The sequence below is a fragment of the Falco biarmicus genome, chromosome 16, assembly GCF_023638135.1.
Source record: "Falco biarmicus isolate bFalBia1 chromosome 16, bFalBia1.pri, whole genome shotgun sequence".
Classification (NCBI taxonomy): domain Eukaryota; kingdom Metazoa; phylum Chordata; class Aves; order Falconiformes; family Falconidae; genus Falco; species Falco biarmicus.
In genome coordinates this window covers 1079093-1358633 of record NC_079303.1, presented here as the reverse complement: position 1 = coordinate 1358633, position 279541 = coordinate 1079093, and the positions used below count along the sequence as shown (strand labels likewise).

The window sequence follows — 279541 nt, the reverse complement described above, 5'->3', positions numbered from 1 at the left end:
GCGTTGGGAAGTCCATAGCTAGAGGGCTGCTGGTGCTGGGGACAGGAGACATGTCCCCAAGGAAAGGTGACCTGGCTCTGGCCTGACCAGTCCCGTGCGAGCCTGGGGGGTGGGGGCAGGACCATATGCTGCGGCCCTATAGGAGGGGTAGCGGCATGCTGCTGAATGTGCAGGTCCCGGGTGGCTATTCCTGGCGGCCCCCGCCTGCGCAGGCAGATTGGTTTGCAGGGAGGTGACAAGTGCCAGCCGAAGCCTATAAAAATCTCCCAGCCCCTGTTCTGGCTCAGTGACCTGGTTCCCCCCTCCCAGGACAGCCGGTTCCCCCCTCCCAGGACAGCCGTCCCGGAGCAGAGACTCTCCGTCCAGAGTGGAGACGCCTGGTCCAGAGCAGGGACCCCAGCTTCAGAGTCAAGATCCCAGATCTGGAGGAGATACCTTTGGTCTGGAGCAGGGACCCCAAAACAGAGCAGAGATCCCAGAGAAGAGACCCCCCAAAACACCCTCTTCTCCAGCCCCCCCGGCTTTGCAGCAATGACCGGCAAAACTGCACCTCCGGCCACAGACCCAGCTCCGGCAGCTCCAAAAGAAGAGCCAGTGCCAGCCCCAGCTGCTGAAGAGCCCCCAGCCCCTGAGCAGCCCCCAGCCCCTGCAGATGAGTCCGCTTCTGTCCCTACACCAGAAGCGACTCCAGCCCCTGAAGAAGGTCCCCCGGCTCCCCCAGCTGAACCCCAAGCCCCAGCCCCTGAACCGAAGCTTGAGAAACCAAAGGCAGGTGAGGACGGGATCGGACACCGAAGCGGGGAGGGGAGATATGCAAGGCTGGGAGGGGGCATGGGGGGTGCTGGGGTGAAGGGATGGAGGGATGAAGTCATCAAGGGTATTTTTGCAGTGGGATTAGGCTGGGGGATTAGGAGGGGGGGGGGGCTGAGGACCAACATGGAGGGTGGGTGATTGCCCTCCAGCAGCCCCAGTACTCGAGAGCCTGTCCTCACCACTGCGCTTGTTACAGAGCCGCCCAGCTCCCCCTTGTCCTTGGCTGTGGAAGGAGTGAGCGAAAACTCGGTTATGCTGACCTGGAAAGCCCCAGAACGGACAGGCCAGTCGGGCCTGGATGGATACGTGGTGGAGATCTGCAAAGATGGAAGTAGGCTTGGGCTTTCCTGCCTCGTAAGCGTGGAGAGCTGCTGTGTTGCTGGGGAGGCATGGGATGGAGCTGGGCAGAACCTGGAAGTGCGTGTCCCTGGGGACCATTTTCTTTTCTTTGCTCAAATGGGTTCATTTTAAATGATTTTTTTTTTTTTTTTCCATGGAGGAACAGGGCTTCCCACTGGCTTCAGATAGCAGTGGTGTCTTTAGCAGTGGTCTGGATGGGTTTTAATATCACTGCTGTGTTAGAGGGAGGAGGAGAGACCAGCATACCCAGTGAGGGTGGTCTCTGATGAACTCCAGCTCTGCAGAAACCTGGGGTTGGGATGGTGGTGTAAGACCTCAGGATGAAGAAGATGTGATTGTCCCACGTTAGTCTGAAACGAAGTGCAGAAGGAATGGGGGTAAGGTGGGAGGATGAGGGGGAAAAGGATCCTGGGCAGCGCAAGAGGGGCTACCATAGATCGGCAGGCAAGCCCTGCCTGAGCCAGATGGGGCTTGAGATGTTTGGAAGGAGAATGGCCATTGTGGATGGAGGTGGGCTGGTGGGTGGCAACAATTATCTGCGCTTCTCCAGTTGCATGGCTGGTTGGTGGAATGGGCTAGGTGGGTAAAACTTGTGTTTTGGGTGCTCTCTTGAAGCCCTGCTTGGCTTTGGGGTGAAAGTGAATGACTTGTGTGGCTGGGAGGATCTGCAAGGGGAGGCTGGGACTGGTGGGCTGGGTGCTGTATGTGGCTGCGGTGGTTTGAGAGACCCAGGTTGTCAATGGGCCTTGGGGAGCTTGGTCTGTGACCCTTGGCTGTTTAGCTCGTGGCACACAAGATCAACACATGCTTGGCTGTGGGAGGCTTCCATCATTGGGCTGGGGACTGGGGAGGTAAACTGGGATGGGGGATGAGGCCCTTGTGTGGGAGAAGGAGAGATGCAGCCACTCCTGGAGGGTGCTGGCTGACAGCCACCCAAAGGTCACAGTTTTGGATGCTCTCCTAGCTTGCTTTGAGCTTGGCTGGGTGACAGGAGAGCGCTAGTCATTCAGTGAAAACCACATGGGCTCCGTGACTGCGGTATTTGGGCTAGTGCAAGACCCTGGGTGGCTAAAATACGGTGAGATCCCAGTGAGGGCTGGTGTGAGTAATGCCCATGGTGAAGGGCAAGAGGAGCTGGTGGGATCTGGCTAGTCCAATGGCCCTGACAGGAAAACCTTCTTGGTTTGAAGGTGCACATGGTGGCTTAGCAAACACCAGCACTCACGGGTGGCTCTAATTGCCCACCTGGGACAGCCAGTCCCTTGGTGACTGGGGCAGCTGTTTTCTAACTGAGAAACCTGTTAAGAGCTTTGGCACATCACAAGGCTGTGTTAGCTAGCTGTTGGGGGGGAGGCTTCTGCATCTTGGCTAGGGGGTGAGTTTGAGATGCCCCTTCCAAGCAGGAAGAACAGTCAGAGATGTCTAGCTGACAGGTGACGAGCAGACCTTGCCTGATGTGGAAGGTGTGCTGGGGAACATGGTGAGCCCCAGCAAGTTACCCTGGGGCAGTGAGGGGAGCAGACTGGCTGGCAGGGCTGTCAAAGGATCTTAACTACTTCTAGAAATTCACCTGGAAGGTCAGCAGGGACCATGTTTGCTGGCCTAATGCCTTTTCTTGCTTGCAAACAGCCTCCTGAACAACAGTTGAGCTTCTGCCAGCATTTCGTGCCCCACGCTCCCTGGCAGGGTGGGGTGGCCAACCTCCCCTCTAAGATACCTTTTTCTGCTGCTGCCCCAAATCATGCAGTCTTTGCAAGGAAGGGAGAGGCTCTTTACCTCTGGTTTCACCCCTGTGGCTTGATCCTGCTCTTTGGGGTGTGCGTCCGTCTGTCCACCGCACGGCTGAAGTGCTCTGCTTGTTCATCGCAGGCACAGACTGGACGGCCGTGAACGAGGAGCCTTTTCTTTCCACCCGCTACACAATCCAGGACCTCAACTCCGGTGACAAGGTCCATGTGCGGGTGAAGGCTGTCAGCGCCAGCGGGGCCAGTGTCCCGGCAACATTGGAGCAGCCAGTCCTCATCAAGGAGATCCTCCGTAAGTACCGCTCCTGCCGCGCGTGGGTCCTGTGGGCTTTGCCAGCCGTGCAAAGGAATCGCCGTCCATCCTTGTAGCCTGGGCAGCCTCCGCACTCTAACACGTCACAATCCAGCCCCTGACCAGGTTGTTATTCTCCATAACTCTGTCCAGTTCTCTTGGGGTGGGATGGAGTAGCTCCCTGACTTCACAACACTGATCCTGCAGATGGTGAAGCTTTGCGGGTGAAGGACTCGGTGCAGAGCCACATTTTCAGATTTCATTGCAAGATCTCAGAAACTGTTTCATTTCCAGCACATTCCCTCTTCTTGGCCATACTACATCTCTAGTATGCCATCACACACACATCGGACAGCTTTGTTTATTTAGCTAAGGAAAGTCACGAGCTGGTAGTCTGGAGCATGGGAACTTTAATCATGCTGAACTCGCCAATGAATGACTTTCTCCCATGCTTAGCAAGACTCGCATTCCTCCCGAGGTGCTGTGAATGTGCTGAGGCTGATGTATGACTGCAAGGTTAGTTTTCACTTAGCAAATACATAGACTTATTTTGCCTTTACAAGGAATTATTAAAGCGCGGGTTTTCCTATTACTCAAAGAACACATCATGTATTTCAGCTGCTTTAAAATAGTAATAATAATAACAAAAGTTATTTCCAGGAACCATCAGCTTTTCATAGGAAAAGGCTTGGAGAAGGCTATCAGCATCTGGAAGGGGTCCTGCAGGGTCTGTCCTCTCAGTCTGCCCGGAGGAGGTGAACATGGCTTTATGGTTGGCGTCTGCTGCCGTGTTTACCTCCAGATCTCAAAGCCATCCCAACATAACTTGTAGGACCAGGGAGGATGAGGCAGGGAGGACTGGTGTGAGATACCAAGTACACAACTTGTGTTTCCCACTTCTAATCCTTCGCTGCGCCCACCACTTCAAACCCCCTGCCCCTGCTGCCTGAGCTCTGTCCCAACTGTGTGTACCAGCTGAGAGGTGTAAAACCCAAAAAGCTGAAGGACCCACGCACAGCTTGCTCTTGCTCCGTGCTGGTGAGGTGTTTGGGTTGGTTTCCTTCCCCCCTCTTTTCTTTTTACTGACTGAAACCCTTCATTAACAAGCAGCACGTGCCCACTCATGCATTTCATTTGAAATACAGCCCTGTGCACGTTGCCTGGCTTTGAGGAGCAAATTAGCCCCCAGTGTCCCTCTGCCCCCCTGTGTTCACTCCAGTGGTGCTGGTCTGTGTGGTGTCCACAACTCCATTCCTCTTTGCCCCGTCCGTTACCTTCTGATCTTCGCATTTTATTTGGGACTGCATTTTGTACTTATCGGTTCATTTATAGCATCACAAGGGATTTTAAATAGCAGCGATACAGACGGCAGAGAGTTTGGAAACAGGTGGGATGAGTGGGTTTGGGAAGTGGAGAGAGACAAGGAGAAACCAGATGAAGATTTGGTGTGGGAGTTACATTTTGCAGGGAGCTAGAGCAGGAAAAATGCCTTTCCACCCACAGCAGCACGTCACCTGGGCCACCAACCCTGTCCAGCCCTCTCCAGCTGAGCAAGGCGCACAGAGCTGGAGAAAGCACCCATGAATTAACATTCCTCCACCGAGGTCAGGTTTCTCTGCCCCGCTGAGACTGATGAGCCCAAGTGGCAGCATCGATGCACGGATCCCCGAAATGAATAGCAGCAAGAGCAGAGGAGGGACCATCTCAGCTGTCAGCGGGGCCATCTGGGACTGCTGGGCATCTCCCTGCCCTCCCCAGCCCACTGCCGGTGTTTCACGCTCACAGCTGTTTAGCCATTGCTCAGTCCCGGGTTAATTCTGACCATGCCCCCTCCCCAGAGCTAAGCTCCGGCACGTTTAATCCAGGCAGAGACATGCAGCTTTTTATGAGTGGCTCACGTAAACCCAATGCCTCTCCAGAAGGATCACCCAGTGGCACCGACCCGGTAGGGTTACATGGCTGCTGCTATTTTCACCCTGGGAAGGAGACTCCATCAACATTCTCCAGGGTGTTTTTTGCTTATCTTTGTTATGTTCCCTTGGGGATGTTAGCCTTCGTTTTAAGCCTGGGGCTTTCACAGCTCTGCTGTGAGGAACCATGCACCATCTTGGTCTTGCAATGGCCTTGAGCGCACATCGAAGGTGGAGGTCTGGCGAGCCTTGTCCTTGTTAAAAGTTGGGTTGTGTGCCTCTGGGCCGTCTGCTTTCTGAACTGGGGAGAAATATTTCCTAACGCAGAGATGCTGTCCTCTGCCTTGCTGCCGTGTAGGCTGTGCTGTGGCTCTTCTGGGTAAGCCCATGTTGGTGTCCGTGGCCTGGCTACAATGGAGGCGAATGGTCCATCGGGGTGGTGCTGTCGGGTTGGTGACCTGGGGGCTCAAGGATGGGTGTAATTTTGGGGTGCAGGCAATGGGGTAGGTTGGCACGGCCCTGCAGGGAAGCAAGCATGTCCAGGAGATGGGATGGAAGAGGTGGCTGTGTTTCTGGGTGGGATTTCTGGATGGCCAAGTGGGGGGATGCATGGGGTGGGTCAGCCAGCTGGGGGCTGTGATTTTCTTGGCCCCACTGCATAACTTTCTGGTCCCCAGAGCTCCCGAGGATCCGTGTGCCTCGTCACCTGCGGCAGACGTATGTCAGGCACGTTGGGGATGCTGTGAACATGATGATCCCTTTCCAGGTAGGTGGATGAATTGGGAGTTACTCCCCCAGGCTCTTTCTCTGCAGGTTGGCTTCTGCAGTGACTTTTCTAGCCCCCGTGACATGCCTGGGGCCAACAGTGGGCTGGCTTATCCTGATCCCCATGTCTCATGGGCCAAGGGTGGGAGACGGGGTGGGAACATCTCTCCCGTTCCTGCCTAGTTCCCATTTTTCTCCTGCTGCGTTTTCGTTGCTAGTAGTGACAACAGGACCACCCCAAACATGCTAGGGCATGGGCTAGCTATTGCTGCTGCCTCTGCCCATGAGCCCTGTTCAGCTCATGTTCCTGGCAGGGATCTGGCCATGTACCACAAGACCCCACAGCACAGCAGTGGGGACCTTCCTGGGGAAAGCAGCTGCCTTTGGAGCAGGGCAGCCCCAGGGCTGTGTGATGGGGGGAGTGATGCAGAAACTGGTGGGCCAGGCTGCAGGTCCTCTCCTCAACTGATCATATACTGTGTGGGGCATCACCAAAGCATCTCCATCATGGCATCTGAGATAGAGAAAACCAGTCCTGAAACATGCTGGTCAAGCAGGGGAAAGCGAGAGGCAGAAAGCTGCCCCAGAGTTGAGGGACATGTCCATGCCATGTCTCATAAGCAGCTGGGAGCCTGCTCTGCCTGTGCTCCAGGCATGAATTTGCCCTGGATGCTGAATTCAAGCCCCTGCTGCTAGGCTGGAACCTGGGCTCAGTGTCTGCGCCGCAGGAGCACACCTTTGCCTGAGATACCCTGGGCAGGTAAAGCTGGGCTTGCTCCATAAGGACTCTGGGAGACCAGCATGTTCCAGCATCATCCCTGGAGCCTGATGGCTTCACATCAGTGGGACTGGCAGGGACCGGCTGTAGTTCCATCCCTGGGGACTGCTGGATGGGAGAGGCCAGATCCAGGCCACTGCTGCCTGGACAAAGCAGGTTGGCTCTGTCCACCCATCCTTCCCCGCAGGATGTGGTGGGACCATGTGCTCAAGTGGCTCCTAACCTGCCTGTGTGGGTTGCTCCAGGGAAAGCCGCAGCCTGAGGTGATCTGGACCAAGGGTGACCAGCCCCTGGACACCAGCCGCATCAACATCCGCAACTTGGAGAGTGACACCATCTTCTACATCCGCAACGCGCAGCGCAGCGATTCGGGCAAGTACGAGCTTGCCGTGCGGGTAAATGGAGCGGAGGACAAGGCTACCCTGGACATTCGAGTGATCGGTAAGGTTGGGGATGGGACCCTGCAGGGCCACCCTGGGGCTCATTTCTGCCCCTTGGCTGGGGATAGCTCTTGCTCTGGGTGGGATGGGACAGGGCTACCAACAAGGCAGGGGATTCTGGTGTCCCTCTTCCACGGGATCTTCTGCAGTGTCATGGAGATTAACTCCTCTGCCTGGGGATGCAGGGCTTCTGCCACCCATGCCCATTGCAGCTTCTCATCCCTCGTGTGCTGCAACAGGGTGATAAGAGATTAAAAGTGAGGTGCAAGGGGTGGTCAAGGCACAGAATGCAGGGGGAGCAAATTAGGATGCCACCCTGTGAGGGTTTGTGTTTGCAGAGCCACCAGGCCCCCCCCAGAACCTGAAGCTGGTGGATGTGTGGGGCTTTAATGTGGCGCTGGAGTGGACCCCCCCAGTGGACAATGGCAACTCCGACATTAAGGGCTACAGGGTGCAGAAGTCAGACAAGAAGAGTGGGGTGAGTCTGGGCACTCCTGTGTCCTGGTGCTGGGGATGTCCTGGTGGGAGTGGAGCAGCTGCACACCCCTGTCTCCCCACATGCCTTCTACATCCTTTGGACAGCCTGCCTTTCCTCACCACTCTTTTCACTCCCCTCCTCCCAGAAATGGTTCACAGCACTGGAGCGCTGCACCCGCACCAGCTGCACCATCTCCGACCTCATCATCGGCAATACCTACTCATTCCGGGTGTTCGCGGAAAACGCCTGTGGACTGAGCGAGAAGGCGGCTGTCGCCTCTGGGGTGGCCCACATCCAGAAGACAAGTAGGGACAAGGCTCTGGCTAAGGGGTTGGGGGATGCTGATGGGCAAGAGGGGTCCTATGCCCATTTGGGCTAGTGGGGCTTCCTCGGTGTTGTGGTGATGCTGCTGGGCTGATGCCAAGGCAGGTCCCTGTCCCCAGGCTGTGCAGCCCTGAGGGCGAGGTCCTCTGCCCTCCTTCTACACCTCCTTTTGCCTCCAAGGAAGACTTGTGCCATGGTCAGCCCCATGGGTGGGATCAAGGCATGGAAATTCCTGGGACGGAATCAAAGCAGGAGCTGGGAGGGGTGAGGATCAGCCCTGGCTTTAACCCCACAGCTCAGGGCCAGCAGAGGAAGGCACGCGTGCAGTGGTCCATCTCGGGGCCAAACCTCCAAACCAGCATCCCTCAGCCCCATTCTCCCTCCAGCTATTTCCATCCTGCTCCATGGTAGCACATAGTGAGCTGGGGTCTCTGCCACTTGCAGAGCTTATCTCCAGCTCCTACTTCTCTGCCCTGAATTTTGGGGATGGAGTAGGAGATCCAGAGAGGTGTCTGGCCTGTATCTGGCAAGCCGCATGTAGCATGCATTGCAGTGATGGTTTGCAGACTGGCATCTTCCCTGTCCCCTGCAGAGACTGGGAACTAACATGACATGGCTGGATGAGAAGGGATCTATAGACAGAGCTGGGCTGAGCTGAAGGCCAGGTCCTTGGGTCGGGCTAGATGCTGTCTGGCTTGTTTTGTGAGGGAGCAGAAACATTTTGGGGTATCTTGGGCTGAATTCCTGTGACTATGTACTGGTCAGCCCAGGAGCCCAAGCTCTGCCTCAGCCTAGACTTAATTATTTTCTTAGAAACTGTTTACCAGCCAGAAAAGATCCCCCAACGGGACATGATGGAGCCTCCAAAGTTCACCCAGCCCCTAACAGACCGAACCACGACCCGGGGCTACAGCACACATCTCTTCTGCTGCGTCCGGGGCTTCCCCCAGGTCAGTGGTTCCCCCCCTGGGCAGCCACCAGTGGGGATGCTGCAGGGTGGCTGGAGGTGCTGGGAGACAGTGGGTCATGTTGGGTTAGGGCTGGATGAGGTTAGAGGGCAATTCTGAGTGGGTTTGGAGTGTATAAACATAAGCATAAGCATGGAGATGGGTGACAGGTCTTAATTCAAGCCATGTCTTGTTTCTTTCTGCACTGGGGAAGGAACTGTGGAGCAGTGCTTAGGGCTCAAAAATGGGAAGTTTAGCTCTTCGAACTCCTGACTATGAATCCCACCATGGCCACCAGCTTCAGGCAGGGTCACGGCAGAGGGAGGTGGCTGCATTTTGGAGCCAGCTAGATTTCTCATTTCTCTCCCTGTCTTAACAAACAAACAAATCCTGTTGCCTTCCAGCCTAAAATCATCTGGATGAAAAATCAGATGGAGATACGGGAAGACCCCAAATACATAGCGATGATCGAGCAGGGTGTCTGCTCCCTGGAAATCCGCAAGCCCAGCCCTTTCGATGGGGGCATCTACACCTGCAAAGCTGTGAACTCCTTGGGGGAAGCCTCAGTAGACTGCAAACTTGATGTGAAAGGTAAAATTGGCTGAGGAGATAGAGGAGCAGGCCTCCTTGCCTGCTTTTCCTGTTCTCACTTTCACGGTGGTGTCGTTTGTCCCTGTTCTGTGTTGATCCTGGTGATGGTAAAGCCCAAGGACATGGGGCAGCCCTATGGGGCTGGAGCTGGAGCTTTGGGCTTCTTGGGTTATCGGTCTTGAAACACCTTGAAATTGCTTGCCTTCATTCATGGCCAATAAATGGGGAGGAAACCAGAAATTCCAGAGCCAGAGGACCAGAGGTGCTGGCGGAGGCTGGGACAGTCGTTTGCCCCTCACTGTGCCTACCAGCACTTGTGTCCCAAGCCAGGGGTGGGGTGGGGGTGGGGGCTCTGCTGAACGCCCTCCACTTGCACCTGGGTTGTTCTGATTTATGCCTCAGGATCCTGCCTAGAGCTCCCAGCTCACATTTCCCTGCCTCAGCAGAGCGCCCAGCCCAGCCCTTGCATGCGGGTGCCCTGCTTTGCTCCCTGCAGATGCTGCCTCTGCATGCTGCACACCCTCCTTGGCATGCAGGAGGATGCATGCCCACACACTACATGCATGTTCCTTGAGTGGCAGTGTGTCCTTAGACACGTGTCACACTTATTATTTCTCATTCCGTGGCTTCCCAGCACATGCTTGCCCCAAGACATGCTCTGCCCTACTTCTCACGCAGGCAGGGCTCTGATCCGGCAGGTGCCCAGCATCCTCGGTCCCTGCTGGAGCCACAGGGCTGCCAGCACGGCATGGGGTTGGTGCTGGCTCTGTGGCAGCTGGTGGCAGGGCTCCCAGCCCATGCAGTGAGCACTGACCCAGCCAGCCCTGACCACGCTGCCCTGCAGGTAGGGCTGTCAGCGCAGCCGTGCAGGCAGCACGGTGAAGTCTGCCAGGAGGATGAGCTGCTGGTTGTGCTGGGGACACCAAGCACCTGGGAGTCACCCAGGCTGGGATCTTGTGGGCAAGCTGGCCAGGAGCAGGCAGTGATGGGGATGTGCATGATTGCTTGGAGTGTGTATGTGTGAGGGTGGTGTGTGTAGGTGCGTGTTGGTACGTGTGCACATGAATAAGTTGGTTATACCCTGGCCTGCTTTTGGTAGCCAAAAGTGGAGTAAGACGAGGGAAGTTCAGGGGGTTTATATCTCCTGTGCTCTCCTGCAGTGCCCCAGTGAGGACAGATCAGAGCACAAGAAGAAGAGCAAGGTAGGTCTGGGTTGGGGCTGTGGGAAGGAGGGGGAGGGTGGATCACTTCATCGGGGTTGAGGTGGGTTGAGTGTCCTGAATTAGCCCTTGTCACCTGCTGATGGAGCCCCAGTCTCAGGTCTCCATCATCCCATGGCTGGAGATGCACTGGTGGGGTGGGAAAAACGGGTGCGGAGCCTGAGAGAAACCTGCCCTTTTGCAAGGTGGAGGGAGGGCTGTGAATATGGCCAGGAGGAAAAACATGCCCGTGGAGACTGATGTGCCTGGCAGGTGCAGGGGCAGCATGGCTAGCAGAGCTCCAGTTTGCAGACAGGGCTCAGAGACCTGGGGCATCAGGGGCTGGATGCACATGAGGGGTGTAGGTACTGGGGGCAGGTATAAAGGGGTGTAAAATGGGACTGCGGGGTGGAAAAGCAGAGCTAAAGCAGTTGCACCTGAGTTTTTTGGGGTGGGAGAGGGTGGAAGAGCTGGGCCGGGTTTGTCTTCCATTACAGCTGTAGCTGGGATGTGGTTTCCCATCTCATCCCTCACCACTGCTCTCTTGGCAGCAATGCCCTTGCAGGACTCAGATCTCATCCCTTTACTCAGGTGGATGCTGCAGCTGCTGTGTGGTAGCATGACATGTGGTGATGCTTCTGGCCATGGTCTCTGCTGGCCTGCCCCTCCCTGGCAGTTCTCGGCAGGGGGGAGGGGGGGGCTGTACCTCAGCCTGCCATGGCATGGTCCTCTGTAGGAGCTGTGACAAGGAAACAAGCCCATCTCAGGGGCTTTGGTCCTAATAAAAAAGCCCAAACCGCTCTGTCCTGCTCCTTGTGGGGGTGTTGGGTGGGGGAGGTAGAGGGGAGAGAGCTGCCAGGTATGCTCCAGGTTCATATAATCATCCAATCAAACTGAGGATGGCTTTTCAGCTTGAAAAGAAAGGACCAGCTTTCTGAAGAATATATGAAGATGATTAAACCAGTAGCAACCCAACAACGGGAAGGAGAAGGACGGGGAAATGTTTCTTGCTGGAGAATAATTCTGGCTGGGGGGTGGAAAAAGCAATATCAAAACTGTGGCATGTTGATGCTTCTTCATGGAAGTACAATTTCTTTATCCATGCTAGCATAGCAATGATGCTGCCACCAGCATCCCTTCCCCACAGCATGAGACAGCAGGGGCAGGACGTGCCGATGTGTTATCTGGAGGAGGAGGGATGGTCCCTGTTAGCTACTGGTAGCTCGTGTGCATAAAGATGACTCCGTACAGCTCTGAGACAGCTCAGGTCAGATGCTGTTTATTAACAGAGAGCCCAGACAGATCCATCAAACTGACTAAGCACATCGTTAGCCAGGGGTCAGCAGCTTGGCGTACCCCCTCCTGCAGCACAGCATCCCTCTGGGGCTGGGGTGGGCAAGGGCAGGAGCTCTCTTCCCCATCTGCCAGCTTGGCCATGGGGCCAGACCCTGCCCTGAGCGAGGCATATCCTGGCAGGTGCTGGCACTGCTGGCGTGGGTGCAGATCCAGCCTGGGCATCTGCAGATCCGAGCCCAGCCCTTGGTGCCACTGGAGAGTAAAGCCAGGCAGTGCCCATAGCTGAAAGCTGTCCCTTCCCCGCAGCATCACTCCTGCAGCTCTGCTTTGTCCCTGCGTGCCCCCAGTCATGCCCAGGATGAAGTCTGTGGGGATACTGCTGTTCCCAGGGGCTCCGCACTGTCCACTCCAGCCATCCTTTCCACCATCAGAGGGCATTGTCGGATTAATTTTTACCCCAGCTGCTGGTCAGGCTGGTTTACCGAGGTGGTTGGGGTTAGTGGTGGCAGTGGGCAGAGGCTGCAGTGTGTCTGGCAGGTGGAGAGCAGCTCTTCCCCTGGCACGCTCCCACCTGCCCTCGGGCACTGCTGGGGATGTCCTGGCCCCCTTGACGTCCCTGGCATCTTGGCATGTGGCTTGGGCCAGTGGGAGCCTTTGGGGGACAGGGGCTGGGGCTGGGCTGTGTTAGCGGGGGGGTTGCTAACGCAGGGGGAAGCAGCAGCTCCAAGACTGTGTCATGCTGCATGCTGTGCCCTTTCCAGACTCTTAATGTGATCCTACGGGGCAAAGACTGTGTTTGTAACCCCACAGGGGACTGGGGTGGGTAACAGCATCCACATTTAGTGAGCTCTCCTAGGGAAAGGTCCAGAGAGCATGGAGTGGAAAAATCCACTAGATGTTTTTTTCTGAAAGCATTCACATGCCTTTTTATTTATGAGCATCCCAGTTGTCAGGTTTCTGGGCACCTTAGCAAGGATCAGGCAAAGGCATCAGTTCCAGGAAAGCAGCCTCTTGCAGGAATAAGATGCGAGTGGGAATCAGACCTGTGCTCGGTAAACAGCAGCCCTAATTCGGGGCCAGGCTACTGCTGTGCAAAGGGACTGTGGGCACGAGGTAGGGAGGTCCTCTCTGCACTAGCCTGGAGCTGCAGCATCCTCAGGCACTAATGATTTTGGGTTCCTCACATCAAGGAGGTTGGGAGGGTGTTCAGGACCCCTCCATCGCGATGAGGCCCAAGGGAAGGATTTGCTCCTGTCCTTGCTATTGCTTTTCTGCTCTGCTCCAGTTTTGCCCAGTGTGGTTTGAGCCAGGAGCCTGGATACAATATATTGATGCCCTTGCAAAATATGGGAGGCTGAGCCCCGCATCTCCTCTCTTTGCTGCCGTCCTCTTCCTTCCAGAGAAACAGAGGAACCCCCTCCGCGCTAAACAGAGCTGGCTGCAGCAGTGGGCAAAGGGGACACCCAACATATGCTACATGTGCACAGCATTGCTTTCCATAGCCAGCTAACAAGCCACCCATAAATCTCACCCTTCCAAGGTCCTTTTCCTCCCTGCACCACCTCCCAGCCCCTGCAGGAACTTGTCGCTGCAGTCACTTTGTCAGTTGGTGACTGGTGACGTCCAAGGGGCAACGACCCTTCTGGGACAGGGCCAGGGTCATAGGAAGTGTGTTTCCAATGGGAGAGTGCTGAACAAGGGATGCTGATAAGAAAGGAATAACAATTACCTCAAATTAACTCTTCCCACCACCTCTTTGGCCCTGGAAAAGGTCCTGCTGTAGATCAGGGACTGGCAGTGCAGCTGCCAGCATCCATAGGGACCACTGAGCTGGGTGGGGGTGATCATAGACTCATAGAACTGTTTAGGTTGGTAAAGACCTTTAAGATCATGGAGTCCAACCATGAACCCAGCACTGGTCCATCTCCTCAAAAGTAACCGATAATACACCCTGCTCACAGCCATACCTAAGGCAGGGATGCGGGGTGGGGAAGTGGCCCTGTGGCAGCATCAGCATGGCCACGGTGGCCTGCAGCCCTCCCTGCTTGGCCCCAGGGGGGTGCAGGTGCCCCTCTGCTCCCCTGGGCCGTGGAGGTGGCTGCATCAGCCACCAAGGTTTGGTCAAAAGGGTTTGGCTGCACAGGGAGGGTGGTAGGGAGTGACATGGGGGACACGGGGCAGGGGCTGGGAGATACTTGTGACTGCCTTCCACAGAAGGCAGGCAGGAGAAAAGAGGGAGAAATGACTCAACGCTGAAGTGAAAGGAGAGAAATGACACATGGAGGGGACACAGCTGTCTGGGTGTAGCTTGCAGGGCTGGTGGGTGCTGCTGGGCTCCGTGGGGAGCCATCGGGGCAGCGAAGGGTACTTCTTGCAGAGTACCCTGGGGTTATGCTTAAAGGCTTCCTTTCCCCTCTACCTACCTCCCTGGTATCTGTGAGTTGGAGAACGACTCTTTGCTCTGTGGGGATGGTGGGTTCGTCACCCTGGGCGTGCTGGCATTGCCACGGGGTGCCTTTTCCTATCTCTTCCCATGTCTCAGCCCAGCTCACCTCTCCGTGGGGGAAAGAAAGAGCTTGAAAGCTCCCAGCTTCAGAGCTGCAGAAACCACATTGCCCTGGGCTCTCCCAATTCCCAGCAGCTTCACTGCCATTCCACGGGTCCATGGATGCAGGGGCCAGGGTATGAGGTGTTCCCCGCATCACCAACTGCCACGCTCCAAGGAGCTAGAGGTCTCTCTCCATCAATGGCAGAGGACCTCCTGGGTGGTTTTTATCATTTACTTTATTTGCATGAAGATAAACTGCGTCTTTGTCTGTACAATTTCTCCTTAAATACTTGGCAACCCTTAAAAAAATGAAAAACAGAAACAAACAGGAAAAAAAAAAAAAAGAAAGGAACATTGCAGGCTACAATATCAAAACAGTACGATGCTTGTGAATAAATAACCTCCTGGGGCAGCTGGGGGACACGGCTGTTTGGATTGCACAGGGCTGGTGAACCCAGCCTTCCCGGTCCTCTCTACCCTTTCCCCTGACAGCAGGGACAGTGGCCAGATGGCCCCATGTGGGCTGGGCACGGAGGACCCTCCTCTGCTCTCTCCCAGCCCCTAGTTGCCCGGCTCAGCCGTGGTGGTGCTGGCGTTTTTGTTGGTTTTGCAGCAGAAGTACTGGTTCCAGATCTGCAGGAAGGCTGTCCGGAACTTCTTGATCCTGAAGGCGTAGACAATGGGGTTCATGGCCGAGTTGCCATGGGTGAGGAAGATGGCGATGTAGGTGAGGATGTGTGGTGTCTCACAGGATGGGCAGAACAAGGTGATGCAGTTGAGGACGTGCAGAGGGAGCCAGCTGAGCGCGAAGAGGAAGAGGACCAGTGCTAATGACTTGGCGATCTTCAGCTCCTTCCCATAATACTTCTGGGGGTCGTTGGAGCTGGAGGAGACCTTCTTGTTGAGTTGCTTGCGGATGAGATTGAAGACTTCCAAGTAGATGAGCAGCATCAGCAACAGGGGAGGCAGGACCCAAACGAAGAAGTTGAAGTACACCATGTACTCCATGCTGATGACCGTCTCAAACTGGCACTTGATGACAAACTCCGTGTGGCTGCCATTCAGCTCCTGAGTCCTCCGCATCTTGTTCAGGTTGTTCCAGCCAAACATAGGGGTGAGTCCCACCAGAAAGGAGACGATCCAACAGCAAGCGATGGCCACTGCTGCCCGCCGGGGTGTCACCACACTCTTATACCTGTGGAAGAGACAGCAACCACAGGAAAGAATTAAACACAGGTGAGATGCTCTGCCTGGGGGCTGGCTGCTCCGTGTGGGGTGGCAGCACCCATACTGAGACGACATGATGCTCCTCATTCCCTTCCCTGGCAATTGGTAACAGCTTGTCCTGATAGATGTGTTAACGGACTGGTTTCTCTGCATGTGCCCTGGGGAACCTCACCCTGTCTCCCACCCCACGCCCCGGGGGGGTGCAGAGACCTCAGACATGATCCTGGAGCTCTGGGGGTTGATGCTAAGCCAAGAAGTGCATTAGCAACCTGGAGCATGCCTGCACGTTCAACTCGCATATCTAGGGGAGGTTTCACGTCACTCCAGCAGTCCACCTTACATGTGAGCACCCCGCACCCACAGCGGCAGGTCACTCTTCCCTCCCCCATGCACCCGCACTGCTGGCACCCTGTCCCAGACAATTCCCCCTGCGCCCGGGGAGGAAATCGCCAGCAAAAGCATCCTCTGGGACCCACTGGGCTGCAGGAAGGATCTGCCGGTGCTAATGGACCCCCGGGGAAGCTTCTGGGCACAGCCTGTTTCATTTCCTAATGTGCTGAGCTGATCGACAAAACCCTCTTTCCTAATGGGCCAGTGCCAAGGGAGGAGGAGGAGGAGGAGAGCTGTGCTCCGGCTGGGCTCTGCTCCCTCCCTGATGCCGCTGGGGAGCACGCCGGGGCTGGGCTGGTCTCTCCAGAGCTCTCCAAGCGGGAAGTGGAGCCTGCTAGATTGATTTTTCCCCCTGGCCCTCAAAGAAAAGCTTGTCTTTGGAGGCTGAGAAGATTCGGAGCCCAAGTGTTACTGCTTTCCACTGGAGGGGACTGAACAAAGGATGTTTTCCTGACTGTTTGCTGGGTTTGTCAGCGATGCTGGTGTTAACCCGGCCATGGGGACCGTGTGGAGGTGGCTGGCAAACCTGGATCTGCATCCTGATGCTCAGAGCTCTCTGCTGCATGACTGCAGCCTTTACCTTTGGTGGAAAAATGGAGAATTTTGGGGCTTTTTAATACAGCCAAGACCCCAAACCCCCTTGAAGGTCCTTTCTCAAGACCCATCTCAGGGGCAAGGTGTCTGGGTGGGAGCATGGAGGGGTGCAGGGTGGAGAGGGGGAACATCAAGCCTCAGAAGTTCAGAGTCCAGAGCCACCAGCCCCAAACAGCTTTCCTGAATGAACTCCCACTGGCCTGGGAAAAGATTCCCAGCATCCTAAAGGCAGCCAGGTCCTCCTCTGAGAGCTGAGGCTGGATCTGGAGGGTGATTTATTCCTTGTGGTGAGGAAAGAAGGCAGGAGACCCTGAGAAAGGTGCAGGGCAGGGAGAGCTGGGGCATGGGGTGGATGAGGGATGGTGGGGGAGCACCAGTGCTGTGGGCCAAGTGAGGGGAAAGGGTCAGGGACGACAACACAGGAGCGGCACAGGGATACTGGAGGCTCAGGCTCCCATGGGGTTGTGTGCTGGCCCATGTACCCCATGTCACCGATAACAGGTCCCTGGGGAGGGCTGATGTGCCCTTCCAGCCGTGACAGTCCACTGCCACCTCCCCAAGCTCCAGCAGCTTGTGGGGGAGCAATGCTAGAAATAACAGCACATACACACCCAACCCCACCCCCCCCAGTTCCTTCCCTCTTTGCAGTCCCCGCATCCCATCTCCCCACTCCCAGTGGTCTCTGCTCCCTGCCCTGCACCCATTGCTGAGCTGTGGAGCAGCAGCTGTGCCAGCATCGTCCCCAAACACTCTCCAGCGCTGGCAGCCAGCACCCAGGAGCAGAGCTGCTCCCCGAGCACCCACCCCTTCTCCCCCTGCCCGCATGCCTGGGCTGGGGGGGCACATGGGGCAGGGTGACCTCTAGACCTGTTGTTAGTCATGAACCAGGGTCAGAGCAGAGGACGCAGTGTTCACTCTTACAGCCAAAGCAGAGGGGATGGGGAACGGCTGCAGGGGGCCCAGCCCGGATGGTCCCGGCCCCCTGCAGCTCCAGAACACCGCGTGTTGTGCAGATGGCTATCAGGACAGCTGTGGAGGTCATGCAGACCTCAGGTCCCTGGATGCACACAAGCTCACATGGTCCAAAGTGTCTAATACATACATAGCAGAGCAACCACCCCACACGCTGCTGGCTGCTCGTTCATCTCCCCGCTTCAGTGCACGTCCCTCTGCCTCCTCACCACACATCTGTCCTCCTCAGTGCACATCCATACCTTCTCAATGCACATCCATCTCTCGTTAATGCACATCCATCTCTCATTAATGCACATCCATCTCTCGTTAATGCACATCCATCTCTCCTCTTCACTGCACATCCATCCCTCTTTGCCTCACATGGATGCCCCCACTTTGCTGCGCATCCATCCCTCCTCCTTGCCACACATCCATCTCTCTGCCATGCTCCATATCCATCCTTCCTCGCTGCACATCCATTTCCACCACCTCGCTGTACGTGCCTGGCCTGACACACTCAGCAGTTCAAGCACCAGGACCTGGCCCTCCCTGCTCCTCAAGTGACTTTGCACTGCGAGATTTAAGCGTGGCACTGCAGAAGCCACCAGCAGCTCAGAGCAAAGCCTGTCCATGCATCCCCCAGCAGGTGTGCACCACGGTCACAGGAACCGTGGCTGAACCAGAAAAATCCATAGAAAACAGCAACATTTGGATCCGGGGCTTTTGTTCCTTTTGCTCCTTCCAGCAACAAGCCAAGAGCAGAGGCAGCTGCAGTACCCTGCAGGGGAACATGCTCCCTGGGGGCTCTGGGATGTCCACTGTCCCCATCAGCCCTACACAGACAATGACAAAAGCCATGAAATGACTCAGTGCCACCTCTGTGCACCCCACAGAGCCTGCCCACACAGCTCTTGTGGGGCTCAAACCTCACTTAAAGGAGGGAAACGCAAGATCCTGCCTAACGCTCAACCGCATGGCACAGGGCATTTGGGAGGGGGCAATTAGCAGAGGGGTAGGGGCAGACTTTGCTGCTCCTGTATTTCTTCCTTGGTTATGCCATAAAGAAAAAGCCTTTCTCATTTACCTCATTCTGCATTAATATAATAGGACTAGAGTTTGGGATGGGTCTGGGTGGCGGAAGCACTAGAAAATGCTGATAATGGTTCACAATTAATAAATAATCTTATCATTATCATCAGCACTGGAACAATTGCTAACATCATTGCAATTTTATTACTACTATTATTTTTATTAACAGCTGTGACTAAACCATCCATGATAGTAGTCACCACCATCATCATACAATTTGGGTTTGTTTCCTTTGTCTGTGGGGCTTTAGGCTTGACCATAATTGCTAGATTTTCCTCCTGTCCTCCCTCACTGGTGGTTTTTGCACCATCCCTTCCCCACAGAGATGGGCATCACCCCAAGTCCTCCTGAATGCCCTGCCAAGGCCAGGAGAAAAGAGCCTGGAGGGAGCACAGCAAGCATCCAGCCTCATTGATATCCTGGGATGGGCAGGAGCTCTGGTTTGCTGTGGAACAAAAATGTCTTTGTGGGTTTAGAAAATAATGCAAAGAGGCAAAATATCAATTATTGATAGAGTGCTGTTTGTGTCCTCAGGGGAACTGCAAAAAGTGATGGTTGGAGGCGGAGGCAAACAAATTGTCCCCCAGGGCTGTGCAGAGCTAACGGGGATATACGGAGCAGGGTCCTCCAGGGAGAGATGCTGTCTCGTGGTGGGATGCTCCAGGAGATATTGCAGAGTTTCTTGGGCTAAGCATGGAGTCACTGGGGGAGATATTAAGGCCCCTTTTCTCCAGAAGATCATTAAATGCTCCCTGGGCCCTCAACCCAAAGACACTATCCACCCTCCTTTCCCTTTGCTCATCATTCCCACACTTGACTCAACTTTTTCTGCCACATCCTGACGTAGCCAGACCTCTGCATCCCTCTCTGTGGCAGCAAAGGGAGCCCAGCTCAGCCCAGGACTTGCTCTTTAGGTGTCTGGCACTGGGTGGGCAAAGCCCCCACGGCCATTGAACATATCAGGACACATATGAAAACACACGGAGAGTGACACATTCATTGCATTTCTATTGATTTGACTTTTGTCTCAGGGTCTGTCCCCCAACAGGGAGACGAGGTCTCCTTTCCTAGGTCTCCAACCCACAGGTCGATCCCAATCTCACACTCACAAAACCCTTCTTGTTTTGGTTGAAAAAGCTTTAAAGATTCCAGGCCTGGTTTGAATAAAATTTGTTTGTTTTTAGTATTTCTGTGAACAACCTTTTTGTCCAGAAAACACTTGCAGCTGTCCAGAGAGCCCCAAAATGTGGCTTTGCTGGTCCTTGCTCTGGTAGAGTTTATTGCAGTGCAATTCCTGGGGAATTAATTCACTAATGAAGGCAGGCTATTGCTAATGAAATGAAGCTGGAGCCAACGTGGTAAGAGGAAAGGAGGCCAAGCTGACATGAAGCTCATCTGCATTATGAATGCAGCAAGGAAAAGCAGCCAGAGCATGTCCTGATCTAATTGAAAATCTCTAGACAAAAGTGCTTTGATGTCAGAGGATTTTGGTTCCTGCATCTTTTTCCTGGCTCTATCTTTGCTTCAGATCCTTCAGTGTCCTGGGGCTGCTGGGTGGGAAAACTCAGATGTTGGTGTTCAAAGCTGCTCAGAAATGCGAAGCTGAGAAATACAAAGCGGCATCCAAGTGCTGTGAAGGGAAATCATCTCAGCTGTGGCTCCGGGCTGGGGCGAGGAGCTCCCTGGGTACCCGCACAAGGTAGAACGTGCTGCAGGAGGGACACTGCTTCACAGAGAACCGTGCAGTCACTCCTTCGTCACCTCTAACTTGGATGGGAAAAGTTTATTCCTGCTTCAGCCTCTTGCTTTGGTTATTTTTCTCCTTCCCTTCAGATCTCCTTTGGGCTTAATTTAAGTAAAAACCTTAAGTTCAAAATTTCTTCGTGGGAAGGAGTGGTCGGGCATTGGAACAGGCTGTCCAGGGAGAAGGTGGAATCACCACCCCTGGAGGTGTTTAAAACACACAGAGATGCAGTGCTTAGGGACAGGGCTTAGTGATGGACTTGGCAGTGCTGGGTTAACAGTTGGATTTGATGATTTCAAAGGTCTTTTCCAACCTAAATGATTCTATGATTCTAAGAAGAGGCGTTGGGGGGAGTCCAAAGCTGGTAGTCTGTGATGGGATCCAGGGATGGATGTCCCCGACAGCTGCCAGGTCCTGCCACGCTGCTGCGAGTCCCCCTGCGTGCAGTGAGCCATGATTTCAGAGGTCACAGCTGCCACCACAGCTGGGGCAGCACCCTGACGAGGGGCAGAGCAGGGCTGGGACCACCCCACCAAAAGTCAGAGAAGGATTTTCTCACAGTATGGTGTCCTTTCTGCTTGGCAACAGCTCTGCAAGCAGCTGGCACCTTTCTAAGCCCTCCAGCTCAGCCCACACCTGGTGCCCACAGTTACAGCAGCTCAGCCCCCCCGGCTCAGCAGAGGGGAGCTGGGCATGACCAACCTGTCTTTTAGGACCTCTGCTCCCAAAACACTCTGGGTCCGCTCCACCGCAGCAAGAGGCACCACACCATGAGGCTGCTTCATGCAAACCTCACCCAAAGCCACCGCGAGAGAGGATGAAAGCGTGTGCAGCGGCGTGTATAAATGCACTGGGCTGCGTGCATCCCACTGAAGTGCCTCCTGGTCCAGTCTGTGTCCAGGGTTTGGTTTTAGCATCCTGAGATGGGAGCTCTCTGCATGGGAATTATTCTGCACCAAGTGACTCCAAAGCACAAGCGGCCTCAGCCGAGCGAAGCAGCTGGCAGGGCCACCGAATGTTTCTAACCACTTTTAATAGCCACTGATTATTTAATGGATAAAGGCGAGGGTGATTATGAGGCTTATGAGAACAAATCCATCCTGCAAAACTGACTGGTCCCCACACACCAAGCCATGGTGTCCCCAGGGCTTTGGTGAGTGCTTCATTTAGCAATGGGTAAAGCTGGAGCTGGTCACATGGTAAGAAAGTGACAAAAAAAGGAGGTTTTGTGCTTTGAGCTTTTGCTGGAGAAGGTTGTGCAGGGGTCTGGACCATTTGCAGCCCTCCTGCACCCCAGACAGGGTGCAGACATCTCCCAGGACCTTGGAAGCACCCTGTGATCCCTGAGGACTGCAGAGCAATGCGGACACATCCAAATGCAGCCTAGGGACACAAATATCCCCACAAGAAGTAGGGGAAATAAGGTAGAAAAGCGCTTTATGGGTTACAGTGCCTGCAAATGGGGAATGATGCTTCTACAGGGCAGCCAGGCTGTGCCAGGGTATCTTCACCCCAGGCTGGCAGTACAAAACATGAGTCCATCAGAGATGTCCATCCAGTGGATGGCTGCAAGTGTGGGAGGAGGTGTCCTTCCCCAGCTCCAGCACTCCACAGCGTGGAACCAGAGGGCGGACACATCCCCCCACATCTGCCGCTCTTGTGATGCCATCACCCCTGGTGGGACCAAGCCTCAGAGCACACGTCACAGCTCAGCCCACCTTGAGTTTGGCATCTCCCATGGGGCAGTATCACCCACAGCCTCATGAGGCTGCTTAAGGGCTTGTTTCCCTGCTCCCCAATACCCATAGAGACACCCACGCTGGCTGCCTGGTTTTTGAGTCAAAACCTGCTGTATTTCAGGTTCTAGCTAGAGGATCAAGTCAAATCTTTGCCTGCTGAGCCAGAGAGATTTGTATTCTCACATCTCTGGTCCTCGGGATATTAGGAGCAGCCACAACATCACACCAGCCTAGATGAGTTCATCGCCAAGCACGCATGCACCTCTCCTGGGGCTGCTCCTGGCTTCGATGGAGCAGTAGGTGCTGGCTGGACCTCTGCAGCCTGCTGCCTCCGGGATGTCTGTGCTGCTGGACTCCCTGGGCTCTGGCAATGAATCACAACCCATCTTTGGGAGCAAACCACCAGCTTCCAGTAACTGCAGAGCTTCTTTCAGGTCACTTTCTCAGTTGTCCTCATCTCAGAGGTGGAATGTGAGTAACCTCCATGGCAGCTCCACCATGGACCAGAGCCAATGCCTTCTGCTTGGGCATCCTGGTGGCTCCCACTGTGACAGTATCCTGCAAGGGGAAGGGAGAGCACAGGGCGGGGGGGGGGGGAGTGGAGGTTGCAGAGCGGGAGGATGGGAAGCATGAGGACCTCACACACGTCCTCCCCCTCCAGGCTCTGCCCTGGCTGTAGAGGAGACACTACTGTTGTCCAAAGAAGGCAAAGGAGCGTGTGTCATCTGCTGCTGCTTAATGAGAAAGGCAATTTTCCTCACATCCTTCAAGCAGCATCCTTTAACCCAGCAGCAAATATAAATCCTTTGTGCACATAAAGTTAATCTTGTTTTCAAACTGGCCTTGGTTTACAGCCTGTGGCTGGATCCCGACACGTTCAAGTGCTCTGCCACTGCGTAAGTAGCAATTCTCTGCAAGGACTACTCACCCACTGCTCAGCCTGCTCACCCCAAATGTGGGTGGGTGGGGGTTAAGCAAGGGGCTGGGGACACCCAGGGCATCCAACGCCTGCTGGAAATGATAATTTAATTTGTGCCGACTGGGGAGTGCTGCCCTCTAACCTCAGCAGATCCCTCATGCCCCAAGGGAGCAGTGAGACCACCTGATGCTGTGGGCAGCACTGAGTGCATCCAAGGGTGCTGAGCGCCTGCACTGGGGTGGCCATGCTCTGGATGTGTCACCCTCCTGCTGCCATATGACAGTCCTGCATGTGCACCCAGTGTCCCTGGTCAATGGGGTACAAGTCGCACTGAGCCATAGATTTGCACCCAGGCAGCTCCAGGGATCCCTCCCAGCTCTACCATGTGTGGTCACAGCCCTCCAGGATTTTCCTGGATCGTTGGCTTCTCCCTCCAGGACCCCAAGGTAAGTGGGAGGGAAATGATTTAACACTATTGGCAACGGTTGCAAAATCGTGAAATGAGCTGAGAATCTCAGAACTGGAGGGAAAAAATGTGATGTTCTTGTTTTTTTGGCTCCTGGTTTCAGGCAGCAGCATTTTTGAGCATTTCTGTGCAATGCAAAGCATGAGAAGTGCTGCTTTAAAAGGGATTAGAAGCAGAAACTGAGATTCTTCTATAGCACTAGGATGTCAGGAGTTAGGGCACATACAGAGGAACAGCCCAGTCCCTAAGAGGTGGGGGTGAAATTATGAAAGTTGGGTACGTCGCTGATGGATAGAGTGATGGGCACAATGGATTTGTTTTAAGTGTTACCCCCAGACAGTAAATCTAATGGACATTTTTAGTGTCTAAACAGTTTTTTTGTAAAAAACAGAAATTTGGCATGCGGACATCTCCTTGGAGAGGAGCATGAGTCTGAGCCTGAGGGTGGGTCCTGCACGCCCCCATCACACAGCTGAGTCCCTTCTACACTGGGAGCAACCCCACCTCCAGCTGAAGACAATTTCTGCAGGGCAAGAAGGTTTCAGGAGGAGCCGCTCAAACCCCATGTGCGCGGCTCTGTGGGCAGCGGGCTGGAGCTGTTCCTCACCGAGCGCCCTGGCGGGGAGGTCAGTGTGCTTGGCCTCGCCTGCCCTCGCCATGCCGGACCACCACCCTGTGGATGTGGCCACCTCGCAGGCTCTCACACATCAGCCCTGCCCCTGTCGTGGCAATTAGCTGGGAGCTGATTGCCCAGGCTTGACTCCGCAGCTGATCCTGCGTGTCCCTGCGTGTCCCCCTGCGATTAGCGAAGTCGGGGCAGTGTACACATGTAGTACAAAGAAGGGATAAAAGGCAGGTTTGGCTATCTTCAGTGTAAATCCAGGGCTTCACTGGATAAAAGCAGTGGCTTTTTCAATTACTATTTGTATTGTACTTGAATTTTTCTATGCATTGCATATTTTTATCCTTTATGCAAAGGAACCTCTTTGAAATGAGGATTCTGGAAGTCAGCTCCCAAAATGGAGAAGGGAGGGGGAAGAGGAGAGAACGAAGAAAGCAAGCAGCTCTAAAACCCACTGAAAATGCCAAATCTGTCAAATGTGTGCTTTATGAGAAATTGCAATGAGATGGTAGATATAAAATGCCTGGTGTGACTGGGCTCCGAGAGCCTCCATGGCTCCTACTCCATCCCACAGATGCTGCAGCTTGCAGAAAGCCGGCCGTGCGAGGAGGAAGATGCCAGCGGAGGAAGCGCCTGGTGCCATCTGCACAGCACCAGGGCAGGTTGCCAGTGCCACCGTCCTTCCCTGCCTGTCACCACCGTGCTCTGCGAACGCTGATAAATCAAAGGCCAGGTTGGTACCCACAGGAGACCTCCAACCAGGTGAGTCTGAAAAGCACCAAGAGCCATTAAAAGGCAGGAGGAGATCAGAGGTCCCAACTAGAAGGGAAATAAGAGGCGTCCTGAGACCTGCTGTTGGCATTTTTTCTGCATTCGACAGGACATCGAGTTCTGCTCCCTGGATAAATGGGAGGCAGGAAAATGGAGATAGCATCTCCTGTTAAGAGGCATTAACCCAGCCATGAAGCAGGGCTGAGGTGGGTCTTTATCTCTCCAATGCAGAAGCAGTCTTCAGAAAAAGACATATCCTAAATTGGAGCTGGAACAAGAGATTAGTACGGGCTGCCTTTTAATTTCTTGTTTTTTACACTTCTGCTAACCTGACTCCTGATTTCACAGTCAACAGCTGAACTCCTCAGTTTCTTAGGCTACAAGTCGTTACTGCTGTCCAGGATCCCCACAGCACGATTTGTCGCTGCAAAGGGAACATTTCCCTCCCTGCACTTAGCCCAGTTCAAAGATAAGTACATTCAAAACCAAAAAATTGGCTGGAAGCTCACAAAATGTGGGGGGTTGTTCTCTCTGCCCAATGTCTAAATAAGAATTAGGCATGCCAGCAAGATCTGCTGTTTCTAAACCTCAGAGGACATGATAATCTAAAACAACCAGTTCAATGTCTTCTGTCCAATGCATATTTCCCCTGATCAAAAGATCAATTTCAAATGCAAAAAGCAGTTGGATTAATTTTTTTTTTTTTTTTTTGCTAGTGACTTCATATATGTACTTTCAATCAGTGAAATTAATTTTGGAGATGCTGTTTTGTGCTATGGTTGACTTTCAACCTGTCCAAGCACAGCTTGCCACAGAGCTTGAGGAAAACCTGTGCTATTCACCTGTCCACCACCCTATAAACCAGGAGGAGCACATATATGTCAAGCCATTAAGTTATTTGCATTGGGAAGAATCTGTTCAGTGCAGATCGATATATCTTGATCAGCCAAATTAAATGCCAAATTGAAAGTGAAGGCTCCAGTTAACACCACAATCAAATGTTCCCTCACCTCAGAGAATTGATCTTTCACCAGGAAAACAAATTAAAAGTGCAAATGTAAAGCAAACCTGAAGTTTAGTACTTAAACTCTGTTTCCTTTTTCAGATTTAAAGGATTATTTATTCCTTTGGAGGAAAACTGACTGACCTTGTTGCCTGGAAGGAAGTAGTTCAGTATTTCCATCAGGATGGTGGAGAGTAAGAGCTGAGCCCCAAGACGAGGAACAGCAGTGAAATGCATCAGTCAGGCAAAAATTACACCCTGTGCGTCTTCCTAATTACTCCGGCAGTTAAATCCAAGCAAGGAGCAATGTGCAGACACAGCCCGAGTCTACCCAGGCAGCCTGGCTGGTGCAGGGCATGGAGATGAAGGATGCGTGGGCCAGGCAGGATCAGGTCCTCCCCAAGCACAAGGGACATGTGAAGCCTGCGAGGGACCCAGCACCTCCTTCCCCGGCACACAAGGGACGTGCCGTGCGGCAAGAGGGTCCCCAGGCTGCTGGGGATGGACCTGTGGCACTTTGGGCAGGGGGTGGCCCTACGGAGGGTGGCACTGACGCTGCAAGCATCATGGCAGTGGCTGTAAAGGCAAGATGGGGATGGCTGCAGTATCGGAGCTCCTGGAGCTCCCTCTGAGCAAACAGACCTCGCTGAGCCCATAAAGCACCTGTGTCCCAGCAGTGCTGAACGTGGGGAATGATCTCCCTTAAAATAACCCCCTCTCGCCTGCACCCACGCCGGCGTCCGCCTGACTGCGCAGGCTTGGCCCGTCCATCTGTGCTCCGAGCTCTCCCCCAGGCTCGGCCACTCCGTGCCGCAGGCGAGCAGAGCTGTTTGCACAGAGGAAAAAGAGTGCTGCTTTTTCGCATGTTACAAGGCTTAAGTCACTGAATGTTGTTAACAGTGCAGAAAAGAGAGAAATAACTCTGTCTGTAAGACTGCTAGTTACAGCCGTGCCTGAGACAGCATTTCGCAGCATCAGCCTCTTGGCTCTTTCGGGGAGTTTGGAGCATCATTCCCTCTGTGAACAGATGGGGAAACTGAGTCGCAGAGGGGGGCTATGATGTGCCAAGTGAAGCAAGATGAAATGAGTTGAATGAGAAAGCCTCCCTGGTGCCAGGAGCTGGCACTTCCCTTGTTTGAAGGAGGCCAAGAAAAATCATCCTGGTCTCTGGACACAGGAAGAGAAGTGGCCTGGAGAAGGTGGATGGACAGCTACGCCAGTGATGTCCCGGCTTTCTGTGCTCTGGCCCTCCTCTGAGGAGCAATGGAAAGGTGTTATCATCACCCCAGGCAGGGTCCAGGACCGGGGGATGTGACCTCCCTGCCTCTGTGTCCCTGTGGTCCTGCTTGGGCATCGCTGGTACCCAGGGGTCTGCATGCGAGAGCACTGCGGCTGGTCTCAGGGGCAACATGGATGGAGGCTGCTGAGGAAGACAAGGGAACGGGGCCAGGAGAAAAATTCCCTTTCCTCCTCCAGCTCCTTTTTGTGAACAGAGACTTTTGTTCTTCACCAAAATCCAACCAGTCCCCCCAAGACTGCGACGGCTGCTGAAAGTGGTCCCCTGCTCAGTGCCAGGGGGCGAGGACCATGCCAGGACAGGATGGGCGGTAGGAGGGAAAAGGCAACAAGAGGTGGGGCAAGGGCGTGAGAAGGAGCTGCTGGGTCCCACCAGGCTTAGTGCAGTGAAAGGCAAATCCAGATGCCCCAAAAATTTCCAGTGACAGATCCTTCTCTGCACTGCCCTACATCACCAAAAGCTGTCCTTCCTCCTCTATTTGCCTGCCCCCTCCCCCCCCCCAATCTGAGCCTTAGCCCATTGCTGCCTGTGCTCTACAGAAAGGAGGATCTCAACCCCTTGGGGTTATTTTTGACTCTTGCTGACGGCATCAACGATGATGTCTCCTTAATACCCAGACCTGCCCATCCAGATGCCCTCCGGTGGGAAAGGTGGCTGCGTGCCCGGCTGCAGGCTGCAGTGGGGCTGGGTGCTGGTGGAGCAGGGGGTGCTCTGCTCAGCTCATTGCTATTCTGCAGGACACCCCACTGGCTGTGGGGCTTTTTTGTGACTGCCTTGGAGAGCATCAATTGCTCTTTCTTGCAACTGGGCGTCCCACGCAAGAGCTGCGTGCCTGCCCCAGCAGCTGGGCAGCTGTGCTGCCAGAGAAGGCATCTCCCCGCCAGCAGCCTGGCCAGCCTCTGGGATGGCTGGTTTCCCATTCTGTAGGCTTAAAAGTTCAGGTCACCTTGGATGAGACGTGTCCCAAAAGGACAGGCTCCTTGGATCTGCTCCTCCCAGCCCATCAGCAGCCCCCATGCTGGGTTCTCCCAGCTCCTGTGTCCATCCCTGCTGCACCTGGCAGAATCCCTTCAAAAAATCATTAATTTATCTCCAGGATAAACCAGGGCTGTTAATATTAGTTCAGCTGTGCCAGCTGTCATTTCCCCAGGCTCTGAGATGATGCTGTTGTCCCCAAGGGGACGAACCTCTCAAGCTGTCCCCATCCCTTCCATGGTCTCCTCCATGCTCCACGTCCCGCTGTCTGCAGGGACAACCCGCCAGGACCTGTCTCTGGGCTTCCCTCACACCCCTGTGGGCAGGACCCTGCAAGGTTTTTCCCTGCCCTTCCTCCAGCCAGAGGTTTTCTTCCAGCCCATCAGTTTCTTTCCACTCTGAAATGACTCCTGTGTGTGTCACAATGAAACTCATCTCCCAGGTCATTGCACCACAGTGCCTCCTCCACATTTTCTTCCTTTTTACCATCCTCCTTTGTGTTGCAGTGACCTTTCTATCCCTGCTGCCTCCACACCTCTTGATTCCCTCACGTCTGCTCCAACTAGTCCCGGTGCCCCCCGTCTCTGTGCTGAGGCTCATGCTGTGAGCCCTGGCGTGAGTCACCCCCCCACTGTCAGGCTGATTTCGAGCAGGGCCACCTGGATGCGGTGACTTTATGGCCCCCAGCCCTGAGCCTTCACCCAGCCCTGCCTGCTCTGCCTTGGAGTCCCAGGGACGTTGAGGTCCCAGGCCACCCAGCTGGGTGGCTGCCATGTGCCCCCTGAGCACATCTCCATGTCCAATAGCCCCTTGGGTTTGGTTACAAGCTGCCTTGAGTTGTCCTAGAGGAGATCTTGCTGGGTCTGGCTCAGTGACTGCAGGCTACAGCTGCGGGTCTGGCAGTCCCTCCAGATCAGACTTCGAGAACGGTCTGGCGGGCTGTGTCCCAGCTGTCCAACATCCAATCTCATGGCCATAATCCCCTGTCTGGTCAACAGAGTCAACCTGGCACTTTTAAGACCCAGTTCAGCTTATTCTAACGCTGCGAATGGGCTAGAAAAACCATGCTGTGATGTGCCCTGGGGTGTAAAAGGAGCTGAGGGTGGCCTGGCTGGTGGTGGCCGCACGGCACATGTCCAACCAGAGCAGGACAGGCACCACACGCGTGTGCTAAGGGCTGGGCAATGACATGGCACCCAGCCTGCGGCCCCAGAGCCGGTGGCTGGGGAGGGGGCTGGTGCTGGCCCCATGGCAGAGGAGTGCCTGAGCCTGCCTGCACGCCCAGCCCTGACCCCGTGAGTCACTTATTTCTGCTCTGTCACCGGCTCTGGCTGGCACGGAGCGGAGGTGGGACCATTTCTGTAAAGACCAAGTGATGACAATACCTGCTGTTGGAGTCACTTTCTTCCACCTCAGGGGTGGGGGAAGACCCGGGACCCCCCATCGAAGGGCTCCTGCATGCCCTGAGCCAGCACCAGCACCAGATGGCTGTGGTGGTGGCACATACCATGGTGAACTGGTCCTGACTCATTCATGACATGCTGCCTGCAGGGCCAGGCTGGGCTGGCAGGGACAGGGCGGGCTGAATCAGCAGCTTTTGCTTTGGCAGAGCCTCCTCCTGTAGGGTGTTTCGCTTGTCTCAGTGCCAGCAGCTGCACAGGGTCATTGGAAAGCACAGCGCACCAAGCCCCAGCGTGCATCACCCCCACCTCAGCGCCTCCACCAACCCAGTGCCCCCCGCTGGAAACACCCCAGCCGCTCCAGAAAGGGAGCACCATCTCCCCAGTGCTCAGCAGTGCTGTTGGAAGTGTGACATTCCCAGATGTTTTGGGAGCTCTGCTACTCAACCATGGGTCTGATGGACTATTGTACCATGGACACAGGACCATCACTCACCTGCAGTGAGGGACCTCACCTTACTCACTGCAGACACCTCACTGTCCATCTCACCATGTCCGGGTGGCCCTGGCTGTTGGTGCTCCTCACCTTTTGCTCAATGGGGACCTCATGGACAGTTCGTGTTGCCACGGGATGAAGAAACGTGAGCTGGCTAGTGTTCCATCTGGCCTGCTTTGTAGAGTACGTCCTCTTGGGTTGATGGTACCCAACAACCTGAATTACTGCTATGGACATGGGAGAGCCTTGCTGGGTTCCATCTACCCATCTTCACCTGGTTTGATGTCTGTGCTCCCTGCAGGATGAATTCATGGATGGGAGACCCCTCACCAAGGACGTTGTCCCTACAGAGGTGTCTCAGCCCCTTTTGACTCAGTAGATAGCAATGCTGTCACTTTTAATTAGGACTGATTGCTGACAGGAGTGACTTGGCATTCAAGCTCTGCAGACCAGGGACCTGCAGCCCAGGGGGACCATCTGGCCTCCTGGATAACCCCGCTGCCTTGAGTTACTCCTGTACAGATCACCATGGCATGGGCTGGCATCACGGAGGAGCCTGGCTGCTGGGTGCCCTGGGCACAGCTGTGACATAAGACCAGCTGATCACTGCACAGTGCATGAACAGAAAGGCCAGGTTGTCCTGGCTTATCTCAATTTCCATACCTGCTGTGCCCCAGCCTCCGTCCCTGCCTCGTGGGGTCACCCTGAGTGAGACACGGCACTGCTCTGTGCCTCAGTTTCCCTGTCTGCAAAAGTGCTACTGCCCTTTCTGGGAGCATGCCTTCAAATTTACTGGTGACCCCTGCCAAAAGTCAATGCTTTAACCTGAAAATCAGTAGAAACAGGGGGAAAAAACCCAATGAAAATATCCCTAGAGCATGATTTTGGGGTGTAGCAGGTGAACATGAGCAAGGAGCTGGTTTTCGCTCATCACCCTGCAGTGCAATGCAGGCAGACGTAAGCTCTGCTGAGGAGACCGATGTTGACCCGCCGCTAATGAGGTCAGGGCAAAATGATACCCTGGGCGGATTACCCAGCACGGGAACCACGTCGCGCCCTGCTCGGAGATGCAGAAGGGCTGGGATGAGAGGGGGTGCTGCTGCCCAGGAAGCCTGCCCAGGGTCTCTGGAGGCCATTCACCTCCCCTTACCCTTTTAATCCAGAAAACCTGGGAATAACCCCAAATATCAGCAAGTCTGGAGCATCCCTGCACAGGATTCACTGCTCTTCTCCCCTTCCCTCTGTGCTACCAAGAACACAGCATCCTACAGTCGGACCCTTGCTGCATCCCAAGGAGGGTGACACCTGCAAACCCCAGCGTTTTCCCTAAGAGCCTGGGAGCTGGGGACACTGCCTGCAGCCCAAACCACTTCCCTCTGGCTGGCATGGCAGCATCTGCAGCTTTTTCATGTGACCTGATTTTGCGTCTGTCGGCAAACGTCTCGTGGTGCTGCTGCGGCAGCTGTGCACGCTCCTGCCGAGCCTAATCCAGATGTCCCGTCACCCAGGGAAGAGCCCTCGTGGCTTTGATCTCTGACTTAGTGTGATCTGGGCTCAAATTTGCTCTGCCAATCAGAGGGTCATGCTGGAAACCAGCTCACCTGGGTATTTACCAGGATCTCAAGACCAATATAAGCTGTTGGTAAATCCCTTCCCATTTCCAAGGGTCTGAGTATTTTGGTGATACCAGAATTGAGCTCCTGGTCCTGGACTGGCTTAGCTCATCCGTGCACCCCAGATCTGGTTCACACAGAGCTCGGTGTGAAACACTTGCTCTGATTTAGCATCCTGCTAAAGCTGCTGAGCTGGTGCAGGGTGCTGGAAGCTGCAGCTTGGAAACAGCCCAAAGTCTCCAGCAAACCTCTCTGGACTGTGATTTCTGCCTTTTATTCTCCATCCTTGGTTCAGATCTGCCTGTTCCTCAGGAATGAAGGTCTCCATAGATCACCTTCATTTGCTAAAAATATACCTGGTGGAGAGCAGCAAGGGAAAAAACAATGAGGCAGCTGCAAAGTCCTGCCAGTCCCCCAAATTTCCCCATTTTAGAAAAAATAGGAGCTTTTTCCTCAGAAATCCAATCTGCTTTCACAGGGGAGGACCTGTAAGGATGGATGGCATCTTTTTATTGACTAATGGAGGTTGAGAGAAACCTAGATGAGCTCCTGGGCATGAAAGTCCCCCTGCAGCTCTCTGAATTCACGCTTCTGGCTCTGAGACACCTGGACACTTTTGAAATGTTTCCTCTAAATTTAAAAATAAGCCTCAGAAGAGTCATGGTTTTGTTTATTCATTTGCCTGGCTGGACAGAATCACCCCCCATTGCCACCACTTATTATCTTCTATTTTGGCCAGGCTAGCTAGAGATGTCTCCAGTCACCCTTGCCTCCCTGGGGACATGTAAAACCCACCATCTGGCCAGCAAATTGCCCTCAGATGGAGCATACATTTCCTTTTCTTAATTTCATCCCATTGCTCTGGGTTGAAAACCTCATGACAGCCTGAAAAATTGCTTCCGCAGTTTGATACCTCCCCACTTCAGTGGGTACCATCCCCAGGGGACCAGCCTCTACAGGCCACCACACACCCCAGCCTGGTCTGACACACACATTCCCCCCCCCCCATCTCCATCCTGGACTCATCTACTGGGTCTCAGAGCCCAAGTGTCTGGGGAGGTTTCCTGGCACTTAGCATTGGCAGTGCTGGAAAGATTGCCCATGCACCCTTAGGTGCTCTGGTGCCTGGGAATGTGGGCCAAAGCAGGGTCTCATCCTGACATCCTCCTCATCCCCCCCTCCCATGGCAGCGGGGTGCCCACCATTCTCCTGCCAAGATCCTCCTTGAACTCTCAGTAGAGGAAAGAGGGGAGGACTATCTCAGACGCATGCCCTGCTCCACGACCCAGCTGGCTGAGGGCAACGAGACTTCCTAGGCTTCCCTGTGACCCAGCCCCAGCTGGCCCCACGCCTGCAGCCCTTGGCAGGCCAGGAGAGAAGGGGAAAGAGCGCTGCAATCCCAGCAAGAGCCTGAGCTCAGGCAGGAGCTGAAAAGCTGTGAGGTCCAGTGCGGAAGCCTTCCTCCTTCTACTGCTGGGTCCATCCAAGGGCTCACAGGCTGCCCTCGAGTCCTCCTCACCTCCTGGCTTGCAGGGGCTGCAGTTCAGGGCTGAGGGAAGCTCCTGCCAGCCCTGAGCTGTTTTACCTCACAGGGCTCAGGACAGGGCACTTCTGAACCATTGGAGAATGCCAGTGCTGCCTGCAGACCCTGCTTTACCCCGGGCTCTCCCCCTGCTGCACCCCAGCCTCCTGCCCCCCTCAATTCCCAGCAATTTCAAGCATGGTTTGATCTAATTTGCATGGCGTTGCAGCCTCACATGTGCATTCAAAACCTTCTGCAACACAAAACGCAGCTTGCCCTGGGAGGATGCTCCTTGGGATGCCACAGGGTGGGAAGGGCAGGGCCAGGGGGGCATCCCAGTGTCCAGGCCTGGGCACAGGGGGTGGAAGAGAGAGCAGAGTGAGAGACCCCACGTACAAGGGCTCATGGCTACCAGCAGATTTCTCCAGTTTTTATCTTCCTGGCATGTTTCAAAGTGTTTGAGGAAAGAGCTGGTGGTCCAAGCAAAGTGGACAAGGTGAGGACCCCCAGGGACACGCTAAGACAGGACCAGGCTGCTTCCATGCATCCACCACCCCTGGCCAAGGGGCTGTGGCTCCGCGTGTCCTGAGAACACCAGGTCCTTCTGCCACGGCCCTCTCCGAAAAGCCCAGTGTAGCACCTCAGAGCACAGAGGGGGGGCCCTGAGTCAGCAGAGGCTGGTGCCAAAGGAGCGACATCCCCTCACAAACATCCCTCCAGCCCGGTCCCCTCCAGCATCCTGCCACGAACCGGCCGCCGCGGGGCTGCCGAGCGGCCAGTTCCTGACAGACACCCCCGGCCGGCTGCTTCCCCTGCCTTTGAACTCATTTAATCTTCCCTGAGTGCGGCTGAGAGGGAAGTTTGGGCTGGGCTGGGGGACCCCGCTGTGCCTGGCTGGGGGGGACAACAGGACTGGGGTCCTGCCTTGCCGCCAGGCGGGGAGGAAGGATGCGAGAGGGGACATGTGAGCTTTTCCACCAGCATGAAGGCAACAAGCCTATTGTAGGTGGTTTCCAGCTGTTTACAGCAGTTCCTGTGGAGGCTGGGGACCGTGGTACCCTCTGCTTCAGCCTGCTCCACCCAAGCGATGCTTTTGCATCTCTCCGTAGTCAAGAAAAGGCCCCTTGGGAGGAGGCAGCATCCTTCGACCTCAGCAGCCAGGAGGGACCCTACCTAGGGGTTAAACAGAAAGCCTGGCAAGTCCAGGGGTGATTTTGCCTCTCCTTCAGACAACAATTCCCAGGCAATAGTCCCCACCTCACCCCAGTTGGTCAGTATGTGACAGGAATGTGGAAACCCTTACACACTCCTTCATGGACCCCAAAAATGAAGTGTGCCAGAGGAGAGACAGCATTTGTGGGGGTGGCCGGCACAAGGATGGAGCTGGGATGCACAGAGCCTCTCTCCTTGCTGCTCCCAGCCCCTGTCAGCTGCCCCTATGAAATGCATTTCATTGCCTGCTGTCCCCTCTCCCCAAGCCCTGGCAGAGCCAGGGCTGCCTGCGAGCAGAGCAGGGAGTGTGGGGGACTCCCATGCATGACAGCCCACAAGACCCCCTTGGCCATGCCAGGCCACGTGTGGGTCACGCTGGCGAGCATCCACCCTGTGCCAGGCTTATCTGGGGACTTTCTTTGGCACAGGAGTGAGCTGTGGCGTGCACGCTGTCTGCTGACCCTGTCCCCTCCGTGCCTGATGCTGGTCGGCCACGTGCAGACATGATGTCCCTGCTTCATGTCCTGGCTGCCCTTGGGATGTGGCTGAGGCAGAGATCCCCCCACATCGCTCCCTACCTGCCTGCAAATCACTGTGGGACGCCATCGCTGCCCAGGACGGGGTGCCATGGCTGCCTTCAGAGACGTTAGCAGCTCTCCCTGAGGTGTCCCAGGCATGAGTGGCCACTCGTGTCTCACGAGGGACCCAAGTCCCACCGAGGCATCGCAGGTTCTTGGCACCCAGCACCGATTTGCACACTGGTGGGTTCAGCGTCGCAGTGAGGAACACCAGCACGGAAGCCGTGATTTGAGCTGTCAGCACTGTCAAAGTGTTTTCAGCATCACCTTTTAGCATCTAGCAACAGGTTGGGAGAAACTTGAGGCATTTCAGATTCAGGGAGTATTCTTTTGTGGCGTTTTCTGTCCTATACGTGATCTCCAATGTTGTTTTGCTGCTGTGTCTAGGGCACAACGTCACCTAAAATCACCATGTTTGCCAACTGCCAGGAATTCACGCCAGGGAAAGAAGGAAACATCCAGGAATAAGTGAACAGGAGAGCTGGCAAAAGCAAACCCTTCTTGTTGTGGCCATGAAGCCTTTCAATATTAAAGCGAGCTACAAAAACTCAGAGAGAAATCTCATGATGTCGAGTGCTCAGGCACGTAACGGGAGAACAAAATTCAGGGTTGAAAGAACCCACCCGAAGTATCCACAGCACAGGGGGCTCTAACTTCATATTGCTCCCAGGAAATCTCATGGAATCAGGCAGAAATCTCCCCAAAAAGGCCCATTTGGTGCTCAGAGGCAGCAAGGGAGGAAAAAAGACTGGGTCTGTTGGGAAAATGACTGACAAGAGCTAGGCAGTGTTGCTATGTATAAAGCCGCAGTACTCCCACACCTGAACCCATCCCCGCCACACAGGGGATGCGGAAAGACCAAAAAAGCACCGAGAGCAATGACAGGGTGAGAATCACTTTGGTTACACCAACAGGCTGGAAGACGAGGATTTTTCAGGCTGGGAAAAATCACACTTAGGGAGGAAGTTGGGAACAGCCTGCGAAATCATGTGTAGCGAGGAGGGGGTGGGCAGGGACAGTGTTTTTATCCTGTGCCCCCCCTGTCTTACACTTCTTCACCGAGCAGCTTCTGCTACCCATAGCTGCAGGAAAACCCTCAAAGCAAGAGACCTCTGGCCTGATCCAGTGGATCTGGGGACAGAAGGGAGCAGTCGGTTGATCCCGACGCAGGTGCCTCCTGTCCATGTTTCCCTGTACAGGGAGGCAATTCCAGCACCAGAAAGGGTCCTACACCTGCTGGGGTCTGGGTGGCACCTAACACAAGGGGGCTGGGTCCCTTTTGGGGGACCTTTGTGCTGATGCAGGGTCGTGGACCCCTCCGGCAAATGGGCTGGAGCCCGCAGCTGAGCTGCAAAGGGGCTGGTGGGGTGACACGAGCTGGTGTGTGCTCAGCTGTCCTGGCCGGGCTCAGCTCTCCAGCAATGCCATCAGCAGTGGGAACCTTCCTGGAGCTGATGAGCCTGGCAAAGGTGTCCCTGCAGCCCGGGCACATCCTCGGACAGAGCAAGAGGGACCAGTGACAGTGACTGCACGGTGAGGGTCTGAGCCAGGACCCACCAGCTGCACCTGAGTGGCACCAACACCGGGTGTCACATCCCCTTCCATCCCGCTGACAGCCCCCAGTCCCACTGCAGCACCCCAGCCCTGCAGCTGCCTCCCCCCAGCCACAGAACCCCACTGGCGGGGAGGGAGCCAGACACAAAGTGGTTAAATATCTCCTCCCGGAGCAGCAGAGTTCAAATACAGTTCGTGCCCCTCTTTTACACTCCACAGTAGTTGCTACTGGCTTGGCTTTGACAGATACAGATGATGAGAAGAGGAAAAACAGGGAAAGGAGTCATTTGTGGGGTAGCCCCACAGCCAGGGGGTCCCTCCTGGGTGAGCCTGTCCCATAAGGCGTGCCAGGCTATCACCTCAGGTCCCTCAAAACCCCAAAGCTGTGTCACACAAGTCCATGAGCAAGCAGGTTATCACCTCTGGGTTCCTGGGCTCAACACAGCAAGGGAAAACCTGGGCTGAAGACAAATCTATCGTCCCCTTTCCGCTCCCTGGAAAGGTGTTCTCCATGTGTGGTGGGACACACCTTGTCCCAGCCACGGGGACCCTGTGCGGGGCCACCCTGCCCTGCCTGCCAGCTGCCACGATGCAGTCCCTGCCTGTGCACCCAGTGCTCCCGCAAACCCCCAGGCGAAGCTGCCGGAGGCTCCAGGACCCCCAGCCCAGCCTGCCCCGAGTGCTGCTGCTGCAGCCAGATGTGCCTGGGTCGGCAGCCTGGAGGGGGACCTGCTTCCAGTGCTTCTCCAAGAGTCTGGGGCACACTCGCTCCTGTAACCCCACAGCAGCCACCGCGGAGCTGCTCTGGACGCATTTTCCTACCTGACAGGTATCTTCACCCGCAGGTATCGATCCACAGCGATGGCCAGGAGCGCCAGGATGGAGCTCTCAGTGAGGATGAGGACGGGACAGGCCACCATGAGGCAGCTGTAAAACTCTGTCTGTGGTCCGATGTTGATGATGATGGCCAGGGGGATGACCAGGGCCCCCACGGCCACGTCGGCCACCGCTAGAGAGACGATGAAGCAGAAAGTGGCATCTCGCAGCGCCTGGTTCATCTTCACAGCCCAAATGACCAGGATATTCCCTGGCACGGACACCAAAGCGATGAGGACTTCGATGGAGATGTAGGCAGCCTGGAAGGCTGAGACGGAGTGTGCCATGATGCTCCGGTGTCCCCCGGCCACTCACCGGGTCCCTCAGTCACCTGCAAACGCACGGGCAGGCGGGTGGCAACTGGCACCGGTAACTGCGCTGCGAGCCGGGCTGGAGCCTGTGCGGGGGGGTGGGACGGGACCCCCTCCCACCCTCCTCGCCTGTGCCGTCCCCTGGGGCTCCAGCCCCGCCGGGGCTCGTCCCGCACCCACCGGGGCCGTGGGGCGAGCGGGGGCCGCGGTCCACCGCCGGGGGGGAGCGGCGGAGCCCCCCCCGCCGCTCGGGGCAGCCCCGGGGCCGCCTGCCAGACCCCCGGGGCCGATACAGCTGCAGCGGGACTCGCCCCCCGCCCCCCCCCCCCCGCCCCCGGCTGGTTCCCGGCCCCGCAGCCGCCCGCTTCCCCCGGCCCCATCCCACCTCACCTGGTCCTGCCAGCCCGGGGCTGGTTCCGGGGGCGCCCTCACCCCAAGGTAGCAGGAGCTGCCCCCCCGCAGGGTCCCCCGGGGGGCATGCTGGGGGTCCGGGGGCGCTGGGCACCGGGCTGGCCACGGCGAGCGGGGCTGCGCTCGGTCCCCGGTGCCCGGCACCGCGCGGTCCCGCAGGCTCCGCCAGCGCCCGCCGGAGCGGGAGCATCACACGGCGCCGCCCCCGGCCCTTTAAAGGGCGACTGACCCGGCCTGGGGCCCGCGAACGCGGGAGGGGCCGGGGGCGTGTGGCGGGGGGCAGAGCCAGCCCCAGGCTCCCCACACGCGTTTTTACACCGAACCCGGTTTTTGAGGTGGGGTGTGAGCGGCGGGGCCGGGGGGGGAGGGCGAGCAGGGGGGCAGAGCCTGAGCCTGGGGGTGAGCGAGGACCCAGCGCATCACCGGGCTCCGGGCTCGCCCCCCGGGTCGGGACCCCCGACCAAAGAGCCGCTGCTCGCCCTGGCTCCGGCTGACAGCGTCTCCCCCAAATCACTACTGGGGTGGGTCGGGGCTCAGCCCCAAAGCACCCTTCACCCTCCGGATGGCACCCCTGGGTGCTGGGGTGGGGCTGCACCCCATGCTGGGGAGGGGGAAGGCGCAGGGCTGGCAGCATCCCTCACGCGGGGTCTGTTGGTGGGCACAGAGCTGCTGGGGCAGGCGGAGGGTCTTTGTGCAGAAGCCTGTGGAGGAAGAGTGGTCCCAAGCTGGTGGTCAGGATGGACCGGGAGCTATTTAAGGTCCTAGAAGTTTCGAGGAAAATGGCCACCCCCAAATTCTGGCCCCTGGGCTGGGTAGCGCATGGGGACTCGGTCTGACTGGAGGAGCTGAACCAGCAGAGTCCTCCCGGGGACCCCCAGGTATGACCAGGCACCTGCAAGGATCATCCTGCATAAATTGCTCCCCGGGAGTGGAGCTGCCTTGTCCGAGTGCTGCAGGGACCAGGACCAGCTCTGACCTCCAAAATGGGGCACGGGGACTCTGCCAAACCCCACCTGCACCTCTCCCTGCCCTTTCCCCCTCCTCTGACAAGACCTGGGGCTGGGGTTGTACCCACCTGCTCTGCTCTGCCTCGGTGAGAGATGTCCCAACACCTGGATCTGCCCCTTGGCCCTGACCCTCCACCCCCTCCTCCATCAGAGGCTGCACACGCCAAGGCAGGGATGGGAACAGCTGTGGGACCATCACAAACCCAGTGCTGGACTTCTCCATCAGCTGGTGGCCCGTGGGCTTCCCCCTCACCTCCTTGGCTGAGTGGCCAGCGTAGGTCTGGTGGGTTTGAGCATCCAAGGGCTGTCTGGGGATGGTGGCAATGTGCCACCTCTGGCTGTTGGGCTGTGCCAGCAGCAGGGTGAGGAGAGCTTATATTTGGATTTGAACGATCTGTTTGCTCTGCAGAGAGAAAAATAAACTGAGGATGGCGGGCTCACATGAACACTGCGCTATTTATGGGAGGCGTTTGCTGGAGCATCTCGCAGTGCATCTCCTCACACATCCTCCACCGCAGGCAGGAAGCCGGGACCTCACTATACAGCTGAAGCTCTAAAGCCGGGGCAACACGTGGGGTGGGGGTGCTCAGGACAGGGTACCATCAGAGGAGAGTGCATCCTCAGAGAGCCCGAAACCCCTTGCCCACCAGCTTCCCAGGGTAATTGTCCTTGCAATCAACCTCTGGCTGGGAGCAGAGCAGGAAAACCGGCAGGTTCATCACGGGAGTGCAATGCGGAAGCAAACGCAGGCAGGTCCCGGCCTAATTGTATGCAAATCTCCCAAACAGAGATTGAAAACCACTCCTTTTCCTTAGCGGATTTGCAGTTTGTTCTCCCTCCCTGGACTCATGCCCCAGCATACTTAATTTTAGCAGCACCCCTGAAAAAAACATGTTATGTCCAAAATGAGCTGCCCGGCTGGGACTCTGCCAGACTGCCAGAGGAGGGTAGGAGCTCTGCCACCAGCCCAAGGGGACTGTCCCAGGGCCCTGGCAAAGGCTGCCAGGATTGAACGTGCAAATGTTGCAGGTGGCTGCGCTGAGTCCGTTCCTGATGGATGTGGCATCATCTGCTCATCCTCCTGGACACCAGCCTAGGGCTTGTGTTGGGGATTCCTTAAAAACCCATGAAAGGTAATTTTCTGGTGAACATCAAGCACTGAGAAGGTTATTCAGGGTCTTGAAGGCTCTTGCTGGGGTTTGCAAGGACAAAATGGCCTGAGATCTGCAGTGGTTTGTGATGGTCCCAAGGAAGTGTCCAATGCTGCTGCTGTGGGCAAACACCCACTGCCAGCCCTGGCGCAGGGGGAGAGGTGGGATGAAGGAGGGCAAAGAGGGGACACGACATGGCTTCAGTATTCCTGCACTGGCTTTTCCACCTCACCGCCTCCTGTGAGATGGGGACAGAACCTAACCTTGGCCATGGCAGGAGGGAACGGTTGGTGTCCGGCTCCGTGCCAGCGTGATGCACCAAAGGGTTTGGCGTGTTGGGGCTGGCTGAGCCAGCCTGCCTGGCTGACGAGGCCAAACCCCGACTGAACACCCCAGGGCTTGGCAGCAGCCAAGAAATGCTTTTCCAAGGAGGCAAGTCAGGGCGTGGGGAGCTCGTTTCCACCCATCTTTCTTCAGCCTGTCTTGGGGGTTTGAACTTTCCCTCTCCTGCCACAGTTTGCCTACATGAAGAGCAGCTCCATGCTGCCATCCCAGGTGCTCACAGCAGGAGAAGTTGAGGGTTTCTCCACCTCTTCCATCATGGTGACTATCCTGCAGCCCTTCTCGTCATGGAAAGGGGCCTCTTAATTAGGAAAGTTAATTAGGAGTGCGGCTGGTGCCAGCAGCACAGGGCTGTGTGCCTAGGGGACTGACGTGTCCACTAGATATTAATTAGGGTGAGTGACCCCTGAATGCCACGGTCCAGTGGGTCCAGACAAGATGGCACAAGGCAAAAAAAGAAGGACCAGACAAAGGGAAACCCCAGAGCTTTTCCAAGGATGCCTCTGCTGTGCTGAGATGCTGCAGAGTGATGCTCGCCCCATAGCACCAGCCCTGGGGCCACTGGTCTGTATGTGCCAGGTGACACAGAGACCCGGCGGGACTTCACTGAGGGTACCAGGCTGCTCCCTGACTTGTGCTCAGTTTCTCTCCCATTTAACGGGATCCGTGGCCCTTGGGAAGCCACTTGGAGAGCAGGGAGCACCACACTTTTGCAGGGTGATGCATCCCCATCTAGGCTTTGCAGCAGATACTCGGCAGCAATGACACAGCACAGAAAAAATTCCTCGAAGATAATTTATACCAGCAAATCCGGGAGGGTGGACAAAGCAGTGGCTGCTCCCCTGTGGGCTGACCCTCTCCACCAAGCACATCTCAGCCTCGGCAGCCCGAGTGGGTTTAAAAGCGGGTGGGCAGTGTGGCCCATGCGCAAGGGAGAAAGTGAGTCACGGATGGTGTCTGTGGTCACTCAGCAAGTGTGTCTGGCATGCAGACGTCCCCTGGCTCCCCTCTGCCCCGGGTAGATGCCACGTTCATGAGGCTGCAGGCTCCCACGCAGTGGCCAAAGGGGTCAGGCCCCACTCAGTGCTCTGCCAGATGCCAGCCAGATGTTGCCTGCAGGCAGTGTAGGAGCCAAGCCAGTACCTTGGCACAGCAGGGTGCTAACGGGTTTTTGTGCTTCCCTGGTGCAGAGGAGCTGCTGAGACATCACTTGATGGAAGAGAAAACATGTCCAAGCCCTGGCAAGCTCTCCGCCCGCCGTCCCTGGTGCAGCTGCAGGGTAGAGCAGAGGTCTGCCCGCGCCGGGATCGCTGCAGGGTGCCGGCATCTGCCCCCGTGCCCCAGCCCAGACCCTTTGCCTCTTCGCTGCTGCATCTTCCTCAACATGCACTGGGTTTATTTTAAACCTGAGGGAGCCCCAGGAGCGTTATCGAGCCAGGCTGCTGGCCAAGAGCTATTTCTGCCCACCGCTTCCAGCCAGCCCAGTGGTGCAGGAGGGGGGTTAAACCTTTCCACCCCTGCAAATCAGTTTACAGGACGGTTAAAAGTCTTTGCCCCAGCCCATGGCCACCCCTTAAACAAACCCAGCACTTTTAAAGCCTCTCTTTTTATTTGAAGTAGCCCATGGAAAGGCAGGATGGTGCTTGCTACCTCCAGCCTCATGGGCACAGAGCTGTGCCCAAGGGGAGGGAGGAGGGAGGCTGGTGGTGTAAGTGCTCTGGAGCACGCAGCAGTGATGACAGATCTTTCTGGGGCAAAGACTCGGTGAAACTGACTTCCCAGGAAAGGAGGGGGGGGGGGGGAAAGGGGGAAGAGGAAAATGTAAAAGGAAAAATATGGCTTCTGTGAGTCCTGGTTTGCTATGAGAGATGAATGAGGGGAACCTCCTCCCTTGATGGATCTCCAAGATGTTATAATAATTTTCTGATTTGCCTTTGGGGAAATACTGGGGAGGGGATGAAGACCTGAGCGAGTGCTGCGCCTGGAAGACCCCAGGGCCAGCCCCAGACCTGGGGCTGCAGTGGCTTGGGGACAGCTCTCCTCACCCACCGGAGGGGCAGTGGCAGATGAGGATTTGGGGTGAAGGAGGAAACGGGGGGTGAAGGAGCAACAACAAGGGAGGGGAGCAGCCAAGGAGGGCCAGGCTGGGCTGGTGCAGTGCCTCCAGGGTGAGGATGGAGAGGTGCCCCCTCACGCAGGGTGTAGAGGAAAGCCACGTCCCCACGGCTGCTGCTCCCAAAGTTTGCATTTCTTGCTTTAGAAACATGTCCCATATTTCTATTTTAAAATCCTCTCTTTTAGCTTCCAGCTGTCACTTACTGCATCTTTCTCTGCTGGCTGCGCAGCTCTCGGTTTCGGTAACAGGGCTCTTTTCCCCACTCAGACACTTACAGACCGTAACCACATTGCCAGCCTCCAACACAAAAGCTCTTCTTCCATCTGACTCCTGCAGTCTCTGAGCCCTGCGCTCCGCCGCTGCTCACATTCGTTGCTCCCAACCAACCTAAGCTGAAATTTTTTATTTCCAGAAATAAGTCAGGACAGAAATTCACTGGGCAGGTCCTCCACGTTGTAGGAAAAGCTGTTTAAACCCTTCCCACATGCCTAAACCTACAGATTCCTACCGAACATGTGGAAAATTCCTTGTCAGCAGAGGGGATCCGCCTCCTGCCCTGTTCCCCTTCTCTTCTTCCAGCTGTGATCCTTTCTCCCCAGAGCAGCACAAACATTATTCGAGCTGTCCAAGGGCCGGTAAAAACAGCCTCCCAGCCCCAGTCCCTGGGGGATGGCTTCTCCGGGACAGTGACGCTGCAGCGGGACATGTGACATTTTGCATTGCACAGAGCAACCCTGAGATGGTCGGCGGCGACATTCCCACAGCTGGCTGCCTTCCTCGGGGACGCGCGACCAGAAGTCCCCTGCCATGAGCTTGGAGCATATCAGCTTCAGTGGACATGGAGGCTGCTTCTCCTGCCTTTCCTCCCCTTGCACCCATGGGTGGGGAGGATCTGGGGAGCAGGACCCAGCTTGGGGCTTATCCAACCTCGTAGTGGGAAGCCCAGAATGGACTTGTGCTCTGGGAGGAGGTGGCTTGGTGCAGCAATGCCCCGTGGAGTTGCTGCCGCAGCGGGGTGCTGCGTGGCTCTGGGGTTCAGGCATGATGAAGAAGTGAGGACCCATCAGTGGAGATTCACTGCTGCAGAGGCCAAGGGGTGTCAGATGGGTGGATGAAGCTTTTGGGGTGCTGAGAGACTCCAGATGCTCTCCTAGATCTGGGGGAGCAGGGAGGGGTGAGGGGGGATGCAGAGATCACCTTGCTGGGAAAGGCTGAGGAGGGGTGGGCTGAGAGGGCACCGGGCTGAAGGGCAGAGACCTCAGGCAAGCGTTGTGAAGGCAGCTGGGTGTGTAACCCCAAATTTCCTCTCCGCCCGGGAGCACCCCTTTCCCACACAAGGCCCTGGCCGAAGCAACGTTTGCCATCACTGTCCGTCTCCTCCATCCAGGGTGGATACACAGGGATGGAGCAGGGGAAGGAAGCGCCCTGCCATGTCCCCATCCCTTGTGTTTTCCTGAAGGGATGAAAGCAGGTGAACCCCCACCCCACAGCCTTCCCAAACACTGCAGGGGGCTGGGAGTTGGGGTGCTGCACCTCCGTGTATCCCCGGGGTTTAAGGGGAGCCTGGACCAGCACAGCCACTGGGGACCAGGAAAGAAAAATGCAGATACAGCCCCAGGCCCACCCTGGGGTCCCTCCTGGGGACAAGGGACCTGCCTGGCCTGAGGGCCAGCTGTGGCTCCCAGTTCCAACTCCCTAAATCAATGCTCTTGATAAGACAGACCGGCATGAATGCTGGTGGTTGAGGGGTTCGGCTCCCCCCAGCCACTTCACCCCCATAAAGCAAGTGAGTCCATGGGACCAAAGAGACTAGATGTGACACAGGCACTGGGCAAGAGCATCCTGTGAGGGACAGAGGCCACAGCTCCTGCAGGAGAAACACCTCCCAAAGCACATTCCTGTCCCTCCTGGCGGGGGGGTGGGGGGGTGGGGGGGACAGCCCCAGCTGCTCCCCAAGAGCCACCTGAGGGCAAGCGCGGCTGCTGGAGCCAAGATCAAAAACTCCTGTTCGGGAAAATTCCACCTCCAGCTGAGCACAAAAACGCAAAGGAAAGGGTTTCCGGGAAGTGCCCCCACTTCCCCGGAGCCTCCCCTCCCCGGATTGGGATGTTTTGGCCCAAAAGATGGAGGGGACGGGGAGAGGGGCAGGAACCGGAGGAAACTAAACTCCGGGAGCTATTTTCAGCCCTCGGGCAGGAAAAGCACCTGCTGGGGTCATTACGCCGCGGAAAAAAACAAACCTTGAGATTTTCTTCCCGGGGGGTTGGAAATAAATAGCTGGGCTCATCCCCGCTGGAACTGTGCGGGTGCGAGGGGTCACCCCGAGGGGTCCCGAGCCCCGACCCCCGCACCCGGCGGCCAGGCGACGGGCTGGGTCCGCACCCCGGGGCCTGGGGTGGGTGGGGTGTCTGCCTCCTGAAAAAAAACGGGGGAGGGCGTGGGGGGTTCGAAGGGGTCTGGGATGCTCCTGGCCGCCGCCGCTGCGTGCGCAGCCCCCGGGCGGCGCGGGCGGGAGGATGCCCGGGCTGATGCTGCCCTCTCCCGTCCGCCGCCGCACGGCCGGTGCCTCCTGCCTCCTGCCCTGGCCCCGACCCCCGGCCCGGGCAGGGGGCGGCCAGCCTCGGCCACAGCCTCAGGGCTCCGGGAATTTGCGTGTCAAGGCATTTCCCCTCGCAGGCAGCCGGGGGTGCATCTGCTCGGTGGTGGGGGTGCGCTGGCAGGAGCTCGATCCCTGCGGCGGGGCGGGGGGCACCCCAGGAACACTTCCCCCAGCCCCCCAGCCTTCCTCACCCCGCCCAGCCCTTCCTCATCCCCCCGGCTCCCACCTCCGCCGGCTGCGGTCCGGGTCCATCGGTCCGGTGGGCGAAGGACGCCCCCTCGGGGGGGGGGGGGGCGGGGGTCCCCACGGGGTGCGGCGCTGCTGTCCCCCCCCCCCCCGGTCTGGCCGCTGCGGGGCCGCCCCCTGCCCCCGCCCCCCCCCCCCCCCCAGCCTGCGGACAGCGGCTGAGGGGAGTGGGGGTGCTTTTGAGGAAGGGCCCCCCATGGGGCTGAACATCCCGACGAGGGGGAAAACCAGCCGCGGGGTGGGGGGTGGCACCGAGCCTGGGTGCTCATGGCGGGGGGGGGGCTGAACTGGCAGCCTCTCCTCCTGCCATGGGAATTTGCTGGGTGAGGCCCCTCCGGAAGGGCTGGGTGCCCCTCCCTGGGGACCGGCCTTTCTGGCATCACGGCTGGCATGTCACGGGGTGGGGGGGAGGGTCTGCTGTCCCTTCGTCCCTTGGGCATCCCACCCCGAAGCCATGAGATCCCCACAACCCTCCCTCCATGACTCTCCAAGTTACCACGGTGTGTCAGCCTTCCTTGTGCCGACAGTTGCTGTCCCATGGGATGGGGGTAGAAAAATGCAGGAGTCACTGGTTTGTGTCCCGAAAGCCCCACATCAGCACCGCCAGCTCCTTTTCCCCTGTTCACCGGACCCTGATCCTGCAGCATCAGTCCCCGGTCAGGCCACGGGGGCTGAATGAGCCCCAGTGGGGATGTGCCCACCGTGGGGACAAGCTGATGGTCACCCACTCAGGAGACGGGGCTTACAGCCACCAGCTCCCTCCTGGCCCCCTCCCCGCATAGCTCCAGGCATCCACCTCAGGTCTGTCCCCCGCCGAGGGACACTGCTGTCCCCAGGTCCCATCCCCAGGCCTTGCGCCATCCCCCTGGCCCAGACAGCTGTCCCTCTCGGGGGTCGAATAGCCACCATATGTCGCTGCTGAATCCCTTGCATTCATGGGTCTTCCTCCAAACACCCACCTGTCCTCCAGCTCGCCCCAGCCAGGCTCTCCCACCCAGGGAAAACAGCCCCTTGTTGACAACCTGAGTCCCGTGTCCCCCCCAAGTCCCTCTGTGACACATGTGGGGACAGCCCAGCCAGTGCCACCGTGCAGCAATGGAGGAGCTGCCTCTAATGTGCTGGGGATGCCTCTGGCATGGGGGGCACTCTGGGTGGGAGAGCCCATGGTGGGGTTTGTTAGTGGGGGCCCTACTGGGTGAATCCCTCCTCCAGCTGCAATTTGGGGCTGGGGTCTGGGAAGGGGAAGGGCTGTGTCCGGGCCGTGGGCTTATGGAGCAGGGGAGGCCACGGTGGGGCAGAAATGCAGGTGGTTTAGTGCTGGCAGTGGGGCAGAGCATCACTTGATCAGTGCAGGCAAGTAGGGAGGTCAGGGCACCCCATATAGTCCTGGACTGGGAGCCAGTAGACTGGTGTGTTGGGGCACCTGGTTTGGTCCCCAGACTGGGGTCCCAGCAGCTGGTGGGTTAGGACACACAAGATAGTTGCAATAGGCTGTGGGTCAGTGTGCCCAGTAACATCCCCAGACTGGGATCCAGTGGACTGGTATGTTGGGGCACCCAGTGTAGTCCCCAGACTGGGATCCAGTGGACTGGGGGCTGCTCCACCACCAGCACCTCTCTGTTGATCCCTGCCCCCCATCCCAGGTCAAACCTCTAAAGACCAGTAATACCAAAACAAAACTGTTCTCCAGCTGGACTTTATACCTCCGTCATTATCCCTGATTTCGTGATGGGGAAACTGGGGCCCGGAGGCCGGTCCCTGGGGCTGCGGGGGTGAGTGATGCGGTGGGGAGCAGCGATGCTGAGCCCCATGGGGGCATGGCACTGCAGGGGCATGAGCAGCCCCAGCCCAGCACCCTCCCAGCAAACCCACCCGGGGTGAGGCAAGGGGTGTCAGCCGGTCCTGCCGCCACTGCTCCCACCCCAGCTGGGGACAGGTAGACGGACATTGTCCCCATCGCTCCCCACAGGCTGGACCTAACCCCAATCCCAAATCCCCACGGGCCGAGAGGTCGCTGTGCAAAGCTGCTGGCCGTGGGGATGGGGCTGAGGGGGCAGCTTCTGCCGTGGCCCCATCGTGGCCGAACAGCTGTTGCTGTCCCGAATCTCGGCGAGGAGGCATGTCGGAAATCCTGGGTGTCGCAGCAGAGGTCTGCTCTGCATTCCTCAGCCGGAGCGGGGAGAGGGCCAAGCATCTCCCCACCGCCTGCAGCTGCTCCCAAATATGTTACAACTTGTCACAGCGGCAGGAAAGGATGTTGGTGAGCCTGGAAAGCGAGAGGGGACGCCTGCCCAGGGGCGACGGGAAGGTGGGTCCCATTGGAAGCGGCATTTTGGTGGGACCCCTTTCCTGTGCTGAAATCCCAGCGGGATGATCTCTTTGCTGGGTCCTGGCCAGCCCCAGCCTTTCTCCCCACCGCTGTGGGTGTAGATGCTTCCGTGACCACGCGGCTTGTTTCACCAGCCCCTGAACCCTGCTGCTCTTTCTGCCCTTTCCAATAGAAGGAGCCGGCTGGCACCATTCCCACCATCCCCACCATCCCCACCATCCCCAGCACCCCCAGCATGGGCACCGTGCAGCTCCGTGCGCCAAACAGGGACGTGCAAGCAGTGTGTGCAGCCCCGTGCACCGGGCAGGACCGTGCACCACGCAGGGTCGTGCACCAGGGTGCAACGTGCCGATGCGCTTCCCCAGATCCCAGCAAATCAGCCATGGTGGGAAGGCAAAACAGCCGGGGCAGCCCCCAGGCATCTCCGCAACCCTGCGCCATGGACCCGGCTTGGGAAGCTGCCCCGGAGGAGCAAGGGCAAACCCTCCTCGCTGAGATTTTCTCAATGGAGGGGTATTTTTAGCTCGGGCCTGGTGGCTGCCCATCCTAGGCGGCTGTGACGGGGTGAGCCGTCCCCGCGAGGCCTCCGCCAGCCGGGGAAGGTCACCCCGTGACAGATCGCAGCACGTTCTGCCCGGGGCTCGCACAGCGTTGCCTTTGTGTGCCTCCCAGCCGCCGCCATCCATCACGGGCTAACCTGACAGCCGGCAGCAGAGCCCTAATCCCCGACCGGCTCCAAATTACCCAGGGCGCAGCCTGCAGCCGCCATGGGCACCCATGGGACCCGGGAAAAGCCCCCCCACTCGCCCGTCCCCCAGCACTCCTCTTTGTGGGGTGCTCAGGGTGATGCAGGCCGTACAGGGAGCCCCCTTGGCAGCCCAGGTGCCAGGGTCCCTCAGTGGCTACTGCTTGCCCAGTGATAATCATTATCCCTGGCTTGATATCAGTCAGGATGAGTCCACTGGACCCAGGGACTCCAGACCCCACTGTGTCCCCCGGCCTGTGTCCAGGATTAGGGTCATCTGGCATAGAGGGTCTGATGGAAGAGCAGAGCCACAGCCGGGTGGGCACAGCGTTATCCCGGCTCCCTGTATCGGTGGCAGCAGGGCAGCCTGGATGAGACCCCCCAAAAAGGATCTGGAGTGAATGCAGGGGCTGGGGTTGCCACCCAGTGCGGGGTCCTTCTTCCCCAGTCCCCATCCCAACTGGCACTGGCTGCTCTTTCCTCCTGATCTCCACGGGCTCCCTCCAGCCTTCACAGCCTGCTCAGGGACACAGTGGCCTCAGTGGCCCACCGAGGCTGGCTCAAGCCACTTCTCCTGGCCCGGGAAAGGCCACGGCAGCAGCCAGCGCCTGCTCTGCTGATGCTGCCCCTGTTTTATGAAGTGCTAAATGCTTGACTGCTCTCTTGGGTGGGTCCACCACGTGCCCCACAGAGCCAGTTATGTCACCGCCGGGTTCCTCATCCTCCAAACACACCCTTGCCATTACAAAAAGCCCGTTTATATGGCAGAGCCAGGGTGGTCCTGCAGGCATCCCTCACCCAGGGACCTGGCTGCAGCTCGAGGGGCTCACTTGGGTCATGTCCTCCACCAAGTGCCACTGTAAAGGTCTCCATCAGTGAGGCAAACTGCTTGACATGCTGCTGTGAAGCCCTCGGGCTCAGGTTTTCCCTCCCAGTGGCTTCACACCTGCCACTGGCCCCTCTGCAGGCTCTCAGGGCGAATCATGCCCCTTCCTCACTGCTTTAGTGCTGTCATCCTAAGCAGGGGACAAGCCAGTGCTCTGATTTCTTTCCTTCTTGAGCATTTGGGGGTTTGGTTAACCCTGAGGAGCACACGGGCTGTGCCGAGGGTGACCCTTGAGGGTGAGGGTCCTGCTTTCCTTACTGCAGATTTTTTATGGATGCTAAAACCATGGGGTCAGCAAACCCCCAGGGCTGAGACCCTGGGAGAGCTGAAATCGGTGTGAGGATGTGTTATAAGGCTTCTGGGCCCAAACAAGTCACTGCAAAGAGAGAAAAGCATTGTGGCAGGTTCCAAAAAGGCTAGAAATCAACCCGAAGTGAGCCAGGGTGCTGGTAGTGGGTGTGGGGAATGCACTGCGGCACAGCCTCTCTGGGGAGGGGGGGATTTGGGGAAGGAAAATCCCGGCAGGGTTGGCCCTGCTCTTTGCTGACATTCTTTCCACTGACCGATCCCTCGGCTGGAATCTGGCCTGGAGCAGGAATAGGAGGAGATGGGAGATGGTTTCTGACGTTCCTGATGGAAAAAAATAAATCCCTTCTGAATTAAAGACAAAGCTGGAGAGACATGGTCAAGAGGTTGGAGTCAGTAGAGAAGGGCTGGGGATGGGTTAAAAACACACCCATGCTGCTACTCAGGCAGTGCCCATGATGGTGCCTCAGTTTCCCCATTGGGAACATGGGAGCAACGTGTCTTTGCTGGGGACGGGTGCGGCAGGATGGTGCTGGGGCTTTGGTTATCCACATGTACAGGGGCCGGTACCAGAGACCAGCTGGGATGAGCCTGCTGGGGCAGGAGGGGATCCAGCCCAGCTAGGCTGCTCTGGTGGGGCATGGAGACACACAGGAGGAGGTGTCCTTTGGGTCTGGTGCCTGGGAAGGGCCATGAACATGGATTTTGTACCAAAAATGCCACTCTGGGATAAGGGACTTGGCCAGGAACCTTCAGGAAGCCCGCAGCGGAGGAAGGGCTGAGCCTGGCACCATCCTGCCCGCTCTGTTCCTGCAGGACAGCAGGAGGGGTGCCCAGTGGCTGGCAGGGGATGGGTGCTGCGTGGCCAGGGGTGCCCATGGGGAAAGGGCTGCAGGGTCGTCCCTGCAGTGGGACATCGCTTCGGGGCTAAATTCCTCCGCTTCTCCACAGCCTCAGCCTTTATGTTGCAACATGCGACATGCAGTAGCACTTTCCCATGCAGGATGGGGCCATGGGAAATACGGGGGGTGAGCGGGAGCGGCGTGGGGCAGTGCGGGGTGGCAGGGGGCAAAGGCCAAGCAGCAGAGGATGCTGTGCTGGTGTCGGGTCTGACCACGGAGAAGGGATGGATCCGGGGTGCTGTGGGATGGCAGGTGGCAGCCAGGAAGGGGTGCGGGTGCCCAGCCGGGCAGGGCCACGAGGCCACCGTGGGCTGCCCCAGCCCTGCCATAACTGAAGGGACCAGATGAGGCAGGAATGCTGGGGGGAGCTGGCAGCCACCCGCGGCCCTGGTGGCACCTCTGGGCTCAAACAAAGCCCTTGTTTACGGGGCGGCCGGGCTGCCCTCCCCACTGTGCCAGCCCCCCCAGCCCCCCTAGAGCAGCCACGGTCCGGGCAGCGTAATCCCCGCAGGGAGAGCACATGAAATCAGATGGACAAGTTTTGATGTGAGGCAGCAGCTTAGGGTGGGCTCAGGTTTCCTTTAGGTTTTCTATATTTATCTCTGTGATTTAATGCCAGCGCTGGGGTTTAAATGGCACCAACCAGTTGGCGTGGGGAGAGGGAGCAGCCATCCCCAAGCCGCGCACACGTCCCTGAGCTGCCCGGGCGCCCATGGAGCTCTTTGAGACCAACCCTTACTTTTTCCCGGATCAGAGGTTTTACGATGGGGAAAATTTCCTGGGCTCCCGCTTGCAGGGCTACGAGCCGGCAGCGTACCCCGAGCGGCCCGAGGTGGCCCTGTGTCCCGAGGGCAGGGTGGCTTTGGAGGAGAAGGACTCAGCGCTGCCTGAGCACTGCCCCGGGCAGTGCCTGCCCTGGGCCTGCAAGGTGTGCAAGAGGAAGACGGTCTCCATCGACCGGCGGCGGGCGGCCACCCTGCGGGAGAAACGCAGGTTGAAGAAAGTGAACGAAGCCTTCGAGGCGCTGAAACGCAGCACCTTGCTCAACCCCAACCAGCGGCTGCCCAAGGTGGAGATCCTGCGCAGTGCCATCCAGTACATCGAGCGCCTGCAGAGCTTGCTCAGCACCCTCAACCAGCAGGAGCGGGAGCAGAGGGACCTGCGCTTCCGCCCCGCTGCTGCCCAGCCCGGGGTAAGTGCCGTCGTGCAGCCCCGCATCCCACACCAGGGCTGGGGACCAGCGTGGGGGTCATGCCTTATGGGGGTGATGCTCTATGGGGGTGATGCCATAGGGGGGAGATGCTCTATGGGGGTGATGCCATATGGGGGTGATGCTCTATGGGGGTGGTGCCATAGGGGGGAGATGCTCTATGGGGGTGATGCCATATGGGGGTGATGCTCTATGGGGGTGATGTTTTATGGGGGTGATCCCAGAAAGAGACACCCTGGGCAGCTCTGGGGCACTCTGCTGGGAGGAGTGGGACCCCCCAGCCCCGGGGGCAAGGCAGGTGCTGCTGTCGTGGGCTGGTGAATGTCTCCTGGGTAAAGGCACGGGGTGACATTGATCCAGTCCCGACTGGGTGCTCAAACCCCTGGGTAAAGGGGCCACTGGTGGTCTCTCCCTGTGTATGGATGTACTGGGGGCTGCATGCTTCAGTGCTGGGCACTGCACTGGGTGTGACACCTGTGCCTGGGCTTGGAAGGGATAATAAAGGTGAAAATGAAAGAAATAACATAAAATCAAAATAAATAAATTAAGAGAAAATAAAATGGAATAAAATTAAATAATGAAATGAATTAAAATGAGAGAAAATAAAGTAAATAAAATATAAAATTAAATTAAATTCCCCTGCTCACAGGCACACACACACACACTCCTGGTTTCTCCCTGTAAAGGCTCAGGGCAGCCCATCCCACAAAGCCTCCGACCAGACACCGCTGGGGGGTCACAACCTGCTGCCGCCCGCGGCGCTCCGCAGGGATCGGTGCTCCTGGGCACAACACCCGCAGCCTCGCTTCCCGCTCGCCCACTGCCATGCAATTGCCAGGGCCACGACATGCTGGGGCAAGGGGACTTGCTCTGGTGGTCAGCGTGGCACAGCACCCCCAGGCAGGGGACAGGCAGGGGACGAGGGGGTCAGCACGGGGCCACCTCGGGTTTCTCTGGCCAAAGGTGCTGATCGGTGAGCCAGGCGAGGATGAGGATGCTCGCAGCGGGTGTGTCTTGCCGCAGCCCCAGGCAGAGATGCCGCAAGCCAAGTCCGGTCGCGCTGCAAGATTTTGGTCATTTAACCAAGTTTTTGAAAGATATTTTCATCTGCCCTCTGATTTCTGGGCTGGGTGTCTGGGCGTGCACTACCCTCTGCTCTGAGGCTTTGGACACGGAAATGTGTAGGTAGCTATAGACAATACAGGTAGTGATGATATAGATGATACAGATAGATGTAGATGTACATATAGGTATAAGCATTGATGATATAGATTATATAGACGTAGAAGTAGATATAGATGTATAGATATGGATAGAACTATAGCTATATTGATAGATATAGAGATATTGATACAGGCGTAGCTATAGATACAGAAGGACTTTACAAGAGGCACGGACAGGGCTACACAGGGGATTATCCCCTTTCAGACTAAAGGATTTAAGGACCAAACCGGCAGGTACCCAGGTAGCCCAACATTTAGAGCTGAATAAAGGACTGAAAAAGCTTTTAGGCTCCATCCTGTATATTCTTGAGACTTCCCGGTGTAATCCCAATGTACCCACCTGGGTGTATTTGTTGGCTGCCCCTGCAAATGCGCCCAAAACCACACTGAGCAGTTCCCATGTCACTGCTGCCCCGAGCCATCCCTTCTCTGAGGCATAGCCAGGGGTTCACATACTGAGTGCAAAATCCAGGATTTTTTGGGGGAAAAAAATCTGCAAGAATTTCCTACTTCAGTGGGAAATAAATCCAAGTGTTAATTAATTAGCCTGTGCTGCCGTGAGCTTGTAGACCCAAAGTACCATTTCGAGGCTGCTATGTATAGCTGGGTCCTTGGGGTTGCTCCTATAAATTGTATTTTGGGTTTAACCCCAGCCAGCATCACTTCCAGATAAAGACACACACAAAGAAAGTTACTTCAGAGCTTTGCTGAGTAACACTCTCATTTTTCAGGCTGTCAGCTCTTCCCTCTGCAATAGCAGAGTTAGGCCCCAAATCCACAAATCAGACTGCAAAAAGATCTTCCCCAGAAATCCCCTTGGGATGGCCTGAGAGTGTCCAGCCTGTGTGTCATTTTTTATAAGCCTGATTAGATGATTTTCAGCAAAAAACTGGTTTGCTCAAGGACATTGCTCCATCTCTAGCCCTTTCTCATAGTCACCAGATGAAGAGACATTTTTCTCACCTGCAGTGAGCAGATGGCCCCATTTCTCCTCTGTCCAGAGCCCAAAAGGGAGATTTTTCAGCCTTTATGGTTAAGGAAGCATCTGGCCCGGATGGGTCCTGGGGACCCCGAATGCTGTTGGCTCCTCCAGCTGCTTGCAGGTGGGGAGGGATGTGCCCACCCCTGCAGGGATGCTGTGCTGAGGTGACTGGGCACCCCAGGGTGTTTCTGGGGTGGCTGCTGGGGTTTGGCCAGGCTGGAGGAGGTGACAGCCATGGTCAGCATCTCTGCTCCTTGCAGGCGGCCAGCGAGTGCGGATCCGGCAGCTCATCCTGCAGTCCCGAGTGGAGCAGCCAGCTGGAGTTCAGCACCAACCCTGCAGGTAAGGTCCCCCCACCTTGTCCCGCATCCTGCAGTGACACCGGGCTCCGGGGCGGGGGCAGCAGCAGGGGACACCTCAGCTCTGGAGCAGAACATTGCTAAGCCAACCCCCCAAGAGGAGATGCTCAATGTGGAGGACAAAAGGAACCTTGTCCTTCCCTCCCCACCCCACTTTTGCAAAGACATGAGCTCCCCCCAGGCTCATAAATAGTCCAGCACTGCCTTGGCTCAGTGCTTGGTGAGTTCAGGCTTTTCCCACTGCCTGATTTCTCCAAGACGCCTGCTCTGAGGAGCCGAGCAGTTGGATGGCAGCAGCTCAGGGCCCCAGCAACTTGGTCCCCATCAAGGGTTCATCTGTTGCCACCCTTTGGCTTGGTTTTGCTGGCTGCGGTGCTGGGCATCACTGCGTGTCGCTGCCCCGGCTCCCTTTCCGTCCCCATGCCCCACTCTGCAGCTGCTATTTTTTTTTTTTCCATTATTGCAGTTATCCCCACCCCCACCAAATCCACCTGTTTTTTTTTTCCCCAGAAGGCAGAAACTTAAATCTTATTTTCCAATGAGGAATAAAAGCTAAAAAGTGTCCAAAAGTTTCACTCTCCAGGGGAAGGTGTCACTTCCCCGCAGGGTGGGAGCTGGGAGTGGGTGCCCTGGTCACTCCATCTGTGCAGGGATCACTGGGTCCCCCCTGCACGGAGCCAGGAGCCATCCCCAGCACATGGTCCCCGTCCCCAGCAGCGTGATCATCCCCTTCCTCCCTGCAGATCACCTCCTGGCTGACGATGCGGTGGAGGACCGCAACCTCCACTCGCTCTCCTCCATCGTGGAGAGCATCGCTGTGGAGGACGTGGCCGTGACGTTCCAGGAGGAGCGGGTTCAAAACTGAGCCAGCGCAAACCCCGGTGGCTCTTCGAGCTGGTAATGGAGTGGGAATAAGATGCCGGAAGGGTCCAGCCACTGGAAATTGTATTTACCTCTCCGGCATTGTGGACTGCACCGCTGAAACCACTTGCCTCCTTCCCCACTCCTTGTGAAACGCTCCTGCCCAGCCAGCTAGAAAAAAATAATAGGGAGAGGTGGGATGTCGGCAGCGCTGCAGCCCCATGCTGGCAGCGGCCCTGGTTCCCGTGAGGGCGGCCGCCCGGTGTTGGGTTCCACTTCACTCCCTGTCCGGGGCGATCGGTTTTTGGGGGCCAATGTGTGTGCTGGGTTCGCTTGCTAATTTTTTTCCAAGATGCTCTTTGACCAACGTCTCTCTCCAGCTGGTGTCCTGCGGGTGCTGAGCCCCGCGGAGGCTGCCCGAGCTGTCTTTTCTACTGAACGCTGTGTGGAGTTGCCATTTTTTTTTTAATTATTATTTTTGCTAACTTATTTGGATTTTTTTTTTTTAAATAAAGGCATTCTTGTTTGAACTGCTCGGGGCTTCCTTTACTCCTGTTCGCCTCTGTGCAGGTCTGCCCTAATTCCCAGGTTGGGGATTTCTCCATATCAGAAAATCCAGCTGGACTCCAGTGTGGTCACTCAGCGGTGGAACTGGATGCCCCACACTCAAATCAGCCCTGCAGAGAACAGTGATCTCACTAGTCTGCAACTGTGGCTCAGCCCTGTGCCCCAAAAACTCTTGGGGGAGCTAAAGATTAATTGTATTTTTAATTTGGGCTCTAGAAAGAAGGCTCAAGCCAGCACTGTTTTAAAATCTTGTTTATTGGAACACACATACATCCTTTCCTGACCCGATCCAGGGTTTGGAGTCCATGCAGTACCAATAATATGACGAAAGAAGTAGGGCATTGATATAAAGGGCTCACTGACTCTTCAAATTAAAAAAATATTTAATACTGTATTAGGCAAATAATACACTGAAAAGACATCGTGACTGTATAGCCTCTCAGATATTGCACTTCCAGACAGCACATGATAAGTATAAGGTCATTCCAGCCATCAATAAATATCACATCAGAAATAGGGGCCACACAAGGCAAACGTGGCATAAGGAGACGAAGAGATCCTACCCTACGGGGAAGAAATGGGAAGAGTGAAGGGCCTCCTGGATTGATCCCTGCCCACAGCCTGGAGGCAGGAGAGGAGAGCATCTCCTCTGGTCCCAGAGGGGAAGGGATGGGCACGTCCCGGGGCGGGGGGTGCCCCCCGCTGTGTCTCCCCAGGTGCCCAAGGAAGGTCCCCTCTCCTGTGGGTGCTGGGTACCGTCCCGGCCAGCAGTGAGCCTATGGGGCGGTTCCAGCCCTTCCCCACGCAGCCCTTCATGGACCCGTCGTGCAGGCACAGCCTCCCCTCTACATGGCATCTGGCAGCACCCCAAAATGCAGCACCCTGACCACCTGCACCCTGGCAGACAGCCACCCTCCTCGCCCCTACGATGGCTGGTCTCTGCTCCACCCCATGCAGCACCGACCCTGGCACTGGCACTGGCCCCCGCTGGGGGCAGCTCCCTGCCTGGCCACCCCGGTGTGAGGATTTTCACGAGCCTGAATCTTCCTTGGCTTCAAGTCCTGTGGGCAGCAGAATTCCTGATGCCCAAGGGGGCTCAGATGAGTCAGTGCAGCAGCCCATGGTGTATTGGCAACATGAACCAGGCAGGAGAAAGGTTTCCAAATATTGCAGCCCGCTTTTGGGGTGTCTCTGCTGCTCCGTGATTGCACCACGCTTCTGCCAGCGACGGAGCAGGCACCCAGCAAGCGCACCCAAAGCCCGGCCAGTGTGGGGAGAGGTGGGTGGACAAGCCTCAGGCGGGAGCCATGGGGAGCTGGGGGAAGCGGTGGGGTGCACAAGCAGAAGGGAGAGCATCCTTTTCGGTCCACCGCAGCGAGACTGCAGCGTTTGTTGGTTTGGGCCAAGGAACAGGTGCAGGCTGGGCTCTTGTCCTGAAAGGCAGCCAGCACGTGGCCATACTGATAGTGGGGATGTGCTGAGAAACAAAGTGGGAAAGGCCCTGTGAGGATGGCGGCACACCTCCACCCGTGCACCCACAGGCCAGCAAACCCAGATGCAGTCAGTAATGAATCTTCCTGGCACAGGGGAACCATGCCCCAGGGTACAGCAGGATCCCAGGAGCATCTTTGAAGTGCTTGACTATCCTTCCCTCACCCCAGTGGGACCCCCCATCTAGGATGGCATTCTGGGGTCCCCAGTGGAGCTGTCTGTCCGAGGACTGGACAAACCGTACATGGTTGGGATGCTGAGCATCCCTCCTGCATCATCTCAAGGTCCTGTAAACCTCAGGCAGCAGCGGTGGGCTGTTCCCCCACCACTGAGGTCTCCATGGTCCTCCATGGCAAGGCAAACCTGTTGAAGGCAGACACCCTGCCTGGGTGATGCTGGACAGAGGACGCTGGGCCTCATGCTCTCCTCTCGGTCCCCATCCAGCTCCGAGGCCTTGGTCCTCCTCGCACTTACCCAGGGCTGGGCTGGTTCCTGTCACGCTGACCCTCAGCAGGAATATGTCCGGACCGTGGAGGTCTCCAGCCTTGGCGACCCAGAGGCACCAACTGGAAGTGAGTCAAAGAGCAGAGCATGCAATTAGCAACTGCTCCAATTAGCCCTCAGCTTTCCACCAAAATATTTGTTAGGTAGTATCTGTGTGCTGACGCCAAATGGAGATGAGGGTCAAAGGAAAAGGCATGTTTGCCCAGCTCTGATGCTCTCAAGGCTCCAGGGTATGTGGCAAGTTGCCACTTGCCATCCCCACTCTCGGCCAGCGAGCACCCTGCTACCCATGTCTGGGTGCTGTCAGACCCAGGGATTTTGTCCCAGGTTTCATTGTCATCAGCTGGGTGGGAACTGCAGCTCCCAGGGATGGGGTGGAAAGGGTTGAACAGGTTTGACCCAAAGCACTGGGTGAAAAGCTGTGAAATTTGAGCAAATCTGGAGGCAGGAGGAGAGCTGAGCCTGGAGTTTGGGGCCAGAAGGTGAAAGCATAACTTTTTAATTCTCATTCACACATTCATTTCTGAGCCTGTTGAAGCCAGCTCTGCACCACTGGGGATGTGGTGGGTGGCTTGGGACAGGGGCACCAGGGTGCCTGGTCCAGGGGACAAACCAGCTGGAGCTTGTGCCTTCCTACAGCTTTGGAAGGGACCAAAATACCTTGTAGAGAGGAGTCGTGTGGTGGGGACGTGCGTGCTCAGCTAAAACACGACAGCCAGCAGCACAGGCAGCAAGCGAGCCACAGCAGGTCCCTGCCAGCCTGGGAGAGGGGCTGCTCAGCAGCGCTCAGACTGGATTGAGCTGGTTAATTCTGTCCCTTTGGGGATGGGTCCCAAAAGGCTGGATGGACAAGACTGGCCCAGAGTGGGCTGCTGCTCCCTGACAGCCCCCAGTGCTACCCCAACAGGCTCAGACCTGGATGCCAGACCCAGGGTGAGTGAACATATCCCCAGTCCAGCCCTCTCCCTTGTCCTGGCAATTCAAAACAAAGAAATCACACACCAGACCAGAGTCTGAAAATATCATTTACAGCAGACAATGGCTCATGGATCACACGGATTCAGCATCACAGGTGATCAAGCCTCGCTCCCTCTCCTCTCCTGGTGGCACATCAATCCCCATATTCACCATGAGGTCTGAGCAGGGGTGCGAGAGGACCCTGGGCGGATGGGGGTGACCTACCTTCCGGGGGCATTTTCTTGGCAGAGGCGGATGGAGGGGGCAGGGGCACCACGCTGGTGACACGGAAGCCGGCGGGCAGCGTCTCGGCTGAGCCACTGAGCATGTTGATGCTGTGAACGTCTCGTGGGCGGAAGCGCTTTCGCCAGGACGGGGTTCGACGGAAGGTCTTGTCATCACCCTGTGAGGGAGGAGCAGGTTATGGGCCCGGCAGCTGTGGCAGCAGGACCTTCTCCCTCTGTGACACACTAGCACTACTTCCACCTAACAAGGGTGGGCTTGTACATGAGGGCCAACTCTACCATTGCAGAAGTGTGTCATCAAACTGGACCAAGGACATAGGAGACGTCTCCGGGATCCCATGACATAAGCTTTATCCTTTCCAGCTTGCCCATTTCTTCTCTCCAGCCTGCCTGCAAAGATGCCTTGGAGACATCAACACACATGGCTCAGTAAAGACCCCAAGGGATGCATCTAACCTTGGCCAGGTGATGGCATCTGGAAGTGCTTGCTTCCCTCCATGCTCTGAAAAGAGCCCTGACTAGCTCTGCTATCATATCTTAGTGAGGAAAGTTACACATCGGAGAGATCTAGATGAATTCCAGCCTTCAGTGACTCAACGTGAACAGTTTTCTGGCTGCTTAACAGGGCATCTCTAACCCACCACTGCAGATGTGCCATGCCCAGAATATCTGTGACTCCAAATGGCAACATTAAAGCAGCTGGCAAGGAAAGCCAGGTGAGCCTGCTTGAAACTCAGCCCCCTGAGCGTGAGGCTCGAAATGATGCACAAGGCTCTTCCTCACCTGCCTCCGCAGCCTGGCAGCACATTCCTTGGGGCCTTGTCTAATAGCTTTAGCTTATTCCACTGATACTGCTCATGCGACTGCTCTAGAGAGCCCGTGACGCACTATTTGACACCCCTGGACAAGGAGGGGGAGATCAGTGGTCCTCTTTCTCCTGTTTCTTGCACAAGAAGAGGTGCTCAGCATGATCTGGACATAGGAGGTTTGGTACTCACATCGTCCAGCCTCCGATCTGTGCCCAAGGCGAGCAGGTTGTTAAACTCCCTCTCCAGCACTTGTCGAGCCTGAAATTAACAAAAAATTAACAAGAAATGAGCATTCCCCATCGATGGAAATGGTTTCCAGCACAAACTCAGGAAAGCCTGAGAATGACAGAGGGAAAGTCCACATGCCATCCGAGTGCTCTCCTTTGAAAGGTAGAGCCAGGTTGGTGGGACTGGTGGAGTTCCATCGCAGCCATGTCCCATGCTGGCTACCCTCCTCCAAAATCCCCCAAGGATGCTGCTCTTACCTGCGTGTTCTGCGTGGGGATTTGCAACACGAGTGCCAGACTGTTGTGGTCGAAGTTCTCATCAAGGGCCAGGAGCGCCCCATGCACCCCGCTCTCAACGAGGTTGTTTGCATACTCGCGAAGCCCAATGGATTGGATCCAGTGAATGACCTGGTCATTGGTCCACACCAACACATCTGCAAAAGAGAGAGGGCATGTTCAGGGCCAGCTCAGGGTTGTGCGGGAGCCTGATGATGTCTGGAATCCCTTTTGCACTGCCCCAGGCTGATCCTGGGACTCTCTTTCCTGAGCCAGCAGCAGTACTGGGTGCTCAAGTGCCAGGAACAGCTCACTTCAATTTACCAAACTAAATGCTGAAATAACAGGCAGAAAACAACTGTGAAAATTAATCCTAAGAACCCACGGCTGCTGGTGTAATTAGGGGCATTATCAATAATGAGATGTAATCTAAGCAGCAGCCAGATGCGCAGGGAATCTCAGGACAGCCAACGAGGAAGGGGAGGCTGAGCAAGCTGCAGGGTGTCCTGAGCATCTGAAATAGGCAGGGTAAGATGATCTGATGATGCTCGGACTGGATCTATTCTGTTTTGACACCCTTCCTCCCTCCTCATGCCTGACTGGAGTAAGCTGCGTAAAGGCGCTTGGAGCAATCTCTTGGGGGAAATACTGCAGGGAGCTCCCCACTGGAGAACAGCCTTGTGGCTGTTCTGTTGCTCAGAAATCACGATTTTTCCAAGGCAAATGCAGTTAAAAGTAAGGGATAGGAGAGAGACCATCACTGGGCATCTCTTGGGAGGTTTCTCATCTCCTTTTCCAGAGCTGGATTGTGTACGTGGCTGCTGACCTTTGATTTCATGTTGGGTCTCTTCTCGCCTCCTCTCGAGCTCTTTGCGGTCGTAGTTGAGCCTCTTCAGGCACATGATGCCGTACTGCAGGCTGGTGCTGCAAGGACATGAGATGTTACCCAACCCTCACGAGGGCTCAGCGTCGTGCGTTGGGTGGCTCGGAGGGACCTGCAGAGGGACCCACTTCCCTGCTTGCTCTGACCCCAAAGGATGCTTCACTTCAGGGTTGGGTCACTACAGACACAACCCAAAGGGAAGATCTTAGCTGGAAAATCAGGAATGTCCTTCACTTCCATGGTAATTCCCCACTCCACCAGTTTTACCCTGTTCTACCTGCCTGAGAGCGCATGGATCCAAAAATCGGTACTCCGTGCTTGGTGGCAGGAGGGGGAAGGGAGAACCAGCCCATGGGGCTGCTCCAGGGCAAAGGGCTCATCCCCAGAGCAGGGGGCCCCTGGCAGGGCCACGGATACCACCCGTGGGCCAGGGTGGACGGTGGTATCCCATGACAGGGCTGGATACTGGTGTCTGAGCCGGGTGGTTGGGATGGCATAAGCCTTCTCCAAGCTGGGCTGCTGGCAGATGACTGCTCTGCCTGCCAGTGGGGTACCAGGTGGGATGAGCCCAAGGTTTGCTCCACAGCCAGGAGAAGGCTTGATCCTCTGCAGTTTTGCTGCAAGGAGTATGATGAAGGAGAACATTAGCCCATATGAGCTGCTCCAGACCAGGTGGTTGAGTTTAGCCTAGAGCACCAGGGCAGGCCAAGATGGGACAACCCCTCAGATTGCCCCATCCTCTGCTCCATGTGCAGACACTGCACCCCAGTGACCTCCCAAAGGAGAGGACTCACCGGTGGAAGCTATCCACCATCTTCAAGTGCACTCTGAGATCTTTCTTGGTGAGGTGGTCCAGCATCCGTGCATCAACAAGACACTCCATGAAGTAGCTGCGATATTGCGGGAGACCCAAGCTGGGCAGCCACTCGTTCCCAATCCACTCGTGGTTCATGTCCCCATAGGCCAGTGTCTGTGGAGAAGCAAATGGAGAAGCTAGGGAGAAACCATGGCTTGGTGGAGCTGCAGACTCCTAGGAAACCAGTGACAGTTTCAGTGCTGCAGCCTGGGGGTCGCTGTCCTAAGGACCAAACCTAGGCCAGAGGAGTTTAACCCCAGTTTCTATCAAAGGAACTGAAGGGAACAGTCCTGTTGGCCATGGTCTGTGTCCTGCTGGTGTCCCCCAAGGAGACAAGGCAGTAGCCAAAAAGCAAGCATAATGGATAGTTGGACTTTATGACTAGCTGCTTCTGGAAAAAGTATATTCATGAAAGCTGAAACAACTAAGAAAAAGGTTTCAGTGCATTTCCAATTGATTTTTAAGAAGCTTAGAAATCACCAAAAGATCTGCTTTATGACTTAAAAATGAAAATAACAGGTTTTGGGCAGAAGCTGATCCTGGGTCCAAAAATAAAATAAAACCCACCAGAAGAAAAGTAAAACATTTGAGAGTGATAAAACCAGAAGAGATGGATCCAAGCAGGACTCTTCCCTCCCACCTTTCAGTTAATGAGAATGGTTCGTATCCTGAACTTGGGGCTAAAAGAAAGGTGAACACTAAATGTCTGTGCAGCTAGAAACCTGTCTCCCATGCAGGGTGTCGGTGGTTTTTTTTAACGCAGCGTCTGTATCTTACAGGGGAGGTCCTAGAAAAAGCCACTCTGCCTGAAGCAGATGACACTGGTTGATGCAAGGTCCCAGGAGGACCACCAGGAGGACCACCCTGTACTTGAAAGATGGCTCAGAGGAGCAACCACAGGGCGCAGGTTCAGACTCCAACAAAGACCGGGTGAACACTGATGCCCCAAGCTCATCTCCCATGTGCCCCGTGATGTCCAGCTCTCCCTCCCATAACCACCCCATTTACCGCCCACAGAAAAGCGTAACATGGGACCTCACCTGTGCCCAGCTGCCTTCCTCTGTGTCCTAAGTGTGACACATGCAGCATGTCAACAGAAAGGACAGGTAAAGTCAGTACCCAGCGGCCCTGCACCATGAAATCGCGTGCCATGCATGCTGAGCGTGGGACCCCTCGGCACAGCGTGACCCAGAAGGGATGGGGGCTGGTCTCATGGCTGCACGGTCAGGGAGCTCAGCCTTGTCAGCAGGGTGCTGGGGACGCCCCGACCCTGATGGGTACAGGTTTCACCCCATCTCTTAGACAAGTGAGGAGGATACGGGATGAGGCTTTCCAGATGGGCCTTGGGCTGGAGATGGAACAGACACTGGGGCTCATACATCTTCCCTGGGAAATATGGGCACTTCTTGGGTTCCCCAAAGACCGATGGATGCAGAGAGAAACCCAAGCTTCAGCTCACGGGTCACAACCCCCAGAGGGGCTGCTCAACCCAATTCACCAATTTTGTAGCTATTTCCTCCCTTGTCAACCTGTGCTGGTTTTGCTCAACCTCACAAAACCCACCAAGGGAAAGTGTCACACCCCTGCCGTGCCTCTGAGCTTTCCTTTCCCAAAAGGCATCTGCCAGTTACAAGTCTGTGCTACCAGCAGACAAAAGCTTCAAAAAAATGCCTAATTCACACAACAAATCCAAAATGCTGCTCCTGCTCTGAGACATGGTCGTGGGGCCCATGTTTTCAGTTGCAGAGAGGGGAGCACGGCTACACCTCTCCAAAGGAGCCAGAGCTTCTGGAAGCATAGCCACATCCCTCCGAGGGACCCCAAGCTACCAGCCAGTGGTAGGGACAGACAGTGGGGACAATGTTTGGGTGTGCTAAGGTCAATGGGAGATTAGACAGCGACCTCTCTGGGTGCAGAGTGGCCAATGTGGGACTCAATCTCACGCATCCATCTTGAGATCACTCTCGTTTTTTGTCTTTCAGTTCTTTCCTCTAACTCACAACAGACAAGACAAGCCACTCTAGAAACCCAGCAAAACCCACTGGGGCTTGACAAAGGAAAATGCATCTGATGGTTTTTAAGCCAGTTTTAGAAATTGTTGGGATATTAAAGGTTGAAAGATGTTTTCCAAACAGGTGCACAGTGCTGGCCAAGAGCTGACACACGAGATGCAGCAAAGATCCCCTTCCCTCCCGGGGTTTAGTGTGTTAATGCACACCCGGAGCTCAGCTCGGTAACTGATACGCTGTGCAGCAGCAGTGGGGCCAGTCAGCCTCACCGTCTTGGTGGAAGTCGCCATGTTCTCCATCTCCTCGTGGGTGACCCAGACATTTCCAGAGGACTGCAGGGAAAAGAGCAGAGTGGTCAGGGTAAACCACCATGGAGCCACGGCCTCAGTTCACAACCGTGCTGGAAATAAGCCTGGCTCAGGCTGATGGAGGATCAGGCCACCCTTGCACTTGAAGCTGTACTGGGGAGGTCTTGCAGCGTCCTTGCAGCTCAGGCTGGTGGCACCCTGCTGCCCGTGGGAACCCTGGGCTGTCCGTGCAGCCACAGAGAGCGCAGCAAGGACCACTGGCCCTTTGGCTGCCTTTATACTTTGGTGTTACGCTCATGGAGCCTGCAGGCTTGTCTCTAACAGCTGTGAGCCCAGCCACGGCCAGCTGAAGGGACACAGCACGCTTGGGGCCTTTCCTTCTGCTGGCTGCATTTCTACAGATGTGTCTTGACATTACTGGGGCACCATTAACCCCTCGAGGGGTTTGGGGACCAGTACAAGACACGATCCCTCCATCTGCTCCATGTTCTATCCAGGGCAAAACTGGGACCTGCAGTTGCTCTGATTTGCCCCAGGAATTTCACGTGATCCCAGGAAAAGGCTGGTATTGAGAAAAAGGCTGTGCATAACTGAGTTGGCCCTGTAAATCACACACATGCTGTTTGGATGGGATTTTATCCTCTCCAGGGCAGACCGTCCCCGAGCTTTGCTCTTCGCGGGCTGCTCAGCAGGGTCAGCCTCTTGCTGACAGTCTCACAGTGTGAGGAAAAGAGCATTTGCTGGTGCCTCAAGACAGGAAAGTGCTTCACACTCGATGGTCATAAAAGATCTTTGTGCCTGAGGACAAGTGTCTGGTGATTTGACTGGCCCATGAGGGAACGTCACCCCCTCCACGGCCACGTCTGCCTGCAACACTGGGACTCCCTGGTGACCGATGGACCACTGTGGTCACAACGAGCCAGAGGAAGGAGGGAAACCAGTGCGTTGTCCTGCTCCATGGAGGGTCTGTAGCACGGAGCACTTACCGTCCGTGAGGTGGGTGGTGCTGAGGGGCTCGTAAGTGAGACCATCTCCTGGATGGCCAGACGCAGTTTCAGGCGATGCAACGCATTGCTGATGCCGATCTCCCTCTGGATCTCAGTGTCAGACAGGGCCGACATGATGGCTCCGCTCTTCACGTTGGCTCGGCAAGCGGCAACATACCAGGCTGGCATCCCCACCCAGAGCTGCCAAAACAGGGCAAAGCTGGTGACTGCCTGACAGACCCCCTCTAACTACCGCCGGCAGGATCAAGGTCATCCTCTTTGAAGCTCAATATCAATAAACCCACATGGGGCTCCATTTTTGTTTGTAGCTTGCACAGATGGCCTGCAGGCACCCCAGCATCCCTATATCTGACGGACACAGCACAGGGAAAGAGCACCCACCAAGCCTTTCAACTCAAAGCTCTACTCAAATCACAACTGTACAGAATATGTGAGGGATCTGGGGATCTGCTCTGTTTCCCGCGGTTTTGTAACCACCAACCATGTGCATGGACCAAGCATGGTGGGACTGTGGGGTGCTGTACCGCTCTTGGGGGAGCACACTACAGACCAGCAGTGACTGCAAAGCCATTGGTGCATGGGGACGATGCACAGGTACACTCTGCCTCACCTCCAGCCAGGAGACAACAGTGGGGCCATCCCAGTGAGCAAAGGGCAATCCTTTCCTCCGAGCCTCTTCCAGGAGTTCGTGCCTGGAGGGAACAGAAGCACAAGAGTCATTTATTGGGGGCTTGTTGGGGAAAGGGGCTCCTGAAAGTGAGTAGACCATGGGCAATAAGAACCAGCTGGTAGCAAAGCAATAAAGGAGCTAACAGGGCTCAAGAGAAGGTGAAGATGAGAGGCCTTTTCCAGTCCCATGCTGCCCCTGCTTCTCAGCCATTGGGCAGGACATTTTTTTGCTGGGGCAGGGAAGAAGGTTCACTCACTTCTTCCGCAGGCGCCGATCCTTCTCGGCCTGAGCACCCAGCTTGCCAAGTCCCAGAGGGTCCTGCATGCCCACCTCCATCTCGGTCAGCAGCACTGCTGGGCAAGCAAGACATCCTCAGGTCAGCCTGATTTCCCTAGGGTCAGCATGACATCCCCCAGGGCCAGTGTGGGCACTCTCACAGTCCCCATGCCAGGGTGTTGGGGATGCACCATCACACCACAAGAGGTGACAGTCTCCATTTCCAACCCACCCACATAGCCCTCCTGCATCCCTGGAAAGCCCAAGGGGATCTCTGCCTGCCATGCCTCCCATTGCAAAATGCTAAACATCAAAGCAGAGAAGGATTTAAGAGTGGAAAAGCTGGTCCTACCAAAGGGCTCTACAAAATCAAGAAGGTCCTATGGCGAGGGAAGCAGATTTGGGGACATTAAAGATAAGGCACAGTGACAGGGGGTCACTATCCTCACTGCAGCTCTTGCAGAGCATTAAGAGTGATCCCATGCTCAGGCCAGAAAGGGCCATGGGGCAGAAAGCACCAGAACCCAATGGCCCTGTAGCTTCAGGGGGCCCAGAGCCAGTGGCCCCAACATCCCCAAACCAGCAGAGGTGTCCCTGCTCCTCCGTCTGTCACCCCAACAGCACCCTAAAGCCAGACAGTGCCAGGAGACGTGCAGAGAGCCTGGCCCAAGAGGACGCCCGCCCGGCACGCACAGGAATAGGGCTGCTCACGGACCCTGCCCCGTGGCCCCTTCTCTGCTCAGCTGAATCAAGCGACCCTTCTCTTTTTTCCCGAACAAGCGCCCGATGGAGGATTTGATCCCCTTCCTCTTGGAGCCCTTGTGCAAGGAGTCCTGGCTGCTGTTGCTGCTGGGGTTGCTGGCCTGCTCCTCCAGCGAGCTGGGGATGGAGGAGGGAGAGGAACAGCAAAGCCTTTCGGTTATTCCTGAGCAGCACACAAGCCATGGCAAACCCCAGCCCGTCCCACAATCCCACGCTTGCCCCATGTAAATCCTCAAACCAACAGAGCAGGCACTGGTGTGAGATCCAAAGGGTGCTCCACATACCTCTTCCCATCCTCCTGACTTAGCGCAGGGTGGCCCAGCTTCTCCAGCCGCAATGTCCTGGGTGAGGATGGGGGGGACGTCTCACATTTGATGGTGGTTTTATCCTCTCGGCTTTCGTCCCGAGCTGCAGGTGACTGAACAAGTACAGAAGCCATGAGGCTGGGCAGCCAAAGCCCACCTCCATCCTTGCCCTGCTGCCTGCCTCTCTCTTGCTCCATGGAGGCATGGCCAAAAGAGCCACCAGGGCCCTGAGGCTTTGCCACGCTCCAGGATTGGCCTGAACTAGAGCTCTGGCAATGGCTCGAGATGCCCAAGCAGATGGGGAGGATGTGGCCACATGGCCAAGAACCTGGGAATAGGGGGAAAAGAGGATGCAGCTCCATGGTCCATGTCAGGGTGTGGAGACAGGAGCTGCCGGCCCTCAGAAGAGGGCTCTGAGGAGCACAGATGGGAATGTCCCAAAGACTCCCTGTTGCCAGAGGGGACACACAATGTTTGAGGACCCAGTGGCTTTCTGAACCTCCCCATGTCCTGCCAGACCCCCCAGGCTGCCAGCCGGCACATCTCCAAGCACCTTATGGGATCCCCATGATCCTCCTGCTGAATCCCTGGGGTCCCCAGCTCCATCCCGCGCCTGCTGCACCCTGACCTGGTGTGGACAAAGCCAGGAGCAGGCTGGAAAAGGGGCTTGGACAAAAACCAACGGGATGGGAGCCACTCACTAGCAGTTTCCTCCGGTGCTTCCTCAAGTCGCTGGGCTGATTGCAAGGGGGAAAGCGAGAGAGACACAGAAAGGGGGGCAGTTAATGGAGAACCCCCCCGCAGAGCAGTCCCGGGGCCAGGTGTGCCAGGCTGGGAGACAGCGAACATGGGCACCCCCGTTCCACATCACCCTCCCGCACACCCACATGGATGCCGGGGCATCGCTCCCACCCCAGGCAGCCATGCGCACACCCTGTCCAGCCCCCCGTCCACCGCGCCTGCCTCCTCACCAATGTCATGATCCCCATGCGGTCGAGGTCCTGAGCGGCGCTGCGGGAGGAGAGCTTGGGGGTGGAGCGGCCACTGAGCGGTGGGGATGAGCTGGCCAGGGACAGGGCCGTCAGTGACGTGGGGATGGAAGCCCTTTTGCAGAGCTGGGTGAGGTTGAGGCCTTCCATGCTGCCGCTCGTGACGCGGGTCTCCAGCTCCTCTGCGCGGAGCTCCGTGGACTCCTTCTCCTCTTGGATCATCCTGGAAGAGCAGCAGGGCTCAGGACTCCTGGCTCCCCACCTTTCTGGGGAGTCATCTCACACCTCCCAGCATAGGATCTCCCTACCCTGGGGAAATGCACCTTGGGTGTTGTGACTCAAGCGCCCTATCTCCAGGAATGGCAGCAAAGTTCCATCAGGATCCACATAAACCACAGCTGAGACATACCACGATTTCTTTTAATATTCATGGAGGACTTTTTTAAATAATGAACCTTTCTGTGAGCCAGCGCTGGTGCAGCTGAGGGACAGGGAGCCATGTGCAGGAAAGACCAAGCCCTGTGGGTGGATGTCCTAGAGCCATTTCCCTGACTGAAGCTCAACCAGGACCTCAACTTTAGGGCATCAGACCCTCCTGCCACCCCTGGAGCCATTTCAGAGCAAGGTGGTGGTGGGTTTTGGCCATGGTCACTACCTGATCTCCTCGTTGATGGCATCCAGCTGCTCCTGGAGCATCATAGCCAATGTCTGGGCGTCTGAGTGCCCGCCAGGGGAGAGCACGTCCATGGAGCTGAAGAGCGTCTCACGGTCATCGTCATCCACATCGGAGATCTCAGGGTCGCTGTCGAAAGCATGAGGCCCTGTGGCCAGGACGCCGCCTGCCTGGGTCTGCTCCCAGTCCTGGGGGAACAAGGTCCACTGGTCCTACTCGGCACCCCCATGTCTCCAAAAGCCAAACTGGAGACCTCCACGCAACAGTTACAACTCAACGCAACCCCAATGGGAAACCCATCCTGCCACACTAACCCCCCCCACGCACCAGGTGAATAACATTGCCCCATGAGGGCAATGAGACACATGAGACCAGCATGCAAGGCAGAAGGAGACCCCAACCCCAGCTCTGACTCCATGCTGGCATGAAGATGGATTACCTTGGCTGGCTCCTCTCGACGGGTGGCAAATCGGCCCTTCTGTGCCCGAGGCAGGCCCGGGGCTGTCCCGAAGGGCTCGGCGGGGGCATGGACCACAGCGCTCAGTGGGAAGCGCAGGTCCGTGGCACTGCCCATATGTGATCTGGGGAGAAAGAGCCCTGTTGCAGACATTGCTCCATGCAAGGATGCCCTCATCACCAGGCTACTCCCCTTGCAGCTCAGGCTTGCTCAGGACAGAGGAGGATGAGGCCACTCTGGGATGCCCACCCCAGCGATGCTTGCCTGCTCTCAGAAAACGATGCAAAACCAGGCTCTGGAAAAAGATGCCCCATTCCCCCATGCTGGCCCTGGTGATGTGCTCACAGACTGTAGGAAGCTCAGCCCTGGGCCCTGGCCTGCTGCTGCCTCCCCCTTCGCTGCAGTACCCACTGGGGCAGCCAGCCAAGCTCTGGCCAAAACCACCTGGCGCAGTGAGTCTGCTGCGAAACCATGAGCTGAACAGTCCCTTCCTGTCCCTCCCTCTCAAGAACAGCTTGCACCTCCCAACATGTACTGCTTTTCTCCTTCTATTTATATGTTCAACATTCTCATGAAATAAGAAAACCCAAACTCTGATGAAGAAAATCTCATTTGAAACAGATTTTCCAGGTGTGGGGACATAAGCATTCTCTGGGATCTCTCAGTAGAAACTGTCTGGGACTTCTCCATCCTCCTCCTCCATGCTTGGGCTGGTGCTTGGGAGTGGGTCCCCATGCCAGGCAGAGCAATACAGCAGCTGCTGTGGGACACGAGGCCACTTTTTGCCACCTGTGGTACCCACTGCATATCTCCACACTGCCTGGTTGCTCCTCCTCACCCTGAAGACCCAACCAGACAGCTGAGCAAAGTGCCTTCCTGGAGCAAGGGGACATTACTCTCTATATGCATTGCCATAGGAGGCGTGAGGGTTTTTTGGATTTACGATGACAAAAGCAGTTGTCCATGGCAAATAGCAGGTTTTCCACCACGGTGGGTCCAGTTTGCAGTGCAGATACAGATCTGGGCTCCAAAACCACTAACACAAGCAGCTTGGCTTGGTGTCAGTTTGGTGTTTGCAGATGAAGGCACAGCCCAAGTTTCAAGGGGATTTCTGTTGTGGAGCCACTGACAAGCTGCTCCCAAGCTAAAAACTGATAAAGGTGCCTTAGACAAAAGCTAACATTTCAGCTGGGGAATTATTCTGGCCTCTGTAACTCAAGCTTTCTGATGATTTTTCATCCAAGAAATAATAATTAAAAAAACCACCAACCCCAAATTGTACATCCTGTTCTTACAGACCTGTACAAAGAGGTCCCACAGGTGCTCCAGACACTCCCCTGGCACTCAGCTGTCCTTCATCCCCACAAGCTCTCCCTCACTCTCCCCTCCGTGACAGACACAGGGCCTCCAGGCCCTCCCCTCTCTGCCACAGCTGCTGAACAGATTTGAAGCTGGTTACACTGGCTCCTTTCCATCTCTTCCAGCCTTCCTGAGAGGTGAATTTTCCCCTCTGGATGTTGCTCTCGTTGATCCCTTGCTGCCTCTAACCCTTGTTGAAAATGCTCAGAAGAGGATGTGAACTCCCAGGTGGCTGCAGCAACATGGTGGGGTGCATCTCGTGCTGGCACCTTCCTTTTCTAACCCCCTGGTTTCTTGCAGCAGTGCTGGGTACCCTGAGCAGTGACAGAGGCTGAGACCCGATGGACTCATCTCTCCTCCTGGTGCTTTGGGCTGGTACCTCCCCATCTCCCAGCTGACTTTAAATGAAAAGGGTGTGGGAGGACCATTGTAGAAAGGAGGCGAAAAAATGAGGCGGTCATTGTCCTTTGCCTGCAACACCTCAAAAGAGATTCCTCCTTCTCCACCAGCCCATCCCCAGCACACCACAGAGGGAAATGTGTTTGGTGAACATCCAGCTTTCATAGAAAATTAAGCCCTTTGTGCAGAAAAAGAAACAAAGCCCAGTGGTTTTTCACCCATAGAGGAGCAGATTTGGGGCCATTCAGCTGGGCTGGGCTATTCCCAACAGCCTGTGTCCCACCCCAGGATAATCCACGATGGGGACAGCACAGCTGAGGCTGACCCTGCTGCGATGAACCACCCTGCAGTCCTGCACTGAGGCTTGGTGAAACCAGAAATGCCTGATGCCAACAGCATTTTGGAGCCCTAAAAAAGCAAAATGCCCCCAAAGCCGTGGATGCAGGATGCAAGCACACAGGCTGGCGGGGTTTTGGTGCGTGGCCCTTACCTTGTGTGCACGCTCTCCACAAACGTCCCACTTCTGGTCTTGAGCTGATCGACCTCCAGCCTCAGTTTGTCAATCTCATCAGACAACCGTCGCTGTTTGGGGTGAGACAAGAAACAGGCAGGGGTTGGTTTTGCTCTGAAGAGCTGCCAGGTTTGGGGCAATCCAAATCCTTAGCTATTTCCAGGTTTATATTCCCTTTACAAATCCCCATCCCAGGTTTAAAGCACCTTTGACACATCGGTAAAGAAACAGCTCATGCAGGCAATAATGAATGATGATGCTGGGGCGATGCTGCGAAGGGAGGGAGTGATCACAGGCCAGACAGACAGACACATGCGTGCTTGAAGCGATGCTGCTTTGAGAAATGAAGGAAAACTGGTCCCACTAGGATGCTCTGGTTGTGCTCCAGACGGCACGTGCACGTTCGTCTTGGCAAAGGGCTGGCAGCAAAGGACTCACTAGCCAAATCTGATGCTGGCCCTGTCCCTCCAGCTGCCAGCCCCATCCTCATCAGGAACCTGTGCCTGCACTAAGTGGCTGTGCTGTCCTGCGGGAGGTGTGAGGGGGCAGGCTGCGGGAGGGCAGGGAGGCAGGGGAGATGGGATCCTCCAGGCACAGCAGGATCCAGTCCTGTAGGCAAATGGGCCGTACTGGGGTGGGCAACATGCAGGCAGCGTCATGCGAGTCTCAGAGCTTTGCCTCTGCCTTGAGCTGAGCAGACATGGCTGGAAAGCGTGCGCAGTGCCTGCACATCCTCACCACAGGCAGGGAGCATCTGGGAGACCAAGACCCTGGGCAAGGGGGAAAGCAGCCCCCCCAAACCCCCCAACCATGCATGAGAGTAGGGGCACATCCTGAAAGATCCCATTGCTTCAAAAAGCTGCAACCCCCCAGATTTCCAGCACAGGCCAATGTGGACTCAAGTTGCAGACCCTACTTAGATGTTTCATCTGAGAGCAGGGGAGGTGCAAAGACCTATGGGGCCTTCTGCAAGCCGGGCATGGAGCAGATTTCCCCCCCAGTTTGAGTGAGGGGGTTGAGACAGCCTCAGGGACAAAGGGGACATGGCTGCCTGAGCAGCACTGTCCCTCGCAGCCAGGCTGCACCAAAGAGCACTGGGGTAAATCCTCCTCTAGACACGCGGGCGAAGCCACCCCGGCCTCACTGCTGTCCTCGGCGGGGGGGTCAGGGATGGATGAGTGTGATACAAATATGGAGACGGGACTGAACATGCCTGTTAGGGAACCGAACCGGGGGTCTCCAGGGAGGTGGGTGGCAGCTTCCATCCAGCCACTGCGTGGGTTAGTTTGTGGCCTCCTGCTGCTGGGCGCTTCGGGATCCCAGCTCCTCCGAAACTAGGGTATTTTAGGAGGTACGACTGCCACTAGCCGGGGATTAGGAGTGAGGAAGCGCAGTCACTAGGGCAGGCTCCCTGCAGCGGCATTTACCTTGTCGTGCTGGTGTTCCTCTATCTGCTTTTGGGTATTTTCCAGCTCTTGTAACAATGTGTTCTTTGAAAAACGAAACAAAAGAAAAGGGAACAAAAACAGGAAAGAAAAAGAGAGACCGTTTAGAAAACGGCCATGCAGCCTCCTGGGAACGGCCAGTGTGGAGCTGCTGTGTGGGCGGTGTGACGGATGCCTGGCAGGAGGGACAGCAATGGCTCCCTGATCTATTCCTCACCTACCTGCCTGTGAACCGGTCTTCTCTGCAGACCTCCTGCTCCTCAAGCAGGGCTGCCGTAGCTCAACTCCTGCCCCACACCGTGGCCAGGTCATGGCCATGGAGGGCAAGTGGTGATTAGAGATTTGGTGGGCAGGGCTTGAAGATTAGGAAACGTGTCTGAGAGGAGATCAACTTCTCAAGCAGCTGGATCAAGGGCAAAAATGTCCTCTACATCTAAGCTAGGGAATAGGCAGGGGGAAAAGAAGATGCGTTTGCAGCTGCCTGACCTCATGCTCTTTTTTGGGAGATGCTGGCAACCAAATAAGATCGTTTTTGCCTGTGGAAGACCTGGAGAAACAATCTGGGTGAGCCAGTGCCAGCAGCAGGCTGGGAAGCAGGTGATGCCCTTTTGCAATGTACCACCTCTCTGGTTGCTGTCACTTAATGGGGTGGGAATTTGTACTCGGCCTCATGTGTTGGGTCCTGCTCTTCACCCAGAGCTACTCAGACCTATCTGCTGAATGACTGGACATGCTGGCATAGCCAGATCTGGTTGGGGACAGGAGGTGCAGAGCAGCAGGGGAGACAGACCCAGCCCTGGAGGCATCAGCTGGGCGGTGCAACCCCTCTGTGCTGACTTACTAAAGGGAGCCTGGCCCTTGCAGGAACCCAGATAGAGGTGAATTATCAATGCCTGGCCTCCCATTGGCACTGCGAGGTTGATCCTTGCTCTGAGCCACCTGCTGTCCCAGCTAACTGCATTCATGCTGGGGCAGCAGCAACTCCAGCTGGCTCCTCAAAGGAAAGCTCAGATCCCCAGAAGGAGCGGGGTGGGAGCTGGAAGGCTGCTCATGGACTCTGCCCAGGCATGGAGAAAGCAGATCAGTCTGGGCTTGGGGGGCTGGAAGGTTTCAAGGCAGCATGTGTAGGGGATGGGCAGGTGGCACAGGATGAACGCTGCATTTTCTCCTGCAAAATGCAGTATAGTTTTGCTCCAACAGCCGGGTGCAGGCTGCAGTCAAGGCTGCGCCAAAAGAGACACAGGGAAGCGAGGGAATGGAGCAGGACAAACCCTGGTGCTGCCGGAGATCAAAGGTGGTGGGGAGTGGGTCTTACCGGGCAAGGGCTGGCTAGAGGTGAGGGTATGATGCAGAGCACACTTCCCTGCACTCCCATCAGCCCCAGTGCCCGGCTGGCATACTGCATGTGATCATTCCTCCATCCCTGCACAGGTACTTCCAAAGCCCTGGGCTGTGGCTGGCTGAGGCTCCACACTGGAGGGGCTGCAGACCCCTCAACCCCCCGACAGCCCCCCAGAGGACCCCCTGCCCCCCAGTCACTACCTTCTCCTCCAAGGCTGCCATCCTCTCCTTGAGATGCAGCTGCAGCCTCTCATTGGACTCGCTTAGCAGACGGTCCACAGTGTCTGAGAGCCGCTTGTTGTGCTCCTCATTCATCTTCTCCCGCTGGCGGGCCTGCAACGGCAAACAGCGACCGGCCCCATCAGATCCAGCAGATCGGCTCCTCTGGCCACGTGGGGCTCAGTGCCCTCCTGCCATCCCATGCCTGCTGGTGGTGTCAGAGCTGACCCACCTGGCTCAGCTTTTGAGGACAAACCCACCCCTTACAGCACTGATCAGACCCTCTGTGGGGTTCTGCCAGTCTCAGCCATTTCCCAGCCAGGGATGAACAGGAGAGGACAGGATTCAAAGAGATCCTGCCTGCCTGACCCTTTGTGGTGTGTGCAGGTACCCAGCCACCAAGACAAGGGGGAGCCAAGGTCAGATCAGAACCTGCCAGGACTCCCCGATCCAGGCTGAGCAGCACTTACCCTGGCCAGCTCCTGGTTCTTCTCCTCTAGCTGACTCTCCAGCTGCCGGAGGTGCTCCTCGATGCTCCCGTGCCTCTCTTCTGCCTGGGAAAAGCAGAGCAGCCCTCTTGGATGACGCTCCCCAAAACCATGTGGGGTCCTCCTGCATCCTTCCCTCCATTTCTGCATCCTTATCCTTCTGTGGGATGCAGCACTCTCTCCCACTGTCTGCATCCCCACCATGGTTCACCCTGTGCTCTGCACCCAAAACAGCCCAGCTAGCAAGGTGATGGGAGAGGGAGAGATGCTCTGTGAGCAATCAGGCACCCGTTCCAGTGCCCAGGAAGGGTAGAGCTGGCCGTATCCACATCTCCCTCCAGGCCTGAACCTTCCCAGATCCACCCTGGGTCCTTCCTCTTCCTGCTCATCCCAGAGTGGTCCCAGCACAACCTGAAGGCTATCCACACTGACAGGACTATGCTAGCCTTGAAGAAAGGAGCTGTGGGGAGGGGGCAAACCCCATGCATGCAGGACACATTGAGAACTTTAGAAACAGCGCATTGTCCCTGCAGCCATGGGGAAGGCAGAGGACAGCAAAGCTCAGAGGCTGAGGAGGACAGTGGGGTGCCTTGGGCCTGCCAGGGGGTCCATCACTGCAGGGGCATGGCCAGACCTGCCTCTTCCTCTGGTTCCTGTGCTCCCTTTCTGGCTCTGGTCCCCGAACACCCTGCACACTTGCCTTGGTGAGTGCAGCAATGCGCTGGGCCAGCTCCGCTTCCACCTCAGGCAGCGTCTCTGCCTTCCGCATTGTCTGTTGCAGCTTCTGCTCCGCCAGCTCCAGCAGCTCCTGCAGGTGCCGGGCTTTCTCCTCACACTGTGGGACAGGGCAGGGTGGGTGCCTGGCACCAAGGCTTGCCCGCTTCTCCCATCCCCAGCACCCACTTCTCCCTCCCAAGTCCCTGCGGTGGTGGGGAGTCTTTGGGTCCAGCTTTGGTACCTGGCGGTGCAGGGACTCCTTGTTGGCCAGCTCGCTTTCCAGCTTGTCATTGAGGTCATGGATGGAGGTTGCTTCTCGCTGGGCTGCTAGGTAGCGTTTTTCCAGTGTGGTGATCCTCTCCTCCATGTCCTCTTTCTGAGCCAGGGCCTGGGGAAGTGATGGGACTGTCACATACTGGTCTATGTCTACCATTCCCACTGTGGGAATAATTGGGCCACCCAGCTCCTGCGAGCCTGGGTCACCCCTGAGCCCAAGCATGCAATGAAAACCCTGCTTCATACAGGGATGAGGGACAGCAAAGTGGGAGAGCGACAAAGTGAGAGTCAAGCAATCACAAGAAAACTTTCTAGCATGGACACAGCTCACTGCCCCAGGTCCGCAGCACACCCAGGTATCTTTGTGTCTGCTTACAACCTCAGGGAAGCCCTGCTGATGGACTTGGGGACAATCTCCCAAAGGCAGTGGCCTCTTTTGGGGAACACAGGCCTTCACCCTGCATACAACAGCAGTTACAATCCCTTCCCAGCCCAGAGCATGTGGAAGCTCCTGTGAATGTCTCTGCAACTGCAACAGGCTTGGCAGTGCGAGAGGACAGTGTCTAACCTCTCGGAGGTCCCTCTGGTACTTGCTGCTCATCTCCTCCGATTTGATCAGATCCTTCCTGGCGGTGCCCAGATCCTCCTCCAGCTCAGCGACGCTGGCAGCCAATGCAGAGATGCGCTCCTTGGCCTGGACCACTTCGAAATTCTGCTTCTCCAGGAGCTCCTGTAGCTCCACCACCCGTCCTGCCTCATCATCCGGGTGGACGGAGCCATTGGAGAGCCGCTGCAAGGCAGCAGAGAGGGAGGCGGATGCCGGGCTGCCCCAGAGCATAGGCTGGCATTGCCTGCAGCTATGCACTGGGGGAAGATGGCCCTGCTGGGACGCAGTGAGGTGGTGGGGATGGAGACATGGGGCTCTGGGACCCCTTGTCAACAGTCTCCGCTAGCCAAGGATGTGGCTTCTCACAGGCATGATGGAATAGGGATGGTTGAGGGCTTCCCAGAGCACCCCTGGGAAGCAGAGCCCCTAGGAACATCCAAGCAGGAGCACAAACTCCCCTCCACTCAGAAATGGCCTGTATCTACCGGGAATAGCATCTCCCAGGGGGTTGGACCAAGGGGAGAAGGAAAAAAGTTTTCAGCACCCTGGAGGCAGCAACAAGGGGGCTGGAGTAATGATGACCTCAGTGAGCACAGTCAGAGCAGGGGTTTCTGGGGCTCTCACCTTCCAGGGAAGCTTCTGTGCTGGCTCCTTGGGCTCCCTCTCATCCCGCTCACCCGCTGGGGCCTCCCGAGAAGCACCTTGCTGCAGAGCTGCCACCTGCATGACAAAGGGCTTAATTAATGAGAGAAAGCAGATGAGACCAGCTGGTCTTGTCAGCTGGTGAGACCAGCCCTGGTGCACCCAGGTCTGCAGATGGCTTCCTGCTGGAATCCTCCACCTTCATACTCATTAGTGCCTATAGCTGAGGAGGAACTGGAGGGATCGCGTGAAGAAGAGAGGGGAAGGCAGAGATGCTCTGAAGGCTCAGCACTGATGGAGGGTGGAGCCTGTATGTCTTGCATGGACAGAGCGGTGCTCACTACAGGCACACAAAGAGCCTGAGCCCCAGCAGTAAGGTTTTCCTGGTGAGCCCTTGGGGACCTGAGCCCTGCATCCCAGGACTCCTTTCCAACTCATTTCACTAGTGTGCAGCCAGACAGACTCCAAACCTGGTGCAGACATAAGCAGCAGGAGCAGGGGATAAACATTGACATCGCACCCTGCTCTGCTGGGGGAGGATGGGGAAAGTTCCCTGCAAGGTGACTGAAGGCCAGGCACTGCCTCCCCACTGAGCCTGGGGAAGTACCATGAGACATCCTGGGAACTGGAAAGGGGAGCAAAATTTGGCCAGGCAGAGGCTATAAGGGTGGCTCTTTCCTTTTGGCAGTAGTGGCAGGGCACAAACTTCCGATCTAACTGCCTAAAAGCAGGGTTAATATAATTCCAGGATGAAAAGGACTAGATGTTGGGGACAGCAAAGTCCCCGTGCCAGGGTCTCAGCAAGGAAGGAGATGGATGATCCAAGGTGAGGTGCTCAGAGCAGTGAGGTCTGGGTCTCTGCTGAGGCAGGGAAATCCCAAGCCACTCTCAGCCCCCTGAAATGATTCACATTCAGGTTGCTTTTGTCAGTGAAATGAATACCAAACAGTAGAACACAAGAAACCTTGCCTGTGAGACACAAGTTTTCAGCATATTTACAAGATTTCCTTAAATACAGACAATCCTTCATTTAAATAGCAATTTTAGAATAAAAGCCTTACATTAAAAATGCCTAAATGCCAATTCTCTGATTTGCCTGATCGTTTGAGACTGGTATTTCAGAAAAATCAACATGAATTCATGAATGTAGCACAGAGCAGTCCCAGCCCAGTGGGCACCCCAGCAAGGGGCCAGGGTAGGCTGCCCAAATACCTTACCTGCCGGTGTGCATCCACGAGCTGCTCCTCCAAGGTTGCCACTCGCTCTAAGGCTGCTCGCAAGCGTTCCCTGACCTGCAGTTGTGTAAGACAATGGGAAAGGCCATTATTTACCTGTTACGAGGGTGCCCAGGATCTAGGCAAGCTCCCAGCCCCTTTTGTCTGGCTGACATCCAGGTTCAGGTGGATTCACATCCAGGACACAGGCTCAGGGATGCTCCAGCCCATCGCCTGGGAGAGTGAAAGCATGTTGGAGAGGACAGCCTGGGCCAAGCTGACTCTTGGAGACCTATGGTCAGGACAGCTTGAAGACATCTTTTAGCAAAGGAGATGATTGAGGTAAATGAATCAGGAGGAACAAGAGTTGTAAAGCAAAAGACTGAACCAGGGTGCCAAATGCCAGCGCTCACCACATGTGAGTAACCCGTGGAAGCAAGTTCCCCATCCTCGACAGCTTCAAACCCACAGCACCCACTTGCCAGCCCCACCAGTTCCTAAAATGAGGGTGTTGCAGATTTTGGATATCCAAGACCTTCCTCCTGAGGGACCCCATGTCACCACCCAGCTCAACAACAAAAAATGATGTCCAGCAGGAGGGAGAAGAAGGGTTGGGAGAAGGTCAGCTTTAAGCAGGGGATGCTCATGCAGCAAGCCAGGAGAGGTCCCAGCAGTCTGTCTCACCTTTTCATCTAGCGCCTTGTGATGCTCAAAGAGTGACTTCAGCGCCTTGAGCACCTCGACCTCACTGGAAACCCCGGACGGCGACTGGGCCTGACGCTTGACCACAGTCATCCTCAGGGACCGCTCATGCCTCGACACCAGGCACTCCAGGTGCTCCAGCAAGAGCTGCAAGAGGGCAAGCGTGAGGCTCTCACCACCCCTGGTCAATGCCGATATCGGCCCAGCAGCCTGCAGTGTCCCACATTTCTCAGGACTAAAAGCCAGAGACAAGGTTTTCTATGCTTACCCGGGTGTTATTGCGCTCAGCTTTCAGCTCCGAGATCTCCTCTTCCCTCTCCAGGAGCTGCTCCCGGCACGCACTGAGCTCCCGTGTCAGCGTTGCAAACTCCTGCAGAAATCAGAGCATAGCCATGAGCAGGGAGAGTGGGGTGGAGACTGGAGACAGAGCCAGTATTCTGGCCCCACTGCTGGGACCTCACGTGCAGAGCACTTCCCATCCAAACCCAACCGGGGAGAGACGGCGACACCAAGGGGAACATCGAGAAATTGGTGGAGAAGCACAGCCAGGCTGCGAGGCGATCTATTCCTGGCTTGCCTGAATGGTTTGGACTAGGAGAATGCAGGATCCCAATATTTATCCATTTGGTCTGGTGTCCAATGACACAAGAAACTCCTCTACAGCTCCAGAGGCACTCGATGGTATTTACAGCATTCCAGTCAAGGCCACCAGCATGCTCCCATCTCCACTGCCCCCTTGATGCAACCCAGCAGAGCACCCACCTTGGAGCATCCCATCAGGCTAAAACTCACCACAAAGCTGCAGCTGGCCAGGATGAGTCCCCTGGCCCTCAGCCTTTGCCATGGCTTCAGAACTGGATATCATCCAAAATCTCCTTCCGAAGGAAAGAGCAAGATCTGCCCCAGTCCAGCATGTAGGGTCCCATCAAGCTTCTTATGGGCACCCTTGAGCCCCAAGCCCCAGCTGAGGGAGATGGGGCAGAGCAGGAGATGTGGCAGCTGCCACCAGTCCTTGCTGCAGTTACGACTCCAGGGAGGTGACATCCAGCAAGGAAGAGCTGTGCACAGAGCAATGCCAAAGTAGAGCTGAAAAGGCAGCACATCCTTTGGGATATGATGGGCTTCTCAGAAACAGAGCAACTGCACTTGTGGCTGTGTCAGAGGGGGAAAGAAATTCGCTCTGGAGTTCCTAGGATGCAGGAGAAATCCAGGCTCCTGGGTTAGCTCAGGAGCACTCTCCCATTGCTCCCAGTTGCTCTTTTAATCACCAAGTGGTGGCAGGACGAAGCAACATTTTGCAGCTGAAATTTCTTGGGGTGAAAAACGCAAATGTGGAAACGCTTCATGAATTTACACCAGTTTCACAGTGTTGTTAAGAAGAACTTAAAAAGGAAAATGGTTTCAGAAGAGGCTGGGAAGGATTTGATCGAGCATTAACAAACCCAATTTTGACTGGGGGCTGAGAGCTGTTTTACAGCATGAAATTCTCTTTCACTTTAATTTTCAAGTTAAACAAATAAAACCCCTTCAAACTGAAGCAAAATGTTGAGGCTTAGGTTGAATCAAATGCTCTGCTCAGCTCAAAGTGAAATCTCTTGCAACAGCTGACATCCCTCCAAGAAATCAAGAGCTTTTTAATCTCTGTTTGTCCCAGCTAGATTTTCTCTCTCCCTTTCCACCCCAAACTGCTCACACCAGTGTGGTTTTTAGCGTGGGGTTGGTGGGGAAAGTGGTGTCACTGGTGATGCTGAGATCCCACAGTGGGACAGAGACTGAGCATGCCACAATGTGGAGGAAGGGAAAAAGCAATCGCAGAGGCCGAAGTCAGTCGTGATCCCAATAAACAGCTGCTTTTCTGCCCATCACTATGCCTCAGGGCTGCTGTCACCTGACATCCCTGCTCCAGCATCTCCGCAGGGCCTGAGTCCCCCAGCTCCTTTCCAGACCCACTCCTGCCCTGTTGCTTCCCCAAGGACCACTCCAGCCCTGGGGTCATCCCTGTCCCCATCACTTGTCCCAAAATCGATTGAAGCACTCCAAACCTCCATTACCAGCCTCTGCCATGCCCAGGCACCATCCTGTGCTTGCTCTCGGGACCATCCCATAGACCCCCAAAGTGCAGCGAGCCCCACTGCAGAGCCAGTTTCCCCAGGAGACCGCTGTGCTGGCCAAGCCTTTCCTGGAGCCACGCTCTCCCAGCCAGTGGGGATTATGGCTTGGCACAGCCCAGCAGCACACACACGTGTGTGCGCACCACCGGGTTATGCAAGCACTACGCACAAGAGTGAGCAGCTCGCGAGCATCCCTGCGGATTATATCAGCACTGGGACTTCCTGCTCACCAGCGTTGGGCAGAAAGTGTGCGAAAGCGGCAGCAGGAGGTGCCAAATTAGGTGCCCATGCATCACTGGTTGTTTCAGATTTAGGGACGTGTCACTTCCCCAGTCCCTCAATACACCAAGAGACAGGCAACAAGGCTGAAGGAGCTCAGCAAAAGCACCCTCACAGCCGTGACAGCCTCAAGAATGTCTTTCAGCAGCCCAAGCTGTAACAGTGGGTGACACATCGGCTGTGGACTCTCTCTCAGCACTGGGGCAGGGACCAAGCAGATCCAAAGCCCGCAGATCTGCAAAGGGTGGAAACCTCTTGCTCTGCTCCATGGCTGGCAGGGAAAACAGGGGCTGTGGACATGGATGCTCTCCTTGCTGGGGTGAGCAGCGTGGGATGGATGGGACAAGGCATTGGAGGCAGCAAGGGAAGAGAGATGCCATGCTGGGAACGGTGGTGGCCAGCGCTCAGCTCTCCTCACCCTGCATTGCCTGCATGGCCCACCCGGGCTGGCCAAGCTGTACAGATTGTGCCTGCAATCAGGCTTTCATCCTGAAAGGCAAGGAGATTAAAAGAGAGAGAAAATCCACTGGAGAGAGACAGACTGCCCCCACCCCGGCCAGCCCAATGCAGTGCACTGGTCAGCAGGTCAAAGCATGGTGGTGGCTCCACTCCAGGCACAGCACAAAACTTCTGCCCAAACCTATCCCACGGGGTGCTCCTCTCTGAGCACTCCACCCTGCCAGGAATGGCTGGCCAGATCCTGTGCTGCGCGCCCCAGAGAGGCTGTCAGGCCTGGAGCATCCTATGAGAAATAAGAGAGACCACGATAACTGTCCTCCCTTGGGGAAAGGCTGCAAAAAGGAGCATTTGTCACCAAAAATAGCAACACCCCTGCAGCAAGACAGGACAGCAGTAAGGGTGAGCCGAGTACACAGGGCTGGGGGGCACTTGCAAGCCTGATTTGATGCCTTGGGAATAAAAAAAGAGGAATACAACACTCCAGCACCCGCCTGTATCTACCTCCATCAGCCCCAGCTGTGCCCAACATCTGCCTCCTTGCTTCTGGGACACTGGCAGGCACCAGGTGAGTTTGGGGACCATGATGACAAACTGTCCCCAGCTCCCAGCTGCAGTGTCACATTGTGGAGTACAGCTTTCACCCCCATTCACAGGTATGCTATTGCCCTAGGTCCCAGCAAAGTGGTGATAAAGAGGACCTGGGTGATTTTCCTCTGCCCTGGACATGGCCAGGAACCTTCCAGGAGACGCAGAGGCCTCTGCCCCTGGCTCTGATAAGCTCTCAAACTAAGCAGGGACACCTATAAATGGATTAGAAAGTGAAGGAGAGGTGCCTGATCTGCAATCAAAGGATGGATGATGAGACACAGCTCTGGGAGTCCTCAGGAGCCCTACAGGAAGCCCAGCAGCCTGGGAAGTGGCTAATTTGGATTAAAACCAAACCACCCGAAGTGCACCTGCCTGGGCTCAGCCCCAAGCCCCAAGGTGGGAGGGAGCAGGGTGGACGGACGCTCTTTTCACCATCAAAGCAGGGATAGAGACCCAGAGCACCACACAAGGTATTGAAATGAGGCTTTTCGGTCAGCACCAGGCACGTTCAGGGTTCAGGGTCTTCCCCCTTGGCTGCATCAATAGGGAAGGCACAGGGAAGAGCTGGAGGGAGGCCAGAAATAAGCTACACAGAGACAGCTGGAGAGCAAGGATGGGTTTAGGAAGCTCAGGGAGAGAAGGCTCATAGCATGAAAAAGCTGAAATGCAAAAGTCCTCAGCCCAGAGCCATCTTCTGCCTCTCCCTGTGCCATCTGCAGCACAGACAAGGATGCAGTGAGACTGCACCAAAGTGAGCAAAATTCCCCCGTTTGTGGCAGGAACGCAGCCGCTGCTCCAACGCATCCGAGCCTTGGGAACAAACTGGCTCCAGCTGTGGGATTAATGGCATTTTAAAGCCCCTAATTGGAGTGATTGCTCCTGATGGGCCAGGCATGTGAAGGAGGGTGATGCGGGAAGGATATCTCTGGCAGAGGGTGATGCAAGAATGATGCCTGCACCGCACTGCTGACTTGGCACCTGAGGGGTGCAGCCCCATCCGTCCGTCTACCCACAGTGGGAGTTGGCAGACCACTCACCCCAGTTTCTCCTTGTTGTCCCAACAGCAGTGCAGAATTACAAGAAAGCCCTAAGTCACAGTCGAAGGGATAAACACGACCCTGAGCAGTGTGTAGCATGGGATTACAAAGATTAAATCCTACTGGGTTAACTCAGGGCTTCGACCGTCACCCATCCTCAGCACTGGGCAGTGTGTGGCATGTTCTGGACCTCTCAGCTACAGCACCATGACTCTGTGGGGACCATCCATGCAGAACTGGTGTCCTCCCTTCTCAACAGGCAGACATGATGTGTATTTCCACCCAGGATTGCTTGGAGAGGAGCATTGTACAGCTGAGCAAGCAAGAATTCAACATCTCAGTACCCTGGTCTTGTGGGAGCACAACCGGCTCCAATAGCTCATCACTGAGCCACCAGATCCCTCCACCCTTCCCCAAAATCTTGAGACATGTTAAAGGTCTTGTTCAGTGGGTGTTTTCCCTCCACCTGGAGCTGCTGAGGTTCCTATTTTAATGCTGCTTTTTGCAGGTGTTAACTCCAGATATATTTTTAAGTTAAATGGGAGGAATTTGGGGTGATTATCTGATGCCAGGACCTCCCCCAGCTCCTGGGGGACCTCCAGAGATCTTGGGGAGTCTTAGGGGGTCTGGCTACCCCAAAAAGCCCAGTTCTCAACTCCTCAGGCAGCTCCAAGAGGCAGCAAATGCACAGCAGAGCAGTGCCTGGAAGGAAGAACTGCAGGAGGTTTTTGTGGCCATTGGTAGCCCTCAGCACAGCAGCCCCTGTGAAATTTGGGAGCCTGTTCTCCCCCTGGCACAGCTGGGGACCAGGCACTCTTGCCAAACCCCCAAGCCCTGGCAGGACAGGGACTCCTGCCATCCCACACAGGATCCTGCACCAGGAAGACATCTGGATACACCTGGAGCCCTGCATGTTGCATCCCTGGGTGGTATGTACACCTAGGAGAGCAGAGGAGAAACCAAGCTGAGTGGCCAGGCAGGAGGGAGCTGGCAGCCGTGCCAGGGTCCCCGGGGCTGCTGAGAGCACCCGGACCCTGGTCAGGGCTTGGTCCTCAGCTGCAAACCCCCTGCACAAGCAGGGAAGGCAGAGGGATTGGAGCTGAGAGCTTTCAGCCCGATTAAGTCACATTCAGCACTCCCATATGAATAAATAAATCATGTAAGAAGCATTAAGGCAGCTTACGCTCCTCAGGAAATTGCCCTGGAGTTCTGCCTTTTGGGGGCTGAGGGATACCCCTATGGATTAAGGGGGGGGGTGGCTTGGCCATGTGGCAACCAAGCCCCACAAAGGCAAGGGGGAATGGGAGCTACAGGCAGGAACATCCCTGGAGCATCCCTGCCTGCCCCATGCAGGGGTTTGCTCCAGACAACAAACACATCCCCTGCCTGCCTCATGTGTGGGTCTACGCCAGACACATGTTCCCTGCCTGCCCCATCAAAGGCTCTGCTGGCACTCTGGACCCTGTGACAATGCAGTGACATCCAGCTGCCACTGTGCTCTGAAAAGATGCGGAGTGCCACGGCTCCCAGCCGCCATCTATCCCACCCTCCCCAGGCAGCATGTCCTCCGTACAGCTAGAGCCTGGCTCTTCCGTAGACTGGGAAAGGGCTGTCAGCCTTGTGGGTGACCACCGATGAGCCTGGGTGCCCAACCCTGCCACCCAAAAGGATTTCTTCAAGCAATCCAGCTTGAATCCCATGCCAATGGGGTCTGACATATTGCAGTAAGCTCCTGGGCAAAAGGGCACACAGAGGAAGAAGAAGATAGGACAGACCCATGGAATGCCCCCATGCAGTGCCCTGGGGAAGAGACCGGCCGCGTCCCGCTTACCTGGTACATGCACATGCTGGGATTAATCCCATTGGGCAGGTGAGTGCCTTTGGGTTTGCTCCCCGTGTTCATGCTGAGCCCTCATCTCCTGTGAGGACAGCTAGTGCAGTCCCAAGGGTGAGTGGCACAGTGGGCTTTAGGGGCCGCCGTGCCCGGGCACAGAGCCCCAGTGCCCGCGCAGGGGCAGGCAGGGCAGTGGAAGGCAGCGGGAGCTCAGGGCAATTCCCCATCTGCCACCTGCCCTGATCACATCCCTCACAGGGGCAGGGGGCAGGAGGCAGCCCTGGCTGAACCGGGGCACCCAGCAGGCTTGTGGGTGCAGCGCTCCAACCGAGCCCCTTTGCACTGACCCAGTTTGCTCCGTCTGCACACCGCCCCTGCCGAGGCACCGAGGACCCCTTATTGGAGCAGGAGTGGAGACTAAATCCGCGTGGTCCCTTAATCCGAGGCGGCTGTGGTGGGGCGGGCAGTGTGTGCTCAGGGTGACCTGACTTGCTCTCTCCAGTGCACGCTGGCAGGGAAGCTGGGAGCAGAGGGGAGGAGAGTTGCCGGTGCATGCGAGGTGGTGGTGGTCCTGCCTGCACCCAGCACTTGGGTACAGCTCAGCACATCCCCAAGGACAGGGAGCAACTCATCCACGGGGACCCCAGGAGCTCCCAGGGAAGCACTGCTGGGTTTTTTGCTTTCAGCAGCCTGGGCAGAGCCAGGGCCAGCCCAGCTCTGTGCATGGAGACACAGGCTGCCTTGCTCCTGAGCTGCCTTCCCCTGTCCAGAGCGGATAATGGATGCCGAGAGCCCGCCAGCCAGCAGACCAAGCTCTGTCCTGGCTTGTGCCACCAGTTCTGATCCATTAGTTATTTCCCGTCTCCCTAGGGTGCCCCAAACCCAGCACCCAGGCAGGGAAGATCTGAGGTCTCAGCACCATCACAGTCAGAACAGGTATAAACATTTGAAGCCTCCTGCTTCCCCTGCCTGGTGCACTCCTCTCCACAACACACCCACAATGGAGCAGTGCAAAAGCCTCCCAAATCCTGCTCGCCCCAAGTCTGGGCCCTGGGACACCGCGTGCTGCCCCATGAGACTCTGCAGGGAAGGCGGGCAGCTCGGATCCACCCTGCACAGCCCTGTGACACTGATCCACCTCATCTTCCTCTGACCTGAGCATCTTTCTTCGTGGAGGCCAAGCTCAAGTCCAGGTCTCTGGTGTACCTGGATTGGGTCCTGCAGGTGGATGAGCTGGGAGCAGAGCAACACCAGAAACACCAGCAGAGCCATGGCAAGCCCTGATTTCCCTATGTCCTGGGCTACTCACTGAGCACAGACCTCTGGCAGCTCCCCCACCCACTGCCTATCTGCTCCAGCTCAGGGAACAAACTGGCCCATTGCAATGTCCCAGTCCCCACTCTGCCCCCAGCCTCCCATGTCAGGACCAAGCTCAAGACAAAGAAAGTCCGATCACCCCACCGGGCAGTGGGGCTGATGGAAAGGAGCTCTCCTGCTGAGGGAAGGGGCAGAGAGGGGGGGGCTTCAGCACTGGGGAAAGAACATGGTTAATGTCCTCATTTGGGGACTCTGTAAGTGCCAGTGTGGACTCATGAAACTGAGGCCTTTCTGACATCCCAAGGAGCTGGCCGGAGGCAGCAAGCCAGATCTGCTACCCAAAATGTGCCATCTGCTCCCCAAGCACTGTTCCCCAATGGGTAAGTGTGGGCTCTGCATCTGCCTCACTGTTGCCCTTGGGCATCCTCAGGAGATTTTGCCCCTTCTCCATACCCATTCTCCTGTGTAACGGAGGGGATTACAGTCTCACACCTCCCCACAGGGACTCACAGACAACAAGGGGTACAGAGAAGGGGAGATGCCCAAGGTGGTTGTGGCTTGGCCTTGGGAGAACCTATGGGTTTTACTATTGGCATGAGATGCAAAACATCCAGCAGCATCAATGCTATCACACCTGGTACCTTTCTAAATGCATGATCTCAAAATCACATCCAAGTGGCTGATCACCCTTGTATGCCTCATTTAAGGCTCACAATCATCCCAGGGCCAGATCTTTACCTGTGGGAGTGCTGAGTTGAGTTGCCTCTGGAGCTGGTCACGTTCCCGTAGGGTCTCCTGCAAGCGGCTCTGGGTGACAGAGAGCGTCTCACGGGTCTCCCGCAGGGTGTCCAGCAGCTTGTCCCTCTCATCCAGCATGTTCACCATCAGCTGCTCAAAGTCGGCATCCGCCTCAGAGCCCTGTGGGGGACCCAGAGGGTCCCCCTCGCTGATGGTGGGCATCACCTCGCACATCATGGCGGAGTGTGACAGGTGGGCAAGTGTCCTGAAGGTGCCCAGTGGGGCAGGCAGTGGGTGCTGTTGAGCTGCAGGGCCCTGATCACATTGCTACAGGCTCCCACGGGTCAGGGGAATCAGCACAGGAGGGGACAACGGGGTGGTGAAGGTGGAGGGAATACCCCATCACTTCTTGGGTACTAAGCAGAAGCTGGCATCACTCCGGCAGGGACAGAGGGACCTCCTTGGCACCGACAAGGCCCTCGTAGTCTTAAATCACTCCAGTCAGCTGCCTGTCACTGCCAGGGTCCCTTGTGTCACCTCTCTGACGCCTTTCGGAGGGGCTGCAGCATCAGTGAGCCACAGGGGTGTTCATAGGCAGACAAAGTGACCCCTGAGGACTCGTTCCAATGGGAAGCCCAAGCTGGCAGCAGCACAGGGAGGGCGTGGGAGATATTTGGGCTGTTTGGGCATGCTGAGGAGTCTGGTGATGGTGGGCTGTTCTCCCCAAGGCTGGATGAGATGGTCACAACTGATGTGGGAACATGTCTCCGTTTGGCATCACAGCTCTTCAAACACACAGCGGTGACCTACAGGAGAGGGGACAAAGATCAGATCCCTCCTGCTGCCCCCAAAATGCCCAGGGCATCTGCCCAGCACCCTTTGCCCCCCATCAAACCCTGGTAGATTGCAACAGGTGGGCTCAGGACTCACAGGAATGGGATTCAGCCCTGGGGTCATGTGGGCACCCTCCACTCACCTCCACTTCTGCAAGGGGACAAACCATGGGCAAGATGAGTCGAGCAGCAAAACATGATGTAGCAAGCTTGGGGTGAGAGTCACTGGTCTAATCCTCATTATAGGGCAGTCCTCCTTAAGTTTTTAAACCTTTACAACAGATACAATGCTTGAGGACAGGTCCCAATATCCTTATATCACTCTCCTTTCAAACCAGCATACGCACACAGACAAAAAGGACCTGCACGCCATCATGGGCCAGATCAGCCTGTTCTGGCCCTTTGGACTGGAATAAAAGCTCATGTCTCAAACAGCTCGGCAGCACAGTGGGGCATTTCTCCCCAGTTCAAAGGCAGTGTGTGTAAGGAGATGCTTTTGTGCACACCCAGACGTGCAGACACATATTGCCAGGGCCAGGGGAACCATAGCTCCGTTCTTGGGATGACATTGGCTCATCAGCTGATGGGAAGTTTGACACAAAAAACCCTCTAAAAATAGAGAAGCTCTGGCAAAAACACCAGCCCCTCAATGTGTATGCAGCACTTTATGCTGAAAGCTGGCTCCTGCATGCCAGGGACGTGGGGCTGGACTGACCCGCAGGTAGCTGTCTGACTTCCTCCCCTTTACGGATTTGTCACATTCCTCAAGTGGAATAAAATCTGTTATGGGCCTGTAATGCTGTCGTGGTCCTTCGAGGCTTGTTCATGCTCCTTTCCTGGCTGTTGGGATGTGGATGACCAGGATAATTGTGCATTGTGGACATCCATCCCCACAGCTTCCCTGCAAAAAGGAGGCTGATAGAGGAAAAGGCACAGAGTGAGGAACCATTCCAATCCCCTGCTCTCCTTGGGTTGAGTTGGACATGAGCCTCATCCCCGTAATTAAGCAGGTAAAATGTTGTACAGTCCTCCCTCCCCGATTAGCAGTCCCAGTGGTACCCACACATGAACGTGGCCATGCTGCCAGCCTCCTCGGAGGGCAGACGCCCTCCCTCCCCAGGCTGTAGGGAGAGCTGGGGCCAAGAACAGCCAATACCAGCCTTACCCCAGGGCTAAGCTCTATTAATTTGGGTGCAAAGCCCAAATGAGGTGACTTTCATGCACCATTTTGCCACTGTACCTCTGCTTGTGGGATGAGCGTGGAGCAAGGATGTCCACACTGTGGAAAGCCAGATGGCCTCTTGATCACGATGTCAATGGCAAAATCAGCCACGTGGCCACATCCCTACCCCAGCTGCTGGCAAGGTACTGAATGAATTAGTAGGTGAATTAAGAGATATCAATCAAGGCAGGGAGGGAAGAGCCCTGCAGCCACTCAGGGAAGAGAAATGCTGCAGGGAATGGCCAAGACATAAATCTGACAGGAGCAATGATGGGATGGAAATTTATCCCAGCTGCAAAGGAGAGACTCACTTACCACGAGGAGACTCCACAGACCCCAGTCCCGGCAAAGCAGTGGTGCCTCCCCACACCCCATGGAGGTATTCCAAGGGGCTGAACCCACACAGTGCAGGAGGCAGCGCAGATTTACCCTAGGCATCACCCAAGGGCTAATTTTCTTTTTGCTTCCCCCATGGTTGAGCTTGCGCACAGGTGGCTGGGGCAGTTTAGGTAAACCCATGCGCTACTTTGCTTCACTGCAACCTGCTCCTGTGCACAGCTATATCCTGTTACATGTGTTATATGCTATATATGCTGGAGGGTGTCCAGAGAAGGGCAACAGAGCTGGGGAAGGGGCTGGAGCACAAGTCCGCTTGTCTTCTGCACCTGCTGCCTTCAAGCCTTTTGGAGCAGGAAGTGTGTTCAGCGAGCAACAGGCATGGGCGAGCATGCAGGGGTGTGCACACACCAGGGGCATGCACATGTGCAGCAATATCCATGCATGCAGGGATGTGCACATGAGTAGGAATGTGCATGGGTGCAGGGATGTGCAGGAACACATGCAGGAAGCTCCTGCCCAGGGTCAGCTCCCCTCAACACAAGCATCTTCTCATTTCTGTACCACCTCAAACCTTGGGATTTTCTTTGTTCTCCAAAAGCAACAGAGAATCACCCATTCCCACACATCTCTTCCCCTGGGAGCCCAGCTGCAGCTGCACACACAAAGATGCTGTCCCTGCAGAGCGCAGCTCAGCATTTCCTAAGCAGACCTCCATGTCCAACCGGTCACTTTTAAGGACCTTGAGGATGTCAGTGCGGACAACACTCCGAGCACATCACACACTTTGCTGGTGATTTTACAGCAGTGAGGGCAGACTGAAAGCAGCCCTTCGGCACTGGATGTCGGAGAGGTCCGAGCTTGCTCGCAATTAGCAGCAAAACACCGCCTGTGAATCTCAACCTTTCAACTGTGTTTGGTAAAACTACATAAATGTTACTGCCTGAGTTTAGAGGGCCTTAACTGATGGGATAATCATTGGGTAGAGGAGCGAGGATGTGAGGAGACAGCTGGTGAGCTGAGAAAACAGACACTGTGCAGCTCTAGCCCTTTGCTGAGTATTTTTAGTCCCGCAGGGCTGCCAGGCACAGACTTGCTGGAAGCAGGTTTGTTGCCAGTGAAAACGTGCTTGCTTTACTATACCCCCCCAGCCAAACGATGCTTTCCCCACTCTTTGAGATGGAAAACAGAACAGTCACGCACTGCCTGCTTGGAGAGGCCGGTTTGCAATGATGGTGCCCAGACATGGAGCAGCTCATGGAAAGCAGAGGAGTTTTTTTTGCCCTTGAGCTGATTATTTGCTCGGCATGACTCCGTAGCAAGCCTGTGGGATATGCTCAGTCCCAGGGAGCACCCCAGCTTTCCCTTTTCCACCAGAGCGAGAAGCATACCCAGCATTTATCCACACACAAAACCGCCTGTGCATTGAGGCAGAGACAGGCTTGCATTTTTTCTCTGAACAGCTTCACTCTCATCTCAGCCCTGACAAGAGAAACTAAAAAACCTCCACGGCTCTGTCAGCAAGATCATCACCCCAGCAGGCAGCTGGCAAAGAGGGTTTAACGCACACCTTGGAGGCAACAAGCTCATGGAGATTGATCATCCCATAAAAACGTCAGTTTGATCTCTTCTGCTCCTAGAAAATCCTCATCAGCTGCCTAACCTGGCCTCAAAAGAGCAGCACAGTCAGTGCAGCAGAGCCCACACCAGTACCCATTGCTTGCAGCTCACCAGCATGAGGACAGCTTCCCCTCCACCAAACCAGTCGAAGACGGGGTCCCAGCATCCTCCACTGACCCCTTCCCAGCCAGACCCAAGAGGAAGAAGGAGGGTGATGCCCTTCTGCTGTTGTTTTTTCCTTGCAGGACTTCTTTTTTTACCTTTTCTTTGTGATGCTCTGTTGAAAATGATTACATGGACAGGCTGTAAAAGTCTTGTATCCTGACATTTCCAGTGTTTCTGCAGAGAGCACCATGTCCTGGCATAAGTCCTTCCCACCCTCGTTGAAGTCAGACACCACCTTGGAGCAGCCAGGACATGTTGAGCCACCAAATCCCCATGGTCTGCCCCGGGGAAGGTCAGTCCTGACCCATCAAGCTGTGAGACAGCTTGTGGATGGCAGAGCAGGAACATCCTCAGCATCTCCACCAACCCACAGGGCCCGCTTTCCATTTTACGCTTGGTGGGAGATGTGGTAATTAGAGGCTGAGAAAACGGAAATTATTCCTGCGCACAAGACAAAGAGGGTGCTGAAGTGCCTTGGCTCAACAGTGGGAATTGCCGTTTTTAAGTGCAGAGCCTAGAAACGGAAATTTTCACCTGCAACAAGTCTTGGAGATGCCTTGGCCACATGCTCATGCGGGCCACCGGCTGAGATTTCACCTCCCCAAGGTGCTTCTGCCCTGCAACCACAGGACAGCTGCTGCTTGTGCCACGGCGTCTAGATGGGGCTTATCTGCATTGGAGATAGCCAGCTGAGCTCCACGTGTGCCAGGAGCTCCTCACATCCCTCTCTAAAGCCCCATAGACCCCGAGGGCCTCTCTCCATCCTTCCTTTCCTCCCTCTATCCCTATGTTTGGGCACAGACCCTTATCTATATACTCTACAGGTTTTTTACAGTTTTACAAGCCTGGATCTGAGCAGCCCCATCTGCAAACTCAAGCACCCTGGCTTCTCCACTCTGGGCAATCCACAGGGAAAAAGCTGCATTTTGATAAGAAAACCAATTGGCAGACACAGCCTCATCCCAGCATCTCTCCAGAGTCCTTACATTACTCCCAGGATGTACTGTGGCCTCTGGAGACCTCCAGTCCCCTGAGAAGGATAAGGAAGATCCAATTTACCATGGGGCCCATATGGTGATGGTGCCTCCACATTCCCTAATGCAGCCCCGCCAACGGCAGGGTACCGCACAGATGGTACCTGGCTGATGCCAGAGACAACCCGTGGCCAGGACACCCAGGGATAATAAGGGAAATGAGGTATTCTAGATAGAAGTAAGGTGCCAATTTTTAGCAGCAAATGATCACATACTAAAGGGTAAGATGGATTCACAGAGGGAGAATCACCGCTGCAGAGAACTGTGCTATGGATGTGATTGAGACCTGAGAAAAGATGTAGTGGTGCCTCTTCTCTCATCCAGGCCTGGGAAGTCACCTGGGGTCCCCACACCCACAGCAATGTGTCCTTTGCTCCCCAGGGGACAATGCCCAACTTGTCCCTTGCTGGAGATGCAACCCTGGAAGGACAGGACATTTGGGCAGCATCTCCAGGTTTTGGACCTGTCTCAGAGGTGGCAGGGAAGCAGCGGGTGCACCTGAAGCATGGGGAAAGAGGAGACTGCAAGCAACAAGAGACAGCTACTCCCAGTATCTTACCTTAATGGGCACGCTTCTGCCCCAAAGGCTTGCTCCAAAACCAAAAAGCGGTTCCCATCCTCAGCCCTTGCTTGCTCCAAGGCACTAAGCCAGAGGAGAAACCAGGAGGAAAAATGTCCAGATCTGGCTGTTTCTTTGCAGGGAGAAGTAAAGTGTTAGTATTCAACCGATATTTATACTTCCCAGTGGGAGGGGAGGCATTACACACAACTTCCAGTGGGTATTTTCAGAAAGCCACCTGCTCCTCGCCATTGTGCAGAAACACAATTGTTCCACAACAAAAAGCTTGTCAGACGATGAGCTGAAATCTCTGTCGGGTCCTCCAGCGCAGATATGGGGTGCATAGTGTGGAGGATGGTGAACACCCCTAACAGAGGTTGGCACCTAACTTTGTCACGTATACCATTTTACAGGACCGTGACACCCCTTGGAAAATGTTGTATCAGTCATGTTATGGTTCCTGACTCAGTTTCCCTGTTTCCAAAATGTGCTACGTGTCCTCAACTGACCCCAGAGAAAGGGACGATCTCAAATGCAAGGAGGAATCTGGCATGGCAAGGTTCTGCTGGGGTAAAGACACATCAACACACAACCCCCCTGCCTTGGCACTTTGGGGTGACATGACAGACAGGGATGAGCCTTGGAGGGGTTCCAAAGCAGATGATCTGTCTGACAAGTGGGAACCCAAAGCCTGGCCCAGAGACTCAGCAAGCCCAGGCACACCTTTATCTCTGGGTTTGCAACAGACAAAAACAGACAAAGAGGAGAGAGGACAACAGGTCTGAAGTTGCTGCTAAACCCACGAGGATCCCAGTGTGGCCAGGAGCTCATGTGGGAGCACAGCAAGCATGCTGGTGAAGCAAGGGAACATGGTCACTGTAACAAGCCCATGAGCTGGACTTCACCCCGCTGCAGACCTGCCCCAGCAGGCAGAAGGGGTTACCCCAAACCACTAGAAACACAAACCAAATCCCTCAAATCCTGTCACCACAATCCCGCCCCAGTCACCTGCACCGATACTGTTTTGTAGCGGATTTCTACAGAAGTCCAGCAGCACTGCTGACACGACAAGGAAACAGCGATTCCTTCAATGGGTGAGTGGTTGGGAAACCACTTTGTGCTGTGAGCCGGACTCCCTGGAAGGGAGGAGAAGGATGTGCCTGATGCATGACACTGAGCTCACATCCCTCTTCCAGGATGTGGTCTGCACTCAGATCTATCCACGGAGACAAGAAGGGGTATTAACAGCAACCGACCCGACACAAAAAAGCCACAACACTGGTTACAATCATTTCCTTTTTCAATAGCTGGTCCACTTGCCATCCCTGTACATGCACGTGGCTGTTTCGTCCTTTTTTTCGATAACTTTGCAACCAAACCCTATGTCCTTTGCTCTGTTAGGACAAAGCCTTTGATTTCTGCCTCTTTCAAGGTTAGTTTAAACAAGCAGCAGAGGCAAATGCAATTGCCACAGCTCTTCTGGAAGCAGCATGTCAAGGTTAACTAGTCCCTAGAAGAATCTCCAAGCTAAGCTGAGCACTGTGATCCCAGAAATTAGGCTGGTTTCCAGCCCAAGGTGGATGCAGACTCCTTTGAGAGGGGACGGCACAGAGAAGCAGTCTACAACTGGGGGGAGAAAATCATGTGCTTGTCACAGAGGCGGCATTGTTGCAGAAGCCCCCTCACCTTTGGGAAAGTGAGGGTTTGTGCCTCAGTTTCCCCAATAGCAGGGCATAACCTCAACCATCGCTGAGAGTCAGAGGATGGCTGGTGATTTTCCACGATTTCACTTGAGGTTTTGCCAGGGGTACATCCCCCCCACCCCATGACACTTTTGATAAAGAGTTATTTCATCTGGGAGCCTAACGCCCTGGAGCCGGGAGCCCTCCTCCTCACTGACAAACCAGTCCCTGCCCTGCTTTAGTCACACACTGTGAGCACTTGCTGGTGCTAATTTATTCAGTGATGGGGGAAGTGTCACCAGCACGCAGGGGGGCTGCTGAAATCTGCACTGTGGGTGCACCCGAACCCTGTGAAAAGATGCAGAGGTGCCTCTTCACCCACCCCAGCCCTGGTACCCACACTACAGCAGGCAGCTTGGGCTTCTGTGCCCAGCCCAGGGAACACACAAGGCTGCTGCCTGTAAAGAAATCCCACAGCCAACACCATGTGCATCCTAATGCAGTGGCTGCTCGCCCTAAGCAGCTTGCATGCCTCATCTGCCCAAGATTCAGGGTTTCCACCACATCGCCCAGCTTGCTGGCATCTCTTTCACACCCAGGAACATCATCCGCACCCTAAGCACGGCCCTCCGTGCAACGAGCCTCAGCAACAATAACTGCTCCCACATATCAGCTACACACCTGCCCATTTCCCATTATAAAATTTGGACACCAGCTCCATGAGTGGTGGAAAGGGAAAGCAGCTCAGCGACCTCCCCAGGACCCAGCGTAGCACCTCACTCCCTGCCCCGCTCAGGCAGGTGTTAAGCATTTTGCCACTATCATTCACTGGACCACAGATTTTGAGTGGTGTTGAGGAAAAGCCCAGGGAGGTAATTTGGGGAGCCAAAGAGGCAGACTGGGCTTTCAGTGTGAAATTTGGGAAGTATTAGATGGCGTTCACAGCCACAGAGGACAGACCAGGAAAATGCCTAGTGCTGCTGGCTCCAGTCTGGACCATGGCAGGCTTGGGAACACATTTCTGCATCACACTTAGAGTGGTTTCACAGCCAACACAACCTGAAAGGGAAAAATAATGGTCCTGGAGCATGACCCGTGCCATGGGGGGGCCTCCAGAGCTCTGCAACACACCATCAACCACTTTAGCACACAAGCAGAGATAAAGGCGGTAAGACCTGCACCCCAAGCCTGCCTCATGCTCCCCATCCCACCTGCAAGCAATTCAGGGACTCTCCAGATGCAGCAGGACATTGCTTTCCTCCGTACTCCCAAAACACCGGAGGTTTTAGTCCTTCCTATTCAAGAAGAGCAGTGACATCTTGGCTTGGGCATTAGATGATCCCAGCCAGGGGCAACTTAGATGGTTTTGGTAATTCAAGAGATGGGGTGGAGTGGGGTGTGTGTCCCCCTTGTATTCATCCCTTCTGCTTTCCCTTTATTGTGCTAAGTAACTTTAGCAAGGTATTTAATCCCTTTTCTGATGGCACTGCTAATTACTAAACAGCTGCAGACATGCCCTGGTGAGGAGCAGGATACCAGCGTGACTCTCAGCTCTGTGCAGCCAGGCTCTCAGGATGTTCGGGCCAGATCCAGCACCAGAACAGCTCTGCAATATTCATGGGGAAAAAAACCTCAGACATACTCCATGCATCTCCACTCCTGCTGGGACACGTGGGTGGATGGGATCTCTGAGCTGTGGCTGCTCAGCTCTCTAGGGCAAGGCAGGATTGCAGGGTTAAATCCCCACCTGGTTGAAACCTGCTCTTCTTCCCAATCATCCTCATGCCGAGGATAACCACAACCTTCCCTGGCCAAGTCATGGTCCTTTGGCATCTTGTCTGTCCCCCCACATGGTTTGGAAGGGGTGGATGAAGCTGGCAGAGGAGAACAGAAGACAGGACTGGTGTCAGTAAGGAGCATGCAGAGATGGAGACAAACTCCAGCACAGCTCCCATGCACCCCCAAGCCAGGCTGGAATAACCCTGTTGCCACTCACACGGTGCCTGTGCCCATCAGGACCCAGGCAGCCGGGTGCCAGCTCCCGGCGTCTCATCCCTATGGTTCATGGCGAGTGACAGGACATGGCATGGCATAAGCAGCCGTACAGGGACATCTGAGGACAGTGACATTTAAAAGGTGGCCAGGGGCAAGGCACAGACACTAGAGCTCTGTCTGCTTCTGCCTAACCCACATCCAGCAAGTCCACTTATTCAACCCACCCTCTTCGTTATGCACAGTTAGCCACACAGCCTCCAGCCAGAGCAGCAGGAAAGCGCCAAGTGCCAGCCTTGGTCAGACAGTGCTGCAGAAAGGCTTCTCCTGCATTTGTCTTGCATTTTTAAGGCTTGTTTCTTGCAAGAAGGAGGTTCTGGTGATGATTCTGCCCCTGCACATCCTCAAACACCAAGAAGCAGAAGACTATGTTCCCAGCTCACTGCGCGAGTGAGGCGGAGGTCCTGAAGATGATGTGCTTTGAGAACTGAGTTGAGAAGGAAAATAGAAGTTGTCTCCTTTCAGGAGAATGGTGGAATTAGTCGACCATCTGGAGCTTATTCCTCCTAGATGTAGTCCACAAGGAAGACAAAAGGGATATTTAAGTCCAGTTCCCTCCAGAGATCCCAAGTACTGGAGGAGATTGGGAAGAACAAATCAAGCTTTTTGTGAATGTCACGAGCTGTGTTAGACCCAGCAGGGAGCTTTGAGCAGAGTCCCCGAGGGCTTCACCCAGCTCCACCAGCCCTCTCCTTCCTCTCTCTCTTCATTAACCAGCACCCCTGTCCCCCAGCTAATGACCCGCATGGTTTATGGGGCAGAAAGGCCATGTCCTGCAGCCCAGGCAGATGGAGCAGGGCCAGGTGGCCTGGAGGGCAGAGCAGCCACGGACACCAGCCAGCTCCCTACCCAGTGTGGTCCCCATCCCAGCTGGGAGCCTCGGTGTATCAGTGGGGAGAGACAAGGGTGCCACCGAGCAACCATCCCCTTGAGATGTCCCCAAGGCACCCCAGGGGTAAGTGAGCATGCTCCAGCCCATGCTATCACCATGCCATTTGGTGATCCTGTCACCCATCCTGCCTGCAGTGGTCCCAACGGTACATGCCCAGCACTGCCTTCATCCTTGTTCCTCTGCACCAGCACATGATCTAAGGATGCTCAGGACTGTGCTGGATGAGCAGAGAGACCAACCAGAGGAAATACAGTGACCCAGCACTGTTCCCCTGATTTGGGGGATTTGAAAAAAACAGCGTAAGCTTCAAATTGAGGGAACTAACACAAAATAGCTCCAGAAAGCGTGGGGAGTGTCGTGTCTGCAGTGATGCAGCAGTTCTCTGTGTCAGCAGAGCTCTCGTCTGAGCATTTATCGTCACAAAAAGCAGCACTGGGCATTAGTTCAGCTCAATTTCCAACTTGTTCCCTCTTAAAATGTCAGTTCTGTGGAGCTAAGGTAATGCAGTGAGCTCTGTGTCCTTGCTGGTAGCACTCAGTGCACCCCAGGCAAAGCCTCATGCCTGGCACCGAGAGCCCCAGCAGCTTGTCCCCTTGTCCCCACTGTGCTTCCTGCAAGGTCCCACAGTGATGGCCAGCTCACCCAAGAAGACCACTAAGGTGGTGGCCCCAGCCATGCCATCATCACTCCTGGCCTGTGTATCCACCCATCACCTCCGAAGCACGTCCAAGAAGCATCCACCCCCGTTACGCCCATCGATGCAGAGTGCCTTGACACAGCACTTTGCAATGGCCCCCAGCACTTCAACGAGCTCCTGCACAAGCTGAGCTGAGCAAGCGTCCCTGTGGCCATGCACCGGTGCCAGGGATGATCCCCCAAACCCCCCCAGGAGGAGGCAAGAGCCGGATTTGGCCAATCCATGTGAGATATCACGAGGAGAGGGGGGAACAGTGTTTGCAGCTCAGCAGGCTTTTAGAGAAATTAAATGTAGGTAATTACACTCGTGCACAACTGGCTGGAAGAGATGCAGGCATGGTGGTTTCCACCCTGTCTGTCTGGTTGAGCAGTGCTCCTGTGAGCACTCAAAAAAATGTGGTGGCCAGGAACCTTGAAATCCCTGGAGGGGGGATGAAGAGTTGGGGATGACCCAATGCTTTGGCAACACATCTGCTGCCTGAGATGACAATGTCATGCACTATTAAAAGCAAGCAGCATATTAAAGCTCACAAGCCACCAGGATGCACATAGGGTTGGGAGTCCCTCTCCACACACAACTCAAGCACAACAGCTGAGCCAACATTTTCTAGAAGGTTTAGTGACCGTTTTGCAGCTAGCTTTCGATTTCTGGCTTCTATTCAACATGATTTTGGACGCTGGGCATCCTACAGTGCCCTGTTCCTGCAGATGTTAGACCAAGCAGAACCCAGCTCCACTGGCACTGGCTTAGGGATGATTCAGCCCAAAGCAGCCTGTCCCTGAGATCCACCACATCACTGCTGCAGTGCCAGCACCACGCTGCTGCGATGCTGCGCTCACTCCAGGGCAATGTAGGGGGAAAAAAGTGTCAGGGTTGGTGGGATGCTTACCCCAACAGAAGTGACTCCCTGCCTGGACTCCCACGCTGTGCCCTCCTCCCACCTTACCAAGCTCAGATGATGACTGCAGCCACCAGCCCACCTGAGATGAGCCAATACAGGGGCATTTGCCAAGTGATGCTCAGGACATGCACACCTGATAGACAGAGCTCCCCGACCTTGTCCCTACTAGGTAAATGCACTAATTTATCTTAACCAGTTTTGGAAGGGGCCCTGGTTTGGACAGCTGCAAGCCCTTCCCTGCCAAAATAGTGATTCAGTGCCAGCTTGTCTAAAGCGATGCTTGCTGCTGGGTTTCACCTTGCTACCACCTACATCAGGACCTTCAGTCTACACAGACAGAGCAACAATACCTCCTTGACCCAGAAATCAACCCAGTGCAGGAACTCAAAAGGATTGAATTTACTCTCGACCCAGCATCCTGAAAATGGGAGGTGGGATTTTTACGCATTGTCCTTTGCAAAGGGCTTGGCCCTGCTGAAGGACATGGTGGACTTCAGGCTTGACTAGCCTCAGCCAAAGCGTTCACAGCACCTCTGGGCATGCACATTAACACCCACCTTGTATATCTGCCATCGTCATGGCACAGTGTGAAGTGCTGTCCAAAGACCCTCTCTCCACTCCAACATCACAACCACACCTGCCAGTCACCTCATTTCAGCTCAGTAGAGCCACCTCCACCTATCTGGACCTGCTGAGAACTGACACCCCAGGACAGCTCAACGGCTGGGTTCATATGTAGCAACGCAGTGCATCCTTACAGGCAATGCAGCACACAAAACCTCTCCCAAGGTGCTCCCACTCGAGATGTAGAGTCAGCCTGAACAAGACTCATCTCTCCCTACAGCCAAAGCCACCTTCCTCCCAGGCAATGGGTCCCCATGGCACCTTTGCAGGTCCAAATCCTTCCATGCGTGCAGTAGGCATTGATATGAGCCCACCTTGCTCCTAGATCTCAACAGACTTTCAAAGAACATTGGCCAAGCCTGAGGGCTGAAAGAAGATAAGGACCAAATCTTCCAGAGATACGGAGGAATTTAGTTCCCGAGGCCCAAGAACTGCATACTCACCCAGACTGGGCCTCGCCATCTCCTGTGCCTTTTGAGAAGCACATGACCATCCTCTAGCTGTGTCTAGTCTGGGGAACATGGGACAGGACAACACAAGAGGGTTTCTGGGTCAATCTTGGTCTCGTGACAGGGAACAGATGGGTTTTCTGGTGGGACTGATGTTCTGAAAAGCAATTACACATGAAGACATCCCCAACAGACTATACTGTGCTCTGGCCCAGAGCCCAAGTCATCCTGGGTTTGGATTTTAATTAGCCCGGTTTTGGTATCTGTTCTCTACTTCCCTCCAGATAATGATTTAATTATTACAGACATGTCTTCAAATTAGCAGCTTCCTCAGTGGATTATTCAGCTGGGATCTCCTCAATTAGAGAGCCCATCTCACCACCATCAAAAGAGAGGCTGGAGAGAACAAAGGAAAACCGAAACCCTTCCTGGAAAGAGAAACCAAGCACCCAGCTCCTAAGCAGGGGGCACTGCCAAGCCCTTCTCCTACATTTATCCATGTCTCACAGTTGGTTAAGAAACCTAGCTCCAAAACGCACCCCAAACGTCTGTATCACGCATGACCACGGTGGCATCAAGGCTGGTCTTGTCTTCCCACCATCAAGCCTTCCCACTCAGCAGACCACAAGTATGGCCAAGCAAATTGTCCATGAGCCGTGACACAGACGCACTGCGTCCCCACTAACAGGATTGCACATTTGGGGATCTGCTAGGAGAAGGGATCCCGTGAGGACCTGGTGAGGACCCTGCTCATTGCTAGGCTACAAGTGCCCTTCTGCCCTCTGCCGGCTTGGTGCCACCCAGCAAGCCCCCCACGCTGGGAAGGACCACAAGGGAGAAGGGAAGGCAGGTGGCTGGTGGGACCAGGCAGAGAGTGAGGCAAGGCCCCCTACAGTAACCCCCATCTCCTCTGGCAGTGGGACTAGGCAGGGGCCATGCTGAGGTTCAGCAGCGCTCCAGGCCTGAGGGACAAAGGCTGAAGAGAGAACAGCAGAAAAGGTTGCCCAAAAGAAATACCAAATGTACATGGAAAGTGAAGGACATGGCACAGCAAGGGTGAAACCTTCCAAGTGCAGCTCTACAACACAACTTGGTGCCAATGAGCAGTAACTCACCCACAGAAAAGCTTTGCCCGCAGCTAAATTGCCAAGCAGACAGGTTGTCTCTCCACTGCAAGGCCTGGGCACAGCATCTCCATGCTGCAGGGCTTCAGCAAACCCTCCTCCCCAGCCTGGCACAATCCTTCTCCGCAATCTAGGCTGGGAAAAGTGGGAACACACTCATAAGGTACCCCATCTCTTGTTGCAAATGGCAATGAGCTCCAAGGACACATCAAGAACCACTTTGGTCCTTTTCCACCAATGCACTTGAACTACCGGTGACACATTGTGCTTCTCCCAGGACCCCCAAGATTTCCCTCACCAGTTAGTGCTACAATCCTCATGTTACTACCAGGGAACCAGATTTTGCAGCAGCCACTGGCAAAGCTCTACCGCCTCTCCCTCCTGTAGCATGGACAGCAGCAGAAAATCTCCCCTGGCTCCTCTGTCGCTGCAGTTCACACTCCAACAGATTAGCTTAAACCAGCTGCAGCTCCTGCTGCTGCAGGAAGAGCCCTCGAGCCACACGTGAGGCTGCAGCTGAAAACACAGCCCAGTTTTCTTGAAGCACAGACTAACACCCTGTCTGTGAGCTTAGAGCGACTCTCCTCCTCTGGTTCCCTTCCTGAACACAAGAAGAACAGCTGGACCGCAAAAATAGCCATGCAGTGCAGCCTGTTATCCCAGCTAAAGGGCTTGGGGATACAGCCTCGGCACCCCTTGTGCTCTGAGTGGGATATGGAGCCCTGTTCTCTGGGCAATGAGCCCCAGTCCACTGCACCACCACGGGCACCTTGCACCATGCCCCTCCAGGGCACGGCCTGGCTCTGTCCTCCCTGCCAGCCACCACAAGCCCCAGCATGTTTCAAGCTCTCCACCCCATCAGATTTGCTAAGGGAGATCAACAAATTTGCGAGCAAGCGTGGGGAGAAAAAAGCCCTGACAACACAAGTTCTTTCGTTTCATTTCCTTAAGATACCAGGCTAAAGAAGATGGGAGTGGAAGCGACACACAAGAGAAAGAGGGAAAGATTTTCATTAACCTGATCAGACCTCCTGGAATATGATAACAGAGGCAATAACAGACACCTCCCCCTTGGCCGAAGACAAAGAAAGGTTTCCTAGGTATGAAGAAGAGGAAGAAAATTGGAGTAGAAGAAAGGAAATGACTCAAAAATAGCTGAAATGTCAGATGTTATTAAAAAGCCTCCACCCAGAGAGAAATAATGACTGATGAGAACAGGGATATGATGGGGGAAGCTGAACAGCTGGAGAACAAGTGGGATGGGGAGCAAGCACCTGAAAATGGCTCTGCTCATCCCTGAAAGCCACCCTGGTGACTACAGTGGTGGGCTGACTTCTGGAGGTGTGCCTGGTGTGACCTGTGAGAAATTTAGGATGCTTTTGGCTGTGCCAGCAAGGAAGGCAAGAGCAGCTGCAGGAGACAGCAGCCCCAGGCCAGCCTCACCCCCCTGCAGACCAGCAAGCCCTCTAGGAGCTGCCGTTAAATGCCTCCATATTTTGAAGCATCCTTCACAGAGGCCCTCATCCTGCTCTCCGGCCACTCCTGGGCCATGCTGCCACTGTACCACGTCACAGGGTCCCTGCTCTGACTGCCTGAGCAGCTTTCTCAGGGTGCTTGCAGCACCATCAGCACAGCCACAAACCCAGCTGCCAGAATCCCAAGCAGAAAAGCAAAGTGAGCAGTCCCTCTGGCATCCTCTGCAAAGGGTCACCCATGCCTCCAGCCCCCTACGGACCACCCCACCCTCAGAGGAGCTGAGCCAGAACATCTGCAGCCAGGGTGGAACAGGGCCAGGACTGCAGCCTCCAGCTGTAGCCGGCAGCAGCTGGTGCCTACGGTGCCTACGTTAGGCAAGCACAAGCACGGCCTTGCACGGCCCCGGCTTTTTCAGGCTGCTGCGGTGACAGCCAGGGAGAGGAGTGTCTGGGCTGTATCAGTGTCACGCAGCATTGCGGGCTCAGTGGCTGCCGCTCCAGAGCAAAGGTAGCTCCATCCCAGCCTGGGAGGTTGAGCTGAAGTCATGCTGCTCTTGCTCTTCCAGCGCTGACACAAAGCCCCTTTCCTGCTCCCAGCGCGGGGGCAAGCTGGCGCTCCCCAGCTGATCTGCCTCTCCAGCATCTCACAAGCAGCAGCGTGAGGAGTTTTGCAGGCAGGAGCCGCTCAGATTCCCCGCAGCAGCCTCCCTTCTTGGCATCTCTCTCTATCACTTTCCCAGCTTTCTGTGAGCTGCATTTGCAGATAACATCCTTCTGAAACCCCTCAGCAGAGACCTCGATGTGCACACACCCAGCTCCCACCCCAGCTATCCACAGAGGTAGACACGTGCGTGCTAAGCCTTGCTTTGGCTCCACATTAATATGCATATGATATGGCCGGAGTTGCTCTGAATCTGACAATATTCGCTTTTTGGAAAACAACAAGAAGCAAGAGTCCAACTGCACACATCTCCCTGCCGGAGCAAGGCTGAGGGCAGCTGGGAGCCAGGAGCTGCAGCTGCACAGAGGCCAGACTCTTTCAAACCCAGACCATCATCTTCAGAGGAAGACAGAGGCAATAAAACTGTCACAGCAGCCACCATCGCCTTCTCCTTAGCAGCATCCTCCTATCACCACCAGTCCGGACCACCTCTCTCCAGCCAGCCTGCTCTGGTTACTGGTGTTATTACCACCTGTCCTGTGCCCATGACTCCTCACAGATTTATGAAAGCTTTGGGCACTACCAAGTGCACTTGGCAGCTGCCTCAGAGCGGATCAGCCTCAAACCAAGCCAAGGGGGGATGGAGAGGGGCAAAAGGAGACCATGAAGGTCCCCAACTGCCCCAAAGACTGGTTAACCTGGACACTCATCAGCATCTCCCAATCATTTGGGGATAAATCCTGCTAAATCTCATGCTTTTGGGAGAACAGGCTCAGGCAAATCTCCAGCTCACCAGCGACTAGATTGTAGCTGCCCCATGGTCACTCTCCTTGTGTACACACTTGCATTGAAGGAAAGAGGGTGGAAAAAGCTGAGGGTGAAGGCAGTACATGGGAAAAACCTTCTACTTCCTTGTCCACAACAGGTTTTTGGCATTTTGAGGCACACCAGGTCAGCACACGTGGAGCCTTGGAAGGAGAAAATCTGGGCACTGAGTGATGGATGACCTACTGCATCTTGGTCTGATAGACCAGGGTGGCTCTTCCTGGTAAGTCACTACACTTGTCCCCACCTGGGGCAGTGGCAGTACCTGCCTGGCATCTCCAATGGCTGGATTTCCTCCTACTTGCAGTGGAGAGCTACTTGGGGGAAACCAAGTAGCCAGTGTCTGCCAGCTATGCGGGGCTGGTAGCTGGTTTCCTCACCTTTTAAGCCTCCAAAACATACTTTTCTTCCCCCCCGCCCCTAGACTGAGGGAATTATCAACGCTTGTGCTCATGGCCTGACCATATTGCAGCAGGGTGTAGAACTCCCAGCTACCAGCCAACTCTGTTAGCTGTGTGTGCCTCAAGCCTGTGCTCGCCCACTGCTCCAGGAAGCATTTACAGCTCAGAAATTAACTCCCCCAGCAGTGTAAGGGTTTATTGCATAGAGATGGAAAGAGGAAAATCCAAATACCTTCAATTCAAAGTCTCCTAAGAAACACATCCATTTAGAGCATCACTCATGTTTTATAGCCTCAGCACCTCCCAGCTATGCTGAACCTCTTTTCACATCCATTGCATCCAGCACGGCTCCAAAATCCCCCAGTCAATGCCACAAAGCCAGTAAGCCAGTTTTCCACTTCACCCCAAGATCACAGCACATGTTATTAGCCCCTGGCTTCATTTGTAGACCAACAGATGAGCTCTCCCTGCCCTGCCAGTAAGGTCAAGAGGCTGAAATATGCTGAAGAAAAAAAGCCTGCTTGCTTCCAAGTTACACACCAGTCTGTCCAGTGCCCTGCATGAACTGCAAACACCAGCATGCCCTCTGCATCACCCATTACAGAGAGAACCAGCTACTCAAACTGAAGCAGTCAGTCCCCTTCCCTGTATTCCACATCTCAAAGCCAGACATGCAAATGCAAATTATGTATTTACTGCAGAGGATGTAATAGACACCTGGGGCACACACACGGAGGGTATAACAGGAACGAAGTGCAGTACACTGTGTTATCAAGAGCTCCTAAAGTGGGCAGGTACTTGAGCACAAGAGCATCTTCATGGGCAGTGTTGGGGAGACAGGTCTGTTCACCTCTGCTCTCCTCACCACAGGGACAGCTCAGGGGCTTGGAGGGCTCCCGCGATGGGCTGGAAGGGATTTTGGAGTGCCTTTCCCGTGCCCCGAGATGGCCAAGCACACTTGGCCTGCCCTTCCCTGGGAAGGTCACCAACAACAATGGCATTTTCTTTGGCGGTCACTGAGGGTCCATCTCTTTGGTGAAAGGATGCGTTTTGCGGGGTATTTTGCTTGATGCTACATCAGGGATGAGTTTCCCCACCTGGACCCTGCTTCCCTGAACACTACTGCACCCCTGATTAACACATTTCACAGCACAGAGAGTAAAAGTAATAAATGTTCATTTACCCCAAAGATTGACACAGCTGCTTCATTACTTAAAGACCAGATTTCAAGAGCAGAATTTCACCCTTTGTAGCATAACAGATGTCCTGCACTGAGCCATGCAGCAATACTTAAATAAAAAATGGTGGCTGTACAATAGCCAAGTCATTTGAGAATTAAAGCGCTGGTATTTTTAGGCAGCAGGAGTACGTGTGGGAGAGATCTCAAAGTGCAGGCTGATGCCATTTACTGCAGGGCAGTTAGAATTAGATTTATTGACGACGTGTGATTTGAAAGCGACACCAGCGCTCATGAAGAGCCACGCGGTGATCAGCAATGCTGAGGCTTATTTCAGCTTCATTTTAAGAGACAAAATTTCTTTACATACATGCAAATATGAAGGACATGCAGAACGAAAGCCATTTCTACTTGCAGAGATGCTCTCATTGCCATCTCCAAAAATGGCCACTGCAAAAGACTTGTAACTAAATTAACTAGAAGCAGATGATCAAAAAGGGGAAAAATGCTCTTTTTTTTTAATACGGCAGCCCCAAAGTGTTGGCAATAATCAAATGATTATCATCCAGGTTTTGATGCTGGGAAGGAGGAAAGAGAAGCCTCTCTTCATCAAATACTAGCTGCTCTCTGGGTGTCATATCTGGATACCAGACAGCTAACAGCAGCAAAGCAAACCCTTTCTGGACCTGGGCTCAAAGGAAACACAGCTCTGATCTAGAAAGATGAGCCTTCTGCCTCCAATTAAACACTTACTAGATTAAAATTAGTTAAGTCATATTATTCTGCACATGGCAACTGGAGAGCCCAATCCTCTGGAAGGGTTCAGGGAGGTGTCTCTCCAAGGGATGCTTGCAGTGACCTTAGAGACCTCGTTCTGTCCCCTGTGTCTCAACAAAGCTTGCAGGCACCTGCCTCCAGGTGCTGCGATGCTGGGGAGGAGTGAGGGCAGCAACTCTCCAAAGGCAGACAGGAATCTGCAGGACTTCCACTTACCCACAGTCTAGCACAGCCAAGTTTTCCAAGTGGCAAAGCAGCAGACAACATTTGGTTTGCTCAACAGCTCCATGGGTCCTTTAGGGGCTTGGGTTCACAGCTCCTCTGCCCTCACAAAGCTTCCCGCAATCCTCCCCAGCCTGCCTTAGCCAAAATGCCTGGCTCGCTCTCACCATGCAGGCCTGGCCCTGCCTGCCTCCTCACTGCAGATGTGGTCCCCCTTTGCTCATGCCAGTAGTGCATCCATGGCTGGACATTGCCACTGACGTCCCCAGACATGCAGCAACTACCAGGGTGGCACAGGGACTGGATCTCTGCTGCAACCAGCAGCTCTGCAGGGGGATGCAGCTGACGGAAATGCCATCCTCAGCTGGGGTAGGAAACACATTATCGGCACAATGGGATGGCAAAGGCACCGTCAGCGCTATGTCCCAGGGATGCCCACCCTGGCCGACCCACACTAGCCCTGGCCAGAAATCAGCTGCGGCGACACCAGGAAGCCCCATGGAAACAATCTCTTGTGCATACACAGGAGAAAAGCGGTATCTGGCTGTGCCGCCCTCACACTTCATTCCCACCACCCCTTCCTGAGAGCAGAGAACTCAGCTTTGCAGCATGCCAGGGGAAGCAAACATAACAAGAAGACATTCAGCACCACAGCTACCTCATCCTGCAGAGAAACTGTCCAAGACGCTGTGGCACTTTCCAAGCCTCAAACCGATGCCGTGTTCCAATGAGCCTTGAAATGCTGCCCTGTGCTCCCCAAACCTAGGTCTCACCCAGGGAGACCCACAGTCTAGCTGGGTGCTCCCTTGGATGAAGCAGGAATTTCAAGCCACAGTGCTTTCCACCACCCCAGGGACACAAGGCTCAGGTCTGTCCCTGAAGGACCAAGGACAGGAGGGTGCAGATCCTGTAATTCCCTGGCTGTGGGGCTGGCCTGACCTGAGCTCCCTGAGTGGGCTCGCAGGACAGTGAGCCATCAAGGCGCTTTATGAGAGCTCACTCCCCCAAATAAGAACATCATCTTGCAACTTCACCCAGAGAAATCACACTCGCACAAGGTACTTGCAGGTTATGTGGGACAGTTTGGGACCAGAATAACTTCCTTTCCTGGCTGATCAGTGTGTGAATAAATCAGCCACAGCCAAAAATAACCTCTGGACCTTTTCTGACTCCTTCCTCCAAAGCAGTTTTGGAGGGATGCTAGAAAGAGGCCAAGATCTAGTTAGTACAGCTGCCAGACACTGAATTATGGGGCAGATTAACTGGATTATCGAGGCTGTAAACTTTGTACAAGCCCATCTCTTTCCCCTCACTGTCTGCAGCCCCTGGCACCATGAATTTCTGCAAGGGGAACAGCAGTAGGCACCACCACCAGACCTCATGCCTAAGAGCTTCAGATCACGTTTATGACACCTGTTTTAATGCCACAGCAAGGCTACAAATATCTTTCCTGATTTTGGAAGCCAGAAAGGCCAGGCTTTGGCAGGAGAGGATCTGTTTGAAGATGTACTGCACTAATGAGACTCCCAGAAAGGTGAGCGCTGGGCTGGAAGCACGGCCAAACATTCCCCTTTCCCCAGGCTCCAGCTATCTGGTGTGCAGCCCAAGAGATAGCCTACCTCTTGCCTATCAAACCCCTCAGGGCACCACGCAGCAGCCAGCCCTGCAACAGTGCGTTTCTTCTGTCCCAGAAGATCAGCTGCATCACAAACAATGCTAGCCAGGGAGGTAAAACCCATTCGTAATTATGGAAAAAATTCATTTCTGCCAAGGAAAGGTGGAAACAGGAGCTTTAAATCAATGTGCCTGGTGGATGGGCAGCAATTTTGGGAGTGGGTCGCTTCCGGTGCTGTGCCATCCTGCCCTGACGATGGATCCTCTCCCCTCTGGGATGCTGGATGGAGAGTCCAGGCAGGAGAGCATCCTTCCCTGCTGCACATCCCCGCGGCACAGCACTCGCTATTTAAAGCTATCGGCCGCACGTTGTCAACGTCTCACCTCCCTGCAGAGGATCTGGGCCCATGCCCCAGCGTTTCCTGGCCTGACACTGCCTCCGTGACCCCCAGCATGCAGTGGCAGGGGCTCGGCACAGCTGATGCTGCCTGGGAGGCTGCAGGGGAGAGGGGCATCACACAGCAAAAAACCCTGGGAACTGCCCGCTCCTGGAAATTGGTCACAACAGACAGGAGGATGGGGGAAATGAGCTCTCATTCACCGCTTGCTTTCTTCTTCTTTTTTTTTTTTTTTTTTTTTTTTTTTTTTACACACACACACACCACACACCCCCCGTTTGTTTTTTTTTTTAATGCAATTAAAGGCAGCCACCCAGCCGGTACTTCCTCGCGCTTGCCAAGAGAAGCGTGGCAGAAACTGAAAACCGGGAGCTGAAAAAAAATATCTATCTGCATTTCAGATAAATTCCAGCCTTGTCAGTCCTGCAGGATTACAGTGCTGGAGAGAGCGACCCATGAGCTGATTTAAAACACCAGGGTGGAGATTCAGGAAAGGAAGGGCAACTTGGAGGACACAGGGTCAGCCCCCTCCTGGCCAGCGACTTTTGGCCCTGTCTTTTGGAGAAGGTTTGGCACCCAGCTCCAAGATCCCTCCACCTCCCCACTGCAGGATGGAAATCGCTGCACTGCCAGTGCTGCACAGGGGCTGAGGGGCAGGCAGCGTTGCTCTATGCACAGCTTTGCACATAAATGAGAGAGAGAGAGAAACACCCACTTCATTCCTTAGGGCATCCTCACCTCACAAATTAAATGGAGGGCTTTACGATGTCCCCACAAGGATTTTAACCTGCTTGACCACAGCCCAGAAAAAAAATCCGATTATATCAGCACAACTTTTTTTAGCAAAGAGCCTTGAATCATTTTTCACTACTTCTACTCCAGATGGGCCCAAATGCGGACCTGTTCCCCAACACTGCAGTTGTTTCATGTGATATTTTCCCTTCCAAATGCCAACTCGTGTGTGCACACCCACACGTGCACCCACCTCCAAGCCTTTTGGCATCATTTGCTCTGAGAAGGGCCCTTTAAGCACTGAAAACTCCCAACCACATCCCTCAGGAGCTTGGTCAGGGCTTGGATCCACTTGTGGAGCCCAGACCAGAGCCCTCACCCTCAGTCAGGACCATCAGTCACCCCCATACTTGGTGCTTGGCATTTCACAGAAAGCACCTGTGAAGTAGGGGGTTGTTACTGCCTTTACACCTCTCTGGTAAGAAAGCTGGGCAATGGACTCAGCATCCTTCCCCTCCAGCTACCAGCCCGGAGACCTCCCAGCTCACTTTTGAGAATCACCTGGGAAACCTCAGACTCACCAAAGCATTCTTTAGGAAGAAATTAATTGTAAAACAAGGTTTCAAGGTTTGCTAAAAAAATCCAGTATATGTCTGCTTGGCTGGAAAACATGAAATGGCAGTGGACAGATACTTGCGCTGAAGTCATTCCTTGTCCCCAGAGAGTGGAGACCTCCAGAAGCATTTCCAGTTGGACCCAAGTCTGGGTTCAGCACCCTCTGAGGTTTCAGGGCTGCCTCCCTCAGCTTCAGCGCAAACTCCCACCTCTAACAGAGTATTTAGGCTCTCTCTTCACACTGACTCACGGCCATGATCTCCCCAGCCAGCACACCACGATCCCATCATCTGCCCAGCTCGCACTCACTCAGCCTCCTTCTCCTCACACTACCACACTTGTGCCTGTCCCTATCCCCCTGCACCCCAGCAGGAGCTGCCTGAAAGAGCAAGGCTTGAAAAAAAGGGCCCTCAAAAGATACGGGCAAGGAGGTTTTGAGGGTGTTTTTTACTGGCAGCACGTTCTTAGACAATTGAGACCGGCAGGAACCCAAATCTCCAGCAAGATCAATCCCCGAGCATCTGCTCTTCAACTGCTGGCAAGCGTGGAGGCACAGCTGGACCAAGCCACTGGTACAGAGCAAGACCTCCTCGCCCTCGCCATGAAGCCAGAAAGCTGCACAGAGATGGACAAGCCATTTAATCCCACATTGGCCAAGTCACAGCTGAGCTGGCCACCCCGGAAAGCCAGATCACCAGTCCCACCATCAATTTCTCAGAAACCTGCTAGTTTAGGGGCTCCCCATCACCCTCCAGCTGGTGATATAAGTCCCAGCCAACCTCTGGTCTGTCTCCTTGAAAAGAGATGTAGGAGAAGCAAGCACCAAAGCTGGGAAGTCGTCTGTGCAACTGAACACCTCTGGGTGCCACGGGGACAGCACCAGCATCCTGTGCTGGCAGCTCCCTGACAAATCTCTAGGGAAGTCCCTAGAGATCAGTCCTGTTTCCCAACCAGCACTGTCCTGAGATGCAGGGAGCACCACATTGTGGTATCCCCAACAGCACAGATACCTAAGACTCCCAGACCATCAGAGCTATGAAAACACTGACTTTCCACCTCCTGGGCAGGTTTCTGGGCAGCACTGCAAACAAGAAACTCCTGAATCACATGGGCACACTCATCCAGGTACCAAACTCCAGCTCACACCTTGCCTCTGTACCAGCTCACGCTCGCGAAGTGGCGTGGTGGTATCAAACCCACCAGGAAAACTTCATTCCAGCGTATGAGCAGATGGTGGCAAACGAGCTTAAATGAATACTTTGCCAACCCTGACTTGGCCAAAACCAGGGCGTCCCCAGAAGGTTTTGCACAGCTTTAACAAAACCCAGCTTCCTAAGCCAATTGCTGTTATAATGATGCAATTTAGGGGATAAACAAGCCCTTAAAGGCTGGTTATTCAGGAGAAAATCATGGTGTCTGGAGGCAGCTTGCCACAGCTGTGATGAGATGGCACCAGCTGACAAGAGGATGGGAACCAGTGTGAGCACAGCTGGAGCTAGCCAAGCTGGCTGGATGCTCACTGGGCTGGTCCAGCCCTGAGCACAGTGGGCATCTGCCCAGTGCCAATGTCCAGGCTGGACCAGCTTGGTGAGCATCTGCCCAGTTCCGAACTGGACCAGCTTGGTGGGCATTTACCTTCTACCAAGCTCCAGGCTGAACCAGCCCCATGAGCATCTGTCTAGCCAGCATCCCCATGAGCTGGTCCAGCCCAGAGCTCAGTGCCAAGCAGACACTCACTGGGCTGATACAGCCCAGAGTTTTGCACTGGGTGGATGCTTGCAGGGCAGATGCTCGAGGGCTGGAGACAGTATTCAGGGAGGTAGGGGGATACAGTGTGGGGAAATCAGAGAAGCAGAAGGCCAGGGTAGGGCCAGTCTCACCAAGATGCCTTCCCCCCCTCCTCACTGTAAGGTGGCAGCATGAGGGGGATGTGGGGGGGTGCAAAAGGACAGCTTGGGACCATACTGAGGGGCTTCCAGGGGCAGAGAACAGCTGAAAACCCCTCCCCACTCCTGAGTTACAGGAACCACTGCCCCCCCCCCCAAATCACGCAGCCTCAGGGGAGGTGGATGTGCCCACCCCTTCACCCCTCCTGCCTGCACACCCAGCGGGGATGGGGGAGCACATCTGCCTTCTCAGCCCCCTGCCTTGTGGCCAGCTGTGTGTGTGGGGTGAGCAAACCCTTGGCTCAGATGCCCAGCCTGGGGGTAATGTCAAGGGACAGCAAGTCCCCCCACAATCCAGATAGGGTGTGAGGATGACATCCCTCCAGCTCAGATGTAACCCAAGGGAAATGGAGGAGCTCAGCACACCGCCTGACCCAGACACCCCCTCCAAGGGGTAAAGGGGTGGGAGACAAAGCACCCCCGGACTGAAGCAGCCCCTCCTGGGGGCCAGAACATCCCTGCGGGGCACCGCAGGCCAGAGCATCCCAAGCCCAGCCCCACCCGGGGGACAATGGGGAGCAAAGCCCCACCAGCTCACCCCCACGGGAGGGCGCAGAGCATCCCTTCGAGGGAGGGGGGGCAGAGCATCCCCGAGAAGGCAGAAAGGGTAGAGCCTCCCGAGTCCAGCCCCACCAAGGGGGCAGAAGCGAGGCTGAGCATCCCCTACCCAGCCCCTCTGGGGGACCACGGGGGCAGAGCGTCCTCCGCCCGGTTCCGCGTGGGGCGAAGCATCCCCCTGGGCAGCATGGGGCCGCCCGGCCCCGCCCGCACTCACCGACCGCCGAAGTCGCTGGAAGCCGCCGCCGCCACCGCGCCGCTGCCTCCCGCTGCCCGCCCCGCCCCGCCCCTGCGTCAGCATCCCCGCCTGGCCACGCCCCGCTGGCCACGCCCCGCGGGGTGAGGTAGGGGTCGGGGGGCTGGGGGGACAGGAACCCCCCTGGGAAGGGCATAGAACTCTCTTGGGGGGCAGGAACCTCCTTGTGGTTTAGTAGCCCCCAAGGGGGCAGGACTCTCCTGGGGGGCTTGTGTAGCCCTGGGTGTCCCTTCCCTCCCCCTCCAGCTGCAGAGACCACCACCGTGTGGGAGCAGAGATGGGCCAGGCGGTGAGCCCCATGCTCTGCCACATCCCCTTCCTCGCCATGCCGAGGCCCAGCTCTGAGCTGTGGGGGGGAACAAGGCACATCGCCCCTCCTGGTTTCGGTGGCAGTGGATGTGCGAGGCTGTACCATCGCCCTTGGCTCCTTCCCTGGTGAGGGTCTCTTGCACCCTAAAATGGGATTTGAGACAGAGGCTGCCCAGGAACTGCAGCGGGAGCAGCTGAAGGGCTAACCCACCCCAGCATCCTACCCCACACAGGGAGACATCGTTAACAGATAAGTGATTAATTTGGGGCCCCTGAAATCACAAGATGCCACTCCTCCCCTCACACAGCCCCAGCATCCAGCCCTCACCAAGGAGCTCTTCTCAGCAAGACAGCTGGGAACGAGTGGGATCACCGGCATCGTCAGGGAGCAGCACCAGCTCCATCATCGCACCGGGCTTTATCAGGGACATTGAGCTCATTCATCAGTATTTTTGCTGGAGAACTTTGGGGAGGTCTCAGACAAATACCCTCAACCTGCTAGGGGAGGAATTGTGCTGGATCTGAATCCCAGCCAGACTCAGAAACAACTGGCTTTGTATTGCTTCATTAACATCCTGGTAAAATTTTATCTGTTTTCCACATGCCAGAGTTTTCCAAGCCAAGACAACCTCTACTTTTCAAAAACAATACTGTGATATGGTTCTCGAATGATGATGATAAATAGCATAGTCCAAAGAAAACATTTTCAAGTACCAAAGAAGTGGGTAAAGCCATCGGAGCCAGGATCTGGTTGTATTAACTGCCATTCCCCTTAATTTGATTCAATTGTTTTAAAAACAGATGAATTAGAAATAGCATTTCTGTCAAGGAATGGCCTTTCCTGTCTGGGATGATCAAAAGTCTTCTCAATCATCAGGTATGTTCTTTGCTGATAAAATGCTCTTAACATATTTTAAGAAATGCTGAGAGAAAGAAATGTAGTCAGGAACATAAGTTACACACACTGTTAGCTCCTGGCTGTGCCTGGAAAGCAGAACAAATGTGGATTCCTGCGTACCCTGTGCATTGCCTTGTTTCAGGGAGGCATGAGAGGTGAAGCCACAGCCCTGAAAGCATCTCACCGCGGCCCCAGCCTCCCAAGAGCTGAATCATCTCCTGTGGTCTTGTAGTAAAGGAGCACAGGTGGAAAATGCAGCACTCTGGGGGCTGATCGGTGCCTGCTGAAGGAGGGAGAGCCAGACAGGGCTTGTGCTCTTCTGCTGTTGTGTAAATTCCAAAGGAGGGGAGTGGGACCCACCAGCCTCCCGGTTTGGACTCCTCCAGGACTAGCCAGGACTCCCAACCAGCATCTGCTCTTGGTGGTGCCCAGATCCCCGATTCAGCATGGCACTAACATTCAGCCGGTCACAGGCCCCAAAATTTCCATCAGACTCTGGGCTACTGTTCCCATTTTCTCTTTGTGGATCCTCTTTAAGTGGTTTCTCCCCCATGAGGTAGCATCACTTCTTCAACAAGCATGGAGTACCCGATCTAGCCCTAAAAGAAATAGTAAATGGTTTACAGCTGGTGACCACCCATGACTGCACCCGCAGGTGAGGTGACACCCACCATGAACACATGGGATGGGCACTGGGAGCTGGTGGTGCAGGCTGCGCTCCCAGTCCCTGGTCAGCAGCTTTCTGCAGGGTGATGGTGAGCTTTGGCTGAGGCACCCCAGGGTGGTGGCGGACAGCCAGGGTCGGGGGCATGGCTGGAGCCAGGGATTTGGGGAGTGGAGGGGAGCGGGAGGGGGATCACACAGATGTTGGCACTGGGGAAGTGCTCAGGGGGACAGTGGGCACGAGTCGTTGCTGGAAGGGGTAATTGCTTCAGAGCCCCTTGTTACTGAAAGGACTGGGGGATGGACTGGTGATGCAGGTACCTCAGGGTCCTTGTGACTGGGAGGACTGGAGGGAGCCGTTTCCTCAGAGGCCCTCATCACATGGGAACACTGGCAGGCAATTACCTCAGAGGTCCCCATTACTGGTAGGACTGGGGACCCAGTTACCCCAGAAGCCCTTATTACTGGGAGAACCAGGGGTGGAAATCCCCACTGGGGCGCGCGCCTTGTTATGTGTGTGTGAGGTGACTACCTCAGAGGTCCCTGTTACCTGGAGGACTGGGGACCCAGTTACCTCAGAGGCCCTCATTACTGGGAGCACTGGGGAGCCAGCTATCCTAGAGGCCTCTGTAACTGGGCGGTGATGGGAGGCAATTACCTCAGAGACTCTCATTACTGGAAGGGGAGCTATCCCCTCAGGTGCCCTTGTTACTGGGGGGGGCGATTACCTCAAGGACCCTCATTACTGGGAGGTCAGTTACCTCAGGGACCTTCGTTATTGGGGGCGTTAACCCTCAGGGACCCTCGTTACTGAGGGGGCCAATTACCTCAGCGCCTCTCGTTACTGGGGGGTGTCCCCTCAGGGACCCTCGTTACTGAGAGGATAGACCGCTGGTACTGGGGCTGTTCTTACTGGGAGGACTGGGGCGGCAGGGGGCGCCACCCAGCGGCAGCACGCAGAGCTACCCCTCCCGTGCCTCCGTGACGTCAAAGCGGCGCGCCGGCGGGGTCGCGGTCGGATGACGTCATGGTCTCGCGCGGGGGCGGCGCTGTCCCCGCTGTCCCCGCGGCCCCGCTGCGGCCCGGGCGGGACATGGCCCCGCGCGGCCGCCCCGCCGCCGCCGCCATGCCCAAGAGGGGCGCCCGCAAGCGCCTCAAGTTTCGGGCCGATGATGTGTGCTCCGAGCGCGGTGAGGGCCGGGCCGGAGGGGAGCGGGGCCGGGCCGGGCCTGCAGCGGGGCCTGGGAGCAGCGGGGCCCGGCCCTGCCGGGGGGGGGCCGGCCTAGGCTGGCCCGAGAGCGGCGCCTGGGCCGGGGTCAGGGCCCGAGGGACGACGCGGCCTCGCCCGAGGGATCGAGGGGCCTGGGCCTGGCCTGGGCGAGGGGCGATGGGGACGGCCCAGGCTCAGCGGGAGGTGGATCTGGCTTGATGTGGGAGTGTGGGAACCAGCTGTGTTGGGCTGTGGAGGAGGAGCCTGGGCCGGGGGATCAGTCGGGCTGCGTGAGGCGCGGCGTGGGGCTTGGCGCTGGGTGAGGTGGAGGGAGGCAGAGACCCGGGCTGGGCAGGGGGGTGGGTCCCCTGGCCTCCTAGACTGTTGGGCGGGGGTAGAGGCCTGCTGGGGCTCCTGGCCTGCTGCTGTCTGCCTGGGTGCATTTTCCTGCTTGTGCATCTCCAGCTCAATCCTCTGTTCCTGTGGGGAGTGTCCCCTTGAGGGATTGCAGCTCTTAGACCTTCTATCTCCCCCCTTATAATCTGTAATCCTGCTGACGCCCTGTCTTCCAACTCTCCTTCAGTGACGGTGGCAGATTATGCTAACTCAGATCCGGCTGTTGTGAAATCTGGACGGGTGAAAAAAGCCGTGGCCAATGCAGTTCAGCAGGAAGGTGAGTCTACGCTGGCCAGTTTGCCTTCCCCAGGCTGCCTCCCTGTTTGCTGGCCTCTGCATGATGTGGGAAACTCCCCTTCCATGGCCTGAGAAAATCTGTCTCATTTAGTGCCTGAAAACAAGTCTCTGTCTCTCTGCAGAGTGAGGTATTAAGGATCTTAGGAGGTTTTACAGAAAGCCTGTCAGAAGTCCAGTAAGAATTGCTGAGTCTTTGTTAGTGCCTGAAATAGAGGGTCTTTTTCCGTTAACTACCGGGTGTTACCTCATGCTTGAAACAGAAAATAACATTGATGGGAGTCTTTTTACCTCCTGTAAAACTGTAGACAACTTTATTAGCAGGTAAAACTCTTTGCAGTGAGAATAAGGTTATGATAGTTCTGGCATATTTGTTTGCCCCTCCCTGTGCTGTGAGCTGCAAGGTCTTTTGAGGGTGTTGCTGTTTCCTTGGTGAACTGTATAAAGGAGTTTCCTGGAAAGGTATTGTAATAAGTTGTTATCTACTTCCTCCTTGGTTTTTAGCTTCTGGGAACATTTGGAACCAACACACCCTGTTTGCTATTTGGGCCTCAACTTCTAAATGTAGCTGGTCACATGTGTTGCAGGTGAATGGTATTACATTGACAGTGACAACTGAACCCTTCATATAGGAAAACTCTTATTATATTGCTGAAATCTTACACCTTTAAAGAAGATATGCTCTTTGCAGGAGTGCCTGTCATAGGGAAACTGTATGGGGCAGCTATGCTGGTAAATACCCTTTTTAGCAGCTGTTTCTCAAGCTTTTAAGATCAGGGCACCTCCCTCTTCTGTCACCTCCTTTGGGAGGGGGTTTCCCTCTTCCCATTCCCTCCCCTATTCATCCTTCTGTATTCTGTTTCTCTGAGGCAGTGGCTCAAAGTATTGCCCTTCAGTATTATACCTGGCAAACTGTTGTCTTTTCTTTCTCCCTGGCCCACCACCCTGAGTCCTTGCATCCAGCATTACCTGCTTTGTCCATCTTAACCCCTCTCCTACCATCCTGCTCTGTTTCTGGCTCACCTCCATGCTATCTAGATGACTCCAGGTCACGGCAGTTCCCTGCCTACCCCTTTCTCAGGTCTTTGCAGTGCAGAATCACTGGGGCTTTCCCTTCCTTATGCCGGGGATCCTCTGGATCTCTCCTTCCCAGCCCCAGGGCTGTGCTACAGCCTTATCTGGTGCAGTCCTGACGCATGCTACAGCCTTATCTGGTGCAGCAGGCCACGGCCATGGGGATAGCAGGCAGCCGGGAGGAGATGGCAGCCTCTGCCCAGGGAGCTTTAACCTTTGGCCTCACGCACCTCCTGTCTCTTGGCTCCAGGTAAACATTGCACTTTGTGCAGCTGCCCGCACGTGGGGAGCCAACCTCACGGGGAGGGAAGCAAAGGCCAGGTGGAATTTTCCTGAGCTTTTTTCCTCCACATCCTAACCCCCAGGGGTGGGGTGGAGATTAGGACAGTGAGATGAAGGGGAAGTGCCTCTGCAAGGTTGCAGTGCAGTGTGATTCGGGACTTGTGTGGTCGACTTAGATGTTGATCTTTCCTTTGCAGAGTTTGATGGTTCCTGTTTCTAAACCTCTCTCTGAGTCTCTTGTCAGTTGCCCTCTCTTGCTTGGCTGTATTTGATTTCATAATTTACTGTCATTTGTGTTGACATCTATTTTTCTTTTTGCCTAAGAAAGGTCTTGTAGAGAGGGCGGTATGATTTGACAGCGAGGAATGCCACTGGCATGAATGTATAGTGTACAGTGTAAACTGTGCAAAGTGAGGCAGAACTGCTTTAGCAAAGCACTGAAGTATCTCTAGTCAGTGGGTACAATCAAGCTCTTTCTTAAGACTGTCTTTCCAGCTGCTGTCTTACCATTTCAGAACCTTGTTCTGTCATTAGAAATGAGAACATTTCTTGCCAGAGTTTGTTTAGTAAGTTCTCGATTTCCCCCAAACCCGCTGCTCTGTCCCTTTAATTCAAATAGCATGTCTTGCTCTCCAGTGGCTCTGGTGACTGTAACTGAAGTAGAAAACCATCCTGGGCTTCAGTTTGTGCTGGGTTAGAAAAGCTTTAGCAGTGCAAGCCTCCTCTGGTGTAGTCAGGTGCCTTTTCTTCACCCAGTACATTAGGTTGAAATTCAGCTTTCTTGAATTAATTCTACAGACTATTTGCAAAGCATTTGTAATGCTGTTACAATGTTGGTCGTTATGACAGTGCCTCATGCAGCTGTAATGTAGGACCACATCTTCCTTTTTCAAGGATGCCATTACTGCCTCACACGTGTATTTTTCTGCCCTAATGAGCCCTCTGTTTCCAGATCAAGTTTTAAAAATAATATTTCCTAGCGGGAGTGTGTCTAAACATCTCCCCAGAGGCAGCAAAACCCAAAACCAGCCCAAAACCCAACTCATTCGACTTGCTCTTTTCCTCATTAGGCCAGAGTCTTTCCCTTCACTGGATTCTAGGGTAAGTGGAGCTCCTGTGTGCTTGGCGCTCAGTTATATTGCTGATGGATTGTGTGTCATCAGCCACAGGATCTCTATTCTGCTGAGTAGGGCATCTTCTCTGTGTTCATAGAGCAATTACAGAGTAGGTGCTGGCTTTATACAGGCTGAGCAGTGGTCATTCAAAGAAGCTCTGGTGTGCAGGGGAACCAGTTAGCTCTGTAGAAAAAGAGCCTGTTGTTCTATTCAGTTGTAAACAGCTTCAGCTAAACCAATGGAATCATCTGCATAATGTGCTGTTAATCATCCTCATTGTTCATTCTTTAAAACAAAAAGCTGAATGATTATGTTTCCAGTTCTCTTACCCTTACTAATCTTTCTCTGACAAGGTAATCCTTGAGCCCAGGATTTACTTGCTTGTGTCACTCACCAGAAAGCTTTAATGCAGTTAGCATTCTTAGCTGTGGCAGTGGTTCCACTGAAATATCTCCTGAACTCGGATCACCTTTTCCTCTCTGCTATTATACTTACTGTGGTGTTGCTTGTCATTCTAGTAAAATCCCTCTGTGGTCTGGAAGCTTCTTGCGTTCCTGCTGAGGAAGTTCTCTCCGTGTCAGGAGAGTCTTGTGACAGCAGTGATGAAATGGATACAAAGGAAAGCATCAATGGGCGAACTGCATCTAGAAAAAAGAAGAGCAAAAGACACAAAGGTATGGTTGCCAGCTTCTCCTGGGGGTCTCTGTGGGGGCTGCATCTGCATCTTCTGCATGTGTGATGTTAATGTTTGCTATTTACAGGCTAGTCGTGGGGCTCTGGGGCGTTCTGTAACTTGTATGTGCACAAAGAAATGCCAAGGGTTAAATCACTTTTAAATCTGCTGGGACTTGGTCAGAGGTGTTGCCTTTTCACAAAGGCAGAGCCTTGGGCATGAAATCAAAGCCTGAGAGCTCATTGCCTTCAGTAAACTTCCCTCAACCTTGGAAAACAAATGCTGCCCTTCAAAAGAGTTGTGAAACTTTGCCACTGAACATGTTACTTCATTGCACAAGTTGGTGAAAGAAGGGTTTGCTTTAGGGGGGAGAAAACCACTGCTGCTTCCAGGATGTATTTGTTGGCAAAATACATTGTCTTGAGGATGTTTCCAAGGCTGTGGTTTGTTACAAATGAGTTTAGAGGGCTCTTCTTCCAGCAAGGGAATTTGGCCCTAGTGGCATCATTGTATCTTAATTCCAGGGAGATAGATCTGTCAGCATTTACACTGTGTGCAACTCTGTAGAAAGCAATGTAGTATAAGCAACACACTGTTCTGCCACACAGTGGAATCCTGCAGGAATTTCTAATAACAGGTTGCTTTCAGGCTGAGAATTAAAATTTTAACTTGGTTTCTTGAGCTTAAGAAAAACTTAATTTTATTAATGCTGATACTAATTTATGTAACGTGTCAACATCCACCACTGCCTGTAGGTGCCCAGCACTCCTCTGGGACAGGAGTTTAATCTCTTTTATTATTACATCCTTCAGAATCCTGGGAAAATAAGAATATCTGAGCAGATAGTTATGCAGGTTATGAGTCTGGAAGGGCAGTATTCTGTTCTACCACAGCCTTGTCTTACTTCTGCTACATGTGTAGGGAAGAAAAAATGGTAACGCACCAGTGGTGCTTCTGGCTGCACTCTGCAGTTCAGCAGTTGGGTAGTTTGATGGCTTGAGTCAGAGCTGAAAGAGCAAAGGGGACATTAAGCCCGTTGTGGGTGTGCCTGCCATAATTCTGTAGTGGTGTAGGGAAGTGATTGCATCCAGAGCTTTCTTTGGCAATGAACGTAGCAATAAAGTACTATCCTCATCATGTGAGGACAAAGTACTGCCCTATGTTATTAATCTGCTGTCTCGGGGTTAGATCTGGCACCCTCAAGTTCTTAAACACCTCTTTTTAGGCCACTTGTTTGCAAACCTCATAGCAGTTCTTCTGTTAGACTGTGTACAAGTTGTATGTTTTCTTTCTCTTTTCTTGATGTTCCTAATGCTTGGTATTGTTTAGTTATTTATGTTCTTTAAAAGTATTTTTTCTCCTAAAGTTGGGGCAATGGCTGTGGAAAAACATGTGGTGTTGACTTAAAAACACTGCAGGAGTGAAAAGAGTTTCTGAACCTTCAGTTCTGGTTGAGCAGTTCTGACACCTCCGAGAGTTAGAACAGGCCATTCTGTTCATGTGAATTGTGTTAAAAGTTTCCCATTCAAGAAGCTTTGATGCAATTACAGATTTAAAAAAAGCAACTGATTAGCCAGTTGCAGAAGAGATTGCTTGCTCTCCCTAGCAGAGCTCCTACAAAAATATCATGACCATTTGAACAAAGAATTGACGAGCTTGGCAATGCCTTAATATTCAGGCACTTCTAGTGTAAAGCATTTTTTGAAGACCTGTTAAATGAATGATTTTGATAAAAATGCATGAGCTTGGCCCTCCTTTGCATGAAGTTGGCAAATACAGAGCCATCCAATTTTTTACTGCTCCACTTAAATGTTACTTCTCAGCTGTGAAAAGTTCAAGCATTGAAACAGGGTCCAGAAAGGCTGTGGAGTTTCCATCCTTGGATACAGTCAGAACTTGAATAAGATCCTGAACAAAATTATCTAACTCATCCTGCTTTGAGCTGGGCTGCTTGGACTAGAGACCTCCAGAGAATCCTTTCAACCTGAATTATTATTTGAAGCTGCCACCTTGCATACTTGTGCAAACAGTGCAGCAGGGACAAGTGATGGCATATATACAGCAAAGGGAAAGTGTAATGGTCGTGGGGACGGGCAAGAGCACACTGAAGAAGACCGGGGGCAGTGATAATGAAGTTGTACTAACTCGGGTTTGTTTGGCTGACTGTGTGTATATAAGTATTGCAGCTACTTACCCTGTGCTACAGGTAGTAAAGCACATGCCTCTAGATGTGACTGATAAAGAGGTTCTTTACTACACTAACGTACCTTCATTGCATTTAGAAAATCCTGATGGGGGTGGCGGAGAAGAATACCCCATCGATATCTGGCTGTTGTTGGCTTCCTACATTCGCCCTGAAGACATTGTCCGGTTTTCTTTGATTTGCAAGAAAGCCTGGACTGTTACTTGCACTGCCGCCTTTTGGACCAGACTCTACAGAAGGTGAGACTCTAGAGAATTTTTAAACTATTTGTAGGAGGCTTCAGCAGTGACCAGCTCTCTGCAGAGCTGTAAATAGGGAAATAACTCCCTGCAGGCTAGGGTCCTATAATGTTTGCATATTGACATGGTGATGCAGGCCTTGTTTGGCCAGGGGTTGTGGTATATTGCATCTGCTTTGGGTCCGGAAATAGATCTATGTGGCGTGTTCCTGGATGCTCTGTATAAAAATCTCAGAGCATTTTGTGCTTTTTTGCTAGCCATGGCCTACGCACTCCTGTTTGTAACAGTGTGCTTTGTGTGTAAAGCACTCAAAGTGTTTACAGTAAGGTCAGTGCCATTACCTTGCTGAAAACAGGCAGACATCCCTGATAGAAAACTTGCCCTGCCTCAAGCTTTGATCATGGCCACCTTCCTTTAATTTGGGTGACCTCAGAGAAACTAAGGTATTTTGAAGCTGTCTCAGTGGCAGAAGTAAGTTATAAATAAAGTAAGAGAAGAAGAGCAAAGAGGTGGTGAAAATGTGAAAGAAACCCTTCTGTCCTGTTGCATGTCAATTAGGGTTCCCTTCAGGACAGAACGTTTTCTTTACATTTCTTTGTCACCCAGGAGGCACAAGCAGCAGGAGTGCAGAGCAAGTAGCAGCCATGGTCATCCTCGCCTCTGGTTTTTATTGTGAATTTCCTTAGCAAAGGCTCCTTTGGCATCTGATCAAAGAACGACCCTCAAGCGCAGGCATTCAGATCGCTCAGGCAGTTGTTTGTAAGCGTGCTGTCAAGCTCAGCTAAAGCGAGTCCTTGAGAATCTGCTGGAATCTGCATGCAGGCCTTTGTGCATCCTGCAGCTAAAACCATGTGGTCTCTGGGCAAACTGCAAGGAGTTGTTGGGGAATTGTAGCGTGATAGGCTTATGTGTATGCTGAAAACCTCTCTGATGCAGGTAAAGTCTTTTAGACTGTCTTGTGATTTCATGTAGAGCAGTACAACACCCTTGAAGCACTCGGAGTTGACAAGAAGTCCTCTGATCAGATGTTCAGTTTTCTCTCAGCATTGATCTCTTCATAGCTCTCTCCTGCATGTCTCTGGCATTCTGACCCTTTAGCATGTGCTGGGTTTGTCGTTGGCTTTTCAGGCACTACAGTCTGGATGCGTACCTGCCTCTCCGCTTGCGGCCAGAGTCCATGGAGAAGCTGCACTGTCTCCGTGCGTGTGTCATCCGGTCGCTGTACCACATGTACGAGCCTTTCGCATCTCGAGTCTCCAGGAATCCAGCTATTCCAGACAGTACTCCCAGCACTTTAAAAAATTCCAGAGTAAGTGGAATCAGTAAGGACATTGGATATGTCAGAGATGTTGCTCTTCCTGCTTTTTGTTCTCTTTCTAAAAGAAAAATAGGTGATATTTAGACAGTGACCAGTGGAGCCTGGGTATAGGAGGGTTACTAATTGAATAGGGATTTTATAAGTGTGCTGGTTACTTGTATCTGTGTAGTTGCTACTGCAGAGGATTTTGGTTACTCTTCTGGGTAACTTCTGCCTAAGTCCTACCACAACATCTTTGTAATCAGCAAAAAAGCACTTCACTGAACATCAGAACTGCTAGGGATATTTGCAGCTCTCCCCGCCTCTGTTGCAAATTTGTTGCTGAAAGGAGGCTGCAGTAGGATCAGCTTTTATGTCTTCTGCTCTATTCTGACACTGTCTGCCAGAATACATCTTTTCTCTGTAGCAGGCATCTGGAGAGATGAGAAGTGACACCGATAGCCTCTGAAAGGGACTCATTTCATACTGCGTTCCTGTCGGTCATCCATCGACTTTGGTGTCTGGCCAAGGGAGGGTAGTGAGGTTGTGAGCATGGCAAGTGTGCAGAGCAAGTCTGCTTTGGGACTGGGGCTGCAGCTGTGTTGGGCTGTAAAGGGTTTGTCTCTGGTGTGGGCAGCCAATTCCCTTTGCTATCCCAGCTTGGAGCATTTGCATATCCATTCCTCTGTAATTGCTGTTGACCATTAACTCTGAAATGCCTGTGTCTCTTGTTTGGTTTTAACTTGCAACTGGCTGATACTTTGTGAGCAGCTTAAGCAACAATGTGAATTCTCCACCCTCCAAATCCAAAGTCAAAAACCTGTTGAATGAGGTTTTTGGAGCCAAACTGAAGTGCTTTTGGTTCAAGAGTTGTACTTTCTTCTCCATGCAAAAGAGAGCAACCTCATCTATCTGTACGGACATCTCTCCTTTCTTCCTTCCTATCCCTGAGTGAATACTGGGAAAAAAAAAAGTCATACCACTCAGGGAACATCCAGCAGTAACACAAGGAAGTCGTGCTGCAGAGCAGGAGAAAAGCACGCAGTTCTGTGTGTAGTCTTATCTCTGCATCCAGAGCTCTTCATTCTCTTCCTGAAACCCCAGTTTGGGTATCATCTTTCTTAAAAAATAAAAAATAAACAATAAACGTTTCTAGGAAATTCCAACTTAAGCTTAGTCCTTCTGAGTCTAACTTCCTACCACTGCTCGGATCTGGTAGCGTGGCTGTAAGAGCTAGAAACCCTGAAGTGATGCTGGCAGGGTTGGCATTTTGGAAGCATACATGTTGACATCATAACGGCTTTGGTGCCCACTGCTAGTGCTTCTACTGTACTAACAGTTTGAGGAAGATTCTTGAAGTGCAGTCTTTTATTATTCAGCTTTTCAAAAAGGAAATTAAATGGTGACGAGGCTTTGTTAGAACAGTAGAGGTTTGACCTAATCCCTTGGAGCGTAAAAGGCCATCCTGAGTCTGGTCGTGCTGCACTACTGCATTGCAAGACTCTGAGCTCCACCTGTGTTACTGTGCACAGAAATGCCTCGGCACAGTGGGTACAGAGGAGGATCTGACACTGCCTCCCCATGTTCTTGCTTTCATGGGCTTTGGTTATACCTTTACGGGTCGTTGAAACTAATGGCAAATGCCTACATAAACTGCATGTGGCAAGAGGAGACCCCAGGCCCGGGTGTTATCAAATCTAGCTTTTCCTCTTTAATTTCCTTTTTTCTTTCCCTAGCCTAGCTTGTGTGGGACACTGGAGCCGTTATGGTGTCAGCAGAAGTGTTTGCCCTTTAAAGACACCCCCATTATTTTTGGTGGAGCGGCAGGCCGTACGGCGCGTCTGAAGGGCAGGACGGCTGACCCGTGGACGACATCCTCTGCCCCTTAGGAGGTACTGACCATTTTGTGCTTCACTACTTGCCATGACCAAACAAGTTGCTAGATCAGGCTGTCTCTGCAGGTGAGCTACAAGTGCCACTGATGGCAGCAGCATCTGCTGCTTACCTGAGTTAGCAAAGACCTGGAGAATTATTTTAATGGGAAAAAAACCTGAGGGCCACCTTATCCCAGGTGGAAGTGACTTGACACATTTCTGAGCTTGATTCCACATAGCTTTGGTGTTGACCTCATGAAGATTGTCAGGATAAAGGTCCTTTTTAGGACTCTTGTTTATGGATGTGACTCAAGAGTTTGAAGTAAATGGTCTTGTATTACCTGTAGTGTTTAATTATGGACCCCCCATGGTGGAAGCTGGCTTTGGCTTTATTTCATTTGGGGTCATGCTATCTTGGAATGAAATTAAATGTGTGCTTCACCCTGCAACCCAGTCAGGCTTTCTCTTGGCATGGGAGAGACTGTGCGTGGGTCATGGGGAGTTGTCTTTACTCATATTATTCTTCCTTTTCCTGCTGACATTGTTAAAAGATAAGACCAGCTGTGGTGGGCTGGCATCTGTGGTGTGGAAATGTTTTCAGGGCTGGTTGGACTGACTTGCTAGATTCTTTTCTCAGCTGTTGAAAGCTAGTTGCTTCTGCTCACTGTAGGCAGGGAATTTCCCTCCTGCTCAGTTCAACACAGGAGTTCTGCTGAAACTTCTGCTTAGAATGAGTGCAGCGTGCTGGCATGGATCCTGTGGACACACAGTGATAAGCAGATTAAATTGGAGGACTCCTGGTGTATGCCTGCATGGGAGGGAAGTACTGGTTAGTTCCGATGCTGTTTGAAGCCCTTTTCTCATTTTCTTTTAAAAAGGGACAGTAGGTTGATCAGGCTGTGCTATCCCGGCAGTGTTTTTATACTCTGAAGTATGACAGTTAGTGCTTAGTGATGTCAAGATCTTTTGACACCACGGTGGCTTAGGAACTTTCTCATCTGTCACCTCATAGCTCATGTATTGGTCTTTGCATTTCCCTCTGGATTCTCTCCTTCTTGATCCTTAGCCTGTTTTCAGTTGTTCCTTGCTTTAGTCTTGTTTGGGGTCCAGTTTAATGGGAGTTCTTGGTGGACGGGGGAAACAGGTGAGTTTGTACTGCTCATCTCTGCATTGTGGAAGGGGCAAATTGCACAACAGGATTTTTCTGTTTAGCACGTCAGTGGCCATGTGTTGTATCATCCAGCTGCATGATGAGTTGGCCAACTTGAAACTGGGAGATCTAAACTGCTGAGCCTGTTCTTCGAACATAATTAATTTGAATAAATGGCTCCAAACTGTTCCTATGTAATTGTGTTTGTAATTGGAAGCCTTTATGCTCTGCTAAAACTTACTTAAAGTGGTACCTCTAAGGGTTTCATAATTCTGTGTTTCTTTTTTTTTTTCCCCTCCACCGCAGTGTCTGCTTTTCTGGTGCAAAAAGATTGAAGGGAACAGACAAGAAGCAATGTGGGAATTCAACTTCAAGTTCAAAAAGCAGGTATGAAAGAAGAACCAGAATGGCTGTGACTTTTTTTGAAGCAGTAACGATTTTTTCTGGGTGGCAGTGAGGAAGGTGGAAACTTTTTATTCATTCAGACAATAAATGGAAACTCTGACTCCCATGATCAACTAAAGCACATTCTGAAACTACACTCAGTTTTCAGTCTGTATTACCAAGACATTTAGAATCCTACATTTTTATTTCCTCATTAGGTGTCCTTTCTCCACTGTAAGATGTGGATCACTTGTTACCCCAAATAATCTAATCTTTGGGTCGTTGCTACTGATTACTACCAAAATCCAGACTGTTTGGCTTTAGTGGTCAAAATGCGGACCAAAATCTGAAACTTCTTGTTTTACCATTGGAAAGATTTTTCCAGAGAAGTGAAAAAAGCCAACACTGCCAATGAAAACCTCCAGCAGTCTCAGGAGAAGCAAGGAGTTTCAGGCAACCTGGGGGATTCTGTAGCTTTCCCCTGTAAAGAAATGGTCCTGCAAGTTGCCTGTACTGAATGATGGTTTTTTGTTGTTTATATAATGCTCTGCCCAAACACATGGGAATGTGGTGAGAACCTGCTAGTCAGCACTGGTGAGAAGCAGCCAAGCTCTCCTCATAGGTTTCTGCTTAGCTAAATAAATTTCTCCCTCTTTCAAGTCTCCCAGATTTAAGAGCAAGTGTTACAAAGGTCTTCAGCCACCAATTCAGTATGAAGAAGTCCATACAAATCCGGATCAGGATTGTTGTCTACTGCAGATCACCACCTTTAACTTCATATTCGTGCCAATAGTCATGGGTATGACGTTTACCTTGGTAAGTGAGCAATCTGCCAGGCAAACTTTGCATGTGCGGTTTTTGTAAGGAGATGGAGAGGACACCTCTTGGGTGTTGTGTAAATCATGCTGCTGCATCAACAAACCGATTCTGGGAATCTTAAGGAGATTGGAATCAGAGGAAATGCTTAGGATCTTCTCAGTTTAGCTTCTGCTTTTCCATCAGCTCTTCGCTATTTGGATGTAGACAATCTGCAAGGAGCTGTGATTGTGCAGCATCTGGGGGCAGATGAGTTGTCAGTACTCCAGCAGGGAGTGCAAGAGGTGGGGATGCAGGAGAAGAGGAGGTCTTCCCTCCTCGAGAAAATATCTCTTTACCTCATGGCAATAAATTGTAAGAGCAAAAATCTATATGAGCAAACTCTTTCGATGTGTATGTGGTCCCTGCCTCGTGGGAGAACAGAGCAGCTTTCGAACAAACTTCCACACGCCGTGCTGCAGACGGCAGCAGAGCAGGTATGCTTAGGCAAGAGCAGCAGTAAAGCGTGGGGCAGCACCTGCGGCTGTATGTGGGAGTCAGGGTTTCAGAGTGACCTGGGCCCAGGAGAGGTTCAGTCTGGCTGCATTTAAGAGCCAGGCAGTGAGTTCCAGGCTTCCTCAGACAGCCACTTGCTTTCAGGTTCACTTCTGGCATTATTATTTGGGGTTGCAAGCCAGAGAGAACTGGTTTGTGCTGTAGATTCAGAGTGCAGCTCTGCCAGCACCTGAAATACCTCAGACTTGTACGATTTAGAAGAATTAAAAAAAAATACATATATATCTAAAAGTGTACTGTTAAGAACTCTGTGTGTTCATGACTGCTTTTTCTGAAGCACCTCCTGGTCTCTTTTCTTGCAGTTCACCATCAATGTGAGTACAGACATGAGGCATCATCGCGTGCGCCTGGTGTTCCAGGATGCCCCAGTTCGCAACGGCAAGAAACCTCGCCTTGACCAAGGAGTGCAGGTTGTGCTGGACCCTGTGCATAGTGTGCGGCTCCTGGACTGGTGGCACCCGCAGTACCCCTTCTCTCCAAAAGCTTAGTGCTCTCCTGACTCTGCAGGAGCCGGCAGGTGACTGAATCTGGCAGGCTGAAGAGAATTTCTAGGAACCAGGAAATCCTATTTTTATTTCTTAAATAAATTCTGCAGTCTCCTTGCAAGTGGTTGAAGCTACTGAGCTAATCTGTATGTATATAACTTCTGGTCAGTGATGGGCAGAGCTGAGTGTAAAGCAGAAACTATTTGTAAACACACTTTTATGTAAAATTCACATTTTATGATTTGAAAGGAGCTCCCTGGAACTGTTCATTTAAAATCCTTTTGGTGCTAATGAAAGTGGTCCTGTTTTCTGTTCGGGAAGAAGCAGGAGGTTTTGCTTTCCAGCTTTAGTAGGACCAGAAACAATGAACAGACAAAATGCATGTTTGTTTTGCTCCAGCAGGATTGCATTCAAACACAGTGTGATATTTCAGTGTCTGAGGAGCAGTAAGCAAAGCAGCGGTGATCAACAATAATGCTAATTCGCAGTCCAACAGACAGGAGTTTAAGGAAAGAAAAAAGCATAGATGATCAAACAAAGGAATTATTTCAAAGAGGATTTGTAAGGCAAAAGTCTGTCTTGAATTTAAAGATACTCCAGGTTCTCACAGTGATGTTTCCTCTTTGAAAAGAAGATCTAAACCTTTGAAACCAGAAGGTGCTTTTCAGAGAAGATAAACGGAGGGAGGGAGAGGGGATGGAGGGGGTAAACTGAAATAACTGAAGCAGTGATGAAGGACTTGCCTGTGTCTTATCTAAGAGCAGTGGAGTAGTGTTGGCCTGTTGGCACTGGAAAGCCTGGAGGCAGTCTGTGGTCTGGCTTTTGCCTAAAGAAATTAATTCCTGTGAGGAAGAAGCGGCCCTGAAACTTTCTGTGGCTCTGGGTTGACTGAGAAGGGAGAGGGGCAGAGAGGTTGGGCCCGTCAGGAGCACGGACTGTTGCGTCCAGCGTGCGTCGGGCTGGAGAGGCGATGGCAGGTGAACACCTTGCTGCTGCCAGCCGGGGGTCTGGTGGAGGTGCTGGAGTGCAGGTGGGCCACAGTGGGAAGAGTAACCCTGGACTGGGTTTTGCTGCCTGTCAGTGCTTAGCTCCTCAGACCTGTTTCGCATCACATCTTGTCTCAAGCGGGAGTGAGCGAGTGCTCTTCCATGCCTAATGTTTAGTGAAGCTCCTGGAAGGAGAGAGAGTTCTGCCATCTCCGTTTGAATTTCATACACAAATACCCCCTGATCCCGGTGTAGCTGCCTGCGAGGAGTTCCTTGCGTGTGCCTCTGCCACTGTAAATCTCCACCAAGGACATCTGCCCCAAATGTGGATCTGCGTGAGGGTCTCTGTGCTGTTGACTTCAGACAAACATATTTGGGAAAACTACCTTGCCATTCCCCTTTTCACTGCCGCTGGACACACGTCGATGCCGACAGGTAGGTTTTGAAACTAGGTTAATCAAAGTAGAGTTACAGGGCAAGAAAAACGTGCCGTTATCCATGATAACGAAGCTGGTTTCGGTGATGGTGCAGCCGAGTCTGAGCTGTTGCCTTTGCGGTGCAGGAGAGGAAGAACAGCAAGCTGGTGCAGGAGCCGTGCGTAAGGGCTGCAGCTGCAGTGCTCCAAGCGTTGCGCAGCACACGGCAGTGCCTGTGTGGCAGGAAGCAATGGGTAGATAACAATTTTCTTTTTATGGTGGGATGAACTCGGTGACAAGTCCTCTGGTCACAGGGTGGAGTTTCTCCACTGGAGTTGAGGAAGGAAACATGGACAGTGAGCATGGTTACCTTTGCCTTGCGCCGGGGCTGTCTCAGCCGGTGTGTGCTGGCCCGGGGGGGCACCCAGCTGCTCGGGGCCTGTCTCCTGCAGAAGCCCAGGTGCTTTGAAGAGCTTCAGGGCACTTTCCACAGCGTACCCTGAGAAGTGCTGCTGGCCACGATGGTGCCAGCGCCACATGCCTGGTGGTTGCTGCTTGTGCTGTGCACAAGGTGTGGATGTGGAGGGTGGGGGCAGGGATGTTCTGTTCTGGGCTGGCGGCTGGGGTCTGTATGAAGCTCTGCCCTTGCTGGTGGAGAGCTGCTCCAGCCCAGTGGGGACGGCAACGGCAGCCTGTGCCTTGCTCTTGCTTCTGTGAAGAAACACAGAACAAATCTCAGGGCTGTGTGGTTTTGACATCTGTGGCAGCAGGAATATGTTCTAACCAGGCATACGGCATGTCCAGGGTGCGCTTCGTGTTCTGGAGCAGAGGTGCTGCAGCAGCACCCGTGCCAGATGGTGAATGGCTTTCAGCCCCATAACTCTCCCTGGGCAGCTGGCCCTTGAGCCGTGCGGGTGGCAGCGGCTGGGCGGGAGGTTTCGTGCTACCGACAGACTGGCTGGTTTCAGATAAGGACATTTAAATACGGACAGATGCCCCTACCTCAAAGAGGTGCCTCTCCTATGCCAGCTGCCTTTAAGTCTGAAATGCGTAAAAGGTAGAGGAACAATGTTGAATTTTTTTCCTTTGCAATTAGCAAACCTTACGATGACTCCAGTGAGGGAGCTGTGTGGATCAGCAGTGTGGGCAGGGATCCAGGACCTGTTGTGATCCACGTGGGGAGACCAGTGAGGCAGTGGGGACGCTGCAGAGGTTGGGATCTGCTTGCCCACGTGTAGAGCCGCAGGGCACCGTGGTTTCCCCTCCCTGGCATCGTGATGGCCAGAGCCCGATGCTCTCCCTGCTGCGTGGGGCCCTCATTTACCTCCGCTTTGTCCTGCTTGGGCTCCTGAATAATGGAAGGCTTGTAAGCGGATCTGGCCCAGCTCTCTGGTTTCCCCAGGGGAAACACAGAGGCTCGGCCACCACCCTGCCCTCTCCTTGCCGGGCCTCAGGTGTAGGGTGGGAGCTGAGCCGGGGCAGGGGTGAGCGCTGGGTGCCGTGGGGCAGGTGGCCGGTACCTGCGGGGAGTCCCCTGGTGCCTGTCCCACCCCAGTGCTCCGCTCCAGCCCCAGCTGGGGGGACTGGCCCTCCCTGGCCCCCCGCACAGGGTCTGTGCCTGTGCAGCCACATTGCACCTCTTGAAATAGCCTTTGGACCTGGGGCTTCGCTCTCCAGTTTATTCCAAGAACCAGCAAAAAATGTGCCTTTTAGCTTCGTTTGAGCCACCTCTGTTCTTCAGGCAAAATAATTCAGCGAGCAGAGTGCGAGCACTGGGTCCCAGGCCAGGGGGAGGTTTGCAAGTGGCTCTGGGGGCCAGAGCCCTGGTTGTGCCTGGGTGCTAACAATGTGCGGTGGCCCCTGGGGGGGAGGTGGGTGGAGAGGCCCTTTTCCAGACCCTGAATTCAGCATTTGGGATTTGCACCATAGCACAAGGGGGTGACAGGATGGGCTGGCTCAGGCTGGGCTTGTGGGACTTGCTTGGAAGGCAAGAGGGCCCAGGACCACGTGGCGGTGGGCACCGGGGGCTGCGTCCTGCCTGTGAATTCCTTTCCTGCTCCAGGCAGGCTCATGGATGTGCCTAGAGAGGGTCAAATTCTGCCCTAGCACTGCACCCTGAGATGGCACGTGGGGGGAACCAAAGGAGGGTTCTGGTGGCTCTGCAGCACCCGCAGCAGTGCTGTCCTGACAGGCGTGTTTCTGTGGCCGGGCTGCCTGTTGCACCCGCGAGTGCTGGCGACTCCAGGGCTGCGCTGGGCTCCGCGGCCGCCCGCCCTCCTCCTCCTTCCTGCGAGTGCAGGAAGGACCAAGCCCTGGTTCCTTCCTGCACAGGGATGGGGGTCATGGGGCATCTGCGGTGAGAAAAGCCCTCCCCATACTGTAGCTGCTGCTGGTGGTTTAGACATCCCCCACAAGCTACCGAGCCCCACATCCCTTCCTTACCGCGTGCGATTAAACAGCAGATCTCTGCTGGGTTGCACCATCCTGGCTCCCTTGGCTCTCCCAGCATCTTCCAGCCCTGCCCAGGTGTAGATGCTGGCTTTGCTCCAGTGCTGGCAGGGTGTCCCCACTGAGCTCCTCGGGACCCTGGTGTGACAGAGCCACAGGCATCCCGTGATGGGAATTTAAGGATTTAAAAATCAAGCAGAGTTTGAAAAGCAAAAGCCATCAGATCCAGGAGCCTGTGGACATCTCTTCCTCTCCTTCCCGGCGCCATCGCCTGCCTCCTGCCCTGCCTTGCCTCTCTGCAGCCCCTTGTCCTCGCAGAAGTGTCCAGGGCCAGCGGCTCCACTGGGACCCGCAGTAAGCAGCAGGGGCTGGGAGGTGTCACAGGGGATTTGTAGAAGATGGAGCCTGGGAAGAGACATTGGGGCCTTTCTGAAGGTAGGAGAGGTCCAAGCCAGCGAGGAGGGAAATGGGATCTGCGCTTCCATGTGGATTAATGGGGAGGTTGGGATGGAGGAGAAGGGAAGGGTCTCGCTCTCCTTGGGATGCTGTAGGTGAGTTGCCGTGTTGGAAGGTGGTGAGGAGCACCTGGCTGAGCTGGGTGCTGCTGTTGGGTGACTCATGGGTGCTCCGGGTCCACGTTCCCGCTGTGGGTCTGGAGGGAGGAAGCAGTGGGAGAGCAGCAAGGCTTGGAGGGTGGAGGAGCTGGGGGCCAGCTGGGCTGTGGGAAGAGCCCCGCGTGGCCCCCAGTGGCTCGTGGGGAGGGAAGAGGCTTTGTCCCCAGTCAGGGCTGTGATGCCCAGTGCTCCGGTGGGTGTGGGGCATGGGGGGGAGCCGTGGTGGTGCCCCTGTGGGATGCATCCCGGGTGGGATCCTGGCAGCCAGCCCTGCCCTGGCCTGGGTTGCCGGGGGTGCAGTTCTGGCTCGGCAGCCCCAGAGGTTTCTGCCATCTCGGCACAAGGGCTGGAACACGAACGGACGGGACAGCGCAGTGTCACCGTGGGAGTTTGGGGCGCTGGGGCTTGGTGAGAGCCCCTGGGGGTCTGACCCTGCCTGAGGGACCAGGGCTGCCAGCAGGGGCGGTGGGTGGGATACAGCCGGTGCCATGGGGGTGCCCAGTCCGGGCTAGGGGGGAAGCTGGGGTTGCCCTAACTCCCAGAGTGGGACTGGGGGGCCTTTGCCCCATCCCACCTGGGGTCCCCACCAGCCCGGCCAGTTCACCCAGTGCTCACCGGCATGGGGCAGAGGCCGCCAGCAGACGCTCCTCCTCTGCGGGAGGCAGACGAGGACTCGGGGTGGGGCTTTGCTGAGCGAGAAACCAGAGTCCAGCCAGCCCTGGGGAAGTTGCCAGGGCCGAGCACCCTGCGAGACAGCGAGGCTGCCTGGCTCCCACGGCTGAGCACCCACGCGCTGGGCTGCCGTGCACCCGTAAGTCTCTGCCGCCACGGTGGGCGCATCTGGAGCGGTGCTGGGCATCAGCTGCCTCACCGGTGTCATGGGACGGGGCTGCATGGGGAAGGGGTGCCCTGGGCCGGGGTCGCCTGGGGAGCTGGGGCGGGTGAGGGCGGGTTGGTGGCTGGGGGTCCCCATGCTGTCAGCTGTGGGGACCGGGTCAGACCCAGGTGTCCCTTTACTGAGCTGCTTGCAGAGCCCCCCTGTGCCGTGGGGCTGTGGGAGACCCGGGTTGACCTAAAGCTTTGGCTCCCAGTGTCCTGCACTACTGAAACGAGGCTTTTCCCCCCAGTTCCTCCCTGTGGGACATCCCCTGGAACAGGTAAACCAACAGTGTGGGGCTGGACCCCCGGCTGGCTCCCAGGGGGCCCAGGGGTGCCCCATCCCACGGAGCCCCAAGCTGCCGTAATTTGCCCATCGGGGACATCGTGCTGCCACAATTTGCCGTGTCCTCTGCTCAAGTGAGTGACGATAGCTGGCACTGGGTCACACCCTGCCCCTCTCCATCCCGGGGATCCACACCGAGAGGTGGTGGTGGGCACTGGGCCAGGATGCGGGAGATCTGGCACTTACCCGCTGGGTGATGCGTAGCCTTTTTCCGTGCCTCAGTTTCCCCCAGCATGGAGGGGTGCTTCTGGCAGTGGGACAGTGAACCCTGGTTGTTCCCCTCCTCCGCCGGCAACCAGCCCCAGTCTCCCCAGTGCTGGAGGAAGCAGCTGGAGCCGCCAGCGTGCAGGGAGCATCCGGCCCTTCCTCACAGCCTCGCGGGACCGAGGCTGTGTATTTACTCCTTGTCCTTCCCCTCCGCTGCTGAACTGAGTCATGGCTGCTGCGTCACGCAGCCCATTTGGCTGGGGCTCTCCTACTGAAGCAGAGGAGTTTGGCTCCAGGCAAGTGGCTCGCAGCAGCCAGCTGCTCCTGGCCACTGGCCCAATGTCTCCATAGGGCAGGAGCAGGAACCGGGATGCTTTGTGGAGGCACCCTGAGCAGCAGCAGCAGCCAAGAGGGTGCTGCATCCTGGTGATGTGTCTACAGTGGCATGGCCCTTGGTTGTGCCTGTCTAGCTTGGCTGCTCGTTTCTGCATGGAGCTAAAAATCAAAAGCCCAATTAGGGAGCTAATTATGGGGTAGCGTTCATTACCTTCTGTTCTGTTAAGCCTGTGATGTTGGAGGGGTGAGGTGCATGGGACCCCCTGTTCCCCACAGGCTCCGCAGATGATACTGCTGCCTGTGGGAGCTGGGGATGCTGAGCAGCACCTTGTTTTCCATCCAGGATGGGCTTCTGGCAGCCAACCGCCCTCCTGGCAGCCAGAAATCCTTTGGCCACCCAGAGCATAAATACGCCCAGCGCGGTGTGTGGCCAGCGGCCAAGCCTCATCGTTCCCAGTTTGCCCCACGGCCTCGCACTGCCCCGCAGAGCACGGAGGTCCGGGCCTGGAAATCCACCTCCAGGTGGCTCTGGGGTGGGGGGTCCCCTGGCCTGGGATGGGTCCCCAAAGCTGCTCCCCCCGCAGCCGGCAAAGCCTGTGCCCCATCGCTGCGGGGGGGGGGGGGGGGGGGGGGGATTTGGGGAGAGCTGGCCATAGGGCTGCCCCATGGCAATGAGCACCCCCAATTCTCCCCACCCAGCTGTGCCCTGGAAGGAGATTTTAAGCAGCTCCAGGAGCTTCTTGTCCCCCCAGTGCTTCGAAGAGCCAGCGATGGCGAGCTTGCGGCCACCACTGGGCTCGGGGGGGAGTGTGGGGGGGTGTGGGGGGGTGGCTCCTCCACCCTCCTTGGCCCAGGTGGGTCTGGATAATGGCACGGCTCAGCCCAGCCCTCCCCGGGAGAGAGCAGCTCGTGCTGTTTTAATTGCTTATCTGAGAAACTAGCAACGTTCCTGGGTGAGGTCAACGCAGCAAGGACAGCACGGGCTGCTGCGTTGGGGGAGGGGGACACGGGGGGGACACGGACACAGACGGACAGTACGGGACGACAACGTACGGACACCTGCTTGAGTCAACATCAGCCTGTTGAGAGGCTGAAAACCCTCCGAGGGACTCTTGGGCAGGAAAATGGGGGGTTTCTCCTTAAAATAAGCCCAGCACGTGCAGCAGGGCAGTGGCACAGAGGTGCTACGTGTTGGCTGCGGAGCAGCGGTTGATGCGGTGATGTTTTGGGAGAGAAGCCCTGGGCGAAGCCCAGCCTTCGTGCGGGCCGGCCGGCAGCTTTCTCACCGGCTTGTTGTACAACTTGTGAGCGCTTTGCCTCCATGTGGCTCATCCAAAGATGCTTTGTCCAAAAGGAGCTGCCGTGGCCTGAGGAGTTTGGATGGAGCTGGCTGTGTGTGCCCCGCCAGGCTGGGCGCTCGCTCGGTCTCCAGTTTCTCTCCCAGGGCAGACCCAGTCATATTTATAATGGAAAAACCCCAGGTGCACACAGGAGCCTTTTAGCCTCCTGCCACACCTCTGCTACGAGAGGTGAAGTATCTCGAGAGCAGTGTAACGTCCTTGAAGGTGACGCTCTCCTGCCTTGGGGACAGGTTTCTTGTCCTACCGAGCAAGTGATGTGGCTGGGACTGGGCAAACACGGCTGCCTGGAGGCAGGCAGGGAGCAGGGGGGGCTGGGGGAGCTGCTTCGTCCTGGCCGTGCTGGAAGAGCAGCCTGGGCTCCCTTGAGACCTGAGTGTTTCCCAGGGCTTGGTGCCAAGTATCGAGGACTTGGTGGCTGCTCCTGGGGTGCCACCCTGACCCAAAAGCCTTCAGGGATGTGTGTGTCACCTGTGTTTCTTCTGCCTCTGGCTCTGGGGCTGCGGCGTGGGGTGTTGCAGGGCAGCTGGGGGCATTGGCAGGGCTGGTGGGGTGGATTTTGCACCTGGCTGAGTTTTGTTGGTGCTGGATCGGAGTGTCCTGCCCCTGCCTGCCCAAAGGGGACGGTGCACAAGTGCCCCATGGCTGCCCCAGGTGCGCACCCCTGGGTGCTCTGAGCAGAGGGGTGAGCCCCAGGGGTGCATGCAGGTGCCACCCCACTGTCCCACCCAGGGGACGGTGGTTTTCCCCAGCCTGTACCCGTTCCTCCAGCAGGCCTGAGCGTGCCAGCCTGGTGCTATGCGATGCTCCCTGAAGCGCTCTGTCACAGCTGTGCTTGCAGCCTCCTTCCTCCTCCTTCTCCTCCTCCTCCTCCATGGGGGCAGCCAGCAGGAACAGGATCACCCGGAGGTGAGTCCCCCGCCAATGATGTCCTACTGGAAGGGGCCTCTGGAGCATCCTCCATCCCTACCTGCCCCACATGGACCCCAAGCCCAGCTCTGCTCCCTTCCATGCACCGGATTGCTTCCAAACCCCAGCTCTGCCTTCCCTTCTCCCTGGGGCTGCCCAGTGTGCATGGGCCTTCCCTGATCCGGGAGCTGGGAGGGCAGGACAGGGGCTCCCCCTCATTTCTGGGTCTCCCTTTTATTTCTGGGTCTCTCTGTTGTCATTCCCCCTTGCTCACGTGTGTCCATGGGATCTGACTTGGCTGCCTGCGGCTCCCATCCAGGTGGAGCTTAGGGGCTTGGCCCCAGACACCATCCTGCAGATGCTGCAGCCGGAAGGAGCCCAGCGCATCCTCAGGGACTCGGATGATCTCTCTGTGCTCCACAACATCTCCTACCACCTCCTCGCTGGCTCCCCGTCACCCCACAAAAGTGAGTGGCTCTTGGACCCTGGACTGAGCAGGGCTCTGGGTTTGCACATCTGCCCCGTTGCAGCTGCCCATCTCAGCATGGACCTGCCCTATCGCTGCTGCTGCCGTGGCAGCTCCTGTGGGTCTGCTTCCAACCTTGTGGGGATGGGGGACCTGCTGATACCTGGTGACTGCCTCCCTAGCCAGCCTTTGCTGCTCTGTTTGGGGAGATGGAGGGGTAGAGGAAGATCCATGTGGTCCAGGTGTGCTTCATACTTCTGCGCCTTGCACTGGGGCAGGTGTTTTGGGTTTCCCTGATCTCTGTGGGGTGGCTGAGATCCCGCAGCCTGCCACTGCCTCTCCTTTACCTTGCAGAATTCTTGGCGGTGGGTTTGGCATCAGTACGGCGGCCACGTGGCTACTACCTCCCGGCCACACTCCAGTCCCTCTTCAAGCAGTCGACAGAGGAGGAGCTGCAGGAGATGGTGGTGGTGGTGCACCTGGCAGATGCAGACCCTGGGTGGAATGCGCGTGTGGCCGCCAACATCGCCCACAAGTTTGCTCACCAGATCCTCCTGGGCCGGCTCCTGCTTATCCACGCCCCCCACGAGTTTTATCCCACCCTGGAAGGCCTGAAGAGAAACTACAATGACCCAGAGGAGCGGGTGAAGTTCAGGTCCAAGCAGAACGTGGACTATGCCTTCCTCCTCGCCTTCTCCGCCAACCTCTCGTCCTACTACTTGATGATCGAGGATGATGTGTGGTGCGCCAAGTCCTTCCTGACGGCCATCCGCAAGGCACTGGCTTCCCAGGAAGGCTCCAACTGGGCCACCCTTGAGTTCTCCAAGCTGGGCTACATCGGTAAGCTCTACCGCTCCAGTGACCTTCCTCGCCTGGCTCGCTTCCTCCTCCTCTTCTACCAGGAGATGCCGTGCGACTGGCTGCTGGTTCACTTCCGCCTCCTGCTCACCCAGAAGGACGTCATCCGCTTCAAGCCCTCCCTCTTCCAGCACATGGGCCTCTACTCCTCCTTCCAGGGCACCGTCAACCGGCTGGAGGACGATGAGTTCCAGGCCGATGCCTTGGACCTCCCAGACAACCCGCCAGCCGCCTTGTTCACCAGCATGTCCATCTTCGAGAACTACGAGCCCCTCAAGGCTTACAGCACGGCAGAGGGGTACTTCTGGGGGAAGGACCCAGCAGCCGGCAGCGTCTTCTCCGTCGTCTTCCAGCAGCCGGCCCGTGTCACCCGTGTCCGGGTACGCACCGGCTCCAGCGAGCGCCGCAGCGATTTCCTGCACGCGGGGGTGCTGGAGCTGGGCCGGCGGCAGCGGGCCGATGGCCGCGACTGCGCTGCCTACACCACGGTGGGCACCTTTGAGAAAGGGACCTTTGAGCGGCGGGGCCTGGAGAGGGGCATGCCCAGCCCCGTGGAGTGCGTGAGGATCCGGGTGACTCGGAACCAGAGCGAGTGGCTCATCATCCAGAGCATCGACATCTGGACCGCAACAGACACCTGACCGCGGACGTGGCAGGCTGCCAGAGCGGCTGGATTTTGTATTAAGAGAGCCTTTATTTTTATCACTCGCTTTTTTGATAAGGAATTAAATTATTGACTGCCGCTGGCACTGCTGCCCGTCTCTGGAGAGATGGCAGGCGCTGCTGTGGGGGCCACCAGGCTGTGCTGGCTGGGGGGTGCCCGCGCGAGCAGCGCAAGGGTGTGGAGAGGAGCAGAGGCTTGGGAGCCTCAGGCTGGGCAGTAGAAAACATTTCGTCCTGGGGAGGGTGGTGTACAGGACAAAGCTAATCAACCAATTAACAAACCCAGTAATTAACCAGGCAGCGGCATTTTTTGCAACCTCTCCACAGTCCCTTCCCCATCTGAGGTCTCCAACCCACTGCCTCCCGACATCCAGCCTGCGCGGTTTTTCCTCTCCTGTCCCATTTTCAAGCTGTTCCGGGGGGCGGGGGGTGTCGCTCACCAACCCCTCCCCCCTGCCCTCCAGGATCAGGGACCCAGGGGTGCAGGACCCCCACCGCTGGTGATCACCCACGGCTCGGCGCTGACCCGAGGGGCACCGGCCACCAGATGGACCCATCGCACCAGCCCGGTCCCGCACGACACCTCGGCAGCTCAGCCAGCCCCTGCTTCTGTTCACACTCGTAAAAGTTTTGTTGGTTTTTTTTCCCCTCTCAGGGGCTGCAGTTCCCAGGGACCAACACCGTGTCCACGAGGGATGGACAAGGAAGATGAGGTTTCAAAAAGGGGGAGAAAGATCCAACGATTGAGCACCACGGAACAAGGATGGATGAAGGAAAAATGTGACCTCGGTACGATGTGCAGCTCTGGGTACTTTTTAGCCCAGCGAGGTGCTGAGGGGTAACTGGGGTTCACGTAGGCAGCGGGCACAAAGCCCCCAGAAGGTTCCGTTTGGATTTGTCTGGCAGGATCAGCGGGAAGGGCTAGATCCTGCTGGGCAGCTCCATCAAAAGCCGCTGGCACTAGCATGCAAGGCGGTGACCAGTGCCTCTCCCAGTTAAGCTTTTAGCACCAATTGCCCAACTTCCCGCAAGCGAGGAATTCTGATCCGCTCGGCCCCCCCGCTGGGCAGCTCGGGGCTGACCTCTGCCACACAGGAGTGCTCTGGTGGGCTGCCGTTTTAAGACCTGCTCTCCTGGAGCAAGACAGTCACCCCCCGAGCACAGACAGACCAAAGCCAGTGCCCGGGGATCCACCTGTGGTGCAGAAACACCCGAGTGCCGTAAGCACAGCTCTGTCTTGAGGTCTTGTGGCCTGCCGGGCGCTGAAGGCTGCCTGGAGAGCAGCCACCCAGTGCTGGGAGCCCCAGACCTGGCATCATGGGACCTTTCCCTGAAAAAAAGCCAGCTGTGTACTAGATCTTTGTCTGCATTTAATAGAGAGATGCTACATGATAAACTCCAGCACCTTCCCGACATTACAAATGTTCTCAGTGGGATCAGTATATACATTGCAGATTCACTTCAGTTTCCTCCACACAGCTCAAGTACAGTCAGAGCTCTCCGAGTGTTTTGAGCAGCACAAGTGTCCCCTTTCCAGGGCCCCAGGACCCAGACAAGTGTTTACGGTGCTCCAGTAGACCCTTTACTCAAGTTCTCCTGGACACAAATGCTCTTCACCCCAGGGAGAGCACCAAGGGTTACCAACGTGGGTACAAACGGAAGGCTTTCCTCCCCAGTATGCTTTTATCCACTGATAAAGCAGGAAAAGATAGGAATGTAAATCAACCTTTTACCTGCTGGTCTCTTACTTCTGAATGGACTAATCAGTTCTGTGATATGCACCTACACAGAAACAAGCTGCAGTCTCAGTTATGCTGGTGTAGATCTGGACAGACTCCACTGAAGAGAGTGGAAATCCACTCCGTTTACACCAGGGTAAGTGCAAGCAGCAGCTGACCGTTGGCAGGGAAACCCCTCCTCGTCCTTCCACACACTTGTCTCAGCACCTGACACCCAATTAACATCGGTGTAAACTGGAGGAGGGGGTGGCTTCTTTGTCCTGAAGGAGCGCCACATAATTTATCCCACATAAAAATTACCCCACTATATTTATCCCAGAAGGCCTCAGCCAGCTTCCAACACTCCGCAGCGAGACCCCTGTCTCTGATGCGGGGGTGGGCTGACGGAGACTTCAGTCCCAGCAGGTGGTGCCTGCAGGGCCCAGCCGAGCACAGTGCGCTGGAGCTGCAGCCCCGCTGGAGCCAGCTCGTGGCCGGGGCAGCAGCGTTGCACGCGACTGACCGCTTACATGCAGCCACGGGGCTAACGGTCAGCGCAGAGCTCAGCCAGGTGAGGGTTAAGGAGCCTCTGGGCTGAGAGGTAAAGGGCAAGGGGACAAAACCAGAGGCAAGCATTTTGGTCTGCTTCTCTCTACGAAGACGGTAAATCAGAGAGGGTTAGAGCTGTCAGTCAAACACCACGAATGTCCTGAAGGGTGACCTGCTGTCTGTCTTGACCAGCGGAGCTTCCCTGTCTTTTGGGAAGTGGTGCCACATAGCTCAGCAAAGATCTAGCTCAGCATCTTGTGGCGGTCAAAAACTGTCTTCCTCTGCTCCTGCACCTGGCGCTTCCAGCGCTGCTGGGCCCCCTCCACCCTCTCCAGCACCGTGTTGGCTCTGGCGCCAGACGGGGTGGGGGCTGTGGCCAAGGAGCGAGCATCCTGCAACGGAAAGAAACGGTAAAAGAGACTAAGGCATGCCCAGCCCAAACGCAGCAGGTGGCAGCTTGACTCTGGAAGAAACTTCAGCTGAAAGAGCAGTTCAAGGCTTGAGTTGTCCTGACAAAGAACTCATTTTCAGAGCTCCTCAACACCAGCTCCCCAACTCTACTGGAGAGCTTGCTCTTGGGGACCACCCATGGTAAAGACACAGGCCTCAAATAAAAGCCCTTAGGAGAGGAACTGCACCAAGTCTAAACCTCTGCTGGAAAGCCACTGCTAGGAGTCTGCAGGGAGCCGCACTGCTAAAGCAAAACTGCATCACCCTGCTGAAACGAGGCCAACAATTTCTGTTGTCCTCGGCGCACTTAGCTTACATAGTAGCTGCTCATCTGTCTCTCAGACGGTGCTGCAGGAGTTTTGTCCAGCCCTGCTGTTCAGACTGCTCAAACAACCGCATTTACACAGCAGTAATGTCAGATGGCCCCTTCAATGGGGACCCATCGTGGCACACAAACACCAAGGCACACAGAGTTTACAGTCCAGCACACTGGAATACGATAAACTTCATCTAAGATCAGGAATTACAGTGCGCACCTAGATCTAAATCTGAATTATTGCTGTGGAGCAAAAGCATAATCAGATAGCATCCAGAGTCACCACTTGCTAGGGAAGGCCTCCTCACGAGTGTCCTCCCAGCAGCCCGGGGGTGGCAGCCGGGGTGATGCTCGAGCAGTGCCCTGGGGTTTGGAACAGCTCCGGGAGAGCTCTGCGCCTGGCTAAACTGCGCGTGTGTGAACCGAGCAAGCCCCAGGGAAAGCTGTGTCACAGAGCCACGCGCTACGCTCAGAGCCAGCCAGCCTGGGACAGCCCTTGCATCCTACAAACAGAGCGTGAGCTACAGATGCAATCAAGCATGAGAGCTAATCACTGTTCATGCAGCCACTCCACTCCACACAGATTTACAAGGGTGCCCTTGTTCTGAAATCCCCCTTGGAATCGGGCCCGATCTTTCCCCCTAAAGCACTGCCTCTCTCCCAGGGGGAAGGATGTTGTAAGCTGGATGCTGAAATTGCATGAATTTCATGCGGCAAGAAATTTGTTCTCTCCCGACATCTGAGAGAGATTGAGAGTAGCTCTCTTCAGCTGGGTTCTGATCTTCTTACCCAAGACTTTGTATGCCAAGTACCCCAGAAAGATGGAATCTGACTGAAATTCTGCTCTGGGAAGAAGCACAAGGGACAAGAGCCTAGATACAACAGGGCCCAGCCCCAGAGCAGGGTCAAACAACACCTCAGAGGCCAATCTTTCAAGCATCTAGAAAAGAGGCCTGCCTGATGTTTCAGCACATCATTAAACCCATCCCTCCCTGGAAGCTCACCACCAAGTAACTACACCTAGGACACTGCACAAACAGGAACTGTTTGACTTTCAGTTTCATCTAGACAGACATACCGAATTCAAGTCACTTGGTGAAAAAGCCACCCCCTGCCCCAGAGGACGGGTCTCATCCTGGGCTCATAATACAGAACTTGTACTCTGAGTATTTCTTTGTGCTTCAGCATGATTTGCACAGATTTGAGTCTAAACGTTTACCTGTGATAAGTGCCCAAAGATCAATGGAGTTGGTCCCACACTGGATCAGAGGGGACAAGCACAAGGTCACTCTGTTTCCCTGTCAGTCCTTCTCTTGTCGCCCTACCACCCCGTCTCCACCATGACCACAGCCACCCGCATGCATCAAGCGGCACAGCCTCACCTCATTCTCCTCCTCATTGTGCAGGGGCTGGGTGTAAGCATCTGGCTTCCGGATCAGAGGGTCCACCAGCACAAGGAAAGCCATGTAAAGCAGCAGTGCCCCCACCACGGACAAGTAAATGATGATGATCACCTGCAGTTAAGGACAGCATAGTGGAAAAGGATCAGCAATGTAGAGGAGAAGCAGACAGAGGATGGGAAGCTCCCTTCACAACTGCCTCTCACATCTGATCTCTCATTCTAATTCTGCTCACTAGAAAGCCTCCCGCACTTGCAGGAAGGCTGAGGAGACCTAAGTGCCATCGCTGCATAACCTGTGCTGATCTGCTCTGCACTGTGCCAGTTTTGGGCACGTGCTGCATGTGAGAGGAGACCAGCATGATGGGTCCCTGCTCAGAGGTGCTTGGCACTGTCACACATCCTCAGCAAGAAGACTGGGCTCCTGTGCAGCCTGCTCCTCACGCCAGGAAGCCTCCTGACTCAGACACGGTGCTCCTGGCACTACCACCGTGTAGTAGCTGTGACAGTTTTATTTTCCCTTTCTGGGCTCTTCTCCATGAGCCCACCAGTCTCGCTGTGCCTGTGATGGCATGGCATGGCAAGGAGAAGGAGCCAGCCACAGGGAGCAGACCCACAATTACCTTGATGGTGGTGGTGCTGCGCTCCTCGTACTTGCATTCACACAGCAGGCAGTAGGCCTCCACATCATTCCCTGGCACGGGCATTGGCTCCACAACGTGCAGGCAGTTGCTGCAACACAAAATCAGTGACAGTACAAAGTGACACTCATGCTCTGTGGAAGGACGCTGAGGTGACTTTGCATGTCCCAGCTTTCCCATCAGGCTGATAACACCGATCCGGTTTTAAGAGTTCCCCTCACAGCTCAACTGGCCCAAAGCTCCTGGGACAGACTGTCCAAGCGCCTTCTACAGGGATCCAGTCCAGGTGAAACAGACTGGAGGGTATGCCCTACATCTGCTGAGAGCCGCAGCTTAAGAAGTCACGCCTCCCAGATTCCTCAATCCCTGTTCAAAAAATGCCCCTTGCCTGGGTTGAACATCACCTACCAAAACTGCTTCCTCTGCAAATGCACAGGTAGGGAACTACTTCCTTAGCAGCAGCTGGAAACTCTGGAGCGTTGGACCAACCCCTCAGGCTTCAACCCACAACTCACCAGTCCTTCTGCGACACATTCTTGTTGTAAATGTGCCCACTGATGTTCCGGTATGGGGGACAGATGCACTTGCAGCGGATGTCCTCTGAGCTCTGCAGAAGCAAGAGGAGACGGCACTAGTGAGCGAACACGTGTGTCCAGTTCTGCTGCCCTGGCCACGCAGGGGTGTGGGAAGAGGCAAAACATTCTCAGAGAGAGGACTTCACACATCTCTTCTTGTGCTGCTTCTTTGACATCAATAACTTCACAGTTTTAAAACGCCTTGAGCACCTCTGCTCCAGATGCCAGGTACTTTTCAAACAAATTTTAAAATACAAACTCCAAAATACGGCAGAAGACAGGGCAGAGGCTACCATCACGTACATTCACAGCTCTACATACGATAAATGCACAACTGCTATAGCACTCCTTATCTTTGCAAACTTCCACAGAAAAACAGCTGCTTCTCTGCCATTGCTGTTTGTGTTGTACTACACACACGGTTCACTGCTTGTGTCTGAAGCTGTTCACTCACCTTGCTGGCTTGTGCTGGGGGAGAAAGGATGCAGCACAGCAGCACAATCAGCAGCACGGAGCTCGCACACTTCCAGGTGCACTGGACAAACATCATGGAAGCCTGAGGAAACAAAAATGCATATCCAGGATGAAGTATCTCAGCTGAATGCAGCCAGAATGAGTTAGTTTGAGCTTTCTTTTTTGGCCCACTTGCTTCTATTTTGCCCAGGAAGTAGAAATTTATCCCTGAATCAAGGCTGATGCCAGTTGGAACCTCCTGGAAACACTTTACACAGATCCCAAGAAATACTCAAATAAAACTCTCAAGGCTTTCACCATCTAGAGCCACAAATCCAAACTCTCATAGTCCTGCAAAAAAATACTGCTGACTTCCTCACAATTTGACTTCTGCAACTCCAGATAACCTCCTGTTACTCTCCAGCTACTGAAGAGCTCTGCAACAGGTACTTTGCTGCTGACAGTTTCGCCCAGTAAAAGACACAGAACCAGAAAAGCCACGGACCAAGACTGACCTGAAGAAGTACAGTTGGGCCTCGCTGGTGGACTGTGTAAGTGTTAAATCGTTCACCTTCTGATACTCATTTTGCTTCTGAAGGGGTCAGCATATTTTCCTCTCTCAAGAGCCATTAACTATGGCAATGGAATGGAATATTTACTGATTCCTAAACCTCCTTTACCTCAAGACAACTGTTCCGTACAAACCTAGTTTCTAAAAATTACTTCAAGTTGCTAGGCTGCTGAATTCATTATATGCGTTTTCCTCTATATGCATAGGTAAAGTTGTTCTAGAGACGTGTGTTTGCACAAATCCAAAAGAATATGGGTTCATTTTCTTTGCCGCAAAAGGAAAGTCAGTCCATTAACAAGGCTGGCATTCACATTGCAACAGCAGCAGCTCGGAGACAAAAGGCACGGCAGGCCTCATGGTGTCACCCTGGGGAGAGCTCTGAAAAGCCACTTCAGCACAGCTTTATTCAGGGAAGGTAATTTACACCTTTATTAATCAGCTCTATACGGCACATGTAATCCCACAGCTAACTGCAGGTACTTATACTCTATTACCTAACATAATTCCATTCGTATTTACATCACTGGGATGCTCTATCACCGTTTGCTTTATCCTGTGTGAACTCTCTTAAAAATTAATGTAACAGGTTACAAACACCAAGTTCCTCTCTCCTTTATCTAAACAAAACACCAGTTAAACAAGCTGACCTGCCAAAACCCATCAAAATGCATTCCAGTCCTACCTACCAGCCTATCGCAGGATTTCTTAACCCTTTGCACCCCAGTTAGCAGAAACCTCCACAAACAATGTATTTTTCTTTGGAGACATCAGGGGTTTATCTCTTTATCAGAAATGCTGGTTAGTGTATGGCCTAGCTGCACAGTGCACGTGCCCCACTGTAGGTGGTTTCGGGTTGCTGCTTGCTTGGATTTATAATTCAGCAACGGAGCACGTACTTAGAATTTTGTTTTAGCCTGGTCAACTAAATTCAGATCATCTGAACAATTCATAACTGTCATTTTTAATAAAAGCAGGGGAAAACGCGTCGTCTAGTAGACCGTGCCTCCCAGCAACGCAATACGAATTTGGGGTGCCGCTGGCCAGGCGCCACCCGTCACCTGCGAGGCACCGTGACCACGCCGAGGGCAGCGCAGCCCCGGCCCCACGGCGTGCCCAGGGGCACCGGCCCCCGCGCCTGGAGCCGGCTCTTCCCAGCGCATCAGCCCGGCCCCCCGCAGGCACCTGCCCAACGGCACCCGCATCCCGACCGCCCCAACCGGGAACAGCCGCGGAGCAGCGGGGCTCCACGCGGCGAGGTAGTCGCGACCGAGGCGCCTGGCAGCGCCCCCGGGTCACCCCGACACCGGCTCCACCTTCAGGTCCCCCGCAGCCCCCCGAGAGTAAACCCGGCCCCGCTCCGCCCCGGGCTCCGCGTTGCAGCCGCGGCGGCGCTCACCCGGCCCCTCGGCCCCGCAAGGCGCGGGGCTGCCCCCAGCCGCGGCCCCCCGGTGCCCGCCGAAGGGCGGCAGGTGCTCAGCCCCTCAGCGGCTCCCCCGACGCCGCTGCCCCCGCTCCGGCGGCTCGGCCGCCCGAGGGGCCTCCGGCAATCCAGGCCGCTGCCACCGCAGGAGCCGCAGGCCGCCGCCACCGGAGCGCCACCGGAGCGCCCCCGCCCACCAAGCATCCGCCCACCGGGTTCCCCCGCGGGCCGGCGAGGCCACTCACGGCTCAGGCCCGGGGGGCAGGGAGGCGGCGCGGGGCAGGGAACGGGCCGGGTCCGGCCTCCCCTCAGGCCGCTCCGAGCGCGGGGACCCTACCTGCCCCTCCACACCGCCGCGCACGGCTCGCCGCGCCGGCCCCCACAAGCCCCGCCCCCGCCCCGCTCCCCGCGCTCCCATTGGTGCGAGGGGTGACGTCCAGTGACAGGCAGTAGTCCGCAGCCAGTCGGGAGGCAGGTCTCCCGGGCGGCTCCTGAGGAGCGGCTCCGCGCCCCGTTCGCGCCCCGCAAGGTGAGGGACGGGCCGGCCGCCATCGGCCCCGGCGGGCCCGGGCGGCAGCAGGCGGCGTTAGGCGGTCCTGGCCTGGGGCAACCCCCGCGTGGCTGCCCCCTCGTCGGGCAGGGCAGGGCAGGCCAGGCCAGGCCGCCCCCTTCTGAGGCTGAGCCACGGGAGAGCCCCGTTCTCTCTCAGTTCTCCCCCGCCCCAGCTCCTCCCCCTCCCCTCAGCTCCCCCCCCCCTCAGGTCCCCCCCCCAGCTCCCTCCCTCTCAGCTTCCCCCCCCCCAGCTCCCCCACTCCCCCCCCCCCCCCCCCCGCTCTCCCCCCCAGCGCCCCCCCTTAATTGGCCTCACACCTTTCGCAGGAAAGGCATTGCTGTCCATCAGAGGAGAAAACCCAGGCCACATAACCTTGGTTATGATGTTTTGGCTGATACGTAGTTATAAATGTTATTTGTGATCTTCTAGGCTCAAAGACTGTGGGTCTGTAGTCAGTCTCTTGTATTAGAAGCCAATGACTCATTTTTGCTCTATCATTATGCCAGGAAGAGCGTTGTGCCTTTCCAAGCCTGTGGGGTCTTGTGTTTGTCCAAAGAGAACGTTTCTGAGACCTGGCTCGAGAACCAGCTGGGTTTTGCCCCATTTTCTGTGGCTGCACCCTTTGCTTCAGGCGTGCACAGAGCCGCGGCTGTGGCCCTGCTTCTGTGGCAGCCCCCTGGAAGGGTTGAGTTGCTTCTCCGCTTGCTCCAGTCTTCTGCTGGTTGACCTGAGCTCTATCTGTGGCGCTGGATAAAATCAGGATCTAATTCTCTTTCAGATAAAAAGCATCCATTGATGGAACAGGGGAAAAAGGAGGCCCAAACCTGAGGTCTAAAGTCTTCAAACCTGGTGGCTGTGCCTCACCTGGCGTGTGCCCGCGGCCATGTCTGTGCAGCGATGGGACCATTCCATGCAGCACTGCAGCCCTGTCCCGTGTTGGTGGCAAGACCCTTTCTGCATCGATGCTTCTTTGATGAAAATAAAAATGAGAAGACTGAGGTGAGAGATATTCAGCCTGAAATTTGTGTAAATCAGAGGGGAATGTCTGTCTGGCATAGATAAGTTGTAACTTTTTAGAAAGGAGTAAATTGATTGAGGCTGCTTGTTTTAGGGTTTGCAGAATGTATAGACTGTGGCAACTGCCAGCCTTTAAAATGCCCCACACTGCTCTATGCACCCAGGGATGGGAATTACTGATGTAAAAGTGTTTTCTAACCCCATTGCTGTAATGTGTACAATCCTGACCCTGCCACAGCTGCATTCCCCCCATACTCAGCTGGAGTCGGTTATGGGACTGTGGCCTACATCAGCTGGACTGATCTAAGGAAATATTCCATGAGAATAATCCTGGGTATTAGATGCACAAGGGACTTCTAATTCCTTCCTCCTACTCCAGCACTGCTGAGCGGAAGAACCTCTTTGGTGCTAACTCACAGATCTCACTTCAGAGAAGAACCTTAGGCCTGGCTGTGGGACACTGCCAATGTTGTGAAATAACTGAGTTTTTATAGGTTTAAGAGCCAGATGACCATGGGGATTTTATGTTACCAACTTTCCCAGCACACAACTGGTGAGGAGATATTTTTGTCTTCTCTGACATGCCTGTTGTCAATCTGTTCTTCTGTGTTCTTGTGCAGCCCAAAGGTACCTATCGCTGCTTCTTGTGGGGCTGGAGTAAGCTGAATAGAAACCTACAGGAAGCAGCCTGAACTCGTGACAAGACACTGAGAAATCCCCTTGGAATAAATAAAGGAACAGCCCAGGCAGTTGAGACACTGAATGCAGGGATCACGTTTTTCAGGTGAGTGCCTCAAAGACAGACCCACCAAACACTACACAAGCTTGGAAGTTGCATTTCGCTTTCAAGGCTGTTTTTCAAGAGACTGATTTGCGATCCCTCGGAAAGGAGACTTAGCTGTGTGTGCATTTTCTTCGTAGTGATGGGAGGGAGATCTCACACACAACACCTCCAGGAGAGTTTTCTGTTTCCTTTCTTGCTGGCTGTCCCCCTGCCCAGTACAGCTTTTTTGTCTGTTCGAGGTAACTCAGATGTAGCAGGATCAGTTATTGTCTGGATGTCACCCCTGTTGCTGTGTTTAAAGCCCAGCAGCAGTGAAAAAACAGAGTTTGGCTGGAGGGAGCAGGATTTGCCGCTTTATTTCTTTATTCATAAGTGCACTGCTACACAGATCCAACAGATGTGGTCACGTTTCCTGAATTTCTCAGTGTGCTGAATGCTGGTCCCTGCAAAAATCTAGCTCCAGTAGTGTGTCCTGAACACTTAGAGATCTTGCCCTGGATTCCAAGATATTTGATGTTAGCTACTGAAATTGGCCTGCAGGGGTCTGTGACTTGCATGGTGGTCTGTGGAGGGGCTTCATCATACTTTGGAGACCGCAGGATCAGCAATGACTTTGTGGGGCTGTTCATTCCCAGTTTTTCCCTCTAGCTTTGTTGGCAGCAGAAAACTGAGAGAGGTGCCTCAGAGGAGCTTTCCATAGGCAGCATCCTGGGAATACAACCCAAACACAAATCATTTGGCATGGAGGGAGAAGGAATTGGAGATCAGCATAGGAAACAAAGAAACACAAATACATAAAAGAGGAGAAATGCGTCAGGCGCCACTGTTAGTGCCCTGAACTCTCCCCTTACCGATGTATTTAGTCCTTACTGGTATTTGTGGTATCAGCTTCTGAAGGACAGGTGGCATTTTTGTTAACGTGACCAATGGCTAAGGACACAGAGCAGCTTGTCCTTGCTCTTTCTGGAAATGGGTGTTAGTGACTACACTGTAAACCTTTTTCCGGCACAACGATGGGGTCACATCAGCTGCCAGATATTTAAAGGGCAATTTATTTAATATTGTAAACAAACAGATTGACTTGTAAATATTCTCGGGATACATCCTACCATTATAAAAGGTGTCCTATAATTCAGGGAGAAGACAATTCACTCCTCACCTGCAACAAAATGATCTGGTCTTTGTATTAAGCTCAAAACAAGGTGCTTCCCTTGACAAGAAAGGATGCAAGGGTGCTTGGGCATTGGCCCAACCTCCCTGAGCTCTCTTCCTTGTGCGGGATGGTTGGTTAGACCAAGGAACAGCAATTCTTCTCTTTTTGCTGTCACCTCCCTTACAACTCCAAGGAAGCGGCTTCTGGTGATGTGCCTCAGTTTTCTCAGTCAAATGGTATGCAGCAGTGCTCTAGGGTTCCTGTGAGGGTGACTGAAGACTGTATGGGGATCACAAGAACTGCTTGTGAGGGTGCATTAAGGTCTCAACATGAAAGACCTGACAATCTTAAAAAGACATGTAGAAGCCTTATAGAGATTTCTGAGTATATGTTGATGAACAAACGTTGTCAATCACAAGCAGGAGCAGCTGGTGTGCGTGTGGGGGTTGACAGAAGGTGTGGCTTTCCCAGCATGCTGGACTCCGATAGCCCGGGAGATGCAGTGTCAGTATGTGTCCTTTGGTCGTGCACAGACAAGCTGGTGTTGTGAAGGACCCTCTGTCAACCATGATCTCCTGTGGGATGAATGTGTTGGAGAACAACCATTAATGTAACGGCCATGGAAGGATAAATCTAGACCGTGGAATTTGGTGTTGTGTCACACAGCTCACAGCTGTGCAGCTATTGCTCACTTGCACCTCGAAGTGTTATGGCGAGGAGACTCCTAGCATTGGCGGCAGGGTGTCTCTGGGTTGGCGAGGGGGAAACAACCCAGGCATGGCTTATATCCCAAAGGGCTTGAGTCATGCTTCTCCACCTTAGTTGCATTTAACTGTTCCGTAGGCTGCCTCTGCCCCTAGGTTGGAAACCATTTCCAGTCTAAATATGCACAGGTCAGTGGAGGAGAGAGGCCTTGTCCAAGCTCACCCAGCAGTGCTAAGACTAGAAGAAAGAGCTGCTACACCCCAGGGAAGTGCTCTAGCCACTGGTCCACACTGCTTCCCTCTGCCTGAGCTCGGTTCCCAAGTAAAGAACAGAGGCCTTGTTAGAAGGAAAAGAGAATTCTTTCTGACCTGCAGTATTTCTTCAAGAGCTGATGCTCTGTCCTGAAGCCTGGGAGGTGTGTAGAGATGCAGCTCTACTGTGAACCACACAGGAACTTGAGAAATAGCCTCATCTGCTGGAGCTGCCACCTGAAGGGGTAGGAGAATGTGTTCTTACGGGGTTGGGGCAGATAGAGACTTTGCAGAGCCAGATACATAACTGTTTTCATCTTCTAAGACGGTGCTTATAAGAGCACTGCCTACAGAGGTGGTGCTTACGGCATGGTTTGGGTGTATAGAAGTCTGTGAAGTGTCAGCGGCACCCTTCCTGCTATCCTCCTGCTAACCTGTATGTGATGTGGGGGAAGAGGGGAAGGAATAAAATCAGGCTGGTTGTGATAGATCACGTTTGTGAGACTGAGCGGCTACAGCCTCTGGTGACAGTCCTCTGCTGTTTGGCTGCTTTGCACGCATCTCTGCACTGCAGGGGCTTCCCTGTAAGTCTCCTCCTGATTGGCAGAGAAACGCTGCATTTGGCATTCTTTTCTGTGAGATCTGGTTCAGCCAAAAATAAGTTTCTCCAAGATTTTTGATGGAATGGCATGGAACACTGGAACAGTTAGGCCTAAGTGTACTATTGGCATCAGGCCTGCAGCAGCTTGGTTTTACCTTCTAAGGTCATGCTCCTGCTTGGCTGCAGCCACCCCAGCCCACCTCCGGCTGTGATCTACTCCACTTTGTTAGCTAAGAGCTGTTGAGCTGGGCTGATAGTCAGGGATCCCTCTTTCTTGTTCAGAGTGGGTCGTGATTTAACTCTGGCCAGCAACTGAGCTCTGCGCAGCCACTTGCTTGCTCCCACTTGGTGGGATGGAGGAGAGAATCCTGAGTAAAAGTGAGAAAACTTGTGGGTTGAGATAAAGACATTTTAACAGGTAAAGCAAAAGCCACGTGCTCAAGCAAAGCAAAACAAAGAATTCATTCACCACTTCCCATGGCAGGCAGGTGCTCAGCCATCCCCAGGACAGCCGGGCTCCATCACACCCAGTGGGGACTTGGGAAGACAAAACGCTGTAACTCTGAGCATTCCCCTTTCCTCCTTCCCCAGCCTTATATACTGAGCATGACGGTCTATGGTATGGAATATCCTTTGGCCAGTCGGGGTCAGCTGTCCCGGCTGTGTCGCCTCCCAGCTTCTGGTGCCCCCCTAGCCTGCTCACTGGTGGGGTGAGAGGCAGAAAAGGCCTTGGCTCTGTGTAAGTGCTGCTCAGCAGTAATGAAAACATCGCTGTATTGTCATCACGGTGACTAGCACAAATCCAAAATATATCCCCATACTAGCTACTATGAAGGCAATTAACTCTATCACAGCCAAAACCAGCACAGTGCGGGAAAGTGCTTTGTGTGAGACCAAGGAAATCATTCCTGCCAGAGGTCACTGCTTTCGGAGCAGTTCAAAGCCAGGTCTCCATGGTTTGGAAGGGTTGCTTGGTGCTAGTTTGGGAGCAGCAGTATTGGAGCAGATGTCTAAGCCCTCTTCCAGCTTACACAGCTGGGGTTTTGTTTCCCTAAAAATTCCCAAGCCTCAACTGGATACAGGATTCATCATCTTCTGACCTGCTGTGCTGAGCTGCTGCTAAACAGCTGCTCTGTTTTGAAAAGAGTGAAGTGATTTTTGTAGAGACTTCCGGGCAGAATGAGTTTCCAGCATGTGGAAGGGCTGGTGGGACTGGGAGAGGGCTGTGGTTGTAGGATCCCGTCTGTATTTGGCTCCCTTGGAGCAAGGTGCTCTCCAGAAACGTTAGTAGCAACTTGGAGAAATGATTCAGCTGCATTTGGAGGAGGTAATTTTCAGTGTAAGTAAAGTATATTCTCAGTTTCTCTGGCACAGAAGAGAATACAAAAATGTTAGCAAGTGGACAAGTTCCCTCAGTCCCAAACGCTGTGCCATCAGCTTTTAATTTGGGAGTCTCCAGATGGGACATCACTATGGATCCATCAATGTGGATGGGAGTTTTGCCTCTCATGCCAGGGCCTTGCCTCAAATTGGAGAGCAATGGAGGCTCCAGCCACAGTAGCCTGTCGTCTTCTGTGTGGACCGGCACTAGGGAGGGCTGAGAGGGGTTGTCTGTGGGTTTTGTGGCTTTTGGAAAAGGACAGGGAATGTTCATAAGCCTTTTATTTCTATATTACTTGGAGGAATTAAGCCATAAGTCAGACAAGCAAGCACTGGCATGCAGGTGGGAAGCTCCTGAAGGCTCCCCATATTACATCAGTCACTTCAACGCAAGTACAAAAATACACTCGTATGACACTGCATCACAGCATCTAGCCAAATAACCTGCTTCTCTCTTCGTGTGACAGTGATGTGTAGGGCAGGGTGCAAGAGCTGTAGTAGTGTTCAAGGATCCAGTTCCTGGTGTGCCTCAAAGGTCCATCTGTCTGTGAGTTAGGAACTTCCTGAACCAAAGACCGTGGGCTCGTTTCAGTATTTAATAGCTGCTTGATGAAGTTTCCTCAGAGAACAGGAGCGTAGGCCTAATCCACTGTTGTCTCCACAGCTTTTGTTGTCAGCTGTAGCGGAGTACATATATTTATGGTCAATTAAAGTGACATATTACAGCCACATGATGTCATCGGCAGTCACCCCAGCTGTGCTGAAATTAACCCAAACTGTTGTATTTCCAGCTGGGGGACTCCTATCCATGAGGGATTGTCTGTGGTGTGGGATTTCCCTGTACGTGATCTTTTCAGGTCAGACTTGCTCCCCAGAAGGTAGTGACACTTTTGTTAGAAAATATTCCATCCTCTCTAAATTAATCTTTTTGTTACTAATCTTGGAAGTAATAAGATAGTGTTGTGGCAGGCAGTGCACTCATCACACATGTAGGTTGTATTAAAAATAGACCTTAAAAAATAATTTCTTGGGCCCTTTTAAAATGATCCTGGATCTTTGTCAAGAGAACTCCATGCTTTTCCTCCCCCAGCATTCCTCTCTCCTTGGAATCCTGCTCTCCTCATGGCTTTTTGGTTAGCCTTGCTTGCTGCCATAGATATTATTTCTCATATTATATTTCATCTTCCCCCTCCCCATGTTGCTCTGCAGCCACTGAACAGGACAGTCCCTCATCCCAGTCTCAGCAGGACGAGAGGGGATAATGTTGCTGACAGAAGACTATACGAGGCAATTAACAGCTTTTACCAGCAAGTGGATACTGATTGGAAAGCTGTAATTCTGTACTTGTCAAAGAGCGTTCTGCTTGGAAAGGAAGACAAAAGGGCCTGGGCACAGAAGCTGGTCCGTGCTACTGCTACGGCAGCTTTCTGCTTGGTCAGGATTTATTTGAGACTGGGTTCCAAGGGATATATTTGATGGGGTTGGCCTGTGCAAATGTGACACGCCACCACTCAATGCTTCTGCATCACCAAGACCTGTGCTGGATTGTTCTGGGCTTCCAGCTCTGTGTAACAAAGGGTCCCATGAGCAGTAGGAGCATGCCAAAAATCCTGTTTCCCTCCATTGCTCTTCTGAGCTCAGGGACTGAGGGGTGTGTAATGCAGAGTGAGATTCATCAGCCTGTGGTTGTAACAGTGAAGAACATCTATGGAGGGAGATACTTGCCCTTTCTATGGAAACATGGGTGATCTGCACTGCTGGGACTGGCAGAACCCTGAGTGCAGCCTTTGTGCAGAGAGAGGGATGGGGGATGCTGTGCCAGAGGGTGTTTGATGCAACACTGGAAGATACTGGTCAGTTACTGGAAGGTGCTGGTGGTGGTATTCTGCTTCACATTGCACTGGCAGTGCTGGAAAGGCTGACACCAACATCAGTGAGTGCTGCACCTGGCGTCACAAGCGTCTCCTGAACCTTGCCGTTGGCTCAGCTTAGTCTGCTGCAGGGATGTGGGGTCTCTGCTGGAGCTTTGCCACAGGTGTTGGAGCAGTGCAGGCCTGTGCTCCTGGCAGGAGAGCTGGAGAATGTCCAGAGCCAGTCTGCTCTGGAGGGAGCTCTGGACTGATCAGTGATCTGCCAGACTGCCCCAGCCTTGCAGGGTCAGGCCTCTGCTGCCTAGTGCTGTGTTGTTTACTTACCACTAGTTCCCTCCAAACATATGCCTGAGACTAACATATCTAGTGGGTGGCAGCATACATCCCCTGTTCCTCTCTCAGTTGGCCCTATTTATAGATATCAAATGTTGGCAGGTAGGGGAAGTGAGACATCTGAAGTATGAGAGACTGTCACCGAGAAGGCAGGGTTATTTATCTGAGTTGATGAAACTTCTTGTCATTGCGGTGTATTAGGAACTCTGCACATGTGTTCCAAATCATCATTTCCAGGGCATTGGTGGGCTTGTTATTCAGGACAAAGCAAACAAAATGTTGTTAGAGTGGGAAGAGAGATTTCTACCTGAATAAATTATATCTAGTTATCACCACCTGGATGGCAGTCACATGCCAGGAAATTTCTCCTCAGGGCTAAGATAACATCTCTCCCTTTATATTTCAACAGTCTGATCTCCCGAGCTGTACTGTTTATCTTTTCTACGTACACAGGACGAGTGGAGGGAAGGACCACTCAGCCACGTGTCAGATGGGCAGAAATCTCTCCCTGGTGATTTAAAGACAATGGAGAGTGTCTCTGTTATTGCCACCATTCCTTCTTTTGTCTTATCTACAGGAGGCTACTGCAGCTGCTCACCAGGAACCTCTGCTGCTTGCTGCTCAGTGGTTGGTTCTTTCTCAGTGTGCTGTGAGACCCCCTTAGATCTCTATAGATCTTCTGCCTCAAACGCAACAGAAATAGGGAAGATTATCCTGAAAGCTGGTCTTTCTACCATGGCCAGATTTCACAGTCCCTTCCCAGTCTCAATGACTCTTTCCTTGTTGGGGAATACTCATGTCTGATAGTACAGGGGTGGCCAGATAGCCCATAGGAGTGGTGGCCAGGTCTGCAGGGTGTCCCAGTGGCAGGGAATACCACTGCATTCACAATAACCAGCTCATACTGGCGCAGAGAGCTGCGATCCTACAGAAGGTGGGTGTATGCCCCTTCTCTGCAGCCTTCTCCCACTGCAAAGGTGTTTATCCTATTGACAAGTGCTGTGGTCCTTTCATAACTGCTGCATTAGCAGAGGATCGAGTAGCACTTAATGGGAGCAGTCTCCCTCATGAAGTGTGATTGAAAAGGTCACCAAGGTGGAAGGGAAAATATTTGCAGCAGGCTGACATAAGCCTTGGCTTCTGATTGACAACAGGTGTATATTTTATGGGCTGCCCTCCCCATCCAGCATTTTTGCTGCCCTCCTCTCCTTCCATGTATTGGCTCAGTGTTTCGCAGCGGCGCCATGGAGCATCTGCAGAGCTCAGTGGGTGGCAGACAGGGGGAATACAACCTGCTGCAGAATTCAGGGAAAAGGTGATTTCAGGCCAAGTGTTGCCTTCTGAATTAGTGAAAGCAAGGGAATCGGGTGAGGTGTAAACAAAGCTTTCTTGTGAAACTGCTCCAAGCTGAATTAGTAGGTTGACCGTGGCTGAGCTCTTTGCTTTAATGGCACAATAAATAGCTTTATTCTCCAAGGCTACTGGTTTTGCTGGGTTTTGCCTCTCCCTTCTCTTGACCCTACGGTGAGTTTGTTGAAATGAGGTTGCTGCATCTCAGCCAGCCTACATTTTGGACACTCCCAGTTTGTTCAGCTGCAATCTTACTACTGCCCCTGGCAAGCCTGCCACTGAAGTCAGACACATACCAATTGCTTTGCATGTCTTCTCACTCTACTTTCTTGCTGCTTTTAGTGTCCCATCTGCCTTATATGGTTTCTTTTGGGACAATACAGGGTATTCAGTCCAGGCCAAGTTGCTGATGACAAGCTAATTAAAGATCTAGCAAGAGAGGAGCAGCCTAATGAGGGAGAAGTGGGAGGAAGGGCAGTTTGCCAGGACTCTGCTGTGACACTTGCTTAGGGGAGCTAATTGTATGTTGCAATTGATGGTTCAAGGGAGCTATTCACCACACAGAGTAGGGCAGAGTAACAGAGACCTCTTTTGATGGCATGTCCTGAAAGGCTGTGATGGGATCACAACTTCCCAGGTCCAGTTCTTCCTCTATGGTGTCATGTAAATACCTCTATCATGGAGTTACGCCGTCTTACCATGTTACAATGGGTGATCTGGAAAGTATGCTACATCTGTGGCAGTGGGGACAAAAAGCCTATAGCAGGAATGGCATCTTCTCAGGACTACTGGTGGTCATGCTGAAGGTCATGTGCTACCCAGCAGCCCTGACTGCGAGCCAGCTCACCTTCCTGCAGCGTACAGTGCACAGAGAGCAACAATCAGCGCAAAAGGGAGGTGGATTCTGGCACTGGCAGGAGCAGATGCTCTGCTGGGTCATTTCATTAGGAACGTGTGTGCTGGTAACTTGCAGGGTAACGCGGGGTTGGCCCAGCCCGGACTCACAGGGAGTCGGCGGCAAACGGCCAAGTCACAGCAGTGTGCTGGCGATGAGGCTGCTGACAGAGCTGCATAGCCCGACACTGGTCTCAGTGCCCCACTCGGTGTCTGCTTCTCCCACTTCATCCAAATTAGTCCAAGCAGGGCAATTCTTCACCTCTGGGGGATGCTCGAGTATGAGGAAAAGCTCGCTTATGAGTATGAAGAGGCTTTTATTTGGCTTTGCTTCCTGGCTATGCTTCCATGATGAGCTTCCTTTCTGAATGGTGTCACTGAGATTTCTGTGAATCACAACCAAATTACTGCCTCTCACCAAACATGGAAAATTAATCAGAGAGCCTCTGGATGGTCTCTGTAGCTCTGAAAGGGACTGTGGACTGTAATGCAGTTGTGTCAGGTCTTGTGTGTCTTGTCCTAAAGTCTGAAGAAAGACTTTTCTAGTAGTTGCCTCAGGAACGCTCATTTCTCAAGTTAACAAATCATGCAGTAGCTCTGTCTCCCACCTCCTCAAGAAACAGTCTGGGGATTCACGGTCCAGCAAAACGTTCTTACCCAAAAGGCACAGTACAAGTGCTGTTGTTGTTGCAGTTGTGTTTGGCACAGGCCTCTGCCAGGGAGATCTATTTGCAGGGTGAGCTCCCGTCCTTGAAGCCAAGTGCCCAGGGGTGTCAGTAGGTGTATACAGCCACATTCACACTGTCCTCCCTGCCACTGCAACCCCTCCTCACAGCTTCTAAAATTCCTCTCACCAGGGAGGTTATTTCCTTATTATTAACACCTGTTCGGGCAGGCAGATGCGCGGACCACTTACAGAGCCACTAGGACTGAAAGCTTTTATGCATAACTATATCAAGAGGTGTTAAAACTGGCCGTGTGTAATTTATAGTCTGTAGCAGGGGAGTCAGCCCACTAGACTGAGCATGCTGGAGCATTAGCTCTGCTGTCAGCTCAATTGTCAGCCGGATGCCGAAGGAGGTGGAGTGGATACTCTGGGTCACAGCTTTCCGCATTCTTGATCACAAGTCAGCAGAGTTATGAACCCTAAGACAACTGTTGTGATTCTTAGGCCCTGAAGCACTCAGCAAATCAAATCAAGTACTGTCAAGCAGGCATGCACACAAATACACACATCTACACACCAAATGATGGAAGAATCACCACTATAACTGACATAGGAGAAGACAGACACACAACAGTGGTATTTCTGCCTCTATGAAATACCAAACTATGATTTCTACCTAAAAGATGTGGAGGTCTTGCTAGCAGGTGAGAACTGGGACCTTCTATTCTAAGGGCATCACTGGCCTGGATGTTGGTAGCGCTTAAAGCTTGTGTAATGCTGGCTTGTTAGTTCAAATGAGTACACTGTCTTACTTAAAGCTTTCTTCATTGCCGTGCTGCTGGCCTGGTAGATGGGTGCCCTACCGTGCTGTGCACAAAGTTCACTATGATTTGGCTATTGGAAGAGAATGCCTGAGGGCAGGGACAACAAATTGCCAAAATAACTGTACAGCAAGTCACTCCCAAATGGCATTTACTGCAGCCAAGGGTTTCTGAGTTCAGTGTCTCCGGGCCATTTGTCCCCCCAGACTTCACTCCTGACCTTAGAAAAGACCTCTGAATCTGAGTGGCAGAAAGTTGTGTCACAGAGTTCCCATTATAAAATAAATAAACCTCTGTTAACTCTGTCAGATGCTCTGCCTTATTATTCTAACTAGGAGGCTGTATTAGTCAGATTTAATAGTTAAAAATCTCCTGATATTCCTCTTTATAGTCAGTTATTTCCATTTGTCCTTCTTTCACCTTGTCCCCCCTTTTGATATTTACTTTTGTAAGGTATTTAATAGTATTTTCCCCCCTTCTCTCTTTTGCTGGGCTGAACAAACTAACCTTATTCATTCTTTTTTAATATAGCTTGCTCTTCACTACCTTGAACAGCCCATGATGCCATCTCCATACACCTTCTTACTTAAGAAAATTGTTCCTGAATATGAACAAACAGCAGTGTTCCCCGTATTCTGGTGTAGGCCTCAAAAACTGAGATTGAAAGCTGGCACTGATGTTTTTCTAACAGCAATACTTCATCAGCTTGTACTGGAGTTGCACATGGAGTTTTTCTTCCACTGCTTTCACGGTAATTTCTGTTTCTGTTCCCTCTGTTCTCATGTCAGCTTTGTTGTCATAATTATCACTGTCATTATTATTGAAAACTGAGGCTTCACACATTCTCACCCTCTCAACACTGCAGAGTGAACCCATTTAATCTTCTTTTTTTGTCTAGATTTTTTCACTGTTTTAAGGAATTTGTACTATCCTACTGTGGTTGATATTTGTCACTTCTTGAACACAGCATATCCTGATTTTGAAAACAAACCAGGTTGGAAAAGGCATAAAAACTATTAAAACATCCTTTCTCAAACTCATCAGGACAAGAAACCTGACAGAATCTCTAGGTGTGAAGAAGGTGTGAAGGAAGTACGCTGGAAAATTAAGGTCACAGCAGAAAAAAAGCCCAATATTTTTTTTATATCTGTGTTCAGTGTGGAGGTCCCTACTCTTTGGTTTCTCATTTGTGAGTGTCTCCGCTGGAGCCTCTCTCAGACTGAAGTCTCAGAAAGTTATGGAACGTATAGATGAAATGAAACCAACAGATTTCAAGGACCAGATAGATTAAAATCTGCCCCAATGTAGGGATTAAATAGCTGAACTATTATCTTTACACTTAAAATTGACTTTGTACCATGCCAAAGACTTGAAGGTTAGAGTCAGGGTCCTGAGTGTAGGAACAGGCCATAATGGCCCTGGCAGGATTGGTGTTTTCATACACCCATGCAAGGTCAAAGGAACCTGATCGTGCAAGGTCTCTTACTCACTTAAGGCAGATGAAAGTAACTTGTATCCTCTCTGAGCATGCACAAATTTACTCCTTTAATAAACTAGGACTTCCTAGTTGTTAATAATAACTGATATCAGACTGTAGCATGTCAGCAATTTTTCGTAGAGCCTTAATGACAGACTTCAATGGCAGGCAAGACCATTAGAAGAGAAATGTTGCCAGGAATCCTAAATCCCTGACTCTGGCATGCTGAGGTTTGGAAGCTTCCACCCCAACCTGCTCTATGGGGGATGGTTTATCAAGATGGTTGTTGACTCTCAGAAGTTCTCTTTTCTGTATTGCTTGCCCTTCTTTCTTTATGGTCATGCCTTTGCTGATATGCCTTGTCACTCCACCTTCGTCTTGATCTCTACTGTATTCATGATTGTTATCTTCTTTTAGCCCTTCACCTGTTTCCATATTTTTTAACAAAGCAAGTTCCTTCAGTTTTGCCCTAGTACTTGTACACAGAAAGTGCTTATCCAGTAAAATTGTTAATATCTCCAAGGATGGAGATATGATCTCTCTGGGCTGTTGTTCCAGAGTTTGACCACTCTCACAGGATTTTTTTTCCCTAACATCTTATTGGAACTGCTCTTGTACCTTGTGTCTCTTGTTTCTTGTGATGATAGGAGTTTGGCTCTGCCTTCGCTGTAAGCCACCCTAGGTAGCACAGGAGATTGAAATTCAGACCTACCCCATCCTTTCTTCTCCAGGCTGAAAACATCCAGCTCCTTCAGCCTGTCTGCCTCATGGGCTCTAACCCCCTACTGAACCTCCTATTTGTTGGCTTTCCACTGGACTCACTCCAGTATGTCCAGACCTTTTTTTTTTTTAACTGGGGAGCCAAAACCTGTACATACTACTTCAGATGTGGCCTCAGAAAAGGAGGGGAAGAACTGCTCCTTTTGACCTGCTGGCCGTGTTCTTGCTGATGCAGCAGAGAGCACTACAGGCCTCAGCTGCTTTGTAGACTCTCACAGCTTTCCTGCCACCTTCTGACCAGGTCGGTGTGACTGGCTGCCTGGGACCTGTAGACTTCTTGCCTGATACACCATATAGGTGAGTGTTAAAGAACATTTCCTGCGTGTTCAAACAATTAAGGAACTGCTATAACTACTTGTGTTTAAAAGAGGCTTCAGTTCATTGAGACTTGTAAAGGTAAACTGGGACCATCCTTCTCCTTTGACCCTCTTGGTTGAGCTCAGAAATCAGCTGACATAGTTAAGCTGACAGTCATTAGATTTATATGTCCTTTGCTTCTGGCATTCTGTCCCGCTGTCTGATCTGGCAGTTTGGGTCTGTTGACCTTTGTGGCATGTGGCAAGGCCAGTATATCTTGGCTTCTGCCTCAGACGGCTGTGGCTTGTTGTTTAAGGAAGTTTATTTCTCAAGGATATGGTCATAAGTCAGCAATGCGCATGTTCTATTTTTGCAGGCATACCTAGAGAGTCAGGAAGGAGGCCAAAACCCTTCCAGAGAAGACAAACTGCAGATCTCAATGTTCTTATCAATGAGATATAAGTTCATAAGCTACAAAGAAGATACAAGTTATCCAACAGGATAAATAGAGGACAGGGAAAAGAAGGGCACCTGGGATATGAGATAGCCACTTAGAAGATGATGGATAGATAGGAAAATAATACACCAGGATGAAAAAGTTGAATTTTTAGTGTATTTGTATGGGACAGAGAACTAAAATTATACTTCGAAAGATGGACATGTTTTAATAAACACAAAGCCCAGAAGTTGTGTCTTCATATTCTTGCAGAAGGTGAGTAGCAACAGTTAATGGTTTACTTGTTTGCTCCCTGCTTTTTAAAGCTTTCCAGAGTTTTTCTCTGTGTCTTCTTGGGCTGCTAGAAGTCTTGTTCTCTGTGCCAGATTGACGCTCCTGCATCAGCAGCCTCCCACTCTGCTGCTGTTGCCAGTTCAGAGTGTTAACACAAGTTCTTTAATATTGCCATGAAAGGAATGCTAAGGATGGCGAAGAGGAGCATCTCACTAGTGCATTCCTCCTCCCAACAAGGACTGGGGAATTGTCAGCGTGACCCAGCTGGCCCTGAGGAACCACAGGGGGTCCAAAGTTGTAGTGCCACTGAGGAATACAGGCTAGCCATCTCTGATGATACACATGTGAGGTTTCTCCTCTTCTGTGGTCCACCATGGGCTGCACAGACAGCTCCACCCCTGTATGGTCACTGTGGAAGGAATAATACCTTTGCTCTGGTTACAACCCCTTCAAAGTAGAAACACTTACTGGGTGAAAAGAGAGGAGTGAAAGTGGTGAGTGTAAAATGAGATATGCCTGAAAAATAAGCTGAATGAAGCTGAAAAGCACGAGTGGCTGAGACGATGACCCATTCACTGTCATGGTCATTGACAGCTCTGAACCATCTAGGACTCAATCTGTCAAAGTGATTGACAAGGACATGCTGGACTTTGTGAAGGCCCAAACTGCAAGCAATTTGCTTGCTGTTCAGTTTGTCTCAGAGCCACAGACTAGTTCTGTCTAAATGAAGGGTTAATCAGGGCCTTTTCGTGGGTCTTGTTTCCTTCTGCTCAGCTCCTGGCACTGATATTGTCTGCCCCAGCCACCCTTCCCAGAAGACAGTCCTCCCTCATCCATCACCCGTTCTGACACAGGACCCGACTCTTGACACCCACTCCTCCTTTCCTCTCTTCTTGTCTGGCTGCGACGTATCAGCACCCCTGACATTATCCTGTCTGTTTCAGTGATGCGTCTATCCATCCGTCTGCCTTGAAAAGTGACCTGCTCACTATGTCCCTCTACCCTTCAATCAGACAGGAGCCTGCCTGTCTGCCTGACTGAGAGCAGGCAGAACGTGCTTGGTGGTGGAAAATACAGAGCACATGCAACTGAATGTCACCAAAGGCAATACATAAAAAGTACGTCCTGGAGACTGTCAGAGACCGGGATGTAAACTGGTCCACAAGATGTTGTATCTTCGTCTGGTTCCTATTCGGAGGCTCTGCCTTTCCCAGGCAGTTGCAAACTTAGCTGTGTCATAGGGAGTAACATTGCAATGAGATGACAGAACTCAGTGTGAGATGTTAAAGGAGGGGAAGGTGATTTTATTTTAAAACAAAATGATTTCATTCATTCAGACTCATGCATGTACGTTATATCCCAGTGGTCTTCCCAGCATGTGGGCACCAAGACATGTGCATCCAGGTGATCCCAGTGATGTCAGGGAAGGCTTGAGGTACTGACCTATTAGTCAGGTCTGGACACTTCAAACTGAGATGTTCATTGAAAAATGAAATCTTGTATCTTCAGAAGCATTGAAGTACTGGCAGTGACTTCATCATCTAACACAGCCAAGCACTAGGCCACATGGCAGTCTGACCATCATTCTTTGATGCTCTTTACTGGGCACCTCCAGTTCTGTGCTTGTCTCATCCCTGGGTCAATGGAATAACTGGCTAAAGGAGAGCCCTGTGGTTGGGGACACAGCTGGTACAGCTTCACAGCACAATGAATTGAACATCCCTAGCAAGGAACTATTTTGCTGAAGACTACGGAGACCTTCCCACAAGAGCTAGTTGCAGTTTTGATCCTAAACAGAAAGATTACTGTCTGTGATGCTTTTTAGAAAGTCAGCTTTAGTTTGAAAGGCAAAGTAATTTTTAGAAAGTCAACATTAGTGTGAAGAGCAGGTACCTCCAGGGATGAACTTGGATGAAGACCGTTGTGTAGACAGCACTGATCAATCCACTGCATATACTCGAGTGAGGAAATGGCACAAGAACCAAATTAAATTCCTTGTGGAAAGTCTTGCCATGTTGTTTAAAGTGGGATCGCATAGATTCATTCTAGAGGCTGAGAGAGCATGGAAGGGAGCAGCATCTCAGTCTGAAAATTTCAGAAAAACAGAATATCCTAACAAAAATGGACTTTCCTCTTTAGTTCCAAAGTAGTGAAGAGTACGTTCAATGAAATGGTACAGTTTTTCCTGTCATATGCTGGGGAGTGAGAGGAGAGGGAGGTAAACCTCTGTACTTGACTGCCTGTCCATTGCCCGGTGCATTTTCTGCTTGCTACCTGCCCCTCCCCCTGGCTCTGCTCCCACCATCCCCTTCAGTCATGAACAGGGAAGGCGCCTGGGGCAGATGAGTGCTGCCGAGGGAATAGAGAGGTTGTTTGGGCCTAGAAGTCAGCAGAAGAGCAGAACCACCCATAGAAGCAGGACAATTTAGGGAAGGCAGGGTGGGAGGGAAGGGGGAGCTGAATTTGAAGCATGGTGCTGAGCCCCTTTTGGTTGCAAGGCCTAGGCGAGCTGCTGTGTCACAGGAATAAAGTTCTGAAATCCAGGGATGGGGCTCTGAGGGCACTAATAGGCCTTAATTGCCCTGAGCATCCTCACATGGGACCCCTTCCCACACCCTCCACTTATGGCCCAGGAGCTCTACTTAAACTCAGGCCTGGGCCTTTGTCCCCCTCCTGCCCTTTGCTGTAGTTGCACCTGTATTCAGGCTGGTGCCTGAACTCTTGTGTGGATTTCCCAGGTTGACCTTGGCCTTGACTTTTTACCATCACCTCTCCGCTAGCCCGCACCAGGTGCTGGGTGAGAGCACCTGGTTAGTAAGGTACGTGCTGCTGCTGGGGCTGCCCCTTCCATTGGGGACCAGCCCAGCCCCGCCTGCTCCCCAGCATCCAGCTCTTACAGGTATTTCCCTGCTAAGGACCCTGGGCTGGCCTTGTGACTGGTAGCGAGCAGTAAAGGCCTGTGACTGTCACACACTGGGTCACTATCACGTGGGAGAACAAGCGAGAGAACTGGCTGCCACGGGGTGTTTGGGGGCAAAAAGCTCAGCTGCCTTCATGGTGTGGTAAAAGCCCTCACAAGGCCATCAGGATCCCTGCAACTGTCAGCCAAGCCAGAGTGAGAGGGTGATATCGGACCTGCCTTGGGCCAGGACCAAGGAGGCGTTTGTAGGCTGGACACTTACCGTCTTGCTTAGTGTCAGCTGGCCTGGTTTGTGCCCACAGGCAGAGGTCAGGTTACCCAGATAGCAATCAGAGCTTACAAGGGCAGGCTGCTGTCTGTCAGTGGTTCTGGGTCAGGTGAGCTCCAGTGAATCCCCTTTGGCACATACTAATTCCATTTGAAGAAGGCTGGAAGAGGTGAATGGTTTCTGACCCAGTTTGGTTATCCCTGCTGCTTAGGTTTTGGCCCATCTTTTTTTATGTGACATTACCTGGGGCATTCTCATGTCCTCCTGCTGCTATTCTGAAGATGCAGTTACTGATCTGGCGGATGTGGGTGGCTGAGGGGTGGGGAAAAGGGACGTGCAATAGTTGAAAAAGAAGCTCTGGTGGTGATGGCCCTTAGTTTGTCTTGTAGCTGAACCCCCGGGAAGGCTCTGAGTGCTTTTGGATGCTTCAGTAACTTGTCTTCTCTGCCTAACAGGTGCTCACTGCCCCTTTGGCAGAAGGCTGTAGGACAACTAAGAGGGGAGTCTGCCTTTATACCCTGGGCCTGGGTAATTGAGGGGATCCCAGCACTTTACTTGGTAGAGTTTCTGGTTTTGAACCATACCCTCCACTTGATGTCCGGATGCTTATGCCGAGCTCCTGGCTGTTGGGTAGGTCATTCAGCTCATGGGCTTGTTCTCCACAGAAGCTGGGTACCTGAGATCAGCCTCCCTAGAGGCGAGACTTCCAGTGATTACTGACACAGTGTGGCCTTTGAAGGCAATAGTGAATTGTACATGCTCAGGTGCCTGAAGGGACTGTGATGTATTGTTCTGGCTGGATGCTTGAGAGATGACAAACATAATCAAAATGGATCTTTGGTCCCTCAGAGGGATGCTTTGCTGCCAGGCTGCATCCTGGTTTGGTGTGGAGCCTGTGCTTTGGGTCTGAAGCAGTGTTGTTGTGCCTTGCTGTGGGACACTTTTGTCAAGACTACATGCTGGGAGTATGAAAATGGCTGAGATGTGACAATTTGTACAACTGTCTCTAGTGTCCATGTCCAGTTCCTTGAGACTCCATACTTTTTGAGCATAAAGCTTGAGAAGAGCACAAAGTGGATTGTATTCTTAGTCTGTCACAGCAGAGGTTCAGGGTTCTCAGGCTTAATGCACTAGTAGGTTGTTTCCGTGTTTTATCCTCATTTGATGTAGAGGTGTGAAGGTTTTTGTGCCCTCAGTACAACTTCTAACGGACAATTTAATGACTGGGTTGCAACGTGGAAGGGGAGAGGGCCAGAGCTGGTCAAGCTGACAGTGTTTTAGGATAATACTCTGCGGGAGAGTAACAAAATCTGTCTGTGTCGTAAATAAATCTGAATGGCTTATTTTGGCAAAGAATTTTCATTCCCGACAAATGCAATTTTGAGACAACCAATAACCACTTGCTAATTTGGGATGAAATTACAATTGGAATCTCACATCCTCAGGTCAGCGCGGTCATAGTATTTGGTGGGTTTCCAGTAGAGTTCTCTCACATGTCTGATAGGAAATAATATTTATGAGGGTTGTCAAAGGGAAGGGAATACCCAGGCGTACAAATTGTTGAAGTGGGTTATTGGAAAGGGATGTGTCAGGATTGCTAAGTAAAGCACATTACATAAGGCTGCCCTTTGGGTTTCTGAGGTCTGGTAACTGGGACATATTTTCAAGTCTATCATCAGACTGATTTTAGCATCTCCTGGGTTGTTGGTACTCTGCTTTTTGCAGCAGAAGACCTTTTTTCTCTTCTACCACATGAAATGGGACCTTCTATGTTTTGCTGACTGCAAGTGTGTGTAAATGTGATTCTTTGGGATGTCACCTGCACTTTATGGCTTAAATCTGTTCCAGTATAACTTCAGCAGATTGTGCGACAGCTCAAGCGCTCTCACTTACAAGAAGGATGCTTAGCTATTGATGGGCAAGGTAGGAAATCCTCAGCAGATTTCAGTTGGCCACTGTGATGTCAAGGGACTGAGAATCCAAACTCAAAAAGCTGATTAATCTGAAGTAAAAGGGTTAGGGAATGATAACCCCATTTGAGTTATCTGATTTCCTGGAAAGTACATAAAAGTACAAGCAAAACTGCTGTCCTCCTGCTACTTCATCTTCATACTTCTTGCTGTGCCTTCTTAACAATTAAGGGCTTACCGAGGCTTGGTGCACTGGAGGTATAGTTTTATGCGGGGTGCAATAGGCCCGTTGCCTGGTGTGTGTGGGTTTGCTTTCAAGTGGTTGGAAGCAAAACCTTTGAAAATTATGTTTTCCTTAGATTCTTGCATCTCCTGTTGGATGGCGCTGGACTAGCTGGTGTGATTCCAGGCTAGGTTACATTGTTGGGGCTGTGGACTTTGCCCACGTTTCAGTGCTTGAAGTGCTTCATGTACAGCCTATGCCACAAGCACATTTTATTTCTTGAAGAGGACAAGCTGCTGAACTTTATCCATCTGCTTTTTAAAAGCTCTGATGTGCTTGTGTGCGCCTTCCCTCACAGTTTGTGCAGGATTGCCGTTGAGATTAGTGAGTATGGCTGACATTATCACCCAAGGTGTGACTGTCCCTGAGGTGAACAATGTGGGCAATGAAACACCAGAAATGTCTGTAGCTTGCAAACCTACGAGGGGTGGGAGCAAGGAGAGCTTTGGGTAGTCCATGGGTGCCCACTACCCTCTGCAAGCTGAGGAAACTGTGTGTGTAAACCTCTTCATCCCCTGCCTTAGGCTCTTTTATTTTGGGACTCTCTTTTGTTTTCATTAAGTTTTATCTAGATTAGCTCCAGGTGACTCTGGATAAATGTCTCCTAGCAGAAGAAGCCTTTCCTGATAAGCAGAACCTAGTCCGTACATCTGATCTCCATTTCCAGCCTGACCTAACGGTTCCTAATTGCCTGCTAATGCTTCTGAGGTACCTTTAGTTCCAAGGGGTATGCACAGCTATGCAGGTAACGGAGGCTGCTCTCAGCCATGTCACTGGAGTGCAGGCTCATGCTTTTCAACTGCAAGCTAATAAATTCTGTGAACTGGTGCTGTGAAATGTTCTGTTCATCCTTTATATTTGTAATACTAACTCTTCAAAGAGTTATTTTTAAAAGGAGCATATTTGGAGACGCCTCATCTTTAAATGTCTTGGCCACTCGACCGAAGTTAGTAACCCTAGCTGTTCTTGAGATTGGTTTCAAACCAATAAAGCTGCAGTTTCCTTTAAAACATCCAGAGCCATTCAGCTGTGTCAAAGTTTTTAATGAGTTGCTGTGAAGAGGAAACACAATCTGCAGAAAAAGCACCACTCCAATGACTTGTGAAATGGTGAAGAATTATGTTAATCTCAAATTTGTCCAGCACCATTACTGGTATGGACTGAAATAATAATGAATAGGAGGCAGGTGCATCAGGTTCCCATAAAAAAATATCATCTGGATGTCTCACAGGCTAACAGCCCTGTGACAGGCTTCACCTACCAGAGGGAGAGGGCGAGAGAGAGATTTAAGTGTGAGAGAAGGGGAGGCAGAAGGCGAGACGGAGGGAGCAGCTGAGGATCCCAAGGACCCAGTACTGATCTTACAACTGAGCACTGACAGCAGAAAGGACTGGGGGGAGCTGCAGCTTGGACAGCTGTCAGGGCAGAAGAGGACCTCTGCGGTGGCACAGGCAGGTGGGTGCTGTGTACCTGTTTCGGTAGCCGTGTTTGCTGTGAGCCAAGGTGTGTTCGAGCTCCTTGCGATCCCCTTCACAAGGCGGGAAGGGTGACTGATGGGGAGTGACAGACCCTGCTAGTTTCATGACTGCAGAAGGGGGGACACTGCAACACTTTTGTGAAAATGCAGGATTCCTGGAGCAAGGAGGGGTAAAAGGGGGGAGATGATGTCCTTTCCACTGTGATTATTTCTGTTTTAGTTATTTCTCCATTGGATGCTGGCATAGTTTTCTGTCTCAGGATGACACTTATTTATTCCATTATTTAGTGCTGGATAAGGAGAGAGTTTGACAGAGAACAACCTTCAGAAGTAATCGGATGGCATTCCCAGCGATGGGAGTCCTCTGGCACCATGTTAACTTGGGCAGGCAAAGGTCAGGCAGGGCAGCACTAGAACAATGCCGACAATAATATTCAGGTGTCCTGCAGAGAGAGCGGGAAGGTGGTACATGCTGCGGACTCTTGGTGTTTCAGAGAGATTTTCTTACTGTTTGTTTCAGTGTCAAACTTCCTGGGACATTAGAGCATGAAATATTAAAATAGCTTGTCATGCGAGGACTGGGCTTTTTTCATCTGTTGCCACTGAGAGGTTGGGGAAACAAATAAATAAACCAGAAGCGGGGTATTTGTTGTGTGCTCTAGTTTGAAGCAGGGCCAGGGGAGGGGGGGTCGGGAATGAGAAAAAGCCTTAAAACTTGAGTCTTTTGTGGCATCTGAATAGCACAATTTTATTTATTTTTTTTTCGCTGTTTGTAGTGAGCTTTATTAACCCTCTGCATGGCCAAGGGGTGGCGTATGCAAAGTGGTTCAAATATACATAGTGAATGTATATTTAAATGTGAATAGAGAAGAAGACATTTGGCAAAGTCCAGTGGCCATATAGGGTCAAATGAAAGCGATGCAGGCATGCCTGACTTTCTATATTCATTAAAGCACACAGCGGGTTAAAATGTTGTTTTTTTCAGTATCTCAAGGAGGGGTGAAAAGTACTGGTGGGGTGGTATGTCTGGTAACATGTTGATGTTTAATCGCATCTTTGGTGAGTCTGGTAAGTGAAACCCAACACTGGCCAGCCTAGGCATTGGAGCATGTAAGAAAGTCATTAGAGCAGCTATCGTAAGGGGAAAGATATCATAGATTGGATAGAAAGAAATCATAGATCATGCTAGCAAGCCCCTCCAGTCAGTCATGGCTGCAAACAGATTAAATCGGTCCTGACCAAGGGAATAGAAGGAATTCCATGCACCGTGGGAAGCAGGGAGCTAATCTACAGTGTGAAAGCAGAGCGCTGCTGCTTCTTGAATTTGTTACCCTGATTCTAATCTTTTCCTTATGCTGAGTTGCATCTCAGCGTCTGAAAGTCCAGCTAACAGCAGTGGGTCTAATCATGGCTCTGCGTGAACAGTGATGACAGACCTCAGCTTGCTGGTAGCAAAGGGGCAGAGTGGCATCTTGGGTGTGGGAGGTAAAATAACCAAGGCTTCAAGCCTTAAAATAGTCCTTTAAATTTCTTCTGGAGTGTACAACATGGATGAGCTGATGTTGAGGAACTGGGCTGAGCATGAGCTTCTTCCACTGAAATCAAAGTGAGCTGTGAGTACTCAATACTTGGTACATCACATATATTTCAAATAAAATACTATGAGTCCAGAAGACTCATTTGCGGCACCCACTTGTGTGGTGTGAGTATTCCTTATCCTGGTGCAGGGCATTCTCCTGGTAAAAATAAAATGTCTTCCTGTGACCCACCGGGTCCATGGCCTGATCTGAATGATAAAATGTCCTTTTACTTATACATGACTAGCAAGATCGGTACTGTCAGACTCACCTGACTCAATGCAGTATGCTGGGTGGCGGTAGGAATGCAGGTAACTGGTAGTCTTCAGTGAATTTGGACCTTTATTCCATTTTTTATGCCCTTTCCCATCCTTGAATGAATGCAACTTTTTTTTTGTGTGTGTGCAGTGTTTATGGGGTTCTCATTGCAATTATTTCGAAGTAGCCTTTGAACCCAAGTTCTGAGCTTTGCATACCTTGACCTGTTACATATCTCTGAATATTTCTGCCCCAAAGCCTCCCTGACATCGCCTTGACCTTCAGCGCAGCGACTGACCAGACCCCCACGCTGCAGGGCAATGGTGTGGCTTGGCCAATAGACTCAAGTAAAAGACTAACTTTTGACCTTGGTCATCTGTTAGTGAACTGGAAAGTCCAGTCAGCTTTTTGGACCTACCAGGTCTTGGTTTCTTCACTTCTTGCTCTGTCTGAGCCATGTGGTGGGCACCAATTGTCTATAAGAAGAGTTGTGCCAGTGTCACTGGTCAGAATGGGTAGACTTCATATTGATATGCTGAAGAAGGGAATTGCAGGGAAAACAGAAGACAGGAATAGTGGGAATAGTCTTGTTTCCAGATAAAATATACTTTTCGATTCAGTCCTGAAATAACTGTCCTGCAGCTGTTGCTTCTTGACACTTCTTCACTGCCCTTCATTAGGGGAATGAACTTGCTTCCAGGGAAAAACGTGTCCCCTTTGCAGTGAAAGCAGTGACCGCTGCTGAATGTGCCAGGATTCATTATGACATTTTGCAGGTTTTCAGTGGTATGTGGTAGCTTATCCACTGGCATGCAGGGGTTAACAGGACTTTTGGGTGGGCGGGTGGAAAGCAAACTGTGAAATGGAAGAAGGTCAGTCTCTTGGAGGACTCTGCTCTGTCACAGATGGTTTTAAGTTGTCAGTCCATCTGTAAGAGAGGTCTCCCTGCCTTCCCCGCCAAGAAAACTGTAAAACCAGGGCTGGAAATAGGTCAAAGCCCTATCAGGTCCAGGTTCAATGGACCAGGCAGAGTTGTGGCTCTCCTGGTACTTGCTAGACCCAACTGCCTATCTAATTAGGAATTCCTCAGTTGTTCAGGCAGAGACCAACAGCTAAATTGTCATTATGTACGCATACACCAGATACTCTACAGCTATTTATTTATGAAAGTGGCATTGATGGAAATGACACATTGATAGAAATGTCTTTGATTTGAGACTAAATATCATCGGCTGTGGGCTTTCAGTGGGGAGAAAATCATTGGGAAGGGGAACAGCAGTAAGCCTTGTGCCTCTGGGATGGCTCAGGTCCTTTGCTTGAGCTAACTCTGCTACGCGGACGGCTCTTGCTGCAGTTGATGAGAGCTGAAATCAGCCTTTAGTAGAAGCTAATAAATGCTTCCTCTGGGAGCGTTCCTATGGCTTACCTGAAGTGTCGCTGTCTTTTGAGTCTTGCGTAGCAACTGGTTTTATTAAAGGTACTTAATGTTAAGGCTAAGCATTTGGTCAACAAAGTAACATAACTGCTGCCCCGGACCAGTAAGACTAATGTCTGAGGAAGTGTCCTTGGGGTGATCATTGGCCAAAACAGGCAGAGAAAGATGTTGTGGGAAACCACTGGGACACCACTAGAAAACAGTGTCTGCTCCTGAGTGCGAGGATTTTCCAGCAGCAGACGGAAAGTCCTTGTTGTCTTATTTTCTTAGTTTGTTAACTTTCAAATTGTTTATATTTGACTTTGGAATTGCTTCTACTTTTATATCACTGTGAATGTAACAAGAGATGTAGAACGGAATGATTTTAGCCCAAGCATCAGTTTGAACAATCACATTTTCCTCTATCAACATGTTTTCTTTTGCACTGGGAAGGTATAAATACGGTCACCAGCAATAACTGTCAAAAAGAAAGAAGGAATGAAGAAAATTACTCCAGAATTTCATTTTCACATTTCAAATTGTTGATTAAAATGGTGATCCCCAGCCCTGCAAAGGACAAGTTTTTGATAGCTGTTTCAGAACAGCTGACGAATCATACTGCTACCAAAACGGAAAGATCATCTTTCTAAGATTAGCAGAAACGGTGCTTTTCGTGGTTCTTCTTTGTCCTGTGTAACACGAGTCCTAGCTATAGGACCAAGTTTTTACTTTATGTTCCCTTTCCCATTAAAGACAGCTTTTAGAACTCTAATCTCCTGATAGGAAAGCAGAGGAAAACCTTGTTCTGGAGGTCAGCATGACAAAAGTAATTCCATTGCCAACTTCTGGAGCCAGAATCTCAGAGCTGAATGTGAGGATTTAGTATGGCACACAATGCAAAGGAAAAAAAGATTGTAAGTTCTCAGCCAGACACGAAGGAAAGTAGACTCCCAGACTGAGTAGGCTTTGTTGCCTGCATGTAGTGGTGCTGGGAGAAGATAGCATTTGATCCCAGACTGGCCATCTCTGTGAACATCAGGAACTAAATAGAGGCACCTTTGCTTCTAAGTCAGTTTTCTGAGTAGAGGAAGAAAGGCTTACAGGTTGCAAGGGCAGACTGGAAGCAAAAGATTTTGGGGCACTTGCACTTCTAGGGTAAACCTGTCCATGGAAGTAAGGGGCCTTCTTGCTGCTCATGGGAGCAGGGATCAGCCTGTGGCTGTGTTGGAAGGAAAGACTGTGAATTGAGGTGTCTGTTTTGGCTGTAGCGGTGAAGCTGTTCTAGGAGGAACTGGATTTCTTTCAGACCTCTCAGAACAGCACAGACTGAAAGACTTTACTTATGAAGGCCAAGCCCAGGCATGGTTGCCCCATACACAAATGCAATAGTTCACCGGTTTTACTTCTCTGCTAAGCAATTATGAGATCTCCTGAGGACTCAACGACCTCTGAGAAACAGTTTACTGGTGTGTCGTACAAAACTTGGATGTACAGGTTGTCCCTTCCTTGGACAAGCCGTTGATCTGCACAAATGTTTGTCCTTCCTTGAGGTACAAAGTCTTGACCCAGCTTACACTTGGAAATCCAGCATTGCCTTGACTGATGGTCGCATCTGACCAAGTTGGCCCACTGCCTTGGTTGAGGCTTGCCAAAGGCAGTGGGGTTCAGTTGCACCTCCCCTGGTGCTGTGGGAGGCATGGGCGGGTAACGAGCCCCCTACAACTGCGCACAGCACAGTATAGAGACGCCCTGACTTGGCAGCTACTGAGCACAGACTTAGCTTCTAGGAGAGTGGAGAGGTGTGTGGGGGACAAGAACTTGTCATTTCTTTTGCCACTTAGTGACATTTACAACAGATTAATAAGGGGCGTGGCTTCTTTCATACAGATCGCTAATATCTGTGACCAAGAGACCTGTTGAACACCTATGAAGAGCTCTGTGGTCTGAGCCAACAGACAGAGCCACCGTGGTGCCAGGAGACACAGTGCTGACTTCAAGCAGGATCATCTCCGAAGTTCAACTTACAAGGTAGTGAGTTTGGTTATGTCACCGCTGAGATTTGTGTAGGGCTGATACAGAGTTGGGAGGATGAAGTGACACCTTCACTGTCACAGTAGGCATTGCTCTGGGTTGCAGTAGGTCTGAAAATTGTTGAAAATGCTCTGGGAGGAGTGGTCTCCTACAGCATACGTTGATTGCCCCAGTAAGATGGCAGGCTGTTGGAGATCTCCTGTAACTGTCCCATGGAGCTAACATAGGGCTTGTGGCCCAGGTACACTATGGTTTCTAAAGCTGTTGTTTGGTTTTTTTTTTTTATCTTGGACACATTGTTTCTTGGGACAGTAAGTAGGGATATGTTATTTTTTCTTCTGGATGTTTAGTAGAACTCTGTTGTATTTGCTCTGTTATGCTGGCTTTAAATTTATTGACTGTATGAAAATGCGCATGTAAATTATGAAAGAATTCATAGGTATGTTGTGGACATCAAAAGGAACAGACTGACCTGTTGTCGTGTGGTCATCCCATACCTGCTTCACCAAACTGACGTGAATTCACTGTCCTCTTCACCACTGTTGGGCCTTAATTGCTTTCATTCACTTAGAAAATATAGATAATGTGTCTCTCCTTCTGGCATTTTCTATCAGTGCCACTTTCATAAATAAATAGCTGTGGAGTATCTGGTGTATGCGTACGTAAATTGTGGACAGCATGAGCAATCGCTTATGTTATATTCATAATCCCTGAGGCAGAAGAGAAGATCAAGTCAAGTATAGATTTACCGAAGGGATAAGTCACACAAAATCTGATCCTTGGGCATTCCTCCCCACTCTACATAAGACCATTCATCACTGGAGTGCTTGTGACGTTCCCCCTCTGTGACCTGCTCAGAAGTTGTCATGAAGTTGCACTTCTGCAGTTGCTGGCCTTCAGTTCTGTGGTTCTAACCAAAGTCTTTGAGATTTTTCTTTAAAAATCTTTTGAAATGGGAAGACTCAAGCTCAAAATATTACTTAAAGTTAACAAATAAACAAAGCAAGCCCACCCAAAGCTAAAAGAGAAATTTTCAGTGAGAAATCCTTCTTAGTGAGTACCTGGGTTTCTGGTGTAAAGCACAGCTAGAATTTAAGACTGAGCACAATTTGGTATTTGTGTCCAACACAAAATATTTGTTGTGTTAGAACTGTCCTGATTTTTATGAATTACAAAGAGAAATAGAATGGTACATCTGTTGCCATTAATATAATCAAAAAATAAAGATGATTCAAGTCTTCTGCTGTGGTCTATGCTAATGGCTTTGTACTCCACATTTACTGTGCTTGTGCCAATGTCTGTGGTACATCCCGTGCCTCTGGACCCATCACCTCTGTCCGAACCAGTCACTGCCTGTCACTTCTTTACAAGTTTGGCTAATTTTGCCCACCAGTCTCTGCCAGCAATTATGTCACATCTTGTCTGTCTGTTCCACTGTCTGAACCTCATAAATAACTGTGTGACACCACTAGTACCTCCAAATCCTGTGAGTCCCAAATGTTTTCCTTATTCACTTAACTGATTAATGGCTCTATCACTAGTGTCCAGTCAGACTGCAAAAGGGAATGGGCTCTTGCTCTATCTCATTTGGACAGATTGATGGATAGACAAAATGAAGGGCAGATCTCCCATGCCATCAGGCTATCTGGTTTATTTTTGTAGATTAGAAATATCTACAAGTCAAGGTCTTGCTCCTGCTCTGCATTCAAAGCTGTGGAAGCTTTGCCACATCTCCAAAGAGAATGTCTCCACAGCTGAAAAGCAGGCAGACTTCTGCCTGGGCTGGGAAATAGCCCAGTCTTGGTTAGCTGGGCAAGGGTGACGCAAGGGTGAAAGGCTAGGTGGGCAAGGGTGATGTATTTTTCAGAGGAGTGAGAGTGTTGAGCTACTTCCAGCATTAGCCCTGTTGTGCTGGGGATATTGCTCAGCAGCATTTCACCTAGGGAGAAGCAGATAGCCTTTTGGAAGTATTTGTCTGTCTCTGTTGAATAGATAGCAACCTCAGTGATCATCTTAGTGTGGACACCTATGTTTCAAGCATCTGTGAGTGAAGATGTGAATTACACTGTGGTAATTTTTGGAAGGCTTTTGCTGTCTTTCATTTCTTGTAAAAATTCTGTGATTTCTCGTCTAGGATTGAACTGAAGTCAAAGAAAAACCATGGTTATTCATGTAAGAAGGGAGCAGAAATTTTAAAAGTAAGCAGGAAAGGGTCTGAATGAGTCTCTGCCAGCTGATACGTTATTTTCTGGTCCTCATTTAACATAGAAGACACTAGAAAAGGCGATGTGGTTGGATTAATTACGCTGAAGGAATGTTCTCTTGCGTATCCTGGCACTGTTATTTTAACTGTGCAATCAATGTGTGGCATTAACATGCTTCTGTCTCACTCTCCAGAAGGCAAGAATTCACAGGAGTATAAGGAGTCACAGCAGCTTATCTTTAATCCAGGTGAATTTCTGAAATAGTTAAGGCCCTGTAAACTCAGCAGGTTATGCATAGTGCATGTATGGCATATTGTACATTGAGAAGATGCATATGTGGTGTCTGTTACCACCGATGCATATATCATCATTATTTCTTTTTTTAAACTACATTTGAATATGGTCATCTCTCATCTCTCAATAGGTTATAATTATGTTATGTCACACTGGACTGGGAACAACCGTATGACATGATACATTTGGTAACAAGAAAAGAGTAAGTTTCTTGATAGCTTTGGACCTGAGAATTTGGACCATGTTCCTGTTTCATTGTAGATACTCGTCAATATTGCCTAGTGTAGAGAGAAGTCATGAGGAGTAGCAAAGAAGAAATGTGAGCGTAACCTAAAAAGAGCTTAGTAGAATACTGTTGCAAGCTGATGTCAAGTCATCATGTCTGCTGAAAACTGTAATCATTAGACATTTCAGCTCAGGAGTTTAGGAAGATACAAGACTACAGAAGGCAATAGGGGATTGTAATGCTCACTGTTAATACAGTTCAGTACTTTGGAGGACAAAATAAATCCATCAGAAGAGGATGATCAAGAGTCTCTGAAAAACTCTGCCATTTGCTATGCAATGCCCTGCCCGGTGCAGGGCAGGGTGCCCTGGAATCATCGTATTTTCCTTTCACTTTTCCATCTTTTCCCTCCCACAAGCTGTTTGTTCCCTTCACTTGCAATTTTTAAAACATCTGCCAATGGTTTTCAGAAGTGACTATGTGATACGCCAAAATATCAGCACACGGAAGCTGGAGCACTGAAATGTAAAACTCTTGTTTTGGTGTATAGCAGCAAAAGTCACCCACACCAGACAGGGAGGTGACATAGAGGACTTGGCTGTCATTTGCACAGTCCCATCTATCATTTCCCATTTCTGTTGTTTCATGTGCATTTCCACTGAAGCCAGTGAGGCTAACAGAATGATTTTCCAAGTAATCAATTATTTATGAGATTTGTATAGTCTGCAGAGCCCTAAAATAAGGTTTGTGTTAAGGGCAGCAGTGGAGCCAGTGATTTGTTGTGGAGAGATGTCTACGTTCCTGTTTGCCACTGCCGATTAACAGAAAAACAAAGTTTATCCTTTTGGTTCAGAATTTGACCCAGAAGTGCTGTGAGTTACACTTTCTTTGGCCTATCTATGGGACATGTGACACAAATTATTTTTGTTAGCTTAGTTGTCTTTTACCCTTAGCTGAAACCAAGTGTCATACAACTAATGCAACTCCAAGCTAAGCATATAACAAGGGGATGTTGGGGTCCTAGTTTTCATCCAGTATAGTGTGGCAATATTAGATTGGATGAATGGCTGATATAGGGAACAGAATTAAAACCATGGGTGTGCTGACAGAGTCCATCTGCCTTTTAAAACTGTTGAAAGTTGCATGTTCTTCTGTGACTGTGTTGACTGAAGGAGTGCAGAGGGTAAACAGAGAGACAGCATTAATCCCACATGGGAATCTAATCTAATTGCTCTTTCAGAGCTTCAGTAACTCTATAGTTCCCGAGCATCTCTCATATGACAAGGAATCTGCCTTCACAGTTCACTTGCAAGATAGTGATGTGTTACATTACATGTTGTCCAATTTCTAAATACAGGGAAAGAGACACCTTTAGCAGGAGGTCACATGAGTGATCTATAACAATAGCTAGTTAATGCCAAGTTCACACTTCACTATTTCCTTCTAAAGTAGGTAGTAGCTTATAGTCTGCTCTCAGGTCTGTTGCTAATTTAAACAAGCTAATTTAGATCAGGATGTGCTTCTGCTTCATGCCCCAGTTTAGACATCCATTTCTGTGGCTTTCTTCTCAGCAACTGCTCTTGTCATCCATCAGAACTCACCACGTGAGTGCCATGTGGTGTAATATTTGCCTGAAATATGAGAGGAGGTCTTTGGAGGCAAGCCAGATGACATGGAAATGGAAGAGGTGACAGAGGGATGCTGTTAGATGCATACGTTTTCCATTTAGCCCTGCTAGCCATTTCGTACCTGGTTTGCATTGGTTCAGAACTGTGTCATGATGTGTTTTGGAAAGGCATACCACGGTGTGTTGATTGGCAGGCCTTTTTCAACTTGGCTGCTAGGATGTGGCAAGTGAGGAAGGGCAAACTGTATCATAGAAGTGAGCAGTATTAATGTCTGACAGAAGTGAGCAGTATTAATGTCTGACATTTTCCTTGTGATCTGCGAATAAATGAAATGATTTGTCTTTTTCACAGGAGAACCTGTAGTCTGTTTGTGCTGACCATAGGCAGCTGTGTAAAGCACCATGACAAGCCATCAGGCAGGTGAGATAATAAACACAGCAATGAAAACCGGGGTACCCCTGAGAAAAAGCCCAACTTGCTTTTCTTGTTTGGTAGGTAGGTATCTGTCTTTCACCACCACAAGGAGAGATACCAGTAACTGGCCCATCAGGTTCTGCTGACCTTTGCAATAGTGTCTTTGTCATGTCAGATTCGGAAGTTTTATTTGGAACAATAACAGAACATAAAGCATTCTCTATCCAGGTCGCCACTAGACCTGTAAGCCGATGTGGCCCTGGATTGTGATCTCTCTTTCAGATTTTCCCATTGGGCCCTAGCTTGGCAATGAATCAGCACAACATCACAGACTGTAACGCTCCAGCCTTTGGACACGCTTACAGCCTGTAGTACTAGAATGCAGGTGTCCTTTATAGCAGGAACAGCTACTGTTCCACAGAGGCAATGCAGATTGAGAGAGTTTCTAAAGGACAAATTATCTTAACTGAATGTATTTTTCCTTGCCTTCCTAGTAAGATCCTTCAAGAAATCTTCCATCCCAGGAGTTGTTATAACCCAGTTTGTGGATGATATTCCAAAAGGATGCAGCACACCTGACTTTGAGCGGAAACCCGTCACTCTGACATTGCAGGAAGGTGAGATTCTTGAAGAGCAGTCAAAGCCACAGACCATCTCACCTTCATTAAGCAATTATCATAATTAAAGGAAGCTAGTCTCTAAGGAGATTTGACTATACCAGAAAAAAGTGTTGTGTGGCCAAAGTCTTTGTTGTACTGATGAAAATGCCATCAGTACTGATAGAGGTATTCCGAGTTTTCGCTAGCATATGCAAGATCAAAATCTGGCTCCTAATGTGTACAACAATTCCTGTGAATTCTGCAGGAAGCTCTCCAAGTATTTCACAGCAAAAGATTAAGGGCATGGAAAAAGTCGGTTTTTCCTGTTGAACTAACTACTATAGAGTGTTCAGCACCAAAATTAACTGCTTTTTGAAGTAAGATATACTGACTGCAGATGCTGTTTAGGCTGTACTTCAAGAAGCAGTATGGATCGTTAGAGTACAGAGAAGGCAACTAACGAACACCCTGGCTTTCAGTGTCGTTACGCCCATCGGTTGATTTTCACGAGCCATTGAGATTTTATGAAGGAGCGCAGTGGCCTCTAGTGGTACCTTCCTCCTCCTCCACCTTCCTCCCATTGCACGTTTCAGGCGTGAACCAGGGCGGTTTGGTCAGCCGTCCTGCCTAAATTTCTCAAGTTATTTCATTTGCAGTAGGTTCCTCGTAGTTCACATACAAGATGTTAGGGCCTCCAGGCTGGTCACTGTGAACTGAATTCAGTGGCTGTGCAGAGGCACGAGTGTCTCTGTATCACCGTTGCCCCATTGCATTCAGTGCCTGGATTAGCTGATACTCCTAGCTGTGGACTTGTGTCCTGTGACAGATGGCAAGGATAGGAATTTGCAGCCAGAATGCCTAAAATTTGGCAAAGGTATAATCAGTTGGAAACAACCTTAATATTAGATAGTACCGCAAGCTCAGAAATAGTTGGAAGATGTCTTTTGATAAGAATCTGTTGGCAGGAGCTTGCTGCATCAATTAAGTTTTTTGGTGTTGACTGCAGAAGGGTGTGGGAAATATTGCAAGACTTTCTGGGGAGAATTTTTAACAGTGTTGGTCACCTGAAGACCAAAACTATTGCATAAGAAAGATAGTAATCGTTTCCACCCTGAGCTACATCCCCAGTCACAACTCATCTCCGTTCCTATTGCCCTGTGACACTCCCGCTTACCTACACGAGTCATTTCTGTGTTTTGTTTCATATTGTTTCCTATGTCTTTGAAGCCTTTTGGGAAAAAAAAAAAAAAAAGGTTTGTACTAGGCAGTGGTAAAGCGGTTAGAGGTTTCTGTGGTCAGCTGCAGTGTACTCGGGGTTTTAGGAAGCAGAGGTGAATGAGAGAGCTCACAGGTAAACCCCATCCACTTCTCCCTTCCTTGCCTCTTTGAGTAGCTGAGCCTGGTGTGTTTGGGGTGCAAGGTGGTGCTAAGCTAGCAGACAAGGAAGATATTCCAGACAGAAGACATGTAGGGAGTCATGGGGAAACACCCTAATCTGCATGGGTCTTCCCAGTTGTGGTACAGTGTTGTCTGTTAAGAATGGGTTTTCTGAAGTGTGCAGAGGGGGTATTTTCTGGTTTCCACCTCCTAATAAATCCAAATTTATCCAGATGAAAAAGAGACCAGGAGCTGCAACTATTTACAGGTGAACTTTACCGGTGACTGTAGAGACAGGGGACTCCAGCACACTAAGTCCTTTGTTATTTAGCATCCAGCCCAGCATGGTCACAGCAAAGAAAATAGTCTGAAGGAATGGAGAGGCAATGGGAACTTTAGGGGAATATATGCGTGACGAGAATGGATCTGGGCATTTCATGGCGGTGGCACAAGTAGTTCATACAAGTAGCCAGAAGCAAGTCTAGGCTGAACTTGCTATAGCACCACTGATTTCAGAGACTCACAGGATGTTAGCAGCCACGTCTGGCAGGCTAACACCACATTTTAAGGACTTTTTATGGTTGAATACAGGCAAACCCTGACATTACTGGTGTGGGGAAAGGTAGCCCAGCCTGGACTTGAGCTAATAACTGCTTGCTTTTTGACCCTGCCCAAGTATTGAGGGAGGTCAAAGTCAAACCAAGATACCAAAATGCTGCTCTCTTGGGTACATGATTTCTCTTAGCCACATGGCTGTGCAATAAAAACGTAGGCAAAGGCCATACGTGTCAGTGGTGAATTTTGAAGTTAGTTTTCAAGTAATCTCTTTGAAAGACAGTGAGTTAGGATGGAGATTATGGCAGATGTCTCACAGTAATTTGGGCATTCAATGCAACTTAAATTGGTAATTTGGGCATCTTTTACAGAGAAAACAAAAAGATATAATTATTTTTGAAGAATGTTTCTGCCTAAAACAAAACAGATGTCTCACTCTGGAGATCAGTCTGTTGACAAAATAAGGGGCCTGACATGAAAGTGCTTACATTCAAGCTGTCTTAAATAATTAATTTCTTGTCTCTTTTCAAAGGTAAAAATGCCATTTTCAGAGCTGTCGTCAAAGGTGTCCCAACCCCTGACGTGAAATGGACACGTATGCGAGGAGGAATGGATGATCCTGCCAAATACGAAACATTCTTCAATAACATTACAAATGAATTCATTCTGCAGGTAAAGATCAAATATTTCAGACAGGACTCATGGAACCAAGAGTGCAATGGAAAGGAAAAACCTGCAGTGGGCTGATACAGATGTCAGCAGGTCTGAGAACACAAAGATAAGCAAACTAAGCTTTTTAGATCATTCTGGGAACAGAAGAAAGATCTGAGATGTCATTTAGTAGCTGTTTTATTAGAAGCTGAAGGTGTGTGAGCTGAACCACGGCACTTGTGAGCTTTTACTGTGTTCCTCTTTTTAAGATAAACCAACTGACTACAGATGACAGTGATTTGTATCGTTGCTGTGCTGTGAATGAATATGGGGAAGCTGCATGCTCTGCCGGCCTCAGGATCATACAAGGTAGGATTGCCAGGTTCTGTCCTCCAGAGGTCCTGTGGTCCCAAGCGGTTTGCTTTGCTGTCCTCTGGGGGTGGGTGCCCAGAGCATTGTCTAAGTATCCTTGCTGTGAAGGCCTGTTTTTCCCCTCACTGGGGACTGGAGGTCTCCTGTGACTCCCCTCATGTTAGTGGCTCCATGACAGTATGAACCTTAAGGCAAGGGAGAAGAAATTGTGGGCACTGCACTGGACCATAGTCAGACACTCTGGATTTAGTGTTGAATTGGCTGAATAATTGCTTTATGATGTTGAACAAATCAGTATTTTGGAAGGGATTCGTCCCACTTCAGACATCTGTGGTGTCCACCTGACCTAGTCCCCTGCTTCCCTTTATATTCAGTGGAGAGAAATGAGGACTTTGTGGGTACGATATAACGGAACTATTCTTGGAATCTACTTGAGTAGGAGGTGAACTATGTTGGAAGCATCCGTTTCACCTGTGTGCCTGTAACGTAAGCTTAGAAGGAAACTATCTGTGTTTGGCCAGATAATCCTTGCACCTTGGCTCCCCATCTCTAAAACAAGATGTTAATATTTCATACCATTGCTTAAACTATAAGCTTCATAGGGCAGAAAATTTCCTCCACTGTGGAGAGTATCCAGTAAGCACAGAGTTGGTTGTTACAGAAATATTGCATTCGTAGATGGAGATTACTAGGAGTCAGGGTCAGATTGACAAGGAAATTCAGACTAGGATTTCCTCTTGCATTGGTATCAGATACAGAGGGTTTATAGTTCAGTGGTTTACTGGTGTTAGTTTGAGTGTTAATTTGTTCAATTTACGGCTTGTTTTCCCTGTTTTCTCTTATAAACTACAGTTGGCTTTAAGAGGAAAGCGAAATACGTTCCTGTTCATCCTGCTGATGGTAAGTTAGAGGGTTTCTATATATATATGTATATACACACACATATATATAAAAATATAAATATACAGTTAGATATAATTTCTTTTTTTGGGGAGTGGTATAATTAATTCTTCTCTGTCTACCACATTACCACTGCCCCAAACTTGTAAAGAATAAAGTAAGACAAGGGTTAATGAACTCTGATGTTCTGTCATCTCTTTCTGCTTGCTCTTTACCTTTGGGTAAAGTGACATTCTTAGACATGGCTTTGAGCTGTTCTAAGTAATGATTCTGGAATTGTTAATGCTAGAAAAGGGTTTTGTGATGTCAAATACAGCTGGATCAAACACAACATGGCTGGAATATAGTGGGTCTCTACAGTGTCCTCTCTAGAAAGAGAGGAAAGCCCCCTAGGAAAAGATGATCTTTAACCCCACTCAAAGATGTGAGTATGGCAGAGAATACTGGCTCTAAGTTTCATGATAGTTTTTTTGTAAAGTGTGAAAAAATCACCAGGGGTAAACAGCGTAGTAGAATGGCCTGTTTTCTGTGGCTGTTTTGCATTATCTTCTTTTTGGGGATGTATTTTACAGTGTTGGGTATCTGAATGTTTGTTGTTCCCCCCCGCTCCCCTTTTAATAGAGTTAAAGAAGATGCTTCAGGACTTCAGGAAGCTGCTGAGGAAGCGGTAAGCCTCTAATGAAGGCCATTGTTACACTTCCAAGATGTTTCTTGTTGATAGGGGACAGCTTCATAGATCTTCAAGGCAACATGTCTTGTTTCCAAAATTGTTGACAATCAATATGGAGAGACATAACAAGACTGTTTGCCACTGTCTGTAAGGCTGAGATAAAGAGCAGGTATCAACCTCATTTTGAGGTGTATGTTCCTTTGCACCACAAGTGTTTGATTTAAAAGATCTGTTTCTCTGCTTTCTTGTTTTTAGCTCAGAAATAACTTCCTAAATGACAAGTCTTCATCATCTTTCTGGCTGACCAGGGACTGAGCCCTGGCTCCCAGGCCAACTGCACAAACTGCCATGTGCACATTGCAGAAACCCCTTCACTTCCCAGGTGGGACCCTTCAGAGATTGCCTAATGGGAATGATCTCTGGCCTGTGCAACATCCCAAATTGTGCTGAGAAGTTACTGGAGAGAGTGCAGGCTGGCCTGGGCCAAAGTGTGCCAGTGACCAACAATTTAACAATGCAGCCAACTGCATTAGTCTCACCCTGTACAGCCCAGGGCAAGACTGTACCCTGGCAGCATTGAATTTGTAGCATAGATGCAGAATACTTGTTCTGGAAGAGTCCCATTCTTTCTTGTCTACATCTACAGGGCCAAGTAAACTACAAAAATGGAGAGAGAGATGAAAGAGGATTAAATACAGAAAAACAAGACATCTTGTTGCCTGTCAAAATATTTTGATTTTTTTTTTCCCCTTCCTGGTTCTAAGGGCCCCAGCACCAAAACCAAAACCCTTGGACAAAGAAGCAGTCTGGCAACTGTTGCTGCATGCAGATAGGAGAGATTATGAAAAAATCTGTATGAAATACGGAATTGTTGACTTCCGTGGGATGCTGAGAAAGCTGCAGGAGCTGAGGAAGGACGCGGAGAGTGAACAAGGAGAGGTAAAATAAACTGAAACCACTGAAAACACTGATTTTTAACAAATTGCAGAGTGCTATAGTTCTGCAGTAGCTTCTGAGAACAGGCTAAACCTTCCTAAATTTGCTTTGTAGATGAAATTTTTATTGCATGACAGAGAATGATTTATGACAATGTTTTAAAGAGGTCCTACCTCTATACTCATGCAGATGAAAATGCTATTGACTTTTTTGAAGTTCCGTTCATAAATTACAGGGGATTCTGACCATAGGGTAATGCTAAAATCTGTATTCGGTTGCCTCTGATGAGAATCTGGACCCCAAATTGAAAAGTTATATGCCTGAGAGTCAAAACCGGCCTTTACGTACCAGAACATGTAGAAACCTGGATTCTTAGTGGCTGCATAGTGTGTGAATGACTAGGACGTAGCACATAAAATATAATTTGCCTACAAGAGGAAACTCTGGAAACTTACAGATGTTTCTTCTATACACATGAAGTTAGAGGTAGCTCTTTTCTCTGCAGTTAAAATGTAGATTTCACCTTAGTTCAACAATTTAAGAACTTCTGTCATGGTAGCCTTATTTAATAGGCTCTTGTATCTTTCTTTGCAGCTAATACACAGTATCAAAAACTTTGGACACATCAAGGTCAACAAGGAGGGAAAAGCTATGTTCACTCTGGAGATGGACCTGAAAAATAGTAATAGCAAAGTTTATCTGCTGAAGGTGAGGGGGTGAGATGAGTTGGCCAGCTTACAGCAGCCACTGAAGTCTTCTTGCATAAAATGCTTGATCTGCTGGGCAGTGTCTGAGAGCAAATAAGCTTCTTAAAGTTGTCTGTCCACTGCAGAAACCTAGATTGGCTGGGGAGAAGTGTTGGTGTGGGTATCCAGGAGGTCTTTGGTGGTGAATATCTCTTGGGATTTGTAGATCCATGTAGAGGGGAAACAGTCAGTTACTGACATCCTTTTGGCTTCAAGAGCTCTTCCAGTAAGAGGAAATTCTAACAGTGTCTTTCAGGCTCATATAAGAAAAACAGACTGATTTTATTCACCTTCTCGAGTGTGTTATTCCACTACAATTCACTTTTGTGAAAGAAGATCTCAAGGAAGTAAAACATCCCATCTAGTTCTGTAGTTATCCTGGTGTGATCCCCAGGTGATCAGTGCTGTGGGTGGTTTTCTGGAAGATACATTTCAAACTGTGGTTAGTGGCTTTAATACAGGGGAAATTGGAATTCATTAAAGAGGAGGTCAGATGAACTCTATGAACTTCTGAATCAAATGCATGACATGAAGTCGATGCAGCCACAGGATGGAGAACATAACCCAAGTGTTTTCCTGTCTGTAAAGTGGTGAACTCACCTGCTTTATGGCATCCATCTATAAGGATGCTAAATCTAAGCAAAGAAAGTACTTTGTCCTCCAAGTTACAATAACTGTGTATTATTTAAGTTTCAAACCCTTATCTGAGCTAGCAAAGTGCTATTGTTTTGCCCAGTTCGAGGGTCTGATGCTCTGCTCTGTGCAGGACTTACTGCACATAGTATTACCTGTGCGTTACATAAGCAATGAGCCCTGTGAGTAGTAATAGAGTGTAGGCTTCTCTGTTGTTAATTGTTTATATCAAGGTGATCATAATACAAATTTGGCCTCATTTGCTTGGAATGACATGCACTAGTTGTGCACTGCCTTTAAGAGCGTATTCTTTCTCTTCCTAGGATGGTGAGAGGGTCAGATATGGAACGGAGGATGAATACAGAAAGTACTGCCTGAGGAGAATTGGAAAAAGGTATAATTTCATTGTCAACGATGTACAGCCAGAAGATGCAGGCATGTACCAAGTCAGAGTGGAGGACGTACCTGTTTTCTCAACTGAACTGGATGCTGAATGTAAGGAATCGAGTTAGATGCATGTGATGTGCAACTGTAACAAGGAATTATTTTTGGCTGGAAAATTGTATATAGGAGCATATGCAAAGCTCAGCAGTAAAGCCTGATAACTACAGAAGATGTTTTTGTGTTGCCAAGTAAGGGCTGCTTATATGACACAAGAAAAAGAGGGAGGATGATTATGTGATATGGGTGTTGCATTTGTGGTCGGAAGTACTGGGTTCAAGTACCACTTTTGTTCTGACTTCTGGATGACAGTGAGAAAATTCCTTAACTTACCCATGCTATAGTTTCCTTTTGTAAGCTCAGAATAATAACTACCATCTTGATACAAGTATCATGCTGCTGAAATACATTAATGACTACAAATTACCACACATCACTGCGATGTGCTGATATAAATATCTCAGAAGATAACAAAAATCTATTTTTCTGCTTTTCTGTCCTGTAGAACTGGGCACAGGAGCACATCTCACTTTTTCCTTTTTCTGCTTAAACCAGTGCTTGCAGACATGGCAAGTTCCTGTCTGTCTGTCTTCCTTCAGCTGCAACAACTTCTTCTTGGAGGACAGAAATAGCTCTCTGTTTCCCTTCTACAGCTTTTGATTTTTCCATTGCAGCCATCCCTGTGAGATTTGAGCGGCCACTCAGTGATGTGCGCTGTCCTGAGGAACAAGATGCCGTCTTTGAATGTAACCTACGCACACCCTGCTACGACGCTGTGTGGCTACACAAAACCCACCTCCTCGAAGCAAGTGAGAAGCACCAGATCTCCGTAACACCTGACGGTCTGACCCACCAGCTGATTATCAAAAACGTTGTGCCCTCTGACAATGGCATGTACACGCTCGACACCGGACTCTGCTCCTCAAATGCCTGGCTTGTTGTAGAGTGTAAGTGACACTGCATTATTCTCATGGTGTTGGCTTGAGGTCTGTTAACAAAACAATATTCCTCTCACTGCCCGATTGCTTATTGAGCTGATTCTATGCTGAGAAATGAATTACTAAGCCTCTAGTTCCTAAATTATATTTGGAAAAATGAAGGTCTGGTTAGACCCTGGCCTCTTCAAATGAGAGATTTTTTTTCCTTTTTATTAGTCCTGACAAATCCTATTGGCTTATTTACAGCTACTCTGCGCATGAGAGATTTTGTAACTCCTCCAGGGCTGGAGGGAGAAGGCAGAAGGAACTAATGAGTCCCAGAAACAATCTAAGCCCCTCTAAATTAGACCTGTAATGCTGGAAATTTGCCTTGGTTTTCTGCTTTTTTTGTTTTGTTTATATGGGTTTTTTAACAAGCATGTTTCCACTAAAAATAATTGTCTCTTTAACTAAGAAATGTAAAATTACATCTGAATGTGACACTGAAAAAGTCAAGGTTTGAACTGAATTGAAATGTATATAAATATATTATGTTTCTGTGTCCTAGAATGAAATTATAACAAATGCTAACACATTTTATTTGGCTGTTGGTGCAGTACATGACCCATTAATTGTTCTTTTTTCCCCCTCTCTTTTCCTGTAAATTATATCTCCTACAATGAAACAATGCATCTTCAATACAGATGCCAAAGGAAAGAGAAGACAGCATGAAGGAGATGAAAGAGAGAAATCTGAGTGGCTGAAAGAAACATTACCAGATAAAGACAGGGCTAAGAAACTTCGACGCAGAGAATATGTTGGTGATGAAGATAATCTTATGGACACTGGCACGGAAGAAGATGGCTTGTACAGAAATGGTCAAGGCCATTCCATTGATATGGATAGAAACCGTAGATTTTTGGGAAAAGATGAGCTACATGGAGCCCATGGAAATGGAAGGATGGGATTTGGGCAGTTTTCTGGAGCAGGCCTAGATGGAGACTCAGTGGCAAGTGATGGTAGTGTCTTTGGATTAAAAGGCTTAGGAGGCAAAAGTGGGCTAAGGCCTTTCCATGGCAAGGATTCTGTGACAGACAGAGCAGACACTGGTGATGAATTAGGAGAAGTGGGTGAACGGCATTCTGTGGGTGGCAGAGATGATGGTACGCTGGGTGCTGTTAACATTGGCATGGGTGATAGAGGTGTGGGCTCTCAGCGTGACAAGGATGGTAGATTAGGTGATGCTAGTTACAAAGCTGGCTTTGGGAGTGTTGGGAGATTAGGTGCTACTGATGGAAGTTCTGTGTTAGGCAGACTCGATCATGATTCAGCTGGAGGAGGAGATGGTAAAGGTGATCGGTTCAGTCGGACTAGTCTGGGGACTGGAGCTAGAAAAAATGTTGCAGATACTGAGACTGCAGGAGGAATGAGGACCTCCTATGGCAAGGATGGTCTGCCAACTGCAGCCGATATGAATGGTGCAAGCATGAACAGAGGACAAACAGGGACTCCCTATGGCAAGGATGGCCCGACACTTAATGCTAGCGGTCATTTAGGTCAGGCAGGAAGGTCAGGCTTGCTATATGGCCCAGGCGGTCTTCCAGCTGGAGACAGGGCTATATCTGGTGCAGGTGGCAGTACCACAGGAGAAATGGAGGCATTGTACGATCCAGATGGTCATCCATTTGGAGCACGTCTTGGTGATGCTGGTGTAGCTGATGCACGTGGAATTGGGTCTCCCTATGGAAAGGATGGTTTCCCAGCTGGCAAAGCCATTGTTGGTGCCGGTGTAGATGGTGCAGACATATATAGGATTTCTTATGGAAAGGATGGTCTCCCAGGTGGCACAGGCATTGGTGGTGCTGGTATAACTGGTGCTGGGGGAGTTGGGTATCCCTATGGAAAGGATGGTCTTCCAGCTGGTGCAGGTGTTGGTGGTGCAGCGGGAGTTGGGTCTCCCTATGGCAAGGATGGTCTCCCAGCTGGTGCAGGTGCTGGTGTTGGTTCTCCCTATGGGAAGGGTGGTCTCCCAGCTGGTGCAGGTGTTGGTGCAGGTGCTGGTGCAATGGGAGTTGGGTATCCCTATGGCAAGGATGGTCTTCCAGCTGGTGCTGTTGTAGGTGGTGCAGGGGGATTTGTGTCTCCGTATGGAAAGGATGGTCTCCCAGCTGGTGCAGGTGTTGGTGCAGGTGCTGGTGCAATGGGAGTTGGGTATCCATATGGCAAGGATGATCTTCCAGCTGGTGCTGTTGTAGGTAGTGCAGGGGGATTTGCGTCTCCCTATGGAAAGGATGGTCTCCCAGCTGGTGCAGGTATTGGTGTAGCTGGTGCAGCAGGAGTTGGGTCACCATATGGAAAGGATGGTCTCCCAGCTGGTGCAGGTGCTGGTGTAGGGGGATTTGGGTCTCCCTACGGAAAGGATGGTGTCCCAGCTGGTGCAGGTGTTGGCGGTGCTGGTGTAGGGGGAGTTGGGTATCCATATGGAAAGGATGGTCTTCCAGCAGGTGCTGGTGTAGGGGGAGTTGGTTCTCCCTATGGAAAGGATGGTCTCCCAGCTGGTGCAGGTGCAGGTGCAGCTGGTGCAGGGGGAGTTGGATCTCCGTATGGAATGGATGGATTTACAGCTGGTGCTGGTGTTGGTGCAGGTGCTGGTGCAGGGGGAGTTGGGTCTCCCTACGGAAAGGATGGTCTCCCAGCTGGTGCAGGTGTTGGTGCAGGTGCTGGTGCAATGGGAGTTGGGTATCCCTATGGCAAGGATGGTCTTCCAGCTGGTGCTGATGTAGGTAGTGCAGGGGGATTTGCGTCTCCCTATGGAAAGGATGGTCTCCCAGCTGGTGCAGGTGTTGGTATAGCTGGTGCAGCAGGAGTTGGGTCACCATATGGAAAGGATGGTCTCCCAGCTGGTGCAGGTGTTGGTGTAGCCGGTGCAGGGGGAGTTGGGTCACCATATGGAAAGGATGGTCTCCCAGCTGGTGCAGGTGTTGGTGTAGCTGGTGCAGCGGGAGTTGGTTCTCCCTATGGAAAGGATGGTCTTCCAGCAGGTGCAGGTGCTGGTGCAGCTGGTGCAGGGGGAGTTGGATCTCCGTATGGAATGGATGGATTTACAGCTGGTGTTGGAGCAGGTGCTGGTGCAGGGGGAGTTGGGTCTCCCTATGGGAAGGGTGGTCTCCCAGCTGGTGCAGGTGTTGGTGCAGGTGCTGGTGCAATGGGAGTTGGGTATCCATATGGAAAGGATGGTCTCCCAGCTGGTGCAGGTTTTGGAGCAGGGGGAGTGGGGTCTCCCTGTGGAAAGGATGGTCTTCCAGCCGGTGCTGGTGTTGCCGGTGCTGGTGTAGAGGGAGTTGGTTCTCCCTATGGAAAGGATGGTCTCCCAGCTGGTGCAGGGGGAGTGGGGTCTCCATATGGAAAGGATAGTCTTCCAGCAGGTGCTGGTGTTGGCGGTGCTGGTGTAGGGGGAGTTGGTTCTCTCTATGGAAAGGATGGTCTCCCAGCTGGTGCAGGTTTTGGAGCAGGGGGAGTGGGGTCTCCCTGTGGAAAGGATGGTCTTCCAGCCGGTGCTGGTGTTGCCGGTGCTGGTGTAGAGGGAGTTGGTTCTCCCTATGGAAAGGATGGTCTCCCAGCTGGTGCAGGTGCTGGTGTAGCTGGTGCAGCGGGTCTTGGGTCACCATATGGAAAGGATGGTCTCCCAGCTGGTGCTGATGTAGGTGGTGCAGGGGGATTTGCGTCTCCCTATGGAAAGGATGGTCTCCCAGCTGGTGCAGGTATTGGTGCAGCTGGTGCAGGGGGTGTTGGGTCTCCCTATGGGAAGGATGGTCTCCCAGCTGGTGCAGGTATTGGTGTAGCTGGTGCAGGGGGAGTTGGGTCACCATATGGAAAGGATGGTCTCCCAGCTGGTGCAGGTATTGGTGTAGCTGGTGCAGGGGGTGTTGGGTCTCCCTATGGGAAGGATGGTCTCCCAGCTGGTGCAGGTGCTGGTGCAGCTGGTGCAGCGGGTATTGGGTCACCATATGGAAAGGATGGTCTCCCAGCTGGTGCAGGTGCTGGTGCAGCTGGTGCAGGGGGAGTTGGATCTCCATATGGAAAGGATGGATTTACAGCTGGTGCTGGTGTTGGTGCAGGTGCTAGTGCAGGGGGAGTTGGGTCTCCCTACGGAACGGATGGTCTCCCAGCTGGTGCAGGTGCTGGTGTTGGTTCTCCCTATGGGAAGGGTGGTCTCCCAGCTGGTGCAGGTGTTGGTGCAGGTACTGGTGCAATGGGAGTTGGGTATCCCTATGGCAAGGATGGTCTTCCAGCTGGTGCTGATGTAGGTGGTGCAGGGGGATTTGCGTCTCCCTATGGAAAGGATGGTCTCCCAGCTGGTGCAGGTGTTGGTGCAGCTGGTGCAGGGGGATTTGCGTCTCCCTATGGAAAGGATGGTCTCCCAGCTGGTGCAGGTATTGGTGTAGCTGGTGCAGGGGGAGTTGGTTCTCCCTATGGAAAGGATGGTCTCCCAGCTGGAGTAGGTGTTGGTGCAGGGGGAGTGGGGTCTCCCTATGGAAAGGATAGTCTTCCAGCAGGTGCTGGTGTTGGCGGTGCTGGTGTAGGAGGAATTGGCTCTCTCTATGGAAAGGATGGTCTCCCAGCTGGTGCAGGTTTTGGAGCAGGGGGAGTGGGGTCTCCCTGTGGAAAGGATGGTCTTCCAGCCGGTGCTGGTGTTGCCGGTGCTGGTGTAGAGGGAGTTGGTTCTCCCTATGGAAAGGATGGTCTCCCAGCTGGTGCAGGTGCTGGTGTAGCTGGTGCAGCGGGTCTTGGGTCACCATATGGAAAGGATGGTCTCCCAGCTGGTGCAGCGGGACTTGGGTCTCCCTATGGAAAGGATGGTCTCCCAGCTGGAGCAGGTGTTGGCGCAGGGGGAGTTGGGTCTCCCTATGGAAAGGATGGTCTTCCAGCAGGTGCTGGTGTTGGCGGTGCTGGTGTAGGGGGAGCTGGGTCTCCCTATGGAAAGGATGGTCTCCCAGCTGGAGCAGGTGTTGGAGCAGGGGGAGTTGGGTCTCCCTATGGAAAGGATGGCCTCCCAGTTGGTGCAGGTGTTGGTGTAGCTGGTGCAGCGGGAGTTGGGTCACTATATGGAAAGGATGGTCTCCCAGCAGGTGCAGGTGCTGGTGCAGCTGGTGCAGGGGGAGTTGGATCTCCATATGGAATGGATGGATTTACAGCTGGTGTTGGTGCAGGTGCTGGTGCAGGGGGAGTTGGGTCTCCCTACGGAACGGATGGTCTCCCAGCAGGTGCAGGTGCTGGTGTTGGTTCTCCCTATGGGAAGGGTGGTCTCCCAGCTGGTGCAGGTGTTGGTGCAGGTGCTGGTGCAATGGGAGTTGGGTATCCCTATGGCAAGGATGGTCTTCCAGCTGGTGCTGATGTAGGTAGTGCAGGGGGATTTGTGTCTCCGTATGGAAAGGATGGTCTTCCAGCAGGTGCTGGTGTAGCTGGTGCAGGGGGAGTTGTGTATCCATATGGAAAGGATGGTATCCCAGCTGGTGCAGGTGCTGGTGTAGCTGGTGCAGCAGGTATTGGGTCACCATATGGAAAGGATGGTCTCCCAGCTGGTGCAGGTGTTGGTGCAGCTGGTGCAGGGGGTGTTGGGTCTCCCTATGGGAAGGATGGTCTCCCAGCTGGTGCAGGTGTTGGTGCAGCTGGTGCAGGGGGAGTTGGTTCTCCCTATGGAAAGGATGGTGTCCCAGCTGGTGCAGGTATTGGTGTAGCTCACGCAGGGGCAGTTGGTTCTCCTTATGGAAAGGGTGGTTTCCCAGCTGGGAGTTATGGTGATGCTGGCTTAGCTGGTGCAGGTGAATTTGTTTCTTCTTATGGAAAAGATGGTCTTCCAGGTCCAATGGGAACTGGATTTGGTACTGGTGCATCTGATTTTGGTGGTTTTGGATCTCCATATGGAAAGGATGGTCTCCCAGGTGGGCATGAGGCTGGTGCTGGTGTATCTGGTGCAAGGGGTGTTGGTTCTTTCTACGGCAAGGATGGTCTCCCAACTGGGACTGTGGGAGGAGCTGCTCGTGTTCCGTTTGGAGGTGAAGAATCAGTGGGATCTTATCGTGGCAAGGATAGTATGCTGAGTAGAGGTCAGGGATATATGGGTGGATCAGGAGGAGACAGCTTTTCCTCAGAAGGTGGTGGTGTTGCAGGGTCTGCAATACGGGGTGCTGGGTCTCCCTACGGCAAGGACACTGGGTCTGCTGGGGCCAGGGCTGGCATGGGTGGTGGTGGGAGGCTGGGAGGTGATGAAAGGGGGTTACATTCAGTCCGTGGTAAAGAAGATGCTGTTGGACGAGGTGGTGAATATAGGCACGGTTCACATCCTGGCAAATCTTCTATGGGAGGTGAACCTGGAAAGGGCACTGCCAGTGATTTCAGAGGATCAGGGAACAAAGGTTCATCTGATGACAGAGGTTCGCATTCAGGTCAAGTTGATGCCAAGGGTCAGGACAGAGATTTAGGCCAGGTAGACTCCCTTTATGGCAAAAATTCTGCCTTTGGAGGGACAGGGAGTAAATCCCGTAACAGATCTGCTGATGGGAGGAATTCAGGTGGTTTTGGTCAAGGTTCAGTGGATTATGGCCAGATGTCAGATCTTTATGGTGGACCTCCTTCAGTAAATCTGAGAGAACAGGAACCCAGCCTTGATATTAAAGCCAATGATTTCTTGAGTACGGAAAGTATGGAAAAAAGAAGACGTTACTGTCTAGATGATCTGAAAGGTACGTGTTTAACTGATGGCTTCTGTATTGGTGGTCTTTGCATTTTGATACTCACATTCCTAATCCTGGAGAGAAATTGAATGTTATGGTTTAGACGAATGTAGCTATATGTAGAAATTTGGTTATATCATGGTCTATTCCTAATTTTACAAATGATTTGCTGTGTAGTCTTACTCAATTTGCTCAGATCAAACTGCCGTAAAAGGTCTAAATGGTCTTTATTTAAATTATCTAGAGCAGGTATCACCTGTTCATTCAAGTGTATGATTCATATCCACATGGAACAGACTTCAGTTCACAAACATATTAGTTCCCATATAGTTTCAAGGAATATGGCCATGTTTCTTTTATATTGTTCCAATTTGAAACTTATTGTTTCACTTTGTTCTAACATCTAGTGCAAAGATCTGTGTATTTCCAAGTTCTGGGAATAAATCTGTGCCTGCTTATATTGGATTAATATGCACATTGAGCCTAATGTAAAGAGCTCTTTTCTCTTGTAACATCAGAAATAATAAGGTGTTGCATATAGTAAAAGGAGAGTAATGTGTATGCAGCTCTTTGACTTAGACCAGTGGCAAGACTAGCGAGACAATACTTTGAAAACTGTAGAAATGAGAAACTTCAAATGTATAACTGAAGGGGAATATTTGCCTAATGGAATTCTGACAAGTTAGAAATTATCAAGACAAACAAAACATCAGTATAAATAAGGAAGTAAAATCAACAAAATTGGGGAGGGAGATGGGGTGTTTATTAGAGAGGGGATGAGCTTGTTAATGGAGAAGAACTTGGGACGGGAAAGAGGAATATGGGGGGTAGAGAATAGTGTGACCGGGGGCTGTTTGGGGGGAAGTGGTTGGGCAGCCCTGGATCTGGTCAGTGCAGAGGAGAACGGTGTAATAGTATATCCATATCCCAAAGTACCCTGCTTCTTTCCACTGGCTGCAGAGGGAGCCAAGACAATTAGCGCAGATTTAACATAGCAAATCTGTAGATGGATAATGTGATTCGTGATGAATCCATTGCCCATTAGATTGATGTCAGGACTATATGGTATGCAGGCCAGCTGGCATGTGCCTTCAGTGCAATAAGTTAATGCCAGCTGGCCCACAGTCTTGTTGTACAAAAGCCTGCCATGACCACAGTATGTTTTTTTAAAAAGCTTTCTTTTCTTCTCATGTGCACATGCATTTCCATTTATACATTTCTCCCGGTCAGTATAACACAGAGTTAGCATCTTTTCAACATTTTCTTTTCTGAATGTTCAGCACCACGCTGTTTTATCAACAAACAGTTATTTGATGTCAGAGTCCTGAAAGGGGAACCAGCCGAGCTGTCTTGCACTGTCAGTAAAGATGAAGTGACAGGAACCTGGTTTAAAGATGGATTAAAGGTGGGTGTTCTCTAGCTGCTGTTTTCTTTGGTTAGCAATGCTCTGCTCGCTGGCTCTACCTCTTAAGTGTCATGTCAAAGTGTCCTTCCCTCTGCCAGTCTTACTGTAGTCTGAGTATGGCCCTGGAAGGATTCTGTGGGAGCCTTTTGATAACAAAACTCTTGATACAAACCCACCAAGATTTCTCCTCTTCCTGCTGCAAGACATTTCCCTTCTTGATGACAACAGAAGTCTTTGTGCTTTCTATTCTTTTTCTTGTGTGGAGATGGTGTGGGTCTCTCCCTTGCAACACAATCCTTTTCCTTGGTGAATGTAAGAAACATGCAAAAGGCGAGGGAAAAATCTTCAAAGGATCCTTCCTTCCAGCAGGCATAACACAGAGTGCTTTTTCAAATTAGTGCTTAAGGTCAAACAGACATCGTATTCAATCTTCCAAAACAGCACTAAACAGTAATTCCAGTTGTGGGACCTGGATGATACTGTAGGAGTTCTGAGGTGTCGTACTGGAGCGTGGGCCAAAGTTTTTGTCATTAAGAATAGAAAGAAAGAGCTTGGAGATTTTACTAAAATTCATTTTAATGGTGTTTGAATCAAGTCTTTGTGGGAAGTATGTTGATAATGCTTATATGCGATGTTGCCAGATGAGTAATCCCAGAATATTACTGTAATTAAATGTGTATCATTCATAAGTCTTTTCAATTACATTTTGAATTTTTGTCTGTTTAAGTTTGGATTGCCCTTTTTTAAAGAATGGTCTCTGTGCTTTACCTTGTAGTTAAAAAACATGGATGGAATCTTTTTTGAAAAGAAAGGTCTAGTCCACAAACTAATTATTAATAAAGTGGAAGATATTCATGCCGGGAAATACAGGTTTGAAGGTGGGGATATAAAAACTGAAGCTTCAGTTTTTGTTGAAGGTGAGTCTATTCAAACTACCAATGCAGTACGCTAGCCTTGATGTGCTCTAAACCTAATACGTTTTCTCAGAGACCTCCAGCTGGTTATTGTGGCAGCTTTATTATAAAGAATTACCATGTAAATGGGAGATAGGTTTTGTACAGGTTGGTGCATTTTGTATTTACAAATTTAACTAGGTTGCCTTCCTGAATAGCTTCTGTTATTAACCCAGAGGGGTTGTTTGGGGTGCATATAACACTTTGTCAGCCCAGATTCTTCATTCTTGTGTTTAGCGTATTGCCTATGAGAAAGTTGCTCCGTTGAAAAGGGCAGTGTGATACCACAAATGCTTTGCAATAATTATCCTGTTGCAAAGTACACATATGTATGTGAAGCACCGAGCACGCAACTAAAGGTGAAGGTCCAAATGTTCTGAGCTTCTAAGCATTAGTGGCAGCATCATGAGGGGAAGCCTTTCCCTCCAAGGTGAGCCTTATCCTCTTTGAACTGCAGTTTTTAATGATCTTGTATCACCTGCTTAGATCCTCCACAGGTTGACAAAGTTCTCCTCAAAAACTTAACAAGCGTTCCTACTGTGGCCAAGGCAGGGCAGCAAGTAAAGATCAAGATCCCTTTTGAAGGTCGGCTACCAGTCAGAACAACATGGCTGAAGGACAGAATGGAGCTAGCAGATGACACCAGGATTCGTGTTGATAAAACAGAGACCTTTACCATGCTGTCCATCTCCAGCAGTGAGAGAAAGGACTGTGGGGATTACAAAGTCAGGCTGAAGAATGACAGCGGAGTCCTGGAGATTAACTTAAAGCTTGTGGTAATAGGTAAGAGCCCCACAACATCCACTGTGGCTTTCATTGTAAAGCTTAGGCAGGCAACCCGTTAATACTGGCGACAACCTTATTTAGAGCTATTGCCTATTCCAAGATGAACAAGACTATGTAATTTTCCACTAAATTAGGGTCCAAGCAAAGATTGCTGACATGTTTCTTGCCCTTTAATATGAGGTGGGACAAATCTAGTTTGGTTTTACACAGCCTCAGCAGCTGAGTTTTGAATGTTGGGTGACTGTGGGAGCTGGAACTATGAGCAACAGGGAAATTTATTAACATTAGGTTATCAAGGCCAAGTTCAGCCCTGCCATAAATGCCGGTACTCTTTTGGAAGACCAGAAATGGTGTTCTTCCTTTATAAGCAAGCTGAATTGGTGCCGTGCTTATGAGGACAATTAGCTCATGGAGCAAGGGCCTACCTTCCCCTCACCACCCCTCCTTATCAAAAGTTAGTGGAAGTATTTAAGAGACAATTCAAGCACCCATCCCTCGTTCTGCAATTATGCATGTATTCCATCAGAATCAGAGTCTCCCAGCTGGTGAGCAAGAGACAGTGTTTGCTCCAAACCCAGGGGCACGTCTGGCTCTGGAGCCAACTCATAGTCTCTCTGTGTTCATCTTTTCAGACAAGCCACAGCCACCTGCAGGACCCATCAAAGTTGTAGAAAGCTCTGCAAATGACATCACCATTCAGTGGAAGCCCCCAAAGGATGATGGAGGCAAACCAGTACAAAGCTACATTGTTGAGAGTCAGCAGGTAGGCAAGAACGACTGGGTGACGTTGGGAGAAGTGCCCAGGAGCTGTACTACGTTCACCACGAACAAAGTGGAACAAGACATGAGCTACTACTTCAGGGTGAGAGCTGTAAATGCCGAGGGAACTAGTGATGCACTGGAATCAGATGAAGTGAAGGCTGTCAGTAAAGGTAAGTAAATACTTTCCATAATAGTGTTCAACACTATCTGGGAAATTCATTATCAAAGCTGATATCAGACTCACTGCATTGTAGATGTTGCTACAGATCTAACTTGAATCATGGCTGTGAATTCTTCACACAAATCCATGGAGATTGCATATCAAGACTAGAAGTTTATTGCAGGCTCTGGTGGTGCTGAGTGAGATGGCGTTATGTTCTCATTTATGCTCCATTCTGAATTGGAAAGCAAGTTTCATGGGGGAAATGTAATATGCATAAAGATCAAAGGAAATTTTTGGCTGGAAGGGGAATATGTGAGGCCTTTTCTTGACTCCATAGGTAAAGGAGTGTCTCCATATGTGCAACATTTTTCAGCATGACCGCTTCATTCCCCTGATTCCCAAACTACTAATTCTATTTTTTGTCCCTTAATGAGTTTAAATACTAGAACAGTTTTGCCGTGGGCATGAATGTAGTACTAGAGAGAAAGCGATGCTCTATTCTATTTCCAATTATCTTCTTTCTACATTCTCCTCCTCATGATTATGAGAATCTCTGTACTTTGCTTTAGCAGAGGGCTAAGAAAATCCATTTTGTTTCCACTTTCTGTCATGAAAAGTAAGAATAATGCTGACTTGTTCTACTGTGTAAGAATGACATACTTCACTCGGTAGGCTGACAGTGGAATCGTCAGTCATGGTGACAGCAGGTCATTCATGAAAATGAAATTCAGGAACAGAGGTCCATCATGGATCCTGTTTGTGTGGGGAATAAGATACACAGCTTTAGGTCTCAGTCAAACGGTTTCAAAACACATCCATATGAATACCTTGGGGAAACTGGAAGAGTAAGTGACACAGAAGACATTCTTATCTTGCAATAAAAATATACCTGCTAATAATGAAACACTAATCTCTCTCTAGCTTCACCTGGTGCCCCAGATCCCCCTGAGATTGTCAGTGCCAGCAAAGACACCATCACAATATCCTGGAAAGCACCTCGTAAAACTGGCAGTTCCCAAATCGTGGGATATATAATTCAAAAGCGTAAGAAGGGTACCGTGACCTGGCTGCCAGTCAACAACGTGCCTATAGCAGGTAGGTAGCTTAAATCCCGGAACACACTGGAAGACTTGAAAAAGACAAAAAGGTCAGCTGGGTTCAGGAGCTGCTTAGGATCTTACACCTTTTCACATCAGTGTTTTTCTTCATGAATTCTTGAGATGCTTGCTGTCCCTGTCGCAACCATGTTACCCCGATCTGAAGTTTTACCTTCTTACCTTCCACAGCTGTAGTGTATATGTTTCCTCACAGCTAAGGTTCACAGCTATGCCGTAGCAAAGCCAGGTCTTGAGTTTATATACAACTGAATGCCTGAGAGGAGGATTATGATCTTTTCTAGATTGTGTGGAAGCATATGGCTGGAGAAGTGTGCAGAGATGCTCACTGCTGCATCCTGGGATGTAGCTCCTCTACAGATAAACTGAGGTCTCCAATTTCTGGAACTAAAGTCTTCACATGCAGAACTACTGTCCTCAGTTCTTGCACTAGGAACTCATCAGATGGAAATTTTTAAGTGGAAGGCATATAAAGAAACCCAAGTGAAATGTATGAGCTCCAAGATGCATTTTGACTATAGCTAACATTATCTATCAGGTGCAAGCTAGGACTTCTTATCTGGTGTAGAAGAGTTCAGGATCATTCCATGAGGGAAAGCAGTATTATGCTTTCTCTAACTTTTAATAGCTTTTAAGTGCTGTTTGATTTGAAAGGGAATATAATGATCATGTCCCAGAAGTACACATGCTCTTGGGTGGGGAAGGGCAGGGTAATCAGTGACAGCATTTTTACATGACTCCAGAGAATTATTCAATCCACAGTTCTACAGGGAGTAAAGTACAGCATTGGTGTCTTCCCCTTTCTTGCTTGAGGAACACCTGAGCCAACACACTCCTTTTCTTTCTGCAGACAAGAAGCTGAAAATGACCAGTCTCAAGAAAGGTCTGCAGTATGAATTTCGTGTGGCAGCTGTCAATGCTGCTGGCATAGGAGATGCCAGTGAACCGTCACAGCCTGTCTTTGCGCGGGATTCCACGAGTAAGTGCACTGCCCCCCATCCTTCTGGCTTGGGGATACATAAAGCTGAATGTAGACTGACAATGTATGTTTTTTTAAATGCTTTGTGAAAAAGTATGTGAAAACAAAGATCAAAGAATTGGGGAATGTTTCATGGCTGAGAATCTGCTATCGGCATGAGGAAGCAATGGAAGGATTTCCTGTGTGATGTCTAAGTTGGATATGGCAGACTCCTGCGTGGGGGTTACATACAGTGTGGAGAAGTATTCAGGATGGGTTGCAGACCATTTCAGGAGTGTCATAGGTTGTACTGCATAGCTGGCAGGAGTGGGCATCTGGATCCAGCTTTGAAGAACTGGAACAAGGTGGAGTCAAGACAGCAGGGTGGATATCCAGTGTACTTCCTGAGATGCCCCAACATTCTTGAAGTGACTCAAAAGAGGGGACAGAAATCCTAGAAAAATTGTAAAAGTTTAAAAAATATAAAAATGTAAATAAAATTCCTGTTTCCAGAACCTCCAGGTCCAGTGCAAGACCTTAAAGTGAGCAGCAGCAACAGCACTAGTGTCACCTTGACATGGAAGAGACCTGAAGCAAAGGATGGGATGGATGTGAAAGGCTATGAGGTGGAGATGCGGTCTTCTAACAACCTCAGCTGGACCAAATGCAATACTCTCCCCATAGAGGTGGCCACTTACACAGTTAAAGGCCTCCAAGCCAAGGAGATTTACTTTCTGCGTGTGAGAGCCATCAATGACAGTGGCTCAGGAGAAGCCACAGAGGTTGAAGCTTGCATTGAAGCTGCTCCCGCTGTAGGTAAGTCAGAGCGGGCTGCTCTCAGAGTGAACGAGCTCATTCTATAGGTAATGGGATGCAAGCAAGGTCTGCAGGACGCTGTGAAGAGCTGCTTTCAAGTCCCAGACTGCAGCAGAAGGACAAGTACTACATTACTCCTGTAGAGTATGGGTCTTATTAAGTCACGTCATGAGGAAATTCTGAAGATTTAACTAATAATAAATGTATAATGCACAGTGTTCAGCTCATGTTAAAGACTCATTATGATAAAAGAACCCCTAAACCTCTGTTTTTGCCTGGGATTTATGTTTCGCCCCCTGTGCGGAGCTATACCACAGTCACAATCACCAAACAGAAACCGCACATGCTTTGTGCTCTATTAAGGGAAAAATAGAGGTTTCAGTCAATTTTTAATACAGTCTTGTGGAACCCAGCATCTTATTTCATTCTATTAAATCGCAATTGTTATGCTGTTTTTTGTAACCTTTATTTTCCTTTTTAATTTTCTAGTTTGAAAGTTTTTACCTTTTTCACTTTTTCATCTTTACAGTCTGTAGCTCTGTTTTTTCCCCTGCTGTTTGGGAATATTGCAGAAATGCAGGAGTAAGAGATAACTGTGTGAGGGATTCATCTTCCTTAACTTGGATCCCAAGTGAAAATGTCTACTTTTGGCCTATGCTTGCAGACTCCTTTTGTAACTGCTCAGTAAATAGATAAATGTGGGTCCATCTGGGAAGCAGTTTTTTCAGTTTGAAACTGGACGTGCTAGATACAACTTAGCACTATTGACTTTGGCATTTTTAGAAAAATGCTAAGTACAGTAGTATATAATATTGATGAAAAGAGAGAATAAAGAAAAAATATTTTAAATACTAAAGAAGCTTATTTTTAATAAACTCAGGCTAGTTTCTTGAGGATGTTCTGTACTCTGTATTGCATGTATATTTCGTAAGCGTCCGTTGCAATCTCCTTGTCCCCAGATGTCATTTATACAAAATCATCCATATGATGGGGTAAAGTGTGTCAAAGAGACAGTTTCTCTGCGACTGAGACATCACATGTATACAAACGTTGTTGTGAATGTGGTTTTTCATCATTTCCCGTTGTTTACTCATAGTGGCAAATAGTAAAGAAGTGTGAAAGGTGTAAACTCTGGTACTGAATCGAGGAGCATCTTTTCCACAGTAGCACTATGAGTTTATCAACAGCCTGCAGACCTGCTGTTGGAAAGGCATTAGGGGTAGCAAACACGCGTATGAATTTGTCAGCCAGTGACTCTGTAATAATGTACAACTTTTTATTGTAATTACTGTCTTTTCCAGTTTCTCCCAGGATACTAATAGATGACAAGGTGAAAAGCTCCCTGGTTATAAAAGCAGGAAATACCATCCGAGTGGATATTCCCTTTGAAGTAAGTATTCAAATGTGTTTTGAAATTCCCCATCTGTTTCTATGTTGTATTCAATAGCAGGCATGAAAACTGAGCTACTGTTTTCTTGGCATGAAATATTGTTTACAAGACAATGGGCAAATCCTTTAACCTGCCTGTGCTGGGTATACTTTCTGCATGAGAAAAACATGAATGAGAATTCAGCTGTCACTCTTGACATTAGTGTTTTTATGAGATTGTGGTCATTCATTAGCCTCTGCAAACAAGGCACAATGCTATTCATCAACCATGACAGATTAGTACCAGAAAATATTGATATACTTAGAGTTTAAAAATCCATCAGTTTCCCTCTGATTCCCTCAGAAGGCCTCGTGGCAGCATTTCTAGCAACATCTTGACTGTTTGTCCTACTAAGCAGTAGGACTTGAGAAACAGGCATGCACTGGCAGAAATCCTGTGTTCTTTGACAAGCTTGGAACAACATAGGTGAGGTCTGGGGTATCAGGAAAATGTTGATGAAGGCAAAGGGTGTGCATTTGCTGGCCTTTCTCCTAATCTCATGGAGAATAGAGACCAAAGATGGCACAATGGAAATAAAGACTTTGAGGATGTGTTTTCTTTCCAAAACCAGCACATCTTTTAAAAAGTAGAAAATACTAACTACTGATGTCATCTGTTGTTCTTGATCTAGCACACCTTGTTTGTCATAGTTAACCTGAACACCTTACTACAATAACATTCTTAAAAGACACAGAGAAAGAGAAAAGTTACAAAGAAACTTCAGAGCAGCCCTTTATCTATGGCGTTTAGATCCATCTTGGATCTGTATTTCTAAATATTACTTTACTGTGTCATGTAGGTATACATTTGGGATGGAATTCATTCAGGTAATGAAACTGAAGATGTGAAGACACAATCTGGAGGCAAAACATGCGGGCTTATAACTTGTGTTGTTCTTTACAGGCATCACCAGATCCAGTGGTGACCTGGTTAAAGGATGGGCTTCCTCTTCCAAACCGGGCTACAATAAACACCAAGGATGGTACCACCCAGCTGCTGATTGGAGCAGCTGAGTTCACTGACAGTGGCATCTACACTGTTGAGCTCCAGAATGGCTTAGGGAAAAGAGAAACGTTCAGCTTCCAAGTTCGAGTTACAGGTAACTCGCTCACTACCATATACACGCACAGATTTACTGCGGATAGGCAGTAGGCGATGAGCTGAGTTGAGCGCAGCGAGCTCTGATGCAGTTAGGCCGTGCAGGCACAGGGAGAACTAGAGCACAATTTTCCTGGAGGTTCACTCTGTCCGTTTTGTGATATCACTTGGCCATGTCTGCAGGACAGAGCAGTCTACTAATTAGAATTGCACTCAGCTTCCAGAGTGACTCTGCTTAAAAAGGCGAGGTTGCACAGATGGATAGTGCAAACTGCAGAGGAGTAGTTCATGCTCTTTGTAACAGTCTAAGGTTAGCCAGCAGCAGGCTGTAGGACATTTAGTCATAGCTACAACAATTGTATATGCTGCCTCTCCAAGAGGTGTAAAAGTTCAGCTGTACCAGCCCTCATCGCCTCCCTTCATGGGAAGGCAGCCCAGCAGCGCAGGTGTAATGCAGCAGAAGGTCAGTTAATAGCAAATGAGTTTTTGGGACTGGAGGAGGAATCAAATTTTATTCCTTCTAATGACCAGGATGTTTACTCAGCCCCCAGACAGAATGGACTCAAAGTTTTTAGGGTTCTGTACTGTGCCACTTTCCCTACATTTCCCTACATATTTGCCTTCATCTGACAGATACCCCACAGTCTCCTGGGCCTATTCAATTGCAAGAGAATGTGCCAAATACAGTGACAGTAACCTGGGAGCCATCACCATCCGAGAAATGGGAAAGTGATCTCTACTACACAGTCCTGAAACGTGAATCACAGAAGGGCTTGTGGCATGTGGTGGGTGACCTGATCTACACTAACAAGTTCACATTCACCAAACTGATCCCAGGCCGGGACTACTACTTTAGGGTTGTGGCAAAAAATAACTTGGGAGCCAGTGGTCCGTCTGAAACTCTGAAGCCTTGGAGAATTCAAAAACCAAAGGGTAAAACAGCTTTTACAAATATTTATCTGTGCGTTGTTTCTTTTGTTGTTTTTAACACACCATCCTGAAATGGGTCTTTCCTCCTGTGAACATTTAGTTGCCCAGAACAAGAACCTGTAGAGATACCCTAAGAAATTCCAGTTTAACAGGGAAGGCTTGTCCTTTCTGCGTGGACACTGTGCAGACAGATCCTTTGTTTCCAGCCATTATATCATGCAATTCACCCCAAAATTAATTTCCAACAAAATCTAACGCTTAAGTTTTGGAGAAGCTAAAGTTTCTGACTTCAGCGTTAAATACTGGCTAATTTGAGAAGAAACATAGATTACAGATAACAATTCTTAGGTGCATGGGATGTCTGGCCATTTACAGTGCAGGATGCCAGACATTCTGCACAACAAAGTGTCATGATTAAAACCCAGTCCTCTAAACCCTGACGTGGGTAGCTGTGGAGCAGTATCTGAGTGTATGTTTGTAAGTTGCTGTTGTGTTTTTCTTCTTTTTACAGCTGAATGTCATGTCAAACCACAGAAATACAGGGGAGTTAATCAAAACCAGCCCCCGAGATTCCTCGTCCCATTGAAGCCTCATGTGGTGACTACTGGGAGCGAGTGCCGTATGAGCTGTGCGGTTGGAGGCCATCCGTCTCCAAAGATCACGTGGTACAAGGACAGCAGAGACCTCTCCAATGATCCTGCCTATTTTTGCACAAATGACTTTGGTGTCTGCTCCCTGGTCATCCTCGGTGTCACCAAATGTGATGAAGGACAATATATGGTAGAAGCCACCAATGAATCGGGCCATGCATTCAGCAAAGCCTTCCTCACTATTAAAGGTAACAAACTTCAGTGCTTCTCTTCCTTCATCATGTGATGTCAAGATGTGTCATTGCTGTCAAGATGCCCATACAGCTTTATTTACTGACAAGAACAATCTCCTATAAGGCAGTGTATGTGCTTTACTGAATTTTTATTGTCTTACTAATGATCAAGTATGAAACAAATAGAAATGAAAAGGCAGACATGAGAAAAACACATGATTTCTACGTGAGCCAGAGGTTTTGGCTGATGTTGGGAATATCTTTTAGAAACTTTCCCATCTTCATTTGATAATATCTAGGTCAGATATTTCTACAGTGCAGGAACTGCAGAATAGAAGATCCTGCAAGGTGTGCAAGGGTAGGTGACACAGTGAGGAAACAGCCTGTTAGGTGGCCAAAGGCAATGAGAAGTGAGGAAAGAGAGGGACGTGGTATAAGTTAAATGGGGTCACTGGGGATCCTGATGTGAACAGAGAATCAGTGTAGTTGACTGGGGATAGACTCATGGTGGATGCACTTGCGGATGAATACTGTTGGCAGTTTTACTGAGTTAATTATGAAATATCCTTTACTTTGAGTCAAGTATTTCCCTTTTAATGCAACTTGGAATACCTTGGTAGGATTATATGAGTGGAGAAATGGGTCAGTTAAATCCCTGTAACGCTTTTGCAGACATTGGTCTTTTTGTCCCCGTAACATTTCAGGTCCCCGTCCTAGTGTACCTTACAGACTGTCTGTCTCCCTCATTACAATATTGAGCTACTCTCTCTTTCTTTTGTTTTCAGACTCCACCCTGTAGCATGACCTTCCTGAGAAAATCTCTCCACTACTATGTGACGGCAAAGGTTTTTATTGTGAACTGGCCTATATGAAGGCTATGTATTTATTTTCAAATGTTCATTATAGTCTGAGTGTTTATTTTTCAGATCCAGTAGCTGCATTTTAAACATGATGCTGCATTGTAGTCAAAATGGGGAAAAAAGCTTTAAGATAATTGTATCTTTTTGTAAAGATCATGGCTTTCCACTAGACCTTTAAAACACAGATTAGAAGCTTCAGGAACACAGAACATGAGAAGAAAAACAATAGGCCAAAATGAAATTTTCCACAGAGATCACCTGCTGTCAGGCTGCAACAAGAATATCTCTTGGCACCAGAGATCTATGAAGCTGGCCTTTTAGCATGTTATTTTCTAATCCAAAGCAGTCATTTTAGATTCTATATAATTTTCAACAGGTTTCTTAATTCTGGTAGAAGCAGTTCTGCATGTATTTTACTACCAGTAGCAGCTAATATATTATTTCCCTTAATCTCTAAGCTGCAAAGAGTATCTGCCTGCTAGTTTTATCTGGGCAAGAAATTCATTCTCAGACTAGGCTAACATGGGGTAGCGCTACTCACAGTGAATACAGAAACAAATGGAAATTTAGAACCAGTTATATTACTGTGAGCAGACTGGTGCTTACTTAAATCTCCAATAGCAAGTGCCATAAAAAAGGATGTATCAGTCCTGAACCGCCCCATTAGTATCACCCTTGAAACATAACTGCCCCTACCTCATGACATTGCTAGAGTGGTTTTGCCTGATGCAAAAAGAGGTTAAAAACATTTTGTGTTTGAGCAGAAATATGAGGTACCACCAGAGATCTTCTGTCGTGGCTGGGGAATTCCACCACTGAGCGGAGAAGGAACCTGGAAAGCAAAATATTATGATGCCTGTACGAACGTCTGGCATTGTAGCCTTAGCACCAAAGGTTCTTTGATGACAGCATCTAGAAGACAGGAGAGTGTAGATCGAAGACTCAAAGCCACTGGATCCTCAGACAGCCAGTCAAACATTTATGTGGGGCTGAAATGTTGTTTTTGATTATATTTTGTACAATGTTGTACAGACGTAGCGACAGTAGATTGTGAAATTAAACTATAATTAAGTAAAATTAAGTAAAAACTACCATGAGCAAGTGTTTATTTTGGAGAAGGAAACCCAGCCAGCTCCTAAATGCCAATCCATGTCTGTTGCAGTTTTTGCATGCCCGGCCTGTGTACTTTGCTGTGCTGAGGCCACTTGTCCCTGGTACACTGACATCTCGAGCAGCTTTGGTAGCCAGGTCAGTCAGGCCCCTTCATGTGCTGCTACTTGTCCGTCCTTTGGAGGTGCTTGGAAACTGGGCACGGAGGGTAAGTGTCGCTGAGCCGTCCGCCGTTGTTCGGCGGGTGAAGTGGTGTCAGGATGTGCTGAGCCAGAGGCGCAGGGCCGTGGTCGGGAAAGCAAGTGCCTGTTGCTACCGCTGAGGGACTCTGTGCTCAGCTGGGAGCTGCTGTGCTGCACCTGGGGGAGGGCCCGTTGGGATTTAGATGTTTCTTTTGAGGTGGCCTTTTGCTCCCTGCAAAGAGGGAAAATTAATTCCTACAAGGAGTGGGATGTGCTGCTCCCTTCCCTTGGAGGAAGGGCACCTCTGTTTATGATTCTCTGTCGACAAGGACCAAGATTTCCTTCCCTGCAATCTGCATGTTCGTGGATCCCAGCAGGCCTGAATTAGGTTCATTCCTGGAGATGCACTTGCTGCCGTTCGTACTCTGAACATGCTCAGAGGAGAGAGATGCTTTCTTGCATGGGTGAGTGACGAGCACCAAGCTTTCAGTAGCTTCAGACCGGCTGACACGGGTGCGATGCTGTAGGAGCGCGCTGTAGTTTCTGTGGCCAGCGCAGCACTTGCGGTTACTTTTGCTGTTTTCTTCTTGACTGATAAGCATAAGGGCCGAGCTTGTTGGAAGGACCTGAACGTCTGAGATTGAAGCCTGAGTGGTCTCTGGAAGGACCTGGCACGCCAGGAGCAGGAGCCTCTTGCAAGTCTTGCTGAGGTGCACAGATTTATCCCTGTGCCCAAATGGCAGCATCTATTCAAGCTAGTCCTCTGCTGTTATCCTCTTAAATGTTTTATATTGCAGCCCCACGTGCTTAAAGCACCAGTACTTACACCTGGGGAGCGGGGCTGAGCCGGCAGCTCAGGCAGGGCTGTGGGACAGAGCCTGACCAGTGGCATGTGGCCAGGTGAGGCTGGTGGGCTAGAAACGGCCAGGCAGCAGGAGAGGCTGCTGAACGCTTCGGAGTCAGCAGCGCTGCACTTTGATCACAGCCAAGCGGTGCCCCCCTCCCGGGAATCGCCCTCCCCCGTGGAAAAGCAGATGCTGCAGGGGCAGCCGAAGGGGAGAGCGTGGCCCGGAGGGAGCCGTGGCGGGGCAGGAGAGAGCTGTCGGTCAAACTTTCCTGGTCTGAAAGTGAGTGGCCTCCCCGAGTCACGAAGGGGAAGCAGGCCACAAAAGCCTTGGGCTCTCCAGAGACACCCTGAGCTCTACTTCCCCTGTTTCTTGCAGTGAAAATCTTCTCATCAAGGTGGTCCCAAACCAGCTCTCTGGATGCTGGCACCAGCAGCAGTCACCCAGTCCCTGGCATGCTGAGAGGGAGGAATCGAGCTGATAAACCCCTCTTGCATCCCTGGTGCTGCTCATTTGCCACTGGCTCAGCAAGAGGGTCTCATGCCATGCTCGCTGTGGGCTGGCCAGCAGCTCCCGGCACCCTGGGGGTGGCTGAGCTCATACTCCAGCTCGGTGGCATTTAGAGAATTCCACGTCCCTTTTGCATGGTTTGCTGTCACTCTTTGCAGTCGCTGTTTGACTTTAGAAGATGGTAGCTGGGGAGCTGGGGTGGGCCTGACCACTCTTCTTCCCAGGAACCACTTGTAGCACTCCAAGGATGCTGTAAGGGTACCCTAGCCCGTGGCCTCATGTCACCAGGGGTGCCCTGGGGCTGCTGGCATGTGGCACTGCTGCAGCCTGCCTTTGCAGCTTTGCAGCGCTCAGCCTCTGCTGGCACTTGCCTTGCAGCCCCTTGGAGCTGCTCCCCCAGATTCCCATCTGAAGAGGGAGCAGCAACACCAGGTTAGTGGAGTTTGTCCCCAAAATCAGGTTATGAGCACGGAGGAAAGCGATGCTCCTCAGCTGGGAGGGACAGAGGAGCTCTTCTGCCAACTGCTACCCCAGGTGGAGGGCACGGGGTGGGCTGGTGGATGTGCCGAGCTGTGCCTCTGCCAGCACAGGGATTTTCACCTCTCTGCACAGGCAGGGCTGGGCCTGGCTGATGTTGGCGTGTGTGTCACTGCAGAGGGTGAGCAGCTGTGTCAGCTTGGGGCGAACAGCATAAGAGCAAGATCACCTCAGCCCCCGAGTACGCGGCAGTGGACCCTGCCGGGGCAGGAGGCAGGTCCTCACGCAGGAGCCTTCCGTGGCAGTAGGTGTGCTTGCATATTTTGCCTGATCTGCAGCAAAAAAAAAAAACACAAAACCAACATTCTCGTGTTAGCACTCCAACTTCTGTGGTTTTTGGTGACTTGGAGAATGAGATCAGGTCTGCTCCTAGATCAGCAGTGCTTTTCCGTGCTGTTTTCTGAGAGCTAGTGTCAGCTCTGGGGACTCTCTGGACCTTCTCTCCTTCCTTGCTGATTTTTCCTTCATAGGCCCTGCTTAGCGAAGGCTTTTCTGCACCCATCGCAGCCACCGACCAAGGCTCTAAGGGGCAGGAGCCCCCCGCTCCTTCCCCTGCGGGTTCCCGGTCTGCGGTGCGCTGCGGGGGCCGGTGTCCCGCAGAGCCGTGTGTCCTGGCTCCCTTCCCTGCAGGACAGCACTGCCCACGCTGCAGGCCCGCTTTCGGTGGGAGCCCTCCGTGAGGAGATGCTGCTACTTTCCTGCCTCGGCGTGCACCCGGGTGTGAAGGCTGGGTGGTGGTCTGGTTTGGCCAGGGGGCAGGAGGTGGTGTGGGGTTTTACATGGGTGTCTTTGGGGAGCCTCTCAAGATGCAGAGCCTGGGTGCATCTGGCAGCGTAGCACCCTTCCCCACAGATGGGTCTGGCTGTGTGGTGGGAGCAGCCCATGGGGTGGAATTCTGGGTCTTTTCCTCTCTGGGCAGGACAAATCCTCCCTAGCTGCAGGGGCTCCCAGCCCACCCTCCTGGCAGGTGCTGATGGATGGACGCTGGGCAGCTCGGAGCAGTGACTGCCGACCTCTGCATCCATCTCTGCATCCATCTCCTGGGCCTGGCTGCTGCAGGAGGGGTCCTGGCCGCCCCTGGGACTGCAGCGCTCTGCAGGGACCGGCAGCCTTGGGGGCAGCCCCTGCCCACCCCCCACCCCCCACCCCCAGCCAGCCCCAGCCCCTCTGCCCCAGGGAGCAGTGCGGTGGGACCCCTGGTTCCCCCGGGGACAGTGCGGAGCGGGTGTTAGTGCAGAAGCCTCTGCGATTCCAGCCCCTTCAGAGGCCCGAGACGCTTCAGGACCCCCCTGAGACTTCAAGAGCTGCCACTGGCATGTTCTGACCCCCAGCCAGCGGGCTGAGCACGGCTTTCCTGCATGCTGAGGGCAGGGCAGGAGCAGTGCACACCCAAGGGTGCCCTGGCAGCGTCACCCCCAAATCTTTGAGGATGCTGCCCTTCTGTAGCTGAGATCCAAACATCATCATCCCTGCTTCCAAAGCCTGCCTCTCCCTTGCTCCTGAGCGGGGTCATTGCAGCCTGTCTGGAGGTGCAGATCAGGAGGCAGCCGCTGCCGGAGCTCCCGGCGGGAGGTGAGGAAGGCGAGGAAGGCACACGTGCCGCAGGCAGAGGGGCTCGCAGGCTTTGCCGAGGCAGGGATTCAGCCTGCGTGAGAGGGCACAGCTGCGGTACCCTGTTGCGCGTCCTGCCGTGCTCCCTCTGTGCCGTGCTCGGCCCTGGTTGCGTGGCTGTCACGTAGAGAGAGGTGGGAGCGGAGCAGGAGGGCGCAGGAGCCGTGCTGGTTTGCCCAAACCAGGCCAGGTGGTCACCAGCCCAGGGCAGCATCATGCGGCAGGGCATGGTGGGGCCGTGGCTTCACGTAGGAGCAGCTCAGCATCCTGCTCTGCTCTGCTTTCAGTCTCCGTGGCTCCCTTCCTTTTCTCAAAATCAGGTAAGACTTTTTTTCTTTTGTGCTGTTTCCCATTCCCCACGGAAGTTAGTCGGCCTGGCAGCAGGTGTGCTGCGAGCTGGCGAGCCAAGCAGAGTGTGGAAGGGCTGATGGCAGCCAGCCCCAGCCTGCCCCACCTTGGGGTACTGTTCAAATGCAGGGGGTCTGTGCAGTTGCACTGGAAGTCTTGGGGGAGCAGCCAGCCCAACGAGAAGGATGAATTTGATGCTGATCATACAGCATTGCCCATTTTGGAAGGAGGCAGTCACAACTCCAGAGCATCCTAGAACACCTACACCAGGACAGCCTGGTCAGGGAAGGATGTTTTATGCTGGAGGGTGCTGGTTTGGGCAGTGGCCCTCCCTGGGAGGGTGAACGGGAGCCCAGTGGAATGTCATATTGCTTCATGGCTTGCTGGGGGCAGGGGTATGGAGGACCTACTCTGCAAGGTCAGCCTTTCTTGCTTTGTACAAGAGAAGTAACAGGAACCAGATCTCTTCCTCCACCCCGTCTGGGGAAGGACAGGCTGGGCTAGTTGGAGGACAGGATGGAGTCACTTTCTGACTCCATGGATGCTGGATCTGCACTGGTTGCAACTTCCCTCCTTGGAGTACAGGGGTACTCCATGTGCAGGGTTGATGCTCCCAAGGGGGGAAACTCTACTTCTACCAGGTTCCAAGTCCTTGCCCTTTGTCCTTGCAGGTTTGGGGTGTTATGGGTGTGTGGGTACCTTCACCATGTCTCCCCGGCTCCGGAGGTCCCTGCATGCTCTCAGTGCCACGTAAGCTGTAATCTCTGCTGCATTAGCACAGTCAGTCTGTCGGCGGGTTAGAGGGGTGCAGGCACTGAAAGCTGATATTGTCTGGGTTAGTCACCCTCAAACGCTCTGGGATGCCTGGCTGAAACTGCTGCAATTGGCAATGCAAAGAAGTAAAACTGGACAAGTCTGGAGGATTTCTAAACCCTCTGCAGCATGTCTCAGCAGTGATTCAGCACCTGATGGGAGCCCGGCAGCTGCCCATCTCAGCTGAACCTCTCGTGATTTAGGCGGTCAGTGCAAAGCGGCAGCGCCCAGGGCATCTCCCTGCCATGCTTGGCATGATGGTCACCCAGGGCAGCTTTCCTACAGGGAAGCACATCAAGGTGCGCAAGTTTCTCAAGTGCTGTCTCAACTCAAACAGGCCTTCAGTAGTGCTGGCAGTGCAAAGCTGGATGGAGGTGTCAGCCAGACCATAATTTCCTGTTTGGTCTTAGTTCTGGGCCTGGTAACATGAAAGACAAAAGCAAACCACTGCAGCGAGGATGATGTTAGCCATCCACTGCCAAAGGCAGGCAGGGTGAATACAGCGTGGACTGGATCTCGGGCTGTGGGCCACAGAGGTGGGATGTAAGCGCTGCTGTACCTGGGGGAGCTCCCTGATGTTCCAGGGGGGGTCACTTTAAGCCAGGATGCAGCAGGCAGCACAAGGTGGTGCTGTGTGTGCTCCATTACTCTGACAGCAGCTTCCGGAGGCACCTGGATTCACAGAAGGGATCCTGTTAAGCCACAGGGAGCTGGGTCTTTGCACCACGATAAGGAGACCATTGGCACAGCAGCTGCTCTTGCTGTAAAAAGGGACTTCCAAGGCCTCCAGCCTCGCTCCTTTCTCGCTGCCCAGTCCCAGCCCTGCCACAAGGACTGGGTGTCTGCCCCACAGGCTGGGGTCCTCCAAGGGTCCTCCAAGAGCTCACCCAGAAAGGATCATGCTGAAACAGAACCTGGTAAAATCACCCAGCGTAGCAAACTTGTGCTTGGACTGGCTGACACTTGTTCCCCCTGGCCTCGCCAGTGACACTGGCTCCTCCTCGCCCTCCGCAGGCGCAGCCTTCTCCAGCAGATGCGGATTTGCATGACAGACCCAGAGGCGCTGACCTCTGAAGCTCTGTTACCCTGCAAGTGACATTTCCTTTGACTTGCTCACTCCTGTGCAAGCAAAGCCGCTCTCTGACCTGGCCTGAGCCTCTGCTCTGGGCGATGCCGTTCCCTCTAGGATGGCCTCGGAGTAGCCGGAGGTTCTAGAGGTGCCGGTCTGTGCAGCTCTTTTCTGTCTCCAGCTCTGCCTTTCTCCCGCACCATGTCCGTGTGCAGCTGCCTGCCCTCCGCGTGGTCCCTTTGATGGGACAGTGGCTGCCTGCCCCGCTGCCTGCTGCTGCTTTTGCTGCTGTAACTGCTTCGGGCCACGCAGGCAAACCCAGATTCCTCTGCACTTTTTCCCTTCCTCTCCCTCACCCGCCATACCCCAGCTCCTGTGCTGGCAGCAGCAGCCGCCCCAGCTTTCCCCACCTCTGATGTAAGACCGCAGCGGGCTGGGGCTGTTTTGCTTCCCCCAGCAGACTGCTGCTGCCTTGCCTCTGCCTCCACCCGGCCCTTGGCTCTTCTGCCTTGGTGTGGCACGTAGTGTCCTTTGTTCTCGCCCGTTGCATGGCGAGCAGATGAAAGCCAGCCGTGAAGCATAATTTATAGCTAGCTTGAAACACAGTTTTGGCAGGGCAAAGCACGCCAAAAGATGTAGCAATGCCTGAGGAGCTGCGCTCATACTGCTTATCAAATGATGCTTGAAAGGCTTGGTAATGCAAGAGGAGGGTTGTGTTGCTCAATTCTAGCAGAGGATAAGCTGCCTCTATTACAGGGACACGTGTTTGGGAGCAAGGAGCTGATAGCTGGCTTTTGAAAACTTGTCTGGCAAGGAATCACAGCTTCAGGAGCCTTGGTCCAAAGGGCAGCAGGGATGCAGCAGAGTGCCTGTGCACATGCCTAAACAGGGCTGCACCACCTCTCCTTTCCACCCTTCTAGAAAACTGGCCCAGAAAGGAGCTTGTTGCCTTTAATACAGTCAAATATGTGAGTAAGCTTCACACCGATGACCCTGAATCTCTGGGCAGCAGGAATTGTGTGCCGGCACACCCCAGGGGATGCCTGGCCGTGAGGCGGGTGCATGGCAGCTCTGGCTCTAGCAGGCAGACGGCGATGCCCAGCCGCTGCAGCAGCCTCTCCGGCTGAGCAAGCTCTGTGCTGCTGTGGCTGCGGGGCAGAGCCCTGGGCAGCATGTGAGGAGCCTGTGCCAGTGTGGACCACGCGCCCAGGGAGCCGGGTCACCTCTTCCAGGCCTGGTCATACAGCAAATGCCTGAAGCTTCCTTGTCACCGCTCATCTCTGCTGTGAGATGCCACAGACCTGGCTGCTGGCCACGGGGGGAGTCTCATGGTGCTCAAGGAAGGGCAGAATTTTAGTGTTGCAGGGTGAGAAGGAAGCTCAAAAAGTCTCCTGGTCCTTCCCCTGCTCCAGTGTGAGACAGTGCAATCACCCTGCTCAGATGAGGTGTCTGTCTGCTCCTTAAAGGCTTCCAGTGCCGCAGGCTCCATGCCTTACTGGGGTACAAGGCACTTCCCCAAAACCACCAGCAGCTTCTTCTATTCCTCTCAAGACCCTTTTCCAGTCTGCTGGCCAGAAGGCTCCAGGAGCTATCCTCCCCATTAACCATCCCCAGCAGCCAGGACAGGTGAGAGCTTGGGTGCAGCCTCCTGTCCCCTGGAGTAACATCGGCTGTGATACCCTGGGACAATGCCAAGCCTTTGGGACACTCGTGTTTCCTCTGGGAAAGACCAGGCACTGAGGGAAGATGCTGTGATGCTGCAGAGGCCGTTCCAGCAGCTGTGTTGGGGCTGTTGAGCTTTTTGGGTTGCTGGGGGCATTAGAGAAATCCGGACCACACATGGATGGATCATCTGCTGGTGTCTGATGTGTGTTTGTGTCCTGACTTGGAGACACGGTGACCTACATGTCTAGGTGTAAGTGTGCTGCTAAGGATGGGGGTCCAGGGCGCAGCTCCAGCCCTGAACCCAGCTCCTCCAACGTTATCTCACTCTTCAGCTTTTATTTGAGTTATTCCACCCAGCTGTCTCCAGGACAAAGCCTGGTTTCATGCTCTGAACACCCCACCCTACCGCTGCCCTCCAATTATTTCTGACATTTGAGCCACACCAAAAAAAACCTCTGAGAATAATAATTAAGTCGTAGGCCACCACGTGGGTCTGAAGAGCGTGATCCGTAGATGCAGCCTGGTCTGATGAGGGATGCAGGGTGGCTGGGAGCCCATCCATGCTCCTGCCCTGGCACCAGGGATTCGTCTCTGTCCTTCTCGCGTTAGCTGTGATGGCACTGCCAACGTCGCTGCGCAGGGAAGACCCTTGGGACATCCATGGGGTGGGTGGGAGCCTCCCTGGCCAACACTTCAGTGTCCTGGCCATTGGGATAGGGCTCTCTGTACTGCTTAAAGCCGAAAAAGTGTCCTAGTGGCCTATTTGTCCTCTTTTCCTTCCCACAGCCAGTGTAAATGCTTTGAACGCCAGGTGCTGTGCCAAGGACGGGTAGTTTCCCTTCCCACGGAGGTCCTCTGCCTTTGGAAGCCCCTGCTGGGCTGCAGCGAGGTGCCCTGTCCTCTCCCATTCAGGCGTCCATGAGGCAAGGAAATTTCCAGGACACAAGGCCTCCAGTAGAATATGCAGTAGAGCTGTCTAGAAAATTTGTGTTAAAACCCATTTCTGCAAAGAAGACTGAATTTTACTGTATTTTGTCATATCAACTTAAACAGGAGATTAAAAATCATTTAGAGCAGCTGCTACTTAATAACTACTGAAACATCCTTTCTGGTTTTCTAGATCAAACATTTATACCAAATGTCAGACTGTTTTTATTACAAGAGGAAGACAAGGCACTTTGATCTACAGAAGCAAGGTAATTTTATTTTTTTTTCCCAGTCATTCCTAACCAGTAGAGCAGTCCTTAATGATTTAATTTAATGAAATTATATGTGTATTTCAACCCCAGCAGTTACTTTGTCTTTCAAGAAAAAAGAAATTGCTTTCTGGTGTCACAGAAGCAGTGAACCCACCCTGCTGCCTTGGCCCCTTCACACCGCAGATTGTCAGCCTTGAGTTTTGCAGAAATGGCACATGAACACGGTAGCCCCCAGTTGCCAGACTACTGATTCCTACCCTTTCGCAGCGATGTTCGCACCCCCCCAGATGTTTTCAGTGGCTGGGTAGTTGAAAATGACTGTATTTGGCCAGTTCGGTTGCATGTGCTCATCCCTAGGCTGTGCACCGAAACTCTGAAGTCCATGAAGTTGCTGGACAACTTACTTAAAAACCCCTTTTCCCCCATCAGGGAGGAGAGCTGGGCCGGAGCATCCCCGCGGCGAGGCTGGAGGAGATGGTGCCTCCAGCCCAGCAGCTCACCCCCACTAGGGAAGACCAGGTCATTCTCCAAGGTGCGTGGCGAAAGTACAAGTGGCACTGTGCAGAAGCTGTAGCAGGGACAATTCCAACGGTCCGTAAAGAAAAATCTTTTTCCCATGAGATGTGCAGCCCTGGGATGGGATCTTTTTTTGAGGGTATTCAAAACTCCACTGGGCAAGGACTGGAGCGAGCTGAGCTGGCTTTGCAGCGAGCTCTGCTTTGAACGTGGTGTTGGACTCGGGACCACTCCAAGTCCCTTCCAACCCAAACCTTTCTGTGACTTTCACCTAGTGAAGGGCAGTGACACATACACACACATGGCAGTTTATTGCATCCTACAGAAGACCTGGAAAAGGGAGATGGCTCTTGACAGTGGTGTATCTTGCTGGGCTTCGGCAGCCTAGAAGATGGTAGGAGGAGCTGGCGCACAAACCGCAGCCTGCTTTCGCTGCACCAAGACACGTCGTGTGTAGGACATTCCTGCACAGATGACTTGGTTAGTCGTCTTCATTGTAAAACAGGGATGGGTGTGTGCTGTCCTCCAGCAGTGTGGCAGGAGGTGAGGGACACACTCTGCAGGACGAGCCTCCTGTTGTTCTCCTTGATTTCGTGTCGTGGTCAAGACATGGGACCCCAGCTGAGGGCCAAATGCCGTTTCTGTCCCCAGCTCCACTTGGGACTTGCTAGTTAGTGTCGCCAAGTCCCTCTGTGGTGCCTGGGGCTGCCGGGATGCGGAGCAGGAGCCCAGCCAACTCGCCGGGAGGCGGAATAAATTGCCTCCTTAAACCAAGGCCGAGGGGAGGTGCGCACCTCCTCTGCCCCGAGCGCTGGGAGCTGGGTGTCGGAGCTGGGTCAGGCTGTCCTGGCAGTGGGGTAGCTGTGCTGGCTCCCTGCCACACGGTGCCACAGGGAGAGGGGCAGGAGCGCAATGCCGTGCTTCCCAGAGCAGCCCAGCTTCCCTCCTGTAGGTACAGGTAGGACTGCAAAAATGTAGCCTGGTGCTTTGGCATATTCCCAGTGGAGAGGGGGGTTTGCAAGAAGAGCCCTGGCAAAAGGGACTTGGAGGCCAAGCGAGGGCCAGCGCTGGGTGTGCAGGTACGACCTGGGTGGCTGAATATTCCCTTGAAGCTCCTGGCCTCATCTCTAGCACTGTTACCTGAAGGTGGTTCTTGTGCCTGGCTGTAAATTAGCTTTGAAAATCTGTTTTTCCCTGGTAAGGTGGACATGGGAATGCTTGTCCATCTTGAGACCCCAACTCGGGATGGAGTCTTCCTGGAAAGCAGATGTGGGTGAACAAGGCAACCCCTGCTTGACATGCTGATTAACATCACCAGTATTAGATTTCACTATTAAAATTAACAATATCCTATAGAAAGTTAGTAGCATGACTCGCACCTCCATCGATTGGTTCATACTTTTTTTTTTTTGGTTTAACCAGGTTTCATAATTTATTTAGAAAAGAGAATGAGGTTATTTGGTCCATCCTTGATTATGGGGATTATTATGTCATCAAAGTCCCCCTCTGCACCCTGCAGTGGATGCCAGGTGAGCAAATAAGATGCTGCGAAGACTGCCTCTGCCCCATGCTTGGTGTCCATGTGCCCTCTTCGTCCCCCCACCCCACTTCATCTCCTTGTGCTTGACCCTGACACTGCAGGGCCTCTGACCCCTTGGGATGGGGTGGGCTGGAGGATGAGTCTCCATGGGTCAGCCCTGCTCCACGTGTCTCCCACCCAGTGAGTGTCCCCAGCATGGAGCAGAGATGTGCTACTGCAGCCCGTGGCATCCCAGAGCCTTCCCTGATGGGAGCCTGGTGCCACTCACTTGGAGTAACTTGGGAGTCTGTGTCCTCTTCTCAATCATCTTCTCTTCTCCTCCTTGGCCAGCGCTCCACGTAGCAGCTGAGGCTTCTCCAAGGATTACCACAGCCCTGCATGTAGTTAGACAAGGGTGTCCATCAGTACGGCCTGGTGCAGCTCACACCAGGGAGGAGTTGGTGCTGTGCAGGCATCAGAGCCTTCCCAAACGCCAGACAGCAAGGAGGATGGGGAGACAAGATCCTCCAGCATCTGCTTTTCCAAAGGAGGGGATGAGCATGGCATCTATGTGACTGACGAAGGACATCGTCACCCACCACAGATCCAAGTGGTGATGGTGCCAGATACCGATGGGATTAAGACTGCAGGACACTGCTGGCCCCATGCATGCAGTGTTTTAATCTGGAGAGGACTCACCCATGGTGGCAGCTGCAGACAAACCCTCCTGGAGTTCGGGTAGGTGAGAGGCCAGGCCTGGAGGCCAGGTAGTGGGGTGGCACCACCACAAGCTGGTGATCCCAGTGCTTGGGCTGCCCTGGTCCTCCCCGTGAGCAGAGACCCACGCCAATGTCAAACAGTACCTTTGTGCTTAAGCTAGGGTGAAACTGATCCAGGGTGTGGAGAGAAATAAAATCCTGTCCCAAATGTCCCCAAAATGTCCCAAAGCCCCCGCACCGCAGCGGTGCCCTGGAGAGAAGGGAAAAGGCTCCACCAGTGCCAGGAGCATCTGCACCCCTCAGCAGAGACGTGGTGGTGGAGCGATGGTGCTGCCAGGCGCAGTGGGGGCACGCAGCCATGCGTAAGCAGGGGAAGCAGCCCGTGCCTGCCATACTGTGGTTCACGGGCCATGTGGCACTCACAGCCTTCCTCCGCTCCCAGACGCACCCCGTGTTCCCCGTCTGTCCCAGGGGACTACGGCATGATCGCCTCCCACTCCCCGCTCCCCTCCCCAGAGGCTGCTTTAACGAGTCGGGTCACACTACGGTGTGTTGCTAAATCATTACATAAACTGATCCACGAGGTTTCCTCCCCCACCAGCTGTGTGGGGATTTCACAACATCGTGGAATCGAGGGCATCCTCGTGCCAGTTGCACGCTTGCTCCCTTTCTAAATTTTGTCCTGTCACCTCTGTACCTTTCACAGTGGGAACAAACTCTCCCTTCCCTGCAGCATTCCTGAGCTGGTCCAGAATGTGACGGGGTGGGGAGGTGAGGACTCCAGGTACCATCCTGGTTGAGGTGTCTGTCCACCTACTCTTCACCCAAGTCCCAGCTGTGGGAGACCATTCACACCTTCTTAGTTGTAGTCACCCCCCTGGTCTGTATCTTGACTTACGGTGGGCACGGGCTCAAGTCCTTTCCTTGATGTTTTGTGCAGTTGCATTCCCATGCTCCTGAGCCTGGCAGCATCACCTCTGGAGATGGTGCCTCACATCCCTGCCCTCCCTCCAACCACTCCTGGAAGCAGCAGATGCACCTGGCAGGACCTGACTTGACTGCATTTACAAGGCACCACCCAGGTAATGCTCCTGCACCCCATAGGGCCTCTGAAACACATTTAGGTTATCTCTGGGCTTTTTCATGGGGTTTGGGGCTTTTCTCCCCCATCTGAGTGTGGTTATTCCAACCCCAGCCACCCTCAGGCACTGTCTCCATTGATAGCCAGCTCCCACTGGACTTCCAGACATGGGATGGCATGCAGAGGGGGGACTTTTCAACCTATTAAACATCTAGAAGCAAGAGAGGCACTGGCCAGGTCCTTGGGTGGTCCTCAAGACCTACAGAAATGAAGCAGGCAGATGAAGCTAGGGAGCAGGTGTCTACCACGGAGGCTTGTCAGGTCTTCTGGGCATGGTCATGCAGGATTCACTGTCCCCTGGCAGCCCGTGGTGGGAACACAGCCTTGCTGAGGGGCTGGCACGTCCTCACAGGCAGCCTCGAGTGTGCATGGCTGGATGTGGTGGGCAGTAGCGTGACACAGACATGTAGACCAACATGCTTATCTCAGCGGCATTGCCCGCTGTCAAGGGAAGCCTCTTGCAGCAGCCCCAGGTAACTGGTCCCCGAGAACAGGCTGCGCCACCGCCAGAGGTAAGTGCCATGAGCATAAGGAGTCCCTCTCCTGGTTCCAACTGGGACAGAGTCAATTTTCTTCTTAGTAGCTGGTGAGGTGCTGTGTTTTGGATGTGGTGTGAGAGCCATGTTGATGGCCCTCACTGCAGCCACCCTCCCCTGCAGGTGTAACAGCCCGGCACTGAGTGTACTGGCACCAGGGAGGTCCCTGGGAGAGGACGAGCCCCAGCGGTAGGATAGATCCCCAGCTGGGATCTCCGTGCAGCTCGCTGGGACTCGGTCTGCAAAGGAGTTCGTTATCCCAGGCTCACTCAAACGCAGTTGCAAGCATTGCCCTGGGGCTGCTGGGCTGTAGCGAGGAGGGGCTTTGCCAGCGGGGTCCCACTTGGTAAGCCTTGGTGGGAAGCATCTCCCCCACAGTGTGCCTCACCCAGAGAGATGGGGGAAGAGAGCAACAGGCTGAGCTCACCCTGACCTGGACACTGAGCTGGCAGAGGGTACTGGGTAGGGATGGGAGGAGATCAGCAACTCCTGGACAGGTTTTGTAGAGGCTCCTCAAGTGAGATGGGGACACAAGGAGATGAAAACTGGGTGGACTGGCCAACTTGATGGCTTTTTCCTGGAGGAGAAGCAGAGCTCCTTCCTTCTCCATCACCATCCTCTCCTCCCAGGGCACCTCCCTTCCCTGGCAGCTGCATGACCACTGCTGGTGCTTATTTCCAGAGTGACCTGCTGACCAAGGCATGTCCCTTTTTAGCCGCTGACAGGCCTGCATAGCCCTCTGAACTGTAAGAAGTTCAAAGTTGTGATGTAGTTGCTCATCAAAGGTGGGACCTGGGATGTGACTGGTTGGCAGGGATGTCCGAGCGCGGGGAGGGGCAGAAGGGACAGCCTGCACCCTCAGCCTTGATAGCACTGAGTCTGGACCTGCTGACGGGCACCTGCAGGTTCCTGCACAGAGCATTAAGAGTGATCTCCAGGCCACACAAGTCCTGCCCTGCTTGGTGTCCCCTGTGTGCATTACATGTGCTATCTGCCACAAACAGGGGCAGCAAAAGCAGGGAGCCAGGAACGTGACCCCACAAGGTCCAGCTGACACGGGCAAGGGCTTGGCTTGCTCTCCAGCCCCAGGATGGTCAGGAGTGGAGCACAGGACACACAAGGAGAGGCTGGGAGAGATGGTTGGTTCAGGTTGAAGGGACAGTTTGGAGAGATCTTACAACTCTCTGCAGCTAATTAACTGGAGGATGCAAAGAATACGGACCCAGATTTTCTGAGGCACATGGGGACAGGAGGAGATTGACTGGAACCATCTGGGACATGGGAAATTCCTCTTAGATAATGGGGGGAAAAATCACCATGAGGATAGTCAAGTACTGGGAGAGAGGCCAGAGAGGCTGTGGGATCTTCATCAAACTTTAACTGGACAAGGCCTGGAGCAACTGGGTCCTGACCCAGCTCAGCAAAGCTGGCCCTGCTTTGGGCAGAGGGTCCGTCCCTTCCTGCCTCAGTGATCCCATGTTTCTGTTAGGGCAGACCTTAACGATGGGTTAACTTTGTTCCCAGGTACTTTATCTCCATTATGCAAGGCTTTCATCTTGCTTAGCGTAGCCTTGCAGCTGCTCTCCCTGAACTGTCCTTCCTTTTCAGCGATTTCCTGGTTTCCTCACTTAAGCTCCCATCCATCATGGTGGGCGATTTCTAGGGCTTGGTGAAGCCCACCTGCTTTGCCAAGGGGCAGCCCATGAGCTGGTCAGTGCTGTCACCTTTTCTTCCTCCCACAGCACCACCGCAAAAACATCTCAGTGCCACATGTGCAGGGAGTGCAGGGAAGGTTTCGCTCCAGAACAACCTGCCCACATGTCTCAGCAGGCTTCTGCATGGCTTTCCTCAACTTGGCAGTTCCATGCTTGCTTTCAGCTGGGTCCTGGTTACCCTCTTGGATCTGGGCTCTCCATCTGCCCTGTTCCTGTGGCGCTTTCTGGTCCCACAGGAGGAGAGCCTTTCGTGAGAGGCAGAGCGAAACTAAGGTTTTGCAAATCTGAAGAGCAGGTTTCCTCCTGGAGAAACCTTGCCAGGTGCTGGGAAATCTCAGCTGTGCCAGGGTGAGGCTGAGTCATCGCTCAGAAAATGGCATTATCCTGGGAAATACAAGAAATTCCCAACACCTTTATGTCTGTCCCTCCTGGTGACCACCCGCCCTGAGGAAGAAGCAACCCTAGTTGCTAAGAAGAACCAAACACACACAGCAGGACTGCAGTTTTGGGGGCCAACTACTATTTTCCTCTCGCAGATTTTATAGCCACCCGTAGACACTTTCAGCTGGGGAGCGCCTGACAAGTTTGAACAGCAAATCCTGCACGGCTCTGGGAGCAGTGTTGGGCCAGAGAGCCCTTTGATTGCGATCAGCGAGTTGGCAGGATTCCCAGGAACTCATACAAAAATGCTTTGAAGAGGCCAGATGCACAAGGCGTGTCCCGGTGTGGGGTGCGGAGCGGTGAGTCACGGCATCGCCATGCGATGCTCGGTGTGCACACATGCAGCTGTCGGACCGCAGCGAAGGCCCCCGTCTCCCTCAGATCACCGATTGCCTATTTTTTTGGGTTTGGTTTTTTTTTTTAGCCTCCCATCTTTGGCCGATTGCCCCCGGAATTGGGCACAGGTTTTGTTCCCCTTTCAGCCTTGCCCCGCTGCTGCCTGTGAGCTCCAGACAGAAAGGCAGACAGGGAGTTTGCTCCAGGCGCTGGTAGGTGCAAGCCGTGCTGCTGCGCCGGTGCTGCACTGGGCTTGCTGGGGATGACACTCACCATGCCCTGCTAGGTAAGCATCCCCAGCCCGTGATTCAGGGCAGAAACAGCAGTTTGCATAGAAGTGCAACAAACTCCTTTGTTTAAATACCTTTTGCTCTCTTAGATATGGGGCTGGAGTCTCTTGTAGGAACCTGGGAGATTCCCTGCCTTGGGCTAGCTCGTGCAAACTCGCCCGAAGAAACTCTTGTTTCTTGAAAGCCTCTGTAAGCTCCCTGTCCCCAGCTCCACAGCCCAGCTCAGCATTTTGGGCAAGTTGTGAAAGAGGGCAGATGCCAGAGCCAAATGACGGGATGTGATAAACACTTGGCTCTCCCGTGCGGGGACAGGGTGAGGGCTGTTCCTTGCCGGCGGGGAAATGACATTACAGGTTTGCAAGAGCTGGGCACTTTGTTGTGCAGAAGCCATCTGACGCTGACAGCCTGTCATTGATTTGCGAAAACATCGTTTGGCATCGATAACAAGCTTTCAGGAGAAACAAGTAGGACAGAGGAAAAAAACACCCAGGTATTGCTTTGCTGTTCCTTACCTGGACTGGGAGCACACAGACTTATCCCTGCTCCGTGAAATGCACAGGAGCAGCAGAATATCCTGCTCCATCTCACTGGGCATCAGCCACCCCTCATCCTGGCTGGCCTTGCCTGGGCATGGTCTGAATGTCCAGGCTGGTCGGGTGATGGAGCGGAGCGAAGCTGCTGCATCCCTTGGGTGAAGGGTCAGGAGATGTGGGGAGAGGGTCCCACAGGGGATTACCCTTTAGTTGCTCTAGTCCTGTCTCATCAACAAAGCTTGGGTTTCTGCTGTGGTGTTTCACTGAAGGAGCATCCTGGAGCATCAGAAGAGGAAGATGCACTACACCCATCTTCCCCGAGAGCACACCCTGTGCTTCCTGATACTGCTCTTGCACCTAGGAAATAGGAAATATGGCACCTGTGTGCTCACAACCCACCAGCAAAACACAAAATCTGATGCATGGGAAAAATAAAGTGCTTTCCCACTGCTTCCAAGGAGGGACCAAGCACCTGTGAGCTGAAAGCGCCAGGCCTGTGGGCAGCCAGACCCTGGGCACTGATGATTCCCACCAGTGAGAAACTCCACAAGTGCCCTCCACAACAGCACCCTCCATCCAGCAGCGCAGAGGAGCCTGCTCCTCCTGGCCCTTCTCCGGGCTGTGTGCTGGTGCGAGCACCCGGGACCTGGTCCTGGGGGGGCCAGGAAGCCTCTGTCCTGACGCCCTCACCTTGGCCTCCCTCCTGGTGGGATTTGTGCCTCTTCTCCTGTACCAGCCTCCTGTGGCTTGGCAGGAGCTTTGTCAGCGCTTGCTGTGACCTGAAACTGGTCACACCAGCGCTGAGGTGTTCGGTTCTCTGCAGACGAGTTGCTGCAGTGTGGCTTGGCAGAGAGAAAAATTCTCTGCTCATAACCTGGCATGTCATTTCTTGTACAGCCACTTTATCTTCTATTCTGCTTGTAAAAAGTCTTATTTTCCTCTGTGCTACCCCAGGTTACTTGCAAAGATCACCCCAGCTCTTTACCTGGCAGCTGCCCTGATTTCTGCATAGGGCTGTCCCTGCAAAAAGTGAGACCCCTTTAGGAAGAGGTCTCACCCCCATGGACACAGATCACCCTACAGTCAGCAGGATCCTCCATGACCCCCACTTCAAGTGCTCTGCGGGTGACCTTGCAGTCCTGGGCTCAGCGGGGTGGATTTGCAACCTGTGCAGGCAGGGGAAGCTTTTTGCAAATGGGGAGCTGGACACATTGTGCAGGGGGCATCTTGGTGGGATGGAGGCTGGACCCCCTGGCAGGAACGGGTCTGCAGGCAGCATTGCTCCTCTGACCAGGGCATGTGCAATGCTGCCTCCTAATAGCAGGGGCATCCCCAAGCTTTTGGCACCCAGACACCACTTTGATCCAGTTTGGACTAAGGGGAATAATAAAATAGAAGGTGAGCAGGCTGTGTGGGAGATACTCCAGCCCTCCGGCTGCCAAAGAGCACCGTTTCCTACCCAGACCCACAAAGCCTTGCCCATGAGCCCTTCGTGGTGAAGGGGACGGTGATGGCCACCTCCAGCCCTCACACCTCCCAGCCTTGCCTGCTCCCCGCTGGCACCCGCCCGCCCCGTCGACCCTTCCCTTTGGGCACAGGCTGGGGGAGGCAGGTTTGGGCTGAGGGCAGCGGGGAGCCGTGTGCCCTGCAGCGGCAGCGTGGGGGCTGCAAGCGAGCCGCGGCGGGGAGCGTGTGGGTGTGTGCAGGCAGGGCTGTATATCCAGTCTGGCAGAGGGTGTGCCTGCTCACACGCTGGGGAGCCGAGCCGGGAGCAAGAGCCCTGAGACACCCTCAGCCGGGGGACGTATGGCAAGGAGGGGTTTGGGAGATTAACCCCAGCACGAGACGCTTTTGCTGTCACCTTGTGTTGTGCACGGTCAGGTGAAGTGCAGCCCCCTCTCCCCCCAGCCCCACGGTCTGCTTGCAGCCATGCTTCACTCTCCACTGAAAACAGCGTTGGCGTATGAGTGTTTCCAAGACCAGGCCAGCTCCACTCTGGCTCTGCCCTCGGACCACAAGCTGAAAACTAAGGGCACGGGAAAACAGCGGGTCCAAGAGCAAGTGATGATGACGGTGAAGCGGCAGAAGCAAAAGTCATCCGTGTCATCGAGTGTGGGCCACTCCAACCGAGGTAAAATCCCACTGCGCTCTGGACAGCGAGGGGGTCCTGTCTGGGGACAGAGCAGATGCTGTGGGGTGCTTCTGTGGGGTTTTGTTTGTGAGGCACAGACCGGTTTGCGCCTCTCATGGGCTACCCCAGGCAGGGGGTGCTGATATTGCACTGGATGGAAGCATTAGGACTGCACGGGAGCTGGATGCATGGGCTCCCTCCTGGCCAGAGCTGGGCTCCTGGGAGCGCTGCGCTGCTCCGCATCCCTGAGGTGCTCGGGCATTTCAGTGTGGTGCCATTAACCACTTGTTCCTTGGCTCTAAAGCTGGAGTAGCTGCCTCATGTTTGCAAATCCTTCCTCTGTCAGTGCCCCCATGGTTGGAATCCTCCACCAGACCAGTCCCTGTGGATGGCCAAGGCCAACAGCTCTGCTGTCCCACCGCTCCGTGGGGAGCTGGCACCCAGTGTGCGGCAGGCGGAGGGCAGGCTCTGCCCGCGTGCGGGACACAGGCCCAAGCTCGAGAATTGCCTCTGAAGCTCCCAACGTGTCTCCCATTTGTAGGCTGAGAAGTGTGGGAGCCTCCGGGACACCCCAGCTGAGCTGTAGGAAGGAGATGGCTTAGGAGGAGAGGTGTCCTTTCCTACGTGCTGCCTTGCCTTGGCTCGGTGGGGATGCTCTGCGCTGAGTCCGTGCCAGAGAAAGCAAGCAGTCAGCTGAGTCCTGGAGCCAGGTTTCCTACTGGAATACCTTCCTCTTTGGGTCAAGGCTTGGCAAATGTGGGGTTTTTTTGCCATCCTTGTATCTGGAGAAAGCTGATTTGGAGGTGAACCCCAGCTTTCCCCAGCTGGAAACTGAAAACCCAGAGGGTTGTGACAGCTGCAGTGCAAAACCTCCTGGCTCTCAAAGGTGCTTTTGTCGGCAGCTTGCAGTGAGCTCAGTGGCCTGGTTGGGTTCCCTGGGAAGAGGATAAGCCCGAGACTTTGGGGGAGAGAGGGGTGCTGGGGGTGGGACTGGACCGTTCAGCTGTGTCCGCAGCGAGCAGCATGCAGAGGGGCATTTGCTGGAAGGCTGGGAGAGCTGCGTCAGCCTCTGCCATCTCTTTCAGGGACTGTGGCTTGCCCAGCAGCTTTTCCAAGCTGGATCATGAGGCTGAATCCAGCGCTGGTGAGGTGTCATGGTCGAGACACTTGTTTTGGGCTGGTTTACCAGGAAAAGATGGGTGGCACTAGGCTGTGGGTGAGGGTGGAGGTGGTGCGCCCATAGAAGCCATCCTGGCTGTATGTGTGGCGTTACTGCAATGGAGGGAATAGAGCAGCTCCATGGTGGGCAGCGTGTGTGCAGTGACCCATGATGGGCACCACCAGGAACAAATCTCTGCTTTTTCTTTTTGTGTGTGTTTGTGGACATAGACTCCAAGGGGCAAGTGGGGGACAGGGCAAGGAGAGCTTTCTTTTGTCACCAAAATGGAAGATGCACATCTCATCCTACCTCGGGAGGGCTCATTGCTTAAGGTGTTATGGTGCCAGAGCTGACAAAATAAAATACAAACCAGGATGAGACGAGAGGCTCTGGATGGGGGCTGGGGCTCTGCCAGCCTCCTCTCCCAGCGGAGGGGAGCAGGCAGAGAGATGTCTCCCACTGCTGCCCATCGGCAGGAAGGAAGGGAGGCAGAGGGGGATTATTCTGCTTGGAGAGGAGCCCAGGTGAAACCTCTGGGAAACTAAAAAAACCCAACAAATTCCCAAGCTGCCCGTCTCTGCTCGACAGGCTGAAGCTAAACCCCTCCTCCAGACACTTTTGGAAATGTCTGGGAATGGGAATTGCGTGGAAATGTGCAGCTCTGGTTTCTGTGTCCCAGGGAAGTTGAGTCACAACCAGCTCCCAGGAGCTGCCTCCAAACATGGGGCAGAGGCCACCCCATTCCCACTGCAGGGAGGTTGGCCAGCACGAAGGTCCCGATGGCTGATTCACTCCGGCAGCTGCTCTCTCAGGCCATTTCTGGATGGAATCCCAGAAGGGCAAGAAGTTGCCATTTATTCCTGGGGTTTTCTTCTGGGTTGAAGCCTGAGAGGGTCAGACTAAGCTTTCAAGTATTGCTTTTACTGCTGTTGGCCCAAAGGTTAGCTGGGCAGAGCTAATGAAGAGCATTAATATTTCCTACAGACAGGCTACGTGGGTCGGTCAGGCGTGGATGTCTGCCTGTTCAAATGCTCCTTCAACACCAGCTACCTGCCTCCTTCCGTGGTTTCTCAGAGATGTTCCTCAAAGGCAGCACAGGTTGGGGAATTCACAAAGCCCCTTGATAACATTGAGGTGCTTTGCTCCCTCTGCACCCCGACAGTCTCCTGCCCGTGGCTGGTTAGCTCTTGGTCCGGGTCCAGCCATTTCTTGCTGTGTTTGGATCTGTGGCTTGAGCAGGAGCCGAAGCGTGGTGCAGAGCTTCTCCCAGCTTCAGGAATGCATGTGCCTGTGTACGTAGGATGGAGAGCATGGACATGGACCCCTCTTGCCTGTAGCAGGGATGGTGGTGTTGTATCCCAGCTGGAGTTTCTTTAGGGGTTCAGCAGATGTTCCCTCCATGTCTTGCTTGTTGATTGATACATAAAATTAATTGGTTGTTTGCGATCCAGTGAATCAAGGAGTTGTGGCCGCTCTCTGAAGGTGTCACCCAACATGTGCACAAGCCACAGCAGGGCAAGGTGAGCCACTGGGGCTCAAACTGGAGTGCACTGGGATAGGGTAGTGAGCGGGAGCCTGGTGCAGGCAGCGCAACCCCCCACCTGCAGTGGGGGCTTTTCTCAGCCCAGCAGCGTGTTCCCAAGGGCAGCCACAGCATTCGGGGTCTGCAGAGTCTCCCCTCCTGGGGTTCTGGCTCTGGGGGTCTGCCTAGGACACACCTGCCTTTTCACCATGGGAACAGCTAACTGGATGGCTCCCTCTGAATTTGCAAGTAATGTTGTTTTCTAGGGAAAATGAATTTCCGTGGCACGGCAGGAGCAAAGGCCAAGCCGAACCAGCTCCTTGGAGCCAACGGGGCTCGTCTGCAAAGTCCTCTGGCTAAAGAAAAGGTTTGCCAGTGACTTGTCACTGGCTGGCAGGGTATAGCAGGGAGCAAAGACCTGAGGAAACCCAGCTGTGGAGTGCCGTGTCCTTCTGCCTCACGGCTGAGCTGTGATGTGGAGGTTTGCTGCGCTGGGCGGATAGCCATCTTGCCTCGCTCTGACCTAGCTCTGACGGGGGGCATTGCTCTGATGAGAAGGGAAGAAGAGATTTTGGGGACAGTAAGCCTTTCGAAGACCTCTCTAACCTTCCTACAGCATGAGATGATTCAGTGAACGCCATCCACTCTTCCACAAACCTTAGATTATTAGTATAGAAAAACACCGAAATACTTTAGCTCACAGGACAGAGAGCAGAAATGAAGCAAGGATCTCAGCTTCTGGGATTTCACTGACCCTTCTCCCCTTGGAAGCAGCCAGGCTTTGCTTTGTGCCTCCCACAGGCCCTCTTCTCTTTACTACGTTTTTCCTATGTTTAATCATCCTTATTGTTTTAAAGCCGTGCATAGTTCATTATTTAACTTGTCTAGCCTGTGCTACCAGTGACTGGTTCTTGTCTTGCCTTTCCCTGCCACAGATTAATATTTATTAACATGCATCCATTTCCACAGTGCTCCCTGTTAGCTTTATGCGTCTGGCTGAAGCCTTTCACCGTCGTGCTTGAAAAATGGCATTTTTAATGCCGTTCTCCTTGCCATCAGTCCCTTAGCTTCAAGGGGTGTGAAGCTGCCTTTGAAGACAGCAGTGAACTCATCAAGCACAGGCACGCTGGGCTGGATAGAAGTTGCAGTTTGCTCTGCAGTGATCCATAACCGCTACAGAGAGGAGGAGGAGGAGGGCCATGTGGGCACGTAGTGGGGCTCACAGGGATTGAGTGCAAGATCTTGCAATCCTTACCTGTTGTAGTTGGTTTTCACCCTTGGGAACTGTGCCACTGAAGAGAAATGAGATTTTAGATCGACCAAGTTTTGAAGGAAATGCCCTGGGGTAATGACGGTTTGGGGGCAGGGGAAAGGGGTCCCTATGACAGCCTAGCCAGCACCTGAGCAGCCCCTTAGAGGTATTTTCTGCCCACAACTACAGCTGCTGGGAAGCCTGTGCTTCATCCAAGGGATTCTCAGCCATGTCTTTTCTGCCTCCATCCCATCTGTTATCTGCTGCTAATACAGTGGGTTTAATTGGCTCTGTGTTTGTCTAAGCGCAAGTGGGCACTTAAGAGACGTAAACAGCTGCTTGGATGACAACGAATGGGACACAGGCATACGGACATAGCTAGAAAAAAGTACCAAGGAGGCATCTCCCCCAGAAAGCATTTTCAGCCCCTACCAAAATGTTTTTTTTCAGGAGATAGTCTGGTTTTATCCCAAGTTCTCAGGACCTGTGACCAGCTTATGTGGTCTTTACCCTTGAGGTGGTTGAAAAGAGGAACATCCTCCCTTCCCCTGAGGGCTGGCGATACACCTCCAGGCTGACTCTTTAGATGAACCAGGCAGAGAACCGTCTAAACTTGCAGGACTAAATAAAGATGATGTTTCCTTTAGCCACATCCATCAGAAAATTCCCAGGTTCTTCCTGGACTATAGACTGAGCTCTCCAAGCAAAAAATCACAGTCGTGTGGTGCCAGAAGTAGTCCCCAGTCAGCAAGTTGGCTTCAAAATGCCTTGAACATTTGAGGTTATATATAATTATGTATTTTTAAGCTCTTCTATACAAGTTCTTAGAGGTGAAGGCCACTCTTAAACAACTGAAGAACATAAACTTGCATGAACTGCATGGTCTATTGAATTTGGCCACGTAATGGTGAGTTTATACAAGAAAATCAGAGGTGTGCCTAAACTGGCTTATTTTTGGTGTCTCCTTGCTCAAACCCAAAGCCTTCAGCGCAGTGCATGGCAAGAATGGATCCTGAAAGGAGAAGTGTGGTCCCCAGGGAGGACCGGTCAGATGAAGCTGTGAGTCATGCCCTTTCTTCCAACTGCTCATTCACAGCATGGGGCAGTGCTCCCAGGTGCTCCTGCCTGCAGTTAAGTGATGTTTGCACAGAACAAGAGGTTGGCTGTAAGAAGGAATTGCCAGGAAACTGTTATCATGGGGTTGTTTTACCTTTGCACTCAGAGCTGTGGTTCCTGGCTAGCTCTGTCCCCTGGCAAATCACTGGCCCAGACTTACCATTTCGAGCCCTGCCTGGCTTCTGCTGAAGCCAAACACTAATGCCCTGATCTGGAGTTCCTGGGAAAGCCCAGGGTGGAGCAGGGAAGCACAAGGTGAAAGGCACACCTGAGTTGTGCCTCCCGTTGCACGTCAATGGCCGTTTCCTTGCCTTATCAACAATTTCTGTGCAACTTCGTGTATATGAAGCAGTCAGGGCTGGAGCAATATCAATAGGGAGCAGTGCCCACTAAGTCTCTAGACTGGCAGACGAGGTCCTGTGGTTTCCTGCGCAAGTGTATGTCTGTGAAATTACTCTACTGTTGCTTATTCTGCATTCAGTGATGTTCTTCAGATGCTGCCATCTGTCCAGTCCTGCTCCTCTCTTGTTGACAATAGAAAGCAAATCTCATTATTTATACCACATCTACAGGAATCATCTTCCTGAGAAAATGCAAGAATTTTTAGCCACAAACCAAATCACCATAACAGGTTCTGGGCGCCTTAGGCAAGGCAATAAGCTAGATTTATTTGAAGGATCAGTGGCTGTAGAAGACCTGAGTGGCTTCAGGGCTTTTGTGGTCGAGCTTATCCAGTTTATCTAAGAGATGAGTCTTATCAAACAATCAGAGAGATTAGGATATTTCTGACATTACCCACCAGTTTAGGTGCATAACTTAAGACAGGTAAGTCCTGATTTTGTGCTTCGTTAGACATTCAGAGCTTCCCCTGGAAGTTAATTGGAGTATAGGGTTTGTACTTCCTCATAACGGGACTTGGGATGCCACAATTATTAAGCACTTTGAAAAATGTAACGTGAATGAACTTGAACTCTTTTTGGACCATCTCAAGGGGGTTAAGGGAATTCCAGTGTGGAAAGGGAATGACTCGCTTCATTTTTCTTGTAGTGATGAATGTAGCATTGAGTAAAATACTGTTAGGATGGATCCAGAGATTACACTGCCAAAGGCTACTGAGGAGACACAGCTTTTAGTAGGGCTGGGACAGGCAAATCCAGGCACTCTGAATAAAGCACTGAGAAACAGTAGAAATGGCTGGTGTATTCCTCTTGATCCAAGACACCTGCATCTTTACAAAATGTATCTGAGATCTCATCTCACAGATCTCCCCAGTGCCCCCAAAACAATGATGGAGCTTAATACATTCCCAGGAAAAGAAAGTACAAAGACACAAAGTGATCTTTTAGAGACGGAAGACTGAAATTTAAGGCAGTGCAATCAGGTGTTTTAGTGTTTAACTATTTCAGATCCCCAGGTGTTAAATATTTATCCATCATGTTTTGTTGGTTGAATTAGTGAGCCTTGCTTGGGCTGCTTGTGTTGATGTGATTGTTAGCAGCCAGACCAGGAAAGCCAGGCTGGCGAAAGGGTTGCAGGTGGCTTTTGCTTTCAGACAAGTGGCAAATTTTATTTATCTCCAAGTCAGAGTAGAGGAAGCATGTTCCAGGGTCAGACCTTCCAGGATGTGTAGCACAAAATAGCATCCAGACCTTCTCATGCAGCAAAGACCTAAGGCATTGGCCCAGTTTCTGACCCCATCTGCCCTTGTCACACGTTTTGTGGTGTTTAGTCTTTGCTGAAAACCTTAGGTAGTTGCTTGTGGTCTGAGGGCTGGAGTTTCCAAGAGCTCTTCTGGAATGAACATCTATGAGCTGCCTGCAATGGCAAGGGCTCAACCTACTGCCTGTCTTTCCTGTGTCCCTGGTAAGGTTTCTAACTCTGTTATTCCTCAGTAACTAAACTCACTGGAAAAAAGAGCACTGTGCTCTGAAGGGGTGCCTGTGGGACCGCTTCCCCCTGCTGACTGTGCTTTTTCCATTTACAGGTTCCATGTACGATGGTTTAGCTGATGGTTACGGCTACGGGACATCCCGGGGCAGCTATTATGCCAAAACCCAGACAGGAAACAGCAGCTGGGGCTACCCGGTAAGATACTCTTTTATCTGGGGACTGTGGCATACTCTTGAGGTGACCTGTACAGCAAGCACCCTCTAGCAGAAGCAGTCATGTAGGAAGATCACAGCACTTCAGAAACTTGCCAGAGAGGGATTGCACATGGCTGTGGCTATCTTAGAATGTAATTCAATGCAATGGAAGAGGATGATCAAGGACCCTATATCTATGTTGTATGTCGTTGGGGATTTTAGTGTGGAACAAGATTTAGTTTGGTTTTGTGGATAAATATCCACACGGCGTAAGAGGTTTCAAGCTGTCTGAAGGATCAGTCATGAGATCAGACTCTTACAACTCAGTTCAAGTTCAGAGCACATCCATTGCTCATCTGGAACAGTTTCCATTTTTGTTTCCATGTACCAAAACTCCTCTGTGAACAACATTAATGTGGTTGAGCAGTGACGGTCAGGGGATTTGCTTTACAACTGTATTGCTATTCCCAATCTCAATGCTAGAGCAGACCTTTTCAGATTTTCTCAGAGCTTGGAAAAGAGGAGGTCCACTTCTCTCATGGTGATTTCCAAACAAAATATTACAGATTACCAGCAAAAGCACAGGTGAGGTAGTACTTGTCTTTGTGCAATCTAAGTTTATACATCCCACAGACGTCCTGGTCTTGTCCTTGGTGACAGACTCTTGGTACATGGGAATCACTCCAGGCCAGTCCATCGTCTACTGGGACAATTTGTGCTTATGATGCCCCTCCACCTCAGACCTGTATTCTGTTCTGCCTTGGTTTTCATCAGCTATAAAGTAGAAAGGAGCAATTCACAGATCTGGGATTTAAATACGGGAAAGAGAAAGGGCTCCTTTCAACAACTCTGGGACTGTAAAGCAGCTCCCTCTCAACCATCAAAGGGTTGAACCAAGAAAGGTGCTTATGTTGGTTTCAAGCACACAGACAGAGGGTTGAAGCTTTTTCTGGTAGCTGACAGATCCTTTGCCTGTTCATAGCACCAGAATTCCTCAGCTTCAGAAAGATATATCTGTTGCCTTTCTTAATGGCCTTGGTGTATGTAGTGTGCTTGCTTCAAGGCAGCAGTGTCACTTGCTAGGCTTGCTACCTACTGCGTGTTCAGGAGGAAGGACTGAGAGTACTGGTACGTCTTTGAAATGTTTATTTGCAGGCTGTCTGTTGACTTGTTTTAATGTCCTTTGCTGAGCTGGTTAAATCCCAGGCAGTGGTGTTTCTGCCTGCTCTAAGACCAAAGGGGTGACTCTGATGGGTCAGAGCAGAGGTCCGTCCAGCCAAGTGGCCCATCTCCGTCACTAGGGCTCTGCAGCAGGGTCTAAGCACGGTAAGCAGGCAGTGATGCATCCCAGAGTGGTTTTGTGGCCACCAGAAAATTGCAGCTGAGGGACCTCCAGAGCCAGAGCTGGAGCCTCTGATGTTCATAAGCCAAATGATTGTGAAGTTTTGTTTTGATGATATGTTGCTGTTTGTCTGTTGTGATTTCTGAGTGGAGCTTTTTATGCTTTGTCTAAGCAAAACTGCTCTGTTCCAGCCATCCCAGCAGTTTCTAGCTGTTTGTTTGGGTTTTGTCTTTTTTTGTTAGAGAGAGAGGAAGCTAAGCTCCAACTCTGCAGCTGCCCCTCCAGCTTGTGTTCATGCTGCCAAGGTGGTGCTGAAGCTAGTGTTGCTGGTGTGAGGATTATTGTTTAATTTTGTTCATCCCTGATCTTCTTCCCGATCATTACAACAGCTTGGACAGAAGCCTGGTACTTAGAAATACCACTGGCTGCTGGGGACTTCAGTCCAACAGTGTGGTGAACAGCGTACAAGATGGTTACGAAGGTCAGGGTCTCCACTAGACACCCTAGAGCACCATGGACACAGCAGTTCACTCATTCCTAGTTCACCATAGACTTACGCAGTCCATAGCTTTTCCCTGAGGGGCTCTTCTGCATTTACTGGTGAGGGAAGGTCTTTCTCCAAACTTGTGTCTTACAAACCTTCAATTCTAGAAATTGTTGGTACAAGTCTGCAGGACCTGGGCTACTTCAGAAAAAGGGACCAGGACTTGTGAAGGATTCACAGTAAAATTTGTCTTACCTAACTGTGTCTATCTGAAAATCAGCCATTTAGTCTTAACAAGTCGTCTAGACTCCTCCCATAGCCAACAAAGGGAGAAGTACGAGGAGGTGATTCATCTCCTCTATCTTGGAGATCTGTCAGGTCAGGATGAATCAGCCCCTCTGGATGCCTATCTCCTTCCACTGGCAGTTGGATGGGAGCAGTCACCTAACAGGTAGATGACTGCAGTTAGGGGCGATGAGTCCCAAGTGCCATTGGAACTTATAACCTCAAGCCTAAATCTGCTTAACAAGCTTAACAGACATCATACTCCCCAGCCACAGCTAGGAACCTCCACCATTTTGCTTCTTCCAGAAAAGTGTTACAGGTTTATACACATCCACAACCAGCCTCCAGCTTGGGTTAACTTTGACTTTTGTCTATGGACCTGCTTGAAGTCTGTGCAGGTTCCAGGCGTTCTAAAAAACATTTCCTATTTGTAATTCCTGGGTTCTGAGACGTGAAAACAAAGATAAATCAAATCTATTTTTGAAGAAAAAATTGCTGGACTTCTTTCTAGCTGGAGCTGGTGCTGTGAGTGTTTCTGAGAACCACTAAGTCCTTTGAGATGCACAGGCAAATCCAGATGTTTCGGTGAAATGACCCAGCATGGTGTTCAGGAAATTTACTTACTCTTAATTCTTCTGGAGTTAAAAAGGTGTAACAGGCAATCCATGCCTATGCTGCTGCTCCACAGCACCTGCAACTTAAGACACTGCTCTTAGATCACCTTATTATAAAGCACTGCCTTAGATGGTGTCTCTCAGTGACTGGAGGTATCTGTCTCACTCACAGCTCTTCAAAACTATGATTCCTGACTTCCTCCTTTCATCTTGTTTTGTGTCTTTTTGGAAATCTCAGGCTTTTTGCTTCTGAGTTTCCTTCCCAACCTTATGATACTGGTGTTCAAATACTTGAGCAAGGAAAGGATAGATCTGGAGGAAGATCTCTCTCCAGATCAGTCAACATTGCTGACTAAAACTTTGATTTACCGATTATTAAAGACTATTTTCTGTTTATTCCTCTTGTGGATTGCCTTGTTCGTAGCATCACTGTAATTAGCAATGCGATGAGTACCTACTCATTATCAGTGCAGGTAACTGAGATCAGGTACCACTCCAGAAAGAGGCACTCAGGGCAGCAGGTCTGCGCTTGGCTGCAGGGTTTCCTTGGCTCATGTGCCAGGGGTTGGCTTCAGGGGTGAAGCCCCCAGTCCTATTTGCGCAGTGACCACGGTGGGATGCAGCAAGGGGTGCAGTAGTGGCTGCAGACCTCTCCGTCTTAGGTCATCTTTCACTCCAGGTGCTGGATGGAGCCCAGAAGACCCTTAGAGTCAAGTGCCACCCTACTGGTGATGTGAGTTAGGAGTGGCCACCAGTTTCCAAAGCCATTCGACCGAATGAGCTGGCTATGCTTTGTCCTCACATAAGGTAGTGCCTGAGGTCCCACAGAAGGTGCAATGGTGACCACAGTTTACACAGACAAACCTGAGGGAGGTAAAGTAAGCTAAACTGGGCACCTAGAGCAGTGCAGTCATGGCAGGAGAAGTCTCAGCATGAGCTGTGCCCTTGACTCTGACATCGCAATGCCACCCCAAAAATGGGATTTCTTTAGCACTGGGCTCGAAGCCACTGCCACGGTCCAGTGGCCCATGGGTTACAGTGAGTGTGCTGGTCATCCTGACTATGGACACAGCTTTGGAGATGCACAGCCAAGCCCAAGGCACCAAGGGAAGGCAGCACGTGGAACCAGGATGCTTGCCATCAGCAAATACCCTCTGAGGCTTAATTCCCCCCACAGCAATGCTGCCCTTGCCTGGGTCTGCTGGGTTGGCAGCTCCATCCCTGGAAGAGAGGCTGGGGGGTCCCAGGTCCCATGTCTGTTTTGACACTGTCCAGATGATGCAGTATCAGGACAAGGTGCACCCAACCTCCCCATGCTGTTATCTCCACAAGAAGGAAACAGACGGGCACCCAGCCCCTGCTGTGCTGGGTAGGGTAGGAGGCACCTCCTAGGTGTTGGGGGCTCTTCCCCCAGCAGGGTGAGCAGGCCATCGTCCCCGCAGGGCTGACCTCAGCCTGGGGCTTCTCGTGAGGAACCTTTCTGAGAGCAGCCCTGCTCCCAGACCGAGGGATATTTGGCATGCCTGATGCTGCTCCATTTAAAGCGGTTAACTGGGTTGGATCCTGGCACATGGCAGCTGGGGACCACTGGCTACTGGGCCACCAGTGCTCACCACCACTTTCCGCAGGCACCACTGCTGGGGTCTCGGGCTCTAGGCTGCACTGCCCCCGCCCCAGCTTGGCTTCTGTGGCAATCATGTCCATTGTGGCACTAGTGAAAAGTGCACTTTGGTGATTCCTCTGCACTAGAGGCTGTATGGAGATTCTTAAACAGGTGTTCTCGGTGTGCTGCAAAGCTTCTCCCTCAAATGCATTATCTGCATGAGTGGTGTTTGCCATGAGATGGGAAGACTTCCTCTTATCCCTGGCTGGCTTTGCCTCTGTGGACAAAAATCTCTTATCAGCTTTGTTCCGTAAGAGTTTCAGGGCAAAACTTGTCATTTGCTGTGATGACACATTCAAATTTAAAGGAACCTCAATTTTAGAGTAGTTTGGGTAGCATCAAAGAAAGCAAAGATTTATAGCTGTTGCACATCACTGCTCAATCAGACCCCAGTCGCCCCGTCCTGTCCTGTCCCGTGTGTCCCCCACCCCCCACCCCCATGAAGTTTTGCAAGAGGTTATATGCTTTGGGGTAGCAAGTTGGACATTACCTTCCCTGGCCAGAAAAAACTGAACCATCAAGACCTAAATCCCAGCTGCATAAAGAATCAGATGAAAAAGCATACAGAAAGGCAGCACCCAGGAGAGGTGGGAAAGAGCATTTCAGAAATAGATAAACAATATATTTGCTGGTTTTGCAATTTTTTGTCCCTGCAACGGAGTGTGTAGTAGGGAGCAGCTAAAGCGTTTCGCAAGTAGCATCAAGAGTTTTCCCCACCCATCACTCAGGGTGGGACGCTGTCATGTTGCATTGCCTGTGCTTTGCCCTCCAGCCTGGGAGAAACCTGCTCCTGACATGTTTATACGGAGTCCTTTACTCCTGTCTGTCTGCTGCTCTAGAAACAAACAAATTGCAAGGGAAAAAATTAGAGCTAGGTAATGAACTGATGGCGTCCTTAGATGCAGGAGTCAGAAACACCCAGTTATCTGGGAGGGCCTCCGCCACGGAAAGGCAGCGCTGAGATCGGAGTGTGAGTCCCGGGGCTGGTGCGCCTTGCTCTGTGCTTCTGCTTCTCTGGAAAGTGGGACGAGGAAAGAGACTTTTCCTTTTAAACAGAAGCATTTATGGAAGAAAAAGACAGAGAAGGACTCATGATTAGTGGTTGGGTTAATGCCATTTTGACTTTCCCTCTAGCACCAGTTTTATTCCAGTTGAAATAAGAGGTTAGAGACATTTATGTACCTGTCTTGTGTGGCAGTTGGATGTTCCTGTAATGGTCCCACGCTGCAGGCTGGGAACTGGTGATCCACAACTGCTCAGTACTTTAAAGGCAGGTCCCTGCTGCTGCCAGCGAAGGGAAGCGCTCACTCCTTGGGCCTGACAGAGCACCTGCGCGCTATCAGGGTTCATCTTCGCTGCCTTTCCTCCCCGCACCTCCCCTCCTTGTTTTAATATGAATGAACGGCTCCCAAGGCTTGGCTTCAGCACACACGCTCGTTTCACAGTAGGGAGGAGAAGTTCAAGTTAAAATTCAGGATGGTGGCATTGCCTGGCTGCACGTGAACATCCTCCAGCATCCCACGAGTGCAGGGGACTACCAGCAGCTGGCTGAAAGGATGGACTGGCCACCCTGCCCTGACTCCTCAGGTGCCGTGGGGAGAAGTCTTGGGGACAGCCTGTGGTCTTCTGAAGTGTTTTCCAGATCTTGCAGCACAGAGGGAATCACTGTTTATGTCTCCACCCTGCTTTGAGGGACTTCCTTGTCTTTTCCAGCATTTCTGTGCACTCCTGAAGGCGTGGACCCGGCCCACCTCCCCCATGCGAACACTTACAAGCAGTGGGCACACGCAATTCAGGGTGTTAGGAAATCTGGGCGGTTCATGAGGCTTGAAGGTGAGAGATTGATTATTTCCTTTCACTAATGCTATTCTGCATAGGGAGAGCTCATCTATGCACCTAATGGCATCAGCAAAAGCTACAAGATTGTTGTCAGGTGGCTCTTTAAACCACAGACTGTGTAATAGCATCATCTTCACCTTCAGAGCTGTCATCTCTTCTCCAGACAGCAGAGTGCTTCTCTTCTACCTTGCTGTGCATCCTATCTGTCTGATCGCTGCATCCAGCAAAGAGATAACAATGTGGGGAACCCCATTCCCTTGGCCACGTTTGCTCCAGCATTGGAAGCAAAGGTCTCTGACTTAGCTTGATGAACGTCTGCAGTGGGGATGTGGGTTTTAGTCTGACCAAGCTGCTTTTAAGGCGCAGACATGGCACTTTCCCGACATCAAGGAGTGATCAGGCCAGCTACATATGTGCAAAGGATTCATAGAGACTATTTGGCAAGCAGGTCTGAAATCCGCTGGCAGGAGACTCCTCATCGATCTGGAGGCTTTGGATCAGGCTCCTGCTGCAAAGAGGAATCCTAAGATACCAGTTAGGTCCGTGCCACTTGAAAGAGATTAAAATGGGCTCAGCCAAGCATCTGGTAGAATCAGCAATAAAAGTCATGCACTGACTTCGGTAATGAGCTTCACATCACACGGGAACTATTTTCCCATGAGTTTGCAGAAGGCTTCCCCGCCCTGCCAGGACCTGCACTGACTTGCCGCTCAGGGCTCCCTGTGTTGCAGAAAGGTGTCTTTGCAAACAGGCGGTCGCTTTACTTCACCCATCTCAGGGCTGGCAAGAAAGAGGACTATGCTATATGCCACTATAAAACACAGCAGGAAATAGAGAATTGATAATTCTGTATCTATAAACACAGACACACTCACCCCTCCCCTGCTCTGCTGGTGGAGAGCCCATGTGAGCATGCTAGAGAGCAAACAATAGCTTTAGATAAATAACAAGTTAGCTCGTCCATGGTTAGCTGAATTGGTTTCAGCAAATGCCTCGGGGCTCCACAGCTCTGCCAAGCTTCTGACAGCCCTACAAAATAATCCCGGCTTGTACTGACTCATAAAGAAAAACAACAGGGCTCACATCTAACAAGCTGCTGCTCTGTCCTCCAGCCAGCTGCTGCCAGTGGCAAGCCCTGGGAGTCAGTTCCCTGCTCCACTGGGCAGCAAAGTCCACCCTACACCTTCCTGCTGCATCCCCAGCCTGGCCCTCACTGTCCCAAGGGTTTCTGAACCCAGGAAAATAAAGGAAAAATGTGGATGATATCACCCTTAGAAGGACATACTCATCCGCAGCAGGGTAGATCACGGCTTCAGGAAAGGTCACTTTGCCGTTGCTGCGTGCGTGCTGCATCCAAAGCAAAACTAGGATGGGGAGAACCTCCACATGTGGCCATCCTGGAAATTTCAGTGGGCTTGCCCCGCAGCAAGGGGAGCCCCTGAGACTCATGGCCCCTACCCGTGTGCCTCATCCTTGCTCTTCTTATCACATGCCAATTCTTCTTCCACATCCCTGGAGCCCTGCAGTGTGCACCAAACCTGTTACCTGCTGCGCTGCAGTACGAACAGGTTTTTTGTGTGTCCTCTGGAGTAAATGCAAAGAGAATTTGCTCCCCTTTTCTTCCCTTCCAGCAATTCACCTGTTTAGATGCAAACCTGCAGAATGAAAGTATGAAAACTACTTTAGACTGGCGCTCAGATGACAGAGCAAGCTGGGTATTGGCGTAGCTGGACTAAAGGGTTCCTTCTCATCCAGACGGCATGCCTGCTAGGCAGCCCCTTTTAAAAAGTTTTCAGCCGTTACCTGTGCAACTCTCTGGGACACAGCAGAGAGGATTCGCTGCATTCTTGAAGATCAGTTTGTTAATGGAAATATTTGGCTTAATTAATTACCATAATGACAGTTCTGCAGAGCGTTGGAGACAGGAATGATGCTGTGCGTGCTCAGGGCTGGGACACAGTTGGGGCAGGGCAGCGGGACTCAGGGTGAGCCTGCAGAGGGTACAATTTCTCTGGCACATGGGGTGTTTCTAGGTTAGGAAATACGGATTTTTTTTTCAGTGACATGAACTATTGTACGAGGCACAGGCATTTCACACCTTGTGCCTTGAGCCTCTATGGAAATAAGATGCTGGTGTTGACTTTTCTTTCCCAGCCCAAGGGATCCTTGGGTGGCTTTTGCAGAAAGAGGCATCCAAAGTAGTGCTGCTTAAAGTTATGTGAGAAAAGAAACCTTGGCCCAACAAGAGATCATAGATGAGCTTTCCTGAGATAAGCCACAGGGGGAGGAGGCAGGCAGTTTTATTCTTTAGTTCTTTTTATGCTGGTCTGCTGCATGTCTTAGAGATCTGCTTGCCAGCATGCTCAGGGGGATGCAGTGGGAAAAATCACTACATGGGGTAAACAACACGAAAATAGCTTTATTTCTTTTTCTTTCCGGAGTTTATACCTTGGTGACTTGTCTGTCACTTGGATACAGCCCTGTAGGCTTCCAGGTGCCAGCATTGAATGTCCAGAAGTGTTAACATTGCAATAGAATATTGGATTCAGTCCTGGTGTACTTGGGGCAAATCTGGAAGACTTTTGGTGAAGCGGTGAAGATATTTTGACCTGACAGCAGGCAAGCTAAAACCATTTTTTTCATTTGACTAATTGCAGGGTTTTTTTACTGTCGTATTCTTTTTTTTTCTTCCTGGCTTAGTCATCTCAATTCCTGCTGCGTATCCCTCATTGTTCCCAGAACACCCCATTATATGAGCTGATACTACACACCTTGTAACTCATAAACAGATATTCATTGTCTCCACTTGTTTCTTGGCACAATAAGACTCAAGAATCCCCTCTTAGTGATTTCTCACTCCCTTTACTCCCTTCCTAAGGAACTTAGAGGTGGAAGGGGAGCAAAATATCACAGGGAAATTAAAAATAAATGCAGGCAGTGCTGGAAGGTCAGAATGGGACATCATTCTCTGTGATGGCAGGAGATGTGATGTGAGTTCCTCTAAGTACAGGTGGGGTCAGACCCCGTTTCTTGGAAAGAAGGCTTTTTCTCTGTTGCCAAGGTCATGTTTGAGCTTTTGGTTCTGCTTTCAAGCTCCTGGATGCCATGTCCTGATTACTAAGTGCCCCCAGATTTCAAGGGAGGGTTTAGCACTTTCGTAAGCCTGCAGGTGGGCTAACCTCCCATAAATTCTGGGTGACAAAAATACCCGAGAGGCATAGGGATTTGGTAGCCATGACACCCACACAGGGGTGGGCTTGGCAATGTCCATCTGCAGCTCAACCCTTCCCTAATTTTTTTGCCTCCTGTTTTCTCATTGACAGCTGTACAACGGGACCCTGAAGCGGGATGTGGAGAACAGGCGCTACAGCTCTTACAGCCAGATGGAGGGCTGGGGCAGCAAGCACTACAGCAAGGCTGTCTGCAGCCCCACCAGGGCCGGCAGCGACTACTGCTTTGTGCAGAACATCAAGAGCAGCCGGAGCGAGCCTGACCTCTACTGCGAACCGCCCCGGGGCACGCTGAGGAAGAGTCAGGTGGGGGGCCGGGCAGAGCACAAGACGACCTTGAACCGCCAGAGCATCTACAGCAGCTGTAGCACCCAGCAAGGAACTACCAGGACAAGTAAAAAAATGCCAGCACGGGCTCTCTCTTGCCCCTCCAGCAACAAGCCCGATGTGGTCTATGCCCAGCCCATGATGAGCTGCAAGCAGGACGTCGTTTATGGACAGGCTCAGTCCGGCTCCAAGTAAGTCTGCTGCTGTGGGGGTGAACCTGAGTAAATGTAGACGTCTGCTGTGGAGGTCTGTCCATCAAAGCTAGTCACCTGAGCAGCTTTATAGCCACTGGAGGTCTGCTCGCAGTGCACATCGCACCTAATTGCATCCTGCAGTAGAGTCTAAAGTGGGTCAGATGAGTCACACTCTTAAAGGGCTTATTTCTTTCCGTGGGCTACAGAGGGAAACCAATAGGACTGGCTCAGCGTACATACCTCTGCTGTAGCTGTGTGATGGTGGGCAAGGGGATGCCCCAGTCCTTGCGCTGGTACCAGCCAACAGCTCCTTTGCAAGATGAGAGTGAGGAGGGGAAGAGCGGAAATCCTGGTGTGCAGCTTGGTGCCTCTCCTGACGGTGATGTGGCTTTGATTTGGCAGAAAACAAATCCCCAGAATCAACTAACTTTGGAGTTATTATCTTCCTGAGAGTCTGACAAAAAGCAGAGCTGAGAACCTGCTGAGGGGTTGTATTTACCCCTCTGTCATTCCACCCAACCCTTGCTTCATTCACCCAAAAGGTCTGATTTGGGTTCCAGAAAAAAACTGAGTCAGAAATTGAAATAAATAGCCTAACTGGAATAATTTACCTAGCCAGGAAAGAGGAAGGAAGAGAAATTGTTCAATTCCTTCTTGTCCAGAGCATGAAGTTCCATTTGGGTTAGGAATTATGCAAGGGTGGAGGATGGTCCTTCATGTCTCAGCATCAGGTCCCTTATAAATGTTGCCTACAACAACAGGACGTGTAAAACACACCAGTGAGCTCAGACACTCCCAAGCTAATACGTCTGTCCAATGCAGCAGAGCTCTCACAGAAAAAAATGAGTGGGGTTTTGATGGCATTGCAGTGATGTTGATTTAAAGCTGCCCTGATGCTGCTGCTGCTCCAGCTCTGGAGCACCAACCATATTCTGCCATTGTCTTGGAAGAGATTTGGTCAGCACAAACCAGTCTTGGAATCACAGAATCCCAGACTGGTCGGAAGGGACCCCTGGAGATCATCTAGTCCAACCCCCCGCTAAAGCAGGTTGTCCTTGAGCAGGCTGCACAGAGTGATGTCCAGCAGGTTTGGAATGTCTCCAGAGAAGGAGCCTGCACAGCCCCTCTGGGCGGCCTGTCCCAGTGCTGTGTCACCTGCAAAGGAAAGAAGTTTTTCCTCGTCTTCAGAGGAAATTCAGACTTCTTGTGTGTCAGTTTGTGCCCGTTGCCCCTGTCCCTGGGCACCACTGAAAAGAGCCTGGCCCCGTCCTCCTGACACTGGCCCTTAAGCTCTTTGTAGACGTCGATAAGATCCCTCTCAGTCTTCTCCAGGCTGAACAGCCCCAGCTCTCGCAGCCTGTCCTCACAAGGGAGATGCTCCAGCCCCCTCATCGGCTTTGTAGCCTCTGCTGGCCCCTCTCCAGCAGTTCCCAGCTCCTCCTGAACCGGGGAGCCCAGCACCGGACCCAGCACTGCAGATGTGCCTCCCCAGGGCAGAGCAGAGGGGGGAAGGATCCCCTCCCTCCACCTGCTGGCCACGCTCCTCCTCATGCACCCCAGGGTCCCACTGGCCCCTTGGCCACCAGGGCACAGTGCTGGCCCATGGGCAACTTGCTGCCCCCCAGTACTCCCAGGTGCTGCTCCACAGATCTGCCTCCAGCAGGTCACCCCCAGCCCATGCTGGTGTGCGGGGCTGTTCCCCCCCAGGGGCAGGACCTTACGGGAGGTCAGCATACAGTCTGCATGTTTTGAACTGCAAAACGTTGCAGTTCACGGTCTCAGTGTTTTATTGAGTTGGAGAAGGAGGGTCTGCGTCTCCCACAAGCGTTCCCAGGGGCTGCTGCGCTGCCATTGCATCGCTGCCGTGCAGAGCCTGCTCTGCACCCACCCAGAAGGTATCACAGCTCCCAGACAGACATGGCAGCTTGTGACAGCCTCCCTCATTTTGTATTGAGTAGAAGTATGTTCCAGAGTATGTATGCCAAGAAATTTCACTCGCTCGTTAGCATGTTGTCATGAAACCTTTAGCTTCCCATGTGCCCGGTTACTTCATGTTTAACACATGCAAAATCAGCCCTGCCCAACCCAGAGCACTGGTGGCATTGGCCTGCTGCTTTCAGAAGCTTTGTAATTCCTCTGGAATAGGAAACAGAGGCTTACATAAACTGGAAGTAACTTGTTCTAGGGAATTTCTGACTAAAGAGCATAGGAGTGTAGTGGGAGGGATAGCAGAATGATTAGACATGGGACTGCAGCTGGCTTCTGCCAAAGGCAAATACTGTTTTTGAGAAGTCAGTCCCAGGCAGGCAGGCTCCCCAAAGCAAGCCCTGCTCTGCACTGCACAGCGCTCATGGTTGTAGACTTGGTCATGGCTTTGGAAAGGTCACTTGAAAAATAATGGAGTTTTCTGAAGAGAAGAACTGCTGTTGTGAGAGGAATGCTCTCCAGTGCTGGATGCCCTTTGGTTAGGGAGTGGCTCCATTTATATACTTCTCCTGGCTTGGGGCATGGCTCATCTGGCAGAACAGGTTCTGATGTGGAAACGTCTGGCTACAAGTCCTAGGCTCAGCTGGGGCTGTGTCCCCTGAGTAAATCTGATTTGGCTGGGGCACACCCCCTGCTTGGCGTGAAATCGCTGCGGAGCTGGATTCGTCCGGAGGGCAGCTTGTACAAAAGCTTCTGCTCCTCACTCAGAGATAAGGTTGGAAGCACTGGTCCTTAAAGTTTTGGAAACATACTAAGGAGTTGTTCTCTTTGAAAAAATGACTTAATAGGAAGGTCATCAACCCTTATAAAGTGCCCAGCAGGTCACTGCTAGCCTTGGTCTGTAGTGTTGCTTTTGTTGGGAAGGGGCCTTCGGGGATGGGTTAGGGCTCTATCTGGGCTCTCTTTGCTCTGTAGGACTGTTTCTTGCTGGAGGATTCTGCACTTGGAGAACTCAGTCTGCATTTGGGTAGCCTGATCTTTGAGGAGGGAGAGGTTTGCTTGTAGGCATCCCAATATTTACCTTCCATGTGCAGGACAAGGGCTTGCCTGGGTAATAGCTGCTGGTGGTTCCCTGTCTGGTGCTCTGCTCCTCCTATTCTGCTAGGGTTTCAGGTAGAGTTTTTCCCTTTATAACAGGGATAATTTTGTGTTCGGTTTTCATGCTGCAGATCTGTGTAGGTGGAGATCTTGTCTGCAGGTTAGCAAACCATCTCTATGAGCAACAGAAAGGCTAGTTCCCATGCTTTCAGTGGTGATCCAGTGAGGTGATTTCAGTGGGACCTGTGATCCACTGGGTCTGTCTGTGATACAAAACTCCTCTGCAATGCAGTGACTGTGGGCAGTGTCAGTACTGGTTCAAGCATGGTGCTTCTCGGGTGTCCTGTGTTACAGATCCGATCTCCTTGGATGGTGTGAGAAGAAAAAGGCGTCACTGGACGTTCTCATTGAGAGTGATGTGTAGATATCAAAATACTGAGTGTGCAAGAACTGTCAAACTATCTGTACAGGACAGTCCTTCTGCACTTGGTCACAAAGTTATTTAATGACAGGAACTATTCTTGACTGGTGATTGCTTCCGTTTATTTAACTGGCTTTGGCTGTGTAAGACATGGAAGGGCTGTCTCTTTGATAACTATCTCTCAGGAGAGTCCTTCCTCTTACAGCAGCAACTCTGGTTGATGAAAGCACCTTTCCTGCAACTACCTGATGAGTAGTTTAACACCTAAATGTTTTTTGGGGAGAAACCATTCTATGATAAACTACAGCATGATGTAGGGTTTTACTCACCCCATAGTATTGGTTCTGGTGATGACATCTGAGTTTGCGCTGTTTGTTCAGATCAGGAGGTTGAACGTTACTGCCTTGCTTTGGAAACCTCCTCCTGAAGTATATTCTCTTCCACCACCCCTGTCGTTATGGTCCTGCCTCAGTGAGCAGAGAGGGACCTTCTGGTGTCCCTTCCAGACATATTTCTCTACATCCATACCGTGGCTCAAGCCTTGGGAAGCATGATGTCATATATGGGGCATTTCCCAGCTCGGTATATCTGTCCTGGGCTCAGAAGTTCATGGGTTATTGTGGTGGCTCCTGCTCAAAGGCAGCTCTCGATGAGCAGCGCTCACACTTTGCTGCGATGCAGCTGGATTGAGTCTTGCTACCCGATAGAGCTGGAGGGAGTCGTCTTGGGCTCCAGGGCTCCCTTTCCTCCCTGGAGCTCCTCTTTTTGTGCTGTCATGAAATCCTGCAGATCTGCAGCCTTTCATCCTGGAAACTGGCAGCAACAGGGATTTCAGCAGCTGGTGAAGCCTACATGTGTTATGCCTGATTTCAACTGTCTCATCTGATGGGTGGCACCTGTGACATGCTCCAAGTGACAGTGTGTCATCTTGAGCTAGCCAGCTTTTAGCTAAACAACATGTTGTAATTCAGCCCAGTCAGGAAAAAATGTTTCTACGTTTTCTTTGGTCATCAGGTAGCGATAATGAGAACAGTAATAAAGGATGTGATGCTTAATGCATCCCAGAAAACTCTGAGTCTTTGTCCCCCTCCAGCTGGAACCTGAGGTACAAGAAAACAGTGGTTACTGCCGGATGACATTGCATTATTTCTGTTTGCCGACGTGCTGCCCATATTGCTTCCAATGCCACGGGCACGTGCGGCTGAGAGCCCAGGGCCAGGCTAGATCGTGATACGTGGTGGTTGTGGCTCTGCAACAACCTGTGCACTAGCCAGCTGGTTACGTGCATCTGTGCCGGGTGTCCCCTCTGCCCTTGCAGAGATGCGGCCACTGGCCAGTGGAGCTGAGATCTGAGGCAGGTCAGTGAATTGCCCCCGGTGCGGTCAATGCCTCCCGAGTGACTTCAGGGGAGACCCAGGCGTTTGAGCTGGAGATGTAAGTGAGAGGCCAGGCTGATCTCTGCCCTTCTGAGGGATTCAGGGTATTCCCATTTGTGAAGATGAAGAGATGAGCTGGAGTGTCTGCAGACATTCTCCAGCTTAAGGGTTGTTGATACAGATCAGGAGCCATTAATGGACACCTACAATATGTGTTGTCTTCTGTAATACCACATGCACCTTTGGCCTCAATTTCAGATGTGGATGCATTTCCCCTTGGTGCTCTCTGGGACAAAAAGGATAAACCAGCACATTAGAGATCATGGGGAAGCAAGTGTCTCTCAGAGCACCAGGAAATATGCACGATCTTGGTGCTACTCTGTTAAAGGACTTGAATACTCCGGCTGGCAGCTACAGAGGAGGCAGTAAAGGCTGGGACAATCCTTTGGATTTTCCATTCAGACATATTTGTCTGTGGTGATACTGACTTGGCCCCAGCCAAGCTGTGGCAGCCCCTGTGAGCTGTAGCTACAGGTCAGGGTGTCCTGTAACCATCCATTCCTAGGCAGAAGCTCAGTCTCTCTGGAAACTGTAAACAGTGAAAATGTAGAAAAGTTACTGAAAGAGTCAGAAAAGGTATTGAAGGTGTTTTCTGCTAGATCTCCTCTCTTTTGGGATAAATAGAGGTGACTACTATCAAAAGATAAATTCTCCAGGGCTATGCCACACAATGAAAGAAGAACCAAGTACAACGATAGGTACCGTCATTTTGGTTTGGTCTTGTTTGGAATTAACTGCCTCTAAAAAGGACTGTTTCACAGTGCTGGCTCCTTGTGATGTGAACTTGCCTGCGCTGCGCATTTGCATCCAAAGCAGTTGCTGAGGAGCTGTGCGTGATGCTGCCCTGGCAGGGATTGTGTCACTGCACATGGTGGGGATGCCCTCCTCCCTGGCTCAGTGTCAGTCTGTGCTCATCTCCCCTGGCACCTGCCCGGAGAGCCAAGCCTGAGGGGAAGCTCAGCTGAGCTTTCAGTGCCATCAAGACCTTGGTGCCACGTCCCAGGGGTGGACACGGCTGCTCGGCGTAGACCGTGGCTATCAGCTTGGTTCCAATGCTTGGATGTGCGAGACAAGTGAATCCATTGTGATTTTATTAATGAACAATGGAATTTGTCAGAGTTTTCTGGCTTCCTCCTCTCCTGGAACTTGCAGCCCTAATAACCAGGATGGAGACTTAGATCTGATTAACAGCAACCAATCTGCTAATACAAAGTAAACCAAAAGCATTAGTAGCAAATGAGGGAATTTGCCTTTCTGTGATACTGATCCTTGTATTTGTTTCCCTTCCACACCTGAATCTGATCATCTAATTTGTCTCCTGTTGAATCATTTCTAATTGAGGTCTCTCCCTATTCTGATTGCTGCTTTCTTGTGGAAGAAGAGCAACCTTTGGAGCTCTTCCTACCAGGCACATTGGCCCAGGCTGGAGATGGCCACGGCCCAAGAATTTGTCTTGGAGCGGGCTGTTCTCGTCATGTAGATCTGGTTAGGAATATCCCTGACTGGCTGATGAACAATCTCCCATTAGCGCAGGCTTTGCCAGGGTGATTATATTCTCAGCTAGAAGAAAACACTGCTTCTCAGGTGGCATGACTGAGCCCAGCGGCTCAGCCTCTGGGAACTTCTCCTGCTGGTGAGCCAGCAGGGGAAATGGAACCTTCCCCATCTTTTCCCACACAGAACTGGACCTGGGTGCCCAGTTTTTTACTGATGAAGGAGGGTTTGGCCCTCTTACTGAGTGGGTGTGTAGAAAACCACCATCCTTGAGTAGCTGGACCAAATGGACATCCTTCTTTCTCATAAAAAGTGCACCTGATTTAGGGGTTCTCTCAATTTGGTAAATTAAAAAGGAAAAAAAAAAATCACCATTATTAATTAAGCTGTGTGGCCTCTGGCCTGGTGCGTTTAATCAGGTGCCTCCCCCCACACACAATGCCAGCCTAGGTCTGGATCCCTCAAAGGAGAAGTCCCTCTGGTGCTTCCCATGCTGGATCCATCTGCATCTCAGCTCTGTTGCATGTCCGAGGAATGTGAAAAAGACTAAGAGAAAATCACAGCATCCTGCATCCAAATGAAAGATTTCTGAGGTTCCATAGTTCCTAGTTTAAATTTTGTCTTTCGGTTTTATGTTTCCTTGTTGCAAGTGTAATGGAAGTTTCTGTGAGCCAAGTTTTGATACAAGTTCAGACTGATGAAAAATCATATGACGAAGCCATGTTTTATTGATAGTGTAGAAATAGAAGTGGAATGAGTTCATCTAACCTTAGACATTGAATGCTTAAGGTCCAATCCAAGACTGTTGTCTATCAGTCCCGTCTATCAGCAGAGGTATCTCCAAGCCTTCCTGTCTCAGGAAGAATGTCTAAGATACAAAAGCAAGTTGTTCTTAGAAGCATCTATTTCTCTCCATTGACCACACAGGTGCTTAAATGAGTAATATAAACTAGACAGAGACTGATAGCCATGAGGGTTGGGGAGACAAAACAGCCTGTCACGCTGCCTTCCAGTGTCACAGCATGATTGTTAGGTTTGATATCTTGTATGAAATTTGCTGTAGAATTATGGATATTATTCACTGGCCTGTGTTGTGTGAAGGTGAATCTTTGGATGCTAAGGACAAAATATTTTATCTTATTGTAAGCTGCTGGTGGTGGTGACCACACTTGGGTGTCCTTCTTAGACCTTTATTCTTAATGTTTCTTTGACACAATGAAAATAATTCTGCATATCCCATGCCTAGAAGAAGCCACCCCCTCGTAGTAATATTTAGCACTTCAAATGCAATTGGTTCATTTAACGAACCAATTTAAAAACACTGTTTTGTTAGTCTGCCAGATTGCCTGAGGACAATCAGCCCCTCTACATAGTCACTCATTAGTTTGACATGGAGAAAAAGCTTATGTAGAAATTAATGTGGTTCAAACAGGACCTGATCTCCCCAGTCTCCAGGTAAAACTCCACATCAATCGCAACTGGAGCTTCAACAGGGAATAACATCAGCCAGGCACAACGATGACCTAGTTGTCCTCGCAAAGCCCTCCCTCACCTTTTTTATTTCATCCACTGTTAACAAAGTGTTTCCCATTTGTATCCCATCACTGCTGAAATAGTAATGAACAAACAGGAGTTTGGGGTTTGACTCTTCTCAGTCCTGAACGTTGTGTGGTCATTTATTCTGGTGCAAATTGACGCAGACCCTCTGCCACGAGCAGAGACCCTGCTGCAGCCAGCTGCACGCCTAAGGCGCAAGGATGCTCAGAAGAGAGAGTAACCTTTGTTAGACTAACTGAAATAATTGGAAACGCAGACAAGCTTTGCAGGTCAGAGCCCCTTCATCAGTCTGAAAGTTTGTTCCTTTTTATAATTTTATGTGATTAAAACATCACAGTTGATGCTAAATAGGTACAAGCCAATGAGAGCAAGACCTTCATATTTCTGAACAAGTGGACAAATCTTCATGTGTTTGTATTTTCCCCCAAGGTTTCAGTCCTGCTCCCAGCCAGAGGCATTCATATCCTTCCTCTGGAGTCTGTAGGCACATTCTTTACCTATAACAGGGATGATGACAGTGGCCAACTTTTGGGAAGAGCTTGGAGACTACCAGTGTAAACATACCCTGGGAGCAGGATGTCTCACTGCTATTATTAGTATTTCATAAACTCAATATTTGTCCATCCCATCACTCCAGACATGCCAGTTGCGTTTTCCTAAGGGATCTGCTCTAGCCTCCCAAGACCATCAGCTGCTCTCACATTTTTGCTTCCACCACACCTCACATCAAAGGATCGCATGCTGTGGGAAAAGCATCTGCCTACTTTAGATTGCCCTAATAACCTGACAGATGGTTTCACTCTTGTCCACTAATTCTTTTATTTGAGAAACAGTGAATACCGGTTCATTAAACCTTCCACTTTAGACATGATTAGACATCTAGCACCTCAACCAAGCTTTTATTTTCTGTCTCCTTTGTTTCTGGATAGACCAGATCCATAATTTATTAGCCTTAGTGTCCTCCACTGTATATTTCCCACTTTCATCATCTCTTTTTTGAGACAGAGAAATGCACTAGGGGTGCACCGTGTGGTTTATGTGGCAATATGATCATATTTTACATTTTGTAATCGATTCCTTCCTAACAATTCCCAGTACTGACGTAGCCATTTCAGCCGAGCATTCACGCCATGCTGTATTTCTCTTTAACACAGAATATGTGGTGATGAGATAGACGGCAGTACAATGACCATCCAGAAAGCCATACAGCTTCTGTGCTCCTCTGATGACAAATACCAGGCCATGGGTGCTTACTACCTCCAGCACACCTGCTTCCAGGATGAGTCTGCCAAGCAAGAGGTGAGCAAACCCCTTTGGAGCTCTTAATAGCAGTCAGCTGGGATTTTAAGAGGGGAATAGTTACCAGGCAGTGGAGGAGACTGTGTCCACGTTATCACCGTAAGTGGCCGTGACGCAGGTTATCGGGTTTTGGTGATACAGAAGCAGGCACCCAGGTGCAGTGTCTTCTTCTGGATGCAGTTCCACACAAATCTTTTGCTATGTCAGAGCTGCAACATAAGAGCCACATAAAATTGCCCTAAATGATCTTCACTGTGCATTGCTCAGTGACAGTTCAGCCATTTCCAGCCATCTAAGCCCATGGGTTAACAGTAATCAGGTACAAATATACTGGATCAAACAGAAGCCCTTCTTACCGAGCAGCTTATTTTTCTTATGCTCTCACTCTCCAGTTACTAAATTAATGCCAACGTGCAGCAAAGGAAGCAGCCTTAAGGACGGATCTGCTGTAGCAAGGCTGTCACAAAGGTTTATCCCCACCCCGGTGTGCTTGCAGTCATGCAAACCTGGGGTTACCACAGTGCCATCCTTACGGAGGTGGCCTCCCATTGCCTGACATGATAGCGGAGCTGGACACACGGCAGAGTGCAGGGACAGATCTCTGTGCCCTTGCTGCAGCTGTGGGAGTGCAGGTACCCCAGCCCACGGCACCGTCGCTAATGGTGGGGTGGCCACACCCTTCGTTACCGTTGAAAACACTCTCTGAGCACCGGCCTGTCCCATCCCATCGCTTCCCAGAAAGATGTGTCAGAGCAGGTATGTGAGTCATCCCGGCGCACGCTTGTTTTCTTTCCTTTCTGAAAGGCGCTCATTCATTTTCTATTGTCAGCAAATCCCCAGCCCATGGGCTGGATTGCGCCAGGAGGGGCTCCATGCGGGATCATGTCCCCAGGAGACCTGCTACAGAGGGCATCCTACAGCGGGAACGCTCGTCGTTTTGGAGAGCTCAGCTGGAGGAATTTGCCTTCAAACCTCCCTGACATGTGCGTGGTGTCCTGCCGGCCGGGGTTCACACCCCTTCCCGGTGCTGCCCCAACTGAGGACAGCCCAGTACGGCTCCTGGCTGGCCTGGAGGGTGTTTACACTCTGCCGTGAGCATCCCTTTTAGCTCAGCCTGTGATTTCAGGATGCAGATAAATTACCACATCATGTCATTATATTGCTATAAATGGCCTCTACAGATAGGCAGAGCAACATTTTCACCTGATGCAGGGTGATGGACGTAGGTGAAAGTTTGTGGGAGCAAGCACATTTACATCAGCAATGGCCATTACGCATGGACATCCACTTCTGGAGTGTAAGCTCCAACCTCAAGGCCAGCACCTTTGTGCTCATGACCTCTGGCCTGAACCAGACATGTAATCTGCAAGCTCTCGCCACCCTTTAACTGCCAGGTCTGCTTTCCCAGCTCCCCTGGGTACGTGCCATGTGGGCTCCTTGCACTGCCATGCCCATTCGAGTTGTCCCTGTCCCAGCGATGCTCTGCACCCCTTGCTGATGGCAGCTTGTCCTCCCTGGTACAGGTCTATCGGCTGGGGGGAATCGCCAAGCTCGTCGAGCTGCTCCGCAGCACAAACCAGAACGTACAGCGGGCAGCAGCCGGAGCCCTTCGAAATTTGGTCTTCAAGAATCCAACCAACAAGATAGAAACCCGGCGGCAGAATGGGATAAGGGAGTGCGTGAGCCTCCTGCGGAGGACGGGGAACACTGAGATTCAGAAACAACTGACAGGTACGCAGCAGCCTGCTCAGCCCTCAGCAAGGACCATGCTCCTCCCTGCCTGTGGGCCGTGTTGCTCCAGCACACGAAGGGCCAGTAGCCATGTGCTGCCACACCACAAAGAGGAAGGTCTATTCTCCTGTCACACCAAATGGCAACCTAAACCAGAAGGCAGAGGAGGTTCTGGCCCTTCGTTGTCCCATAAAGGTTCCTCATGTCATAAGCGCCCATTGGGGAAGCACCTGCCCCAGGTTTCCCCCCACAGCTGTGGTCACCCTGCCATTCCCATGCCTTCCTGCACCCCTGCTCCCTGCTGTTCTCAGGGAAGGTCAAGGGTGCTGGAGATCCCAGTATGGCTGGGCAGATCGTCTCATGGGTGTCTCACCTTTTCTTGAAGGATTGACGTGAGTTCGTTGGTGCACATCACCCTCAGCTGTGACCGAGGTCTTGTGTACAAGCCTTTATGAGATCCCAGGAAAGATGCCCTTCCCCCTGCAATCTAATGGCAATAAACAGCAATTCTGGGGGAAGGCAGGATGCTCAGATGCCCACCTTCACATGACACCATGCCCCTGGTGCCCATCCTGCCTCTATACTATAGGGATGGACAGAGACTAGGCTTTAGGGCAGCTTCTGCACGCTTAGTGCAAAGAAGGATGAAGTGAAGGAGGGCTTAGTTGCTGGAATTCACTCTGACCTAACAAAAGTTTCTAATACATGGTGAGCCTCTGCTTGAGCCTGTCTCCTACCTTCCTAGGACTGCTCTGGAACCTCTCCTCCACTGATGAATTAAAAGAAGAGTTGATACAGGAGGCACTCCCCGTCTTGACAGACTGCGTTATCATCCCTTTCTCTGGCTGGTCTGATGGCAGCTGCAATAGGACAAGAGAAATTATTGACCCAGAAGTATTCTTCAATGCTACAGGCTGTTTGAGGTGAGTCACCCAGCAGGGAGTTACTGTAGCTTGTGTCCGTTGACAAAAGCTGAGGCTGTCTAAATCCTCTCACAATAAGCTAAAGACACACTCACTGCAATCGTATTAATAAAACATTCTCCTTGAGAAAGTTTTCCTGACTAAGAGAAGGTGGAGAAAAATAACATGTAACATGTTTTTCCTAGTAGCTTTTTTTTTTTTTTTTTTAAGAAGTTTGTTCTTGCTAAGTCTCTGCTCAAAAAATATAAGTTGTTTTGTCATAGGAGAGCTGCAACAGTGAAACCTGGCAGTGTTCAGCTCAGGGAACTCCACACCTTTTCCTTTAGATTTTTGAGGGTCCCAGAGAAAATTTTGGTTGCTAGAAAACAAACTGGTATGGCTTTTAAGTGACAAAATGACACAATCCTCTATGTGGGGAAAACAGGGCTTTTCCCACTGATTTTAGTAACTGTTTTAGCACAGGGAAGTCCCATTGCCCTGGACTTTTCCTGGCTCATCAGGCAGGTCAGTGACAAAACAGGAGGTGCAGACTGAGCCCAGAGTAGTTTATTTTTTTTTACGGGAAAGCCAGAGCCCTTTTGTAGAGGATCTTCGCCCTGACTTGCTGTTTCTCCTACCACCCTCCTCCGCTTGGATGCAAGCTCCTTGTCTCACTGGGAACAAGTGGGGGGAAGAAAAAAAAATACCCTGTATAATTAGGTACTTTCATCAAGTGAAGCTCTCCCCGAGGGAGCGCAGCGCCAGCCGCACCCTTACCAGACATGCAGCTAGTAGGAGCTGTATCTGCTTATGAAACGAAATGGGTGAATACGGCAGGGGCCTTTGGAGACGTGATACTATCGTCTTCTGTGGCTGGGAACCGTGTCTGAAAAAGAGCGAGTGCTGCTCCTTTCCCTGCCCTGGAAGGCACCTTCCCCATGCAGTTGCATGTCAGGGTGTCTGCTGTACGTTGCACGAGGTGCTCTGCTTTCAAGACCACGTCAACCCACCAATGCCACAAAATAGCCCATTAAAAGAAGGGACAGGGTACGATGACACCTTGCAAAAGCAGCTCTCCGTGGAGTTTAACTCAAGGCAGGCTCTGTCTCCCACATCGCAGTAACATCCAGCACCCGGGTGTGGGTCAGCAGGGATGCTCAGCAGCCTGGGGGACCCAGGCAGGGCAGCAAGACAGGTAAGGAAAGCAGGATGGTTGGGTCCGGAGCCCCTGCTCCGAGGGTTGAGCCGGGATTGCTCTGACTCACTGCCCTGCCACACCATAACACAGAGATGAGAACAGCCTTGGGTTTGCCCTGGGCTCGAGCCATTGCTGCTCAAGCATTTCTGGATTGCAGATGACTTCATGTTAATGAGGAGGCTGCAAATCAGAGTGAACATCAAATCCAGTTCTGGAACGCCTGGAGTGAATATCTCACAAGGACTGCCAACCTCTCTTTGTTTTTCATTTGCAAGCTACAAGGCAATAAAACAGGGAAGAAAAAAACCCAACAAAACAACAAAAAACATTTCCTGTTACTGGAAAAACTCCCCTGTCCTGGCAGCAAGCCGTGCTTGGGAACACACTGCATTACAAACTGGCCAGTCCCTCTGGTCAGAGCAACTGCTGCTCTTCAGCTTCTCTGCCCCACTGTCCCACACATATATTGCTGTTGACCCTGTGTAGCTCCATGCTTACAACCAGGTGCACCTTCCTGATTTTCACAAGAATCCCAGATGGTCTTTATTTAGCCTTCTCTTTGGAAGCACCTCCAAGGAGGCGAGGAGTCTGTGTAATGGCACATGCACAGCCTCCGAGGCAAATACTGCTGATAGTTACTCTCACTAGGAGGACGCACTCTATGCAGAGCTCCTCAACAGGATATTTTCCTAGATTAAATAGGTCCTAAGGAGCAACAGGAGAGCTGTGCACCAGTGCGGTCCTTCAAAATGAGACCAGTACACCAGCCTTGCTGAACCTACAAAAATATCCTGGAATTCAATCATAGCTACAGGCAGAACAGCCCACAGAAACTAGTGAGTGAACCCAACTAACCATCTCTCCTCCTTCTCTCCTGACATGCTTCGTGATGACTTTATTCAGAAACCTGAGCTCTGCAGACATGGGACGCCAGACCATGAGGAACTACCCTGGCTTGATCGACTCTGTCATGACTTACTCCCAGAACTGTGTGGCTTCTAACCGACCAGATGATAAGGTACCAGATGCTCACCCCAAGCTGTTTGCTAGGGTTCAGCCCCATAGCCAGTAACTGCAACTTTGGGAACATCTCAAAATCCCTTTCAAATGAACACAAGAGGGACCAGACTTTTTGGGGCTGCTCTTGTCCTTCCAAACCCCTGTGCGATCTGTCATAGGATTGCTCTGGGCCTGAAGTAGTGGTGGGTTTTACAATTTTCCTTTACCAAACACAACAGGCATGGCAAAATATTTTGGCCCCTGAACCTCCAATGTGCTTTCCCCCATTCCCCTCTTACCTTGAGGTCCTTTCAGCATCTTAACCTCCATCTCTTGCTCTTCCCTCCACTAAATCTCTTCATCCAGCAGGACTCAAGTCCCAGATTGGCAGCTCAAGTCCAACAGGACTATAATCCCCAGCTTGGCACCACATCCAGCAGGGAGCCAGGAGCTGGCATCTTTCTGCCACTCCCCCCACTGTGTCTCTGACTGCTACGTATAAGCAGCACTTATCCTGGACAAAATAGCATTTATAGCCACGTTTTCTGGAGTTCCACCTGTGATACTAGCCAGATATCCTAAAGCCATCGATGCCCAAAAAAGTACCAGAATTATTTCAGATGAGAAGTTCCTCTTTGGGGAATGGCTTTTGCATGACCAGTTCAGCAGCACGTACCGAACATGGCTCTCTGGCCGTGTGTCCGTGTGGTCTGGTGCGGGTGGCAGGTATCTAGTGAAAATTCTTCCTTGCTCTTTACATTAGGCATTCTGGCATCCAGGTAAAGGAGGCTTAAAAGCCTGTTCTTGGTAAAAAGTGTCCCCTAATCTGTAGCTGTGACTTGGATAAAGTCACTGAAAGTTGACTATGCCAAGAGGAAGACTTTCAAGAGCCAGCATTTCCTAGCGGGCCGTTTGATATAAGCACGCTCTGCACTCTCTTTTCCCGTTTATCAAACCTCTCTGCAGCAGTGGGACCTAACAAGGTTCACTGAGTCAGCCAGCTCACTGGCATTTGGGCAATGTGGCCTTCATTCATGCCTAGTAGACCTCCTCCTTCCTTCCCATCCATTGCTGCCTTAAGCAGGGTCAGGAGCCTATGCAGTATAACTGTTAAAAAAGCTAATTACAGCGTGGTATATGTCCTCTCTGGAGCTATAGCAGGTGCTGCTCCATATTTTTCTGCCTAATGTGATGCCTGCATTTTTATTCTGGGGGTGATTTCAGTCTGTGGAGAACTGCATCTGCATCCTGCACAACCTTTCCTACCGCCTGGATGCTGAAGTTCCCAACAAATACACCCAGCTCAACCACATGGCCCGGAGCGTTTATATGGACAAAACTCTCACAGGCTGTTTCAACAGCAGGAGTGGTAAAATGGAGGTAAGATGTACCTCAGAGGGCTTGGAAATGTGAGGTTCAGCCCCAGGCAGGGGCTGCAAGTGAAGAGCAGTATCTGAGCTTCCAGTTTCTCATCTCTTTGTAGAATGATGAGTACGGTGTTCCCCTTCCTGAGGAGGATTTTAAACCCAAAGGACCCAGCTGGCTGTACCACTCTGATGCCATCCGCACCTATCTGTCCCTGATGGATCAGAGCAAGAAGGATGCCACCCTGGAAGCTTGTGCTGGAGCTCTGCAGAACCTCACTGCAAGCCGAGGGCTGGTAAGTGCTCCTCCCTCCTCCGCACACTCGCAGCCAAAGGTGTCAGCACTTTACAGCCATCAGAAAGGGCAATGTCCCCCTTAAACCTCAGGGCACTACTGCAAGTCTTTCCATAGTGGAGGTTTCAGCTGAGGTATTTATTAATGCCGAAAATAGGGTCTCATGGGGGGCTCTAATCAGCATCCCAAGAGTCCATCCCAGTTCCACACATTGCATTTCCCCAGGCTGTTGGTCATACTACCAGCATCTACTGGTATTGGCACCCTTCCCCCAAGACACCAGTGAGGATGTGCCCAGATGTGCACATGCAGACAAATGTCATTAAAGGAGAGAGCAAGGATGTGCGTGCGCCACCGCCTGTGTGTGTTTTTAAGTGGGAGGTGGCTCTAATAACAGGGTGGGTTGTGCTGTGGATTGTGGCTTGTCCTCACATCAGAGCCGCTTGTAAAGTAGCTCTGACAGATGTCCTAACCTGTAGGTATGGCAGTGTGGAGGTACCCACGGGCTGCGTGACACCGCGGGTATTGCAGGAGCTAGGGCATGGCAAGGGACACGTCACGACAGCAGCTCTGTTGTGCCCAGCATCACCGCCGTGGACACGTCCTCACAGGCTGCCTTCACGTGGGCAAACCTCGACTTGTCTGTTTGTGTCGAACTTCATCAATTCCAATTTAAATAAGATGGCTAGGGAGATAAAGAGATAATTATTTCATACGTAGGAGAGGCATGTCACGTGTGCAAAGCGTTCCACCCAGAAACACGGCGTGACTCACGAGAGGAGCCTTCACTGTGAGAAGAGCCTGAACCTGCCAGCTCTCATCTCCTGGGAGCTTTTGTTACAAGTCTTGCAATGTGAAGTAGGGTTTTTTGGCAGTCAAACCAAGCACTGCCACTAACAACCATGTGGGGAGAGGCTGTCGCAGTATGGGTAGAGCTGATCAGAGAAATGGGGTTGAAGCCGTGTGCTCCAAGGAAAGGAACAGCCTTTCAGCAATCAGCATCATTATACAAGAATGTCTTTTGGGCAGGGGGGAAGAGAACAAACAAACAAAAACCAGCTCCGACAGTGTTGAAGCAATTCATTTCAGCCTTCTGGAATGGAATGGCTGGAATTTGCCTGGATGTGCAGAAGCAGCTTTTCCTTTCAAGGGTCTTATTCCAGCTCAGAGCTGAGGTTGGGGTGGGTGGCTGGGTTTGCTGTCACTTGAAAGAAAGGGAAACTGGGGACAAGCTTACAAAGGTTACTATAATCCTTTAGCTTATAGAGGATGGCTCCGAATTTCTTCTCAGACTGCACTTTACACACCCCAGCGCTGCTGGTATGAATCTAACACGGCACATGTGCCTTTTGGAGCATGGGAGAGAAACTGAGTCTCAGCCCACTGGAAGAGGGCTGTCTTCCAGCCCATTCCCTCCACTCCCATGTCACTGTTGAGGGACATGTGTCACTGGTGGTATGACAATCTTCAGAAGCCTTTCCGCTGGGGCAGTAGCAGAGCAGTTCAGTTTAAACTCTCTCAGTAAGAGGGCAATTTATTATGGGTATGTGCTTCAACGTCCATGAATGCTCATCTGCATTAGCTACGTGCTGAGATCTTCTAGATTTACCTAGCCAAACACCAGATCAGAATCCAAGATAAGTATTTTTGGTCTTCAGATTGTTTTTTGAAAGTGTCCATTGGCCATTTCTGTTCTACCACATCCTATTACTTATGGCATGGCAGGGAGCTGCAAGGGCACTGTGAAGGGCAAGGGCAATGCGGGCACGAAGGTAAAACTTCTCCAGCTTTTGGGAATATCAGTTGGGTGAGCAACTGTCCCCACTCAGGCTCTAGAAAGAGGACAGAAGTGCCAGTCATATCACGGAAGATGGGAGGTTGACTTTGCAAATGTGTGTGGGGCAGAGGGGTGAATGACAAAGTACGTGGGATTACGGTAGCAGGGGAAGGTATTATACAGATGCTTATTTTACAGTGTAGTCATGTTTGTCTGGCCCTGTACATCATCCCAGTTGTGTCCTCCTGGCATTAGAAGTCATGAGACATCTCTGTTCTGTCCCCTAGATGTCCAACGCAATGAGCCAACTGATTGGTTTGAAGGAAAAAGGTTTGCCCCGCATAGCACGGCTCCTCCAGTCCAACAGCTCTGAAGTCGTCCGGTCTGGAGCTTCTTTGCTGAGCAATATGTCCCGGCATCCTGTTCTCCACAAAACCATGGGTAAGTAACTTCCACCACAGCAGATACCAGAACAGTGTCTGGTTTCTAGCTCTCCAATATCTGCCCATCTTGCTTTGTAAACCCCACAACAGGACTTAGTCAAGCTCTGAAACTGGGCAAAGCAATGTCATTTCTTCTGGCCAAAAGGACAATTACAGGTGGCATCTGCAGGCTTAATTAACAAAATCTGTGCTATCTCAAAGTCTCTACAAGCATGTGGTATGCTTTGTAGACAATGACAAATCTGCAGGGTCATGAGAATGACAGTGTTTTGGGAACTGAGTTGGACATGACTACCCATGAGCAGTATCATTGCCCTTTCAGAGGCCTGTAACACTCATTTTCTCTTGGAAAGTGATGACTATTACGCCGTTGCTGTCCAACATTATTAGTGCTCCCTTCCAGAGATAACGCTGCATTCTTGCATTGAGTCGTGCTAACACAAATAGTATCATTCACTTGTGCTAGGTTTTATTTAAATGTTGATTGGAACATTCCACCTCTTTAGCTCACCAGGTGCTCCCAGATGTATCACGTCTCCTGTCATTCCAGTCTGGAAATACCAACAGCTATGGCGAGATCATGACATCAGCTTGTTACACTCTGAGGAACCTCATCATGTCCAACCCACACCTGGGAAAGTCTTACTTGACAAGCAACATGCTAAATAATGTTGTAAGCCTGTGCCGAAATGGGTGAGTTTGGGGCAGACAGCATGGAGAGGGTCGGGCACAGACATTTTTGAGCCCATATACACTGTGCAAAGCCAGGTTAGCCCCAGAGCCTTCCCAGCACTCTTCAGAGCCATAGTAAAGCACTACTCTTTCCCCGTGCTTGTAAACTGAGAGCCAAAAAAATCCAAGCGTGTTGCTAGACAAATCCTCTGCACCAATTTTTTGGAAACGGGCATGAGCCATCCAGGGTGGGATTTGCAAAGGGACCTCAGGAAATTTGCTGGTTGGATTTTAAGAAATTCTAAAAAGAACTGAAGCATCAACATCTTAAACCCTTTAAAATTTTCCAGCCCTCAAACCAGGGGATGTCAGGACGCAGCCTGGCTCCCTCATACCTCGGCTTCCCACTCACGGCTTCTTGCAAACCTTGTCATGAAAGTCAGGTCTGAGATTTGGGCACTGCTGATATAGTGGGGTTGTGCTTAGATTTAGTGTTCAGATTTTTTCATCTTTCTCTTGAAACATCCACCTCAAGCGGCAAAGATGCAGCTGTGATGATACTTATTTATATGTATTACTTTAAGTACCTCTTCTGGTCTACTCACACATATTTTACAACAACTGAGCAATCTCAACATATTTTACCACTTCTTATTTTAGGACTTTGTTTGAGTTTTGGTGGTAGTAATTCTGTCCTGCTTGTTACCCATGATCCCTACAGCCCTGTGCAAAAGCTTGTCAACCCTTGCCAAGCTGTATGTTCGCTCCTGGCCAAACTGGTGTTAAGCTTACATGATCTTTGACCATGTATACTCCTTCCTAGACCTTCATCCCTCTTACCATCTGTCTTTGTTTTAAAATACCTTATGCAAGTAACCTAGTGTTTTCTGTCGTGTGAAAGACATTCGCGTGCCTTCACCATCATCCTTTGATAAACCACTTATGATCTACCACTGGTGTCATGCCAGCAGAAAGCCTTTCAGTCATTAGAAGTGGCTTCCTTGTGTAGTTTGGACCTCAGCCAACAAACATTGGTCAGTTTGCTGCTTTTATATGTTTCCACTCTACAGCAAGCCCAATTAACATGAAACCCAGCCCTCTCCTAAGTCCTCATTGTTTCGAATGGCATTTTCTCCTGCCTAAAGTCCCGCTTCGGATCCCTCAGACCAGTCGTCAGCTAATTTACTCCTTCAGCAGCATTGCACAAGTGGGGCTGTGCGTACCTTAATTGTCTTGACTGCTTTGTCTGATGAGCTTTACTTGCAGTGACTCACTAAACTGCGAGAGTTACTAAACTCTGGAGATGTCCTCGGTGTGTTCCTCCTGCCTCCTGTATCACAAACTCCTTCTGAGAAATTTCCCCATTCTTAGGGTGTCCAATACTTGAGTTGCTCCTTTTCCTCCGTGGTTCACTTCTGTCCCCAAAGATTTTTATGCTGTTCAATTCTTATGAAAAAAATTACAATTTACACCCAAGACCAATCTTACTCACTAAAGCCGTATCATTTCAGACTGTTCCCATAGGGCAGATGTGAAAGAAACCTCCCGTTTCTCCCTTTTAGTGAACTGGACACAGTGTTAGCTAACTTTTCCCACTTCACTGTGTAGCCTGTGAAGATAAACAAGAAATTTTAGGGTGGGATTTGTCCAGCCCTAGATCAGAACGAACCTCACCCACTCCCTGGTGGTAATAACTAGACCCAGCGCCTCTGCTGGGGGCTGTCACCTAGTGCAGACCCCATGTTCCCCACACTGATGCTGGACATGGCGAGTCCCACGCTGTCACCCCCTCCCTTCCCAGCACCACAGCCAGCAGAAAGACAACAGTGGAGGTCTCAGGGGTGGCCAGATGCAGAACACCATGCCATGTTGCACCTTGTTAGTATTTTGCAGTTTTCTGTTAATCTGCCAGGGTTCCCTGCGGACACACTTCCCTCACCCCCAGCGCTGGTGCTGGCCTGGTGGGTCTGTCTGTCTTGTGCCTCCCCAGCACCTTTCTTCTGCCACCCAATGACCATCTGCCTGTTCTTCTGAACCGGCCTCCCATTGTACTTGGTGCTGTATCTCATTAGTTTAACATGCTCAAACAGCTTGGAATTGGTATTTTAGAAAGGGCTTCCAGGTTACAGATAAGTAAGTTATGGATCTTTTTCTTTCCCATGTTCTTCTCGAATGCCAGCCAGCACTCCTCAAAGCTGAGGTTTCTCTTGCTTCATGTGTCTTGTAGCTGTATTCTGAGTGAAAGGCATGAAGGGTTCAGCAGTTTATCTGATAGCTGTGGTTTCTTCTTCCTGGAGCATCCCAATTAAATAATTGTCTCCATCTCCTACATATATCCTCATCTGTGGCATGGGTTTCATGGTGATGATGGTGTTCAGTCACTCTTATTTTTAATCCAAGTTGCCAAAACTTTGAATACTACCCTCTTTTTTTGTTGGTGTTTCTGAAAATCAAGCCAAGCTGCTGTTACTGATTTATTGTGATGTCTGATATCCTTTTCATCTTTCTTCTCCAACTGTCTGAAAAATATTTTCTGCTGATTTTCAAATGATACTATTTCTCAATTGTTTTCTCAATAATTGTTCTGCCTGCACTAAAAGCTTTTCTCCAAAACCTTTTCCTTTAATTTAGAGCATCAGACATGCAGTTCATCTCACAGTCCGTTTATCACTGATGTGTTTCAGTTTCTCTGTTTGTTCACTTTTCACACATTTTCTATTGCAAAATTTAATTTTGCAGTTTAATTCTACCATAGCATTTGACCAAAACTCATCCTTCAAGAAACTTAGGTCCTTCCTTGATTCTTCCCTGTGGAAGAGAGCTCTTCTCATCCACACATTGCCAATTTTCCACTTCTTTCAAAGACTGCACCTTGACATCAACATGATAAACCTATGACATCCTGAAGAAATCCTTATTCCAGGAATTCCTTGGCACGTCCTGTGACATACATAATGTTCTTCATTTTTTTGTCCTTTGAGGAAAAATTATTTTCCCCCATTACTTGATACGCATGTATGAAGTCCTTAGACTTTTTGCTGCCCTCATGCTTCCCCTGCCCCAGCACCTCCTTGAGATTAGTGTCTTTTTTGTGTTTTGTTGAGTCAATAGTTTTTTGGATGACTGCTGCCACTGCCACCACTGGACATCTTCCTTGTTGTCTTTCTACATTTTTTTACAAATAATTCTATTTGTAGGAAAGAGACTGACCTTAAAATCAACTTTGATTTTTGAGCAACTTAGTTTTAAGAAATTTTTTCCCCAAATCAACTGTCCTTGGTATTCTGCTCCATTTTATACGCTGCTATAGGCACACACTATTCCCAGCACTTTTGTTTAGGATATGCTACTTTCCATATTGAAATTTTCATCACAGCTCCATCAGTACATGCTTAATCTTTTTACACATAAATAGAAGCAGTAGATGCTGTATGAAACAGAGTCAGTATCGATCCTTCAAATTAAGGGAAGAAATTCTTTTGTCTGAATTTGTAAATGGCTCAGATATCAGATGCTGGCAATTTTGCTTTGAACAGAAAAAAATCTTTTGAGGTGCGCTCTGAAGACATGATGGCAAAAAAGTATGTATTGGGAATCATTAGGAGCAAATTACAAAAAAAGAAAATCATTCTAGCTTAGAGAGAAACGATATGGAACAATGTATCCTTGAAAGCGAGTGTCCAGGACATGCACTGACCATCTAATCATAGATATCTTTGGGTTTATTGTTTTTTAATTATTTTTCAGCCACAAAAAATATTTCAGCCACAACATTTTTTTTCACATATAGTCATTCTGGTGACAGGGCATGGAATGGTTATAACCAGAGAAGGGATTTTCCAGTAAAACTTAATTCTTCTGCCCCACACCCTTGCTCAAGAACTTCTGCTGGTCTGCATCTCCCCCAGTCCTCCACACAATACCAACACGTACAGGCTGCACAATCATTTTGGAGTTAAACTTGCTAATTTCTTTGGTAACAACTGCCGTGCATGTTAGAGAAATGCCCCCAGATTTACTGAATGGGGGAACATTCCTGTCCTTTCACGCTCCGGGCAGGGTGCTTGCAGGTCCCAGGTTCCTGCTAACTGGTCAGTCCCGTTTCTCATGCTCTGATGAGGATGGCTTTCAGGGCACAATGTTTTGTGAAGCTGTATCATACAGTGAGTCCTGAGTCTGGTCCCCTACCTCTCCATCATCCTGGCTGAGATAGGCTGGGGCTGTTGCACTGAACCCAGATCAGGAGTCTCCCACAGACAGGACAAGGTCCAGGAGATCAGGAGCAGTGATAAGAACCAGCAAGGAGCTTTATATCTAGGTGGTTGTATGAAATGCTCCAAAATTATAAAAGGTACTGCTATGACTCATGGTTTCGGAGATGTTACATGAGCAAGTATCTATTAAGTTGTGCTGAGTAAGGACTTACGGTTGCAGATGTTGTTATTACAAATGCTCCCGTCTCCTTCGCCCGTTCCTGCGCTGCCCTCCTGAGAGATTCACCCACACTGTCCCTATGGACTCTGAGGAAGGGTTGGCATCATGTCCCTCCTCTTTCACTCTCCCAAATTTCATGCTCCAGGAACACTCCTTCAGCTCAGTGTAATGCGTATTTTTCCACTGGCATCCTCCCCTCGTTTTCATTTGTCCTGTCCTGGTCCCAGGGGTTGTTGCCACATAACGTTGCTGAGAGCGAGGGGGGGTTACTGACAGCCCCCTGCCAGGTCTAGCCAGCCCTCCAGCTGGAGATGGGCCCACGGGGAGGCTGATGGTGGGTGATGCCCGTGGGTCGCTGCCTGGTGGCCTGCCGTAACTCACTGGGGTTGCTTTCATCTTCCCAGCTCCTGTCCGAAAGCAGCCGAAGCTGCTCGCCTCCTCCTGACAGACCTTTGGTCGAACAGGGAGCTCCAGAGTGTGCTCAAGCAGGTAAGGAAAACGCTTCTGTGTTTCGGCTGACAAGAGCAGCCCCAATCCTGACTTGCTTGCTGCAGCCGGTGACCTAGCAGCGGTGGGAGCAGCCGGGGCGCTGGGAGCACAGCGATGCTCTCAGCAGTGAGCTGGGCGAGGGGCAGCCAGGGGCAGCTGCGGCTGCTGGGATGGGCTGTAGGGACGGTGACAAGCCTGTGCTGGGCAGCTGGCACCCTGAGGACAGTGCTTGTCCAGGCGGTCTCTGCCACAGCACAGCCACCCGGCTCCCATGGCCAGCGCAGGGTGTGCACAGCGCTGGGAGCAGAGCCGGGCGTCTTGCAGTACCCCAGGAGATTCCCTTCACTGAATCCGTCGTGCAGGATCAGCATGTCCCAACAGATCCTTGGCAAGGTTCTTCCTCTCCTTCCCACCATTTTCTTCTGTGTCCATAACCCTACCCTGTGGTTAGATCACCCTACAGTCAGGGTAATCTCTTAAACCCAGGATAGTTAGGATTTGTTTTGCTCCCTGCAACAGAAACTGCGAAAGCGCAGAGGCAGCCGGGGCACCAAGCAGCTGCCAGCTCCCGGTGGCTTGCTTTGAACAGGCTGGGTTTTTCCAACTCCACAGCAGCAACACCTGCAGAGAGTAAAAGGGCCAAATTAAAGAGGAGAGCACCATCCACCAAGGGGGTTCCCCGGGGGCAGGAAGGCAGAGAGCGCCGAAATACCCTTCTCATGTTAACGGTGAGGGATTTTCTCCATAGGAGCCTGTGCAGCTCTGTGCCAGGCTCTGTTCGGGAGCCCGTGCCAACTCGTTTTGATGTGACTGAGTCACTCCTGTGTTCACACAGATGAGCATTGCATAGGTATACACCAGACGAGAAGGATGGGAGTCTGCAGGGATATAGGCACCATGCACATAGCTTTGCCGTTTTGCCAGGGTGAAGAGTAAGGTGAAATCATGTTCAGTGGCTGGTTCAGCAAAGGTTTCCTGCGGTGAAGCTGGAGAAGCCGAGCTGCTGGCGGGTGGGGAGCAATGCAAGGAAGATGAAGTCCGTCGATCAGGGTGGTGTGTCAGAGGCACACAGAGGGAGGACAGAGGAGGCTGCTTGGGAACGAAACGCACTTTTAAAGTGGAGGGCAGCTGCTGGAGTGGGGCAGCAGGCTCACTCGCACAGCAGTAGGTAGCTACAGTTTTGAAATTGATATGCACTCACCGCACTACGTATACATCTGCTTTTTCAGCAAGGATTTGATAAGAACATGATGGGATCTTTAGCTGGAACAACCTTCAGGACCCTCTCCTCCAGATTTTAGGAGCCTCTCCATGCACGTTCAGGCTGCAGGTGAGAACGGGGCCCTGGTGTGTGGGGAAAGGAGCGGTGCATCAACCCCCGGCCCTTTTTGCTATTTTTAATCTCCTTTAAAGTGGGTTTGTGAGATTTTCATCACAAATCTTAGCCCAAACTGCCAAGCATTTGTTTTGATGAAAGGTCCGAGGTCATGCTGTTCCAATGAACATCTGTCTAGTGCAGCTGCTGCCGGCACCGCGCAGCTCTGCGTTCCAGGCAGGCGCAGGCACCGTAGGACAGGCAAAGCCGCTGCACTGGGCTACGCCTCATGTGCCTGTCTTTCTTTCTTTGCCAAGCAATAACTGATTAATTACATTTCGCCAAATCCTCTCAGGTGGGGCTTTTCACAGAAATCTCTCCATGACATACTTTCATTCCTGAACTTTGAATGTTATCCAGATAGTGTCAGTAACATGCAATTAATTCCAGCACATGCTATGGCATTAACCATCACCCTTAGGGATTTTTTGAGTACTTAATAATCCACCTGTAAACCTCATGTCAAAATTTGGAACTATGTGCTGCCATCTGAAGAATCCCGATAGAGAAACCAGGTTAGAGAAATCATGGGCAGAATTTTCAGGGCACCATTATGGTTTTTTTCCTCAGTGCGAAATGAGGACTGAATCCATAAGGTACTTTTGATTCACAATTCCCACTGAAGGGAAAAGCTTTAAGCGCTTTTCAAATATCAGATGTCTCTATGACGGGGATTTGGGTTACCCAGAATGAATTATTTGCTCCATTCCCCGATGTGCTCTTTACAATCAAAAGAAGCACAGCCCTGAGGTAAGAGGAAATGTTGCAAAATCCCATTTCTTCCCTCTGCCCGGGTGCGGGTTTCACTTCTTGCTCTGTCAGGATATTTCCACTGGGAGTCAGAGGAGCATGGAAGGCTAGGGTGAAAAGCTATGGGCAGTACAGAGACTGGGTACAGGCTAAGAAAAACAGATATAAAAGTTGGTTTTGAATGTAATGAAAAGATTTCTTAAATGCTTTAATTATCTGGGGGTTTGGGTTTTCTTTGTTTTTTTCAATTGCAGAATTTGGAATTCGTTCATGCCCAGGAAGACAACCCTTTCACAGTTACTTAGGATGTTAAAGATGTAGAGCGTTTCCAAGTTTAACTCAACTGTAAAGCAAACTAAACATATGGATTTCATGTGGATTATACTGATATTTTTAAGCATTTTCTTCTTTTTAGGGGGGAGAAGGGACTTTTATTGAGGTTATACTTTCTTGATGTCAATAATTTTATTTTTTTTTTTTGCAAAGCGTGTGTCTGTGTAACTATGTACGTGTTGCTGTGTATGTGTGCATGGAGGCAACATACACGTGCGCACATGATGAGTAGGATCTTCCTACAGGCTTAGTCCCCTGTCCCCCACTGAAAGTCGGTGTGAGTTGTGCAGTTTAACCCCCTTGCAGAGTTTTGTCCAATTCCACCCGATCCACCCACCGAACACTGCCACACTCAAAAGTTGTCACACCCTATTTTTATCCACAAGTATAAAAATTGCCAGATTTAGGCTGAGTTCCCCCATTGCATATGGCCATTATAAGCAGATACACATAATGATATTCTTCTTTACAAAGGCTGGTTTACTCCTAATGTTTATGAACACGGGCTTCTTTTCTGCTTATGAATTTTTCTCCCATGAGCTCTTATAGTTATTAGTATTTTCTTTCCTGTCACGTGAACTTTTTATCTCAAGAAGCAAATTGATGTCTGCAAATTCTCTCCTGGGTCTCAGTAACCCTTCTCTGAAGCTCTGTGTGGGGGGACAATCGCAACACATCTGCAGAGCATGACTATTACTGGGTCCCGAAGCATTCTGAGCGCCAGAACAACTCAATCTCGTGCCTGTACCTGGACAAATGTGGCATTTGAGAAACTGAGCTGGAGACAGGCAAAGTGTTTTTCCCCTGGGATCACTGACTGCCACACAGGACTGGAAAAAGTGAGGGATGTGGCCTTTTTAATCACATTTTGGTTTTATTGATCAATGTAAAGAAATAGTATTAGTATGCGAAGGAATGTAAGCACTTGTGTGAAGTCAGGTTTGGATGTATTTTATTTCTCAGGATCTTTAGTTACATGAATCACCCTGTGATGCTGACTAAGGCTGTGATAGGGGGCTGCTGAGCTCATTGTAGGGCAACCCACTTCTTGTGACAGTAACTGTGTGATGAAAGAGGCTGACCTTGTCTCTCCAGAAGAAGAATATCCTCTGCCTGTCCCTGACAGGGCTGTAGCTCAGATCCACAGGGAAGGGACCAGCTGAGGATGCGTTTGCTGGCTGTTCCACATGCACAGTTATGGCTTCTTCAAACAGTTCAGGGGCACAGGACCCCGTTTTGCAAATACCAGAGGTGCAGGAGATGCTTGGAAAGGATGAATTACAAGCCTGGAAAGGGAAAAAGAGTCTCATTTTTTGCAAGTGTCAAAATCCTAAATCGGTGGGAGCCAGCACGTCCCCACTCGCTTCACAGAAGTGAGGTGACTGGTGCCCGCTAAAGAACCGTCCATGAAGTTCAGATTTGATCTGACCCCGCTCCAGAGCTCAGAAGAGCAGTGGCACTTGGTGCCCCCGCGGCCCCCCCCCCCCCCCCCCCCCGCCCCCCCTCAGACCACAGGGAGCTCGTGTCCACAGAGGCAGATCATTTTCCAGCTGTTTTTTCTCCAAAGGGTGGCTTAATCTTGTGCACTTTAATGAGCAGCAGCTATTTGCTTGCCTTCATCCATGTTCAATCGAGAGCTCTCTGCTCCGTGCTCCCAGCCAAATGAAAGAGAAAAAAAGCACCTTTGAAGTGGAGAGCTAGAACCAGGAGAATCCGGTAGGACAGTTTCAGGAGCATTTAAACAGCAGCAAAGGAGTCCCAGCCCGTGGGCATGCCCTTGCCATACCTGCCAGCTATTCCCTAGCTGAATGTGTATTCTCAGATGCACAGTCCAAAATGTTGTCTGCAGGACCCAAGATTATGGATGTCCAAAACAGCTGCAGTATCCACAGGCAGGATTGTTACAGTTTTGGTGTAAAAGTATTTTTACATTGCGTGCTATTTTGCATTCAGATTTGTTCCTGTAATTACATGTTCAACAGACGTCCTGGGAGCTTATGTTTTTCTTCGTAAAATTAATTGGGGAACCCTAACTACAAAATGTAATGGTGGAATATTGAGGAAATTCATTCTAATTGGCTGTTATTTAGGCTTTATTTTAAAACACTGCTGCTGCTTTCACCAGTTTGCTGAATTGCCGTGTAAGGCACAAAGAGCTGTAGCTATATGATCTCGTAACTAAATTTACGAGTACCAGAGATTTCATTAGTAAGTATTAGACTGAAATGAGACAGATACATCATTCACATAAATTTCTCTAAGTACAGCAAAGCTGTTTTTCCAAAGCTAATAAAATGATAAAAATAAAATCTGTCTCCATCCTCAGAGATCCTCAAAACATGACTGGGCACAGCTCTGAGCAATCTCACCTGGCTTTGACATCATCCCAGCTTTGAGCTGGGCAGACCAGAGAGGTTCCTTCCAACCTAGTTCTTTTCCATGATGCTGTAAGTTACTGCCCTCGTACCTCCGAAGATAGCCAGCTCGAGAGAGCAGTGGGCTGTGCGAACTGTCACCACTCTGCCACCCCAGGGCTATTTTGCAGCTATTTCTTCCCCAGGAAATTCTTCAATACTTGACACTATTTTCCTCTCAGTCTCTCTTTTTAAAATCCGGACTCCAGACTCCACCCAAGCCAGTGAAGTGACACAGACACCCAATTGCAAGAAGAGAAAAGAAAATCAGACTTACCAGAGTAACTGGCATTGCTCATAACCAGCAGTTTCAGGAGCTCAGCAAGGTTCCCTCCATCATAAATGGATGCTGGTTTCACCTCTGACACAGGGTTTTTTTCTGCATTCCGGAGAGGTATTGTTTCTCATAGGCACGTTTTTAACTGTGACATCCTCTGATGAGCTGGTTTCTTGCTTCTGTAAGAGCCAGGGTAGGGCATACCCCCGGCGGCAGGGACAAGGCAGCTCTACAGCACGTAGCACGTGCCCTGGATCGTAGTGATGGAGTTACCGAGGAGGCAAGGACCATAGCTAGCAGCACCGTTAGCTCTGCCAGCAGCAGAAGTAAGAGCATTTAGGGCCCAATTTGTGCACAGGGCACACAACCATGTAAATAAATACCATACTTGTTTGTCCTGGGCTTAGCAGAGCTTGTTGGTCTATTTTCTCATAAATGCTTTGTTTGTTTTGTGTACGTACAACCCAACCCACCCCAGCATTTCAGAAGCCTCATGGACAAGTAGAAAGCAGTAGGCAGTTTTATTCCCCTCTGACCACACACCAGTTTCAGACCAACTTAGCCTACCAGTCCATAGCAATATACAGTGTATTCTGTAAGATATAGGTATGTGAGAATAATGTATCAGAGTTTTGTTTTGGCTGTACTGTATGTATTTGCTTCATTGGAAAAGCTGAAATCAATAAAAATTGCTGGAATTTCTTCAAGCTTCCCATTTTGGATGGTTTTATTTTGGCTGTCTTGCCAGTGTTAGGCAAGAATAAAGCAACTCTTTGAGAGGCTTGTGAAAGCCTGTTACCCTGCAGCAGCAGCAGCCAGTCTGGACCGCTTTGCCTTATGCCAGTACGAGTAATGAAGCTGTAAATCCTGTTTCCTCCACTGTTACATCCTTGGCAAGCCTCAGTGGGTTTCTCTCCCATGAGCTTTTACAGTCACCACATCAATCCATGAAGAATTTAATTATCAACAGCATCATTTGTGTCACTGCTCTACGGATCCAAAGCTCATTGTGGGGAAAACCCCTCACACCTTAGTTTCTTCTGAACCTGGCTCACATAAGCTATGTTTGAAGCTCCCAAGGTCTTATATTTAAAAACTGACTAGCTGGTCCTCCCCAGTTTCAGTTTGGTCCAGGCTGGAAAGTCCCAGCTCACAGGCCAGTTCCTCAGAGCCATCAGCTCATCACATACAATGACCTCCTCTGAACTTTCCCAATTAAATTATTTCCCTTCTGAGAGGACGAGACCCGAACAGCATACAGAATGCAAAGGGTAAGCAAGCCGTGGGTTTATGTAGGGACATCACAGCCACCTTTCTGCTCTCTTCTTTCCTAATGATTCCTGACATTCCCTTTGAATTCTGAGCTCTGTTGTGTTCTGTCACTGGAATGGGCTTTCCATCACAGAGTTCCCTCCAAGTGGTCATGGTCCTCATCAAGCCCATCATTTACATGTGAATATAAGATTATTTCACCCTATGTGTATCACAACATTTCTCTATGCTGATGTTTGTCAGTCATTTATTGCCCTTTCCTCATTGGTCTATAGTTCCCCAAAATCTTATGCACAGTCATGACCTTCAGTCCACAGGTATGCAATGAAGCGGGTTTCCTGTATCAGGTACAGGATGTTTTAGAAATCTTCCCTATTTCTCACAGGCATGAGAAATATGAAAAAGTAAATACAGGATCTTTCTCACTCTTCCCCTTTCCAAATACTTCTTTCACCCCTGATACTGACTGGCCCTCACATATTTGAAGATGCTCTTACTATTTATGGTGTATTCTTCTGACTTCAGCGAGCTGTTCTTCAACTCCTTTTTGGCATGTTCAGCACCTGGCAGAGGTTATCAAGTCTTTCCTATTTTTGTCTTCAGTTATTTGAAGGACACCTTCGTGGAAGACGAGTACATGGTGGTGGATATTTAGGCTTTTGTTGATCCAGATGTTGATGTTATGGAGCAGCTCTATAAATGTAGGATGTGAGGCCAGACTTTTCATGTTAATCGGGACCAAACGTAAGGCTGCATCTGCTCTGGGAACTTCCAAGCCTGCTCCATGAAATTGCTGTCGACAGCATCTAAGAATTTGGTCTCTGCATCCCTCCTGCAATATCTTTAGGCCAGTCTACACGAGGGTAGCTGAAGCACAGGATGCAAACAGACTTCATGCTCCCAGCACTGGGGAACACTGTAGTGCGTAAACACTGGTGGCAGCCTTACAAAAGAAATAAGGAGGCAGCATCCTCTTGATCTCCTTCAGAAGATGGCTCTTCAAAGCAGCCTGGCAAAGGGCAATGTGATTTCAGCTACAAGGTGTATTTAGTTCATTTACTCAAGGCAAGGCTGAGGAATAATCCTTACCACTGAGAAGCATCTTATGAAAGGAGGATTCACCGCCTATCAGACAGGCTTGGCACAGTCTGTAAATCCACGCATGGGGAAAGGGACAGGCATCACCCCATGCCACGTTGCTCAGAGTTCCTTCCAGGAGAACCCTCCACTGCTTGGCTGAGGGTTTTGAACAGTGGGCAGGCACTGAAGGATTAAGCAGAAAGGCAAAGCACTCAAATCCAAATGTCTTAACCAGTTTTGGGTGAACATGATACAGCAGCACTTCAAAACCTAAATTGCATTGGCAACCATGATCATTCCTCACTTAGGCTGCTTCTAGGTCAGGTATATTTGCAATTGGTATCAAATGTAATAACTAAACAAACTTATAAGAGTCCATTAAGGAGAAGTGTATCCAGAACTCCTTGGGAGGATTAAATATTTCTATCAGGTACATACTGGTGATGTCCATTCTGCAGCTTCTTCAGACACAAATCACATCTGAAGGCACATCTAAGAAAGGTCATACAAATTATAGGCTAGAAGAGCAAATTGTCTTTTGCCAAGTCTAGCATAGATGTAGAGAGTCTAAAACTAATGCAGATGAGTCCTACCTCTATGTTCTTGAGCAGCCTCTCTGGACACTGAAGAAGGGCAGGACGTGTCATCGTAGCTCTCAGTCAGTACATGCCTCCAACTTGGAAATTAAGAGTTGCTCAGCAATGAGGCCAATACATGGCTACATGCTTGGATCTCTATCTATTTGCAGCATGTAGAATGAATGACGAGAAACTAGTATGTCTTTTTATTTTGGGATCTGTATCCTATGTCTGAACGCATAAGAAAAGCCCATTTTTGGCCAGGGTAGGCTGTAGACACACAAAGACCATGGGCAGTTTGCAAGACAACCACTGAGGTGCTCCTCACGTGGTTCAGATGTGATGCAAAATGCATCCCCTCTAGAGGCTGGATCAGAGCGCAGAGATTCCCATGGGGGCAGACAGTCATGGGTGCACTGATCTAGCTCAAATGCATTGCTGCTGCAGCAGGATTCAAGGGAAGAAAATGGGTGCTGCAGGATGCAGAGTACCCACAGAGCACTCCTCCAAAATAGAACAGGCACTAAGCCCTTGGAATCCTTACAGGTCCTACAGCTCATGGGATCTCAAGTAATTCATGAGACTCCACCAGCAAAACCTTATGCCACCAGCAAAGCAGCCCCCAGTATAAGCCCCCTCTCCCATCCTGCAGTAGAACTTTGGAGTATGTTATCACTGCCTCTGATGCTTTCAGAGCAGACCCCACTCCCCACTTTCAGATCCATGGCACACCTTCCCCACAAATCCCAGGCACACCCAGAAATACCAAGCTCCCCCAGACCACGTCCCAGAGGACCATCACTTCCCAGCCAAGGGCAGTTCCCAGTTCCATGGCACAGAGACCACATTGCACTGCACAGGCACCCCTAGGAAACATCAAGCTCAAGCCACACACCACAACAGCACCAACAACCCCACAGTACCAACATCTCCTGCTGGGACATACTCGCTCTATCTCAGTTTCCCACATGTTGGGTGAGATCACCCCAAGCAAAGGCACTGCTATGGCATCCCAGTCCCATGGCTGGATGCCTTAGGAGTGCCACAGTCCCACAGGGCACACTGCTGGAGGACACGTGGCAGCCCACACCAGAAATCCCTGCCCCATAAAAGCAAGGCGTATACAGAAGAGTTTCAGCATATGCATGGCACCTACAGCCCCCCCAGCACTCATGCACCCACACCCCAGGGCATCTCCACCGCAGGAGCCAGGGGCCCAGGTCAGGAGAAAGCACAAGTCCCATGTGAGGCAGAATGATTCATTCCCTCATTACCTTCCCTGTAACGTGCATGACTTTGTGCTCCTCTATCGTATAACCCTCATTTGTATCTTTCCCACAGTTATGTGTCCTTGAAGATTTAATCTTGCTGAGCATGGAAGCTGTTGCCTATCCAAGATTGTACTTGGCCCCTTTCTTGGTGCTCTCCAAGCTTGCCTTTGTCTCGGGAAAGCCTTTTGAGGGACGTCTGTGAGGCATCCCCAGCGCAGGGCCACATCCCCTTCTCTCACCTAACACCAGGACAAGTCTCCCTTACACTGCTGGGATGCGGAACGCTGCAGCTCTACCTGAGCTTTTACAACATCTTCTTCCCCATCAGGGTGGGTGGAGCTGTGACATCCAGAGCAACACTTTCCAGATTAAGAAAACTTTGCATGCAGTTTGTCAGGATGTGGACCCACTCCTGGATGCTCACACAGACCATTCTCTCTTCCAGCTGAGCCCCAACAATGCTTTTCTAGCTCTGGCTCCCACAACAGCGCTCTGCAACTTGATAAACTCATGGAGGAAAGGCTTTGACAAGAGGGTAATTATCTCCCTGCTACCACCCTCCTGCACACTCATTCTGTGCTGAACACACTGTGCTCAGTAGCAGAGGTGAGGTCCTCGGTGCTCCCAGCCTCCTCAGCCCAGCAGCTGATGATGAGCAAGAGAGCATCCCAGCACGAGGAAGAGCACTGCAGGAATCTTCACTGGGTCCAAGGGGACTGCACTGGGAAGGCAGAATTGCTGGCAGTAATTTTTAGGTAGCAGATCTGGTCCCAGTTAACACTTTGGTCAATACTCCAGGTCTTGGTGGAGATCTCAGATGCCCCAAAGCTGACAGATGATCAGATCTGAACATTGCTTCCTCAGTGGCTCCAGAGCTCAACACTGTCATACAGAGCTTGCAGACCCTCCTGACCCTGGCTTCTCCCTTACCCTTCTGCCAGGGGAGCTGCCTGCATTCCTGCAAATGAGGTGCAAAGCAGCTAAAATACCCCCAGCCTGCACAGCAGCAAATTGCCCTGATGTTTCACAGCTGAAATACCCTAGCCTGGGCAGCAGTGAATTGACCCCCTCACTGCACAGGTGTGCCTGGCTTCCCAATGTGAATGGGGGCAAAAAAGCAGGTAGAAATTTTCAAAAGCTATTTTCAAAACTGGTAAAGTTCCTGGCACTGCAAAA

General features: G+C 51.7%; 9 protein-coding genes across 32 annotated transcripts; 6 read left to right on the top strand and 3 right to left on the bottom strand.

Moving 5' to 3' along the window:
* The first annotated feature begins 299 nt into the window (after positions 1–299).
* MYBPH (myosin binding protein H) lies at positions 300–11379 on the top strand. Its single transcript, XM_056361596.1, has 11 exons — positions 300–772; positions 1010–1144; positions 3043–3210; positions 5798–5886; positions 6909–7104; positions 7442–7581; positions 7727–7886; positions 8719–8855; positions 9257–9443; positions 10604–10645; positions 11234–11379. The coding sequence occupies exons 1-10, from the start codon at positions 532–534 to the stop codon at positions 10612–10614; spliced, it is 1464 nt and encodes a 487-aa protein (XP_056217571.1). The 5' UTR covers positions 300–531; the 3' UTR covers positions 10615–10645; positions 11234–11379.
* Positions 11380–14607: 3228 nt separating this feature from the next.
* Positions 14608–38441, bottom strand: ADORA1 (adenosine A1 receptor). Its single transcript, XM_056361965.1, has 3 exons — positions 38229–38441; positions 37474–37858; positions 14608–15681 (listed from the first exon to the last, which is right to left on the bottom strand). The coding sequence occupies exons 2-3, from the start codon at positions 37812–37814 to the stop codon at positions 15048–15050; spliced, it is 975 nt and encodes a 324-aa protein (XP_056217940.1). The 5' UTR covers positions 37815–37858; positions 38229–38441; the 3' UTR covers positions 14608–15047.
* A 13149-nt stretch (positions 38442–51590) lies between these two features.
* MYOG (myogenin) lies at positions 51591–55517 on the top strand. The gene is made up of 3 exons (XM_056361809.1): positions 51591–52070; positions 54554–54635; positions 55396–55517. The coding sequence occupies exons 1-3, from the start codon at positions 51591–51593 to the stop codon at positions 55515–55517; spliced, it is 684 nt and encodes a 227-aa protein (XP_056217784.1).
* An 806-nt stretch (positions 55518–56323) lies between these two features.
* PPFIA4 (PTPRF interacting protein alpha 4) lies at positions 56324–113938 on the bottom strand. 15 transcript variants are annotated; one of them, XM_056361795.1, is made up of 32 exons: positions 113876–113933; positions 93837–93969; positions 88068–88873; positions 79973–80074; positions 79687–79851; positions 79006–79080; positions 77771–77866; positions 77108–77329; positions 76505–76651; positions 76243–76381; positions 75529–75608; positions 75041–75172; positions 73481–73543; positions 72033–72124; positions 69767–69908; positions 69310–69515; positions 68637–68877; positions 68367–68402; positions 67645–67778; positions 67314–67477; positions 66579–66675; positions 66263–66344; positions 65632–65832; positions 64547–64669; positions 63369–63395; positions 62267–62442; positions 61416–61513; positions 60572–60747; positions 60276–60344; positions 59258–59435; positions 58046–58137; positions 56324–57934 (listed from the first exon to the last, which is right to left on the bottom strand). In XM_056361795.1, the coding sequence occupies exons 3-31, from the start codon at positions 88302–88304 to the stop codon at positions 58079–58081; spliced, it is 3759 nt and encodes a 1252-aa protein (XP_056217770.1). In that variant the 5' UTR covers positions 88305–88873; positions 93837–93969; positions 113876–113933; the 3' UTR covers positions 56324–57934; positions 58046–58078. The 15 variants fall into 15 exon arrangements, with proteins under 15 accessions (XP_056217770.1, XP_056217771.1, XP_056217767.1 ...); XM_056361796.1 differs by having other exon boundaries at positions 56324–57557; XM_056361792.1 differs by having other exon boundaries at positions 56324–58137.
* Positions 113939–116821: 2883 nt separating this feature from the next.
* On the top strand, positions 116822–130127 carry TMEM183A (transmembrane protein 183A). 2 transcript variants are annotated; one of them, XM_056361505.1, is made up of 8 exons: positions 116822–116974; positions 117578–117667; positions 120674–120829; positions 123111–123270; positions 124399–124579; positions 127898–127978; positions 128636–128791; positions 129649–130127. In XM_056361505.1, the coding sequence occupies exons 1-8, from the start codon at positions 116878–116880 to the stop codon at positions 129832–129834; spliced, it is 1107 nt and encodes a 368-aa protein (XP_056217480.1). In that variant the 5' UTR covers positions 116822–116877; the 3' UTR covers positions 129835–130127. The 2 variants fall into 2 exon arrangements, with proteins under 2 accessions (XP_056217480.1, XP_056217481.1); XM_056361506.1 differs by lacking the exons at positions 116822–116974; positions 117578–117667 and adding an exon at positions 118910–119008.
* Positions 130128–135003: 4876 nt separating this feature from the next.
* Positions 135004–140393, top strand: LOC130159663 (alpha-1,6-mannosyl-glycoprotein 4-beta-N-acetylglucosaminyltransferase-like). Of its 3 annotated transcripts, none has more exons than XM_056361504.1 (5): positions 135004–135106; positions 135423–135591; positions 138190–138327; positions 138647–138794; positions 139148–140393. In XM_056361504.1, exons 3-5 carry the CDS (start codon positions 138217–138219, stop codon positions 140290–140292), a joined length of 1404 nt encoding a protein of 467 aa, XP_056217479.1. In that variant the 5' UTR covers positions 135004–135106; positions 135423–135591; positions 138190–138216; the 3' UTR covers positions 140293–140393. The 3 variants fall into 3 exon arrangements, with proteins under 3 accessions (XP_056217479.1, XP_056217477.1, XP_056217478.1); XM_056361502.1 differs by having other exon boundaries at positions 135005–135106; positions 138193–138327; XM_056361503.1 differs by lacking the exon at positions 135423–135591 and having other exon boundaries at positions 135009–135106; positions 138193–138327.
* Positions 140394–141664: 1271 nt separating this feature from the next.
* TMEM9 (transmembrane protein 9) lies at positions 141665–148799 on the bottom strand. 4 transcript variants are annotated; one of them, XM_056361509.1, is made up of 6 exons: positions 148744–148799; positions 146417–146518; positions 145903–145994; positions 145370–145478; positions 144730–144861; positions 141665–142973 (listed from the first exon to the last, which is right to left on the bottom strand). In XM_056361509.1, the coding sequence occupies exons 2-6, from the start codon at positions 146510–146512 to the stop codon at positions 142824–142826; spliced, it is 579 nt and encodes a 192-aa protein (XP_056217484.1). In that variant the 5' UTR covers positions 146513–146518; positions 148744–148799; the 3' UTR covers positions 141665–142823. The 4 variants fall into 4 exon arrangements, with proteins under 4 accessions (XP_056217484.1, XP_056217485.1, XP_056217483.1 ...); XM_056361510.1 differs by having other exon boundaries at positions 148652–148753; XM_056361508.1 differs by lacking the exon at positions 148744–148799 and adding an exon at positions 148383–148634.
* IGFN1 (immunoglobulin like and fibronectin type III domain containing 1) lies at positions 146445–209694 on the top strand. Of its 4 annotated transcripts, XM_056361501.1 has the most exons (28): positions 146445–146966; positions 149738–149958; positions 150597–150760; positions 176065–176205; positions 180912–180980; positions 181469–181591; positions 184038–184177; positions 184426–184525; positions 185381–185428; positions 186050–186095; positions 186863–187037; positions 187629–187742; positions 188737–188908; positions 189529–189801; positions 190476–194702; positions 194907–196514; positions 197786–197910; positions 198686–198827; positions 199350–199646; positions 200282–200581; positions 201496–201669; positions 202540–202668; positions 203161–203463; positions 204765–204853; positions 205796–205991; positions 206624–206923; positions 207432–207758; positions 208529–209694. In XM_056361501.1, the coding sequence occupies exons 5-28, from the start codon at positions 180962–180964 to the stop codon at positions 208540–208542; spliced, it is 9441 nt and encodes a 3146-aa protein (XP_056217476.1). In that variant the 5' UTR covers positions 146445–146966; positions 149738–149958; positions 150597–150760; positions 176065–176205; positions 180912–180961; the 3' UTR covers positions 208543–209694. The 4 variants fall into 4 exon arrangements, with proteins under 4 accessions (XP_056217476.1, XP_056217473.1, XP_056217474.1 ...); XM_056361498.1 differs by having other exon boundaries at positions 190476–196514; XM_056361499.1 differs by lacking the exon at positions 146445–146966 and adding an exon at positions 148841–148935 and having other exon boundaries at positions 190476–196514.
* Positions 209695–228167: 18473 nt separating this feature from the next.
* PKP1 (plakophilin 1) lies at positions 228168–270316 on the top strand. Its single transcript, XM_056361619.1, has 13 exons — positions 228168–228369; positions 235403–235503; positions 245053–245477; positions 254567–254711; positions 256235–256442; positions 257188–257365; positions 259446–259560; positions 260766–260921; positions 261025–261201; positions 263265–263418; positions 263927–264113; positions 268931–269015; positions 270245–270316. The coding sequence occupies exons 1-13, from the start codon at positions 228168–228170 to the stop codon at positions 270314–270316; spliced, it is 2205 nt and encodes a 734-aa protein (XP_056217594.1).
* Positions 270317–279541: the final 9225 nt, after the last annotated feature.

Bases quoted from the DNA above. Each gene is read 5' to 3' on its own strand.
- MYBPH (XM_056361596.1), top strand. From the start codon at position 532: ATGACCGGCAAAACTGCACCTCCGGCCACAGACCCAGCTCCGGCAGCT. The intron at 3,211-5,797 runs GTAAGTACCGCT...TCTGGTCCCCAG, and splicing joins CCTCATCAAGGAGATCCTCC to AGCTCCCGAGGATCCGTGTG. The intron at 7,887-8,718 runs GTAGGGACAAGG...TTATTTTCTTAG, and splicing joins GGCCCACATCCAGAAGACAA to AAACTGTTTACCAGCCAGAA.
- ADORA1 (XM_056361965.1), bottom strand. From the start codon at position 37,814: ATGGCACACTCCGTCTCAGCCTTCCAGGCTGCCTACATCTCCATCGAA. The intron at 15,682-37,473 runs GTAGGAAAATGC...TCTCTTCCACAG, and splicing joins CGGGTGAAGATACCTGTCAG to GTATAAGAGTGTGGTGACAC.
- MYOG (XM_056361809.1), top strand. From the start codon at position 51,591: ATGGAGCTCTTTGAGACCAACCCTTACTTTTTCCCGGATCAGAGGTTT. The intron at 52,071-54,553 runs GTAAGTGCCGTC...TGCTCCTTGCAG, and splicing joins CCGCTGCTGCCCAGCCCGGG to GCGGCCAGCGAGTGCGGATC. The intron at 54,636-55,395 runs GTAAGGTCCCCC...TCCTCCCTGCAG, and splicing joins GTTCAGCACCAACCCTGCAG to ATCACCTCCTGGCTGACGAT.
- PPFIA4 (XM_056361793.1), bottom strand. From the start codon at position 88,304: ATGATGTGCGAGGTGATGCCCACCATCAGCGAGGGGGACCCTCTGGGT. The intron at 67,779-68,366 runs GTGAGTGGCTCC...GTACTTGTTCAG, and splicing joins AGCACCGGAGGAAACTGCTA to TCACCTGCAGCTCGGGACGA. The intron at 67,478-67,644 runs GTATGTGGAGCA...CTCCATCCCCAG, and splicing joins AGTCAGGAGGATGGGAAGAG to CTCGCTGGAGGAGCAGGCCA.
- TMEM183A (XM_056361505.1), top strand. From the start codon at position 116,878: ATGGCCCCGCGCGGCCGCCCCGCCGCCGCCGCCATGCCCAAGAGGGGC. The intron at 127,979-128,635 runs GTATGAAAGAAG...CCCTCTTTCAAG, and splicing joins ACTTCAAGTTCAAAAAGCAG to TCTCCCAGATTTAAGAGCAA. The intron at 128,792-129,648 runs GTAAGTGAGCAA...CTTTTCTTGCAG, and splicing joins TGGGTATGACGTTTACCTTG to TTCACCATCAATGTGAGTAC.
- LOC130159663 (XM_056361504.1), top strand. From the start codon at position 138,217: ATGCGATGCTCCCTGAAGCGCTCTGTCACAGCTGTGCTTGCAGCCTCC. The intron at 138,328-138,646 runs GTGAGTCCCCCG...GCTCCCATCCAG, and splicing joins AGGAACAGGATCACCCGGAG to GTGGAGCTTAGGGGCTTGGC. The intron at 138,795-139,147 runs GTGAGTGGCTCT...TTTACCTTGCAG, and splicing joins CTCCCCGTCACCCCACAAAA to AATTCTTGGCGGTGGGTTTG.
- TMEM9 (XM_056361508.1), bottom strand. From the start codon at position 148,610: ATGCTTGGTGGGCGGGGGCGCTCCGGTGGCGCTCCGGTGGCGGCGGCC. The intron at 145,479-145,902 runs GTGAGTTGTGGG...TTTGTGTTGCAG, and splicing joins AATGTGTCGCAGAAGGACTG to CAACTGCCTGCACGTTGTGG. The intron at 142,974-144,729 runs GTGAGGCTGTGC...TTTCCGTTGCAG, and splicing joins ACAATGAGGAGGAGAATGAG to GATGCTCGCTCCTTGGCCAC.
- IGFN1 (XM_056361498.1), top strand. The intron at 196,515-197,785 runs GTACGTGTTTAA...CTGAATGTTCAG, and splicing joins CTGTCTAGATGATCTGAAAG to CACCACGCTGTTTTATCAAC. The intron at 202,669-203,160 runs GTAAGTGCACTG...TCCTGTTTCCAG, and splicing joins CTTTGCGCGGGATTCCACGA to AACCTCCAGGTCCAGTGCAA.
- PKP1 (XM_056361619.1), top strand. From the start codon at position 228,168: ATGCTTCACTCTCCACTGAAAACAGCGTTGGCGTATGAGTGTTTCCAA. The intron at 235,504-245,052 runs GTAAGATACTCT...TCTCATTGACAG, and splicing joins ACAGCAGCTGGGGCTACCCG to CTGTACAACGGGACCCTGAA. The intron at 261,202-263,264 runs GTAAGTGCTCCT...TCTGTCCCCTAG, and splicing joins TCACTGCAAGCCGAGGGCTG to ATGTCCAACGCAATGAGCCA.